The sequence below is a fragment of the Nyctereutes procyonoides genome, unplaced genomic scaffold (genome assembly GCF_905146905.1).
Source record: "Nyctereutes procyonoides isolate TBG_1078 unplaced genomic scaffold, NYPRO_anot_genome, whole genome shotgun sequence".
NCBI lineage: Eukaryota > Metazoa > Chordata > Mammalia > Carnivora > Canidae > Nyctereutes > Nyctereutes procyonoides.
Genome location: NW_026575049.1, coordinates 24,714,658 through 24,944,293, shown reverse-complemented (window position 1 = coordinate 24,944,293; position 229,636 = coordinate 24,714,658). Strand labels below are relative to the sequence as shown.

Sequence of the window (229,636 nt, the reverse complement as noted above, 5' to 3'; positions counted from 1 at the left end):
TCTGTCTCTGTCTCTGTCTCTCTCTCTCTCTCTCTCTCTCTCTCTGTCTCTGTCTCTCATGAATAAATAAATAAAATCTTAAAAAAGAAAAAAAGGACCAGAGACAGAGCTCAGGGAGCAGGAGGAAGTGAACAAATTGGTGGGACGTGCTGCAGGCAGGGTCCACGCAGGAGGGACCCGGGTGGCCACTCCAGGACGCCAGTCAGGCCAGATACCGTGTGTCTGCCTCCCCACTACTTAGGGATTCTTGCCTAAGCATCTCTCCAGTCCCGGGAGAGACGTTCGCAGGGGATAATGAGGAAATAGCAGAAGGGATGGGAAGGGAACCCGGCTCTGGGGCCACCCTGCTGCAGGAGGAAGAGAGCCTGAGAACCAAGAAAGAGGAGCTAAGTGGCCGAAAGGTAACTTGAGAGAGCGCTCCACAGACCATGGGCATTTCCAGGCCAAAGCCAGAATGACCCTGAACTGTGGGTTTGCACATCGTTCTGCAGCTGATGCACACAAGGAAATCAGATGGCAAATGGGCAAGGATGCGGTGGCCCAAGTGGAAAACCAGGAACGAGGAAGGGGCTGGAATCACAGTCACGTGCAAGGTGAGCACACAGGGAACACCTCTTCCGCAGAGGATGCCACAGATTGTCCAGGACATGCTCCAGGAGCGGGTGTCATATGGTAGGTTTATTTTTAAATTTGTGTCCTCTCTCATCCCCAAAATGATGAGATAATTTTATCAAGAGTCACAGAAGATTAAAATTAAGTGAAGGTCCCAGCTGTTGGTTATGGCAATGTACCTTATATATGAGACTAACCCTACTCTCAACAAGAGAAAATTCTTTTTTTTTTTTTTTAGATTTTATTTATTTGACAGAAAGAGAGAGAGTACAGGCAGGTGGAAAGACAGGCAGAGGGAGAAGGAGAAGCAGGCTCCCTGGTGAGCAGGGAGCTTGATGCAGGGCTCGATTCCAGAACCTGGGATCATGATCTGAGTCAAAGGTAGATGCTTTAACCAACTGAACCACTCAAGTTGCCCTAAAATTCTAACATATATACGCAGGTGTGTGTGTGTGTATATACACATTTATATATGTACATCTATAATATATATCCATTTTTATGTATATATATAAAATATTTTTAACAAGATGAAAATACTAAAGAGCAACAAAAAGCAGGCAAAATGGAGAAAACTCTACTTTTCTTTTTTAAGATTTTGTTTTTAAGTAATCTCTATACTAACATGGGGCTCAAACTCCACAACTCAGAGACCAAGATTACATGTTCTACTGACTTGAACCAGGCAGGCGCTCCCAGAAAACTTTTATTTTTTAATTTTTATTTATCTATTTATTTATTTATATTTTTAAGATTTTATTTATCTATTCATGAGAGAAACAGAGAGAGAGGCAGAGATACAGGCAGAGGGAGAAGCAGGTTCCATGCAGGGAGCCCGATGCAGGACTCAATCCCGGGACTCCAGGATCACAACCTGAGCTGAAGGCAGGTGCCAAACCGCTGAGTCACCCAGGGATCCCCCAAACTTTATCCTTTTAAAAAAGAGACCACACCTGGGTGAGATCCAACTTTGCAAGGCTTTTTCCCCAAAAGTGCTACGGTCCATTGAGCAGGCCAGGGCCAGAGTTCCTGCTGAAAGTGGCCATCTAATGGCCTGAGCAGTCAGAGGTCAAGGTTCAGGGCTACCAGAGAGGCTAGAAATTCAGCAGGTTGGGGAATTCTAGAAAGGAGAGAGCCATAAAAGGAGCCCCAGATTCTGTGAATGGCTCCCTTCTAGCCACTGGCTGACTCCTGAGCTGCACTTAGTGGCGAGACCCTTAGGTGCCCAGAGGAGGCTGGAAGGCCAAGCAGAGGTTTCAGCAGCCACTCACTACAGAAGAACAGCAATTGAGAGTCTGAGTCCTGCCAGGTTAGAGGGGCTTAGGAAACACCTTGGCTTTCTACCAACACCCCAGAAGAGCTACACTTGAAGGGTACCTCTCAAGACTAAGAAATCGATTCTACCATTAAAGGTAAAACCAAGACAGGCTGCCCCAGTGAATCCTAAAACCAAGCCAGAAGATCAGAGTGGTCTGCCAGGAATTTAACCACCCAATAAAACATAACTCAACCTGTTCAGAGTCACTATGACCTATCATCCATAATGTCCACTATACAATGAAATACTGCTAGACATACAAAAAACGGAAAAATGTGATCCACTCCACAAAGAATTACTAGGCAACAAAAATAGGCACACAGACCACTCTAATATTGGAACTGGCAGTCAAATTATTTTTTTATTCAAATATAATTAACATACATTGTTATATATTAGTTTCAGGTGGCAGTCAAACTTTAAAAAAAACTGGGCACCTGGTGGCTCAGTTAAGTATCTGTCTTTGGCTCAGATCATGATCCTAGGATTGAGCCCCATATCAATCCCCCTGGAGATTGGAGAAGGCATGAACCTCTCCCTCTGCCTGTGTCTCTGCCTCTCTCTGTGTGTCTCTAATGAATAAATAAATAAAATCTTAAAAAAAAAAAGCAAACCTGATTTTTCTTTTAAGTAGGCTCCATGCCGAGCATGTAGTCTAACATGGGGTCTGAACTCATGACCCTGAGATCAAGACCTGAGCTGAGATCAAGAGTCAGAGCTTAACCAACTGTGCCACCCAGGTGCCTCAAAACTATGAAATATTTTACAGTACCATTTACAATATCTCAAAAAGAATGAGGAAGAGAAATGTCTAGGTATAAATCTAATAAAATGAGTGCTGCAAAGTACAAAACACCAATAAAAAAAATCAAAGAAAACCTAAATATATGGAGAAAAATGCCATGTTTACAGATTAATAGACTCAATGTAGATATGTCAATTCTCTCCAAATTGAACTTTAGATTTAACAAACTCCAATGATTATTCCAGTACTGTTTTCCACAGATATAAAGAAACTGATTCTAAAGTATATGTGGAAAGACGAAGGAACCAGAGTAGTCAACAATTTTGAAAGATAAGAACAAAACATCAGAACTCATGCCACCTGATGCTAAGACTTACTATATAGCTACAGTAATCAAGACAATGTGGTTCTGGAGAAAGAACAGACATGTAGGTCAAAGTAACAGACTAAAGAGTACAGAAATAGATCCGCATAAATATGGTCAATGGTTTTTTCACAGAAGTTAACTCAGTGGAGAAAGTAAAGTCTTTTCAACAAATTGTGCTGAAACACCCACACTCAAACAACTTCAGCCTATACCCTACATCAACTATAAGAATTAACTCAAAATGGGTCATAGACTTAAAAGTAAAATGTAAAATTACAAAACTCATAGAAGAAAACACAGGAGAAAATCTTCATGACTTTGGGTTAGGCCCTATACATGGGACTAAAAAAATGATAAATCGGATTTAACTAAGGTTTAAAACTTTTACTTTGCAACAAGAATGAAAAGATAAGCCATTAGACTGGGAGAAAATATCTGGAAATCACATACACACCAAAAACTGGTATCCAAGAAAAAAAGGCAACAAAAACAAAAGTAAGTGGGAAGACATTAAACTAAAAAGGTTTTGCACAGCAAATGAAACCATTAACAAAATGAAAAAGCAAGCTATGGGGCACCTGACTGGCTCAGTCAGTAGAACATGTGAGGCTTGGGATACCTGGGTGGCTCAGTGGTTAGCGCCACCTTCAGCCCAGGGCGTGATCCTGGAGACCCGGGATGGAGTCCCGTATCGGGCTCCCTGGATAGAGCCTGCTTCTCCCTCTGCTGTGTCTCTGCCTCTCTGTCTCTCTGTCTCTCTCTCTCTCTGTGTGTCTCTCATGAATAAAAATAAAATAAAAATAATAAAAATCTTAAAAAATAAAGCACATGTGAGGCTTGATCTCAGGGTCATGAGTTTGAGCACCATGTTCAGCGTAGAATTTAGTTTAAAAAAAACTACTGGGGATCCCTGGGTGGCGCAGCGGTTTGGCGCCTGCCTTTGGCCCAGGGCGCGATCCTGGAGACCCGGGATCGAATCCCACGTCGGGCTCCCGGTGCATGGAGCCTGCTTCTCCCTCTGCCTGTGTCTCTGCCTCTCTCTCTCTGTGTGTGACTATCATAAATAAATAAAAAAATAAAAAATTTAAAAAAATAAAAATAAAAAAAATAAAAAAACTACTGGATGGGAGAAAATATTTATAAATCTTATGTCTGATAAGGGGTTAATATTCAAAATAGTTAAACAATTCATACAACTCAGTACTAAAAAAATCTAAATAGATACTTTCCAATAAAAACATACAATGATAATTCAAAACTACAATGAGATATCACTTCACACCTGGTAGAATGGCTACAATAAAAAAACAAGAGGTGTATCTGGCTGGCTCAGTCAATAGAGCATGTGACTCTGGATCTTGGGGTTATGAGTTCAAGCCCCACAATGGGTGTGGAGATTACTTAAAAAAATAAGTAGGTAGGGATGCCTGGGTGGCTCAGTGGTTGAGCATCTGCCTTCAGCCCAGGGTGTGATCCTGGAGACCGGGGATCAAGTCCCACATCAGGCTCCCTGCATGAAGCCCGCTTCTCCCTCTGCCTGTGTCTCTCATGAATAAATAAAATCTTTAAAAATATATATTTTTTAAAAAGTAAGTAAGTAAGTAAATAAATAAATAAATAAATAAATAAATAAATAAATAAATAACTTTTTAAAAGCTAAGAAATAATAAGTATTGGTAAGGATGTGGAGGAAAAAAAGGCAACCTTTTGCTGTTAGAGGGAATGTAAACTGGGGCAGCCACTCTGGGAAACATTATGGAGGTTCCTCAAATAACTAAAAATAGAACTACCATATAATCCAGCAATTCCATTTTTGAGTATTTATTTGAAGGAAATAAAAACACTAACTTGAAAAGATATTTGCACCCATATTCACTGCAGCCTTATTAACAACAGCCAAGACATGGCAACAACCTTAATGTTCATTCATCAATGGATGAACAGATAAAGAAAATGCACTGTATTTATATATACAGAGGAATTTTACTCAGCCATAAAAAAAGAAGGACTTGATCCTAGGACCTGGTGATCCTAGGATCACCACCTGAGCCAAAAGCGGATGCTCAACCACTGAGCCATCCAGGTGCCCCACTCTGCCCATTTTTTAATTGGGTTATTTGGAGTTTTGTTTCATTTGAGTTGTAGGAGTTCTTTATATATTTTAGTTCTTAACCTCTTATCAGACATATGATTTGAAAATATTTTAAAAAAATAAAATATTGTCTCCCATTCTGTAGGCTGCCTTTTTTTTTTTTTCCACAAACTCTACCTCCAACATTGGTCTCAAACTCATGGCCCCAAGATCAAGAGTAGAATGCTCTACTGACTGAGCCAGCCAGGTGCTCATGTAGGCTGTTTTTTCACTGTTGATTGTGTCCTTTGATAAACAGAAATTCTTTTTTTTTTTAATTTATTTATTTATGATAGTCACAGAGAGAGAGAGAGAGAGAGAGGCAGAGACACAGGCAGAGGGAGAAGCAGGCTCCATGCACCGGGAGCCCGATATGGGACTCGATCCCGGGTCTCCAGGATCGCGCCCTGGGCCAAAGGCAGGCGCTAAACCGCTGAGCCACCCAGGGATCCCAACAGAAATTCTTAATTCTGATGTAGTCCAATTGATCTATTTTAACTTTTATTTCCTGTGCTTTTAGCATCATAGCAAGAAATCACTGCCAAATCCAATGTCATGAAGCATTTCCCTATGGTTTCTTCTAAGAATTTTATAGTTTTTTTTTTTTAAGATTTATTTATTTTATTTATTTGAGAGAGAGAGACTGCATATAAGGGAGGGGGCAAAGGGAGAAGGAGAAACAGTTCTTTTTTTATTTTTTATTTTTTATTTTATTTATGATAGGCACACAGTGAGAGAGAGAGGCAGAGACATAGGCAGAGGGAGAAGCAGGCTCCATGCAGGGAGCCCAACGTGGGACTCAATCCCGGGTCTCCAGGATCGCGCCCTGGGCCAAAGGCAGGCGCTAAACCGCTGCGCCACCCAGGGATCCCAAGAAGGAGAAACAGTTCTAAGCAGATTTGGGCTTGATCTCATGACCCTGAGACCATGACCCAAGCCAAAACCAAGAGTTGGATGCTCAACTGACTGAGTCTCTCAGGTGCCCCTAGGAGTTTTGTAGTTTTAGCTCTTAGGTCTTTATAGCTCTATCTCTTGGGTCTCTTAAGTCTTTGATCCATTTTGTGTTAAATTTTGTATATAAGGTAATTCTGCATGTGAATAATCCAGTTTTCTCAGTCCTACTTGTTGAAAAGACTCCTTCCCCCATTAAATGGTCTTAGTACCCTTGTTGAAACTCATTTAGGTGCCTGGGTGGCTCAGTCAGTTAATCATCTGCCTTTGGCTCAGGTCATGATCCCAGGATTGAGCCCTGAATCAGGCTTCCTGCTCAATGAAGAGTCTGCTCCCTCTGCCCCTCCCCCTGCTCATGGTTTCTCTCTCATAAATAAGAAAATAAACAAACAAACAAATAAATAAAATCATTTGACCAAGAGGTATTTTCCTGAGCTCTCTATTCTATTGGGAGATTGTGTTTAATGAGGACAGGGTTTCAGATAGGGAAGATGAAAATGTTTTGGAGATGGATGGTGGCAATGGCTGCACAAAAATGTGAACATACTTAGTGCCACTGAAATATACACTTTAGGATGGTAAATCTTTTAAAAATTTTAAAAATAAATTAATGGTAAATCTTATGTGTATTTTACCACAATTGAAATTTTTAATGAAATAGACATTTTCTTGGGATCCCTGGGTGGCTCAGCGTTTTAGCGCCGCCTTCAGCCCAGGGCGTGATCCTGGGGTCCCAGGATCGAGTCCTACATCGGGCTCCCTGCATGGAGCCTGCTTCTTCCTTTGTCTGTGTCTCTGCCTCTCTCTCTCTCTACGTCTCTTTCATGAATAAATAAATAAAATCTTTAAAAAAAAAAGAAATAGACATTTTCAGATAAGCAAAGGCTAGGATAATTTGTAGCCAGCAGACACTTACTCCAAGAAATGCTAAAGGAAATTCTTCAGGCTGGAGGAGAGATGAAAATGCAAACCTATAGGAAGAAAAGAAACACACTAAAAATGGCAAATATGTGGGTAAATATAAAATATAATTGTTCTTTTCTTAAATTATTTTAAGAAGTCAGCTGGCTGTTTGAAGTAAAAACAACAGGGGTGCCTGGCTGGCTCAGTTGGTAGAGCATGCAACTAACTCTTGATCTTCAAGGTTGTGAGTTCAAGCCCCAAGTTGGGTGCAGAGATTACTTAAAAATAAAAATCTTTTTTTTTAAAGGTAACAATAGTAATGTATTGTGAAGTTTATAATATTTATAAAAGTAAAATAAATGACAATAATACAAAGGATAGTAGAGGTGTAAATACAATGAAATTGTTGTAGAGGTTTTTATCAAATATAGTGAGCTGTGAAAGATTAAGAATACCCACTGTAATCACTAAAGTAACCACTTGAAAAATGATCCAAAAATTGGTTAAAAAGTCAATAGAAGAGAAGGAATGAAATACTTAAAAATATTCAATTAACCCAAAACAATAAAGGAACAAAGAACAGAGGGGACAAAGAGAAAATAAATATCAAGATGGCAGACTTAAAACCAATCTATCATTAATTATATATAAATAGAGGGATCCCTGGGTGGCGCAGCGGTTTAGCACCTGCCTTTGGCCCAGGGCGCGATCCTGGAGACCCGGGATCGAATCCCACATCGGGCTCCCGGTGCATGGAGCCTGCTTCTCCCTCTGCCTATGTCTCTGCCTCTCTCTCTCTCTCTCTCTCTCTCTCTCTCTCTCTCTCTCTCTGACTATCATAAATAAATAAAAATTAAAAAAAATAAATATAAATAGAATAAGCATCCAATAAAATTGATAACTACAGAACCTATAGAATAATAAGATAAAATTATGAACAACTTTATGTCAATATATTTAATAGTTTCAATGAAATGGACAAATTCCTTAAAAATATAATTTACTAAAACATACAAAAATATAACATACATGAATAGTCCACTATCTATTAAAGAAATTGAAACATAATTAACAGTATTTCCACTAGAAAACTCCAAGCCCCCAGATGACTTCATTGGTGAATTAACCCAAATACTTAAGGAAGATATAACACCAATTTTATATAAATTCCTTCAAAAAGAAGAAAAGGGAATACTTCCTAACCTGTTTTAGGAAACAGTATAACTCTGATACCAAAGTCCATTACTACATAAAAAAGAAGATTGCAGATAATATCACTCATGAATATAGACAAAAAATTCATGAATTGAAAAATGTTACTGAGTTGTAAAACAAAATATAAGCAAATTAAACCAGCAATATATAAAAATGATAATCATATCCATATGGAGTTTATACCAGTAACACAAGATTGGTTCAACATTTGAAAAATCATGGGGTGCCTGGCTGACTCAGTTGGTAGACTGTACAACTCTTGCTCTTGGGGTTTTGAGTTTGAGCCCCATGTTGGGTATAGAGATTACTTAAAAATAAAATATTTTAAAAAGAAAAGAGAAGAAAAGAAAAATTAATGTAATCTACTACAGTGATATAATAAAAGAGAAAAATCAGATACCATTTCAATAAATACAGAAAAAATATTTGACAAAATTTAATACCTATTCAAGATAAAAATCCTTGCAAAGTAGAGATGGTAGGTAATTACTTCAAATTAATAAAGAGCATCTATGAAGAATCTGTAGTAACAACATCATACTTGGGACGCCTGGGTGGCTCAGTGGTTGAGGGTCTGCCTTTGGCTTGGGGCATGATTCCAGTCCTAGGATCGAATCCCACATCGGGCTTCCTGCATGGAACCTGCTTCTCCCTCCGCCTGTGTCTCTTCCTCTGTGTGTGTCTCTCATGAATAATTAAATAAAATCTTTAGGGGCAGCCCGGGGTGGCTCAGCGGTTTAGCGCCACCTTTGGCCCATGGCCTGATCCTGTAGACCCGGGATCGAGTCCCACATCAGGCTCCCTGCGTGGAGCCTGCTTCTTTCTCTGCCTCTCTCTCTGGAGGTCTCTCATGAATAAATAAATAAAATCTTTAAAAAAAATAAAAATAAAAAAATAAAATATTTTTAAAAAATAATACTTATTGGCAAAATAGTGATTACTTTCCCCCTAAGATTAGAAGCAATGCAAAGATGTCCACTCTAAATACTAGTCAACATTGTAGTGATGGTCCCAGCCAGTGTACTGTAAGAAAAAGAAATAAAAGGCATAAAGATTGGATATAAATAAGGAAAGCTGTTCTTATTTACAGACTACATGATTGTATAAATAGAAAGTCCTAAAGAATAGGGACACCTGGATGGCTCAGTCAGTTAATATCCAACTCTTAATTTTGGCTCAGGTCATGATCTCAGGGTCATGAGATCAAGCCCCACATCAGGCTCTGCATTGAAGGTGGAGCCTGCTTTAGATTCTCTCTCTCCCTCTGCACCTCCTCCCTCCCTCACTTGTGCACACAGCACACACACTCTCTCTTTTAAAAAAAGGGGGGGGGGATCCCTGGGTGGCGCAGCGGTTTGGCGCCTGCCTTTGGCCCAGGGCGCGATCCTGGAGACCCGGGATCGAATCCCATATCGGGCTCCCGGTGCATGGAGCCTGCTTCTCCCTCTGCCTATGTCTCTGCCTCTCTGCCTCTCTCTCTCTCTCTCTCTATCATAAATAAATTAATTAAAAAAAAAAGTGGGGGGGGGTCCCTGGGTGGCTCAGCAGTTTGGCACCTGCCTTCGACCCAGGGCATGATCCTAGAGTCGCAGGATCGAGTCCCACATTGGGCTCCCTGCATGGGGCCTGCTTCTCCCTCTGCCTGTGTCTCTGCCTCTCTCTCTCTCTCTCTCTCTCTCTGTGTCTCTCATGAATAGATTTAAAAAAAAATCTTTAAAAAACAAGAAAGAAAGTCCAAGGTCTTAAGATTGAGTCCTGCATCAGACTTCAAGCTACTAGGATAAATTAGTTTAGCCAAGTGGCAGGATACAAGGTAAATATTCAAGACAGTGTAGTATTGATGTAAAGGCAAATCAATGGAAAAGAAAGAGGTCAAAAATAAATTCTCACATGTACAGTTGATTTTCAATAAGCATAAAAATAATTCAATGAAGAAAGAACATTTGTTTCAATATATAGTGCTAGAACGACTGGATATTTACATTATAAAGAATTAACCTTGGGCAGCCCTGGTGGCGCATTGGTTTAGCGCTGCCTGCAGCCTGGGGTGTGATCCTGGAGATCCGGGATCCAGTCGGGCTTCCTGCATGGAGCCTCCTTCTGTCTCTGCCTCTCTCTCGCTCTCTCTGACTGAATAACTAAATAAATCTTAAAAAAAAAAATTAACCTTGAACCCTATCTTATACCAAATATAAAAATTATTTTGAGATAGATCATATATCTAAATGTAATATCACGGGGATCCCTGGGTGACTCAGCGGTTTGGCGCCTGCCTTTGGCCCAAAGGAGGGCCTGGAGTCCCGGGATCAAGTCCCACATTGGGCTCCCGCATGGAGCCTGCTTCTCCCTCCTCCTGTTGTCTCTGCCTCTCTTTCAATTTCTCTCTCTCTCTCTCTCTCTCTCCCTCTATCATAAATAAATAAATAAATAAATAAATAAATAAATAAATAAATAAATAAAAAATAAATAAATAAATAAATAAATAAATAAATAAATAAATAAATAAATAAAATATCTCAAACCATACAGTTTTGAGCCATCTATTACTAGCATCATGGCTGCCCTCAGACCTCTGGTGAAGCTCAAGATCGTTAAAAAGAGGACCAAGAAGTTCATCTGGCACCAGTCAGACGGATACGTCAAAATTAAGTACAATTGGCAGAAACCCAGAGGCATTGACAATAGGCTGTGCAGAAGATTCAAGGGCCAGATCTTGATGCCCAACAATGGTTACAGAAGCAACAAGAAGACAAAGCACATGCTGCCCAGTGGCTTCAGGAATTTCCTAGTCCACCACATCAAGGAGCTTGAAGGACTGCTGATGTGCAACAAATCTTACTGTGCAGAGATTGCTCACAATGTATCCTCCAAGAACCACAAAGCCACTGTGGAAAGAGCAGCCCATTGGGCCATCAGAGTCACCAATCCCAATGCCAGGCTGCGCAGCGAAGAATTGAATAGACAGCTAATGTGCGGGTCATATTTGCGTTAATAAAACCATAAGACTGGGGATCCCTGGGTGGCGCAGTGGTTTGGCGCCTGCCTTTGGCCCAGGGCGCAATCCTGGAGACCCGGGATCGAATCCCACGTCGGGCTCCCGGTGCATGGAGCCTGCTTCTCCCTCTGCCTATGTCTCTGCCTCTCTCTCTCTCTCTCTCTCTCTCTGTGACTATCATGAATAAATAAAAAAAAATTTATAAAAATAATAAAAAAATAAAAAAATAAAATAAAAAATAAAACCATAAGACTATAAAAAATAAAAATAAAAAATAAATAAAACCGTACAATTTTTAGAAGCCAACACAAGAGAATATCTTTGCATCCTTAGGATAGGCAACAATTACATAGAACACAAAAAACAATAATAAAAGAAAAAGCTGATAAATTGAACTTCATCAAAATCAAAATTCTCTAATCAAAAAAAATGAAAAGGCAAATCTTACAGAGGAAGAAAATATTCACTATATATATATATATATATATATATGTATATATATATATATGAATGACAAGGACTTATAATCAGATTTATTTTTTAAAAACTCCTAAAACTCTGGGGCGCTTGGGTAGCTCAGTCAGTTAAGCATCGGACTCTTGGTTTCAGGTCAGGTCATCACCTCATGGGTCACGGGATTGGGCCTTGCGTCAGGCTCTCTGCTCAGTTGAAGATTCTCTCCCTCTGCCCCTCCCCCAACTCATGCTCTCTCTCTTTCTCAATCTCTCTCTAGTAAATCAATCCTAAAAAAAGCAACCCCCCCAAAAAAAAACAACCCTCCTAAAACTAAAAAAAAGATCAACCCAATTTATTTTTTAATCCAATTTATAAAAATGGGCCAAAGACTTGGACATTTCATAAATGAAGGTATAAAACTGACTAATAAGCACATGAAAAGATAGTAAACATTGCTAGTAATTACTGTGAAAATTAATAAAGGGAAATCTCACTAAAGTGGACCTGGAGGCTAGAAGAGGAGGCTGGAAGAAGAGCCTGACACTCAAAACCAATTACAGGAACAGCTGTCAGTTACAGACCCCAGCAGAAGAATGTCAAGAGGAAAGAATCATAGGTTGCAGGCCCTAACTGGGAAAGATGTACATTGCCTCCCCTATAAGAAATCAACTATCCAATAAATAAATAAATAAATAAATAAATGAAATCAACTACCCTTTTAACTTAGCCAATGAGAAACTTGTCACCCTGAACCCTTGCTTTTCTCAAAACAGCCCCTTCTTGCCGGGTGGCTCAGCTGGTTAAGCATCTCCCTTGAGCTTAGCTCATGATCCCAGGATTTTAGGATTGAGTCCTGCATCAGACTCTCAGCTCAGTGGGGAGGTACTCTGCTTCTCCTGCTCTCTGCCCCTCACCCTGCCTTGTGTTTGTTCTGACAAAAGTAAATAAATAAAATCTCTAAAACAAACAAACACCAGCCCCTTCAAACTTCCTCCTTCTCTATAACATAACATTCCTCTCCTTGGTTTATTGGACTTGCCATGGTTTTGCTGTAGCCTGTGTGTCCTGGATTGCAATTCTCTATTATTCCTGAATACACCCATTTTTGCTGGTAAAATAACTATTTTTAAAGTTAGCATTATGAAAATGTGAATCAAAACCACTGTGATGTCCCACATACCTGTTAGAATGGCTGACATGAGGGGGATCCCTGGGTGGCTCAGCGGTTTAACACCTACCTTTGGCCCAGGGCGGGATCCTGGAGGCCCAGGATCGAGTCCCACATCAGGCTCCCTGCATGAAGCCTGCTTCTCCCTCTGCCTCTCTCTCTGTGTCTCTCATGAATAAATAAATAAAATCTTCAAAAAAAAAAAAAAAAAAAAGAATGGCCGACATGAAAAAGACTGACAAGACCAAGTTTTGTTAAGGACATGGAGCAACAGGAGTGGGTGGGAATGTAAAATTGTGTAAACACTTTGGCAGTTTCTTACAAAGCTAAAATATACTTAATACACCACTCGCAGTCCTACTTGTAGAAATTTCCCAAGAGAAAAACAAAAAACCTATGTCAGCACAAAGATCTTCATGTGAATGTTGATAACTTTATACAGAACAGTCAACCATGGCCCAACCATAGCCCAATAAATGGTAAATGTATAAGCAATCTGATCTATGCACGTGGTACATTATTCCTCAAGTGCTCCAAAGAAAAACTACTGAGGGGTAGAGGTAGGGCCTGTGAAAAACAAATAGAGGTGCCTGGGTAGCTCAGTGGGTTAAGTGTCCAACTCCTGATTTTGGCTCAGGTCATGATCTCAGGGTTGTGGGATGGAGCCCATGTCTGGCTCCATGCTCAGCACAGAGTCTGCTAGTTCCTCTCCCTCTGCCCATCCCCCTGCTCCCCTGTTCTCTCTCTCTCTCTCAAATAAATAAATAAAAATCTTAACAAACAAACTACTGATAAACATAACATGGATGAATCTCATAATCATTATGCTAACTGAAAAAGCCAGATGCAAAAGACTAAATGCTCGATGAAATTCTAGAAAAGACCATAAAGAAAATGAAGCAATGGAAACTCTCATACCATGCTAGAACAGAGTAAAACCATTTGGAAAAAAAGGTTTGGCCTTTTTTTTTTTTTTTAAGATTTTATTTCTTCATTTGAGAGAGAGTAAATGAGAGAGAGAGCATGAGCCCATGAGGGAAGGGCAGATGGAAAGAGAGAAGCAGACTCCCCACTGAGCAGGGAGCTCAATGTGGGGCTCAATCCCAGGACCCTAAGCCCAAGGTAGATGCTTAACTGACTGAGTCACTCAGGCGGCCCCAGCCTTTTTAAAGTAATTTCTACACCCTACGTGGGCCTCGATCAAATTCATGATCCCAATATCAAGAATCACATGTTCTACCAACTAAGCCAGCCAGGTGCCCTTGGCCATTTCTTAAAAAGTCCATCAATTACTTTTCTTCTGACCCAGCAATTCAACTTCTGGTATTTATTCAAGAAAATGAAAATAATTTTTTTAAAAAAGAAAGAGGGCAGCCTGGGTGGTTCAGCAGTTTAGTGCTGCCTTCAGCCCAGGGCCTGATCCTGAAGACTCAGGATCAAGTCCCATGTCGGGCTCCCTGCATGGAGCCCCTCTCTCTCTCTTTCTCTCTCTCTCTCTCTCTCTCTCTGTATGTCTCTCATGAATAGGTCAATAAAATCTTAAAAAAAAAAAAAAGAAAAAGAGGGCAACCTCGGGGGCTCAGCAGTTTAGCACCACCTTTGGCCCAGGGTGTGATCCTGGAGACCGGGAATGAGTCCCACGTCTGGCTTCCTGCATGGAGCCTGCTTCTCCCTCTGCCTGTGTCTCTGCCTCTCTCTGTGTGTGTAGAGAATAAATGAATAAAATCTGAAAGAAAGAAAGAAAGAAAGAAAGAAAGAAAGAAAGAAAGAAAGAAAGAAAGAAAGAAAGAAAGAAAGAAAGAAAAGAAAAGAAAAGAAAAGAAAAGAAAAGAAAAGAAAAGAAAAGAAAATGAAGAAACAATGTTCACAAACAGCATTATTCATAGTAGCCAAACCTGGAAACAATTCAATTGTCCATTAACAGCCGAATGGATTAACAAATTGATACAATGAAATACTACACAATAAAAATGAATTAACTGTTGATACATGCATGAAATGGCTAAATCTGAAAAACATTCATCTGTATGAAAGAAAACACAAAAGAGTACATCGTGATTCTGTGTACATAAAATTCTAGAACAGGGATGCCTGGGTGGCTCAGTGGTTGGGCGCCTGCCTTCGGCTCAGGTTGTGATTCCGGCATCTGGGATCGAGTCCCGCATCAGGATTCCTGTGAGGAGCCTGCTTCTCCCTCTGCCTATGTCACTGCCTCTCTCTCTCAGTCTGTGTCTCTCATGAATAAATAAATAAATCTTAAAAAAAAATTCTAGAACAGGTAAAGAAAGGTATACAGAAGGCAGGTGTAAGAACAGGTATAGAGAAATCATTATGAAGGTTGCCTGTGGAGTGTGAAGTAGAAGTATTATATATAAATTATAACCTCAAAAAAATTTTTTTAAAGATTTTATTTATTTATCCATAGACACAGAGAGAGAGAGAGAGGCAGAAACACAGGCAGAGGGAGAAGCAGGCTCAGGCTCCATGCAGGGAGCCCGATGTGGGACTCGATCCCGGGTCTCCAGGATCACACCCCAGGCTGCAGGCGGCGCCAAACCGCTGTGCCACCGGGGCTGCCCAACCTCAAAATTTTTTAAAAGTCAGTTGAAACAGGGATGCCTGGCTTGCTTAGTTGATAGAGTGTGTGGCTCTTGCTCTCACGGTCATGAGTTCAAGCCCCAGGCTGGGCCTACAGCTTACTAAAAATAAATGAATAAGGGACACCCGGGTGGTTCAGTGGTTGAGCATCTACCTTTGGCTCAGTTCGTGATCCCAAGGTCCTGGGACCAAGTCCTGTATCGGGCTCCCCACAGGGAGTCTGCTTCTCCCTCTGCCTGTCTCTGCCTGTCTGTGTCTCTCATGAATAAATAAAATCTTTTTTAAAAACAAATGAATGAATGAATGAATGAATGAATGAATAAGGGGTGTCTGTCCAGCTTAGTTGGTAGGTGTGTAACTTGATCTTGGGGTCATGAGTTCAAGCCCCACACTGAAAAATAATAAATAAATAATAAAAATGAAATGAATGAATGAATAAGTAAAATAAAGTTGAAACAGGGATTTAGCTAGTATACAAAATGTATGCCATCAGTCCTACACACTTGCAAGAGGAAGGGTTATAGATTTGACTTCTACCTTGTTAGCAACAGAAGCAAAGAACGGAAAACAACTGCTTACATGATTGCAGCCAAAAGATGAGAAAAAAAATCAGTTCAATGTTTTCATAATTTTTGGAACTGGGATATGAGAGAAAATTCACTGACTGAGCCTCATAGTGGACAAGATTCTCAACAATACTCTTGGTTTTCATGCAGTTTTTCATTTGGCTGTGGTTTAAAAGATCTTGTGGGCAGCCTGGGTGGCTCAGGGGTTTGGCGCCTGCCTTCAGCTCAGGCCATGATCTTGGAGACCCTGGATCGAGTCCCACGTCGGGCTCCCTGCATGGAGCCTGCTTCTCCCTCTGTGTCTCTGCCTCTCTCTCTGTGTGTCTCTCATGAATAAATAAAATCTTTAAAAATAAATAGATAGATAGATAGATAGATAGATAGATAGATAGATAGATAAATAAATAAATAAATAAATAAATAAATAAATGATCTTGTGATGAATTCAAGCAATTCCATGACAGGTCATGACTCTGATAGTCTAGATCATTCTAAGGGCAATTATTTGATATCTAGGAATAAATGGCATCAGGGCAGATGTCACTCTACAGAGGGTTCTTCCAGCCCCTAAAGTTGAGCAACCCAAGATGCCATCATGATACTCCACCTTATTTTCCTCCTAGCCCTCATCCCTGGTTGATATTGTTTACATGGTTACTAATTATACTGACTAGAATGGTTAGTCCATGTATATAATGACCTTAGCTTGCCTTGTCATTGTGTGCCTAACACATATTGGGTGCTCAGGAAAGACTCTGAAGGAAAGAATGGCCTTTGACGTGATCCTTTACTTCTCCCAACAGATTGATGGCAACCGCATCTGTCCGACTCAAGCTAAACAACACAGTCATCAAGCACGTAAGACGGCAAATATTGCAGGGCCCGCTGTCACTGCCCTGTACCAGTCCCTCAGGAGTTCATGCTGGCTTCCCAGCCTTTCCAGAATCAGATTCTCCTACCAACTCACCTGATTACTCTGGCCTCACTCGATCCTGCCCAACTTTGCCAGAGCCTCTTACCAGGTCTTCCTACCCCGACACTTGCCCCCTCACCACTCCCAGATCATTCCCAATACAGCAGAGCAGAAGACAGATCTTATTGTTCCTCTGCTAAACACCCATGTGGCTCCATCTCACTCGGGGTGAAAGCCCAAATCCTCACCAGGACCTCAACCGCTGAGCCACCCAGGGGCACCCCCAGACCTGTTTCAACATGAGACAGCCCTTAGCTTTCTCTTCTCCATGAATAAAGACACCTCATCTTCTCTGGGTGTCACAGTCCTAATTCCTTTAGTCTTTCTTCTTGGGTCCCAGGTTCCAAAAACACTGTCATCTCTGTTCTTCCCCACTGAGTTTTGAAGCCTCCCAACCGGCTCCTCAAATCTGACAGTAGAATTCTCATAACCAGAAGAGAAAATCCTCAGGGGCTCCATTCTAATCCTTGTTCAAATTCTACACCATCGGGATCCCTGGGTGGCTCAGCAGTTTGGCGCCTGCCTTTGGCCCAGGGCATGATCCTGGAGTCCCAGGATCGAGTCCCACGTCGGGCTCCCGGCATGGAGCCTGCTTCTCCCTCTGCCTGCGTCTCTGCCTCTCTATGTCTATCATGAATAAATAAATAAATCTTTAAAAAAAAAATTCTACGCCATCTTTTTGTTTCACTGTATACTTTCAACAGGTACTGGAACTAAGTTGTCCATCTCACAAAACAACATTAATAATCTATCACTGTAAAGCACTTTATAGTTTACAGAGATTTTGGGGTTTTTTTTGAGAGATATATATATATATTCCTTCTGTCACTTGAGGCAAACAAGATATTACACATCTGCTAGAGAATGTGCCATTAACAGTGGACACTTTTGGGGGCACCTGGGTGGCTCAGTTGGTTGAGTATTGATCTGACTCTGCCTTTGAATTATAGCTAGAGTTGGAACAACAGAGTACAGCGGGGGAGGGGGGCAGTCAAAACCCATTTGCATTACTGATTTATCGTAACTCAGGCCAAAGAACCAGACTTTTAGCTTTGCACCCCAGGAACAATATTTTATATTTCTCTTGTACTGTCCCGTGTCTTTTTATTTTTTAAGATCTTATTTATCCATTTGAGAGAGAGAGTGCACAGACAAGGGATAAGGGGTAAAAGGAGTGAGAGGAACTGACTCCCCACCAAGCAAAGAACCTGACGCACAACTCCATCCCACAGATCATGACCCAAGCCAAAGGCAGATGCTTAACCAAATGAGCCACCCAGGCACCACCACCCCCGCTCCCACCCCATGCCTTTCAATAGGTACATGGTAAATACTCATTAAAATATTTTTGATTACTAGAGCAGCCCTGGTGGCTCAGCGGTTTAGCGCTGCCTTCAGCCCAGGGCCTGATCCTGGAGACCCAGAATCAAGTCCCACGTCAGGCTCCCTGCATGGAGCCTGCTTCTCCCTCTGCCTGTGTCTCTGCCCCTTTCTCTCTCTCTCTCTCTGTGTGTCTCTCATGAATAAATAAATAAAATCTTAAAATATATTTTTTTTGATTTTTTAAGAGTTGTATAATTTCCACAACTTTCTTTACTTCACTAAATGGGTAGCACTACTAATAGTGATACATAAACTTGTTTATTCACTTCTAGATAGATTTTTTCCACATCAAATGTGACAGTGTCATAATAAGGTTTGAGGATAGTACATCTCACACAATAGCATGAGCTCCCAATCGTCACATCTACAAGCCACAAAAGGATCTGTAAATTCTTTTATTAGACTTTTAATTTTTAGAGTGCTTTTAGGTTCAATGCTAAATTGAGTGGAAAGTACAGAGATTTCCTACACAACCTTTGCCCGCCCTCCTATACATTTGCCCCAGCCCATACATGCACTGCCTCCCCCACTGTCAACAAGCCCCACTGGAGCAGTACGTTTGTTACAACTGGTGAACCTATATTGACACCATTATTATCATCCAAAGTCCATAGTTTACATTAGGGTTCACTCTTGGTTTTGTACATTCTATGGGGTTAAACAAATGTGTGACATGTATCCACCATTACAGCATCACACAGAATATTTTCTGCCCTAAAAATCCTGTGCCCTTTTCATCTCTCCCTCCTTGAACGTCTGGCAACCACTCGTCTTTTTATTGACTCCGTGGTTTTGCCTTTTCCAGATGTCACATAAGTAGAATCATATAGCATGTAGTCTTTCCAACTGACTTATTTCACTTAGTTATATGCATTTAAAGTTCCTCCGTGTCTTTTCATGGCTTGGGAGCTCATTTCTTTTTGGCGGTGAAAAATATCCCATCGTCTGGATGTATCACAGGTTATTTATCCATTCACCTCCTGAAGGACTTTGGTTGCTTCCAAGTTTTGGCAACTGCTATAACCCTCCATATGCAGGTTTTCGTCTGGCCATAAGTTTTCAACCCCTTTGGGTAAACGTGAAGATGTTTACTGGATGGTATGGTTAGATTATGGTTAGTTTTGTGAGAAACCATCAATCTGTCTTCCAAAGTAGCTGTACCATTTTTGCATCACCACCAGGAGTGAATGAAAGTTCCTATTGCTCTATATCCTTGCCACCATTTGCTGTTGTCAGTATTCTAGATTTGGGGGATTCTAATAGGTGTATAGTGGAATCTCACTGTTCTTTTAACTTGCATTTCATTGGTGTTACATGATATAGGGCATCTTTTCATGTTCACCTGCCTTCTGTTCTGTGTCTGTTAAAATCTTTGGCTTATTTGTTAATCAGGTTGTTTTCTTATCATTGCATTTTAAGAGTTCTTTGTATAGGGATGCCTGGGTGGCTCAGTGGTTGAGCATCTGCCTCCAGCTCAGGGTGTGATCCCGGGGTCTCAGGATCGAATCCTGCATCGGGCTCCCCACAGGGAGTCTGCTTATGTCTCTGCCTCTCTGTCTGTCTCATGAATAAATAAATATTTTTTTAAAAAAAGAAAAAAATAAAAAAGTAAAAAGAGAGAAGGAGAGAGTTCTTTATATATTGCGGATAACAGTCCTTTATCAGGTATGTCTTCTGCAAATATTTTCACCCAGTCTGGCTTTTCATTCTCTTGACAATGTCCTTTGCAGAGCAAAATTAAAGCAAACTTTAATGAAGTCTAGTTTATTGGTTCTTTCATGGATCATGACTCTGTTGTACCTAAAACATCATCACCATCTCCATGATCATCCAGATTTTCCCCTGTTATCTCCTAGGGGATTCACAGTTTTGCATTTTACATTTAGGTCTGGATTTATTTTTTTGCATATGGATACCCAGTTGTTCCAGCACCATTTATTGAAAAGACTCTTTGCTCCATTGTATTACCTTTTCTCCTTGGTCAAGGGGTTGGCTGTTTTTATGTCAGTCTATTTCTGGGCGCTCTATTCTGCTCCATTGACGTATTTATCTATTCTTCACAAATACCACACTGGCTTGATTATTGTAGCTTTATAGGAGTCCTGAAGTTGGGTAGTGTCAATCCCCTTGAGATAGGGAAAATGAAAAACTTCAGAGAAATCTGCTTTTTGCTCTTTTTCCTGCTTCTTCCTAGGACCTGCACCCCTACTTTTACAGGAGCCTCATAATCTAAACAGTGTATATCCTCCTTGTAAAGGACAAGAAGTTGATGATTTCTCTAGAATAGACAATATCAGGGGCGCCTGGGTGGCTCAGTCAGTTAAGTGTCTGTCTTCGGCTCAGGTCATGATCTCAAGGTCCTGGGATCGCAGCCCACTTCAGGCTCCCTGCTCAGTAGGTAGTCTGCTTCTCCCTCTGCTCCATTCCCCTCCTTGTGCTCCCCCCCCCAAATAAATAAAAAATAAAAATCTTTTTAAAAAAATAGACAACATCTAAGGAAAGACCAAGTGAGAATGACACATCATATGTGTATTCCAGACCACAGGTGCTAAACATCGACACCAAGACACCCTGGTTCCAACTAGTTCCTGGTTGCATAAGAGGGCACATACACCAGACTACAATCCTCAGTAAAAACCCTAGACCCTGAGCAAAGATGAGACTCTCTCTCCTTTCCTTTGAGTTTTCCAGACACTCTGTCTATACCTGAACGCCCTCTACATCTTCAATAAATTTGCCTCTCACCTCCTGCTGGCTTGCATTTGATTTCTTCTCCATGCACCCAGGGACCCTCTTGGCCGGTCCTGTGAGATTCCCTCTGGATCCTCATACCTAGCCTGCCTACATCACTCTCACTTCATTCTTCTTCAATATGGAGTTGGCTATTCTTTTTGCTTCTACATACAAACTCTGTCAACATCTACAAAAGAATTGTGGGATTTGACTGGGACTGAACTGAATCTATAAACCAAGTTGAAAAGAATGGACATCTTGACAATCTTGAGTTTCCCTATCCAAAAACATGAAACATCTCTCCATTTACTTCATTCTTCTTTAATATCTTTCATCAGGGGGTGCCTGGGTGGCTCAGCTGGTTAAGTGTCTGCCTTTGGCTGGGGTCATGATCCCGGGGTCCTAGGATCTAGCTCCAGGTCGGGCTCTCTGCTCAGTGGGGAGTCTATTTCTCCCTCTGCTTGTGCTCTCTCTCAATCTCTCTCAAATAAATAAAATCTTTTTTTTTAAAGATTTTATTTATTTATTCATAGGGATGCAGAGAGAGAGAGAGAGAGGCAGAGACACAGGCAGAGGGAAAAGCAGGCTCCATGCAGAGAGCCTGACGTGGGACTCGATCCAGGGTCTCCTAGGATCACGCCCTGGGCTGCAGGCGGCGCTAAACCGCTGTGCCACCAGGGCTGCCCATAAATAAAATCTTTGAATAAAAAAAAAATCTTTATCAGCATTTCATGGTTTTCCTCTAATAGATCTTACATGATATACATTTTTAAAATGCAACTGAGGGGAGCCCTGGTGGCTCAGGAGTTTAGCGCCGCCTTCAGCCCAGGGTATGATCCTGGAGACCCGGGATCCAGTCTCACATCGGGCTCTCTGCATGGAGCCTGCTTCTCCCTCTGCCTATGTCTCTGCCTCTCTCTCTCTGTGTCTCTCATAAATAAATAAATAAATAAATAAATAAATAAATAAATAAATAAATAAATAAATAAAATCTTTAAAAAAAAAAAAAGCAACTGATGTGGGGCACCTGGGTGGTGACTCTTGATTTTTGCTCAGGTCATGATCTCAGGGTCCTGGGATTGAGCCCCACATTCCTCCTCAGCATGGAGTCTGCTTGTCCTTCTCTCTCCCCCTCTGCTGCCCCTCCCTACCTCTCTAAAATAAATAATCTTTAAAAAAATAAAAAAAATGCAAGGACACCTGGGTGGCTCAGTGGTTGAGTGTCTACCTTTGGCTCAGGTCATGATACCAGGAGTCCTGGGATGGAGTCCGAATCAGGCTCCCTGCAGTAAGCCTGCTTCTCCCTCTGCCTATGTCTCTGCCTCTCTCTGTGTGTCTTTCATGAATAAATAAAATCTTTTTAAAATAATAAAATAAATAAAAAAGAAAATGCAACCGATGTAACCACATGAGTTTGTCCATGTAATTGCTATCAGTCTTTGAGATCAGGGCCATAACTGTTTTTAAACACCAGATGGCCATGACAACATTTTCAGGTGTGGATATGAGAAATGTTCATGAAGAGGAAGAGAATCTGATGGGTTCTATTAGAATCTGGATTTCAGTCCCAGCTCATTCACTAACTTGTTGTATGACCTGTAGCAAAAGACTTCCCTTTCTAGGCCTTCATGAGGGGTTAGGTTAGACCAGTAGACCCCAAAACTGACCCAGGGTTCAACTCCCAAATATTTTTTCAATAGGTCTGGGGTGGGAACTGGAAAAATCTGTATTATTGGGATGTCTCGGTGACTTAGCAGTTGAGCGTCTGCCTTCAGCTCAGGGCCTGATCCCAGAGTCCCGGGATCAAGTCCCACGATGGGCTTCCTGCATGGAGCCTGCTTCTCCCTCTCCCTGTGTCTCTGCCTCTCTCTCTGTGTGTCTCTCATGAATAAATAAACAAAATCTAAAAGAAAAGAAAAGAGATCTGTATAATTAAAATCTTCTCTGGTGTTTCTGGTTTTTGGGATCCACAGACCTGTTTAGAGTAAAGGAGGTTCCCAATTTTTCACAATTCATGGTGCATCTAGTGTTTCTATAATTGTTTCATGACTCCCTAGGTCTACAGAAACACCCAACAGTTCTGTTCATTAAGTAGGTTAAGTCCAAACAAATTCAGTAAATATTTATGTCCTAAGAACTTAATGCCTGTCTGGCAACACACACTTTCTCAAAGCTTGGAATCAGGAATCATTTTCTGTTCCACATCAACTATACACAATACTTTTCCTCACAACAATATCCATGACCTCAGCTTTGCAAAGATAGGATGTTATTCAAAGACATGTAATATGAGCTCACAGTGAAACTGCCTCAAGCCAACAGTTTTGTGCAGTACCAGACAGATGTCACTTGTGTGATGAGCTGAATTGCATCCCAACTCCTTTAAATCTGTATGTTAAAACTCTAACCCTAGTACCTCAGACTGTGACTGTATTTGGAGACAGGGCCATTAAAGATATAATTAAGGTCAAATGAGGTCATGTAGGTGGGCCCTAACCCAGTATGACTGGGATCCTTATAAAAAGAGATTAGGACACAAACATGTGCACACACAGATGAAAGACCATATTGGGACACAGCAAGAAGGTGGCATCTGCAAGCCCATGAGAGAGGGCTTAGAACAAAGAAAACCTGCCAATGCTTTAATCTTAGACTTCTGGCCTCCAGAACTGTGAGAAAATTAATTTCTGCTGTTTAGGCCACACAGTCTGTGGTATTTTGTTATAATAGCCTAGCAAACTAACACACTTGGTCAGCTAGCAAATTTTCATTCAACATAATAAATATAAACATTTCTGCCCTAATGATACACCTGATTCTTTGCTTCAGCAGATATCAATTAACACTCAGGAGAGGTGCCTGAGGCCACAGATTTAGGCAACCAGCTGGAGGTGGCATGGCATCTAGGTGAAAGCCAATCAAACACTGGAGAAGGATAGTAGTAATGGAAATGCAGAAAAGTAGGCATATGGGGATATGTTTAGTGGTGAGAAGTAGTTCTGCTTCAAGATTTGCAGATGTGATGGGGGCACCTGGATGGTCCAGTTGGTTAAACATCTGCCTTCAGCTCAGGTCATGATCCCAGAGTCCCAGGATCAAGCCCTCCATTGGGCTCCCTGCTCAGCGGTGAGTCTGCTTCTTCCTCTGCCCCTCACCCGACTCATGCTCTTTCTTTCTTTTTTTTTTTTAAGATTTTATTTATTTATTCATGGGAGACAGAAAGAGAGAGAGGCAGAGACACAGGCAGAGGGAGAAGCAGGCTCCATGCAGGGAGCCTGACGTGGGACTCGATCCCAGGTCTCCAAGATCACGCCCTGGACTGAAGGAGGTACTAAACCACTGAGCCACCAGGGCTGCCCTCTCTCTCAATAAAATCTTAAAAAAAATAATAATGATTTGCAAATGGAACATGAGTGGCAGAGAGCAGAATCAAGGATAATTCCTAACTTTTTGTTAATAATATAGTTATATTTCTATTGTGACTACAATCTTTCATCCCATGATTTTTATTAAGAACCTACAAAATGCCATGCTATGTCCAAGGTGGTGGGATGCAGAGGTGGGAAAGATAAGGTGCCTGCTTCCACTTAATTAAGAGTGTGGGGATCCCTGGGTGGCGCAGTGGTTTGGCGCCTGCCTTTGGCCCAGGGCGCAATCCTGGAGACCCGGGATCGAATCCCACATCGGGCTTCCGGTGCATGGAGCCTGCTTCTCCCTCTGCCTGTGTCTCTGCCTCTCTCTGTGACTATCATAAATAAATTAAAAAAAAAAAATTAAAAAAAAAAAAAAGAGTGTGGATGTTGTTTTTCACAGAACTAGAACAAATAATACTAAAATTTGTATGGAACTACAAAAGACCCTGAATAGACCAGCAATCTGTAGAAAGAGTGCAAACTAGAGGTATGACAATCCCAGGTTTCAAGATATACTACAAATCTGTAGTAATTAAAACAGTATGGAACTGGCACAAAAATAGACACACAGATCAATGGAAAAGAATAGAGAGCACATGGGCATTGGGCTGGCTCAGTCAGTGGAGCGTGGGACTCTTGATCTCAAGGTTGTGAGTTCAAGTCCCACGTGTGTACAGATTACTTAAAATCTTTTCTTTTTTTTAAAGAAAGAGTCACGTGTCCTACCAACTGAGCCAGCCAGGTGCCCTTGATTCATATATACATACATATAAACTTTTTAAGATTTTATTTATTTATTTGAGATAGCAAACACGAGCAGAGGGAGGGGCACAGAGAGAGGGAGAGAGAATCTCAATCAGACCCTGCACTGAGCAGGGAGCCAGACACAGGGCTCTATCCCACAAGCCTGAGTTGAAATCAAGAGTCAAATACTTAACCGACTGAGCCACCCAGGCGCCCACCTTGATTTAATTTTAAAAAGATCAATCAGCAGACACCTGGGTGGCTCAGCGATTGAGCATCTGTCTTCGGCTCAGGGCTTGATTTGGCGTCCTGGGATCAAGTCCCACATCAGGCTCCCTGCATGGAGCCTGCTTCTCCCTCTGCCTGTGTCTCTGCCTCTCTCTCTGTGTCTCTCATGAATAAATAAATAAACTCTTAGAAAAATAATTAATCAATCAATCAATCAGGCTATTATGTAAAGAATAGGTTTTAGGTTGGCAAGTGAGGACGCTGGGAAGATAGGTGTCTATGGTAGGACCGCAGGCAGAAATTGATGCTGAATCATCTGGGGTGGTAGGTGAAGGAGGTGAGAGGACAAGTTTGGGATGTGTCTTAGCTACAGATCAACTAGACTGGTACTTTATATGGCAAGTTCTGCTGTACAAAGATCTGGATAGTCACAGGTGTTTAGGTTTGCAGCCTTAAGGCATTAGATTCAGACAGATGTGGATTTGAACTCTGGCTCTATCACTTAGTCACTGTGTGACCTTGAATAAATCATCTTCACAGCTTCCTACCCTGTAAAATAGGGATAATACTGTTTATCTCAAAGGGTAAATAAGTTAATGTGTGCAGAGCCCCTCGCACAGAATCTGGCCCCAGAGGATGAGCTCAGTGGGTAATAGCTGTTAGCATTTTTATCAGTTACTGGACACTTCCACATTCATTCCAATTAACTAACTGCAATAGTTCTTTTCCTGGCCTCCCTGCTTCCAGTCCCACCTGCTCCAATCCCTCGTCAACTCCGCTGCAGGATTTCACCCAAAGCAAAGACCCATCATATCACTTCCCTTTCAAACACTGTAGTGGCTCCTACTGCCCACAGATTAAAACTCAAAGGTCTTAGAATAATATCCAAGGTCCTTCAAACTCAGAACCTTGCCTGCCCACCTACCCAGCCCCTTCCCACAGCCTAGCTTATAGCCTTATCAGAATTTCCACTGATGTTTTTTCATAAATAACACCTAATTGGTCCCAACTGCCAGATCGATGGTTAGTCCCATTAATCACTATGTGTGCATCTATCACAGGAAACCAATGGCATTTTCAGACCTGTCATTGGTAGAAGAAAATGCTCTTAAAATTCAATTTGCCATCTAAGTCCCATATTTTGCTTTCTACCACTCTTTGGGAGATGTCAGGATTTTATTATAGGAATTGCTACTGTTGGTATCCCCACAACACCCATCATATTTAGAAAGGGTTGGGGGAGGTGTGTAACATCCCCATGGATTTACAAATGCTTATCTCCTGTCCTTTAAGAGGGCACGGGCTATTTTCTTGGAAGGCTTGCTAATTGATTTCAAGGTGATCAGCTGAAATGAACAAAAGGGATGGTCAGTTGTCATGAGGATTCAATAAAATACTCAAAAGCACCTGGTGTAAGATGTTTGTTAAATAATTGTCGACTCTGCGACAGGACTGGTTTACTTCCTAAGCTTAAGTCTCAGTTCTAAAAAAGTTAAGAATGCCTCCTCCCTTTTAAGTTTGTTGTGAGGATAAAGGAGGTTACAGGATAAATGAAAACATCTAGGCCAGAAAACACCTGGCACACATCACAGACATTAGGGAACATATGGCCCATGGAGACTAAAAAAACAGCATCTCTCAGGATACTCATCAGTGCTTGTGGTGACAAACTGCCATCTGTGTAGACCTCTCTCCATGTATTAAATATGCTCTCCGAAAATGGGCATTTGATAAGCACCTGCCAATTACCTCTGTACATCCAGAAATGGTTGGCCAAATTAACTGCCATTATTTCATAAATAAACATTTAGATTCCCTTAACTGATACTTCGAAATCCCTACTTACATTTCTCACGTTCGTTCCAATAATTTGCTAGGAGGTGGACCTGCCAATAGGAAGGACAAAATTATTATTATTTATCGCCAATGCCCTCAAAATAATTGTTATTCAGAAAACCCAAAACAGTTGGAGTTTTCAGAATCCAAACAACTCCCCAAGCAATTCCCTCTCCGTTTTGACTCCTCCTGAAGGACTCCCCAAAACCCAGCCCATGCCAGAAAGAAACATTAAAAATAATAGTAATAGCTCCACCATGGTGACTTGGGTTGCTGGGATAGAGTTGTTGGTAGTTGGGGAGGGCAAGCAGATGCAGCACAAGTATTATTCCAGACTAGTGGATGAGGTCACAGGATGTTTAAGTTTCTGAGCTTTATGCTCATCCAAGGAGTTATCCTGAAAAAAAAAACAACAAAAAAAAAAAAACCAAAAAACTCTGATTTATTCAATAGTAACGCTCTGTCCCTGCTCCTCCCTCATCTAAAGAAACTCTCTAGGACCCAATTTCTTCATCCGTCCAGGGAGGCTAATAAAAAAGCTTGCTTGGTGAGTTAATTGGGAGGCATTATCTATGACAACGTAACTGAAAGTGCTTTACGCGTGGCAAAGCACTACTTACATATTAGTTATTAGTTTTCCTAAGTCCAGCCATTTTTACCGAGGAGGAAAAGTGTGGCCTATAAAAAAAATAAATAAAAAAATCAAAGGTCTTCCTAAGGGCGATTAGGGCAGAGTCGCTAGTCACTGCCACTCATCAAACCCTTCCCGGTTTTCAAAGCCTGGTTCGAATACTCATTTTCCTCAGCCCGGCCGAGAGCCAAAGGTCCGGGTTCGTATCCCGGCTCTGCGTCTTCCACATCCCAGGACACAGGCTGGCGCCCTGCGCGCTTCGGCAGCCACCGGGGAGGAAGGGCTGGTGGCCGCGCCCGGCCAGCCCGGTGCTTAATAATGGCAGGTGCCCTCCGCCTGCCCGGTGTCACTCTTTCTCCCGTTTCCCCCTCGCTCGGGGGTTGCAATCAAGCCCGGACGCTCGGGGGTCCGCCAGGGCCAGCGCGGCCCCGCACCTCCGAGGTCCTGAGACAAAGGGGGGAGGGGCCTCGCCCCCCTTCCCCCGCCCAGCGCCCCCGGCCCCCAGCTCCCGATCGCCCGCGGCCGCCCCGACCCCCCTCCCGCAGCCCGCGCCCCGCTCCTCCCGGCTCCCGCCCGGCTCGCTCGGGCAAGGGCCCGGGTCCCGGGGGCGGCGGGGCGTCCGCGCCGGAGGGGGGCGGGGCTGCCGGCGGTTGGCGCTCGGGACCCGGGCGCGCTCCCGGCCACGTGGCCGCGGGCCGCGCCCCTCTCCGCGGGGAGTCGGCGGGGCGGGCGCCACCAGCACCTCCTCGCTCCTCCTGCAGCTGCACGGCCCGTCGAGCGCCGGCCGGCGGGAGCTACCCTCAGTGGGCCCATTCTGCAGACGAGGCGAACTGAGGCCTGCCCACAGTATCACCGGTCGCAGGCCGGCGTCAAAGCGGTTGGCGCCGTGCGGGCCTGAGGTCGGGCCCCGCAGAACGCGTTGGGCTTCTTTCCTTTAGATCACATTGGCACGGAAGCCCTATGAGGGCAGGAACTGTGACGTACTCCCTGTCCCCTCCCCCAAAGGTCTTGTAAAATAATTGCAGGAAAGGCCAGGCAGAAGGGGGGGGGGGGCGGGTGGAAAAGAGCACCCAGCCTGCAAACCAGTGATGCAGGGGAGTTAATCTCACCATTGTATGGGTTTGGGTAAGAGAGGAGACCAGCTAGGAGGCTTCAGTGGAATCCAGGGGAGGGATGATGGTGGCCTGGATTTAAGTGGTGGCAGTGGGCCAGAAAGAAGGGAAAATATTTGACATAGGTTTTGGAGAATTAATGGGATTTGCTGACAGATTGAAAGGACAGATGGAGAGGGAGGAATGAAGAAGTTCTAGTGGTTTAGTAGTGCTGTGTACTGAAATGGGGGAAACTAGAAGAGAAATAGGTATGGGGTAAGGGAATAAAGTGTTCTGTTTTGTGGTTTATGATGCAATGTCCAGTTGTCATCTATAAACATGGGTATATGGGTCTGGAGCTCAGATTTGACAAACACATGGGCTGGGGATGTGAATTTGGGGCATATAAATGGTATTTACCGCACTAAAAATAAAAGACCTCACTTATGATGGGAAGTAAAGAGGAAAAAAAGCAGGCCCAGGGCAGAACCCTAGAGAATGCAGATACTCCGGGTTCTGGTAGAGGAGGAAAGCCCTGCAAGGGGGAGACAATGGCCAGAGAGGCAGGAGGAAGACCAAAGGGATCTCAAGAAAGGATAGCATTTCAGGAAGGATGGAATGATGGGTTGTATCAGATGCTGCTGAGAGAAGAGAGGTGTGTGGCTGTACATCCAAGGAGTTGTATGTGAACTTGACAAGGCAGTTTTGGTGGAGCGTGGGGACAGATGGAGAAGCAGAAGTGGAAGTAGTATGTGCAGACAAGTCTTTCAAAAGATTGGGGGTGGAATACCACAATGAGGGGGACAGGAGGTGGGTTCAAGGGATTTATCTGTATAGTTTGGGTGACACAAAAGCACATTCCTGTTGCTACTGGGAATGACCCCATAGAGAAGGAGAGATGAATGACCCCAGAGAGAGAGAGAGACAGAGAGAGTGAGAGTGACTCTCAGAAGGGAGGCCCTGAAAAGAGAGGGGTATATGAAGTCCATGTACAAAGGCACAACTCATACCAGCCAAAAAGGATACCTGTGCTACAGCATGAGACGCAGGCCCAGGAGCTCTGTGCCAGAAGGAATGGCCACATGGTTCCGGTGGCACTGGCCATGGTTCCGGTTGCTTAGCAACCTGTGTTTAGTAAGATGTTTCAACTGAATTCCTAATTAAGGTCATTTCAACTTATGCTAACGGTTCCTGCCCCAGGGGTCCTCACTCTGCTTCTTTCCCTCTCCCAAAGTCTGGTACTTCTGAAATGCTCTTTTGCTGAAATGCTCTGAAACTGGAAAGCTCAAATTTCTACTTTCTTGAACTGTCGATAATATGTATGCATGAGGATGTGAAACTTGGGGACTCTCACTCAGTCTTAAAGGGAGGATGCCAAAGAATGCAGGGTATAGATCTCCGGTTCAGAGCCCTCCAATGACCTCCAATCGCCTTCTTGGCCTCTTCCCCACAGGCATCTCAGGCTAAGCAGAATCCTTAATACCTTCTATTCAGCCACCCAACCTCATCCATCCTACAGTTTTTAACTATTAGAGAACATGCTCCCAGCACCTACCCATTTAACATGTCTTCCCAAAGTCATTCTGGATTCCTCACTCTACACACTCTGTACAATTAATTACAGCCTTCAACACACTTCTCAAAAATTCTACTTTTCTGCATGCCCTCTGAGTCTGCCCTGGTGCAAGCCACAATTATCCTTCATCGGGATCATTACAAGAGATCTCTAACTGCTGCTTCTCTCAACCCACCTCCAACCATTCTTCACCCTGCAGCCAGAGTGTGGTCTTTTAAAGCATAATCAAATCAATTCACTTACCCTGCTTAAAACCTTCAAAGTTTTCCCATTCTTCCATTCTCCTATTAACTAGAGCTGTTTGCCATCCTCCCTAACTCTGTGTCGCTGGAATTCCTTTCCCCCAGCAACCTTCCTACCCTAACTGGCTACTTCTCATCCCCTTCTAGGTGCTCTCTTCCCTACTCCATCACAGCACCCTGCCAAGTGCCTTCTCAGCTGAACCAGATGTCTCCCTGTCAGAGGCATTGAACTCCATGTGGATGGACAAGAGATGTTCACCTGTGTCTCCCCAGAGCCCAGTACTGTCTGGCAGGCAGTAAATACATACTTGAGGATTAGCATGACTTGATATAAGCAGATTCCCTGCAAGTGAGGTTTATGGTTGTACTTTTTTTTTTAAGTAGTCTCTATGCCCAACATGCAGCTTGAACTCATGACCCGAAGGTCAAGTTGCATGCTCTCCTGACTGTACCACCCAGGTGTCCCATGGTTGTATTTTTATAAGTATTAATAAAAGATCAAGCAACTCATAAAGGGGATTCTTCTTGGCTGTTTTAATCTTCTAGTTGCTGTCCTTCTAGTGTCCAATAGGATGATGACTACCATTGACTGTGCCCAATATGTGGCAGGCACTGCACATTTCTTACTTCTAATTCCTTTTTTTTTTTTAAGATTTTGTTTATTCATTTGAGAGAGAGAGAGAACACAAGTGTGGGGGGGCAGAGGGAGAAGGAGAAGCAGACCCCCCACTGAGCAGGGACCTCAACACGGGGGCTCGATTCCAGGACCTTGAGATCATGACCTGCGCTGAAGGCAGACGCCCAACCAACTGAGCCACCCAGGTGCCCCTCTTACTTCTAATTCTTATAACAACCCAATGAAGCAACCCTGTTATTTCTACTGTACAAAGTAAAACCTACACTCTTTATCATGCTTGATGTTGAGTCTTGTTTATTCCATATTCCACTTGAAATCATGAAAATTTTCAAGTAGAATGAAAGTAACAATCCAATTTACTTGATGAAGAAGGTAAAGCCCAGAGAAGGAAAGCCCAAGTCTCCTCATGAAGGAACTGGGCCTAGAACCCTGCTAGTGGTAAAAACAAAACAGTTCACACACACACAAAGCAAAAAAAAACCAAAACAAACAAACAAACCCACAAACAGTTCACAAGAGTCAGAGGAGCAAGCTACCTAATCCAGCACTCTGACTTTAAGAAGGTTGGAATCCTTAGACTTATTATCTATCTCTTTAGCACCTAGTAGATGCTAGGCTCTGTTCTTGGCTCGGGAAACAGAGTAGAGAACAAGACAAAGTCCCTGCCCTTATGGGGCTTACATTCCAGTGGTGCGAGATAGACAATAAAGAAATAGACAAGTGAAGAAGATAATTTCAGACAGGAACAAGTATTATTAAGAACTGTAAATTGGGTGAAGGGATACTGAGTGAGGGGAAAGAACTCTAAATAAAGTTCTGAGGAGGTGACTTTGAACTGAAATTTGAGAAATGAAGAACCATCTCTGAGAAAAGCCACAGAAAGAATGCCCCACAAAGAGCATCAAGTGCAAAGGTGTTAAGGCGAACTCAAGCTTGGCAGTCAAGAAGTGAGTGGATGGATGCAGTGAGAGGTGGAGAGGCTAGCACAGAAGCAGGGTTTGTTCTTTTTTTTCTAAGATTTTATTTATTCATGAGATACACATGAGAGGCAGAGACACAGGCAGAGGGAGAAGCAGGCTCATTGCGGGGAGCCTGATACAGGACTGCATCCCAAGACCCATGGTATCATGACCTGAGCCAAAGGCAGACGCTCAACCACTGAGTCACCCAGGTGCCCAGTACAGCAGCTGGTTGAAGATAAAACTGGGGCCAGGTCATTCAGGGGCTTATGGAATGTTTGAATTTTTTTGAAAGCGCAGGGGGAAGCTAATGAACGTTTTAAGCAAGGGGATGAACATGATCTGGCTTATGATTTAAATTTTTTTTAATTTTTAGTTATTTTATGATAGTTACAGAGAGAGAGAGAGAGAGAGAGAGAGAGAAGCAGAGACATAGGCAGAGGGAGAAGCAGGCTCCATGCACCGGGAGGCCGACGTGGGATTCGATCCGGGGTCTCCAGAATCGCGCCCTGGGCCAAAAGCAGGCACCAAACCGCTGCGCCACCCAGGGATCCCTGGCTTATGATTTAAAAGATCACCTGTATGGATTAAAGAAAGTGAGAAGTCAAACAGGGACCTGTTTGAGGCCTACTGTGCTGGACTGGTGGCTTCCATGAGGGTGATAGTGGAGGAGGAATTCAGGATACATTTTGGCTGTAGAATCAACAATACTGGTTGATAGCATGAATATGGGGTTGGTGGCAGAAGGGGTTAAAGAAAAGAAAAATCAAAGACTTTCACATCTATATGGTGGACCTCAAATTTAGAAATATTTTTAACATATATTCAGCCTCCATTTATTACATTTAGATTATTTTTTTCCTTTTGTCTTTTTTTTTTCATTTTATTTTTTTAAAATCTCTACACTCAGTGGAGCTCCAACAAATGACCCTAAGATCAAGAGCCTCAAGATCCTCTGACTGCGCCAGTCAGGCGCCCCTACATTTAGATTCTTCTTTTTCTTCTTCTTCTTCTTCTTCTTCTTCTTCTTCTTCTTCTTCTTCTTCTTCTTTCTTCTTCTTTCTTTTTTTTTTTTTTACATTTAGATTCCTAATTCATTAGAGCACCGCATAGCACAGGGCTAAACCTTAAATTCCAATTCTTAGGTTCCAATTCCAACCTTAAATCCCAATTCCAAAGAGCCACGGATTCATCTTTAATAGGGTGATGGGCTGTCTCCAGATTTGAGCTGTTGTGTAAAAAGCTCCACCAGAGCACCTAGAACTGAGTGTTCAAGGAGGTTGTGAGACATCCAAAATGAGGGAGGCAGAGTGCCTCATACTCGAGGTTTTATTCAGCGGATGATGATGGAGGGACAATGTTACAGGATTTTGGGCATGTGAGGCATTTATAGCACTGGGCTTAAGAGCAATCAGCTTTCTGCCCGAATTGGAAATGCGTTTCTTTGCAAGTTGTCCTGGCCCAAGGGCACCTTAAAATTCTTCTAATCTGTCATTCCTGATGGCCTAGAACAGCACCTATCGTACGTGTTCAAGAATTGTTTGCTAAAGAACGGAGTAGGGCTGAGAGGTGGAGGTTAGCGCAGAGAAACGAGGTCTGCCGCTGTGCCGCAGGGATTTTCACATCGCTATAGCAACGCACCCTTCCACGCGCACCCACAGGGGAACTACAAGTCCCACAAGTACCCGCGGCTTCCCCGCCCCCCCGGGGCTGGAGCGCGGGCGAGCGCGGAACCAGCTTTTCCTCTTTCCTGCAACGTGATTGGCCCGCGGCTCTGGGAGGCGGCCAATGACTGCGCTCAGGAAGAGCCGCGAGGCCAATATGGCTTCCTGCACCTGGTGACGGTTGAAGAAACGGGTGTTAGGTCTCATGGAGAAGACGCGGGGCGTCGAGGTGAGAGGATTTATCGTGACGGGGAAAGGGAAGCCCTTGAGCCTCGCACGGGGGGCAGCTCTCGAGGCCTTGGGGCGACGCCTGGAGGGTGGAGAGTGGAAGGATGGATAAACTGAGGTAGTTAGGCTGAGCAGGGCCAGAGGCGATTGGCGTTGCCTTTTGCGCCCACACCGCTGGGGCCGACGTCCCGCGGGTAGGTCGGGGCGGAACAGCCTCCCTGGCCTGTGGGAACGGGAACTGGGTTCAGGATCTGGGAGCTCCTGGATCTTCTTTGTCCTCCCTCTCTTTGGTCGTTTCTTTGGGGATCAGGAGGCCTGTGACATCCTGGTGGGACGTGAGGGAGATTCAAGTTTCCTACCACTGCGTGTCTGGAGCGTTCACGGGCATTATCGCCCGGGATTCTCACAACAATCCTGTGTCACTGTTTCGTTGTTATGGTTGGAGTAGCCGACGCTTACAGCCAGATGGTGCCCCCCGAGGAGGGCCACCCAACCGCAGCGGGAAGGAGATGGGCACCCAGTCGTTCAGGCTCCCCAGCCTTTCCCACTCTCCTGCAACCTGTAACCCACTCACCCCTGGGTCACTTGGCTTCTGGTCACCTTGTATTTAAATTCGGTCTCTTCTTTAGCACATTTGGGGACGTAGTTGTAAACCTGAAAATGGAATAGCCCCCAAACTGTAAAGGGTAAAGGAGAATAAGCGCTCACGCGTTTACAGCCCTCCCTAATGGCTAGAAACGACTAGGCTTTACACATCTCAGTCTTCATTCGAGTTATCTGAAGAAGGCCTGCTGTTACCTCTCTTGTACTGATGAAGAAACTGAAGAAACAGGCTCGTATGTTGCACAAAATCACAATTGAGTGGTAGAGCCAGGATTCAGGCAAATCTGGTTGAAACCCCATGCTTTTACCCAGAAATAATTGCCAATATGTCTTGAATACTTGCAAGGCACTGTTTTGAGTGCAATACTTATATTCACTCTTATTTCTCCCGCAAAGCTTCGGAAAGAGGTGGTTTCCTCATTTACAGAGGTGGGAACTGATGCACCAAGAGACTGACTTGCTGCAGATCATACAGCTGGTCAGCGGTAGAGATGGTATTTGAGCCCTGGCCTAGGACCTTTTCTACTACATTCCTTCCAGGTGGATTGATAGACAGTATCTCATTTACATTTCACATCCTGTGAGCTACTTATTTCACAGATGAAAAAGTTGAGGCCCAGAGGAGTTAAATGACTTGCCCAAAGTTAGGATTGGAGCAGAGTCCAGAGCTATGGTACATACATACACTGTGCGATAACTAGTGTGTCCTCTGTCTCCTAGATCCTCCTCAGGGTAGGATCTGCGTCCCAAATTGACTTTTCTGTGGCTGAAATGGTTTTCGAATTGACATTGTGTTGATGTATATATGCTGAAGGGGGGAAGTTGATTTTCTAACATCTTCCCTCAGAAAGTCTTCATGAGATAACAGAGTATTTTCACATCATCGTATTCTATTCTAAAACGTCATCATTTATAAATACACAGGAGGAGCTTGGTGAATTCCTGATATTATCTGTTTTGTTAAACCATCCTGATGAGTTTCAGTTAAGAACTATATAAACAGGAGTAATGATCCTGGTGTTTGCAAAAGGGATATTTGATTCTGCCTGCCACTTGGTCCAAAGGTGTTGACCAAGACCTGGAAAAGATGCTGGTAGCTGACCTGCATCCTTCTTCCCCATACTCTAAGCTAGACCTGATTCCTCCAGCCTGGTTTGTGTCATCCTTCCACTAGGAGACTCCATCTTCAGAACCTATGGAAGAGGAAGAGGAAGAGGAGGACGACTTGGAGCTCTTTGGTGGCTATGACAGTTTCCGGAGCTATAACAGCAGTGCGGGCAGTGAGAGCAGCTCCTATCTAGAGGAGTCAAGTGAAGCAGAAAATGAAGATCGGGAAGCAGGGGAGCTGCCCACCTCCCCCCTGCATTTGCTCAGTCCTGGGACTCCCCGCTCCTTGGATGGCAGTGGTTCTGAGCCAGGTGCTTACAGTGTCCTCTGAAGACGGGGAGGCTATAGAGGAAGAGGGGAATATAGGCCATGTGGGCAGAGCCGTCCAGGTGTAAAAAAAGCTGTTTGATCTTAAGTCTAAGGGCCTATGAACTAGATAGAAGTAGTCCCAAGGGACTACTACTAATTTCCTTTGCTGCAATCTGATTTCAAATGACTATTTCCTTTGTTCTTTCATACGACTAATACTTATTTGGCACACGTTAGATGCCAGTCATTAATATGGTACTGCTTTTACATTTGTGTGGATAGGTGCTTGATTTTTTTTTTTTAATTTTTATTTATTTATGATAGTCACAGAGAGAGAGAGAGGCAGAGACACAGGCAGAGGAAGAAGCAGGCTCCATGCACCGGGAGCCCGATGTGGGATTCGATCCGGGGTCTCCAGGATCGCGCCCTGGGCCAAAGGCAGGCGCCAAACCGCTGCGCCACCCAGGGATCCCGGTGCTTGATTTTTAAGCCTGGATGGCTTTTGTTTTGTTTTTTATTTATTCATGAGAGACAGAGAGGCAGAGAGAGAAGCAGGCTCCATGCAGGGAGCCCAACAGGGGACTCGATCCTGGGTCTCCAGAATCACACCCCGGCCTGCAGGCGGCGCTAAACCGCTGTGCCACCAGGGCTGCCCTTAAGCCTGTGCTCTGATTTACTATCTGGGAAAGGACAAGAAATAGTTTGTGGGTTGGACGTGAGGGGGAAATTAAAGAAGGGTGGAAATTAAAGAATCAAGTTATTTCCTGGGGAAAGAATTACTGATGAGACTCCTCATGGAGCATCTGGAAGCCAGTTAACTTCTGAACTGTGCTGTTTGGACAGCTTCTGGATGGATTCCTGCATCAGGGACCCCAGTGTGTGGACTGCCTATGAAGAGAGATGGGCTAGATGTCCGTAAGGAACAGACCCTGTTCCTTAGTGCCTGCACTCTTTAGAAGAGTGATCTAATACTCTGCCACTTTTCCTTTCCATCTACCTGTCTTCTCTTCCTCCTTCCCCCACACCACCCTTTTAATCTTTCTTCTATCTTCTTCCAAACATTCTCGTAGAATCTTAGAACTTTGGAACTAGAACCATTAGAGACCGTTGAGTCCAGGGGTTCTCTCTCGTGGCTGTCCATTAGGATTACCAGTAAATTAGACTCTCAGGCTTGGGTATTTTTTAAGCTCCTTAGGTGATTCTAATACAATGTTAGAATTGAAACATTGATCTAGTTCAGTTTTTTTATAGATGAGAAGAAAAGAGATCCACAGAAGTCAGGTGATGTGGGCACTGTTTTTCTTCTTGTTTTCCTCTTTACAGACTTTCCAACATCTACCTGTTGCTCTATGGATTTTCCTTACCTCTACTGTTAACATATAGCCAAGGGATGCCAGGCAGCTTATCTTAGGCAAAAGAGATTCAGTTGTGCACAAACCTCCTGCTCCTGTTTCAGCTCTGTCAGTCAGGCTAAGGGCCGAGACTCACCTGGTTAATGCATTGTTCAAGTTTTCAAGGGAAAATGTTCAAATCATTTTGCTTGATTTGGGGTGATTGTATCAGGTGGGTCATGTGCTGAGTTCTCTTCCCAGCTGTCTGTGAGATGTGTGGTATCGTGGGTACAAGGGAAGCCTTCTTCTCCAAGACTAAGAGATTCTGCAGCGTTTCCTGTTCCAGGAGCTACTCCTCCAACTCCAAGAAAGCCAGTATCTTGGCCAGATTACAGGTGAGAGGCAGTCACTTGGAAGACCCTTCCTGGGGTCCTGGGAGCCCAGACAGGAACAACTAACTGGCTGATGGCAAAGGGCCAAGAAGGCTTGGGAGGAGTTTGCTTGTGACCATCTGAGGTTGTAAGTTTCCTGCTATTTATTGTGTTCTGAAATTCAGAGGGCAGAGGAATCCATTTATGAAGCTTGTTAAATTGCAGATTTCTAGAGCTGCCCTCATTCCCCACCTATACCACTTCCCCATAGTCTGATGTGATTAGTAAGTTTTAAACGAGAGCCTTGAAGGGAATCTGGTGCCCTTAGTCTTTCCCCCATACTTTTATACATACGTGCTCTGAAAGGAAGCTAGGAGACAGGCATATGTTTTAGCAGCCACAGTGGGTTTAGGAAGTTGATGCCTCATCTCTGACTCCATGTCATAGGCAGTCACCTAGAAAGTCTTACTAATCTTTTTCTTTCTTTCTTTTTTCTTTTTTCTTTTTCTTTTTTTTTTTTTTTGAGAGAGCAAGAGAGTACAAGTGGTAAGGGGAGAAAGGAAGAGGGAGAAAGAGAATCTTAACCAGGCTCCACACCCAGCACAGAGCCCAACACGGGCCTCAATCTCATGACCCTGAGATCATGACCTAAGCCAAAATGAAGAGTTGGACACTCAACCGACTGAGCCAACCAGGTGCCCCTATAAATGGAAGGATTCTTAAGAGATGTGTTGTCTAACCCACACATTAGTTGAGAAGTGTGCTGAGGTCCAGAGAAGAATGACTTACCTGAGGTAGTTCTGTTGGAAGAGCAGCTGAACTGGGACTGGAATGTAATCTCAGGTGCCTGACTTTGTGTTGTTTCCTGGTAACTATGGCCACCGTTCATAGCACTGGTTCTCAAACTTGCCTGATTTTTTGTTTAAGATATTATTTATTTATTCATGAGAAACACAGAGAGAGAGACAGAGACACAGGCAGAGGGAGAAGCAGGCTCCATGCAGGAAGCCCGATGTGGGACTTGATTCCAGGACTCCAGGATCATGCTCTGAGCCAAAGGCCGATGCTTAACTGCTGAGCCACCTAGGCGTCCCTTGCCTACTGATTTAACTGGGATGGAGTATGGCCTGGACACGGTGGCTCTATTTTATTTTATGTATGTAATCTTTATACACAACATGGGGCTCAAATTCATAACCCTGAGATCAAGAGTCACTCTCAGGGTGCTAGGGTGGCTGGCTCAGTTGGTTAAGTAGTTAAGACTCCATGCTCAGGGAGGAGTCTGCTTTTCCCCTTCCCTCCACTCTCTCCTTTCTCTCTTAAATAAATAGTCTTTTTTCTTTTTCATTTATTTATTTTAAAGATTTATTTATTATTCATGATAGACAGAGAGAGAGAGAGAGAGAGAGAGAGAGAGAGGCAGAAACACAGGCAGAGGGAGAAGCAGACTCCATGCAGGGAGCCCAACGTGGGACTCGATCCCGGGTCTCCAGGATCACGCCCTGGGCTGAAGGCGGCGCTAAACTGCTGAGCCACCCAGGCTGCCCTTAAATAGTCTAAAAAAAATGTCACACTCCATCGACTGAGCCAGCCAAGTGCCCCTTGGCTTTAGGGACTTTAAAGAGCCCCTAGGTGATTGTAATGTGCAGCAGAGCTTGAGATCCAGCTGCTCTGACATTTATTGAAAATCACAGTGTGCCAGGTCTTTTGCTTAGTACTTCATACAATGTATCTCTCACTTTTGTGAGATAATTGTTATTTCCCTGGTTGTACAGATTTTAGGGCATAGAAAAATCTCTCTCCTTAAGAGCTAATAATAGTATTGTTAATAGCAACAGTTTGGGAGTACTTGCTAAACGTTTGAACTCAGTCCAACCAATGATCTCTTACCTGACTGAGCTAGCCAGGGGCACCTATTTTAAATTCCTATTTTAAAGGCTAAAAATTTTGAGTAACTTACTCAAAGGTCTACAAATGAGATTGAAGAGCCAGGATTTGACCTCAGGTCTGTGTGGAATTTAAACTCACGTTTTTACTTCACTGATTTTTTATTTATTTATTTTTTATTTTTTAAAGATTTTGTTTATTCATGAGAGACACAGAGAGAGGGGCAGAGGGAGAAGCAGGCTCCCTGTAGGGAGCCTGATGCAGGACTTGATTCAAGGACTCTAGGACCACGACCTGAGCTGAAGGCAGACCCTCAACCACAGAGCCACCCAGGTGTCCCGTTTTTTTTGTTTGTTTTGTTTTTTAAGATTTTATTTATTTATGAGACACACACACACACACACAAAGACAGAGACACAGGCAGAGAGAGAAGCAGGCTCCATGCAGGGAGCCTGATGTGGGATTTGATCCCAGGACTCCAGGATCACTCCCTGGGCCAAATGGAGGCACTCATCGGCTGAGCCACCCAGGTGTCCCCCACTTCACTGATTTTTTAAAATAAATTCTCGGAGGGGCACCTGGGTGGCTCAGTCAGTTAAGCATCTGACTCTTGATATCGGCTCAGGTCATGATCCCAGGCATATGAGGTGGAATCTGTGTCAGGCTCCATGCCTATGCTGAGCATGGAGCCTGCTTGAGATTCTCTCTCTTTCTCTGTTCCTTCCCCCACCTGCTCACTCCCTCTCTCTCCCTCTGTCTCTCTCCCCCTCTCCCTCCCTCTCTCTCTAAAAATAAAAATTAAAAAAATAATTATCTGGGCCCTTCTGAATAGTGATTAAATTACAAATTATAGACCAGATTAGTGGCCTTTAACCCTTAGGGATGCCCGCTTGGAGCAACTGATGAAAGCCATGGACCTGCTCCAGAACATTACTTTTTTTTTTAAAGATTATATTTATTCATTAGAGATACACAGAGAGAGGGAGAGGCAGGCTCCTTGCAGGAAACCCAATGCAGGATTCGCCCCAGGGATGGGATCACACCCTGAGTTGAAGGCAGACACTCAACCACTTAGCCACCCAGGCGTCCCACAGAACATTCCTATATGTGTACAAAATATTGACTCCTGACTCCGTTCACAGACCTCTCTGAAACCCACTCTCTCCAATAAATCTCCAGAGGAAGGAGATAGCCAAGAGTTGAAGCCACTAGGAAAAAGTTCCTGGAGGAAGCAAAGGCTGAAAGGATAGAAAAGATAGAACAGGTGTCCCTCGCTGCCCCCCCCCCCCAGCTCCTCTGACCCCATTTCTCCGCTGTTGAACAATAGCTAAATACTGAGAGCCAGGCATAATACAGTAACTCTCATCCTTGCACCCCCCTCTGAGTTAAGATTGTTATTGTTATCCACTTGATTTACAAATGAAGAAACTGAAGAGGTTAAGTAACTGGATAAATCCCAGGATTTAAAGCTAGGCAGTCCAACTCCAAAGCCCTGTTCTCAGCCATTAGGCTTACACACAGGTTCTCCTCTCTCCAGGGAAAACCACCAACCAAGAAAGCCAAAGTCCTGCACAAGGCAGCCTGGTCTGCCAAAATTGGAGCCTTCCTCCACTCCCAAGGGACAGGACAGCTAGCAGATGGGACACCAACAGGGCAAGATGGTAAGACAGCAGAACCCTGGTGCCCAGGAAGCTGCTGGGGGTCGGTGGGAGTGGAGTGCCCTGACTGGGGTGGCCCTGCCTAGGAACCAGGAATGAGAAAGATGAGGCAGCTAGAGAGTGCCCTGGCCCAGGCTCACTGTGGATTACATCTTCCCCATTTGGTAGGTATTGTGGAAATTGCCCTAGGATATCCCTGTAGTCAAAGTTCCAGGACCCTTATTTTTGATAATTCAGAGGCCAAGAATTAGCTTCTTTTGTATTGCTTTTGGCCCTATGGCTTCTGTTCCCCTTGGGCAGTGGAGACCTCTATCTAGTTTGGAGAGAGGTGGTGGAATAAGGAAATGAACCTTTCTCTCTGAGTGTGTATAGAAGATTCTTTTTTTTTTTTTTTTTTTTTAAGATTTATTTATCCATGAGAGACAGAGAGAGAGAGAGGCAGAGACATAGAGGGAGAAACAGGCTCCCTGCAGGAGCCCCATGCAGGACTTGATCCCTGGACCAGGATCACGTCCTGAGCTGAAGGCAGATGCTCAACCTCTGAGCCACCAGGTGTCCCTGTATAGTAGGTTCTAAGCATATAAGCATTAAGCAGCTCTGCTCTAGGTGGTCTGAGTTTCTGACTGCAGTTGAGCTCCACAGGCACGAGGGTTGGAGGGGCCTAGGTGTGTGCCCTTCCCACCCATTCAGATTAGCTGTGGCCCATGAGAGGTTGGGGGGGGGTCTAAGGAATTTAATCCCAAAGGTCTTTGGATTTCCTTCTCTTTTCCGGGGAAGAAAGATCAGACATTTCCCTTGAATGTTTCCTCTACTCCTGAGAGTCTGTCATCCTTTGGATAAGGTCCAGCCCTGTTCTGATGGCCACTGGTGGGACAGGTATCGGGCTTGGGTGGGGAAGGACCGGCTTCTACAGGCTACTGGTGGCTAGGTTCCTGGCAGGGCTGCTGATTTTCAACACTTCCTCTTTCTGCTCTTGCAGCGCTGGTCTTGGGTTTCGACTGGGGGAAGTTCCTGAAGGATCACAGTTACAAAGCTGCTCCTGTCAGCTGTTTTAAGCATGTAAGTGCCCTAGAGATAAGGGGAGGGAGAACTGGGAACCTAGCACTTGCCACACCTCTCATCCACCAGCCTTCCAGGCATTCCAAGCTGGGCATTGGCACCAGGGAGAGAATAGTAATGGGGTCTGGGTGGGCCCAGTCCAGCTTTGCCACTCGTTCCAGTTTACATTTCTTCAGAGTCCTCCCACAAAGCCTCATCGAGGCCTTCTAGCACCCTTGCTTCCCCCCTCTGAGGACCTCACTCTACTTTTTTTTATTTTTTTTTTTTAAGATTTTATTTATTTATTCATGAGAGACACACACACAGAGAGGCAGAGACACAGGCAGAGGGAGAAGCAGGCTCTATGCAGGAAACCCGACGTGGGACTCGATCCCAGGTCTCCAGGATCAGGTCCTGGGCCGAAGGCAGGCGCCAAACCACTGAGCCACCCAGGGATCCCCCCTCACTCTACTTATCCACATAATGGAACTTTGTGCTAGAACTCCTTTTCTTAAAAAAGAAAAAGAACTTTTCTTCTTTCCTCCCCATTATTCCGTGTTTTCCCATTGAAAGCTTGTTCTGAACTGCCCTGGGCTTCCTGGATCTCTTGGGCCCCAGGAGACAGATGTGGATGCCTCCTACAGCCCACCTCAGCACAGAGAAGTGCCAGAAGAGTGAGGCCCTGGAACCCTGAGCCTGGGGCCGAAGGAAGTGCAGAGATGCTGCCTGTTTGTCTGTGGGCCAAAGAACCACCTAGAGCGGCACTCTTGTTTGGTCTCTCAAGCCAGGAAGTAGAGGAGGAGGTCTCTTTACTCTGGTAGTCCTAGTAGGAGTCACATCCTAGTAGCCAGTGAACTCCGGGAGGTGCCGTGGACAGTGGGAAGCTGGGAAGTCTCACTCTTCTCTGCAGTGCTGTCTAAGGCACTCACCTTTCCTAGTGGGAAGCTCTTTGGCCCTGAGTTATCACTGCAGGGGAGTTACGTCATACCTGATTCCATAAGCTCTGCCAAGCCAGCCCATGTGTGCTTGAGTAGCATAGCCATTTCTAGGTTCCTCTGGCCAGAGAGGTGAAATGGGATACCCTGATTAGCTGAAGCCACGATGAGAATGAAAAAAGGTGAATTTCTCCAAAGGAGAAGCAAGGTGCTGTTGGTGCAAAGTGAGGATTAGACATTGGGAAGGCAAGCAAGAAGGGTCTGCTGCTGATGGAGAGCATCTGAAAGAGACTGGTTAGAGAGGTGGAGAAAGAATGTACCAGAAGTAGGGGTGGGTAGACGGCTCCGAGAGCCAGCATGGTGAGAGCCGAGAGACTACTGCCCAAGCCTGAGTGATGATTTAAAGAGGTGATATTTGTGGCGAGCGCTAGGAGGTATTAGGTGTTGTCACGAGCGCACAAACTGGCACGGGTGTGATGTGCCCAAGATGATAGAGTGAGGAGCTGGTCCTGTAAAGACCACTACTCAGGGCTGACCAACTCCAGATGTCTGACCCTTGCACCTGCCCTCCCATCCCGTCCCCTGCACCCCACCCCTCCCCATCCCCGGTGTCCTGCCTTAGCTCTTTGGGGACAGAGGATTTGTCTTGCTCATCTCTTCATCCCTAGTCCCATTCTTGGCTTGCCACACGCAGAGTGTTGTGCACTGAGGTACAGAGAAGGGTGCGATGGCTTACGAGCCCAGCCACTCTGCCCTGTGTGCTCAGGCAGTTCACCATCCCCCTGAATGCTCTCGTGCCCTCACAGGTCCCTCTCTATGACCAGTGGGAAGATGTGATGAAAGGGATGAAGGTAGAGGTACTCAACAGCGACGCCGTGCTCCCCAGCCGGGTGTACTGGATTGCCTCTGTCATCCAGGCCGCGGGTGGGTACTCCTCTGGGCAAGCAGGGCCTGGGTTTGAGAGGGACATGTCTGCACGGGTGGGTAGTATCACAGGCAGAAACTGGCTTCATAAAACAAACAAAAAAGCCCACCACTGGAGTTTCTGCCAGTCCCTTCTTGGGATCCTCCTGCCTTCCCTGGCTTTGAAGAAGCCACAAGGCATGACAAGTTTGGAAACTCCCCCTCTTAAGGTTTTTCCAGGAATGATCAGACTATGGAGAATTAATTCTTACTGCTATGCTATACTGTTTTCTGAGTACGTGGCATGGGTTTGTTTTGGCTGTGACTGTTGGGGACAACAGGGACCCCCTTGCCTGGAAGGATTTCTTAGGAGTCAACTTTAAGGTTGAGCATCCCGCCCTCCCTTACCAGTACCCTTTCCTTCTTTCAGGGTATCGGGTGCTGCTCCGGTATGAAGGCTTTGAAAATGACGCCAGCCATGACTTCTGGTGCAACCTGGGAACGGTGGATGTCCACCCCATTGGCTGGTGTGCCATCAACAGCAAGATCCTTGTGCCCCCTCGGAGTGAGTTGATGAGAGAGAGCAGTACTTGTCGTGGTCCCTGCAGAGCCCTTGGTAGAAGGGGCACCCTTTGTCTTAGGTTAGACCAGAACAGAACCCACTTGCCAGCCTGCTTCCTGTCCTCCCCAGTCTGGGAAGCCCTGTGGCGGATCCAGGTTGTACAGCAGGTTTTGTAATAGGTGATGGCTGGCCTGAGGAGGCAGAAAGAAGTTGCTCTGGCGCCCCCTGTTGGTGGGAGTATTGTTAGTCCGCGTAACCAGGATTCTGCTGTGTCTCCACAGCCATCCATGCCAAGTTCACCGACTGGAAGGGGTACCTCATGAAACGGTTGGTGGGCTCCAGGACGCTTCCTGTGGATTTCCATATCAAGGTCTGGCAGTGACCCCTTTGGGTCTCCTAACTGACCTCCTTCCTGCCCTTCTCCCATTTTCTCTGTCCGTGCAACTCACTGGAGTATTTTCTCAAAGACTTCCTTGCTTGACAGTCTTTAGCAGCTTCACATTTCTCCAGGAATGATGATGGTTGCTTTTGCCTTCCCAACCTAGAGTCAGCCTCCACCCCAACCCAGACTCTGATCCAGCCATGTTGGTCACGTTGCCTTGCCCTCTGTTTGCTACTCGCGATCCTTACCATTGCTCATAGCATTTTTCAGGAACATTCCTTCCATAAATTTTATTAAGTACTTGGCTACAAGGAACTGTGGGAGTACAGGCCCCGTATTCAGGACTCTCCAGTCTGGCAAAGGAAATGAAGTCAAGCCTGGGAGTTATTATAAAATAGCCTTGGTTCTGAACCAGAGGTGTGCCTCTGAATCATCTCTGTGGCTTCTAAGTTTTTTTTTTTTTTTTGTAAGATTTTATTTATTCATGATAGAGAGTGAGAGAGAGAGGCAAAGACACAGGCAGAGGGAGAAGCAGGCTCCATGTCCCCTCCCCTCTCATGCAGGGAGCCCGACGTGGTACTCGATCCCGGGGCTCCAGGATCACGCCCTGGGCCAAAGGCAGGCACTAAACCACTGAGCCACCCAGGGATCCCCTGTGGCTTCTAATTTTAACTTAAAAAAAAATCACTCACATGGTAAAAATTCAAAGGGAATACAAGGATGCGCAGTGAAGACTTCATTTCTCCCACCTCTATATGCCAGACCCTCCTTTGTGGGGCTTGCTCACATAGGGGCCTGGGCTGCATCTGAGGCCTCCAGCCCCCAATGTTCCCACGTTGCCTCGATAAGTGTCACAGCAGCCAGCAGGGGAGTGCAGAGCAGGTGCTGCCATGGCACAGGCGGGACCGGTTCTGTGGCCCGAAGAGGAGCAGCTGTCAAGGAAGGTTTCAAGGAGAAAATGGCATTTGAATTCTACCTTGATTGGGTAGGGTGTGGGTGGTCTGGAAGCCAAAGTGAAAAGTGAAGACGGAATAGATGCTGGGCCACATCTCGTCCAAGGCATCAGATGCCTCGTAAAGAGGTTGCCACTGTGAGTTTTAGCTGACAGAGAGTGGGCCTTTGACGAGGAATAGTTCCAGTACGTCAAGGGAGCCTTCCCTGGCTTTTCCCTAAAGTAGAAATGGTTTTTGCTTTATTTCAATTTGCTGGGTACTGTCCATTTGCTCTTTATTTCTCTATATTTTGCTAATTTATCTTTTCATACTTTGTTCAACAAAATTATAAGCTCTTTCACCTGTATTTTTTTTTTGAGATTTTATTTATTCATGAAAGACAGGCAGAGACACAGGCAGAAGGAGAAGCAAGATCCATGCAGGAAGCCCTATGTGGGACTCAGTCCCGGGACCGCAGGATCACATCCTGAGCCAAAGGCAGACGCTCAACCACTGAGCCACCCGGGTGTCCCCTCCCCTCTCATGATGCCTTGCACCGTGGACAGATTCAGCAGTTGAAAACGAGCATTTGCTCCTTCTCAGCTGGCACTTGTCTGAAGATGAGGCAGATTGTGGGTGGTACAGGCCACTAGCATTATCAAGATGGCCTCTCCTCTGTTTAAACTCCAATGAGAAAAAAAAAAAAAAACAAACTCCAATGAGCTTGATACTGGGGCACCTGGGTGGCTCAGTTGGTTAAGCATCCAACTCTTGATCTCAGGATTGTGAGTTCAGGCCCCATGTTGGGCTCCATGCTGGTCATGGGGCCTACTTAAAAAAAAAAAAATTTTTTTTTTTTTTTTTTTTTTTTTTTTTTTTTTTTATTCTGGGTAGCAGAACATGGTTCCATGTGAACCAGTCAGCAAGCACACGATGACTCACTGTCACATACCCAGTCCTGCAGTGGATACAAAAGCCAGCTGCCTCTGAGGGTTGGGTAGGAAGGATAAAAGAGGGTGAGTTTGTGAAGGCAGCTCTGATCCAAATCCAGTCCAGTTCCTTTGGTGCCTACAGTGTGATAAGTTCTGAGTAAAATGTTGTGAATGAATGGCCCAGCAGCCAAAGTCAGGTGTGTACTGTGTATCTATCAGGTGAGAAAAAACATTGCTCACTAACTCTGTGCCTAGTTCCATGCTTAGAACTGAGACTGTAGAAATGGATCCCCCCAGACCTGGCTCCTGCCCCTACAGAGCTCAGGGTGTGACTGAATAAACAGAGCACTAAAGTGGTGTTGGGCTCTGGGCTGCCCTGGGTGGGTGCAAAAGAAAGGAGTGTGTCAGGAAAGGCTAGGAGGGAGAGGTGGCCCTGAGGGACCCCAACCCAGACCTCACCCTGTGTCTCTCTCCTAAATGGGCCAGTCGATTGGTTTGGATTTGTATTCCAGGCCTTGAGCTGATGTCTGACAGGTCTGTGGTGTAGGACTCTGTCAGCTTTTCCTGGTGGCTGCTTTGTGACCTCGGAGATACTCCCCCTCCTGGTGGGCTTCGAAAGAGCGCCGCTCAGTCCCCGCTTCCCTAGGCTGGGGCTGGTTTTCCCTGGGCTGGAAAAGCCCTACAAAGTTCACTGTTCCCATTTCCCTATCCCAGGCAGGACAGGACTGAAGTCTTAGGGACCAGAAAGAGTCTCCTACCCCCTCATCTGTGGCCTGTCATCAGGGCTCTCTAAAACAGCTTGTGGGCATCTTGGTCACTGTCCTTTGCTGGGTCAAAGTGGGATAGCCTTTCAGAGCTACAGCCCAGTGGGGTCACAGCTGTAATTAGACATATGGAGGCAGATGGGGCCTCAGCTCTCTGGACATGAGCATAGTATGTGCCATCAGCGGGGAGGTGAAGGGGAGTGGGAAAGTGCACGAGGCTGAACACTGGGACCAGTTTCAAGGTCCAGCTCTGGCACCAATGAATCGGGGTGAGTGTGGGCAAGTCACTTGAGCCCTCTGGGGCACCTGTTCCTTAGTCTGAAATGGGTTTTATAATTTCCATTGTACTGACTGGCATTTGGGGGGCACACCTTCTAAGCTGTGTGCTGTCCCTCATCCTGAGGAATTGGGGGCCAAGGTCAGACCTGGTGGGACCTTCCTTGAGTCTATGTCTCATCGGCCTGCTTCCTGACTTAGTGCTGGGTGTGGTTCTGGGCATACCTTCCCTATTCTGTGGTTACAGTTAGGAGATGAAACAGGGAAGTGGGTGGAGGATCCCCAGGACCACAGTGGGCCTGTGCTCTGATCTTGCAGATGGTGGAGAGCATGAAGTACCCCTTTCGGCAAGGCATGCGGCTGGAGGTGGTGGACAAGTCCCAGGTGTCACGGACCCGCATGGCAGTGGTAGACACAGTAATCGGGGGTCGCCTTCGGCTCCTCTATGAGGACGGCGACAGTGATGACGACTTCTGGTGCCACATGTGGAGCCCCTTGATCCACCCAGTGGGCTGGTCACGGCGAGTTGGCCATGGCATCAAGCTGTCAGGTCCGTGGGCAGGGGCAGGAGCATCTGTGTACCCCACACCACCACCACGTGGTGGTGATAACCATCTCCACCATGCGCACGGTGGTACCGAGGCCCAAAGAGGTTGGGTGATTTGACCAGGTCACTGAGCTTATAAGGGTTTTAAACCTATTCGAAGCTGGAGGCTACACGATATGGGAAGTGTCTGGATCTTACGGATTCAGTAGTCCCTACAGAGAGCTCCTGACATATCCTGATCCTGGTCTAGGTGGGTAGTACAGGGTGCCGAGATACAGATTAGAGCACATGCAGGGCAGCCTCCACATTCTGGGGAAGGGAGGGAGGTGGCCCTGTGAGCAGACTGCAACTCCTTTCTCTCTCTTGCTCCCTCTGGCATCTCCCCAAAGAGAGGCGCAGTGACATGGCCCACCATCCCACCTTCCGGAAAATCTACTGTGATGCTGTTCCTTACCTGTTCAAGAAGGTGAGGCACAGCCTTGGGACCTTCTCATCTTAGCCATAGGCCCTTCTCGTCTTGGCCATAGGCCCATCCCAGGCCCCACAACCCCGGGGTGTTCCTTTCCCTTCCCGTTTCCTTCCCAGGCCTATGGCGGATGAGGCCTGCTCCCCCCACCCTCCATCTGGGCCACCCCAAGTTTCCCCAGCTGCCCCATTCCTTTAAGGTTCGAGCTGTCTACACGGAAGGTGGTTGGTTTGAAGAGGGGATGAAACTGGAAGCCATTGACCCTCTGAATCTGGGCAACATCTGCGTGGCAACCATCTGCAAGGTGAGCTTGGGGTAGTCCTGCAGCTTCGATGGTGGATGCTGAAGCCACTGAGGAGGTGCAGAACTCTGCAGTGCACATCCAGCCCACCTCCACTGTGGCTGCTCCGGGAGTACCGGACTTTTGAGTAGGGGTCTTATCTGCTCCTTGCTCAGAATCTGCCTTGGTGTCAGGTCCGCGGCACGTTGGGGAGGTGCTTGCCGAACACCTGGCCTGAGCCCGATCCTGTATCAAGTGTAGGCCCCGCCCTGTCAGCCTCCCTGGAGGCCTTTCCAGTGGCACACGTCCTCTCCTTTGAGTGCTGGCCTACCCAGGACCAATAGCCGTGCTGACTTTGCTGCAGCCAAAGGAGCGGTGACTACCCCGTGGCCCCCCTGGGGACATGCTGATGTGTGTATCCAGCGGGTCTTCTCCAGGCTGGGCCCATGAGCTCGCCTCTGAAAACACTGGGGAGCAAAAAAGGTGTAGTCCCTGTGGGAACAGCATTTGCTATCTAGTGAGGAAGGAAAAGGAACCTTAAGAGGATGGGTCCGGGGGTGCTGAGTGCTCAGCAGAAGCTCAGGGAAGGCTGAGATCTAGCTCGGGTTGGATCCATCCACCTTGTATCCCCACCATAGCCACCTTACCCTGGAATGGGGGTGCAGTTCATGATACCATGGTGTCTGCTCCCCCCCCCCCCAGGTTCTCCTAGATGGCTACCTGATGATCTGTGTGGATGGGGGGCCCTCCACAGATGGCTCAGACTGGTTCTGTTACCATGCCTCCTCCCATGCCATCTTCCCAGCCACCTTCTGCCAAAAGAATGACATTGAGCTCACACCCCCAAAAGGTAAGACTGTCCTCATGGTCAGAGAGGTCAGAGTGTGACCATAGGCCCAGGTTCCTGGCCAAGCCAGACCCTGGGGCTTGGGAGTCTCAGAGTGGTCTGGAGAGGGGTCAGAGCCCCCCAAGGCCAACACCACCAGCCCTGCCACTGGGCCCACTTGGCTCCACGGCTAGCATGTGTCTCGGTGAGCGGAGCTCCCATTTGTTCCTTTGGGCAGTGAACAACCTATACGACAGGACCATGGTCCTAGAGCAGGTACCAGCCTGGAGAGGAGGGAAGAAGGCTGCCAGGGGAGTCTCCAGACTGGGTCCTGACCCAGCAACAGGGGTCCATTTGGCACGTGCTCCTTTCCCCGCACATCTATGTTTTCTGCTCCCCAGGCTACGAGTCGCACACTTTCAGCTGGGACACCTACTTGGAGAAGACCAAATCGAAAGCAGCTCCATCGAGACTCTTTAACATGGTGAGGAGAGCGAGGAAGCACGGGGCCTGGGGCGGCCCTGCCCCCTGTCAGCGGCGTTCATTCCAACCCCCTTCTCCTTCCTTGAGTCTATACTGTGGATGCCAACCGCTTCAGGGGAGAAGTCCCAACCTCTGCCACGGGCATTCCGCCAAACGCTCAAGCCCGGTCCCTTTCCCAGAGAGGCTGGTGCTGGGGAACAGAGGGCAGTGGTCACTGTTAGGGGGCCCTTCCCCACAGGCACTCCCGGCCTACTCCCTCTCCCCGGTTTGGCCCCTGGGGCCAGGATCTGGCTGCCATGGTCACCATTTCTTCCCCCTCCCAGGACTGCCCCAACCACGGCTTCAAGGTGGGCATGAAGCTGGAGGCCGTGGACCTGATGGAGCCCCGGCTCATCTGCGTGGCCACGGTGAAGCGGGTGGTACACAGACTCCTCAGCATCCACTTTGATGGCTGGGACAGCGAGTATGACCAGTGGGTGGACTGTGAGTCTCCGGACATCTACCCCGTCGGCTGGTGTGAGCTCACCGGCTACCAGCTCCAGCCACCTGTGGCCGCAGGTCTGGGCTCTCACGGCCCCAGGGGACCCTCAACTTTCCTTTTCTTTTTCCTTCCTGTCAACTGCTCCCCCTGCCCCGTGCCTACCTCATTCTTTGGCATGAGAGCGATTGGTCTCCTGGACCACTGCTCACTAAAGAGTGGCCCTTGTGTCCCCTGTCCCGCTCCTGACTTGTCTGTCTCCCTCTCCCTCTGGCCTGCAGAGCGCCTTCCTTGATCTTGCCCACTCTGTCATATGCTCGTGCCCTTGTGCACCCAGGTAAACCCCCCAGGTCCCTCAGAGCAGCCCTAGTGACGAGGGTGGGATGAAGGGACAGTTGCTTCCAGTCCCTCCCCCATTCTCACTCAACTTTGGCTTTCCTTCTTGGGGTGTCCCGTGTGTAAGGGAGGCTGAGGGATGGGTAGGTGTCTTGGGATGTGCCTGTACTGTGTCCTCTCAGAACTCTCTTAACCTCTTCCCTCTGTCTTTCAACAACAGAGCCGACCACACCTCTGAAGGCTAAAGAGGCCACAAAGAAGAAAAAGAAACAGTTCGGGAAGAAAAGTAAGTGATGCTCTGAAGAAGCGGCCAGGGCTGGGGTGGGCCTTGGGATCAGCTGGGCCTATATCTCTGGGAGCAGAGGGGGAGTCGCCATTTGGGTAGCACCCTCCATGGTCTGGTCCCTCCATCTCCTCTCCTTTGCCCTTCTGCCTCATCAGGCCCATCAGCCTGTGTCTTAAGGGACTCAGGCACAGATAGGGAGTCTTGAATCTCCGGCAGGGGTCAGGATCCCGAGAAAAAAGCAAGAAACAGTATTTGTAAAGGAGAGAAGGGGGAGGGATCCCCAGCCCTTCTGCCCTGTGGTCAGAAGTCAACGTGACCCCATCGGCAGTGCACAACTGCCTTTTGAAAGTAAGATGGCGGGGGCAGCATCCTTCTCCCCAAGCCTGTCATCCTTCCCTGGGGACCCTCAGGAGTGGAAGCTTCAGGATCATTTCCTTAGGTGGGGCTCCGCTCTTAACAGATCCTGGGCCCTGTGCGGGCTCAGCTTGAGGGGGACAGCAGGTGGAGTGGGGCGGGAGGAGGTAAAGCTAGCCCTCGGAGCTGCCGGCCTGTGGCAGCAACATGCTCTCCATGATGTGGCGCCACCCAGAGAAGAGGTGGTCCGAAACAGGATGGGGAGGAAGCCGGTGCGGTCCCTGGGCAGGATCAGGGTCCGGTGAGGGTATGGAGCTGATCATGTGGGAAGACCTCGTGCCGTCTACACTAGCAGGGCTGGGAAAGTCACTTCACAGGTGAAGAAAGGACTGGAAGAGGGACGGAAGCTCAGCAAGCCTAACTGGGGGGCTTAACCTGCTACTGGAGAGAACCTCCCTGAGCGTCGGCACCCCAGCCCTGAGTGGCGGCATCAGAGCTCACGCTCTGCTCCCCCAGAGTGGCACCTGCCTTCTGCTCACCACTGGAGGACACCCAGCCATCGAGCCCCACATGGATACAGCCCTGTGCTGGGTTTCATTCTGTGTTTATTCAAAGGGAAAAGAATACCACCGACCAAGACCCGGCCCCTCAGACAGGGGTCCAAGAAGCCCCTGCTGGAGGATGACCTGCAGGCTGCAGAGAAGAGCTCATCGGATCCTGTTCCTGAAGAGAGTAAGAGCCTCCCGGGCGGGGTCAAGACAGGGCCGGCCTGCTCCAGTGCTCAGAGGCGGCCCACCTCCTTTCCCACCTGGGCACAGAAGAGGAGAGTCAAGTGTGAAGGGACTTTGCCGGGCACCAAGCAGTCCTCCTTGGACCACTGGGCCTGGAGAGCTTCCCAAACACCCGCCCCCAACTCTGAACGGAGCCGCGCATCTCCAGCCGGGCCCTCTCCATCTCTACTGCCTGCCCCGCGGGGGGAAGGTGCCACTCCCACCTCCCCACCACGTCCTGAGGGCCCCCATTTGTAGGGAGCCAGAGCCCCCTGCCCCTCCCAGGGTTTCACGCACACTCACTCTGTTCTCCCGCCCTCCCCACCTCCCTCCCTCTTTAGTCATTGCTGTGCGGGTGAAGGAAGAGCATCTAGACATGGCCACGCCCGACAAAGCCCCGAGTCCAGAGCTTCCCGTTCCCATCGAGAACATCAAACAGGAGACAGACGACTGAGCCTTCCCCACCAGCCCGGGGCTCCTCTGTTGCCACCACCCCTTCACCCTGCTTTAGTGTGGAGATGAGCCTTTTTTGCCCAAGTCCTGCCAGGTGCCGTGAGGGCCAGGCATCAAAGGACCTCTGCCCTCTGGCCAGGCCTCTGTGATTTGTCTGTGAGCGACTCCTCCTCCAGCTACACTTCCCAAAGCTCTTCTTACAGTACCCCCTCCACACCGTACCCCTCAACTGCCATGGGGTAGAGGGCTGCCCCCAGTCACACTGGAAGACAAGTTAGTGAAGCGTGTGTGTCCGCGAGCAAGTCCTACAATAAAGGCCTGGAGCAGCTCTCGAGGGGGAGGCAGTTGCAGGTTGGGTGGGGAGCGATGTGGTGGGGGCCTAAGAGCAGCCTTTCACCGCTGGGGTTGGCGCTCTCCTAGCACCCTAGGGAGGTCAGGGAGCCCCGCACAGGCACCCAGCTCTGGCAGGCAGCTAAAATGGCAGTGAGGAGGCAGGTTCTGGTGATGCAGGAGGTGGCCTTACTTAACCTGTTTTCTCTGTTGGCCTGAGTCCGGCCCCCATTTCCTAAAGGGAACAGTGGAATAGAGGTGGGGTCTGCCCCTGGCTGGGGGCTTGCAGGAACCTAGGGGGAAAGGGCACGCAGTCCCCCGTGTCACTTGGGGAGGCCTGGTGGTAGAGGGAGGCAGCAGGACAGGAGGGCGAGCCGGCCGTGCTGTGAGGGGACCCCAGCTGGAAGGGAGACCACAGCCAGCCTGTGCTTAACCTGCTCTGAGCCCAGCGTGGCAGGGGCCTGGCCTCTCACCCCCTTCTCCCTGTTAAGCAGGGTCTGAGGCAGTCCTGCCCCAGGGTCATGGGGCAGCAGAGTGGCCAACCCTGCCGGCTGAGGTGGCCCTAAGGGAGCCCCTGGAGGAAGGGAGAAGAGGGTGACAGGACACACCTCCTGGCTCCCTGGCCCTAACTGGCCACCCTCCTTTCTGAAATTACGTCCTAGAAGCTCACCTAGCATCTTCCCAAATTTCAGTTGCTTTTATTTTTCCAAGTTAGTTTCCTTGGAAACTACCCTCTCTCCGTCCTTCCAGTAACTTCCTGGAATGGAAGATGGAGGCAGGCTGACCTTTCTTTCCTGTCTGGGTGGAGACGTGCTGCCAGTTGGATCCCCATATTGTCCTTTAGGGGGTGCAGCTGTGCTGCTCTGGGTGTCTGGCCATGTTCTCTGGGCCTATCTGCCACTGCTTGTGCGTTTGCCCAGGACCCGGCTGTTTGGTGTTACCCAGAGACGGGGTGACCAGCCCACCGGAAGCTGGTCTCCCTCCAGTCACTCCTCCCAGAGAGAACTGGATCCTGGCTCCTTTGCTGAAGGCACTAGTGAGCCCCACACGGTATAGAAACCAGGCTCAGAGTGGTGTGTTAGTGCAGCCTGAATTCCCCAAAAAGTGATGAGGTTTGGGTCACAGTGAAGATCTAGGACAGGGGCCGCGCTCATCCTGCTGCTGCTCACACGTATACCCCAGGCCTGGGCGGTGGAGGCCAGTAGCCTCAGCCCCCAGTGTGCCACCGGCAGAAGCCACTGCATTGTGCCCAAACCCCTAGTGGTTCGGGGATCCAGTTCTGACCATGGAGCTTCTGGAAAAACTTGGGACTTTGTGGCATTGCAACCTTCTGTTCCTTCTCCCTGAATGAACAAATGATGCCGCCACAGGCCATGGTAAGGATGGCAGGGTCAGAGGACAGGCCAGCTGCCATCCCAGCCCTCCACGGGCTGCCCAGGACTTCCTGGAGTTCGTCAGGTTTTTGTTTCTTAGAGCTGAGTGTCTTCTGACCTGTCGCCCATAGGGTCAGTTATGAAGGCTGGGTTCACACGCAAGAACAATGAATAAATGTCCTCCGCTGAGCGCCCTGTCTCCATAGCAACCACATGCTGGGTTACCCTCATTTATGTTTCTGCTGTTGCCCCTGCAAGACCCGGAGGCTGAGCCTGTGCCTGGTCTGCCGCCGCAGCCTGGTGCTCAGCCCGGGTAAATGTGTGACCTGAAAATACAGAACTTGGGTGGCCAGGGCTAGAAGATCTACTTGATTCATCACAGATGGAACCGTGGGCCTCTGGGAGGTTTTCGGTCAGGGCACAGGATCCACTTTGGACTCACTTGCCCTCAGAGGGAACCCGAATGACCTCTTCCACTCCCCGTGCCCGCTGCTCAGTGACCTGCAGTGGCTCCCTGGTGCTGACTGAACCAAGCGCAAATGCACACCCCTCTCCTTACTGCCACCCAGGCTAGACGCTCCACTCCACTCCAGGGGTGGGGGAAGCAAGGGAACTGCCGTTTGTGAGGGCCTCGTGTGCCAGGCACTTGGGTAAACACAATCACACAGTTCATCACAGGAACCCTGAGGTCCGTGTTGACTTCATTTTATGGGGGAGAAAAAGGCTTATCAGAATTCAGTAATTTATTTGCTTAAATTCACAACTGTTAAATGACAGCAGTGGGATTAAACCCAGGGTGGTCTGCCCTGTTACCACCAGTAAGTACTCTTCCTCATTCATTCATTCGTTCATTCATTCTCCTTCCTGAAAGCATCTCCCACATGCCAGACACCACCCTGGAGGTCAGGGCCTCAAAAGAGTGATGCATGCGCGGTCCAGCCATGGCTTGAGCAAAGTGAGCATGCCCAGAATGGGGCCCGGGGCCCTGTGTGATCCTGGAGGTCACGGTCCTCTTTTTTTCTTTTCTTTTTTTTTTTTTTTTGTAGGCTCCATGCCCAACAGGGAGTTGAGATCGAGAGCCGCATGCTCTACCAACCCCAGGGCCCCTGTCTTTCAATTCCTTTGTATCCCTGGCAGGAAACTGCCACTTTCAACAAACATGAAAAACCCTTAATTCTAGGGCTAGCCACCATGCCACGGAGGGTTGGTTGGGGGTGGGGGAGGTCTTTTAACGGAAGCCCTGGCCTGCACCTGGACCCATCAGAGCGGCTGCCACTGGGCCAACAGCATCCACACGAGCTCCCTGGGGCTGCTACTGTGGGGAGACCACGGACGCTCTTCAGCCACACAAGCACCCACTGAGGTTAATGCCATTGTCGATGATGCTAACTCCAGATGTGACTTCTAAGGCACCAACTGCTCACCTTCAGCTTGGGGTCTTTTGGGGGGTTCCTCCCAGCCTGACAGGGAACACGTATGAATTGGATTCCCCCTCTCCCCTCAGAATGAGACCTTACTTAGAAATAGGGTCTTCACAGAGGTAATGACATCAGAACATGGTCATTAGGGTGGGCCCTAATCCAACAGGACTCCTGTCCTAGAGATTTGGACTGCCATCCAGCAGGAAGATGGGAAGGAAGTCAGCCAGGGGGTGCAGTTGTGCTGCCACAAGCCAGGAAACCTCTGGGGCCACTGGAAGCTGGCAGAGCCTCAGAAGGATCTCCCCTACAGCCTTCAGGGGGAGCATAGCCCTGGGGACGCCATGATCTCAAACTCCTGAGGACAGGAGACAAAGATGTCTGTTGTCCAAAGCCACCCAGCATGTGCTTCTTTACAGCGGCCCCTGGGAACTAACACGCCATCTGATGGTCCCCAGGCACCCCAATCTTCAGAATGCAGGTCCAGAGACAGGCTGAGCCCTCTCCTGGTCTCACCAGAACCCACTTTTCTGTGTTTTCCCACTCAGGACCGGCCTCTCCCTAGAGACCCTCCCTGTGCCCTCCCAACCCAGCAAGGGCGCCCAGATCCCGCTCACCCTTCACTGCGTGCTGCACAATGTTGCTACAGCCGAGGGCTCAAGTGTGTGAACATAAACCTCAGGCAGGTGACGCAACCACACGGGGCAGGGTTGATGGGCAGCAGGAGGCGGCGGCCACAGCGCCTGCACCTCTGCTCTTTGTCCCGGGGTGAGCCAGGCCCTTGAGGTCGGGAAGTGATGGAACCAACGATCGAGCAAATATGGTAACAGCGGTGCTGTTTTTAGGGACACGTTGGGTCCAGGTATTCTGTGGCTTAGCGGAAAGGCCACCGTCCCACAGGATGAGACGGTGTGGTCGTTTCCTTACAATCCGCTGGGCCCAGCCAGAGGTGGGGAAGTGAGGAGGGCGGACAGGCAGTAGGAATGGAAGCAACAGTCATTGCCCAGATTTAGAACCACATGAGTTAGGACCAAGAGAAGTCAGCCCTGCTGCCCCTGGTGCTCTGGAACCTGACCCACCACCGAGGCCTCCCCCACCTGCCCTGACGCCAACCTTGTCTGCTGTCCACCATCTGATCTTCATGGGGTCCTCCTGGCACTGGGTCCGGAAGCGGGCATCTGCTTGGCCTTCCTGGCAGCCCAGCCTGGGCACATTTCAAAGACCGCAGTCACAGCCTTCACCCTCTGGCCGTGGGCACTGGGAGGGGTGGCACAGGTGGCCCCCACACGCAGGTTCAGCCCAATGAGCCACCTGAGGAGAGGAGAGGATTCAGAGAACCCACTGTCCTGAGCCTTCCTGCCTGGAGTGAGCAAGGAGGTCTTCGGGAACTGGGGGGGCAGTGGAGCCTGGTGGGTGAGGGCAGACCCTGGGGGGAGCCCTGGCTCAGCCCCTCACCAATTAGGGGACCCTGAGTGAGTCACTTCAATCCTCTGATCCCTTCTCTGTAAAAAGGGTATAGTAATAGTAATAAATAGTTACAGAGGGCTTAGGGTGCTCCAGACCCTATTCAAATTTGGGTTGGCTAGCTGCCAGTGTGCCCCTCACAGAGAACCCCCATGAGGTGCTATACAGCCCCTCCCCTCCCCTTTACAGGTGAGGGAATGACACAGAGCAGTCAGGAGGCCCAAAGCTGGTCAATCACAGAGCAGGATCTGAGCCCAGCTCTGCTGGACTCCAGGGTTCTTGTTGAAATTAATTAAGCAATTAAATTACTTCTGATGAAATTAACAAAGTGCACACAAATATTAGGTTGCACCTCACTAGCCTGGGAGGACCGCATTCCCACTGCACAGGTGAGGGAATCCAGCCCCAAAGAAGTCCACCCCAAGTCCCATGCACTTTTGGCTCCCTGGGGAGTGGTCACTGGCTCTGGCAGGACCCTCCCCTCTGGAGGTGTTCAGCTGGCGCATGGGGGGCGGGGGCAGAGGCTCGATTGACAGCAGCTGCTGGACCCAGCTGGGGTGGGGGCGGTCCCATGAAAGTACCCACCTGTGCAGCGGGAGCAGCTGGCAATCACAGTGGAACGGATTGCCGCTGAGGTCGATGAGCTCCAGCTGGCTGAGATGGGGCAGGGCAGGCATGGCCCGCAGCTGGTTCTTCTGCAGGTGCAGGCTCTGGAGCCACGGCCCCAGGCCCGAAAACGCCCTGGAAGAAATCTGCAAGGAGACGCCAGGCCCGTCTCACTGGCTAGGCCTGGGAGGTACCCCGTGCTCCCCCGCAGGAGAGAGCCCAAGGTGGCCCAGGCAGGAAGGGCAGGGCTGGGACAGAAGCCCTGGTTGGTCTAACCCTGAAGTGCCTGCCCCTTGCATGTCACCTGGACGCGGGCCCTTGGTTCTGCTGTGCCTGAGCATGCCCCCCGCCCCTGCTCCAGAGTGACAAATCCCCTTGGTGGCTCCTGCTCTGCCCCCAAAGTGCACAAGCAGCCCATGGACACACTTCCTCCTCACCGCCCCCCCCCCACCCCGTGCTCCAGCAGGCCTCTCCGTGTGCCCCTGGCACCCGCCTGGTCGGTCAGCACACCTGAGCTCCCTGCTGGTAGGCATCATCTCTGGCTCATCCCAGGGTCACCACGCCCGGCCCCAGGCCTGATTGTGGGGGCAACGGTGCTCGTGGGGTGCGTGCTGCGTGGGGCCTCATGCTGCCTCCCCCATCCCTAACACTCCTGTGCCCACCTGCTCCAGGCCGCTGCTGTTGAGGAAGAGGTGCTGCAGTGACCCGCCCACAGGCCGGAAGGCCCCATCTGGCAGGGCTCTGAGCGGGTTCCCTGAGAGTTGCAGTTCCAGGAGGGTGGGCAGCCCCTCCAGGGCCATGGTGGGCACCCCCTGCAGCTGGTTCCTGTCCAGGTACAGCTTCTCCAGGTCCGGAGCAGGGCCTATGGCACCAGGGGAAACGTGAGAGATGCGGTTGGCGCTCAGGTAGAGCCAGCGTAAGGCCTGCGAGCCGGCCAGGTCCCCGGGTTCGAGGCGCTCCACGGCGTTGTGCTGCAGGTGCAGGGAGAAGAGGCCGGGCAGGGCGCGCAGGGCGGCCCCGGGCACCCGCTGGAAGCGGTTGCGCTCCAGGTACAGGTAGGCGAGGCGGGGCGCCCCCTCCAGGGCGGCGGCGCTGAGGCCTGTGAGCCGGTTGTCGGAGAGGTAGAGGTAGACGAGGCTGGCCAGCCCCGCCAGGGCGCCCGCCTCCAGCTCGGCGATGCCGCAGTGCTGCAGGTGCAGCGACACCAGGCCGCCCAGGCCTGGGAAGGCCGCCGGGGGCACCGAGGGGAAGCGGTTCCACCTCAGGTCCAGCAGCTGCGTGTGGCTGGGGAAGCCGCGGGGCACGGCCCGCAGGCCCCGGCTCTCGCAGCCGCTGTGCCGGGACTCGGAGGCGCACACGCAGCCCGGCGGGCAGGGCGCCGCCGCCCCGTCCTCCCCGCGCCCCGGGCCGCCTGGAGGGGTGCGGGCCCACGCAGCGGCCAGTTCCTCCTCCTCCTCGGCGCCGCCCGGGCAGCGCAGGTCCGAGGGCCGCAGGGCGTCCAGGGCCTCCCCGCCGAGGCGCCGCGGCCCCCTGCACGCGCCGTCCGAGCGCACCCGCGCCCGCGCCAGCCACTCGAGCAGCGGCCGGGCGCGGCAGCCGCACCACAGCGGGTTCCCGTGCAGCCGCAGCCGGCGCAGCTGCCCCAGGCCCTGCAGCGGCGGCACGGTGTCCAGCTGGTTCCCGCGGAGGTCCAGAGTGTGCAGGCGCGGGCAGCGGGCGAAGGCCCTTGCATCCAGGGCCTGCAGGGCGCCGTGCTCCAGCGTCAGCTCTCGGAGACCGGGCAGGGCCAGCCCGTCCTCCTCGCCCACGTAGGTGAACGGATTGTGGCCCAGCTCGAGCCGGGCCAGCGCCCGGGCCTGGGACAAGGCCGGTCCCGGCAGCGCCTGCAGCTCGTTGTGCTGGAGGCTGAGCCGGCGCAGGGCGGGCAGGCCAGCCAGGGCCTCGGGGTCCAGCACGCTGAGCGCGTTGTGGGACAGGCGCAGCCAGCGCACGCACGGCAGCCCCTGGAAGGTCATGGCCGGCAGGTAGACCAGCGCGTTGTGGGCCAGGTTCAGGGTGGTCAGCGCACCCAGGGCCCCGAACGTCCCCGGCCGCAGCTCCTCCAGCACGTTCCTCTCCAGCTCCAGCCGCTGCAGGGAGCCCAGCCCGTCCAGGGCCTCCTGGGGCAGCGAGCTCAGGCGGTTGGAGGCCAGGTTGAGGATCTGCAGGCGGCCCAGGCCCCGGAAGGCGCCCTCGGCCACCAGCTCCACCTGGCAGTGCCGCAGGTCCAGGTGTGTCAGGTAGGGCAGGTCCCGGAAGGCAGCTGGGGGGATGACCTTCAGCAGGTTGCCTTGGAGGTCCAGCCGCTGAGTCAGCTGAGCAGGGAGGGGGTGCCGAGCAGCAGTGAGGACTACACCTTTGCACGCGCCATTCCCCACCCCAACTTCTCCCCCTCACCTTTTCCTCATTCTCTTCATCCTGCTCCCCGACACCTCCTCCAGTAAGCCTTCCTCCCTCACCGCTTGGGCACCTTTCACTTTGAACTGTCGCTGCCTGTTTGCTTTCTCTCTTTCCCCCCTAGCTCTCGACCCCACGAGCAGAGACCGTATCTTATTCCAGTCTGTATCCCCTGATCTCTCTAGTTCTCTCTCACACGGTTTGTCATTAATTCAGTATTTATCTCATAGGTCACTGACTTGTTCCAATCGCATAGAATATTAAACAGGACTGTTATGCCATTTGACAGATGTGAAGACTGAGGCTCGGAGAGGAAAAGTGACTTGCCACAGTCCCCCAGCCAGGCAGTGGCTGTCCTCCCTGCCCCCCTTACCCTGCTGACCTCGGGGACGGCGTCTGGCACCTCCGTGAGGTTCTGGTGCCGACAGGCAACATGCCGCCTGGGATTGTCACAAACGCATGTTGGTGGGCAGCGTTGGGCAGCTGCAGGCCAGGCTGGGCCCAGGGGCAGCAGCAGAGGAAGCAGCAGCACCAAGGAGATGCTCTGGGGCCTGGGAGAGGGAGAAGCGGTCAAGCCCGGCTCCTGTTTCCTGGGCCCCTGAGATGTTTCCTCCTTTGGCCCCAGAGACACTGTCATTGCCCTGAGCCTCAGGACGCCCCGTGCAGTGAAGGCTCTATTGTGAGCCTTGTTTAACACTGGGGGAAACTGAGGCTCAGGCGACCTGGCGAGCCCCTTCAACAGCCTGCCCGGGGGCTCCGGAGGCCTTGCTGAGTGCAGGGATGACCCGAGGGCGCAGAGCGCATGCCCAGGCTGCGGTTTGGCTCCTGGGCCCCGGGGGAGGCGACACAGCAGCCAATCCTCAGACCACGTGGTGCCGTTTCCACGGTGGCAGGGAGCACAGTGGCACCCGCTGTGAGAAGACAGCCTGCAGCCAGTGGGGACCCAGGCCGGGCCGAGTGTGGAAGGCCAGGTTTGGGGGGGCCAGGAATTGTGGGGCCCGAGAGGCTCGGAGCCCCGCTGGCAAGTGAGCCGGGGGCCTAGGCCTCTGTTCCCCTTCTGGCCATCCTACACCATCCTGCGGGGCCGGACGGGCCGGAGAGCGAGGGGGGCGCAGCCCGACCCCGGCCACCGTCTACCCCCTGCCTCCCAGCACCCCTTCCCCGGTGGACCCCTTCACCTCGCAGCCGCCGCCTGTTGCTCTCAGGGGCTACTGCCCCCCCCCCCGCGCTCCCGGCTCCCCCACCCTCGGCTCCCCACCACCAGCTGAGCCCACTTTCCAGAAATAGACGGGCTACCGACACCTCCAGCGTGTCCCCGCTGCCTCGGGTGGAAAGTCGGGGCCCCTGACCCCACCTGGGGTGTGCTCACTCTCCCAGGGTCACCCTGGCTCCCCACCAACCACACGGACGACAGAGCTTCCTCCCGCTGGCGGCACCGGCAGCTCCTGCCGCAGCTCGGGCCGCTGCTCGGGCTCCTTCCCTGTCCCCCTCCCTCAGTCTCCTCACTGGTCGCCGTCCCCGGTCCCCTCAAGGCCCCCTCGAAGGCGGGGCTGCCGGCACTGCCAGAGCCCGTGGTGGGGCCGTGGGGACGGGTCCCTCGGGGACAGGGACGGTGTCGCGCTCAGAGGCCTGCTGGGCTCTCGGACCAGCCCCAAAGGGCGCGCCCCCAGCGGCTGCTGGAGCAGCGGGCTGCCTGCCCCACCTTCCTCGGAACCCACCTGGGGGACCCCCTCGGAGAGTCCGCCCCTACAGACCCCCTCAGAGGCCCGGAGAGCGGCGGGGGGCTCGCCCCGGCCCCCACACTCACCCCTCCATGCCGCCGCCTCGCTCAGCCCGCCGCGGGAGCCCCCCCTCTGGGCCTGCAAGCCCGCAGCGACGGGCTGAATGGCGGCATTGTGGGCAGCCGGGGCTGGGGGGGCTGGGGGGGGCTGCGGCAGCGGCAGGCTCAGGGCCCGGATCGGGTGCCAGGCCTCGAGCCCAGCCTGCACAGCAGCGCCTGGCCACCTGGTGGGGAGGGGGGCTGGGGGCCCGGCCCCTGCCCCCATGAGCCTGGAAACGCAGTAACTAGCTCAGCGCGGGGGGGGGGGGGTGTGTGTGTGGCTGTGGGGGCCCAGGTAGGTCCCGGGCACATAGCTCACGCTCACGAACACTTGACTGTGCCCTCCTTACACACGTACATCGTTGAACACTGTACATACGATATTCCATATTTGGCCTTTTTTTTTCACTCAGCAACACATTATCCAGTGATCCTGGTTGATCCGCCTTAGTCATGTTCGTTTTAACTGCTGTGTAATATTCCATTGTACACAGGTGGTGACTCTACTTACCCACTAATCCTGGAGATTTTGGTTGCCCCCAACTTTTTTTTTGTTTTGGGGCCTCCATTTTGTTACAAATTGCAAAACAACATCCAAATCCTTATCTTCTTCGACACATGTACATTTGGAAGAAATGCAACAGGGGCACCTGGGTGGCTCAGTCAGTTGGGTGACTCTCACCTCAGGTATTGATCTCAGGGTAGTGAGTTCAAGCCCCACATGGGGCTCCACGCTGGGCATGGAGCCTACTCTTTTTTTTTTTTTTTTTTAGCATTTTATTTATTTACTCATGAGAGACACATAGAGAGAGGCAGAGACACAGGCAGAGGGAGAAGCAGGCTCCCCACCTGGAGCCCAATGCAGGACTCGATCCCGGAACCCGGGATCACCACCTGAGCTGAAGGCAGATGTTCAACCACTGAGCTACCCAGGTGCCCTGGCATGAAGCCGACTTAAAAAAAGTTTTTAAAAATGCAACAGATGGGGGATCCCTGGGTGGCGCAGCGGTTTGGCACCTGCCTTTGGCCCAGGGCGCGATCCTGGAGACCCAGGATCGAATTCCACATCGGGCTCCCGGTGCATGGAGCCTGCTTCTCCCTCTGCCTATGTCTCTGCCTCTCTCTCTCTGTGTGTGTGACTATCATAAATAAATAAAAAAAAAAATAAAATAAAAATAAAAAAAATAAAAAGGATATATCCCAAATCCACCCCCCTTAAAAAAAAAAAAGGGATCCCTGGGTGGCTCAGCGGTTGAGCGCCTGCCTTGGGCCCAGGGCATGATCCTGGAGATCCAGGATCGAGTCCCACATCGGGCTCCCTGCATGGAGCCTGCTTCTCCCTCTGCCTGTGTCTCTGCCTCTCTGTGTGTCTCTCATGAATAAATAAAGTCTTAAAAAAAAAAAAACCTTAAAAAAAATAAAAAATAAAATTTTAAACGCAACGGTTCATGGTAACCATAGCAAACTTTTCTACATCCTGATAGTTCAGATACATGTTTCCGGTGGATTTGTATCTGTCGTTACTCAGTTTGCTTGGATATGTTCTTTTTTCAAAGCAGAAATAGTGCTGTACCAGACTTGTGCATGTCCTTTACTTCACTCAGCCAATTTCATGTCACTGGCATCGCAGTGTGTGTACTCTTTGTTTTTTTTCCATTCAACATTGTTTGCGAGCTTCCCCTGTGATGCGTATTTTAAAAATTTGTTTTATTTTTATATAGCATTTCAGCACTCCATCCCATAGATATTCCACAACAGTGGCATGGGGAGAGGCAGGAGCGCCATCTGCCCCCAGTGCAGGCAATAAGGGGGTGTGCGGTCGTCGGGGAATTCTTTTTTTCTAAAGATTTTATTTATTTATTGAGACAAAGAGGCAGAGACACAGGCAGAGGGAGAAGCAGGCATCATACAGAGAGCGTGATGTGGGACTCGATCCCGGGTCTCCAGGATCATGCCCTGGGCTCCAGGCGGCGCTAAACCGCTGCGCCACTGGGGCTGCCCCTCGTCGGGGAATTTTAAACGCAGTGGGACCTAGTTGTTTTTTTTTTTTTTTAAGATTTTATTTATTTATGAGAGAGAGAGGCAGAGACACAGGCAGAGGGAGAAGCAGGCTCCATGCAGGGAGCCCAATGCAGGACTCGATCCCGGGTCTCCAGGATCACACCCTAGGCCAAAGGCAGACGCTCAACCGCTGAGCCACCCAGGGATCCCTGGTTTGCTTTTTATTAACATGTGCTAGTGATTCTAAACACTGATACTCAAATATTCCTCCCTGCTTGGGTGAATCATTCTCACCTCTGCCTTCTTGGTACCACATGGGTGCAGTTAATCCCTTCCACTCCTGACGGACATTTGGGTTGTTTCCAGGGTGGGGCTATTCTGAAGAGGGCTGCTTACGTCTTTTGCACAGCTGTCTCTGTTGGGATAGACCTATGGATGGAACTGCTGACCACAGAATATGTTTATTTTCAGCTTCAATGGATACTGCCAGTTTCGCAGCCTTTATACCAATTAACACTGTCCCCAGCAGTGTAGGAGCCCCTACCTCTGTTCTCACCAATGCCTGGTATTTTCCATCTTGCACTTTTGCCATCCTATTGAGGTATAATAGCATCACCCGATAATTTTAATATGCGTTTCTCTAAAGACTAACCAAAGTAAGCCCCTTTTCATGTGGTTTTGTGTGAAGTCCCCATTTGAACCTTTTTGTTCATTTTTCTAATGAGTTGTCTTATTTATTAACTTGCAGAGATTCTACATATTCTGAATTATTAAAAAATATATATTGAAGGGGCACCTGGCTGGTTGAGTCAGTGAAACATGTGACTCTTGATCTCAAGGTCATGAGTTCAGGTCCCGCACTGTGTGTAGAGATTACTTAAAAAATTAAAAAATAAAAAGCTATCGGGATGCCTGAGTGGCTCAGCAGTTTAGCATCTGCCTTCGGCTCAGGGAGTGATCCTGGAGTCCCAGGATCGAGTCCCATGTCGGGCTCCCTGCATGGAGCCTTCTTCTCCCTCTGCCTGTGTCTCTGCCTCTCTCTGTGTCTCTCATGAATAAGTAAATAAAATCTTAAAAAAAATAAAGAAGATCTGTCAATAAGGGAGTAAAAAGGCATCAAGTCACAGAAAGAAAATAATTGCAATATGTACCTTACGTGTTTTTTAAAGATTTTATTTATTTGAAAGAGAAAACAAGTGGAGGGAGTGGCAGAGGGAGTTGAGCAGAGACCCTCCTCAACATGGGGCTCAATCCCAGGACAAGACCATGACCTGAGCTGCAGGCCAACACTTAACTGACTGAGCCAGCCAGGTGTCCCTATAGTGCTTTTTTTTTTTCTTTTTATAAGACTTACTTATTTTAGAAAGTGAGTTCCAGTGAGAGAATGAGCAGGAAAGGCTGAGGGAGAGGGAGAGAGACCGTGGAGCCCAATGCAGGGCTTGATCTCAGGACCCTGAGATCATGATCTGAGCAGACACCAAGACTCAGACACTTAACCAACTGTGCCACCTGGATGCCCCCCGTGATGCCTTTTGGTAAACAAAAACCTGTTATGGCTACACAGTAGCCATTGTGTGGATACCCTACAATGGTAAATAAACCAAGGTTAAATGCAGATTCATGTATCACTTTTTCTTTCCTCCAAGGTCTTTAAGATATCCACCTACACTAATTCCTAAAAGATCAGTTCTGTTTTTAACATTTAGAATTTTAAAAATTGTGGTAAAATGTACATGACCTAAAATTTACAATTTTAACCATGTAAGTGTACAATTTAGTGGCATGAAGTGCATTCACAGTGCTGTACAAACCATTACCACAGCCCAGCCTATTTCCAGAATCTTTTCATCATCCCAAATGGAAAAATTCTACACCCAACAGACAATAACTCTCCTGTCTTCTCCCAGTCCCTAGTAACCTCTTTTCTAGATACCTCTGATCAGTGCAATCACATATTACTTATCCTTTCACGTCTGGCTTCTTTCACTGAGCACGTTGCTTCAAGATTGACCCATGTTGTAGCATGTGTCCAAAGGTCATTCTTTCTATGGCTGAACAGTACTCCATCGTGCCTGTGTGTGTGTGTTTAAAGATTTATTTCATTGATAGAGAGAGCATGAGCAGTGGGGAGGGGCAGAGAAAGAGGGAGAAACTCAAGCAGACTCCTCGCTGAGTGTGGAGCCCAACATGAGACTCGATCTCATGACCCAAGGTCAGACCTGAGCTGAAACCAAGAGCTGGACGCTCAACTGACTGTGCCACCCAGTATGTGTATACTGATCACATTTTATCTGGTTCAGACCTGTCAGTGGGCACTAGGTGGCTTCCACCTCTTGGCTATTGTAATGCTGCTGTGCGCATGGGCGTACAGGTATCTGCTGGGGTCCCCGCTTTCCCTCTTGGGTACACATACACTGGAAGTGGGAATGCAGGCAGTTGGAAGCCCCCTTTCTTCTACCTCTTGTCTCATTCTCTTCCCTCTCTCCCTGCCAGAGGCACTTTCCTGACGTAGTATAACTTCACTATAATACATGGCTTAAAAATTATAACTATAAACAGTACATACTGTTTTTGCAAACTTGTTTTTTTCGCTCAACATTTCCAAAGTTTATTCACATGAATGCAGACAGCCCATGCATCTGGTGGATTCACTTAACTACGGCATTTAAAAAAAGGTTCTTTTTAAGGGCGCCTGGGTGGTTCAGTCTGTTAAGCATCTGCCTTCAGTTCAGGGCATGATTGCCAGGTCCTGGGATCAAGCCCCGTGTCACACACCTGCTCAGTGGGGGGGAGTCTGCTTCTCCCTCCCCCTGCTCATGCTTGTGATCTCTCTCTCCCCTACCTCTGTTCTCAAATAAGCAAAATTTTATTTTTTAAAAATCAGAAATTTTTTTTTAATTTTTATTTGTTTATTTATTTATTTATTTATTTATTTATTTATTTATTTATTTATTTATTTACGATAGTCATACAGAGAGAGAGAGAGAGGCAGAGACACAGGCAGAGGGAGAAGCAGGCTCCATGCACCGGGAGCCCGACGTGGGATTCGATCCCGGGTCTCCAGGATCGCGCCCCGGGTCAAAGGCAGGCGCCAAACCGCTGCGCCACCCAGGGATCCCAGAAAAAAATTTCTAAAAAATTTTAAGTAATCTCTGTACTCAACGTGGGAGTTGAACTCACAACCTTGAGGTCTAGAGTCACATGCTCTTCCGACTGAACCAGCCAGGCTCCCCATTGCTGCAGCATATTATCTCACTGCGTGCACATGCTGTGAGATAATATGCTATAATTAATCAAATTTTTCCTTAATGGACATTTAGGTTATTAATTTTCTGGAATCTTTCATGGAACCGTCCTTGTAACTTGTCACCTTGTGCGTGTGTACAACAGTTCCTTTAAGGTAGCTCCTTAGAAATGGAATTTGGGGGGCAGCCCACATGGCTCAGTGGTTTAGTGCTGCCTTCAGCCCAGGGCGTGATCCTGGAGATCCAGGATCGAGTCCCACGTCGGGCTTCCTGCACGGAGCCTGCTTCTCCCTCTGCCTGTGTCTCTCATGAATAAAGAAATGGAATTTGGGGTCATGGGCTATACGTATCTTCATCTTTTTTAGTATCTGCCAAATTGTTCTCTAAAGTGGTTTTTAGTTTGGCCTCCCTCGAGCAACATGCAGAATATAAGAGATTCTTCTCTCCCTGGTGTCACCTCTGGTCTCTGTGGTTTTATTTTCCATTTCCTTAATTACAGATACAGCTGAACAGTTTTTTTTGCCTCTCCGGTTGCATCCTACGTGAACTGCCTGTTCATCTCCTTTGCCCAATTTTCAATTGGATGTATCAGTCTCAATGCTAATCCTCCTGCAACATACGTTGCAGTGCCTTTTGTGTTCCACCATCTTGCCAATTCTTAGGGTGTTTTTGGTCAATGTTTTTCACTTATTTTGACAGAGGCAAATTTTCTTATGGCTTGTGCTTCTGGAACATCAAAAAATGTTCTTGTATTTTACTTATTTAAGAACAAAAAATATGGCTCTTGGATGGGTGGATCTGGATCACTCTGAATGTTCAGTAGATCACTGTGGTGTCCCTCCGCCCCATCCTGTCCCGTCTTCCCCAGACTAACTCCTGTCTCAAATGCTGGGTTTCCTGCATACATGCATTTGCCTAAACACAGTTGGTTTTGAACCCATGATACAGTTCTGAGACTTTCTTCACTCAACATCCTTACTGATTTATCCACAGTACGCATGTGGTCAGAGCTGATATGTTTTCATGGCTGTGCGATGTTACGCTGTATAGCTTTGCACTTGAACCACTTTCCTGATGTTGACCTGAGTCGTTTCTAGGTTCTCGTTATTAGGAAGTGCTGCTTGGCTACGCCTCTGGCTGTGCTTCCAAGGGTTTTCTAGTCTGAGCTTCAGAATGGAATTATTGCTAGTTTAGCCTTGAGCCCCTTTATGAGAACAGCCTGGGGCTGAGCAGGCCTCTTGTACTCAGGGGTGACATGTCATCTAGGTCGAGGCACCTCTGATCTTGCAGACTCCAAGTCATGGCGCTCAGGGACCTGAAGCCTGTGTGAGCTCAGGGGCGGCTGCAGTTCTCACGAGTGTCCGAGTCGGGAAATGCCAAAGGCTACGAGGCTCTTCAGCAAGCAGCCGAGTCAGAGGCCGAGCCGCAGGCCCTTCCCTGCACCTGGTCAGGAGGCCTGAACTCTGAGCTGATCTGAAGGACTGAGGTGGAGCCGGCCTGCTGCAAGGTTAAACGAGGTCTGTGGTGCACCTTCTCAGTCTGAACTGAAGCTCAGAGCCTGACATGTGGTTTGATCTCAGGACCCTGAGATCATGACCTGAGCCGAAATCAAGAGTCAGACAATCCACTAAGTCACCCAGGTGCCCCTTACATCCCCGACTCTTGAAGACTTCCCTGACCTCACTGCCCACTCTCCCCACCCTGGGCTACTGGACCAGACTGGGAGCCCCCCAGAAGCTGTGCCTGTGGCCTGGAGCTCAAATCAGGGCCTCCCAAAGGGGCAGGGGTTGGAGCTGGTCAGACCTCCACCTGCCTTTTGCCATATTACCTGACGTGGGAGTAGGAGGGCAAGGCGTGGGCATCTCCTCCACCACCTGGCCAAGACAGACACTGCCTGTTGTCTGAGTGGTCCACTGCCAAGAAGGAAGTGCTGCCCCCTAAGAAACCTTGGAGAGAGACGCCTTGGTGACTCAGTGGTTGAGCATCTGCCTTTGGCTCAGGGCGTGGTCCAGGGACCCTCATCGGGCTCCCACATCGGGCTCCCTGCATGAATCCTGCTTCTCCCTCTGCCTGTGTCTCTGCCTCTCTCTGTGTCTTTCATAAATAAATAAATAAAATCTTTAAAAAAAAAAAAAAAGGCAACCTTGGAGGGACCTACCTCTTCAATTATATGGGATACACAGGCTGTGTCTAAGGTAGGCAGTAACGAGGTTCTGCTTAGCTGGCCTCACACCACATGTGGCAAAGGGAAGGAAGGACCCTGAGGGAAGTGCTCTCCACTCCAGGCCCTATGGCTAGATATCTGCGGCAGCTTCCCAGCCAAGCTCAACCCTGTGAAGTGACCTTGCTAGCCAGACCCAGAGGGCTCCTGATGGTGCAGCCAGTGGAGCCTGTGGCAAAATCTGGACAGTGTCCAGCCTAGCTATGTCCATCAATGGAGCAAGGCACAGGCTGGTGGAACCGCAGCCCCAAGGCCAGGTCAAGGATAAGATGAGGCTGGACAGATGAAACAGGCCCAACTTGGGACCTTCATTGCCCAGAGAAGGAGATTACCCACATCCTCCTTGACCCCCAGAAGCTGCCCACTCTTGGGCACGAACTGCCCAGCTGTTAAAGGGGAGCTGGCAAAAAATATATAAAAAAATAAAAAAATAAAGGGGAGCTGGCATGTCTGGACGCATCTGGGCCCGGGCAGGAGAGGCTGCCCCATGTTGGCCCAGAAGAGGCTGCTCTTCTGCAGACCCAGGTGGGATGCCAGGTACTAAGCCTCAAGAACTGCCCAGTTAAGGTAAAAGATTTCTCAAGGCCCCACGCTTGCCACACATGACTTTATTTGAGAAGCCCCGGGCACAGCCCAGACACGCCAAGAACACAGAGGGGAAAGCAGAGCATCAGGGGGCAGCTCCAGCGCACTCCCCGCCCCGTCCAAGTCCTTTAAGAGCGCCGAGAACTGCAGCTCAGGCTCCATGGGCCCTGCCCCTGCTCCCTGCGCTGGAGAACAGGTTTGGGCCTGCCAAAGAGCCCCCTCCAGCTTGGCCCCTAGGCTAGTCACAGACACCTTGGCAGTGAGGGGGCGGGCCCCACTGGGTCTGGAGCCAGCGCCAGCTACCCAGCAACTCCCGCTCCTAAACCCCTGGTATCTGCTACTGGCTTTTCTTCCTGTCCACACGGCATGGGAACCAGCGTCTTCCCTTCTGCCGACTGCCCCGTGGCACCACACCCATGGCAGTCTCTGCCCCTCAGTCCGCAGAGGTCAGCACAGCAGGGATGGACGGTGGGGGTGGCAGTGGCTGTAGGACCAGGGCTTAGTGACAGGAAGCAAAGTCAGCCACCAAGTGAGGAGCCCCAGGCAGGGCGGAAAACACAGCCCGGCCATAACACAGAGGGAGGGGACAGCATACAGACAGCAACTCCCCGGACTTCAGTGCAGCCCAGAAGGGTAAAGAAGGCAAGGTGGGAGGGGACAGCCACCAGGACCTCAAGCTTGAGGCATGGATCAGCAGAGTGCCCTCAGATGGCAATGAGTTTAATGGCAGAGCAGCCTGCAGCCCTTTCAGGGGGGCCAGCTCCCCTCTGGTGGGACCAGGGCCAGTCTAGTGGGGAGACATTAAAAACCCAAACCCTAATGGGAAGTGCACACCTGCACACGCACCACACCGACACGCATACGCAGGGACCGACATGACACAAGCGACAAAGACCCTCCCTGCCTCTGGCCAGAGTCCTTCATCCGAATCCCTTCCCATGTCACTGGTCCAGGCCAAGGGGTGGGGAGAGGCCGGCTTCACCTCTAGACCTTGTACAGCGTCTGCAGTAGACTGTGGCGGGCAAAGGAGCAGGACTCCAGGGCACCATTGGGCCTGTGAGGACAGAAGAGTCAGTGTTGGGGGGAGGGAAAAAACACAGCCCTTGGGGGCCTGGGGGCTTCAGGCTGCAGCAGGGCCAGTTTCCCAACTACGGAGAGGGCAGGTGGGCCATTTCTGAGGCTACAAATGTGCTGGACCCCTGTTTTTCTGACTTTCACAAGGACTCTGCAAGGGAGACATTATGAGCCCGGTCTTCTGTACACTGAGGGGTGGAGAATGTGAAGCTCGGAGAGGTAGCAATGCATCCAAGGCCACACGGCTCAGCGATAGTAGGAACACAGGCCCCTGCTCTCCCTGGGCAGAGCCAAGGGTCCTTCCGGTGGGCACCAGCCCATGGCAATCTCACAGCTGCTAGAGTCCCACCTGGGCCCTCACAAATGACAGGCTGGCCTCACAAATAATGGGCTTGTCCCCATCAAGATCATGAATCTCAGGGGGATCCCTGGGTGGCTCAGCAGTTTACGCCTGCCTTTGGCCCAGGGTGCGATCCTGGAGTCCTGGGATCGAGTCCCACGTCGGGCTCCCAGCATGGAGCCTGCTTCTCCCTCCTCCTGTGTCTCTGCACCACAGAGGAAGAAAGGAGGCCAGGCAAGTGTGGGGCGGAGCCAAGATCTGCAGCCCACAGCCATCTTACCCGGTCTAGGATGGCCTTGGGATCCTAGACCATTTGGCCAGGTGATGAGGGAGGGGGACGTGCCTGTCACTCCATGGTCACTCAGTCACCTCAAAGGAGACCTAAGGGACAGCCTTTACCAACTCCCTCTTTTAATGTAGTACAGAGGAGGCCCACGCTGGGGGCAAGCAAGCAGCTACAAGGCAGCTTGCCACTGGCCAACAAGGGCGAGGGGTTCTTCTTGTGGGTCCATGCCCAGCCTCAGGGCAACGTGGACAAGACAGAAAGGCAAAGGGAACAATTCTGACTAGAGGCTGAAGGAGACAATTGGAGCAGGGCTCAGCAGGGGCTGGGAGGCAGGGACTGGGGCCACCTCTGGCGACGCTCCAGTGAGCTAAGTACTCGGATCAAGGCAGCATCCCCTGCTGTGGGAACAGGCACAGGGACAATGTACGCTGCTGGGGAGGCAGGGCCGTGAGGTCTACGGCCAGGGTGAGGGCCTACCCTGGACTTGGGCAGAGGAGCCAAGAACTCCGCTCTGTGCCCGGCATGGGGCTCGAACTCACAACCCCAAGATGGAGAGTCTCACGCTCCACCAACTGAGCCGGTCAGGTGCCCCTCAGCTCTACTTTTCACAAGGGCCAGCCAGTCTACTGCAGCGGGAAGGGTGGCCGTGGGCGGCAGGTGTGGCGGCAGGCAAGTGGGCAGACACACAAGAGCATGTGGCCCAAGGAGCACATGGGACAGCAAGACGCTGTGGTGGTGCAGAGGCCATGGCACAGACAGCTCCAGAAGCTGGCCGGTGATCCTCACCACGCCCTGAGCCAGACTAGCCCACCACCTTCATTCACGTCCCCCAAGGCAAGGGCTATGTTCTCTCTCCCCTGCCCTATGCCCACGTCCCCCCAAGGTACTGGGTTCACAAGAAGTGAGATAGAGTCGCCAGAGACAACCTCATTCAACGAGGTGGAGGGGAAGCAAAGAGGGAGACGAAGGCCTAGGGCCACAGAGGACCTCAGTGAGGACAGGGGACAAGCCTTCTGACCCACTCCTCATAGGCTGTGGGGTCTGAAGGTTTCTGGCTACCCAACTGTGGCCACTGCCTCACCACAGCCCAGGACCCTCCTCTAGGACAAGGCCAAAGTTTCCAGGTCCCTGGGTATCTGGCACCTGCCGGGGAGGGGACTGTGGCTGCAGAAGGCGAGTGTGACGGGCCCCTTTGGCCTCAGGCCTGTGGCTGCGGGAACGGACACAGAACTGTTCCCAGAGACGTCACAGAGTAGAGGACCTCGATCAGCAGTGCGAGTGCGGGCAAACCCCTTCACTATCCCATGCTGCTTCCTCATCAGGAGAAGGGGGGCCATTCCATGTCCTCTGTCTCTCTCAGGAAAAGACACTATTCCTGAGCCCATGTCCTCAGCTTGGCACAGGGGAGGGAGAAACTCAAACACGGCTGCTGAGAGCCAGGAGGCATGAGGGTCTCTCTCAAGCCTGAACAAGTGGGCCAGGAAAGCCCCCATGACTACGGGCCTGCGTACACGGGAGCCAGCTGCCACGTGAGGCAACGAGGACACACTCACTTGGTCACGAATGCCAGCAGCAGGGGTGCAAGGGCCTTGGGGAAGTAGTCCTGCTGTACCATGTGGTTCAATGCCATCAGTGGGCCGTACAAGTTGGCAATGGCCTTGATCTTGTCTTCACTCTGCAAGGAGAACACACAACACGAGGCAGGATGAGCTATAAGGCCACCTCGGGGGGACCCCTAGGTCTCTGGCACCCAGCCTTTGCTTAGAGAGCCCCGTGGCCAAGGTCAAGTTGAATCCCATCGTGAAGGTGAGACTCTTAAGCAGACCCAGGTCCCAGTAGGACTCCGCAGGGTGGACAGGATGGGTGGGCGGCCATGGCCAGAACCACCCCTGGTGGCTCCTCGCTCCCCACCCTGCAGCCTCACCTTGAGCAGACCCATGTGGACGAGGAGCTGGGTGAGGAAGGCGTTGGAGTTGAAGGAAGATGAGCTGAAGGCCTTCTTCATCAAGGCATCTACAAGGCAGAAGCGGCAATGGGGAGGGAGCCTGTTATAGCAAATGGCTGCTTACCAGCCAAGGGCATGCAGCCCTCACACACAGCATGGGTCATGCCTTGTGCACGAACCAGGTGAACACAGGGTAGTAGACCGTGGTCCCAAGTCCCAGGCTGAGGGGACAGCCAGCACCAGGGGCAAGGCCCCATCTACCAGCTGTGACACCCTGCCCTTCTCATGCTGACCTTACACACTGAAAAGGGGCTTGGGGACCTTATACAACCAGGGGGGTGGGAGGGGTGGAGATTCAGTGAGGCAGATCACCACCCAGGGGAGGCTGTAGCCATTCTGTGGGGGCCAGAGGGATAAGCAAAGAAGGGAAGGGAGGAGTGGTGGAGGCTTTCCAGGTACCGTGTGGGTACATGCTTCCATGCCAGGCTGTTCTGGGAAACGTGATTCAGGTAACTTGTTCTCATCACTGCCCATGGGCCTGGGACCCCAGGGGCAGGCTTAGTGGCCTCAACAGGGCCTCCTGCCTCAATGCCGCCCATGGGGAGTCAATCCAGGAGACAGCAGCACATGTACCTCCACTCCTCTCTACCCTTTGCAACATGCTGCCTGGCCAAGCCTGGCCCACACAGCGGGGCTCAGACATGCGTGCTCAAGGTGGAGGGGACAGGTGCTACAGTGGAAGTAACAGAGGGAACAGGGTAGCAATGGAGGGTCACGACAGGACCAGAACGTCAGGAAGCTCTGGGAAAAATCTGGGAAAAGCAGGTATCCTCCAGGCTTCCAGGTGGAAGGGACGGTGTGCAGAGGCTCACAGGTGAGGACATTAACTCAGCTCTCATGACCTCTCCTTTGAGAGGATGGTTCCCATAAGGGCCTTGCGGATGCAACTATCTGGTCTTCCTGTGGCAGATGCCACCTGGTTGAGCTCTAACTAGACCTAACTGCATGACTTTGGAAAGGCCTAGTTTTCCCCATCTGCAAAAAATAAGAGAAGGGAGCAGCCATCCTACTCCCTGGCAAGAACCCCACAGAGGAACGGGTAGGAGGAGGTGCGGAGCAGTCACACATTGCTGCTGGAACAAGGGGCTCCAGCAACTCTAAACGTCATGAACCCTGAAGCAGCAAGGAGGCAGAGCCACCCACGCCCCACCCATCCTGCATTACCTACTGCATCCTGCACTGCCGTCCTCACTGGGGCTTCGTCCTTAAACACAGACGACACCTTCAGAAAGGCAGAGACCACCTTTTCTGGGTCAGATGTATCAGTCTGAGGACACAAGAGACATCGACTGGTCACCAGGGGCCGGAGCCCCAGTGAGAGGCGCCTGCCCTGTGCGGCTGGCTGGAAGAGGCCCGTGTCTCGCCGAGGCCTCGGGTGGGCAAGGCTGGATCCCGCCCCACCCCATGGTGTCCACCTGGAGCTAGGCCTGGGCCTGGCCCAAGGCGGTATGTGATAGAGTGAGTCAGCACTGAAATTGGTTATTCCATGACCCAGCGATTCCCTTCTTGTAAATCTAACCTGAACACATAATGCAGAGGATAGACCACATTCACGTGCAAGGAAGCTTAACTTCACCAAGGCGGAGACAAGGGGAAACAATGCGAGTGTCCAGACACAGTGCACTGCCTACGTGTGACCTCCACTCACGGGGACAGAGGGCACGGCAGGAACTTTACTGACAGAGGAGATGATGAATAGTATTACATGACAAAGTGGGCCTTTCATTTCATCACATTTATCAGGAGAAGAAAAAAAAAAGACTACAGACAAAACATAAGGAAAGCAGCCAAAATGCCAAGCCAGCTTGAGAGTGGGCCCGTTTTATTTCTATTTATCACTTACGCTCGTCGAAACTGTTCTCTCATCTGTAACACAGGGTAAAAAGGTCCACATGGTGGGTTGCTAAGAGGGTTCAGTAATACCCGAACCATGTCCAAGTACTCAAGACAATGTCTGGCAGACAGAAGGCGCCTGTCAGCCACCTCAGAAGGACTAGTGAGTGAGTGAACAAACAACTGCCAAACAAGTGAGGCTGGAGAACAGAAGAGTAACATGAGGCGTCTGCAAGAGCCTTGGGCAGGACAGGTGTTCAAGAACAGCTGGTCCTACAGAACATGGGAGGGAAGTCTGGGTGTGTGCACACGAGAGTCCTAGGAAAATCCCTAACTCCCCAGGTGTCAGTAGGTGCAGCAAGCCTGCCCCACCAGCAGCCCAAGTGCATTCCCAGTGGCATGGTCATCTGTAATCTCCAGAGGGTGACAGACACACGGCTCACACTCATTTGTGTGTCCGTGGATTTAGAAAACAAATGTCTAGGTATTTATCCAAAGGATACAAAAACAGTGATTCAAAGGGGCACCTGTGCCCAATGTTGATAACAGCAATGCCTACAATAGCCAAAGTATGGGAAGAGCCCAGGATGACCACTGACAGGTGATGGATAAATACGATGTGGGATGGGATGCCTGGGTGGCTCAGTGGTTGAGTGTCTGCCTTTGGCTCAGGGAATGATGCCGGGGTCCTGGGATAGAGTCCCACATTGGGCTTCCTGCATGGAGTCTGCCTATGTCTCTGCCTTTCTGTGTCTTTCATGAATAAAGTCTTAAAAAAAAAAAAAAGTATCCTCAAAGAGACATTAAAAAAAAAAAAAAGACAATGTGGGATACATATACAATGAAATATTGCTCAGCCATCAAAAAGAATGAGGTAGGGGAGCCCCGGTGGCTTAGTGGTTTAGCGCCACCTTCAGCCCAGGGTATGATCCTGGAGACCCAGGATCCAGTCTCACATCAGGCTCTCTGCATGGAGCCTGCTTCTCCCTCTGCCTGTGTCTCTGCCTCTCTCTCTCTGTGCCTCTCATGAATAAACAAATTCTTTAAAAAAAAAAAATGAGGTCTTGTCATTTGCAAAGACGTGGATAGAACTGGAAACTATTACGCTAAGCAAAATAAGTAAGAGAAAGACAAATATCGTGATCTCACTACATGTGGAATTTAAGAAACAAAACAGATGAACATAAAGAAAAGAAAAATAGCGCAGCCCAGGTGACTCAGCGGTTTAGTGCCGCCTTCTGCCCAGGACCTGATCCTGGAGTCCCAGGATCGAGTCCCGCATCGGGCTCCCTGCATGGAGCCTGCTTCTCTCTCTCTGCCTGTGTCTCTGCGCCTCTCTCTCTCTCTCTCTCTCTCTCTCTGCATCTCTCATTAATAAATAAATAAGATCTTAAAAAAAAATTAATAAAATAAAATACAACTAAAGAATCATTCATTTCTACCCACGAAATGGGTCCTGGCAGCCCTGGACTCCCACTGACTGTTCCTCCCCACCCCCAGTCCCGTGCTCTGCTGGTCCCCGTCTCCGGCAGCTCCAGAAGCCATGGCACGCACGGGCTTGAGCTGGTGGTGCTCGGACCTACCTGCTGGGCTATGAGCACTGAACTCTTGGGGCCGAGACGCAGCAGCTTCTCTGGAGAGGGGAAAGCCAGGAAAGTGGAGACGTCTGCAGGAGGCGGGGAGGACAGCACGGGAGCTGGCTCCTGAAGGACGGGCGGCACAGGGGGGGCTCTGTAGAGGTCCAACCCCAGACTCCTCACCCAGAGCATGCACCCCACTCCAGGAGGGCAAGGCTCAGAGTCTAGTAGTATTCCTCCCAATCATGTGCAGCCCCCCCAAGGGCATGGGGGCCCCCCAGGCACTGGCCCTGGCTGGCTCCCAGGGCAGGAGCCTCTGGGGTGGGGGGCGAGCCACCTCCTTGGCCAGGTGGCTCCTCGCCATGATACACGACGTCCAGGTAGGAGGCCTGTGTGGGGTAAAGTGGACCCCGCCAGGAACTACTAGAGTGAGGCTGGGATAAGCACCAGGGGTGCCCAGAGCCACTAAGACTGAGAAGTGAAATGCCATTTGCTGAAATGCTGTCCTAAACTAGAAAAAAAAGTGAAAATCAACATGAGCATGGGGCTCCTTGGCCAACCCGTAGTTCTCTGGAAGCTTTACTTGGGAGTCTGTGAGGCAGTCCTGACTATACCAGCCTCTCGGTGAAGCAAGGGGACACCAAGTGTCCCGGCTGGGCCACAGTCTCCAGAATGGGGAGCTGTCCCTATGGGTCACCAAGGTGGGTAGAAAATGAATTTCTGTTTATGCCTATTTTTTACCCTATTCTTTCAGGGATATTTATACATGTTTCATAATCAATGGTGCAGCCACATAACACATGGTCTAATCACGTCATAGAGCACAAATGAATAAACACATCGGTGCTGAGGTGAGTATAAATATAGATGAAAACAGCCACACTGGGATGATTCTTCTTTTACTTACAGGAGTGTGCATTCAAAAATAGTTTGCACTCAGGGTACTTAAGTGGATTCCACACCTACCACCCCCGTGAAGATGTCTCAGGATTTCACATGCGAGGGCCAGGGCACTGATCCTGGCCAACGACAAGGAACTCACTCCACTGTTTGGGTCCAGAATCTTCCTTGATGGTGTGGATGACTCCTCTCCTTGCCCTTGCTGTGGCTCTTCCTCTTCCTCCTCTTCCTCCTCCTCTTCTTCATCTTCTTCCTCCTCCTCCTCTTCTCCTTCCTCTTCCTCCTCCTCCTCTTCCTCCTCCTCCTCGTCATCCTCGCCCTCATCATCACTGCAGAGGGGAGTTGGCTAAAGCAGACCCTCCCTGCCCAGTGGCCCATGTTGGCTCCGAGGCCTGGTTCCACAAACCCACAGACCCCAGTGAGGTGGGAGGGAGCCTGCAGAGGGCAGGGGGAGCAGCTGCTCCCAGGGTGGGGGCACGTGGGTCATCTCTCATCACCCAGGGAAGCCCATGTGGTGAATACCAAAGAATCAGACCTCATCCCTGTCCCAAATGGGCCCCGGTCCCACTGGGGAGACAGAGAAAAGGAAGAAAATGTCTGTCACAGCTGAGGCCCAGGGCTAGGCAGCAACACTGCCTAGCAGCGATGCCAGGGGGATGGGAGTTTCTGGGACCATGGGCCTCTTGAGGCCATCTCTGAGCCCTCAATTCTTAGCAGCAGCACAGGCCTAGCACTGAGGGACTGACAGGTGACTGAAGGTGTCCTGGGAGCCGAAGGACAGTGGGAGCCAGATGCTGATGGCCCAAACGACCCATCCAGATGGAGAAGGCAGCCCCACCACCGCAGCCCCTGCTCGCACTCGGTGTGGGCTCCACAAACCCAGAATCCCCACTCATCAACCTCTTCCTTTCCAGACTCAGTCTCCAAGTCTGATTTTTAAGAACAATCATGAGCCCACCCCCCACTGCTGCCCTGGCCTCACTGCTCCCCTACCTCCTCTGTCAGCTCGGATCAGCAGCCTCCCCAACTCCCTTACTCCAAAGGGTGACCGTTCTCAGACCCTTATCTGCTGAACATACAGTAACCTAATTATCCCTGCCCACCCGTCCTGCCAGAACGAAGTCCCAAGAGTCAGAAACCTTCACCGTCTTCTCCTGGCATCCCTAATGCCTCGCACAGCACTTGACACATACAGGGGCTCAAAGAATAAAAGCAGAAGGCAGGCGCTGCTGGCTCACAGCTCCCTACCTGAGGGAAGCCAGCACCCTGGTCATGTTGAAGCCATCCAGCACCTCCTGGAGCTGCTCACAGCCTTCTTCTCCCAGCATGTTGCCTGCTCACGGGTGGGAGAGGGGAGGGGAAGGAGGTCAAGAGCCACAGCAGGGCCCGGCTTGCAGGCCTGGGCCAAGGCCACCATCCCGATTACCATTGAGGTCCAGCTTCTCCAGTTCGGCCTTGTCCGCCACGGCCTCGGCGACAGCCAGAGCAGCATCTCTCTTGATTTCGCAGAATGACAAGTTCAGCTCCTAAAAATAAGAGGAAGGAGTAGAGGCAAACAGAACCACAGGCCAGGAGACCGGGTCCTACCCCGAAACCTCGGTCTTCCCCGACGGAGGGTAAGGCAAGCTCATCCTCCAGCTGGGCAGCCTAACACCCACAATAAAAATAATGCCATTTACCCAGCTATGCTGGGTCTCTTATGCTCTACCATGGTGACCTCTAGCTCTCCCCTCTCCCATTGCAAAAATAGAAAAAACCAGCTCACATCACACAGGTGAAAAGAATCGCACAAAATCCGAGGGAACCCAGGCCCACCTAGCCTTAAAGACCAGCACACCCCCGGCACCCACGGTAGCACACTGAGAGTGGGGGAAGCCTAGAGCTGTGTGGGAAGACAGGCGGCACCTTCAGCTTGGGCAGACCCCCACGCACAGCCTCGGCAATGGCGACGGCACCCTTGGAGCGCACCAGGCAGTCCCCAAAGTTGATCACTTCCGCCTGTCGCAAGGTCTTCAGTGTCTGTGGGGGGAGGCAAAGGTGTGAAGGTGCAGGCCCCCAAGAGCCCATGGCACACCCCGTGTCAGTCGTCATTCCATCCGCCTCCCTGTCGCCTGGCCTTCTCTGAACCTCACCAGCTCTTGTCTCCTCCCGGCCTCTGGTGAACCTCCCTCCACCCTACTGCTACACCGCAGCCAGAATCTCCCTGAAGCACAGATCTGACCAAGTCAAACCCCAACTTAAAGCCCTACACAGCTGCCTATTACTCATGGCAGAGCCTCAGTTAGCAAGGCCACAAGGTCTTGCCTCCCTCTCCACTCCTCCAGCCCTCACACACATCCTGAACCCTGGTTATTTCCAAAGGACCAAAGGAACGAGGCTCCCTCCCACCTCTGCGCCCCCCCACCCCCCATGCTGCTGATCCCTCTGCCTGAAACACCCCTCTCTGTCCAAAGTCCATCTGTCCTAATCAACTCGGCCAAAATGTGACCTTTTCCAGAAAGCCCACCCTAGGTCTGATTTGAGCTTCCTGTATTCCCCTACACTTGCACACATTTCCGCTAATACCCCATAGCAGCAGGACTAGCCTTTTGAAGGTCTTAGGGCCCTGTGAGGTCTCGCCAGCCAGCCAGCCAGCCAGCCCACAGGATTCAGGCCCTGCACTGTCAATGGCCACTCCCCTCTCTCCTTGACCTAGGGGCTCCTTGCAGGCAGAGTCTGATTCAAATCTGTGTGGCCTGCACTTGGTACAGGGGTGAGCACCGGACAGGGCTCAATAAATAGCTGATGAGAGAATCAATGAGAAAAACAGTCGGGCTGGAGCAGCCTTCCATGCAGCCTCTGAGAACAAATTCGGCACCAATAGCTGGGTTTACAGAGGCAGCTCAGGAGGGAAAATACTATGGACACTCAGAGCTGCCCAAAAAGGGCACAGGCAAGCTTGTGACATATGCCCTGTTCTGGAATGTTCAAAAGAGCCAGGGCACAAACCTGGTGGACGGGCGGAGGAGCTCACCTGATGATGGGTGTGTTAAAAAGGTAGTGGTCAGACCCTGCTTACCGCGGTCCCCTCTGACCCTGCCACTCTCGCCTCACCTTGGCCATAGCCACAGCGCCCTTCTCAGTGAAGGTGTTGTCGTTCAGGTTGATGACACGCAGCAGGGGGTTGATTGCGAAAGCCTGGGCGAGGGCAGTGACGCCAGGATGATTAATCCCGTTCTGTGGCATGTGGACCTCCTCCAGAGTCCCGATGATCTATGAGGGAGCAGGAGGGACAGAGCAGAGTGGTGGGCTCCTGAGCTCCCCCTGGGCCAGGCCCAGTGCCAACGACAACCAGCAGGCAGGAAGGTGGCGCTACACACTAGACATGGGGAGGGGCTGCCATCAGCTCAGGCACAGGCTCATCCCTGGCTATTGGCACAGATCGCAAAGCAGAACTTTGGGTATGGCTGTATCTGATCATCTCCACAACCTCATGAGGGACACCTACCTGGGATGGGGAACCCCACCAGACAGAGAAGACTAGGGATCAGAAAGGCTAAGTAACTTATGCAGGCTCACACAGCTCAGAACACAGGTTCCTGCATCTGGTGTCCACACTGCAAGGACCCTGGGTGTTGGCCTGGTCTGCCACAGTCCTTCCTCGCATACTGCAGCTCCACTGCATTGGTCTTTCTCTGGGCTCTCCTGCCCTATTTACACAGTATGACCAGTGCTCCACATTTCCTCCTTTTCTGGGGGGTGGGATCTTCTCCAACCACCTACCCCTTTTTCATCCCAACTTTCTGACACCTCTTTTTTTTCTGGTTAAAGCACTCAGGGTCTTTATTTGTTGGTATTTCCTTGATAGATCGACTCCTATGTAGTCTTCCTATATACCTCTCATTTTAGACACCTCCCCCAGGAAGGCTTCCAGGATCCCCACCCCCCTGCCCACGTACAGTCCAGCACTCTTCCTCTGTGCCCCCAGAGCATGTCCTTCCTCTCTCATGGTATTTGTTCATCATCCTGGACTACCAACATCGCCCTCCTGTCTACACTCCACCAGCCTCTGAGCTCTCAAGAAGAGACTCATGTCCCAGTTTCCACTGCTACCAAGGACCGAGGTCAGGCCTATGAGGACTCTCCACCTAGATACCTTCTGTAGTTCCAAAATGCCCAGAACAGCACAGGGGGTTCACAGGTAAATATGGGCAGGCCAAGTGAGGAACATTACCAATCAGGGCTTCTCAATATCTTCTGTGCCACAGACCCTCTGGGTAGTCGGGTACAGCCCCTGGCTCCCTCCTTAGCATATTTTAAAATTTTAAGATAGGGATCCCTGGGTGGCGCAGCGGTTTAGCGCCTGCCTTTGGCCCAGGGCGCGATCCTGGAGACCCGGAATCGAATCCCACGTCGGGCTCCCGGTGCATGGAGCCTGCTTCTCCCTCTGCCTGTGTCTCTGCCTCTCTCTCTCTCTCTCTCTCTCTCTCTCTCTCTGTGACTATCATAAATAAATAAAAAATTAAAAAAAAAATAAAGTAATAAAAAAAAATAAATAAAAAATAAAATAAAATTTTAAGATAAACCATATGGGCCTACTATGAAGGCAATCAATTCAATTGAAAGAGAATCCTCAAAATATTTAGAAAAGACCCCAAATGTGTGCTGCAGTAATAAATTCACTCCTTATTATAAAGGCACTGAGCAGGGACGCCTGAGTGGCTCAGAGGTTGAGCTTTTGCCTTCGGCTCAGGACATGATCCCGGGGTCCCAAGATCGAGTCCTGCGTCAGGCTCCCCACAGGGAGCCTGCTTCTCCCTCTGCCTGTGTCTCTGCCTCTCTCTGTGTGCCCCTCATGAATGAATGAATAAAATCTTAAAAAAAAGGGGGGGGGGCACCGAATAACAAGTCCTCCTGGAGGCAAGTCCACTGATGCATGAGGAACAAAGGTCAGAAAGCTGAAGGAGAGTGTGACGTTCAGAGAAGGCACAACGTAACATCACGACGTTTACAAGGATGGCAGCTAGGCTCCTCTAGCTCTGGAGGCACCTCTCCCCTGCTGCGTTCACTCTCTGCCTGAGGGAGACGAGCTCCAGCAGCTAGATGGCGGGGCATGCCACTCTGGCCTCAGTGTGGTTAATGCTGCTAGAATACGGTTTGCCAAAGAAAACAAATTAAGAGAAAAAAAAGACTCCAAAGTTCCCAGCCCTGTGGGACAGGTGTGGGCCTCTCATGGAGCTCGCAGTCAGGGTCTCAGCAGGGTCCCAGAGGGCAGGGCACCTGGGCCACAGCTCCCCTACCTCCCTGTCTCAAAGGTAAGTCTGATGACTCCATCTCTGTGCCCCGCCCACTAGAGGCCAGAGATATGCACCCTCTGTGAGCCCAGGCACTGTGCCAGCCTATCATCCCACTCACTGCCCTGGCTCCCCCGTCCCCGTTTCCGAATCTGGCAGTCCTCAATCACTGACCAGAGCAACCTCAAAATCTTCTCAAACAGTATTCCAGGGAGCTGCCACCAGTTCACCTGCAGCAGTGGATCATGCAACTTTTCAGACACATGACAGGAATCCTGCCCCACTGCAGAACGAGCCACAGGTGCAGAGAGGGGATGTAACTCGCCCTAGGTCTCGCAGCTCCACTCCAGAGCCGGAGGCACACCAGGCTGTCAACCTGCAAAAGCTTAGCCCGCCTCAAGGCACGGCGGGGCAGGGCGTACCACTCACCCCGAAAGCTTCTGCCAAAGCGGTGGCTCCGTCGTTCTCCAGACGGTTTCTGCCGGCCACGAAGACCTTCAGGCCCAGTGGCTTGCCTTGGGCACTGGATTTCCGGTGACACTCAGTCAGAGCCGCTGCCAAGATCTGTGGGGCAAGAGGGAAGAGGCCCAGCCTCTTGGACATCCTATGCCACCTACTGGTGGTGGACGTGGGGACAGAGAACTGCTCACAAGCAACATGCTCACACTGCCCATGTGCCCAGCACCTCGCAGCTTACTAGGGGCTTTCACGTACATCACCTCTTTTGTGTGTCCCACTACCCTGTGGGGTTTAGCCTCATGTTAGCGATGGGGAGAGACACCTGGAGGGAGGGGAGACACCAAATGGGAGGTCCATGGAAGGGCAGGTACTAGGGAAGGGGCTTCACAGTCGGCTCACTGCACTGCCAGAAGCCGTCTGTCAGGTGGGGACCATAGTGATTCCTCCTCTCCAGCTGAAGAACCTCAGGCTCAGAGAGGGACAAGGACATTCCTACAGCTGCTAAACATATGGAAAAATCTAGACCAGAACCCAGATCTTCTGGCATTTCTTCCACATTGCCCAATGCCTGAGGGGGAGCTGGCCAAGACCATGGTCACACTCCTTTGACATACACCATATTGTTGGTGTAGTGCAAGGACAGAAGCGAGGACGCAGCTTCTGCCTGGGTGGTGATATCAACACAGCAAGAGTTAAAAAAAATGCTGGCTGGTTGCCGGGAATCAGAGAGACCATGGCTGCAACTGGCAGCCAGTCAGCCTGACTACACAGCTCTCTGTCCCTGGGGGCTAGAAGGGCCACCACAGCCTGACTCCCGGTGGGTGGTTTGCATGCTCAGTGCACAGATCATGGATGTCTGCCATAAACCAGCCTCCTAAAAAACCAGCACATTCCATTCTCCTCAGGTACCTCTGGGCCCACCACAGTGAGCTCCTACAAGAGTCCAGCCTGGGGACTCAGGGCCTGGAGAGCTCCAAGCACAGGGCTACATCACACTTCCAGCGAATCCTTTGGGCCCCTCCAATTCCCTTGTGTGTGGCACATGGGCCACACTGAATGCACTCTGGCCGGAGGAACAGATTCTGAAGGAACTGGAGCCTGTGGCACTCGCAGCTCCCAGGAGGTGCAGGTCAGCAAGGCCGGCACCCACAAGATGCAACAAAACTGAATCAGAGGTGAGGGAGGTAAAAACGAGCACACATGACATTCCAGAGTGGAGCTGGGCTGCCGGGGGGACCCCCTGGCTGCAGGGTCCAGCCTTTGTGCCTGAGCTATGGCCCACGCCAGAGTAAAGGCAAGGCCTGCTGCCCAGCCACTGGCAGCTCTAGGAGCCACAGTAGCCCAGGCCTGCCGCGCAGCAGGGGGGAGCCGATGGAAAGCCGGGGTCTTTCAAAGGCGCATCTCCAACTCCCTCAGCTCTAGGTTGGGCTGGACCCATTTTCTGTGCAGATGCCAACATTTTAATATCTTCACACACGCACGGCTTACTGCTTAACGAGACTGGGGAGGTGGGGGATGGGGCTGGCAAGGGGGCCAGCAGCACATCCTGGCTCTCCCCTCCCATGGGGTCAGAGGCAACAGGCACCCTCTTCAGGGGAGGCTGCTCGAGGAGCCCGGGGCACTGTGAGCACAGCACAGGCTCTTCCTGCTGCTCTGATGGGTGTGGAAGCAGGTTCAAATCCCAATCAGAGGGCAGCCCCGGTGGTGCAGCGGTTTAGCGCCGCCTGCGGCCCGGGGTGTGATCCTGGAGACCCGGGATCGAGTCCCACATCGGGCTTCCTGCATGGAGCCTGCTTCTCCCTCTGCCTGTGTCTCTGCCTCTCGCTCTCTCTGAATGAATAAATAAATCTTTAAAAAAAAAAAAATCCCAATCAGATCATCCTATTGATGCCATCTGGGGACTTGACCCAAGGTCTCTATCCAGTTAAGGGGAAAACTGGGAATAGCATCAGCCCCTTTTTTAGGTGTGGGTGGGAGAATCAGGGTAGCATTTAACACATCTTCAAAGAGAAGACGTCCTGAGTCGTTGTCAGTCCCTGTGTCCCAGCCCTTTTCTCCTTTTGGTCAGAATGTGAGTGGGAGGATGGGAATTGGCCTTTCTAGTCTTCGGGGCTTAAAGGAGCCAGAATGGACCAAAAAGATAATCAACAAGGCTGGGCTCCCTCCACACACGTTCTAGGAAGAGAAGAGACACGTTTCTGCACTGACTAGCCTGACTGGCTGGCTGGACAGGAAAGGCACCTCAGGCAAGGCCTGGTCCAGGAAAAAGGTGAGCTGTGCCCAGGCCTCAGTGGTTTCTCTTCTGGACTCCCTCCCCCACATGCACACAGCAGGCCTCACGTGGCCCTGCCAGCTGTTCTGAGGGCAGAGCAAGTCTGGGATGCCCAAGCCCTGTGCTCTGCAGAGCCAGCAGGTCAGCGCATGTACAAGAAGCTGCCTCTGTGTTGCCAAGACAACACGAGAACTGGGGATGGTTGCTTGGCAACCCCACCCTCCGGGCCTCCACCTCCTCTCCACTGGCCACAGGCTGCTGCCTTTGAGGCCTTTCTCCTCTGAAGAGAAAAACAACAGACCAGCCATCCCAGATGGTGGTCAAGGGCACATACTCCCAGCTCCTCAGGAAGGAGACCGGGCAGGGTGGGGGGGGGGGAGGGGTAAAGGGGGACGTGGGGGACGGGCAATGGAGGACACGGGCGTGGGGGGAGGGCCTGCCACACCCACCTTGCCACCGCCGATGCCCATGCCACAGTTGTTGAGCTTGAGCTCATGAAGGGTGAAGCAGGCAGAGCTCTTGAGCAGGGCCTCAAAGCCTCGCACACCATCAGGCCCAAACGCATTGTCGCTCAGGTCCAGCTCCACCAGCTGCGCCCCGGCTGTGATGAGTCCCTCCCCTAGTGAGATCTGGGCAGAGACAAGGTTCAGCTCAGTTTTGCAGACGTCTCCCGGGGAAAGCTTCTACACCAGGCCCCTTCTGCCCTCAGGGGGCACCCAGGCAGAGACACAAACCATTTCATACCCGGAAACCCTAACGAGGGCTCCCAATTCAGGTGGGGCATGGGGCTCAGTATATGTAGGAGTGATCAGGGAAGGCTTCTTGTCGAAGGGGGCATTTCAATTCAGGCTAGAAAATTAGTTAACCAAACATGAGATTCTGACCAACAGTACAAACACAAAGAGACGTAAGTGTGAAGCAGCGTACTGTGTGTCTACAGACAAGCAGTGGACTCCAGAAGAGGCTGAGGCTGGAAGGAAGAGAGGAGTCAAATCAGGCTAGAGCCCTGAATGCCAAGCCAAGGACCGTGACCAGAGCCTAAGAGCTCTGAGGGCTTTGATGTGGGTGAGGGATATAAAAGACATATCCTCTGAACCTGAGGAGGGCAGACTGGAGGCAGAGGACCTGCCCAGGAGTGTGAGACAGTGACCTAGGCAGCAGAGGAGGAAGCTGGCTGGCTGGTGTGGTGGGAGACAGAAGACAGGGAACAGAGCCTTGGGTTGGTTTAGATCCCAGAGGGAGGGAGACCTGCAGAAACTGGGTATTCAATGATGTGCAGGAAGGAGGAAGGCACCAGTGATGCCTCTGGGGTTTCTGAGGGTGACTGGGGAGGCAGGCACTTGTGTTTGAGCCACAGCCCAGGACCAACGTGGTAAGATGCATAGCTCTCCTGGGAACCCGCTGGGCTGGGGGTACCTACAGTTCCCCAGGAGAGATGGGAAAGGAGGCTCTGCCAGAGACTAGGGGCAGAAAGGGGCTAGGCATGCATCCTGTGTGTGGTTCCCAGTGGATGGAGTGGGGGAGGGATACACTGTCCCTGCCCAGGCCACTGATGGGCTAACAGAGGCAGTTTCCACTGTCCTCCCCACCACTGACTCAGCAATGGAGGGCCATTCTCTGCCTGCCCCTGCTGACCTCCAGCCCTCCTGCAGCCAGAGCTGCTGAAACCCTGTGTCTGCTCAACCTTCCCTGCATCTCATGCCTTTCCTCAACCCCATATTCTCTTGCCCCCCTTCCTAGGACTCACTCTTGTCATTGGTGATATGGAGACAAGAAAACCTCCCTCAAAGGTTGAGAAACTTAAATGCTAAAACTCAGGTAAAACAATGCATGCAGGGCCCAGTTTGTATCTCACAAGCACATTTTCTTCACCCCCTCTTCTAACTTTAAGTCCTTTTCTTACTAACCCCCAAATGAATTTACTTAACCTATACTCTAAATCCTCCCTTTGCCTGGTTCTTATTCACCCTTTGAGACTGGTAACTAATAGAAGCAGCTCCCTGAAGGCTTCCTCAGCTCCCCCAGTGGAGGAGACCTCCCTCTGGGGTACCCATTTGGGCACCTGTCACTCCCTGAATGACCCTTAGTTGTTTACTGAATTGAGATGCATTATTATATTAGTTCATTAACATTATTAATTTATTAATATATTTATTCATTTAAATGTAAACTCTACATTTTACAAAATTTACAAAACGTAAACTCTACATTACTCTACATCCAACGTGGGACTTAAACTCGACCCTCAGATCAAGAGTTGTTTACTCTACCGACTGAGCTAGCCAGGCACCCCAGGACTGAGGTGCTTTAGAAATGAGGGTAGCCCCTTGGGCACCTCAGGAACCACAGTGCTGGCTACTTGCATGGAGTTCTAAGAAGGCAGCCCAAGCACAGCCAGGGTGAGCCCCAATAACAGTGATGGTCATGTCAATCATTGACCAAGAGGCTCACCCTCATGTACTAGGCCTCCTGTTCCTAAAAGGCTGCCAATACTATTACTAACCCTGCCTCTTTCCCTTGAGCCCCAGGCAAACCATGTTCTGCTCAGTGATGCCCCCTCCCACCCCACCCATTCACCCAACCCCAGGCTAAAAACCGGATGCAAGTAAGGCTGACCCTCAGGAATGGGGAAATGGAAAACAGAGTGGATGGAAGCCACCCACCATGAGAAGCAAAGCAAAGAGTGGTATGGAGAAAGAAAGGGCCCAGAGGGAGAGGTGGGGCAGTAGGGCACAGAAGGGTGTGAGGGAGCAGAACAGGGATATGCAAAGATTAAGGAGACTAAGCACAGAGGGAGTGAGATCCACAGTGTGGATCCACAGAGAAGCCACAAATCTCAGGAATGAACCCAAGCCCCCACTGTCTGGCTCCATTATTGCCTGTACACCCACTTGCCTGTCAGGACATGGGAAGACACTGCACTTGCCTGGCTTCCACTGAGCACCTCAGTCATGCATATCGTGAACAAAACATGAAAGAAGTCCTGGGAATGGCCAAAGAGGTCCCTGTGCCCAGAGGAGGGGAACAGCCGCCTTGTGCACTTACCAAGGCTGGTGGGATCTCGGACCGCAGCCTCCCCGTGAACATGTCACTCCAGTGGCATCGCTTTGGAAGGAAGAGGAAGAGAAGAGTTAGTGGAACCCCGCAGAAATGGCCTGCAGGAAACACCTCATCCTTGTGGCCATGGACTACTGAGCATTACAATACTTCTCAATTTAGGTTTCCTCAGCAAAAAAAAAGCTGGTCCAGCTCTGGCTAAAGCTGGGGGGAACCGGGGGTACCTGGAGGCCCCAAAGGCCATACAGGCCTCAGAAGAAGTATGGGGAAAAGTCTGATCTGCCTAACTCTCTAGTTTTCCAGGAGAGAAACCAGGCTGAGAAGAGACTAGCCACAGGCCCCAAGGTAAGGCAGTGGTAGAGCCAGGAGTCTGACTTCTTTGGCTCTTCTCCTGCCAAATAGGTCAGACTCCTGGCCCAGTGTTTGTTTCCAATACCAATCTCCCATATATTGTGGGCCAAAGTGACACATGACAGGATTTGGGTGGCAAAAGCAGATAGTAAGCAATATGGGTTCCAGCAGCAAGGAAATTATTTTTCAAGGTTCTTTTTTTTTTTTTTTCCCCAAGTAATCCCTAGGCCCAGCATGGGGCTCGAACTCACAACCCTGAGATCAAGAGTCTCAGGCTCTATCGTCTGAGCCAGCCAGGCACTCCTTGAGACTCTTCAATCCTTCTGATCACTTCTAGAAGGGGGCCTTGCTCTGCGGCTGGTGGATCTTGCCCATCTCTCCACTTCTTCCTCATCTGCCTCTTGAACAAAGGGCAAGCAGGCCTCACGCTCAGAGCCTTTAGATGACAATGTATCAAACTAGAATTTAATTATGCTATTTTGGTAAGGAACATCACTTTCTATTTACAGAAGGAATCACAGTTACTTATAAATTACATCAAAGTGGCTTGGTAAAGCCACAGATGTGGCGGCCCTATCCCTAGGCCGTGTCACCACATGTCATCCTCCAACTCAGCTCCACTCCTGCAGCCTCCAGGTGCAAGCCAGCTGTGTCCACCCAAAGTATCAATTCTGGCAGCTCCCACCTTTCCTGGGCCAAACCTGGGAATGATGGAACCCAGCGAAAGCAACTTTCCCCTGAAAATCTGGTCCTTGAAATGTGTGAACTAAATCCAACCCTAAGTCCTAGGCAAACTGGTTTCTGTAGACTTCTCAAGGCTTCCAGTAAAGCAAATCACCAACACGCATGGAGCCGTAGGGGACAGTCTATATGGATCTGCTCAGTAACACCTGAATGCAGGTGCTCAGGGCCAGGACCCAAAGCCAGTGTGAGCCCTGGAACACCTAACAACTGGCATCTCACCCCAAAATTTCCTCAACCCAACTGGGATGGGCCAAGAGTCAGCATGGAGATTAAGGGCACAAGGACTAGGTTCCAATTCTGACTTAACCAGTATGCAGGCCTGCCACTCACCACTCCCCATCTCTGACCCCTAGTACCCTGTCTCTGAAATACAGCTTTGGGGCTCAGCAATCTCTAAGTGAGCAGTAGTTACTGCAGAGCAGTTATGAGCCTGGACTGTTTTCTGGGCTGCAATCCTCACCCTCTCCTAACATGTGTGGCCTTGGACCACACTTCCCTCATCTGTCAAGACCTAACTTGGGCAGCCTGGGTGGCTCAGCAGTTTAACGCCTGCCTTCAGCCCAGGGTGTGATCTTGGACTGATCCCAGGGTCGATCAAATCCCACATCAGGCTCCCTGCATGACGCCTGCTTCTCCCTCTATCTGTGTCTCTGCCTCTCCCTCTGTGTCTCTTATGAATAAATAAATAAAATCTTCAGGAAAAAAAAAAAAAAAAGACCTAACTCATGCCTGTGTTGCAATAGGAAAGGTAACATCTTATTTCACATCAGCACCTTGGCCAGAGCACTACTGGCTCTCACATGCCCCAGCCCTGACCCCGGGATCCCTCCTGCACAGAAGCAGAGCTAAGACACTGTGGGGTGGGGTGACTAGGCACTAGGTCTGCACAGGATGACATGATGCACATGGCACTCTTGCTGTCAAGCTCTCCCATGTCATAGGCTCACATCTAGTCACCAAGGCAACCTCACAGGGAAGAAAAAGGTTTTGTAAAGGAGCCCAGATCCAGAGCAGGGTTTGGTGCAAGACTACATAATACAACTAAAGTGGTACTGGGGCTTGACCCAGGCCCTCAGATGACAAAGCTCCACTCCTGCAGCCTCCAGGCCCAGACGACAGCTTTTCCATTCTTGTCCTGCATGGGTCACTGGGGAGGGCTGAGTACTTTTGTAGGAAAATGTCCCAGCTTCTGCTCAGGGACACGACAGGCCCTGGACAGAAGAGAAGAAACAAACTGCCTTGGCCATTAATCTGACTGTGATAATCCCAAGGAGATAAACAGCAAAGGCGATGGCACGAGCTAGCTCCAGGTCCTCACTGGGCAAATCCACTCTGTATGCCCTGGCCCTGCATTCCTTCTGTTCAGCAAGCACAGCAGGGAAAGAGAACTGGACAAACTTCAGAGCGCGCCACGTGGCCAACTGATCAGCATTAGGATCCTGGGCTGTTTACTCAAAACTCCCAGCCTCCGTTCCCTTAACTTACAAAATGGATACAGTCTTTACCACGTGGGGTGCCAAAAGGACTAATGCCACATGCAGAAGAGCCCAGCACATGCCTGGCCCTGCATGCACTGAGCACCATTTGCAGTCGGGAAAGCTGGTCTCTCCCTCATGACTCTGCGGAGGCCTTAATGTGATACACAACAGGATTCCCGGCAACACGGAGGGTGTCCAGGGATGTCCTCCTGGCATTTTAAGTACCTGAGAGCCCATCTCTTCTCACAGAGCACCTCAAAGGACTGGTATTTAGTAGGACCCCCTTTGGGACATAATGTAATAGTAGGATCTCTGTCGGCCAAAGAGGAGCACCACCTTTAAGAAAGAACTCACCAGGGGGATCCCTGGGTGGCGCAGCGGTTTGGCGCCTGCCTTTGGCCCAGGGCGCGATCCTGGAGACCCGGGATCGAATCCCACATCGGGCTCCTGGTGCATGGAGCCTGCTTCTCCCTCTGCCTGTGTCTCTGCCTCTCTCTCTCTCTCTCTCTCTCTCTCTCTCTCTCTCTGTGACTATCATAAATAAATTAATTTAAAAAAATTAAAAAAAAAAAAAAAAAAAAAGAACTCACCATTCAGCTGTAAAGAGTGCAGCACCTTCCCAAACCCACCACAGCAACTGTGCTGAGGCTTGGCCACTGCTGCCCCACATGTGACTCTTCTACGGGCAATCTCTGCTCTGGAGCTCCTGGCTGGGGAGGCTTGGTGCTCGCCAGAAAGGTCCCACAGTCCAAGGCTCTGGTGGCCCAATTCTGTGCCCTTCCCTCCTCACAGATGCCATATCTGCATTGCTAAAGGCTCTCCCTGTCCAGTTCTGCTTCTTCCCCCTTTATCATGCATGTTACCTGATGAACCCCTGATCCTTGTGTCTGTTACTAGGACACAACACACTGGGACAGAGGCCTCGGCCAGTGCTATGTGCTCTGGGGAGGCCAGAGCAAGAGGAGCTGTAGTGGTGACTGTCAACAAGGCAAGACCTAGGAGGGTATGGACACAGGCAGGGACTGTGGTGGCCTTAGTGGAAGCTTGTCCCCAACCAGTCTGGGCCTGCTCACCATGCAAATCTCACCTTCAACTCTGACTTCTTCTCCAAGGCCTTGGCGATGACTCTGGCTGCCTCCACGCCCACTGTGTTGCCCTCCAGGCGCAGAGCCTCTAAGCCATCAAAGTCTTCAATCTCTTTAATCACGTCTTTGGCTGCCAGGAACAAGAACAGAACCTTAGATTCTGAGAGTCATGAACAGCAGAGGAAGAAGAGAGTCTGGCCACAATCTCGTCACTCACCATTCCAACAGCAATAGTATGCCTACTGTGGCTGGGCCCTGGCTTACCAAGGAGAATCAGGCTGGCTCACACTCTACCAGGGGACTCTGCTACAAAGACAATTCTATCTGTACTGGGTGTTAAAAACAGGCTTATATAGAAGGCTTGGGAGCCAGAGGAGGAAAGAAACTGAGCAGGGAAATGGCATCCAAGTCAGAGGACCACCAGGTACAACAGCATAAAAGGCTCCCAGTGTTACATGATTCATGAGTGGAGTGTTCATTACTGTATTGTTTTTAGTTACGATGAAAAATTCCAAACAAACTAAACGTCCATCAACAGAGAATAGGTTAACTCACCAGAATATGTTAAACAGCTACACTGATGTCATTAAGAACGGTAAAACACCTGACTTGGAAAACATTCATGTCATAGTGATAAGTGAAAACTGAGGTTTTCCACTGGTGTTTGGTCTGATCGCACTTTTAAAATGTGATACCTATTTAAAAATAGATAAATAAAATTAAAAAAATAAAACACTGTTTATTCTTCCACACACACACACACACACACACACACGCAGCTAAACCGCTGCGCCACCCAGGGATCCCTGCTCAATATATTCTTAACGTGGGGATCCCTGGGTGGCTCAGCAGTTTGGTGCCTGCCTTCAGCCCAGCGTGTGATACTGGAGTCCTGGGATCGAGTCCCACATCAGGCTCCCTGCATGGGGCCTGCTTCTCCCTCTACCTGTGTCTCTGTGTCTTCCATGAATAAATAAATAAATAAAATCTTTAAAAAAAATAAAAATAAAAAATAAAGTATCTATAATTATGATCCTAATTATTTAAAAAAAAAAAAGAATGAAAGGGATGCCTGGGTGGCTCAGTGGTTGGGTGTCTGCCTCTGGCTCAGGGAGTGATCCTGACCCTGGGATCAGGTGCATTGGGCTCCCCACGGGGACCCTGCTTCTCCCTCTGTCTGTGTTTCTGCCTCTCTCTCTCTCTGTCTCTCTCATGAATGAATAAAGTCTTTAAAAAAAAAAAAAAACAGAATAAAAGGAAGGAAGGAACTCAGCTACGGTTAGAAAAAAATGTAGAAAAAAAATGCACCAAGATTAATAGTAGTTGTATCCTGGGGTGTGAGATCACAAAGATACGGGTTTTTCTGCCTTCTTCCAATGTTTCTGAATTCTATAGTGAGCAGGTGTTGATTTTAGAATCAACAAAAACATACAAGATGCATGAGACAAAACTCATCTAGTCTGGCTGGCATAAGACAGTGGGGTGAGGTGGTGGGGAAGAGATGGAGATGTGTAAAGGAGAGAAAAGTTGGACTTGACCTCTTAGGTGACAAAGGCCACAGAATGGGTTTCACAAAGGTGATATGCTGCCTGTAAGGAGCTCCCTGAGAAGCTGTCCCAGTGAGGGCCTCTGCATATGCCTCCCTCTCTAGTCGCCTAGCAGCACTTTCTCAGGAACCCCTGATGAACTCCCAGGCAGGTTAGATCCTGCTTGGCAGGTTTCACAGCCCTAATCTCCTCCCAAATGCTGCCTGCTACAATTTTACACTCTTCTCTCTTCTAAATGATTACTTGATCATTATGTGGAGACTTTGTTCATGCTCCTTCTTCATTGGGTCATGAGCTCTGGGCCTTTGCCTCAGCTTACTACCATGCCCCCCAGAGGGGAGTGCTTAACATTCTCCTCCACACCTAGTAAAGTAGTTACTCATCTCTATTCCACAATTGAGTAGTTGAGATACTGAGAGGTTATGTAAAAGCCTACTGAGCTCACACAGCCAGAAACTGATGGCCAGCATTCATTCTCCTTTTTTCATTTCACAACAGAAAGGTTGGCCAGGTATGAGCCTCCCATTTTCTAGAAGGGGAAGCTGAGGTTTCAAAGAATGAAGGAACTCTGCCCAGGAATTCAGGACAAGGATGGAGCTAGGCTTCAGACTGGTCTTTTTTTTTTTCAGACTGGTCTTCTAAAACTCTACCCCTGTGCTCCTCCCCAAATCCTTGCTTCCGTGCATAGCCATGGACTTTATACAGCACTCCCCCAACCCCTGCAAGGAGCCAAGTCCCTCCCCTCCTCCCCTGGGTCCCAGGTGCCTAGATGTCCTCTGTAGCTGGCACAAAGTACACGGTGCAAGGGCTGAAATAATCTCTCAGCCCTTTGGAAGACCTGCTCCAAAACAGAGCCCCTCTAACATCCAGGGATTGGCCAGGTTAGCAAGGAGGCAGGACACCTGCTCACGGGAATGTTTATGCAGTCCTTAAGAGCCAGGCAACAGAGATGCCAGGGCCCCCAAGGGAAGACTTATGCCGTATCAGTGAAAGAAGTACAGAGATACACAGGTTCTGTGCACAAGTTCAATCCTGGGGAGAGTCACAGGCACATGGCGAGTTTGGAAGAATAAGCACCAAAACGGACAAGCAGAGACAGGAAAGGATGGGGACCACTGCTGAGTGGATTCTCTCACTTGGTTTTCAATCCAAATGGGGTTCCATGTAACTCAAATGTGGTTTAGGGATGTGTCCCAATACTCCTGAATAACCAGCTGTCAAGAGGCTGGGCGGCAGGGCTCGCCTTTCAGCCTCCACTGCCTCCACAAAGTAACAAGTTCCATGTTTACTATGCAGCCATGGAAAGCAGAAAGGCCTTTCCTTAGTCCTTAAATGACTTACTGGGGAGAAAAGAGCCTTGTTCCAAGCATCATGGCTTCCTCACACAGGCCTTCCTCTCCTGACTATGCCAGCTCACTGCCAGCCAAGGTGGAGGCCCTTTCTGGGCCCAGGATCCGGCTGCCAGGCTCCTCCACACCACATTCAAGGCTGTCTGCACTGGGCTCCCTATGGCACCCTGATTCCTTCTTGCCCAAGCCCACCCTATGTGTCTCAGCTCCTGTGCCTGACTCACGTGATACTCCCTGCGTCTACTGCCCTCTCCCCTACAATGACAGTTCAACTACCTTATCCATGGGGACTTCCGGGGCCCTCCTAAACCAGAAATGATCCCTTTCCCTTGCCCTATTTCTCACAGCTTTCTGTTCACGTTGCTCATAGTATGCTTCACCTTCTACCCCCTGGCAGTTGAGTACCACCTTCCTACTCCATCTTAGGAGGTCCTCAGAGGCCGGGGCTGTAAGCTGGGCATCCCTGGTGACCAAGAAAATGGGAGGCAACATGTCCAGCCTGAGCTGGTTAACTAGTGATCTGCACAGATTTTAAAGCTAGACAAGCTTGAGCTCTAATCCTAGCTCCATTACCTGTATCTGTGCCCTTAGGCAAGTCCTATTATTTCCCAGGGCTTCACTTTTCCAATCTACAAAATGGGGATGAGACCTACCTCAAGGACTCTTGTGAGGATAAACTTCCTTAAGTCAGGCACTTAAAGAATGCCTGACTCAGCATTCAGGGAATGGCATTTAATAGCAAATTCAGGGGATCCCTGGGTGGCTCAGTGGCTTAGCACCTGCCTTCGGCCCAGGGCATGATCCTGGAATCCCAGGATCGAGTCCCATCCCGCATTGAGCTCCTTGCAGGGAGCCTGCTTCTCCCTCTACCTGTGTCTCTGCCTCTCTCTCTCCCTCTCTGTCTCTCATGAATAAATAAAATCTTAAAAAAAGGGGGATCCCTGGGTGGCTCAGCAGTTTAACGCCTGCCTTTGGCCCGGGGCGCAATCCTGGGGTCCTGGGATCGAGTCCCATGTCGGCTCCCGGCATAGAGCCTGCTTCTCCCTCCTCCTGTGCCTCTGCCTCTCTGCCTCTCTCTCTCTCTCTCATGAATAAATAAATATTTTTTTAAAAATCTTAAAAAAAAAAAAGCAAATTCATCTTTACTGAACTGAGCTGTCTACTGACAAACACAAGAATAGGGACTTAGCTGACCTCTGTTAAAATCCCAGCTCTGGGGATGCCTGGGTGGCTCAGCGGATGAGCTTCTGCCTTCGGCTCAGGGTGTGATCCTGGAGACCCGGGATCGAGTCCCGCATCGGGCTCCCTGCATGGAGCCTGCTTCCCCCTCTGCCTGTGTCTCTGCCTCTCTCTCTCTCTGTATCTCTCATGAATAAATAAATAGATTTAAAAAAAAAAATAAAATAAAATAAAATCCCAGCTCTGCTACTTACCAGCTAGATGACCTTGGGCAAGTTAGGTTTTCCAAATCTCTTCTCCTTATTTATAAAATGGTAACATTTCTACATCCCCCCCCTCAGGGATGACGTGTGATCGGAAGTGATAACAGCACAGGGAGGGACTCTGTAAATGTTAAGGCCCTTCAGAGACATCAGGAATGTGCACTGCCATGCTCCTGACAACCTGAGAACTCCAGTTTCTGAGGCAGGGCAGGGGAGCAAGCTTGCCTGCAATCCATGACAACCAGGCAAGTCCAGACCAGTTTCCCTGGTTGGGCCAGAACCTCAAGAGTCCTTACAAGTGCTGGCGTAGGTGCCTTCACTTCCAAATGTCAGGGGATTCAGGGTTGACCAGTGTTAGCCATGCTTTGGCCAGGGATGAACAAACAAGGCCTGCATTCTGCTTCCTAATTCCCTCCAGTCCTGGTTCCTATACACAGACAAGAACATCCCTCCCTCTTCCAGGGGCATTCCGTTGCACGGACCAGACCTCCCAAGAGGGCCTTACCTCTGGGAAAGCCAACCAGTATTCCCAAAACCAGTCTGGGATCATAGTGGTAAAGGTGGGAAGTAAGAAGTCAGGGACTAGACCCCGACACTGCTGTTGTGATCCTTTGTTGTTTACTATCTCCTCCCACTAAGACATAAAGTGGCCCTTCCCACCAGCCAACCTAAGCTGTCACCAGCAAGGATGGCCTCCAAAAACATGATGACTAGCAGGGAAGCCTATATACGACCTTGTGGGCACATCTTTGAGCCTCACTCTAAAAGGGACCCAAAACTATCTCACAGAGCTACTAGGTAACAAACGTGATAATGTAGCTAAACAAGCTGGAACAGGAGTCATTGGCACACTCCCTTTCCTCCCTTGGGCCAGCCCAAGCAGGAACTCACCATCTTCCGCAGTGTTGAGTTTGAGGCTCTTGCCCTTGAAACTCAGCTGACCCCCAGCCACCTGGGTTTTGGCAAGTGTCTCTGCTAGCTTGGCAATGTCTTCAGAGGCCATGCTGGCCACGTTGCTGGGCTCCCCCGGAAATCTGCAAACTGAGCAGGATGAAGTTTCATTAAGAGACAGGAGTCTCCTGGGGCCCCCTGGTTGGGGAGGGCAGGGTAGGGCATCAGCCCTTTCAGGGGCTTAACACCCCCTCCTCCATGGAGACTCAACTAAACTACTGGGAGAAATGAAAACACTATTAGGTAAGGAACAATTCTAGAAAGGTGGAGAAAGTGACAAGAGTAGTAAAATCATGTTTTAGCCCCTGAAGGATTACTAGCTTATTTTAACTCCTCGCCTGCCCCAATGGCCCTAGCTGGGACACCAAGCACAGCCATCTGAGCTGCCCATCTTCTGGGCTCCCAGTGAATGGTAGTTGGGCCCAGACCAATAGCTGCAATGCAAAGAGCTTACTCCAGGCACACACCTGCCTGATCATCCTGGCTGCTCTCTGTTTGAGGGTCCCATTCCTCAAACAGGACTAGGATAGCTAAGGGATCCAGGTTATCCATCCCGCGAAATGCCCCACCACCCACGCTGGCATGTCTCTGGGGATGGGGCACAGGTGTCAGCCCACTGCCTGTCTGGTTTCAACCTTAGCCAGAAGACTAGGCAACCCATGGTGGCCAAACCTCAGGGGTTCCTAGGAAACCAGAGGTCTCTACATCACAACAGCCACCATCACAATAGACCAAGGGCAGAGCTGCTGAAGAAAGGAGCTTCTGGCCTGGAAGAACTCGACAGATTGGCAGAAAAGACCACTCCATTTCCCTAAAGAGGAAATGGCAGGTCATCAGGGGAGACCAAGGATGATGGATATGGAAGACAGAACGAGGAAGGGCCCACAAAAACTCCTTCTTACCCAGAACATGTCCTTCCCCAATCTATTCATCCTCAAGATACAACTGTAATGGCTCCCCAATCCTCCAACTCCCCCCAGGCTTCCTCTGGGCTCCTATAGCCAGCCTCCCACCTCCTTCTCCTTATCTTAACCCTGATCACCCTGGCTTGCCAATCTTTACAAATATGTATGAATTATTCTCCTAGATAAGAAGGCGCTACTCATTCATTCAATAAACATTTATTGGGTATTACTATGTTCTGGACGTTGCTCTAGATACCAGAACCAAGCAGTGAATGAAGCAAAAATACTGCCCTCTCTCTTTTTTTATAAGATTTTATTTTTATTTATTTATTTTTTAAGATTTTATTTTTTTAAGTAATCTCTATGCCCAACATGGGTCACAAACCCACAACTCTGAGATCGAGTCACATGTTCTACCAAATGAGCCAGCTGGGCACCTCTTAAAACATGTGTTCTAAATACGATATGTGGAATCTTATTTGTGTAAGTGATAAAAACAAACAGAGAAGGGGGTAAGGAGTTTTAAGGGGGTTGCGATTTATTTATTTATTTATTTATAAAGATTTTATTTATTCATGAGAGACATAGAAAGAGAGATAGAGACATAGGCAGAGGGAGAAGCAGGCTCCCTGTGGGAAGCCTGATGTGGGAATTGATCCCAGGACGTTGGGACCCTGGCATCACGCCCTGAGCCAAAGGCAGACGCTCAACCACTGAGCCACTCAGGTGCCCCGAGGGGGTTGCAATTTAAAACAGATTGGTCCAAAAAAAATAAATAAATAAATAAAAATAAAAATAAAACAGATTGGTTAGAGAGGCACCTGATGGCTCAGTAGGTCAAGTGTTCAACTATTGATCTCAGCTCAGGACTTGATCTCAGGGTCATAAGTTCAAGCCCCACGCTGGGCTCCAGGATGGGCATAGTACCTAGGTTAAAAACAAACAAACAGGGAAGCCAGGGTGGCTCAGGGGGTTTAGCACCGCCTTCAGCCCAGGGCGTGATCCTGGAGTCCCAGGATCAAGTCCCACGTCAGGCTCCCTGCATGGAGCCGGTTTCTCCCTCTGCCTTGTCTCTGCCTCTCTCTCTCTCTCTCTCTCTCTCTCTCTCTCTCATAAATAAATGAAATATTTAAAAAACAAACAAACAAAAAGACCCACAATAACAACAAACCAGAACGGTTAGGAAGATATTAGGAAAGAAAGACTTGGAGGTCATCAGATTAGGCCAGGCAGATATCTGGGGGAAGAGCATTCCTGCAAACAGAATAGCTAAAGCAAAGGCTTTCATGGGGGGAAGGAGAGATCCGAGGAACTGCAAGGAGACCTGTGGGGCTGGAGTGCAGAAGAGGGAAGGAGAAAGAAAGCAAGAAATGAGAAAAGAGAATCAGCAAGAGGCCCAAGTCGCAAAGGCCATTTAAAGAATGCAGCTTTTACTGAGTGAAAAGGAGAGCCACTGGTGGGTTTCTAGCAGAGAAGACCAGACTCTGACAGATGTTTTGACAGCAACTTAGGGCCTGGCATCTAGAAGGTACCCCAAGAATGAAGAGATGAAGCTGGGGGGACGGGGGGGGGGGACCCTAGCCTGAAACCCAGCCACCACTTGCAATTCTGGGAATGGGACAATTTTCGGCAAAAAAAAAAAAAAAAATGGTGGTGGGGCTCCCAGACACGTTCCTACTGGAACACACCGCTCCTCTGCTGGAAAGGGGCCTATTCCTCAGTCCACTACACGCACGCACCATCCACTTTAAAGACTAGGAGGCCAAAGCACAGAGAGTGCTTGAGCTGTCCAAGGTCTGCACAGGGTCAGCCGCAGAGCAAAGACAAGCAGGCGATACGCCAACAGCGCTTTCCTTTCCCGGCACCAAAGCCGCAGATTTTCTCGGGTGCGCATCTCTGGCTCGTGCGAAGCGTCCGCTGCGACTCATGCCGATTCCGCGGCCACGGCGGCAGCCCGGGCCCTCGGCGGGCGTGGGGCCACTGGGAAGCGGCGGCAGGGGAGCGACGAGCGACGCGCGACGCGGGCCGCTAATGACAGGCGGGAGGCGCGGGAGCCCCATCCGGGAGCCCGGGAGGCCGCGCACCGCCCCCAGTTGTCACCGACGCCTAGGAGGGACGCCAGTGCCGGCAGCTGCGCCAAACGCCCTCGCCAAGCCTCAGTTTCCCCATCTGGGAAAGGGGCCTGCGCCCCCCAGCACCACCTCTCTCAGCCCCTCCGCGCTCAGCCGCCAGAGCGCAGGGAGAGAAGGCCCAGAAGACCCCCCCGCCGAAGGCGCTCAGGGGCGCCACACCTTCCCCGCCCAGCTGCAGGGCCGCGCCGCCCCCCGCCCCCCTCCCAGGCAGGTGACGGGGAAAGGAAGTGGACCCCGACCCTCACCGTAAACAGGCGGCGCCGCCGCGTGAGGAGACCTAAGCGCGCGCGTCCGCCCGGCAGGGGCGGGGACTGATTTAGGGTCCGGGTCAGGTCAGGTCGGGGTCGCCGCCTCCGAGCCCAGAGGTCCCGGTACGCGGCGTGCTCTTCCGTCAGCTCTGCCGGCTTCTCGCCACTCCCGTCTCCGACACCACCTGCTCCCCGCACGGTGGCGGATGATGGCGGAGGAGGAGGATTTTGAAAGCCGGCAGTTTCTTTCCTTCGATTTGATTTGTTCGAGGCCCAGGCCGAGTTCCCCTTCCCTCGCACGCGCGGCCTATCGGGTATGGTAGTCCAGTTCTTCTGTGCGGGCCGCGGCGGCCGCGGCAGGGGCGCGCCCGCGAACTACCAGTCCCGTGATGCACCGCATCCCAGCGCGCCTCCGCCGGCTCCCTCTGCGCCCTCCCTTTTCAGCTTCTGGCTCTTTCTCCAGGAGGCCACAGGGCGGCGTGTAGCCCGGAGAGCCCAGAGACTACAATTCCCGTGATGCCCTGCGGTCCAGCCGACTCAGCCCTTCCGGAAAGGTTCACATTCAATAACTTTATTGACAAACTCCCGAAGGCGAGCGACTGGATTTGTTCAGCGACAAATAGGTATCTATTTCCTCAAAGGAGAGCCTCGTCTTTTTTCCTCCCATGAAATTGAGAGGTCATTGGAAGTCTTTCACATAAGGAGCCGCAAGTTATTTGATAATTAAAAAGGGGAACTAGTTACGCTATGATAGAGAAGCTGAGACACCATCTTAACCGAATCGTCCACGTTAACATCAGTGGCACGACAAACCGACGTCCATTGCACACCTGCTGATGTGATGCACTGAGAAGGACACAGCGTCACCATGCAGCCAGTGCATAAAATTAATCTAATCCTGAAGAAGCATCAGCCAAACCCAAACTGAGTTACAGTTTCTTTGCTACAGAATAACTGATCCGTACCCTTGCAAAAATGACTGTCATGAAAGACAAAGAAAATCTGAGGAACTGTTGCAGACTAAAGGAAACTGAAAAGACGTGACAACTAAATGCGATCAATGCTTGTACGTTGGATCCTGGGCTGGGGAGTATATTACTATAAAGGGCAATATTGAGACAATTAGCAAAACTTGCTGCGTCTTAGCTGATAGTATTGTATCAATGTTAAATTTGTTGATTTGTATTATTGTGCTGGGTTATGTAAGAGACTGCCCTTACTCTTGAGAACGTATGCTGAAGTAATAGCGGTGTGATATCAGCAACAGACTGGCCACTGGCTCAAAAAATGTATATATACATGGAGAGAGAGTGCAAATGTGTCCAGATGTTCAAAATAAGTGAATCTGGGTGAGGGGTAGATGGGAGTTCTTTGAACACTTCTGCCATTTTCTTGTAGGTTTGAATTTTTTAGGTATCAGAACACAAATAACTTTTCTTTTTTTTCTTTTCGCAAAGAACATTTATCCATTATATAAATAACATGTGTTTGCTATAAATACTTCAACCAACATAGAACAGGATAAAGAGAAAAGTAAACATTACCCCAGAAACTCTAGCACTCAGAGATAATCACCATCAACATATGCAGCCTTCTCCAAAGTCACCTCTCACAACTTGGCCCACGCATATGCTTTTGCTTTACCTGCAATTGAAAGTTAAATAGATTATGTGCCAGATCTTTTCACACACAGTTAATTCAATCTTTACAACCACAAAGGAAGCAGACACCATTGCCACCCCTTTCAGCACAGAGATGAGAAAACAAGCTCCATACCCTGGTTCACGCCACTACTGAGATGTGGGCCCACTTTTCACCCTCCCTGTCGTCCTCTGCCTACAAGGCCCATGTCAAATGCCACCTCCTCCGGGAGGCTTTTCTACATCACTCTGTCCAGAATGAGTCATCTTGCTCTGGGCCCCAAAGCACACTGCAAGCCCTCACAGCAGTCGATATGCAGCTCTGAGGGCTTTTTCACAACATTAATAGTATCATTGGCAGTGTCTTTATCCACCTGGGAGAGCCTTGGGGCAGCTATCATACCCATCTTGGCAGCATCTTTTCCCAGATTCACCTGTCATAGCTGCTTTACGTTTCCTCATTTGAACTGGATTCCGGGGGATCCCTGGGTGGCGCAGCGGTTTGGCGCCTGCCTTTGGCCCAGGGCGCGATCCTGGAGACCCGGGATCGAGTCCCACGTCGGGCTCCCGGTGCATGGAGCCCGCTTCTCCCTCTGCCTGTGTCTCTGCCTCTCTCTCTCTCTCTCTCTCTGTGACTATCACAAATAAATAAAAAAAAAAAAAAATTGAACTGGATTCCGATCAGGGTCACTGGATGTTTGCTTAAAATGAGTCATCATCTGAGAAGGCTAAGATGCTCCCAATTAGGCCTGATGCTATTTCTGTGCTGATTACCACTCGGACTGATCAAATCAGTCTGGATTTTCCTTGGGGTGATCCCCAGCCTCCTTTGTCCAGTTTTACTTCCTAAGGCCTCCCTTGGCCCTCTGACAAAGACCTCCCAAAGGGAAGAGGAGGGCAGATGGTACAACATATATTTTTTAAAGGTTTTATTTATTTATTCATGAGAGACATAGAGAGGCAGAGACACAGGGAGAGGGAGAAGCAAGCTTCCCGCGGGGAGACTGATGCGGGACTCGATCTGAAGACCCAGGATCGGGCAGCCCTGGTGGTGCAGTGGTTTGGTCCTGCCTGAAGCCTGGGGTGTGATCCTGAAGACCCGGGATCAAGTCCCACGTTGAGCTCCCTGCGTGGAGCCTGCTTCTCCCTCTGCCTGTGTCTCTGCCTCTCTCTGTGTGTGTGTGTCTCTCATGAATAAATAAATAAAATCTTAAAAAAAAAAAAAAAAAGACCCAGGATCATGACCTGAGCCAAAGGCAGACGCTCAACCGCTGAGCCACCCAGGTGCCCCTAATCAGTAAAACATCTTAAGTGATCTCCCCATCCTCGCCAAGCCAATAATCTAAGGTTTTCAGGACTAGAAGGGAATTCTTAGCAGAAACAACAATGGCCTTCAGAGTCGGCCTGGCTGGCTCAGTCCATAGAACATGCAAGCCTTGATCTCAGGGTCATGTGCTCAAGCTCCATGCTGGGTATGGAGTCTACTTAGAATTAAAAAAAAAAAAAGGAAAGAAATTTAAAGTAAGACTCTTGACCCCGATCTAATTTAAGAAGAAAGAAAAAGAAACAGTGGCCTTCAAGGGCCAGAGAGGTATTAGGAGGTAATGGGAGCCTGGTGGAGCTTGTGGAGAACCAGAGTAGATGTCCTGCTCTAATGTGTTCACATCCAAAGCTCAAAATCACCAGACCAGCCAGACATCACTGCTTAGCAATCCAGATTCTGTTTGTTACTCCTGAATCTAGATTCTACCTCAAACCACTTTAAAATGGGAAGACTGAGGGATCCCTGGGTGGCTCAGCGGTTTAGCGCCTGCCTTTGGCCCAGGGCGCAATCCTGGAGTCCCGGGATCAAGTCCCACGTCAGGCTCCTGGCATGGAGCCCGCTTCTCCCTCCTCCTGTGTCTCTGCCCCCCCCCCCTCTCTCTCTCTCTCTCTCTCTCATAAACAAATAAATAAATCTTAAAAAATAAATAAAATGGGAAGACTGAGGTTTAAAAAGATGAAGAAGGTTCCCCAAGGGTACACAGTGAGTCAGAGTTGTCCCGAGACATCAGTGTTTCCAAGCAACACATGTGTATCATCTCTCCACTTTCTGCAGCTCTCTCTCCCTTCAACGTTATCACCTGAGGGCTAGTTTGTTTGCCAAGAGCAGTAAATGGAATCATAGCCTTTGACAGATAGAGCCATTTCACACCACCCCTTTCTTCTTTTCAACAGGCAAAGAATTGAGGACCAAAGAGGGTAAAAAAATCTGCCCAAATTACACAGTAATTTAGACAAGAGATTGTAGATTTTTTTTAAGTAAGCTCTGTGCCCAACATGGGGCTTGAACTCACAACCCTGTCATCAAGAGTTGCATGCTCTATCAACTGAATCAGCTAGGTACCCCCAAGATAAGAGACAGCAGAAGCCAGATCCCTGGGGTCCTTTTCAATAGACATGCAAAACAAGTCATTTTGTGAGTATGAGGTGGGTATAAGGGGAAAAGGGAATGCTTTAGACCTTTCTGTCTTTGTTATGCAGCTTTTCTTTCCTCTTTTTTAAAAGAATGTTTTGAAGAAAAAAAGCAGGCTTCCTCTGATTCGTTTGGTTTACTTTGACTGAGTGTTTTAAATTCCGTTGTGGTGCCTGAAAGCAAACTTAATTGCTAATTGTAAGTGGAATAAATAACAATATTTATACTGGTTTCCTGAAGAGCTACCAAGGCTGCAGACTTGCCATTTAGTGAGATCAAAAACAAATGCCTGAATTATGCCAGACATGTGAGGAATGTGGAGAGAAATTCTCAAGATCCAGCTGGGTACGGGTGCTCGCCTAGGGCCCCTAGAGAAAGGTGGTGGGCTTGGCCCACCAGTATTGCAAGGGAGCTGTCCCCTCATCCCCAAGGGTCACCACCCCTGGTGGGAAGGGGTTGCTACATTATCTGTTAAAGACCACTCAAACCACATTCCCCCCTAGGTTCAAGCCCAGGGCTCCCCATCAGAATACATGACCTTTTCAAACTTTGATAAATAACAGTAAAAATAATTCATTCCCCCCACAAATAGTAATCGAGTATCCACCATGTACAAGGCACTGTTCTGGCTCTGGGAATCCAAAGGTGAGTGAGACAGAAAAGGATGTTGTCTGGAGGAGCTTAAATTAGGATCTAACGTTTCTGGAGAGTTTCCTGACACCAAATGCTTTTGGTAGATTATTTTTTCTTTTAAAAATTATCTTGGGGGATCCCTGGGTGGCTCAGCGGTTTGGCGCCTGCCTTTGGCCCAGGCCGGGATTCTGGAGTCCCGGGATCGAGTCCCGCGCCGGGCTCCGGCATGGAGCCTGCTTCTCCCTCTGCTTGTGTCTTTGACCCTCTCTCTCTCTCTCTCTCTCATGAATAAATAAATAAATCTTAAAAAAAAAAATTCTTTTGTTCCAGAGTGCCTGGGTGGCTGGTTCAGTTGGTTAAGTGTCTGCCTTTGGCTCAGGTCATGATCTCAGGGTCCTGGGATGGAGCCCCACATTGGGCTCCCTGCTCTGCAGGGAGTCTGGTTCTCCTTCTCCCTCTGCCCCTTCTCCTGTTCAAGCTCTCTCCCTCTAATACATAAAGTCTTTTTTTTTGTTGTTGTTGTTCCTTGGGATGCCTGGGTGGTGTAGTACGTTAAGTGACTGACTGTTGGTTTCAGCTCAGGTTGTGATCTCAGGGTCCTGGGATCGAGCCCCCACCTCAGGCTCCATACCCAGCATGGAGTCAGCTTCAGATTCTCTCTCCCCTCTTCCTGTGCCCGTGCCTGTGCTCTCTCCTCTCTCAAATAAACAAATACATCTTTAAAAACAATAAAATAGGGGATCCCTGGGTGGCGCAGCGGTTTGGCGCCTGCCTTTGCCCCAGGGCGCGATCCTGGAGACCCGGGATCAAATCCCACGTCAGGCTCCCGGTGCATGGAGCCTGCTTCTCCCTCTGCCTGTGTCTCTGCCTCTCTCTCTCTCTCTGACTATCGTAAATAAATAAAAAATTAAAAAAAATTTTAAAAACAATAAAATAAAAAATCTTTTGGTTCAAAATGGAAATAATTTTCTAAATAAATACGGACACAAAAAATTTAAAAATAGTATAATTGCAAAAGACCATTAAGAATAAAGTTAAGGGGGAAAAAAAAAGAATAAAGTTGGGTGCCAGACTGGCTCAGTCGGTGGAGTATGTGACTCTATTTTTTTTTCTTTAAAGCTTTTTTTAAAACTTTTATTTATTTATGATAGTCACACACAGAGAGAGAGGCAGAGACACAGGCAGAGGGAGAAGCAGGCTCCCTGCACGGGGAGCCTGATGTGAGACTCGATCCCAGGTCTCCAGGATTGCGCCCCGGGCCAAAGGCAGGTGCTAAACCGCTGCGCCACCCAGGGATCCCGGGAGTATGTGACTCTTGATCTCAGAGTTGTGAGTTCGAGCCCCACATTGGGCCTAGAGTTTACTTTAAAAAAAAAAAAAAAGAATAAATTAAAAATTCCGTTTTTTTTTAATTTTTTATTTATTTATGATAGTCACACACAGAGAGAGAGAGAGGCAGAGACATAGGCAGAGGGAGAAGCAGGCTCCATGCACCGGGAGCCCGATGTGGGATTCGATCCTGGGTCTCCAGGATCGCGCCCTGGGCCAAAGGCAGGCGCCAAACCGCTGCGCCACCCAGGGATCCCTTTAATTTTTTATTTATTTTTTATTTATTTATGATAGTCACACACAGAGAGAGAGGAGAGAGAGAGAGAGAGAGAGCCTGTTTTGTTTTGAAAAAAATTTTTATGCAGATTGATGGGTGGATGGATGGATGAATGAGTGGATGATCAAGCAACATAGCAAAGTGTTAACGTTTGTAGCATAATCTAGTGGATGTGAGTATTCACTGCTTTCAGCTTTCTGTATCTTGGCCATTTTCATAATAACACGTTGGGGACAACGTGACCATGTTTTATTGCCTGGTTTCCTCCCTTCCTCCCTGCATATGCTAGGCTGGGGGCTAGCCTATCTCAGCCTCTAGGTTCATGAGTCCTCTCCACTTTTCTCTTTTTAAGTCACTCTCACCTTTGAGAATCTGAATTCTCTGGACTAGTTCCCAGAAGAATGTATTATTTATTTTTAGTTAATCACACAGTTATCAATGTTTTGCACGCAAGGACTCATTTAATCCTCATGACCTGTGGGGACCCAGTGGGGAAAGTGCTCTTTATATCACTGACCTAAGCTTTAAGTTATGCATCACATCTTCAGGGCCTTTCTCTAAACCCCAAATTAAGATCCCTTGCTGGAGGGCTGGGACCTGGGACTATGCGGGAGCTGTGGGGCCCCAGGGTTTCTCTCCATGGGGCCTTGCAATGAACATTTGTTGAGTGACTGAATGAACATTGCACATGCTTGCAGGAAAGGCTGCCATACATGCATAGACTCTCCACCAGGAGATAGTGAGGCATCTCTGAGGGCCAGACCACAACAGGTGTGAGCTCAGTAGAGGAGGTGCTCCTTGGAGAAGGGATAACTGAACACCATAACTGTTAGTTCCTCAGAGGTAAGAACATGAGTGTCTGATTTCCATTCTCCAGCAACCCTCTTACGTGACTGGTCCTCAGGGGTGATCAGGGATGCATTCAAACTTAAGATGTCCCCATTAAAAAAAAAAAAAAAAAGATGTCCACATCATGGGGCAGTGGTGGCAGCTTTATAGGTAGACAAGCCTGGGTCTGAATTCTGTCTCTGCCTCTTTCTTAGCTGTGTAACTTTGACCAAATCACTTAACTGCTTTGTGTCTGTTTTTTCATCCAAAACCGGTCAAAATAATCCCTACCTTATAGGATTTTTAGAGGGAAGGGGATAAGAGAATCAACATATACAAAGTACTTGGTCCATAGTAATTAAGAGTTGGTGGTTGGGGACTCCTGGGTGACTCAGTAGTTGAGCAACTGCCTTTGGCTCAGGTTGTGACCCTGGGGTCGTGGGATTGAGTCCCACATCGGGCTCCCCGCAGGGAGCCTGCTTCTCCCTCTGCCTGTGTGTCTGCCTCTCTCTGTGTGTCTCTCTTGAATAAATAAATAAAATATTTTTTAAAAAGAGAAAGTGGCTGTTATTTCTAATTAGGCTTTAATATGCGGACATAGAACATTTGCTGCCCAATGACATTTGCCTTCCCAGAAAACAATCAACTAGCACCAGCCTCAAGGATTTTCTCTCAAAAGCACTACCACATAGGTCTGTTATCTTGTAAAGTCCCATTTACCATCTCAGGCAGCATTGACACTTTACCTGGTTGATGTCAAATCAAAGTGGAGAGCTGATGTCCAGCTGAATCCCCTTTAAATGATGGACAGTCTTCTAAGGATATGTGCTATTTTTAAAAAAAAATTTTTTTTTATTATTTATGATAGTCACACAGAGAGAGAGAGAGAGAGAGGCAGAGACATAGGCAGAGGGAGAAGCAGCCTCCGTGTACTGGGAGCCCAACGTGGGATTTGATCCCGGGTCTCCAGGATCATGCCCTGGGCCAAAGGCAGGTGCTAAACCACTGCGCCACCCAGGGATCCCAGACATGTGCTATTTTACTGGCGGCTTGGGATGGTGGAATCACATCATTTACTAGCTAGTTCATTTGAGCAAGTTGTGGGGATCCAACTGGCCTCAGCATCCTCCTCTGTAACATGGGAGTGATAGTAACAGTGGTGCCTAAATCTGATCTATTGTCAAGAGTGTCTGACTGTAAATTGTACAGGGAGTATATATATTAGGTATTCTTATCCTTATTTTACAAATGTGGAAATTGATACTGTGATTGTCCATGATCACCCAGCTAGCAAGAGGCGGGAGCTGGGACTCCGACCCACCCTGGTCTTCCTAATGCCACCATACCACCCCACCTCCCTAAATTGCCAGGATCTGCCTGTAGCTGCCTTTAACCCATGATCTTGGGTCTATCCCAGGTGACCAAGGGATTGAATTCCCACAAAATATCAGAACCCCCAAGAAGTGCTTGTCAGAAATGCTGAATTAGAGTCTCTTGACAGCAGGGAATTAGAAATCTTTATTTTATTTTATTTTATTTTATTTTATTTTATTTTATTTTTCATTTCATTTCATTTTATTTATTTTTTTTAAGATTTTATATATTTATTCATAGAGACAGAGTGGCAGAGACACAGGCAGAGGGAGAAGCAGGCTCCATGCAGGGAGCCCGACCTGGGACTCGATGCTGGGTCTCCAGGATCATACCCCAGGCTGAAGGTGGCACCAAACTGCTGGGCCATCAGGGCTGCCCGGTGTGTTTAAATGTTAAAAATTTGTCCCATCGATGTATCCCCAGCTCCTAAGATGTGTCTGACACGAGCATTTGGGGAAGAGATAACATTTATAAAGTCTGCCGGCTCACAGCTGATCCTCCATAAATTAAATACACACATATGTATGTGTATATACATAGATACACATGCACACACGTAAGTATGTGTGTATATATATATATATGCGCATGTGTATGTATGTACAAAACTAAGAGAGGGAAAGATGGAAATTTGAGAGAATTCTCACAGGATGTGGGAGTCCCCTGGACTCAACGGAGCAGGTAGTGGTAGCATGCACAACACTGTATTTGGAGTAAGAAGCTCTGGATTCAAATTCCCACTGGTCCTGAGCAGCTCTGAGGCAGCGTCAGGGGTGCCATACAGCCAGTCTCTCTGGTTGATGCCCCTTTCCCTACTGGGTCTCCTCAGTTAGCCCCAGAATCCTTTCTGGAAAGATCTCAAACATAAAACAGCAGCCGATGGAAGGTCTGATTTTCCTCTGGGCCACCGGCCCTCCTCCGTGAAGAGGGTTTGGGGAAACCTTCAGGGAAAGCACCTGGCGACGCGGGGTTTTTTTTTCCCGCCGATGGGGTAGGGCCGAGGCGCGGAGTCTGACCAGCATCCGCCCTGAAATACAGACTTGACCGGGGGTGGGTGGGGGGGAGCCCTAAGAGGGGAGGCCACGTTCAAAGAAAATAAAGGTGGCTTCCAGGCATGAGCTCGGCACGGGGCAGGGGACTTCCCCGCCCCCAGGTGCGCCGCCCACCCCGGGCGCGAGGCGAGGGCAGCCGCGCTCTAGGACCGGGGAGGAAGAGCTGCGGGAGACGGTGCCTCCAGCGGGTGCTGCCGCGAGCGGCCGGCCGACGGCTGGAAATGAAAGTACAGCGCTCCGGAGCCACATGGACGGAGCTGCCGGGGCGGCGGCGCCGGGAGCAGGATGCGGCCGCCCGTAATTAAATAGCATTTACTCTTATTATTACTAATAATAATAACGTAATCATACCTCTAGTCATAGCATACCATTTATCGGGCTCGGCGCAGGCCCGCGGGGAGCGCAGCCCGGCCGAGGTGAGTGCTGCGCGCGGCCCGAGCCCCGCGGGGCAGAGGCCGGGGCCCGAGCGCGTCCCGGCGGCCGGCGCGGGAGGGCTCGGGGGCGCCCGGGGGCCGCGCCGGGCAGGGGGAGGCGCGGGGGGCCCGGCCGGGCCGGAGCTGCGCGGGGCCCCCCGTAAAGTGCATTTTGCAGAAATAAAGAGCGGCCAAAGCCTCATTTCCTCCTTTTTGGGGCTCCCCCCTCCGCGTCCCCGTGCCCTGCCCCGAAGTTTCAAAGTTGCGCGGCCGGGGGCACCTGCCGCGGGCTGCTTCGGCCGCCCCTGCGGCACCCGGCGGGGGGGGGGTGCCTTGCAATTTTCCTCCGTTGGGGGGGGGGCTCCCGCCTCGGCGTCCGGAGCTGTGGGGCGCGCGGATGCTTTGCCGGCCCCCGCGAAGGGGGTCCGGGGGGCCGGCGGGGGCGTCCCTGGCCGCGCGCCCCTGCCTTTTGTGTGCGTCCTGGCCCCGCAGCGCGGCGAGTTGGAGCGACCGCAGCACGGGCCGAGGACCGCGGCCGCCGACCGGTCGCCTCCGCCGGCTGCGGCGGCCACGCGAGCCCGGGGATCCGGGGCCTGCGGCCGGGCCCGGGGGGAGGGGTCGGCAGGAAAGGGGGGCGCGGTCTGGGCAGGGGGGCATTTCCGCTCGCGAGATCCACCCCCGGGCTCGGAGGCCTGAGCGGGGCGGGTCTCTGGGCCCGGAGCGCGCGGGTACCGCGGGGGGTGGGGTGGGGGGCGCCCCCCCGGAGATGGGCGCCCTAGGGTCACCGACCCCGGCCTCGGACCCTCCTCCCGCCCTTGGCGGGCCTCAGGGATCCCCCCTGTCTCCTGGGCCTGCTCCCTCCTATCCCTTTTAAAATCGGATGTTTATAATAACATGCCTAGTTTGGGGGGGGGGTGTCTTTCAACAGAGACAAAGCAGTTTTCCCAGGAGGAAAAAAAAGAAACAAAAACAAAACGGAGAAACGTTCAGTCTGCCCCTGATGGCTGTGGTGCCAGCATGGCATCAATGGGGAAGAGTAGGGTCTGGGGCTGGAGAGGGGGGCTGGGCCTGCACTGGGGGACTGGGGGGACCCACAGCATCTTTGTTGGGGATTTCACTTCTCTGGGGCTGCTCGCAGAGACTTTGGCGCCTGGGTTCCAGACTTTGAACCCCAACTTCTTACCATTTTCCTGGGCATCTGCAATTCATCCAGTCCCATGAAAATAGCAGAATGCAGATCCTTAGATTTTCACACAAATGGGATAATTATAGTACATTTAGCAACTGTCAGACCCAAGATTCCAGCGGAATCTTTACTTCTACTACCAAGACTACTACTGCCCCTCTCCCCACATACAGTCCTACCCACCAAAGTCTCCATTCCTCATTTTGACTTACTATAGAAATTGGACTGTGAGGTAGGAATGATACCTGGCCAAAACACTAAGGAGCAATTTTGAGGCATGTAATGCCTTGAGCTGAGAAGGAGAAATCTGTGTTGAGGAAGGATGAGGTCTGAGGATGGGAGAGAGATTTTGTGGTCGCTGAGCTGGCACAAGGGTTCTGTTCCACGGATGCTGTGAATCCTAGGCTCTGGGCTTTTTGTTTGGGATAGACAATTAAGAATGCAGGTGTGGGTGGATTATTTGGGGCTAAGGAGCTCTGTGAGATGAGCCAGTCTCTAGGAATAAGAAAGTTAAGACGTCGATAGGTTTGGATTCTGAGAATCTGAAAATAATAATCCCTTAAATAGAACTTTTTAGTTTATAACAAAAGGGCTTTCGCATATGCTGGCTCATCTGTCCTCCATAGCAACCATGTCAGGTAGACATTATTCAATCCTCATTTTCCAGATGAGAGACCTGAGGCTTCTAGAATCGAATGTCTCCCTGGAAAGTCACATAGCAGAGCTAGGATTCCCACTTAGTTTTTCCGACTCCAAATCTTCAGTCATCCCCAGAGTCCGCAGCCACCTTAGCAAGTTAGTTTTCAAATGCCCCCTGTGGGGCATGGTGAGATGCTGTGGGGCGGGCTTGGGGTTGAGTTTGTTACTTAGAGTCTGGCTGGAAAGAGAAAGTCACTTTTGGTAGAACCCATGAGAGGACCAAGAAATGCTCGATACTGGAGTCGATGCAGTGGGATTGAACGGAAGAGAGAGCTCTGAGGGTAACCGGGAAGAGTAGGGACGGCTTCCTCCAGGAAGTGGATCTTGAATTTGGAAGAATGGGGAGGTTTGGCTGGGAGAGGGAAGAGGAAGGGAATTCTTAGGCTCACCACGTTGCTTCAGTGCTGGGAGATTGACATACATTCTCATTGACTTTAACAGTGATTCTGTGAGGGGTGGGCATTTTTCTCTCCATTTCACAGATGGAGAAACTGAGGGACGCAGTATGAATGCAGTTGGTCCTATGTCATCCATCTGGATTGGAACCCAGGCCTTTGTGACTGTTGAGTGTCAGAATTGGGTGGCTTCCATTTCAAATGAGTAGACAAAGAGCAGAGACCCAGACAGTCTGATTTGGCACATGCAGTGGAGGTGGGGGCTTAAGCCCAAAGACCAGCAGGCTCCCCAAGGCAGGGGTGTTTTACGGAACTACCTTAGATCTCAGGGCCTCACAGGGCTGGCCCAGTGAAAGTACTAAAGGGATTTCTGGAAGCATTCCTGGAGAAGGCAGGATGGTGGTGAAGAAGGACTGGGCTCTGTTCACTTTCTTAGCGCCTGCGGGGGCCTGGCTAGACACTTTGAAGGAGCTTGTAGTTTGGAAAGGAGAAAGACATGGGTGATTAACCTGAGCTTCCCAAGGGCAGGAACGGGTTCTGATTGACCCCCTGTGCTCCAGGCCCCCGTGGAGGTGCCAGGAAGACCCATTCAGCCGACGTGTTGTCATATTGAATTATACCCCAGTGTAGAGGAGGAAGGTTTCTTTTGCCCTGGAGTGGAAGGTCTTCCTAGAAGAAGCACCATTTGAACATTTGAGAGGTGGGTTCAGAAAAGTCAGAGAAGGCATCCTGAGGAGAGGCGCTGAGGCCGGCAAAGGCAGGGCAGTGCAAAGAGGGAACCCACAGATCATTGGTTCGGCCACAATGTGGGTGGCAGGTGTCAGTTTGCATTCAAGTCAGGCTCTGCCACTGGGGTCCCTTGGGCTCCCTGGGCCTACATTGACCTTTCTGAAAACGAGCCCTGAGGTTTGATGGTATGATGATAATCTGTGGGAGAAACCCAGTGCCCGGGGATCGGGGCAGGAGAGTCCGATGCGAGGAACTATATGTGGAGAGGTTTTAAGATGTTTCTGGTTTTTAAAAAGACTTTATCCATTCTTTCATGAGAGACACAGAGAGAGAGGCAGAACATAGGCAGAGGGAGAAGCAGGGTCCCCGTGAGGAGCTGGGACCCCAGGACCACCATCCAAGCCGAAGGCAGATGCTCAACCTCTGAGCCACCCAGGTGCCCTGGTTTTAAAATGTTTAATCATGTAACCATTACCCAATCCAGCATTTTCTATGGTTGGGCCCTGTTGCGAGTGATTTTTCCTCAATAAGCTTACTTAATCTTTACAACAGATGCACAGGTAATAAGCACTGTGACTGTCCCCATTTTACAGATGAAGAAACTGTCGAGGGAGGTTAAGTGGCATTGTGTAAGTGGCAGAGCTGGAGAGCAGACCCAGGCTGCCTTGTGTTAGGGTTTGCTCGCCGTGGGACTAGGGACTGGGAGGGACGGACCGGGCAGCGGTAACTTCACAAGGCAGAGGTGGAGGTGTCCTCTGAGGAAGTCTGGCTGCAAGCCGAAGCTGGAGCCTCAGCCCGGGCTGATGAAGTGACTGCTACGTGTCGGCTCCCAGGAGCCTCCACAGAAGCCAGCTCCTTTCATCACATTTAATGGCCCATAGAAAATGGGCTCGTTTTCCTTTCTCTGTCATCGCCAGCTACAGGGCTCCTTCCTGCCTTATTTATTTCCCTAGGAAGTCTGTTTCTCTGCTAGCGCCTTGATGGCTTCTGCAGGTGTGTGAGCACTGTCTCCCCATCGGGCTGTCAGGGCCATGGCTGCATCCAGAGCCCAGCTGCAGCCGACTTCAGTTCAGGCACGAGAGTCCCCAGCCCCGAATCAGAGGTTGACACATGGGCTTGATGGCAGCAGGGCAATTAGGGCCCCCAGCCACCACATACGTAGGGCTGCCATGTGCCAGCCCTGGGCTTGGTGCTTTCTGGGCCCTCTTTCATTAGATTGGCTTAACAACTCTTAGAGGCAGCACCAAGTATTAGCAGCCCCATCTCACAGGTGAGGAGACAGGCTCCAAGGTCACAGGGCCCTGGTAAAGCCAGGCCTTTTGTATTCCCAAGCCCAAGGTCTTTGCTGCTCAGCAGGAGAGATGCCTTCAAGTTATATTGTTTAGTTAGTTAGTAATCTCTACGCCTGCCCATCATGGGGCTCAGACTCATGGCTCTGAGATCAAGGGTCACATCCTCTTACTGATCAAGCCAGCCAGGTGCCCCATGAAGTCTCTGTGAAGCTCTTACCTATCTGGAAATCTCAATTATCTATCATTTGTATTGTGCTTTTGGCCATATTCTCATGAGTCCTCTTGACACTCCTTTAAGGTGAGAAGTGTCTGCTTTGCAGAAGGAAAAAATGGGGAGGCCACCCACCCTCCAGCTCTTCCTACCCTGTCCACACTGTGACTTGGAAAGGGAACAGAGTGTCGTATTCCCTGGGACGGAGGGCTGTGCCTTCCGAAGTGCAGGGGTCAGCCAGCGAGCATTCACTGAGCACTTCCTGTGAGGGCTGCAGGGGAGGTTGAGGCTGTGACCCTTCTGGGGTTTACGGAGGTTCATCTGTGCTCTTGGTCTCAGGAGCATTTCGTGTAGTGCCCTGTCCCCCTCCGGGCAAAGGAATTTAGGGTAGGGCGTCCAAAGCCCTGAGTTTCATTCCCAGCTCTAGCATACACTAGCTGTGTGCGTGTTCTAGGGCACAATCATACTGTCACTCTTGGCCTCAGTCTCTTTTTCTGTGAAATAGCCTCATTGATTTGAGTCCCATTTTCCCCTGGTTTGCTGTGAGACTCAAATGAAGAGGATTTCAAAACTATACAGACTACTGGTGTGACAGCATGGTTGTGGTGGCTATAGCCTCCAGAATGTTTCTAAATCTCCACTGCCTTCCTTGATCCAGGCTTGGACCACTGCAGTAGCTTGCTAGCTCATCTTCCAGCTTCTCCTCTTGTCATCTACCCTCAATGCAGCAGCCTGACAGATCTCAAGATTTAAATGGGACCTTGTCACTCTTCTGCTGAAAAGCTTCTGTGGCTTCCTGACACACATAGAACACAGTGCTGGCTCCCCCAGTATGACCTGCATGTAGCTTTCTAAACAGCCTTACCCGGCCCCTCAAAACGTGCTTCCTACTTGTCTTGCCCTCACTCTAGCACTGCAGTCATACTAGCCTTCTGTCTTTGCCTTGAACATTCTGAGCTTGCTCCCACCTCAGGGCCATTACTTTTCCTGTACCCTCTGCTGGTGCACGCTTACCTACCTTCTGTGTTCCCGTGGCTGGCTCCTTCTTGTTTCTCTTAAATGCTGCCTCGCCAAAGGGCCATCACTCCCACCACATTTCCCATTTCAGTTTGTTCGTAACTCTCCTCTGTAGTTTTACTTGTCTTGTGCATTTAACATTGGCCTGTTTATTTGTCTTCCCACGCCTGGACCACATGTTTCACGAGGTCAGGGACTTTATTAACCTCTTCCCCCCAGCATCTCACAGAGCTCCTGGTGCATAGTGGTGTTCTGTGGTTGTTTGTTGAATAGATGAATAATAGTAGCAGGGTGGTCCAGAACAGCCCTTGCCAAAAAAGAGTGGCCTAGATAGATAGAAACTGCAAGAAAATTGGTGTTGACTGATCAAAAAGCACTTACAGGGTAATTTTGTAAGTTGCCAGGAGCTCTCTAACAGTGTGGGTTCAGGAGAAATACAAATGTCTGATCTCCTCTTGGATATGGGGGTGAGGACACACTGTAAATCTGCAAAATAGTCTTGCAAGGGGCGTATCATTAGCTCCATCTTTGACAAAACCAAGGCTCAGAGAGATGCCCTCAAAGCTAGTGGGAGGCTGTGCTGGGATTAGAACCGGGTCTGGTGGACTCTTCAGCTCGGGGCTGTTTGCACTGTCCCTACCTGCCTGTCTTCAGGCAGTGAAGCAGGCTGGGCAGTCCGTGATATGCTTTTGGTGCCCAGGCGGTATGACCACAAGGATTTCTGAGCGCCCGTGCACAGGGGGCAGTAACTTCTCAATTGCTCAAAAGAACAAGCACTCCACCAGTAGACTCTGGATGATTTCTTATATCATTATTATTATATAATTATACCTGCCCATAATTCCCAAGGCTTTTGCAATAAGCTCCGTTACTTTTCTGTTAAAGAAAAGTTTACTGTTTATTTTTATTTTTATTTTTTTAAGTTTACTGTTTAAATGTCTTACTTTATAGCTGGTGAGTTATGATGGCAAATTTGGAGCCCCAGCCCTTGGAGATAGAGTTGTGGGTTTGAACCCTTCCTGTGCAGTTTGACCCCAAGGAGTCATGAGTGGAAGACAAGAAAGTAAAAGCCCTTTGTAACCAGAGCGGTAGGCAGGAAGGTTATGCTCTGCTGCTGACTCTTAGTTTGGCTTATAGAGGGACCGTGGGGAGGCCTAAGGGAAGTTTCCTGAACTTTGGTTTCTGTTCAAGGTAGTTAAAAGAAAACAAACTGCAAGTTGCTAAGGCTTGTGGGCGGTCCGTTTCTCATGTTCATTCCTTGACAGGTGGTTTCTGGTGCAGCCTGAGGTTGCTGGTGCCGCTAGCTTGCTTCCTCAGCAGCTGGGTAGCTGTGGGCAGGTCACAGATTCTCCAACACTCACTTCTTTTTAAGACTTTGGTTTTTTTTTTTTGTTTTTTTTTTTTTTTTTTGAGGTGCCTGGGTGGCTCAGTTGGTTACGTGTCTGCCTTCAGTTCAGGTCGTGATCTTAGGGTCCTAGAATAGAGTCCCTGCATTAGGCTCTCTGCTCAGTGGGGAATCTACTTCTCTTTCTCCCTCTGTTCCCCCCTGACCTGTGCTCCCTCTCTCTTTCTCAAATAAATAAATAAAATCTTTAATTTAATTAATTTATTTGACAGAGAGAGCACAAGTAGGGGGAGTGGGAGAGGGAGAAACAGACATCCCACTGAGCAGGGAGCCTGACGCTGACCTCAATCCCAGGACCCTGGAATCGTGACCTGACCTGAGCCAAAGGCAGACATTTCACCAACTGAGCCACCCAGGCACCCCTAAATAAAATCTTAAGAAAAGAAAAAGCAGACTTTATTTTTTCAATCCTAGCTTTTCCATAGAAAGTAGGAATAATAGCACCTACCTTTGAGATTATTGTAGGGATAAACATGATTCCTTAGGACAGGGCTCCTAAATCGTCTCTGCACTGCAGACCTGTTGGGTGGCCTGGGGCAGCCCATGAACACCTTCTCAGAATACTGTTTTATTTATTTATTTATTTATTTATTTATTTATTTATTTATTTATTTATTTATAGGATTTTATTTATTTATTTGAGAGAGAGCACTCTTGCACAAGCTGGGGGAGGGGCAGAGGGAGAAACATACTCCCGCTGAATGCAGAGCCCCATATAGGGCTCTATCCCAGAACCCTAAGACCATGACCTGAGCTGAAATCAAGAGTTGGATGCTTAACCGACTGAGAGTGCCCCAGAATACTGTTTTAAAATGTATAAAAGTAAGATACATGGGATTGCAAAGGAAAACGCTTCTCTCAAACTGTAGCTGGGCTCTTTTATCAGTGCACTGTAAAACAAGATCTGGCAGTGAGTCTAATATAAGCACCATAATATTGAAGTTGTGATGAGCGTGAACAATATTTTGTTGTGCCTGCAGTAGCTGAAATGTGACAGGGAAAGAGCTGTAATTTCTAGCATGACACTACTACGGTGTATTGCCTGCGTTCATAATTGAAGAGAATGCTAAATACCAGGTAGGGGTTAGTGAAAAAAACTTGTACATGTTTTCCCATCCAAGTTCATGGACCCCTGAATTCTCTCCATGGGCCCCAGGCTCAAAACCCCTGCCATAAAAGGTGCATGACACCCAACACGTAATCTCCAGAAATGAACCAAGACCCCTTGACCTCCTTGGTGCAGAGGATCCTTAGGTGGACAGACAGGGTGCAGAAAACCTGTGGGTAAGGGATGAATGCTGACCTAGAATTCTGACTAGTGAGGTTGAGGACGGTGAAACTGAACCTTTGCTGGTCTCTGAGTAAGCTGTTGGAGGGCCTGGTGAGTCAGGAGGAGTGCCAGGCATCTTTGGAGATGACGTAACCACAGGTAGTGCAGTGTGGGGCAAGTCTGCAGTCTGTACTGACTGCTCCTCTTCCATGAAACCTGGGGTAGGTAAAGGCCAGGCATGTGGAGTGTGGGATGAGGCTCGGGGTAGCCTGTGGGGATGGGGGAGGAGCATCTTCGAGTTGGGAGATGAGAGTGTGTGGTGGGCTCCAGAACCCAACTGGCAGGGTTCAAGTCCCCACTCTGTCACAACTTGTGTGACCCTTGGAGATAAGTTCACCTCCTTATACCTTGGTCTCCTCATCTGTAGAATGGGGATGATAATAGTACTTTCTTATGGGGTGTGGTGAAAATTAAGTATTATATTTGTTTCTTTTTAAAAATATTTATTTATTTATTTGAGAGGAGAGAGTGTGGGGAAGGGCAGAAGGAGAGAGAAACTTTTTTTTTTTTAAGATTTTATCTATTTTTTCATGAGAGACACACACACACACACACACAGAGAGAGAGAGAGAGAGAGAGAGAGAAACAGAGACAGAGACACAGGTAGAGGGAGAAGCAGGCTCCATGTAGGGAGCCTGACGTGGGAATCGATCCCGGGTCTCCAGGATCTGCCCTGGGCTGAAGGCAGTGCTAAACCGCTGAGCCACCGGGGCTGCCCAAGAGAGAAATTTTAGCAGACTGCTCGCTGACCTCTGAGCCCAGTGCAGGGCTCAATATCATAACCCTGAGATCGATCTGAGCTGAAACCAAGAGTCGGATGCTTAACTGACCACAGCACCCAAGGGCCTAGAGAATTAAGTATTATATTTAAAACTCTTTGAGCAATATCTAGTAGGAGAAAAAAAGCTTAATAAAGGACTGAAATTGGGGCACCTGGGTGGTTCAGACAGTTCAGCATCTGCCTTTGGCTCAGGTCATGATCTTGGGGTCCTGTGATTGAGGCCCCGCATGGGGCCCCCCTGCGCAGCGGGGAGCCTGCTTCTCCCTCTCCCTCTGCTTGTACTCTCATTCTGTCTCTCAAATAAATAAATAAGATCTTAAAAAAAATAAAAAAGGATTGAAATCAGCATCTTCCCTGTTATTCTAGGGTTGGTGAGATTCCACTTACTCAGTATAGATTCTGGAGCACTGCTTCTGTGTGCTGCCCAAAGATGAATCAGATGTGGCTTCTGCCTTCAGGGAGCTCATAGTTTAGGGAGAGATGGGGACATAAGCATCCACTGCCAGTGAACTAGGGTAAGTGAGTTGGTTGTGAGCTTGGGGTACTGCCTTAGGGTGGGGGTTGGGGAAACAGTCTGCCTGGTAGAGGAGCCACCTAGGCTAAGCCTGAAGGAAGCACCAGGCCCTAGCCAGGGTGGGAAGGAAGGAGGGGGTGTGAAGGTGGTTGCAGACCAAGTGGGCAGCTTGGGTCTGACATTGTTGGGGAGAGTAACCTTCCAGGCCGGCCGTGGCGCTGGAGGGGAGGCCAGCTACTCCCTGCGGTGCTCTGTGCTCAGGATGAGCAGCTTGGCCTTTGTCCTTCTGGTAGTGGGCGTCATGAAGGTTGTATTTGTTTTTCAACTTTCTATTCACAGGAAGTAGCAAAAATAGTACAAAGAGTTCCCTTCACCCAGCTTCCCCTGATGATGGTATATGGTAGTTGTACATTATTGAAACCAGAAAATTGGCACTGGTACATTATGAAACTTCAGAGCTTATTAGGTTTTCACCTTAAAAAAAAAAAACACCCCCAAACAACTGCATTCATCTGTATGTGCGCAGGTGCACACCAGGAAGGGTTTTGAGCAGGGGAGTGACATTGACATATGTGTTGGACAAATATCCTTGACCGTCAAACAGCGGCAAATTGGAGGGGGCTTGTTGGAGGCTGTTGGCAGGAGATGCTGCAGGCCTGAGAGCTGTGGTCATGAGGTGGTGGGAGGAGCTGCAGAGTGGAGAACTGTTTTAGAGGTAAAGGTGGAAGGAACGGGGGACTGAGAAAAGGATAGCAGTTGGAGCCGTGACTGGAGTTTGTGAGAAAAGGAGGAGGAGTAGAAGCAAGGGAGATGGAGTCTGGAATGTGGTAAGTTGGAGGAGCAACACAACTGGGATGGGCACCAGGGAGGACTTTCTGGACACGGAGGCATCTGAGCTGGGTCTTAACAGATGAATAGGAGTTGGCATGTATGGGGAGAGGGCATCCCAGGTAGAGGGCTCAGGATTTGGAAAAGCATGGAGGTTCTAAGCAGCCTGAGTGTTGGACATCCAGATAGTGCTGTCCAGAGGGCAAAAGACATGAATCTGAAATATTGGGGAGGGGGCGAACTTGGCAGGAGGAATAGATTTGTGAGTCATCGACATGACTCATAAGATCATGAAATGCAAGAGCTCATCTGGGGAGAACATGCAGAGTGAGGAGAACAGGAGCACCGTCCGTTAAATGGAAGCTCGGACGCATTGGTCTTGAGACCTGGGCAGAGGAAGAGGAGCCCCTAACGGAACAGGACCCATCAGAGAGACTTGAGAAGGACCTGGCAGTTGCAGCCAAGAGTCCCCAAAAAGGCGAGTAAAAACTGCCCCTCTACTGGACTCAACAACCAGGAGATCCCTGGGATGGGGATGACCTTTGGTGGAGTGGGAGGGGGGTTGCTGAGTTTTGGGGAGTGGAGTAGGAGGTGAGGATGTAGAGACAGTATAGACTACTGTTTCACAACATGTGACCAAGAAAAGGAGAGGTTGTGCATTATCCAGAAGGGGATTCAGGATCAGGGGAAGAAATTATTTGTGGATGGGGGAGACAAGCACGATGACAGGTTGAGGGGTCCTGGGGCTGGATCTGACTGCTTAATGGGAAACAGATGGTGATCTGTATGGGCCCTGGGGCCAGGCTGCTGGGATTTGAATCCCAGCTCTACCACGTACCAGCGGTGTGACCTTGGGCAAGTCACTTAGCTTCTCTGTGCCTCTCTTTTCTCCTCTACAAAGTGAGAATGATAGGCTATCTCACAGGGTGTGCTAGAAAGCATTAAGTATAAAGAGATCATGACATGCCAAGAAAAAAAAAAAAATAGAGATTATGCTAGCCCCTGGCAAGTAGCTAATGTTATTACTTGATTATTTCAGTGTCCATTTTTCTCACTTATTTATTCAACACTCATTCATTTTTAAGATTTTATTTATTCATGAGAGACAGAGAGAGACAGAGGCACAGACAGGATAAGCAGGCTCCATGCAAGGAGCCTGATATGGAATTCGATCCCGGGACTCTGGGATCATGCCCTGAGCTGAAGGCAGATGCTCAACTACTGAGCCACCCAGGCATCCCTATTCATTCTTTTTTTTTTTTTTTTAAGAAATATTTATGTATATGAGAGAGGTAGAGATAGCAAGAGAGAACATGAGAGGGGATGAGAGGGAGAAGCAGGCTCCCTCCTAAGTAGGGATCTCGATGTGGGACTCGATCCCAGCACCCTGGGATCATGACCTGAGCCGAAGGCAGACGCTTAACTGACTGAGCCACCAGGTACCCCAACACTCATTGATACTTATCTATGTAATAGGTTGAATGAGTTGATATTCATTGGTCCATTTCTATTTATTTATTTATTTATTTATTTATTTATTTATTTATTTATTTATTTATTTATTTATTGAGACACACACAGAGAGAGAAAGAGAGGCAGAGAGGGAGAAGCAGGCTCCATGCAGGGAGCCCGACATGGGACTCGATCCCAGGTCTCCAGGATCACACCCCAGGCTGCAGGTGGCACTAAACTGCTGTGCCACTGGGGCTGCCGGTCCATTTCTTTTACTACCATTTATGGAGCACTTGCTCTACACCAAGCACAGGGCCAGGCATTGATATTTTGAAGAGGCTGGTACACCAGTCCCTGCCTGGTCTGATGAAGATCTGAATCTCTGAAATTCTGTCATCATCAAACTCTTCTCCAAATTGGGGGGGAGGGGTGTGTGAAGAAAAATTGTGTTTCCGTCATGGTTTTCAGGTCAATGATTTGGTCTTTCTCTTGGGGAGAACAGCTCATGGACATTCGGGCAGACCTGGAACACTGGGTTTGAAACCAGGCTACTGGTTCCCACTTGGCCTCTGCCCTACGGGGTTGACCTCAGGTCAGTCATCTCATTTTGTATTTCAGATTACAAGGTTGATACTTGCTCTCTGCAAAAAATCCAAATCACACTAAGGCACATAAAGTGGAAAGTGTTCTCCATCCTGTTGCCCCTTGACAGATCCCAGTCCCCAGAGAGAACCAGTTAAATTTGGAGAATATCTTTCAAACTTCTTGATATAAACACACATTGCACACAGATGTCATCGCACAACACAAGAGTGTTCAGGAATCGGCTTTTTTTCTTTCCCGACTGTGTATGGTGGCACCTCCATCACAAAGCCCCATAATAGATGCCAATAGCTGCCTTGTGTTCCACGGTGGGGTGTACTGTAACTTAATGGAGTAATTCTCTACTGATGAACGTTAAAGTTCCCTCGAATTTTTCACTTAAAAAAATTTTTTTTTTAATTTACTTATTCATGAGAGACACACAGAGAAAGACAAAGTCCTAGGCAGAGGGAGAAGCAGGCTTCATGCGGGACTCAATCCTGGATCCTGGGATCACGCCCTGAGCAGAAGGCAGACGCTCCACCGCTGAGCCACCCAGGCATCCCGTGAGTTTTTCACTCTTAAAAAAAAAACAAAAAAAAAACCAACCAGGGCAGCCCCGGTGGCCCAAGGGTTTAGCGCCGCCTTCAGCTCAGGGCCTGATCCTGGAGACCCGGGTTCGAGTCCCACATTGGGCGCCCTGCGTGGAGCCTGCTTCTCCCTCTGCCTGCGTCTCTCATGAATAAATAAATAAAATCTTAAAAACAAAACATCCTGTGCAACTGAGCGCTCGCACAAGGATTTTGGTAGATTAAATTCTTGGAACTGAAGTTTCTGGGTTCAAAGCAAAGGGCGCTTTATCACGTAGAAAGCCTTTTGGCTGCAAGTAACAATTCCTACCTCAAAACAGGAGTTTATTAGACTCTCATGTGATAAATGAAGCGGAGCAGCGGCAGGATTAGCTGTTACTGGGTCACACACGCCATCCAATAACTTTGATCTCTTTCCACTCTGCCTGTCCCCAGCGCACGTGTCTCCCCCCTACGCGCCGTCACGCGGCGCAGAGACCCGCCCAGGGCTTCGGCCCCTTTTAAGGGTGAAGAAAACCATTCCCAGAAGCCCCTTGGCTGACTTCCTCTCCTTTCTCATTGGTCAGGATGATGCCACGTGCCCTTGCCTCAGCCAATCACCTGCAAGTAAAATGACCACTGTGATGGGCTGAGGCTCATGCAAGTTCACCTGAGTGACTTCGAAGGGAACAGGCTCGGGGCTGTGCTGGGGAGGATGGAGGCCGGCTGGCTACCTTGCTCCCTGAGGGAGATGTTGCTGCGCGGCTTCACAGAGACGCTGCCAGTTCACTCCCCGGGAACTTGCAGCGTTGGAGAGTGCTCGTTCCTCCACCTGCATCAGCTGGGCTCTCTTCTCACAGTAGTGCCAGGGGGTGAAACGCGTGACGTCTTGTTTATTGTGCGGTTCTTGTGTCAGTGTGTTCGACTGTGTTTTTTTTTTTTTTTTTTAAGATTTTATTCATGAAAGACACAGAGAGAGAGAGAGAGAGAGAGAGAAGCAGAGGGAGAAGCAGGCTCCTTGCGGGGACCCCGATGTGGCATTTGATCCCGGGACTCCAGGATTGCACCCTGGGCCGAAGGCAGGCGCTAAACCGCCGAGCCACCCAGGGATCCCCTGACTGTCTTTTCTTCATGATTCATAGTTCCTCTGGATTTCCTGTTTATGTTCTTTGCCCTTCTTCTTAAGTAATAATACTGATCGTAAAATAGGTTGACATTAAATGTTTACTCGGGGCCTGGCATTTCACTGAATCTTCACAACAACCCTGTAAAGAAGTTATTAGTATCTCTGGGGCATCTGGGTGGCGCAGTCCACTAGCGTGGGATTCTCGATTTCAGCTGGGGTGATGACCTCAGGGTGGCGGGATTGAGTCCCGGGTTGGGAGCCCCACTCAGTGGGGAGTGTGCTTCTCCCTGTTCCTCTGCTTCGTACCTGCCCCCCCCCCATGCTCGTGCTCACTCCCACACTGTATCAAATAAATAAATAAAATATTTAAAAAGAAGAAGAAGGAGGTATTAGTATCCCTGTTTGAGAGATGAGGGAAGTGAAACACCGAGAAGTCAAGCAACTTGTATACAGTTAATAAGGAACAAGGCTTGGATTTGAACTCATGTGTGAACCTGGGTATGTGGTCACATTCTGTGCTGACATGGTAAGGGAATTGTTTCCTGCTGGTTCCTTAATTAATGGCGATTTCTGGGAAGAGCCATTTGAGGTAAGTCCAGCTTGAGATTCCCAAATTGTAACAACATGGACGTAGAGGAGGGGAGAGGGGACTGCCCTGCCTGGCACTGAGATCCTGGGTGAAACTTGGGCCTGTTTTCTCCTTGGACTTCTTTTGTTTGACCTACGTGCTTTTTGCTCTTCCACCAAGTACCCTGATCAAGCATGCCCCACCCCTACCCTCACCCTCAAGGAACTCCTCTCCCTCTTCAGCTGAGAACGAATGCTCTTTTAACCACTATCTCAGTCTATTGGGGGTGCTATAACAATATAGCATAGACTGAGTGGCTTAAACAACAGAAGTTTGTTTTCTCATAGTTCAGGAAGCTCGAAGGCCCAGATAAGGTGCTGGCAGATTCAGATTCAGTTTCTGATGGGAACCTTCTTCCTGGCTTGCAGATGGCTGCCTTCTCCTTGTGGCCTCATCTGACCTTTCCTCCCTGTGTGGGCAGGGAGAGAGAGGAAGAGCTCTCTGGTGTCTCGGCTAATAAAAGCACTAACCCTATGATACCAGGGCCCCACCCTAAGACCTCATTTAACCTTAATTACTTCTCAGAGGTCCTATTTCATATTGGGGCTTAGGGCTTCAACATATGACTTTGGCGGGACACACATTCAGTGTATAAATTCTCCCCCTTGTCCCCCCAAATTCATGAACAGCCCCCAAATCTTAGATCCTTCTGCATCAACTCTAAAGTCCCAAGACTCATCTAAGTATCTAAATCAGGGCTGGGTGAGACTGGAGGCAGATTCATCCAGAGTAAACTCCTCACCAGCTGCGAACCTGTGAAACCAGACAGGTTATGTGCTCCCCAAAAGCAATGGTGGGACAGGCATAGGATAGACATTCCCATTCCAAAAGGGATCAGTCGGAAAGAAGAAAGAAGCAACGGGCCCAAGCAAGTCTAAGACCCAATGGGGAAAATTCCATTTGATTTAAAGGCTTGAGAATCATCTTCTTCTTCTTCTTCTTTTTTTTTTTTTTTTTTTTTTTGAGAATCATCTTCTCAAGATGATTTTGGCTTCCTGGTCCATGGGGGTGCAGCATACCCCCCACAGCTCTGAAAAGGAATCAGTGGCCCCACCAAAGCAGCTCTGACGATCTGTGATTCAGGATCAGACTTCCCTTGAAGGATAAAACATGTTCGCCTCCAAGTAACTCTATGGTCTGGTGCTGTAGAATTCGAGAAGTCCAGCAGCTTTCCTGCAGTTTGTCATCCAGTTTTCTCTGTCCCCTTTGGTTCTAACTGGCAGTGTTTCTGCTGGTATAATCCCATCTCTATTTCTGATTTCTGCTGATAGCTGATTCGATATGTGGTTCATACCCATACTCATCTCCTTATCAAATGGTTGTTCAGCCACATCCTGTGTTCTCTTCAGGACACGCTTTCTCATTTTTTTGCAATACAGAATGGCTGAGAGTTTCCCAGTTCTTCAAGTTCTGGTACCTTTTGTTTAACAGTTCCTTCTTCAATTCATCTCTTTTCTCTCAAATTTTATTATAAGTGGTAAGGAGGACTCATGCCACACCTTCCATACTTTGCTTAGAAATCTCCTCTGCTTAGGGGCCCTGGTAGGGGTTCAGTGGGTTTTTGGCTCAGATCATGATCTCAGGGTCATGGGATCGAGTCCTGCATCAAGCCATGTAGCAGGCTCCGTGCTCAACATGGATGCTCTCTCTCCCTCTCTCCCTCCCTCCCTCCCTCTCCTTTGCTCCTCCCCCAACTTGGGGTTGCTCTCTCTCTCTCTTAAGTAAATAAATAAAACCTTTAAAAAATCTCCTCTGCTAAATAACCATCTTCATCTCTCTCTTTTTTTAAAGATTTATTTATTTATTTGTTTGTTTGTTTATTTATTTATTATAGACATAGAGAGAGAGAGGCAGAGACACAGGAGGAGGGAGAAGCAGGCTCCATTCCGGGAGCCCGATGCGGGACTCGATCCCAGGACTCCAGGATCATGCCCTGGGCCAAAGGCAGGCACTAAACCACTGAGCCACACAGGGATCCCTCTCATTTTCATCTCTTGCAAATTCTACTTCTCACAAGAAAATGGAACACAATTAATTAATTAAAATTTAAAAGTTTATCTATAATCTCTACATCCAGCATGTGGCTTGAACTCACAACTCTTAAGATCAAGAGTTGGGTGCTCGGGGCACCTGGATGGCACAGTTGGACATCTGACTCTTGGTTTCAGCCCAAGTCATGATCTCAGGGTTGAGGGCTCTAGCCCTGCATCAGGCTCTTGCTCAGCACAGAGTCTGCTTGAGACTCTCTCTGAAATAAATAAATAAATCTTTAAAAAAAAAAGAGTCACAAGCTCTATTGACTGAACTAGCCAGGTGCCCCACTAGAACATAATTTAGCCAAGTTTTTTTTTTTAACATTTTATTTATTTATTCATGAGAGAGACACAGAGAGAGAGAGAGAGAGGCAGAGACACAGGCAGAGGGAGAAGCAGGCTCCATGCAGGGAGCCTGATGTGGGATTCAATCCTGGGTCTCCAGGATTATGCCCTGGGCTGAAGGTGGCGCCAAACCGCTGAGCCACCTGGGCTGCCCAATTTAGCCAGGTTCTATGCCACATTATGACAAGGATGACCTTTCCTCCAGTTTCCAATAAACTGTTTGTCATTTCCATCTGAGGCCCCACAGGAACTGCCTTTAACATCCTTGTCTCTGCCAGCCATCCCTTCATGGCAATCAAGGGTTTTTCTAGCTGCACCTCAGAGCTCCCTCATCTCCAGCCATCACACAGTTCCAAAGCCACCTCCATAGGTTCAGGTATTTGCTATAGTAGCACCCCACCTCTTGGTACGAAAATCTCTACTAGTCTACTCAGGCTGCGCAAACAAAATGCAGGATCAGAGAGCCCTACCCTTATGACCTCATTTAACTGTAATTACTTCTTAGAGCCCCATCTCCAAGTAAGTCCTACTGGGGGTAGGGCTTCAACATATACTCTAATGGGAGAAACACACATTCAGTTCCTAACAACTGCTTATAAAAATATTCTTCCCAGAGGAAGGACATTGGGAAGGAGCAAGGGGTGTCAGCATTAGGTGCTTGCTGGGGCTGGCAGCTCTTGGTCACTTGGCAAAATGTTAATGAGGTTGTCCGATGCCCATCTCCCCAGGCCCTTTGAACCCAGGCTCCAGGATCACCGTGTGGCCTTGAACAACTTCCCTAACCTCGTGGAGCACTATTTTCCTGCCTGATGGTGTTGTAGTGAAACTTAATCACATTTATTTAATGATGACTCATTTTCATGCAGGACAAAGCTAGACACAGAGCTGCTTTTTTGTTCAAAACCTCCTGGGATTTCTCATCTTATTAGGGTGAAGCCACAGTCCTTGTCCCACCGATGAAACCTCATATATGCTCTTCCCTGCTAATCTCTCTGAGCTTCCTGTTCTCCATTCTCCCCACTGCCCACTCTGTTCCATCCACACTGGCCTCCTTGCTCTTCCTCAGATATACCAAATCAGTGTCCACCTCAGGACCTTTGCACTCACCGTTCCTTCTGCCCAAACACTTTTCCCCACATAGCTTGCTCCTTTCCATCATTTTGATCTCTGTTCAAATGTCAAAAAGGCCTTCCCTGGGTCCCCTATATAATTATAGCACCCTGTCGCTCTATCACTTTATTTTTTCCTTCTCTATGGGAATCCTTTCTGTGTGCCATTATGCATTTATTTGTTGTATCTCTCCTCCACCAGAACAGACACTCTGAAAGAGGAGAGATTTTGTCACCTTTGTTAATTGCTAAATCCCCAGGGTCTACCTAGAATGTTTAAAGAATTCCTTAAGGGCTTGATGCACAGGTGGCTGGCTGGCTGGCCCCACTGAAGCTCCTTTTTCTTCATGTTGTAACTGTGTCCTTGCAGCCTGCTTTCCCTGCTAGAATGTGAGCCCTTCGACGGCAGGGGTTTTGTCTGTGTCGTGGCTGAGGCCCCTGCACCCAGAGCAGGACTTGGTACAGTGGAAGAGCCACTCACATTTAGTGACAGAGTTGAAGGCGTGATTGTGCACATCCCCCAGCTCACACAGAGTCACCATCTGGCAGCCTCTCTGGTTTTCTTTTCCAGGTATTGTGCTTTGTACTTTGTCTGTCCTTCCATCCAGGCATCTGGCACTTGGCAGGTGCTCTGTAGCTCATTTTCTGGGATGGGCATGGCCAGGCAAAGCCAGATATAGTACCAGACTACACAGCTGTTCGGGTTGTCTATGCCCCTCCTGTCGTTAGCAGGGACCCCTGGAGCTGCCAGCAGAAGGCCCTTCAATCGGGGGAGGTAAGCCCAGTATCTGATGACAGAAGGCACCTAGGAAATGTGGGTTTCCTTCCCCTGCTACCACCTGACCTGGCTTTCTCCTAGTTGTGGGCCAGGCCTACTGGCTTTCCAGGGCTATCTGCCCTTGGAAAGAGGAGACTATTCACCAATATGTTGCAGGAGTCAGAAAATTTTCCCAAAGGAGGGGGACATGGTGGTTTTCTTTGCACCCTGGGCCCCATTAAGACTTGCGCCTCCAGGGCAGCTGGGGTGGCTCAGCGGTTTAGCACCGCCTTCAGCCCAGGGCGTGATCCTGGAGACCCAGGATCGAGTCCCACCTCAGGCTCCCTGTATGGAGCCTGCTTGTGTCTCTGCCTCTCTCTGTGTCTCTCATGAATAAATAAATGAAATCTTTAAAAAAAAAAAAAAAAAGACTTGGGCCTCCAGCTTGGTGTTACTTTGTATTACTGTGAATTTTAACAGTGGTTATATTCTCAATGGATACAGGGTGTCTGAAGGCCTGAGGCATGTGCATCTCTGCTGGGCATCCCTTGTTCATCATGGCTCCTCTCACATATGGTGGCACTCTTTTTTTTTTTTTTTTAAGATTTTATTTATTTATTCATGAGAGACAGAGACACAGGCAGAGGGAGAAGCAGGCTCCATGCAGGGAGCCTGATATGGGACTTGATCCCGGGACTCCAGTATCACGCCCTGGGCCGAAGGCAGGCACTAAACCACTGAGCCACCCAGGGATCCCTGGTGGCACTTTTTCTTTAAACACCCCTAGGGAGGGCCTAGCCCCTTGGGGCAGCCCTACCAGCCTCTACCAGCCTGGCAGCATTGCTTATGAGATGAAATCTGTTTGCCAGGGGGCCCTGGCCTAGGGCCTTCACACTCAAGAGAATGACTCTAGAGTGGTCGACCATAGACCCTAGAACAGGAAATTAGAAGAAGCATGATGTTTTCACACAGAAATCTTCCCTCAAATGGCCCTGCAAACACATCTGCCTTTTCTGAGCCGTGAGTATTCATGAACACCAAGCACAAACTTTGTGTCTTGTGCCTTCGAGGAAGAGCAGCAGCATTTTTACTGATGTACAGTCAGTAGTTCCAGGCTTGGCCCCCATGTGCTGGCTGAGCCTCACTCTCCTCGTCTTTCAAATGTGGGTCCCATAGCACCGCAGCCCCAGGGTCATCGATCAGGATCAGATAAAATGTGGGAGATGACAGAGATTTCATAAATACAGTTTGAATGCAGACTTCTAGAAGGCCCTCCCTCCCTGACCCCAATGAGCCAGCTCCTATTCACCCTTCAAAGCCCAATTCAAATGTGGACCTCTTTGTTTCCCAAATGTTTCCACTTTGGTTGTGCCTCATCCCAGCCTTTGTTTGCCACGGATGTCTGGTTTGGGGTGAAGGTGCTGGGATATTCTTTCCATGTCTCGAAGTAGGTTAGAAGAGCTGAGTGGGGGGTGGGCACCCTGGCCTTCTCCCCTATATATGATAGGCATATAGGAAATATTGAATTGAATGCCCAACATAGAAGTTCTGATCCAAAAGCCACTCTTTGTTAAGTGTCTGCGATATCCCAGGCCCTAAAATGAGTGCCTTCTCTGTATTCATCCTGTCAGTAGGTGCTGTCTGTAATCGCCACTGTACAAAGCAGGAGACTGCAAATCAGGGAGGCAGAGGAGCCTGCTCTGGGATTTGAACCCATCACCATAGTGCATGCACACAGCAAGCTGCTGCTTTGGGATTTCGGTGGTCAGAGAGGAGGATTCACACCAGGCTGCGTGAGGAGCCTTCATACTGCCTGGGGCAGGGAGTGTTTTTTCCTTGGCTTTGGATTCAGTCTTAAGAATTAATCTCTTGGGATGGATATGGGCAATGCTTGTTTCTATTAAGTCTGCTCAGACCCAGGGCTGAGAGGAGACTGGAAAACACTGCTTTCTGATTGCTGTGCTTTTCTGAGAGCTACAGGCTGCGCAGGGCTTCAGGAGGGTCATAAGCCAGCTGCTCCCGGACGGCATGAGCTCATGTGGGGAGACGTGATCAGCCGAAATTCAAGAGAGTCATTAAGAGGCTCTAGGTGGGGGAGGGCAGGGTCTGATTTGTGGGTTCGAGAACCCTCCCCCAGTGATGGTCTCAGGGAGGTGGGGGGCAGTGAGGAGGCTTGTCCACTTGTCTGGGGACAGGAAACACCCCAGGTGATGAGGAGGGATGGGGGCTGGATTTTGACCCAGGTCAAAGGGACAGGACTTGGTGGTCATGGCCCTGCGCTGCTGGTTGTCTAGGCCTGTGGGGGGCCCTTTCACAGGTCATCTGACCATTCGGACCATACTACATGGTGATAAGTGCACCCCTGTCTCTCCCACCAGGGAAGCTTCTCTTGTAGGGTAGGACTGGGCCGATGGCTCCCTAGGCTCCCACGAAATAGAATGAATGAGCATATGATGGTCCTATCGAAGGGAGAGGGGGAGACTGTGGAGGAGTCAAGCTTCAAAGGAGGGATGGAATTTCCTTTGTAGGATGGCTGCCTAGGTGGAAGGAGCTGTGGAGTGAAAGCCAGGAGGCAGGAACACCACTACAGCCTGTTCTGGCTGGAGGCCCAGAGTAGCTTGTGCGTGTGAGGGTGATGAGCCCTGGTTTCCCAAACAGGGAAGCCAAGGGCAGAGAGACCAACTGAAAGGTGTGCTTGGCAAGGTCCAGGCAGCCCAGGCCATCACCGCCTGCCTCCTGCAGGAGAACAGGGTCATATTGTGTCCATCCCAGGAAACACTTGCAGTTTTTTGACAGAAGGAGGAGCAGCGTTGGATGACATGTGTTCCCATGGTGGCCAGACTGTTGCCCTATTCCATGTGCACTCCACGTGCTGTCTCCTAAATTCTCACGACAGCCAGCAGGGTGGGGGCTGCCATCAACCCCATTTTCCCCATCAGGAGACTGAGGCCCAAAGTCCCCCAGCAAGTGTAAATGCTGGTGTTCACACCCAGGTCCGTGTGAGTCCAGAGCCCTGACCCAAGGCCCTGGCAGGACAAGCAGATGTGTAATGGGCATATGGCGATGGCCCTGGCCCTGCCCAGTATGAGGATCTGGTGTGAAGAACACTGTTCTGGGAGTCTGAAGACTCCGTGTGGCTTTGCCTCTCCCTGGGAAGGACACACGGGAAGAAGGAGATTCGAGGAACTGAGCTCCCTGATCCCACACTCTTTTTTTTTTTTTAAGATTTTATTTATTTATTCATGAGAGACCCAGAGAAAGAGAGAGAGGCAGAGACACAGGCAGAGGGAGAAGCAGGCTCCATGCAGGGAGCCCGACGTGGAACTTGATCCCGGGACTCCAGAATCATGCCCTGGGCTAAAGGCAGGCACTCCACCACTGAGCCACCCAGGGATCCCCCTGATCCTACACTCTTATCTCTAGAGCCTCACAGCCACCCTTCCAGGCAAGACTTGTCAGCTGTAACAAGCTACACAGAGGGGGGAAAGTGAGGCATAGAGAAGGGAGATGGCTGGCCCTGGCCATATGGTGTCTCATAGCTCTTAGTGTGGCCAAGGATGTGGTGTTTGGTCTGACAGGACTGTTTGCCTATGCTCTGGGCGAGTGACCTCGGGATAGAAGCTTCATACTTTGTGCCTCACTGTTCTCATCTGTAAAATGGGCTAGTGACCCCTACCCCTTTTACAAGACAGGATTGTGAGAATGTGGTTGATGCAGATGGAAGGGAGTTTTGCAAGGTGTTAATCTGACATGCTTACTCCCTCCCCAAAGTAGCCGGGTGTTTCTCACACCTTTTTATATCTTGGTACCACGGCTTGTGTCTGTGTACCAGCCCTCTGCTGATGGAGCTCCACCTTCCTCGCATAGCCTGCAGTCCTCTCTCCATAATCTCTCAGTGGGAGAGAGAGTGAGGGCCACGCTGTGGGGTAGGGCGTGGAAGGGGCCTATGAGGGGCCTGGACAGAAAGTGCTGGCCTGAGGCCAGGCGGCCCCAGCCCCCTTCCCGCTAGGTGGTGGGAGCCCCAGGTTCATGTTCTGACCCAGGGGAAGGCCCATACTTCTCCTGGGCTGCCACTGGGTGGGATGAGCTGCCCCCCAGCAGGCCTTCCAGTCCATACATGGTTCCATGGAAGCCAGGAAGGCTGTCTGGATGGGTCTAGAAGCTCCTGGGCCCTGGAGAGCTTGCCCTAAAGGTACCTGAGCCCCTAGCTGCTCTGTCTGAGCCTCCCATCTCCTTTTTTTTTTTTTTTTAAGATTTTATTTATTCAGTCATAGAAACAGAGAGAGAGAGACAGAGACACAGGCAGAGGGAGAAGCAGGCTCCACACAGGGAGCCCGATGTGGGACTCGATCCCGGGTCTCCAGGATCACACTCCAGGCTGCAGGCTGCTGCAGTTGCTGCTACTGCCAGCATTGCTGGGGCCCCAACTCAATACCCACCAGATCGGGGGACCCCACCCACTCCTGTAGAGCGAGCAACACCACCTCCAGGCATTATGGCTCCTCCACCTGGTATGAGACCACCTATGGGCCCACCAATTGGGCTTCCGCCTGCTCGAGGGACACCTATAGGCATGCCCCCTCCAGGAATGAGACCCCCTCTACCAGGAATTAGAGGTCCACCTCCCCCAGGAATGCGTCCACCAAGACCCTAGGATACTGTTGATTCTTCTTAAGTCCATTTTTTTCCTGCTATGTATCTTGTGAAACTGTGTGATTGTTTGTGAGCTTTTGTTCCCTCCTTGATGCATTAATATTAGCTAATAAATGCACAAAGCAATTAAACTGCAAAAAAAAAAAAAAAAGCTGTGCCACCGGGGCTGCCCGGCCTCCCATCTCCTTAAACAGTGTTCACTCCCTGCCTCTCTCAAGCAGGTCTCCTGCATGTGTTCAGTACCATCACTTGCTGTGCAACATCAGGCCAGTCCTCAGCCTTGCTGGGCTTGTCTTCCTGGTCCAGAACCTGAGGAATTCCCTCCATCTTGGCAAAATGGGGCACACACCATGCTGCTTGGCTTGGTCTGGGCCAGGCCGGCTCCGTGTGTGTGGACTGTGCAGAGGGGCTGCTGGTGGTAAAAGAGGGTGGCCTGGGTTCAAATCCTGCCTCAGCTGCCTGCCTGCCGGCTCATGACTGGGGCTCCCTGAGCTCCTTTCCTCCTTGGTGAAATGGAGACAGAATGACACCTGCCTCGTTGCATTGTTGCAAGATTCAAAGAGATTCTTATACAAAGTGCCCGCCCCAGCGTGTGGCGCTACGTTGTAGCCATAATTAGCTGCATCATTTTGCATTTTCTGTATCTCTTCTCCTTGGACTGAGTTGGCTGGGAAAACAAGCTTTTCTCTTGGAACTTGGGGTGTCTGGTGCGGTACTGCCGTCCGAGCCATGTGTGAGAACAGGCATGTGGCCTCCAGGCAGCCCCCTGCCCACCAAACCCACCACACAAAACCAGGGTCCAGCAGCACTGCGAGGAGGGCAGGAGCTGCGTGGCTGGGTTCAGATGGCCTTTGTCGGCCATGAGACCGGTCACTGTCCTCAGTGTCATCTGTGAAACGGGCTGCGTGTGGGAATGAGAGAGACTACGCCGTGGGGTGGGCACTGTGACCAGCCAGTGGCCCCTGCTGACTAAATGATAAACTGCTCTCTCCCCCCAGAGACTGATGGAGAGACAGAGACGGAAGGCGGACATCGAGAAGGGGCTGCAGTTCATTCAGTGAGTGTGGGGCAGGCTGGGCAGGCTGGGGCCTCTGACGACACTGCCCAAGGCCTGCACAGGCCTCCCCAGCTCCCCCTTTTCTTCCTGCTAAGCCTCTGCTGCCCAGGCTGCCTTGTGTGCTGGGGAGCGAGGAGGTGGGACATGCTAGGAAGGGGCTGGAGGGACCGGGGGGTAGATCGGTGACCCCCCTCCAACCAGGCACACACATTCCCTGACACTGGCCACCCTTCTGTCCTGCTCACTGTACCATTTTACCCTCACCCTACACATACGGAGGCACACATCCTATTAATTCTCCTGCTTACCTGTGTACATCCCAGGCTCTGTGCTGGGCTCTTCACATCCATTAATCCTCACAACAGCCCAAGGTGGTCTTAGTTCCATTTTGCTGAGGCTCAGAGAGGTTAAAAAACTTGTTTATGGTCACACAGCTTTATTTTTTATTTTTTAAAGATTTATTTATTTATTCATGAGAGAGAGACAGAGAGAGAGAGAGAGAGGCAGAGACACAGGCAGAGGGAGAAGCAGGCTCCATGCCAGGAGCCCGACGCAGGACTCGATCCCAGGACTCCAGTATCACACCCTCGGCCAAAGGCAGGCACCAAACCGCTGAGCCACCCAGGGATCTCCTCTGGTCACACGGCTTTAAAGTAATAGGATTTTTTTTTTTAGATATTTATTTATTTGAAGAATTTTTTTTTAATTTTTATGTATTTATGATAGTCACAGAGAGAGAGAGAGAGAGAGAGGCAGAGACACAGGCAGAGGGAGAAGCAGGCTCCATGCACCGGGAGCCTGACGTGGGATTCGATCCCGGGTCTCCAGGATCGCGCCCTGGGCCAAAGGCAGGTGCTAAACCGCTGCGCCACCCAGGGATCCCTATTTGAAGGATTTTTATTTTATTTATTCATGAGACACACAGAGATTTTATTTATTCATGAGAGACACACAGAGAGAGGCAGAGACACAGGCAGAGGGAGAAGCAGGCTCCCGGTGGGGATCCTGATGTAGGTCTCGATCCCAGGACCACAACCTGAGCCAAAGGCAGATGATCAACCACTGAGCCACCCAGCTGCCCCTAAAATACTAGGATTCTAACCCAGGTCTGGCTGGCCCATAACCCACATTTCTTTCCATTATTTGAGCTCCCCCCTCCAGTCTCCACATGCCATGTTTGGAGGGTTTTATCCCATTTTTCCCCTTCACACACAAAGTATTTTTACTAACTTTTTTCTTTTATTTCTCTTAAATAGATCCCAGAGGCACATTTATCATGACACTAATGAGTTAGCTGCAGGGTCCCTCACTCAAATGGGTCCTTTCCGAAGCCATGGAAGGTTCCTCGAGCAATTCTTTGTTTCTAATTTTGTGGATTTTTTTTTCTTAGATGGGAATCCCCACACAACTAGGATTTACATCTGTCTACCCTCAGATAAGCTCCCCAATTTTGTTTTCTCACACACCTGTAAAACACAACCTGCCTCTTCTCCACAGCCTGGGCCCTTTGTCACACACACGGTATCTACGATATTCTGATGGAGCTTGTGTCGACAGCCACACACTATCCTTCCCTCCACTTGCATCATGGTCACTCTGTCTTGCTTAGGCCACTGGGAGAGCTGTGGCCCACTATTCTCTCCTCTCTGGGCGGGTCTCCTTCCATTTGAGGGTACTGCTCAAATTTTATGCAGGGGCCAATCTGATGAACAGAGTGAACCTTGCAAATATGGTCTTTCTTTCTTCCTTTTTTCTTTTTTTTAAGACTTTATTTGCTTATTCATGAGAGATACAGAGAGGCAGAGACATAGGCAGAGGGAGAAGCAGGCTCCCTAGAGGGAGCCAGATGTGGGACTCGATCCCAGGACCCCAGGATCATGACCTGAGCTAAAGGCAGATGTTCAAGCACTGAACCATTCAGGTGCCCCAAATACTGTCTTTCAACAGAATTGTGTCTTCAAGTCACTGATTTCTGTGGAGCTGGACCTATGAGTCCTGCATCCTGGTTCCCTCACTTCCTGGGTGCTCTCCACACCTGCGAGATGAGATAGGCCCCTTCCCTCATGGAGTCATTGTGCTTGGGGTAAATGGTAGCTCAGTGTTCTCCTTCCCGTCTCCAGAGGGGAGTTCCCAGAAGGTTTAGCAATAGGACAGCCTCCTGGGAACCCATATGTTTGTCTCCTAAGGGATGGCTTTATAAGATAACACAGTAGGACGTGCTTCTTTTATGATTAACTGTCCTTTCACATATATAGACTTTGTGTGCTAAGCATTTATTAGGCACCTTTGGGCACCAAGCACTGTAACAGGGCCATAAAGCGGTTTGCACAGGTGGGGTGGTGCTGGCTTGTGTGGAGCCTTAAACATCAGGATGAAGTGACCTTGAGGTAAATAGGGAGCTGATGCTGGAGGTGGAAGGCCAGGTAGGAAGGTAGCAATGGGGCCTGACTAGGTGGTAGAGGGAGCAGTGATGGGCCCTGGTCCCGGCAGTGGAGAGTCAAGTGAGAGATCAAGATGGGAGCCCCACTGTCACAATCAGGGACACCTCCTCCCACACACACACAGGGGACCTCGGCATCTCCTCTCACCACTTCTCACTCACTAGTTCAGGCTGGTCTTTCTTGCCCAGGTGTTGACAGCAGCTCCGGGCAACAGAAGGAGTCCCAGCCCTGCACTCTGGCCCTGGCTCTAACACTGACCTGCTGTGTGACCTTGAGCAAGTCACTGCCCCGTCGGAGTGTGTGTTTTCCCTTCTGTGCCACGAAGGACTGGGAGACTACCCTTCTGGCTTAGCCATTTAGCGTGACAGATGTGCCTCCATTCTCCTGGGCTGTCATTTTCTTCTGCACTGAGCTGGATTTCGTTGGCCCCAAGTGGAGGAGAGGATGCCCACAGCCCCATCTGCTTTGTTGGGGCTGGCATGAAGGGTCAGGCTCTGAGAGTTACCTGGCATTGGCTGGGGGCATGCATGTTCTGTAGGAAGGGATGGGGGACCTGAGATTGACTCTTGTGCTACCTGGAGCCTGCATTTGCAGGTTTTGGTCCATCGAGGTGTGGTCATTCTCAGAGAACTGATTTCTTAGGATGAGGACAGCTGGCTGGAGCTGGAGCTGGCCTGTTCTGTCTCAGCATCTGAACCTGGAAAAGCCTGGCCATGGCTCTGGGGCAAACACAAGGCCTTCCTCCAACCCCCTTCCATCAGAAATGGAAGACGAACATGGTGTTGGTTTAGGGAGAAAAAACTGCCGTCCCCTTTCTAATCTGTGAGGTGACATCTGAGATCCGAGCTAGAGGAGTCCGCTCCTGGCATGATCTGTGGCCTTTGGCTCAGGCTACTGGAGCTTCCATGAGTCTGAGATGCCAGGGCTCACCCAGACTTTGTATCTCTCTCCTTTTCCTGCTAGGTCGACACTACCCCTAAAGCAAGAAGAATATGAGGTGAGTGTCAGCTGCTGGGCTGGGGGAAGGTGAAGGGCAGGGATGTCCAGGAGAGGGGGTGAGGTGTCTAAGCCTTGGGCTACATGGAGACCCCTGAGCCCCCTCTGCCCCCTGCCCCCTGGCAGGCCTTTCTGCTCAAGCTGGTACAGAACCTGTTTGCTGAGGGCAATGACCTGTTTCGGGAGAAGGACTATAAGCAGGCCCTGGTGCAGTACATGGAGGGGCTGAACGTGGCCGACTACGCTGCCTCCGACCAGGTGGCTCTACCCCAGGAGCTGCTGTGCAAGCTGCATGTCAACCGGGCTGCCTGCTACTTCACCATGGTGAGCCTGTCGCCTGCCCTTCCCCTCCAACTCTCCTCACTCTGACCAGCACATCCCCAGATGCCCTGCTGAGCAGGCTCAGCCAGGCGGGCACTCCTTGAGCCTCTGCAGGGCCACTCCTCCTCCTCTTCCTCCTCCTCCTCCTCCTCCTCCTCCTCCTCCTCCTCCTCCTCCTCCACCACCACCACCACCACCTCCTCCTCCTCCTGTGCGAGTCTCACCATCCACTCCCACGGCTCTCAACCCCAGCTTCACCACAGACTTCCCTGGAGAGCCTTTAAAGTACTGATCTGTGACAAACCGAAAATGGTTTGTCATGAGTCTCAGCCTCACCCCAGGTGAATTAAGTTAGACTGTCAGGGTAGCCTGGGCAGTGGCAGGAATCTGGACAGTCAGGGCTGAGAACCACTCCCCTCATCACTGCTGCCTCTTTCTGCAAATCCCTGGCCTTCCCTCTCCTCTCTCCTGGGCTCCGTCCCTTCCTGTCTCCCCCAGCCTCCCCCCCCCCCTTTTTTTAAGATTTTATTTATTTACTCATGAGAGATACAGAGAGAGAGGCAAAGACACAGGCAGAGGGAGAAGCAGGCTCCATGCAGGGAGCCTAAGGTAGGATTCAATCCCAGGTCTCCAGGATCACACCCAAAGACAGGTGCCAAACCGCTGAGCCACCCAGGTGTCCCTCCCCCTGCCCCCTTAAAGCTTGGGCCTCCACCTCGTCCCTGTCCTGCTTGCTTACTGACTTTGTCACTGACCACATCCTCCGGGAAACTCTGCTGTGAGCTCTGCAGAGGACCTAGTAACCCCTCTGCAATCCAGAGTGGACTGTTCTGGAAAAGCATGTGTCTACCAGATGCCTGTTCATACCATCTTCCGTCCCCTGAGCTGCCTTCATGATTCCCCTTGTTCTCAGAGGTGCCTTTATTACTCTTGGTCCACAGTGCTCTGAGCCCAAGGCAGATGTACAGGTAGATGAGTCTGAAACACCACACTCATCACTGTTAGAATTTGAAGGCCCCTCTACTCCAGGAGCCTGCCAGGGTGTGTTGGTTGCCCTCGACCAAGGAGTGAATGCCAGAGCTGTTTCTGGGGCTCTGGGGCCCCCCACCCCAACCCTGGTCCTCCAGCATCCTCCGTCTCTACAGGGAAGGGGGCAGGAGACCCCGGCTGGAGGGAGGGAATAGGTGCCCACCGCTGAGCCACCCACCCCTCTCTGCAGGGCCTGTATGAGAAGGCGCTGGAGGACAGCGAGAAAGCGCTAGGCCTGGACGGCGAGAACATTCGGGCGCTGTTCCGCAAGGCGCGTGCCCTCAGTGAGCTGGGGCGGCACAAGGAGGCCTACGAGTGCAGCAGCCGGTGCTCCCTCGCCCGGCCCCATGTGAGTGCCCCGCGGCAAGGGTCTGGGCTCTTGGCTCTTCCTTTTTTTTCTAGATTTTTTTTTTTCATGAGAGACACACAGAGAGAGGTAGAGACACAGGCAGAGGGAGAAGCAGGCTCCATGCAGGGAGCCCAATGTGGGACTCGATCCCGGGACCCCAGGATCACACCCTGAGCCGAAGGTGGACTCTCAACCACGGAGCCACCCGGGTGCCCCTCGGCTCTTCGGAGCCTGCTTCCTCCTCTGTGGCTCTTACTCTCACGTACGATAGGGACCCTGAGCTCTGGTTGTGTTTCAGGCACTGCTAAAAATACACCGTGTGTTAACTCACCTAATCCTTGCATCACCCCTTTGAGGTAGATACTCTTATTATCCCCATTTTAAAGATGAGGAGAAAAAAAAAATAAAGATGAGGAGACAGGCACCAACAAGAGATAGGAACTTACCCGAGATCACAGCTGGAGCTTACCCTTGAACCCAGGCAGTCCGATTCTAGGGTTGGCACTCTTAGCCTCTGTACTGTACGGGTACTGGGTGGCAGTGAGGACCAGTAGGGGTGCCACATGTGCTGGGATACTGATGTCCAGGCATTTACTAGGTGGGGGAGAGATGGAGAATTGACCTGTAGTGAGCCTTGCTTGCCCTGACGCACACACAGTGGGACACCTGCCCCCCTCCCCGTTTATTCATCCATTTAACAAGTATTTACTAAGCACCCACAAATTGCCCAGATCTGTGCCCTTCAGGGACCCACAGTCTGCTAGGAGATGTGAAAACAGTCCCCCCAGTCTAGGCCTGGCTCTACTGTGACTCCCAATATGACTTTGGACAAAACACTTCCCCTGTCTGCATATCGACTCCATGTCTATAAATTGCTCCTCCTACTTTATCTCTGAAATAATGAGTATGAAAGGGCTCAGAAAAGGCTCAATTCTGCCCCAAAGTGATCAGGATCTTGGAGGGCTCCCTCATGGGAGGAAAGTGGACTTGAGTGGGGCCAGAAGAAGCAGGAAGGATCTGGGTGGTCAGAAGAGAGGAGAGGCCGGGTGCACAGTGGTCAAGGACATGGGTGTCAGAGAGCTGGGTTTGGATTCCAATCTTGGGTCAGCCATTTACTAGCTGTGTGACCTTGAACACACACAGGTTAGTCTCTGTGAGCCTTCATTTGCACCCTTGTCAAATGGGGGTGATAATATGCCATGCATCACTGGGCTATGAGGATGGAATCCAAAAAATCATACCTCAAGGCAGTTGGCACAATAGCCAGGCATAGTAAGTTCAGAAAACATTCACTGTTACTATACTTTTTGTTTATTATTTGTGCTTCTCCAATTCAATTTAGTTCATAATTGAGATATACAGACAGTATATCTTTCTGTCTTTCTTTTTAAGATTTTATTTATTTATTCATGAGAGACACAGAGAGAGAGAGAGAGGCAGAGACACAGGCAGAGGGAAAAGCAGGCTCCCTGCAGGGAGCCTGATACGGGACTCAATCCCGGATCTCCAGGATCACGGGCTGGGCTGAAGGCAGGCACCAAACTGCTGAGCCACCCAGGGATCCCCAGTATATCTCTTTCTTATGACAGTAGTCCCTGAGATATACAGAATTTTCTAGTGTCTAGTATTTTCTAGATATACAGGTCCACATCCAAGTCTCATGTTTACCATTCGTGGGCAGGCAGGGTGGCATTTACCCCACTGTATGGGTGAGGACGCTGAGGCCCAGCGAGGCTGCTGACTTGACTAAGGAAAGTGCCCAGATGAGAACTTCTGACTACGAGGTGGGGGATTCCCCAGCTTTCCGGTCTTTGTTGGCAGATACTGGTTGAGCCCTGCTCTGTGCTGGGTACTGGGGACCAGTGATGACTAAGACTCTGGCCCTGGGCTCTAGGAGCTCATCAGGTAGGGAGGTAGACAAATACGTAGGATGTTATAACATCCCTGTGGCCCCTTTGCTACCTGGACCATGGTCCTACTTCTTTGTTTGCTGGTTGGTGTTCACAGCTAGATAGGAGCCTCCATGAGGCCCAGACCCTGTCTTCCTGTGACGGTGGTGTCCCTGGCTCCTAGCCCTTGCCTGGCACATAATGCACATACAGTAATACACCTTTGGAGGGAGGAAGGAATGCTGGGTGCTCTTACTGAGCACTAACTGTGGGCCAGCCATGTTGCAAACCTCCCACATTCTCGCTCCTATGAGCCTGGGCACCACCCACATGTCCTCCTTTGCAAAGAGTTCCAAGACATTGTGTGGTGAAAGAAGCAAGTTGTAGAACAATAGTTATAATATGATCTCACTTATGTAAAAAAAAAAAAAAAAGGAGAAAATCGTCACAAAGCAAAACCAAGCATCCTTTAGAGGTCCATAGGCACCTATGTAAATTCCTAGAAAAGGTCCATAGGGAAATAGTTCAGACCACAAGGCATGTTCCCTCTGGCGAGGAGCCTAGGGCGAGGATGGTGGTAATGCAGGGGAGCAGTTGCTCTCTCTGCAACATTTCAGCCCTCTACAGTGACACTACTACTTGCTGAATTTTAGAAATAAAAAAGATAATCTAAGAATCCAAAATAAAAATTATTCCTTTCCCCTTCCCACAGTAAAAGGAAAGAGGGAAGCATGAGTTCTGGTTCAGCCTGATCACAAATGAACTGTATGACCTGGTCAGCCAGTGACCCCTCCTGGGGCCTCACTCCCTTGTCGATAATGTGGGGGTAACTGCGGATATCCACCCCCCCCCCCCACTCCTTTGAAGTGCTGCTCAAGGTCTCCGGAGCATAGCTCTGTGAGCTAGGGCAGACTGACCCACTCTACCCTGCGTCTTGCTGTTGCAGGATGAAAGCATAACTCAGCTTGGTCAGGAGCTGGCTCAGAAGCTTGGGCTTCGAGTTCGGAAAGCATATAAGAGGCCCCAGGTAGGTGGGCTCTGGGCACTGAGGGTGGGTGGGGGTGCAGATGGGGAGGTCTGAGGGGGGACCAGGCACCTTCGGACAGAAGCGGGTGAGGGTGGCCGGGGCCAGGTCAGGACAGAGGGAAATGATCTTCCCCCCCTGTTACCTGAAAGTCCTGGACTGACTTTGAGAACCTTTTGGGAAAGCAAAGAATGGCCAAAGCTTCCATTTTACCTTAGATGTCAGCTGCTAAAAACCTGCTCCCCACGCCCTGGCCAACTTAAATGCCCCCAGAAGTGGCCTGAGTTGACACTGGTGTCCTTTGGCCTTATGTTCTCAAATAACCTCTGTATGGGGCATATTTGAGACCTTGGTATCTGGGTGGCTCTTTCAGATCCACATTTATTCATTTGGCACCTACCATATGCCAGGAAGCCGCACGTAGGAGAGGGTATGGCTCTAGAGTCGGCTGTGACCTTGAGCAGCTTAGCTCTCTCTCCCCTGTGGTTTCTACATCTGGAACATTGGGATAAGTATGTCCACTTCAGGGGGGTTCCTGGGAGGATCGCAATGAAAGAATGTTTGATGTGGCACCTGGCACACAGTAGGAACATGTGTGTGGAAGTCCTCTGCCTGGGTCCCCGAAAATGCCCGAATCTGACCCAGAGATAGGGCAGGTAACTTCCAGCAGGCCTAGGGGCAGAGGACCTTAGGGTACTACAGACCCCAGCTGCCTGTGTTGGGGTCCCCTCTGCTGCCCTGGCTAATGGGACCCTAAGTGTGTTTCCAGAATGTTCATCTCTTCCCACTTCTCTGATCTCTGCAGGAATTGGAAACGTTTTCTCTGCTCAGTAATGGCACTGTGGCTGGCATGGCAGACCAGGTAGGTGGGGGCCCGGACCCCAAGCCTCCCGCCCTGCCTCCAGTACCAGCCTATCATGAGAGCTTTGGATTCCCTCTGTGGGGTATACAGACCCGAGCGGTAGGTCCGGGGCCATCAGACCAAAGGGTTGGGCTCCATCTGTCCCAGTCCCCACTGCTGGGAGCCAGGCACCTGCCCTAGGAAGAGGGCATGACTGACAACCTGGGTCCGGGCCAGACTCAGGGACAGCTCTGGGACGCACAGCTCCTCCACCTCGTAGGAGAAGCCTCCTGTGACCACAGGGCAAAGTGTGGGGACAGGCTGTGGCTGTTGTTGGCAGGAAGCCTGGGTGGCCTGGTCCCAATTACCTTTCTGCTCCCCCCCCAACCCTTCCTGCTGCTGTTGCTTTGCTCCCCAATGGTCTTTCGCATCTAGGCTTCCAGGTCTCTGAGCCTCAGATTTTGAATCTGTGAAATGAGGGTGTTCTGTCCCTAGGCCAGAACAAGGGAGCATGCCCTGAGAAGTGTGGCACCCGAGGCAGCTATGAGAGGTGGCTGCTGATATCACAGCATCATCCTAGGTTTTAGATGTCCTCACTCCCAGGGCCAAGACCCTTGTACAACCCTGGCTCATCCCGGGGGTGCTGACAGGGGCCCAGTACACACGTTGGACTCTCCTACTGGTCACCACACATGCTCAGCTGGACTTTGAGGCTTTGGGGAAGACAAAGGACAGGCTGGTGGAGGCTGGAGTCCTGCCTCCTTGTTGTACATAAGGGGAGACAGAGGCACAGAGTGAGGAGCGGACTGTGCCAGCATCACACAGAGACGGCAGCAGGCCTGATTGCCTTCTGAGTGTTATAAGGCTTTCATCCGTTCACTCAGCAAACTCCCAGGGAACCCCTGGGCTGGGCACTGGGGCATAGCTGAGCTAGGCAGGCGCATCCTTGCCCTTGGGTCTTCCGGGTGCCAAGGGAAGCAGATGTGGATCTGCCTGTAGAACATTCCTCATGGATTAAATTTCTTTTTTTTAAATTTTTATTTATTTTATGATAGTCACACACAGAGATAGAGAGAGGCAAGGCAGAGACACAGGCAGAGGGAGAAGCAGGCTCCATGCACCGGGAGCCCGACATGGGACTCGATCCCGGGTCTCCAGGATCGCGCCCTGGGCCAAAGGCAGGCGCTAAACCACTGCGCCACCCAGGGATCCCTCCTCATGGATTATAACCAGAAATTTTGGGGGCCTGGCACATACTGGATGCTCATTAAAAAAACAAACAAACAAACAAACAAACAAAAACCATACACACACACACATATATGTGTATATAACGTTTTTCTTTTCTTTAAGATTTTATTTATTTATTCATCAGAGAGACAGAGAGAGAGAGAGAGAGAGAGAGAGACAGAGACACAGGCAGAGGGAGAAGCAGGCTCCATGCAGGAAGCCTGACTTGGGACTTGGGATCACGCCCTGGGCTGAAGGCAGTGTTAAACCGCTGCGCCACCCGGGCTGCCCAGTTTTTTTTTTTTTTTTAAGATTTTATTTATTTATTCATGAGAGAAACAGAGAGAAAGAGGCAGAGACACAAGCAGAGGGAGAAGCAGGCTCCATACAGGAAGCCTGTATAACATTTTTCTATAACAAAATGCCATGGACTGAGTATATAAATGACTTATAAATGCCTATAAATGACAGAAATTCATTTCTCACAGTTCTGGAGATAGGAAGTCCAAGGTCAGGGTGTCGGCAAATTTGGTATCTGGTGAGGACCTGCTTCCTGGTTCACAGATGGCATCTTCTAGTTATGACCTCACAAGGCAAAAGGGTCAAGGGAGCTCTCTGGTGTCTGTGAATCCCATTCATGAGGGTTTCATTCTCACAACCTCATTACCTCCCTAAGGCCACACCTCCTAATACTGTCACCTTAGGGGGTAGGATTTCAACATATGAATTTGACATACATTGAACATTTGACAGATATTTAGACCATAGCAGTGGACGAAAGACTGGAGAATTGTAAATAATTTCACAAGGCCTTAAGGGAGGGACTCCTTACTCCTATTACAAAGGAGAAACCAAGGCCCAAGCAGTTAGATGACTTGTCTGAATTCACTGAGCCTGGGGCTAGGTACGTGGTAAACAAAACATTCATGGGATCCCTGGGTGGCACAGCGGTTTGGCGCCTGCCTTTGGCCTAGGGCGAGATCCTGGAGACCCGGGATCGAATCCCACATCCCACATCCCACGTCGGGCTCCCGATGTATGGAGCCTGCTTCTCCCTCTGCCTGTGTCTCTGCCTCTCTCTCTCTCTCTCTCTCTCTCTCTGTGACTATCATAAATAAATAAAAATTTTTAAAAAAAATTAAAAAAAAATTCATAGTTCCTGCCCTCCAAGAGCTCACAGTCCAGGGTGAATGGATATTAGCCTGATAATTTCTGGTTATAAACCATCATGAGAGCTGTAAAGGCAAAGTGTGGGGAGCCGCAGGCCGTTGGAACAGGGAGGTTTGATTTAGATTGGGCATCAGTGACCTTTCAAATGAGACCTGAAGGTTGAGGAGTAAGGAGGGGCATGGTGTGCTGGTAAAACTGCATTTCAGACAGGGGATGGTATGTGCAAAGGCCCTGAGGCTAGGAGGAACTCAGAGTATGGGTGGGACCAAGTGGAGGGGAGGCAGGGCTGCAGTGGGGCTGGAATAATAGATAGAAGCATCTTGCACCTGGTGAGGAGCTGAGTCTTCATCAAAGGAGTGTTGAGAAGGCATTGAAAGGGAAGAGTATTGATTCTGTTCATTAATTCAGAAGGGGCTTATTGAGGGCTTCTATGTGCTCAGGATGGAGTTGATTGAGGTAATGGATATACAGCGGAGGGGAAAATAGCCAAGGAGCCCCACCCTTATAGAGCTTACATTATAACTGGAGGAGACAAAGAAAAAGTCATCAGTGATGTGGAGATGAGGGCTGGGGAATGCTGGGGCAATTGGTTGCAGTTTTAAACAGTGAACAGGGAAGGCCTCAATGAGAAAGAGACACTGGAGCAAAGACCTGAAGATGAGGGATGTGTCTTGAGGAGGTCTGGGGGGAGCTGGCAGAGAGAATGGCCATTGCAAAGGCCCTGAGGCAGGAGAGTGTCCAGTGTGTGGAGAGAACAGCCAGGACGCCAGGGTAGCTAGAGGGGACAGCTAGAGGCCAGGGTGTAGGACTCCTCTTTCCTCTTGCTGGAGGTGATAGAGAGGCAGGGGGTTATTCAGGCACATCTTATTCAGAGTTCTTGGATATCATTCCTGGAGCTGAAGAAACTGGGACTCCCATCCATTTTCTGCTGATAGTGGCTTGATTGCACCTTATAGAGCTAGGGTGGGGTGACCCTGGCTGGATACTTGATGGGGTGTCCCTGCTCCTTCCTTCCCCTCCCACAGTGACTGCCCTGATTAAAGCCACATCCCACTCTTCCAGGTCAGGTTGGCCTCCCCTTCCTGTCCCCCAAGGTAAACTCTGATAGCCAGGCCTCTGATCTCTCCTCAGCATGGAGACCCTCAGTGATTGTTAATTTAAGTGACTGTTTGAAAGTAATCAACTCCAGTTACTCTTGCCTGGCATTAGGCTCCCCAGCAGTCTAGTTCCCATGTCCCTGTCCATCTTCACGCACCAGACAACGTGCATGTATGCATATCTCCTGGGCTCCGCAACAAGCTCATGTGAGAGCAGGACTGTGGGTTCCTCTGTTCCATACATCCACATGGCACCACTTTGGAGTCAGATGGGTCAGGTCTCCGCTCACTGATGGCATGTCTCCCAGCTTTGGGTTCCCCTCTGAAAGACATAGATGATGGTGCTCAGTTCCCGGGGTGCTTGTGTGAATGACATGAAGGCAGGCATGGGAAGCCAGCAGCCTGGCACCCGGGGCAGGTTAGGGGCCCCTCCCCATCCCGTTCCAGCCCAATGCACACATCTTTCCTCGGTGTCAGGGCTGGGGGAGTCTCCAGGCTCCTCTCAGGCTGGTGAGTGAGGGCACAGCGAATCTGCTGCTCGTCACAGCAGGCAGGGCCATGGCAAATGTGGCTGGGTGCCCAGCTCCACAAAGACCAAACCTCAGTGTCCATGGAGTCTGCAGCCTGGGGGCCACAGATGGTGGCACCCATGGCAGTGTGCACCCAAGCTGCTGCCAAACTGTTCACCCATCCCTACAGCCACGCTGGGGCCCCCACCGCATCCATAAGGGCCAGGGCTTGTCATGGGGATGGGGATCTGGGAGGAGCCCAAGCAGAGGGGACTCTACAGTGGAGACCAGGTCAGATCCTGCTTCACTGGCCAGCATGGTGCTGCACATGTGCACACACGCATCCACACACTTCCGTATCCACATACCACGCACACACACATCCATAGCCCACACTTACACATCCACAGTGGTCTAAGGATACACGGAATGGAGTATGGGGAGTGTGTCAGCCAGATCCCCTGCCCTGGAGCTTTTACACAGACATTGTGTGTGAGCCTGGCCGTAGGCATCCCTACAGGGCTCTCCAGCAGGGGAGTCCTGGTCCTTCAGCCAGTCAAGCACCCCACACGTGTGCCTCGTAGTGGAGACTCATGAGCAGCACCCACAGGGAGCTTCCTGGGACCTGGGGATGAGTCGGGCATGCAGGGTGCCTGTGCTGGGGCTGCGTCTCGCCAGTGGGAGGGGCACAACACAAGGAAAGCTGTGACTTCTAGGAACACATAGAACCTGAGGCGGCCTTGGGTGGAGAGGACTTCCCAGAGCCTGGGTGGCAGGATTCAGGCAGGTGGAGAGGAGGGAGCAGAGCTCAGAGCCAGAGGACCTGCTTGAGCATGGGCCTCGGGGCAGGAGAGGGAGACTCGTACCCTCCGGGACCACAACACTAATTCTCCCCATGGGGGTTTGGAAGAAGCTGGGCTTTGTAGCCAGGCATGCGTTTAGGTTCAGGTCTTGAGTCACCCTTATCTGAAGCACCACTCCACCTCTCAGGGAGCTGCTAGTGCCTGCCACTTTGTGGTGGCTGTAGGGTGACAGTGAGTCACATATGAAAGCCACTGGCACAAGGCCTCAGAGAGGAGGTGCTCCGGAAACCTCGTTGCTGTGTGAGTGTCATGAAGCAGGAAACGGCAGGGAGAGAGGAGCCAAGCAAGATGGGCTGGAGCTGGGTGATGGGCAGGGTGCCTGGGGGCCGTGGACAGCACTGGGCAGGGAGATGCACAGCCATCCCTAGGGATGCTCATCTGGCACCTCTTTTCCCACCTTTCATGTTTCATATGCTTACCTGTGAGAGCAGCAGCCCTGACCCAGCATGGCAGCCCTGGTTTGTGCAGACACCCCCTAGGACACTGACCTGCCCATCTTTGCCATGCAGGGGCCAGGCACCAGGGCATGAGAGGGTGTTCTGTGCAGGGGAGGGGAGGCAGCACAGAGGCCTGGGGCTGGGGTCGGGGCAGACTCCCAAGGCCCCAATCAGACAGCCACTCTCTGGCCCAGGAGTAGCAGCTTCCCTGGACCAACATCCCTGTGGGTGAAGGGACAGCACCTGGTAGGGCATCTGGATCAAGGGCTGAACTCGATTGGCCATGAAGTGCTGGCCCGGCTGGCATGAGGCAGGGCACTGGGTACGTCTGGTTGCTGTTAGTGCCACCATGGATCCACGGGATAGGATGGCTAAGGAGTGAGGCCCTGGTCCTCCTGCAGCTGTCGGCAGGTGTGCAAGGGAAATGGGGTCACTCAGGGCCCTGCCAGGGAAGGAGGACTTCAGCTGGACCATGTAGGACTCCGAGAAGGGGAGGATGTGCCAGGATTGAGGAATTACTCAGGCCGCAGCCAGCGGAGCACATGGGACATGGGGGAGGCCAGAATGTGGAGGCTAGTGGACAAACACCCAGTCCATCCAGGCCAACTCCTGACAGGCACAGAAAGCCCTTCCTAAGGTCTACGCAAACATCAAAATGATTTAAAACTGTCCTAGAAGGCCACGGAGCAAGCCCAGGCCCAGCTGCCCCTCCAACAGCAGGTCCACGGGTGGTGGTGGGACTCCGCCTGGGCTCATTCAGCCTGGGGCTGTGACAGGGGAGGGGACACTGGTGGTTTCGAGGCATGGCACTTTTGTCTTTGAGCTGCAAACTATCCATGCAGGGCACAGAGTAGGAGGGCCAGGTAAAACCCCCGCCACCCTCCCCAGGGTGTGGACCCTATCCTGTGATGGGTAAGGAAACTGAGGCTCAGAGGTTAGATCTCTTACCCCCGGGGCTGCCCCTCTAGAAAGGGGCAGATGTGAGGCTTGTCTGGCTCCTCTCCCCTGCCCCCTGGCCCCTGCCTGTCCAGTCCTGTGCTTAATTCCAGCAATGGTCCCTGGGGTGGGGGTGGGGCGGGCACCACGGCCTTCCTAGCCCACATCTGCCCAACCCCCTGTGTCCTTCCTCTCCACAGGGAACTTCCAATGGATTGGGGTCCATAGATGACATCGAAACAGGTAGTGTCCCTGATTTGAGGGCCCGGGGTAGAGATGGGTCCCCGGGGAAGGGGAGGCGGGGTGGTCACCCCTCACAGCCGGAACCTGAGGGTTCCCTGCCCTAGCGACTCCCTGCAGCATGAAAGAAGATAGTGGGTTTGGGAGAACATGCTCCCTCTCAGGCAGGAGAGGGTGAGGGCCTGCCACATAGCAGGGTAGCGCTGCTCTCGTCTCCTCCACTCCAGGCCAGTGCCTCCCCCTACTGGGAGTCCCCTTCTCTCCCTCACTGGCTTCCAGGGAGGGTCACGCTTACCAAGCATCCCTTAGGGAGACCGTTGCTTCCCCCAGGTAGGATGTTCAGGCACTGAGCCAGGCCCCTTCAAGAAATACTGTGGGACTGAAGGACCCGCTCCTGCTCGGCAGCGGCCGGCCTTCATTCTGACTGAGCCTCCAGCCCTGGAGTCAGGCCAGCAGGGCAGGCAGGGTTCCTGACAGGAGCTGGGGAATGGAGGGAAGGTGTTGCGTGAGGACCTGAGGGCCCTGGAACACCTCCTGTCCGTCCCCCCCACCCCCGCCTCTGGGGGCTGCTGATCCCACCTTCCCATCCACAGATTGCTACGTGGACCTGCGAGGCTCCCCTGCCCCGCTCCCCTCTGCCCCCACAATGCCCCTGTTCCCTCACGTTCTGGACCTGCTGGCCCCCCTGGACAGCAGCAGGGCCCTGCCTGGCACTGAGAGCCTGGACGACTTCTCTGATGGGGATGTCTTCGGGCCGGAGCTGGACACCCTGCTGGACTCACTGGTGAGCTGGGTTGCTGCCCTTCTTCTGCTCCCCCGAGCCCCAGCCCCACCCAGAACCCCCACACATTCATCCTCCCGTCCCACCAGGGGTGGAGGGAAGGTCCCATCCCCATGTCACAGTTGGAGAAACTGAGGCCTGAGGAGGGAAAGGGACCTGCTTGGGGTACAGACGTGAAGCTTGAGAACCCACAACCAGAGGGACCATGAAGATCCCTGGCTCCTCTCCTGGGATGGGTTGGGGCCTGAGGTACAGAGGTGTCACCTTGCCTGGGACCTGCAGTACCTGATTCTGCCCAGGCCTGGGTGGTCAGGTTCTCCTCCAACCTCTCCTTCTGTTCCCCACCTCACAGTCCCTGGTCCAGGGTGGCCTGCCTGGCAGCGGTGTGCCCAGCGAGTTGCCCCAGCTGATACCCGTGTTCCCCGGTGGGACCCCACTGCTGCCACCTGTAGTGGGCGGCACCATCCCCGTCTCCAGCCCACTGCCCCCTGCCTCTTTTGGTCTCGTCATGGACCCCTCCAAGAAGCTGGCCGCCTCCGTGCTGGATGCCCTCGACCCCCCAGGCTCCACACTGGACTCCCTCGACCTGCTGCCATACTCGGATACCCGGTTGGATGCCCTTGACAGCTTTGGGTCGACCCGCAACTCCCTGGACAAACCCAACTCCTTTGTGGGTGAGGCCTGGGTGGGCACCTTCACCCCCACCCCCTTGACAGTTTTCAGAATGCCACCACATCTCCAGTCTTTGGGGAGTGGAGTTGGGATTACAGTTCAATTCAGCCAAAGCCCAGGCCCTCTCTCCCCATAGTGGTCCAGGGCCACTGCCTCTGAGTTACCGTGTCTCCCTCAGTGCTCGGCCCAGGGTGGGGCTGAGGCCAGAGGGGCTGGGTATCTTGTTCAAGATCAAACAGCAGAGCTGGGACTCACAGTATGGTGCTCTCCGCCCAGCCTTCTGGGGCCCTGGGGTCACCAGGCTGGTAGGATCCCATGGGAATGATAATAAGGCTGGGGGAAGGACTATAAGGCCACAGGCTCACTCTGCCTCACTCTGATCGGGGTGCCAGGGACCCAGAGAGGAAGCAGACCTGTCTGGGCCTTCGCAGGACCAGCTTTCAGACAGTCGGACCTAGGCCAGGGTGCTCATGACTCGGGGATTCACGAGGCTACAGGAGTACAGATATGCTTGACTCAGCCCTGGGGCTGTGGGAGACTTCCTGGAAGGCTGAGCAAAGTCTTTTTTTTTTTTTTTTAAAGATTTTATTTATTTATTTCTGAAAATACACAGAGAGGAGAGAGAGAAGCAGAGACACAGGCAGAGGGAGAAGCAGGCGCCATGCAAGGAGCCTGACGGGGACTCGATCCCAGGTCTCCAGGATCAGGCCCTGGGCCAAAGGCAGCGCTAAACCGCTTGAGCCACCCGGGCTGCCCTGAGCAAAGTCTTAAAGGAGACAACCCTCTGCTGACAGAGGGAGCAGTATGACACAGGCTTGTGTGAAGGCTGGCCGCTGAGCAGAGTAGTCAGCCAGAGGGGAGGGTGGCTTGGGTGCCTTGAAGCCCTAAAGCTGGTGTCAGGACCTTTGAGCTATGCTGAGAGCTTGGGCTTTCTTCCAGGGGCAGTGGCGGCCGTGGCAGGTATAAGGACAGGGTGCACATGCTCGGGCTGGGACATCGCTCTGTCCCTGGGCTGTGGCCTTGAGGGTAGAGTCAGGGGGTCAGCACACATAGTAGAGGATCTGTGGCCTGCGTGGTTTCTAAAGTTAGAAATGCATACGAAAAAGTCCCCAGAGGACTTCTCACCCCTTTAGAGCAGGGCAGGTGACCCCTGTGTCTTCTTGCAGAGGAAACCAACTCACAGGACCATCGTCCCCCAAGTGGTACTCAGAAACCAGCCCCCTCGGTGAGTACTTGGTGCAGATCCATGACCAGGTACCTTGTGCCCTCCCAGGGGTGAAAGGGAAGTGGTGTGGGTTCTAGAACAGAGGTGAGCCTTCTGTATGGGATGATGTGCTGCATCCCCCAGACACACCCTCAGAATGGGTGGGCCAGAGGTTGCCTCTCCCTGGCTCTTCCAAACTGAGCCACATGCTGGGAGGGTGAGCTGAGGGCACAGCCCAATCCTTGTCTGACAGAAGAGGACATTGAGGCTCAGAGGGGTTAAGGAACTTTTCCAGGGCTAAGAACATCCCATTCTCTAGACTCAGCCAGTTCTGAGTTTAGGAGAGCGCTTGAGCAGGTGACAGGCAGCCTGTGCTCTGCACTCTATGCCTAGCCTAGACACTAGCTGTGTGGCCCCGGGAAGTAACCTAACCTCTCTGAGCTTTGCCTTCTTCCTCATCTGCTAATGCCTTGGGGGCTTAGGAGATAGAGGCTGGGAGTGGGGAGGGCATGCGCACAGGACCCAGTTGAGGCCATTCCTGTTTCTATGCTTTTATGTTGGGCTTTTGCTCAAAGGAAAGGTTGTAGGACAAGATCACTGTCACCCATGCACCCCCACTAGGCTGATCCAATCCCGATATTATAGATTCTGGATCGTAGTATATGGAATTCCCTGGCTGGGAGGGTAGGAGAAAGGGGAGGGTGCTGGGCTATAGTTCTGCTCTTGGGTAGGATTGGCGGGGGAGGTCATAGAACCCCCCAACCTCTGGAGGGAGTCCAATGCCCAAGATGGCCAACCTCCTCCCATCACAGCCAGAGCCCTCCATGCCCAACACCGCCTTGCTCATCAAGAACCCCTTGGCTGCCACCCATGAGTTCAAGCAAGCCTGCCAGCTCTGCTACCCCAAAACAGGTAATGTCACACCTTCATTCCTCCACCCCTCTGCCCAGAGATACTGGGAATCTCAAGAGTGTAGCATCCCAGAATGACAGACCCTTAGTGTACCAGTCAGAGATAAGTGCAGGAAAGCAGGAGCCCCTCTAGGTATTTTGAACAGGTAGGAGTGAAAGTACAGAACAGGGGAGTTTGGGGCTGCTAGAAAGGCTGGTGGAGCGGAAGCTGGGAGCCTCCACTGGCCTCTAGGCTGCTCCTCCACAAACCAAGGACCAGAGGCGGGTTGTGCTGCTCTCACACAGAGGTCAGGGGCTGCTGGACCTTCTGGCCCATGTCATAGCCACCCACAGTCCAGAGGCTGGTGCCTGGCCATAGAGTGGAGTCCAGCTGGCTGCTGCAGAAACACGTTAGCCAGAGGAAATGCAGCCCACACCTCGTGCCACCTCTACCTATCAGTGTATCTCTCCCCTGAGTGCGTCTTCCTGGATGAATGCAAACCTTACCTGGAACCTGGATGGCAAAGGAGTCTGGGCAGTGTATTTCCTAGAGTGCCAGCCCCCAAATCCAAGGAAAGCTACAGAAGCAGTTCAGAATAGATGGCCCCTCCCGGGCAGCACTTTTCAGTACACCTGGAATCTCAGAATTCTAATCTAAGACTCATTTGCCAGAATCCCTGAGGTTTTAGTGCAATATTGTTTTAGGATGCCAGGGTTAAAAATTTTAGCAGTCTAGAATTCTCCATCTCAAGTGTACTAGAGTTGACAGGACCTTAGAGGGTGTCTAGTTGTTGTCATCCACCCACTGCAGGACCTTCTCCTTCATCCCCCTGCCACATACGTGTCACCCCTGAAAGCCATCCCACCAAAGCTCCCATGGACTTGCAGGGGCGGGGAGCAGGGCACCATCTTGTTGGATGGGTTTGCCCGTGATGAAGTTCTTCCTCACATGGACCTCAGACTGCCTCCCCAGTCTGCATACCCGCTGCCTCTGTGCTGGGAAAGCTGACTAATGCCACATGAATTGCTACACACCTGGTGCTGGCACAGCCAGATCACAGGTGGGGGTCCCCACAAGGACTATTTCCCCATCATCAGAGGAGAGGAGGTTCTGGGTCAGAAGACTTGGCAGAAGCAGGGAAGGGAGGATAAATCCAAACAGTGCCTTTCCAGGCAGGACAAGAAAGGGGCAGGTCTGTTCTCTGCTGGGCGCTGTCTTCATGACTCCTTCTAGGGAAACACTGAAACATCTGGCTTGCTGGAGAGTCAGAGTGGTGATGGAAGGGGAGGGCAGGGCAGGTGCCTAGAAGGGAATCCTTGGAGAGGGTCTCTCTTCAATCTGGGCCCCCTGTCCCTAGGGAGCATATGGCTAGGAAGGGGGTGGCAAGAATGGGCGGGAGGCCCAGCTGATGGAGGTGGGGTATTTTTTCTTTTTTTAAAGATTTTATTTATTTATTCATGAGAGACACAGAGAGAGAGAGAGAGAGAGAGGCAAAGACACAGGCAGAGGGAGAAGCAGGCTCCATGCAGGGAGCCTGACGTGGGACTCAGATCCCGTGTCTCCAGGATCAGGCCCTGGTCTGAAGGTAGTGCTAAACCGCTGAGCCACCCGGGCGCCCCTTGGAGGTGGGTTTTGAGGCAAGGCTCTGAGTCCCGCTACTCAGGCCCATCAGCCGTCATCCTTCAGTTCCACACCTGAAATCGATCTCTATCCATGTGTCCCCACAGGGCCCAGGGCAGGAGACTATACCTACCGCGAGGGCCTTGAACACAAATGCAAGCGGGACATCCTGCTGGGCCGGCTCCGGAGCTCTGAAGACCAGACCTGGAAGCGTATCCGGCCCCGGCCCACCAAGACCAGCTTTGTGGGCTCTTACTACCTGTGCAAAGGTGGGTGGGCTACGGCAGTTAGACAAAGGTGGCATTCATCGAGGCTGAATCCCACATCAGAATGAGCATCAGGCTCCTACCTTGACAGCTCCATAGACTGGGGGCAGGGGTGGGGTGGCGTGGGGATAATTCGGGATGTTCCATCCCAGCTGAAGCCCCTACTGAGTGTGAGGGTCAGCCAGGTCCCGGAAAGTAGGGAGCCCGATGTAGGGCTCAATCCCAGGACTCTGGGATCATACCCTGAGCTAAAGGCAGATGCTCCACCACTGAGCCACCCAGGCACCCTGATCAATATTAGCTTTTAAAAACTATCATGTTGTCATCATCCCCACTTCCAGTTCATGTCAACGTGGCCAGTATTTAGTGGACGTTTGTCACGTACCTTATTTGCTGTCTTTGATTTCCCAATCTACATGGTGCTGCGTGAACAGTCACGACATTGTTGAGTGCTTTAGAGTGTCACTCTTCTTTTTTTTTTTTTTTTTTTTTAAGATTTTTCATTTACTTATTTATGAGAGACACAGGCAGAGGGAGAAGCAGGCTCCGTGCAGGAAGCCTGATGTGGAACTCGATCCCTGGCCCCGGGATCACATCCTGAGCCATAGGCAGCCTGAGCCACAGGCAGATGCTCAACCACTGAGCCACTCAGGCATCCCAAGTGTCACCTTTCTGTCCCTACCATCACACATCCTCATAACTCTGGGCTAGGAAACTGAGGCCTTTATCTCCCCAGGGGACAGTAGCCCTGGGTTCCCTGGGTCAGCTCTCTGTCCTTCCCACAGGATCTTAAGGATATGTCACTTCTGGGCTACAAGGCCTCGGTCAGCTCTCACCTGCCCAGTGTGGAGGAAGTCCAAGTTCTCTGAGGCTTACAAGTCCCCCATCTATCCTAACCGCTCCCCAAACACACAGAACCCTGACTCTTTTTTTTTTAAAGATTTTATTTATTTATTCATGAGAGATGAGAGAGAGAGAGAGACAGAGAGAGACAGAGAGAGACAGAGAGAGAAGCAGGCTCCATGCAGGTAGCCCAACGTGGGACTTGATCCTGGGTCTCCAGGGTCACGCCCCCTCGGCTGAAGGTGGCGCTAAACCTCTGAGCCACCTGGGCTGCCCAGAACCCAGACTCTTTTGCACATTCCCTTGAACTTGATTAAGCAGCGCCTGGGATCTTGGGAAGCCATTCCCTACAGGGCTCCCCACTCCCTGGGTGCAGAGCTGATTCCAGCACAGAGCAGTTGGTGGTGATCATCTGTGTATCAGCTCCCTCATCCTGGCAGAAGGATGGAGTAGGGCATCTTAGAGAGAGTGTGAGCAAGGGGAGGGAAAGAAAAAGTTTCGACCACCAGGGCTCCAGGTTGTGAGCCTGCTGCCCTCACAACTCCCTGGTCCCCAGGGTTGTTTTGTTTTGTTTTGTTTTGTTTTGTTTTGTTTTGTTTTGAGGGGGTGTTGTTTTGTTTTTTAAAGTAGGCTCCACACCCAACATAGGGCCCTGAGATCAAGAGTTGCATGTTCTACCCCCTGAGCCGGCCAGGCGCCCCTGGTCCCCAGGGGTTTTATTTATTATTCCACTTACTTCCCACAACAACCCAGTGTTCTCTGTTTATGGGACAGACAGCTAAGGAATAACAGGGAATCCCAGCCCAAGTCTGCCGGATTCGAAGGCCCAGGCCCTTAACTAAGGGCATTTTCCTGGTGAATAATCAGAATGAAACCCCTTGTGTTTATTTAGAGCTTGTATTCATCTACCAACCCCCTCATCCCACCTCTTATCCTACCCCAAGCACATAAGGCAGCTTTGTGGTGGGGGTAGAGGGGTGTGACCACCTGCCCTGTAGCTGGAACACACAGGTCCCCCCACCCCCACAAGGTGCAGGGCAGAGAAGCGACCTGGCCTGGGAAGGGCCTTCCCCATCTCTGCCCCCCGCCCTCCCAGGTCCCAGATGAGCACCCCTGCCCCCCTGAGCGCCCCAGCCCACCGCGGAGGAGCTGAGCGTGAGCACCTCCTGCGACCGCGGTGTCCCGGGGGCTCCATGGGCTGCCGTCCCGCCTGGCAGAACGTGTGTGTCCTGTTGCCTCTTTGCAGACATGATTAACAAGCAGGACTGTAAGTACGGGGATAACTGCACCTTCGCCTACCATCAGGAGGAGATCGACGTGTGGACAGAGGAGCGGAAAGGCACCCTCAACCGCGACCTGCTCTTTGACCCACTGGGGGGCGTCAAGCGCGGCAGCCTCACCATCGCCAAGCTCCTTAAGGAGCACCAGGGCATCTTCACCTTCCTCTGTGAGGTACCTGCCCGCCTGCCTCCTCTGCGGGCCCCGGCACAGCTGGGGCTGGGGTGGGCCTCCCGGGCTCGAGAGCCTCTGAAGAATGTCAGTAGTGGAACCTGGGGGTTTGGGGGACCTGACTTTAGAACCCGTAGGTCCTTGCACTGTCAGAAAGGCCTGTGGGACCCTAGCTTGCTAAGGAAAGAGAGATGATCATATCCACTCTTTCCTGATGGCCATCAAAGGCCAGGCTGGGTGCCAGGCACTGTAGGTGCTCATCCTCCCCACACCTCCTCGTCTAGCTGTGTTGGCTCCAATGCCCATTATACCTTCCTGCCCACCGCCCTGCCTGTATCCAGGCCATCCCTTCTCCCTGGAGCGCCCTCCCTGTGTTCCTGCATCTTGGACCCTCTAAGACTCAGCTCTGATCCCAGCAGCTCCACCAAGTTGTCGTTAATTCTGTCCCCAGAGCTGCCACAGAAGACCCCGCTGACCCCTTGCTTCCCTGCCCGATCGGAGCATGATAAGGCCAGTGATAGTGTCAGGTCCATCTCCATGGAGTGAGAGCTCTGGATCCAGGTTGCTGGCAGGGTTGGTGCAGCTCAGCCCAACCTTGACCCATTGCATAGCCAGTCCTTCCCCCTCCAACCCTTGGAGCAGGTGGACTGGCCGCTCCCTTCAGTGCAGTTGGCCTGGCATCACAGCTCCCGGCCAGCAGCTGCATGTACTTTACAAAGCACTTGCAGTTCTGTTATGTCCTTCCTGAGCTTCACAGTGAGCCTGTGGGACAGCAGGCATGGTCACCCCAGTTTCCAGTTGGCAAAACTCAGGCTCAGAGACTTGGAGTTACCCCCTACCCCAGGCATTTGGAGTGGTGGGACCAGAGAGAGCCACAGCCCAGGTTATCTGGGAGCTAGAGCCAAAGAGGTGGGGGCTACAGGACCTGGGGTGCCCTTTCTCATTCCCCTGACTCAGCACGGCTGGCAGGGACCCAGTCTGTGCCAGGTAGCCATTCCGGGTCCCAGCCCACTCCCTCCCTTGGCAGATCTGCTTCGACAGTAAACCCCGGATCATCAGCAAAGGCACCAAGGACTCTCCGTCTGTCTGCTCCAACCTGGCTGCCAAGCACAGCTTCTATAACAACAAGTGAGTGGGACCCACAGCCTGGGCCTGGGAGCAGGGGTACACAGAGAGCTGGGGTGGTTCAGATGCCTGGGGAGCAAATGAAGCCAGAGGGTGTACCTGGGGTGTCAAGCTGAGGGGCAGAATTTAGGGCTCAGATCCAGCATCCACCTGGAACAGATGAAACCAACAGATGAGATCTGTATTCCAGGCATTCTCTCGGTATTTTAATGATCTCCTTGCTCCTGGAAGGGAGGAGTTACAGTCTCTTTTGTACTGACGAGGCTTGGAAGTAGCTCACTCAACGTGGGAGGCCACATCTCTGACTCCCATCTGGTGCCCTCCACTGTCAGTACGTTGGCATCAGACAAGTGGGAGGATCTGGGTCAGGCCTGGCACCACCTTCACTCCCTGTGACTCCCCTTGGCTCTGCCCCAGCATGGATGATAGAGCCCCGGCGTCCTGTGTCCAAATCCCAGCCTGATCAATGCTATAGCCTTTGGTTTCCCTGTCTGTAAAGTTGATGGTGATCCCAATCTCCTAGGGTTGCCGTGAGCATAATTAAAATTCCTGGTCCCTGGGCAGCCCAGGTGGCTCAACGGTTTAGCGCCACCTTAAGCCCAGGGCCTGATCCTGGAGACCCAGGATTGAGTCCCATGTCAGGCTCCCAGCATGGAGCCTGCTTCTTCCTCTGCTTGTGTCTCTCTGCCTCTCTCTCTCTCTCTCTCTCTGTCTCTCATGGATGAATAAATAAAATCTTTAAAAATAATAATAACAGGGGCAGCCCCAGTGGCTCAGCGGTTTAGCACCACCTTCAGCCCAGGGCCTGATCCTGGAGACCCAAGATCTAGTCCCACATCCGGCTCCCTGCATGGAGCCTGCTTCTCTCTCTGCCTGTGTCTCTGCCTCTCTCTCTCTGTCTGTAATAAATACATAAAATCTTAAAAATAATAATAATAAAATAAAATAAAATTTCTGGCCCATAAATCTAATAAATTTGATTTGCATTTTTTAAAAAGATTTTATATATTTATTCATGAGAGATGCACAGAGAGAGAGAGGCAGAGACATAGGCAGAGGGAGAAGAGGACTCCCCCCAAGGAGCCTGATATGGGACTTGATCCCAGGACTCTGGGATCACGACCTGAGCTGAAGGCAAACACTCAATCGCTGAGCCACCCAGGCATCCCATGATTTGCATTTTTATCTTAACTACCAGGCCATTCCTTCTGTAGCTCAGGAGAGCACCCTTTCACCCCAGCGGCTCAAAATATATTGTAATCTTTGTGCTCTCACTGCCATATTTTCCTTACTATCCCCCAAATTTACCTGGATTTAAGAATTATAGTTTGGGGCCTTTTTTTTAAAGATTTATTTATTTATTTGAGAGAGAAAGTGGGGGGGGGGGCATGAGAGAGCGGCAGAAGGAGAGGGAGATAATCTCAAGCAGACTCCATGCTGAGCATGGGGCACCACATGGGGCTCAATCCCACGACCCCAAGATCACAACCTGCAGCATTGTTTGATTATGAAATAAAAACTAAAGACCAGCAACAAAAAATAATAAAATAAAATGCAATTCCTGTCCCAGAAGAGGTGCTTGATTATGGTTTCTCTGGATGCAGGAGCAGCTCTGGTGCGTCAAGCTGGGAGGGAACCTGCGCCCCTTCCCTGTGCCCCTTCCCTGCACCCCCCCACCCCGGTGCTCCCTTCTCCCAGCCTCATAGCAGGTGACATCTGTGTCCTTCTCCTGGCAGCTCCCCCTTTGAGCTGACCCAGGATTGAGGCCAGAGGAGGACATACAGCTGGGACTGCCTGGGTATAGGACTCCCACCTCTTGCCTCCTGTGCTCTCATGATCTAGAAGCGTCACTTCCATAAGGGCAGGAACACCCAGAGAGGAGCCCCTCCCCTCAGGCTCGCCCAGGCTCAGGGAGAGTAGTCCTGCCGGGAATGGTGGGGGAGGGCAGGGGGGGTGCTGCAGACTGCATCGTGCCCCCCGCCCTCTGCCTACCAGGTGCCTGGTGCACATCGTCCGCTCCACCTCCCTCAAGTATTCCAAGATCCGCCAGTTCCAGGAGCATTTCCAGTTCGACGTGTGCCGCCACGAGGTGCGCTATGGCTGCCTGCGGGAAGACAGCTGCCACTTTGCCCACAGCTTCATCGAGCTCAAAGTGTGGCTGCTGCAGCAGTACTCAGGTGAGGGAGCTGGGCAGGGGCAGGCGGAGGGGAGGCGTGGGACCTGCTGAGGGTGGATGGGCCAGCCCGCAGCAGGTGGCAGAGGGGGCCTGAAGGAGTTCAGAGGGGCGTTGGCTTGATGGGAGACGTGCCTCTGCAGGAGCCGGTGCCCCTTACATCACAGAGGACACAAAGGCTCTGCTCTCTAGAAGCTTCCAGGCCCTGCTCTTGGGGAGCTTCCAGGTTTGAAAGATCCTGGGTTTATCCCTATCCGGGCACTGCCAGCAGAACACAGGTGGAAGAGGAAGAAGGGGCAGAGCCAGGCTGCCTGGTTGGTCATCAGCAGGTCACTTCCCCTTGCTGAGCCTCCCCTTGCCCATCTGTGAACTGGTGACCATAATCTCCATCTCAGCTGAGGAGATTAAAAGCTATTCGCTTACTCATTCATCTGATAGTGTGATGAGTGTACCTGCTGTGTGTCGGGCCTGAGCAAGGACCCCTTGAGGTCCTGGTTCTCCGAGAACATCTGATATCTGTAAGCAAAGGCAAGACAGCGTAATAAGTACATAGAAAATCCTGCGTTCCATCTGGTCTAGGACGCACGTTCCCCCCACTGTGTATTGTAATGTAATTTAGCAGCATTGTTTTGGGTGTAACATAAAATAACGGTGCATCTAACAATTGACGTCTTCTTCTTATGGTTGATGAAATAGGGTTGTGTGATTTCAGACGTGCTCAGTGCTGAGAGGAAAGTAACGCAGAGGGAGAGGGGCTCAGGCTGGGGCATCTGGGATAAGATGGTTGGGGAAGGTCTCTGTGAGGAGGTGGTATTTGAGCAAGAAAGGGTAGGGAGAGGGCCGCCCTGGTGGCGCAGCGGTTTAGCGCCGCCTGCAGCCCAGGGTGTGATCCTGGAGACGCTGGATCGAGTCCCACGTCAGGCTCTCTGCCTGGAGCCTGCTTCTCCCTCTGCCTGTATCTCCGCCCTTCTCTCTCTCTGTATCTCTATGAATAAATAAATAAAATCTTAAAAAAAAAAAAAAAGAAAGAAAGGGTAGGGAGAGAGTGCCAGGAGAGGGAAGAGCAAGGCTGGAGGCCCTGAGGCGGGAGCCAGCTTGGTACAGAAATGCTGTTTGTGAGAGTGGAGCACCTTAGTGCATGGGGGGAGGGGGGCCTGAGGTTGGTAGGGACCTGAGTGTGTGGAAGTCTCTAGGTTGTACATAGAGTCAGGATTGTTCTCAATATGATGTGCAGGGTGTGGAGGGTTTAAGTGGGTAGAGGTATATGTGATATGATCAATATTTTTTATTTATTTAATTTTAATTTATTTATTTGAGAGAGAGAACACAGTAGGGGAAAGGGCAGAGGCAGAGGGAGAAGCAGGTTCCCCATTGCGCAGGCATCCCAATACAGGGCTCAATCCCAGGACCCCAGGATCATGACCTGAGGCAAACGCAGATGCCTAATCAACTGAGCCACCCAGGTGCCCTGATCAATATTTTTTTAAAAGTCGCCCTGGCCACTGGGTGGAGGATAGAGGGGTAAGGGCGGACAGTGGGGAAACCAGGGAAGGTGTGGCTCAGGCCGGCTAACAGTGGCAGGGGTGGAAGGAGTGATCAGATTCTGGGGATATCTTGATGGTGGAGCCAACAGGAGTTGTTGATGGACCAGGTATGAAGTATGAGACAAAGGATGGCATAAGGTCAACTGCAAGGGTTTTGAGCAGAGTAACTGGAAGGATGGGGTTGCTATGTTCTCAGCAGGGGAGGCTGTAGGAGGAGCAGGTTTGGGGAGTCCTGTCAGGGTTCACTGTGGGATGTGAGAGGTTTGAGCTTCCTCTTGGACTTCAAGTAGAGATAGTGAGCAGGCAGGTGGATGTGGAAGTCTGGAAGTTCACAGGAGACGTCTGAGCTGGAGAGATCTATTTAGGAATCACTAGGAAGAAGATGGGTGTCAAGCACAGTACCTGGCCTAGAGGAACTCCCCAGTGACACATGGTCACCATGGAGCAGCATCCATAGAACAGGATCAAAAGGAAATCAGTCTAGAAAGGGACTGGAGGAGATGGAAGGAAGGCACACTTCATAAAAAGTTCTCCAAACTTTACCTCAGAGGGTGGGTTTAGTAGTCAGCAGTCAAATTGGGAAGGTCTGGGTCACAGCGTTTGGGTGGCTGCCCCTTTGCTCACTCACAGTGAAGAGCAGCAGCCCCTCAGTGAGCTAGTGAGCCGGCCTGGGCCAAACATGAAGCCCTAACAACCAGTGGACTAGAGGCCACCAAGCAGAAGTCAGGCCTGAGACCCCCACTGAGGGGGGTGGGTGTCAAAGAAGGGTGCTGAGCAGCAGACCCAAGAGACTGGCATGAAGGCAGTCACCATGCCATGCTGCAGAGCCAACATCTTTCTCCTGCATTTTCCCACTCTTAGCTGCATTTGATTCTCCTGCTCCCTGTGAGGGCTTGGAGCAGGTTCTTCTTTTATTTGTTTTATTAAGATTTTATTTATTTATTTGAGAGAGAAAGAGACAGAGAGAGCAACAGAGAGCATAAGTAGGGAGCAGAGGGAGCAGCAGGCTCCCCACTGAGCAGAGAGCCTGATGTGGGGTTCAATCCCAGGACCCCAGGATCATGACCTGAGCTGAAGGCAGCAGCTTAACCAACTAAGCCATCCAGGTGCCCCGAGGTCCTTCCTTCTGTTTTTGTTTTTGTTTTTAAAGATTTTGTCAATTCATGAGACACACACAGAAAGAGAGGCATAGACACAGGCAGAGGGAGAAGCAGGCTCCATGCAAGGAGCCCAACATGGGACTCGATCCCGGGTCTCCAGGATCACGCCCTGGGCTGAAGGCAGGCGCTAAATCACTGAGCCACCCGAGATGCCCGAGGTCCTTCATTCTTAATGCAGATTAAGAGGCCCAGAGAGGATGAGTGCTTTCTCTGCTGCCCATGTGTTTGTGTGGCAGGGCCTAGCTGGGGGCTGGGGCTCCTTCGCATGGGCCTGGGTGGCCCTTGCAGATCCCCTGCCTTTCTCTTTGCTACTCTCCTTCACATACGCCGTGTCTGGTCCCACCCTCCACAGGCATGACCCACGAAGACATCGTCCAGGAATCCAAGAAGTACTGGCAGCAGATGGAGGCCCATGCAGGGAAGGCCAGCAGCAGCTTGGTGAGGCCCTGGATTGGCATTGGGGGTAGGACCCAGGACCCTGAGGGCCATTCCCCATCCCTTTAATTGAACGTAATTTCAGACTTAGCAGAAAATTACCAGAATACTACAAAGAATTTGTGTATTCTCATTTCTGGATTCCCCAGATAGTAACCATTTTACCACATTCCACACTCACTTTGTCCTGTGTGTGTGTGTGTGTGTGTGTGTGTCCACACATAGACATATATATACAATTATATACATACTTTCTCCAGAACCATTTGAGAATAAGTGGTAGACATGATGCCTCATCACCCCTAAATCCTTTGGTGTCTATTTCCTAAAAATAAGGACACTGTCTTACATAATAACCACAGGACAGTTGTCAGCATCACAGAACTAACATTGCTATAATTTTTCAGATGATGTCCTATTATTCAGATTTTGTGAATCGTCCCCAAATCCCAAGTGACACTGTATTTATTTGTTGTGTCTCTATAGTCTCTCTCTCTCTCTCTCTCTCTCTTTAGGGATTTTATTTATTTATTTGAGAGAGAGGGAAAGCATGAGTGGAGGGAAGGGCAGAGGGAGAGGGAGAAGCAGGCTCCCTGCTAAGCAGGAGCCCGACACAGGGCTCAACCCCAGGACCCCAGGATCATGACTTGAGCCGAAGGGAGACACTTCACCAACTGAGCCACCCAGGGGCCCCTGTCTAGTCTCTTTGGATCTAGAGCAGTCCCCTGGTCTTTTTTGTCTTACATGATACTGATGGTTTTGAAGAGCCGCTATCTTGTATAAGGCTCATCCATTTGGGATTGTCTGGTTCCTCAAACCCCAGAGGTGATGTTATTATGCTCGCCTCAGTTCACTCATCAGGAGCACATCATCTCTGTGTGTCACTTTACTGGTAATCACTTGATTAAAGGTGCCTCCAAGGTAAAGGTTTCTCTACCTTGAAGTTATGTTTTTCCCCCTTTGTAATAAAAAGTATCTTCTGGGGAGGGTCCTTGAGACTGTGTAAATATTCCTTCCCATGGATCGTACCATTCCCATCCATCCCAATCCTCATCCTGTTCCTGAAGAAGTGAGCTGTGGCACTGTGGCATTTGCAGATGGGGAAACTGAGTCTCAGAGCATGCTAGAGACTAACCCAGGGGCACACTTAGTGGAATAAATGCCTGGTTCTCTGACATCTTATCCAGAGCTTGCTCTGCTCCCCACCCCCAACCAGCACCATTCCCACCACCAGAGGATTCCCCACCCATAAAATGGGGATCATAATCTTGCCTGCCATCTCCAGGGTGGCTGTGAGGGTCATAGAACCTGACCAAGCTGCAGCTTGCAGAGTCCCTGCTCCACACTGGGCCCCATGCCATCCTCAATCCTCATATCCTCCCCAAGAGGTAGGGACTGTTTTAACCGTGGATGACAGCGGGAAAAGAAAGGGTGGTCTCAGGCCCAAAAGATAGTGTGAGGTGAGCCCCCCTATGCCATCCACACATAAGGGATGACCCCCCCCCCCTCGCCAGGCCAAACCCACCCACCAGTCACTTTGGGAGAAGGCTAGGCCCCTGGCCCCTCCTGAGTGGGTGTGGCAGTGAGCCAGGGGGCAGGGCAGGCTGCCCCACAGGGCTGCCTGGTTCCTTTGGGACTTGCCCTTCTCTCTGGTCCATCATTCTGGTCCTTTTTCTTTCTCTCCCCGCTTCCTGGGTTGTCCTCCTTCTCTGTCCCTCCCTGTACTGTCCTCTTTTCCCTACCCCCTCTCTGCCATGTGGTTTGTTTTTTGTTCCTGGCCAGGATCCTGGCTGGAAAGCAGTGAGGGGCTTGGGTTGGACCTGCAGTGTTATCTTCTAAGAGAACTCTGAGTCTTCACCACCTCCTACCCCTTCTTCCTCCTCAGGGCTGCTGCCAGGGTCCCCAGGAACAGGGGCAGGCCTAGCTGCCCAAGGGTGCCATGAGAGGCTTCAACCCCCTTTTGCTGCCAGGGGCCCCACCCAGCCCACCCAAGTTGCCACTCTTGGGCCTGGGTGGGGAACAGGGCTTCTGTGCCAGGCCTGGCCACAACCAGGGCATGAGGCGTCTTGCTTGCTTGCCACCAGAGGGCGGAGTCAGCAGCACTTGAGGCCAAGGATGAGATGCCAGGGGAGAAGCTGCTCGGGCCCAGTGCCCACGGCACCGCAGCTATGCCATCCCACAACAAAGCTCCTGCCTTTCACCAGGATCCTGTCCTCAGACCACTTACCCGTGGGTGGATTAGTAACCTCTGTGAGCCTCTGCTTCTGTTCAGTCCTACCCGACCCCAGGGCTACAGCGAGGAGTTGGTGAGGCTGTACAGTTGTAGAAAGGGAAGCTCAGTGACCTGGCATGGCTGTTCGTTAGAGTAGCCCCCCCCCCCGCCCCCGCAATTCCCTCACCTGTGAAATGGTCCCCTCAGGCTTCTGTGAGAATCCAGTGGGACACCTAGAGATCAGTAGTGATGTGGAGAACCTCCTGCCTGCTCCAGCACAGGCCATGCCCTAGTTACAAAGCTCTGCTTTTACCTTGTTACCGAGGTGACATGGGGGTTATCCTGGGGCTGAGCCAGGCTGCAAGTCGTCCAGTACCCGGCCAAGGGTCAGTCAACACACGTGGACAGAACCCCTTCCTGCTCAAGGACAGGCCCTGAGCGAGGTAGTGCCAGGCACACAGGGTACTCCCACAGTAGAGAACATGTACCCTCTTCTAGCCTGGGGGAGAGAGAGCAGCCTGGAGGGGGGACCCCACATCTGAGGCTCCAGAGAGGACAGAGAGGCTCTAGGTAATGGGACAGTCAGTAATTTAGTCAACGTAGTTGGAGGAGGAGGTTGAAAGTGGCAGAAGACAAGGCTGCGTGGGCATCTCCCCCACTTTCACCGCCCCCTCCCATCCCAAGGGTGCCAAAGAACAGGCCCCCCTGCCTTCAAAGGAAAGGCTAGAGCAGAGCATGAGGATGAAGTCCAGGGCCACCCAGGCAGGCTCCTGTGCAAGTAGCTTCCCACCTGGGCCCTGCTGCCTGCCAGGCCAGCCCTCCTAGCTGGAGGAGTTGATCAACATGAGTCAGGTACTGTGGGAGCTCCTAGGATGGGTGGCTGCCACTTAGAAGAACTCCAGGGAATGCTTCCTAAAGGAGGTGGTACTCGAGCTGAGTTTTGAAAGTTTCCAGAACCAGCTTGACCAAGTCCAGAGGAAGGGCATTCCAGGCAGAGGGAACAGCATGTGCAAAAGCAGGCCATGCTCAGGGAAATGCCAGCAGCTCCAAAGAGCAGACCCATGGGGACCAGCCAGAGAAGGCAGAGAATATTCGATCGGGAATCAGAAGCCCCGTCCCAGGCCTGGTTCCCACACTGAGAGGCCAGGGGACCTAGAGTGGGGAGGTTACTTCCCTCTGGGAAGTGGTGATGGGCCGGCTCATTCTAAGGCCCTGAGTGGCCCTAACACTCCTGGAGGCCACCTGTGTAACAGACTCCAGGCCTCCGCCCTGATGCCTTTGGATTCACCGATGCCCTTCCCCCAACAGGGCGCCCCTCGGACACATGGGCCCAGCACCTTCGACCTGCAGATGAAGTTTGTGTGTGGCCAGTGCTGGAGGAATGGGCAGGTGGTAGAGCCTGACAAAGATCTCAAGTACTGTAGCGCCAAGGCCCGGCACTGGTGAGCCAGGCGCCCAGCAGGGGCTTTGGCAGGGTGGGGCCCACCCGAGCACCATGGGTAAGGAGGCTGGGGCTCTGCACTGGGCTCTCCCCAAAAAGCACCCGTCTGTCCTACAGTTGGACCAAGGAGCGGCGGGTCCTTCTGGTGATGTCAAAGGCCAAGAGGAAATGGGTGTCGGTGAGGCCACTGCCATCCATTCGCAACTTCCCACAGCAATACGATGTGAGCGCCAGGAATGGGGTGCAGGGTGGTGGTAGGAACTCAGGTGTGGGGGCAGAGGGGCCTTGGGAGGGCTTGCCTGCTGGTTGGAGCTGTCGCATAATCCAACGGACTCAGCAGGCTCACCCCACACCCACCCTGCAGCTCTGCATCCATGCGCAGAATGGCCGCAAGTGCCAGTACGTGGGGAACTGCTCCTTTGCACACAGCCCAGAGGAGAGGGACATGTGGACATTCATGAAGGAGAATAAGAGTGAGTGGGAAGACCAGGCAGGATGGGGGCCTGGCCCAGGGTCCCCTCATTGCCAGATACCCCAACTCATCAGCAGGCTCAAGAATACCTGCTCTCTCCCTTTGCCACCCAGGCCCTCCTCCTGCCACCCCTGGCCCTACCCTCTCTGCATTTTCCATTGTTGACCAGGCAGCCCGACAGCAAAGCCTGCGGTGCCCCCAGCTCCCACATCCGGGGGTGGGGGGGGCGGCGGATCATGGGGCAGAACGGATGGAGAATCCTGTCCCACCAAGCACCCTGTCCTCTCCTTCCCACCAGTCCTGGACATGCAGCAGACCTATGACATGTGGTTGAAGAAACACAACCCAGGGAAGCCAGGGGAAGGGACCCCGATCAGTTCTCGGGAAGGGGAGAAGCAGATCCAGATGCCCACGGACTACGCCGACATCATGGTAACGGCCTCACCCATGTTCGGGCCAGCCCCCAAGCCTGATCTGGTTGGGCGTTGGGGTGGGCTCAGCCACCCTGGGGGGATCGGTCTGGGCAAAAGTGTGAGGAATGGGCACCCACGGCGGCTGTGCCCCCCACCAGATGGGCTACCACTGCTGGCTCTGCGGCAAAAACAGCAACAGTAAGAAGCAGTGGCAGCAGCACATCCAGTCCGAGAAGCACAAAGAGAAGGTCTTCACTTCCGACAGCGACGCCAGTGGCTGGGCCTACCGCTTCCCCATGGGCGAGTTCCGGCTCTGCGACAGGTGCTCCCAGGGAGGGCAGGGCCGTGGGTGGGCATGGCGGGCCTGGTGGGCTGCAGGGTGGGCCTGAGAGAGCCCGTGGCCAGCCCCCATGCCCCTTGTCCTAGAGATGGCGTGCAGAGGGTGGTGTCCCAGAGCAGCTGCTCGTGGATGTGAGGAGCGTGGGGCTGGGGTGGGGTGGGATGCTGCCTGGGGCTCAGAACCGCCAGGCCCCCACCTGCAGCCCTGGGTCAGGTCCTAGAGGAGGCTGGGCCCGAGGCTGTCCAGGGAGAGGCTTGTCTTGGGGAAAGCCAAGTAGCCAGCCCGGGGTCTGCAGCCCGTGGTGGAAAGGGCGCGGGGCGTGGGCAGTGAGCCTTCTGCTGCCCACAGGCTCCAGAAGGGCAAGGCCTGCCCAGATGGGGACAAGTGCCGCTGCGCTCACGGGCAGGAGGAGCTCACCGAGTGGCTGGACCGGCGCGAGGTGCTGAAGCAGAAGCTGGCCAAGGCCCGCAAGGATATGCTTCTGTGCCCCCGGGATGACGACTTTGGCAAATACAACTTCCTGCTGCAAGAGGACGGGAACACTGCCGGTGCCGCTCCAGAAGCCCCTGTTGCCGCTGCTGTCACTGGGGAGTAGGGCCTGCTCTGGGCCTCGGGTGAAGTCCTAGGGTCAGGGGCGGGGGTGGGGACAGAGGGCCTGATAGGAGGGCCAGGGCAGGGGTGGGGGGCCGCCCTCCTCAGGCAGCCCCTAGCCCCTTCCGGGGCCCCCTCCATCCTCTCTGCCCCCACCACCTGTTGCAGACCCAGGGCCACATGCTGCAGCCCTAAGCGGTCCCAGGGTCCTCATCCTGCCAGAACCCCAGGCAGATGCCCCCACCCCCTGGGCTCCCCTGGTTGGGGAGGGAGGGGCCTGGCCCACCCCTCCAGCCTCAGCCTACAGCTTTAACTTCTGTCTGCTCCTAAAGGGGGCCCAAAGCTCAGGGCTGGGGAGCCTGGGGTCCCCACTTGAATCTGCAGCAGGAGGGTCCTCCCTGCCCTACCCTCACCCCATCCCCACCTCCCCTGGGGGCAGATCAGGACACCACAGAGGGCTGGAGGCCCCAATTAGCTTTAAATGCCACCCCAGGATGGAGCCAGGAACACAATATTGGTCGCTTGCCCTCCAGGGCCTCAGTTTCCCCTCTGGTTGGAAGAGTGGGTGGGGCTGGGCTAGATGATCTCTGGAGCCTTTCCAGCCAGGCCACCGGCCCGACCCTCCTCTTCGTGGGCCACTGAATGTAGACTAGGTCCTCAGAGTCCCTGGAGATGATTCGGCCCAGACCCCCTCATTGCAGAGAGGGAGACAAAGGCTGGGCAGGGATGGGTGACCTGCCCAGGGTCTCCAGGCCACGGAACGAGGTAGAGCCAGGAGAGGGCCAGTTGTCTGCTGGAGCCTCCAGGCTCTTGGCAGGGACAGGACCGTCTCTGAATCAGTGTGCCATGGGTGTCCCAGGCAGTGCCACCTCTGGGCTGAGGAAGGGAGGTCATGTCCGCACTCTGCAGAGGGACCGTCCCCTCCTGAGTATGGTTGTGGGGAGTGTGGCAGCATGACGCCCACTTGGGCCGTGGTAATGGGCAGGGTGCCCGTGGGCTCAGCTTCCACGTGATGTACTGGGAGGAAGGGGAGGGGTGGGGTCAGGAATGTGGAGAGAAGGGAGGTGACACTGGGCAGCAGGGGCCAGTTGGGGATCATACCCAGCCCCTTTTTCCTGGGGACCCAGCATGGCCCTCTCCCCCTTCTCCTCAGACCTAGACATACAGTTGCGTCCTAGCCCTCCCTGATTCCTGGCCTTGCCGGCTGCCTGGGACCCCAGCTGACCCCCAGCCCCTGCCCCCAGCCACCAAGCCCTGTCCCATCCCTGTCCCCACCCTCTCGTCTGCCCGTCTGCGTGTACCCCCTCCTCTCCATCCCACCCCCCGACCCATGGGCAGACCCAGCCTCCCCCAGTTCCTGAGACATTCCAGAATGTCCCACACTGTGGGCCCTCCCCCCGGGAGGAACCGGGGGCCACAGCTGGAGTCAGGGGTGGGGGTGAGACGGAGAGAATGGAATCCCCCTCATTTCTCCTCAAGCAAGGATCGATAGCGAGCAATGATGTGATTATGGGCACCCCGGGCGCAGAGAACGTTGTTCCTCTTGCTGTCACTGCCCAGCCCTCCCCAGTAACCGTGGCATGCACCCTTCCCTCTCCCTGTACCCCCCCTCGCCCCTGCCCCCAGCAGGCCAGCACCACAGAATCCCTCCCGGCGCTGGTGGCATGACTGGAGGGGAGGAGAGACCACACGCAAGGTGGGGGCCATGGCTGTGAATGTCGATGACACTTGTTTTCCCTGATCCGTGATGTTGCAGTCTGTCGTCACCAGCCTCGTTTTTAGTGTGTATATATGTCGCCCCCGTGATGCATATATACACAGGTATTAAATATATCGCTCTATATAATATTATATATGTGTGTGGTATCCAAGGAATCACTTCTAATGAGGGCTAAAGATAAAGAATTTGGCCAGAAAATGCAGCCATCCTGGTGTAATTAAGAGGGATTTTTCAGATTTGGGGGCCTTGGAGCCATGGGTTGGAGGTGGTTTGGCAGCAGGGGCAAGAGTGGCCCTGCCCAGGCCCAGTTTCCAGACCACTCCAGCCTTGCTGGGAGAGAGCAGTGGTGCTCCAGCCAAGAAAATGATTGGTGTGTGTCTCCCGCCCCAGAGAATAGGATCAGAGTCTATCTAGATTTTTCTTTTTCAACCTGTTCTCCATCCAGGAGCCCTTGGGATCTGGGGCTCCCCAGCCTGGCTAGAGCTGGATTCTCCCCCCAGGGTTGGGAAGAGAGCAAAGAGGCAGGGGGCGGAGGAGCAGGAGTACACTTTGAATGTTGAGGGTGATCATTTCAGTGGTGACCCCAACTGGGAGGCTTGGAGAGTTGACTCAGGGGCCTGTGCCCACTGCCAGCAGGCAGAGACAAGACTTCGGACAGGTGCCCCCGATGTGAGTGTCCCTTTTGGGGAAGGGGAAGGAGGGATGCTGCATTTCTCAGCTGGGCAGTAATCAATTTAATGGTCCTTTTAAAATGTCTGTGTATTAAAAATTTAAGAATACCACACTTTAATATTAAATATTCATAAGGTCTAGTATCTTGATAATAATGTAGATGTTTTAATAACAATTTTTGTCCTTCTTAAAATAAAATGAAAGAAACTTGATTCTTTTAGCCTTTGTTCTAGAAAATAAACGTGTGCACTTTGACCTCTTTCCCCAAGGTGTCACTCCTGTTCCGAGCTGCCTGGCACTTGCGTCTGGAGGCCTGGGCGGCTCTGTGCATGTGGGGCAGAGCTGCCTGGTGTGGGGCATGCCTCAAGGCGGACATTCCGCGGGCTGAGGGGCAAAAGGTCTGTGTCCCTGTGTAAACAGGGCAACCTAGCTGACCCCAGCTCAGGCATGCAGCACCTGGGCTGGCAGGGACAAGCTGTGCTGTGTACAAGTGGCCCCAGCAGCCACCCTTCACCCTCCTGCAGCCTGCCTCCGCGTGGGGCTGTCCAGAGGTACCCACGCCTCCCTGCCTTTATCAAGGGCACCATCCTGAGTTCCAGATGGCTGGCTCTGTGCCCTTTCTGGGTGTGGCTTTTCCAGGAAAGTGAGGGTCTGTGTCATGCTTTGAAATTGGATTCTTTTTTTTTTTTTTTAAGATTTTATTTATTTATTCATGAGAGACACACAGAGAGAGGCAGAGACACAGGCAGAGGGAGAAGCAGGCTCCCTGAAGGGAGCCTGATGCGGGACTCGATCCCAGGTCTCCAGGATCATGCCCTGAGCTGAAGGCAGGCACTAAACTGCTGAGCCAGCCAGGTGTCCCGTGGATTCTGACTGCAACCCAGACTCCTCTGGGCCCATATTTCTCATCTTGAAAAGGAGAGGGCAAATTGGATTGCCAATTCTCAGTCGGGGAAGCCCGTATCTGCTGGGCTGATAAACTTTTCCAGATCTCTTGGGTTGTGCATGTTGCAGGTGATGGAGGGGAATCCTGATGGGAGGGGCTGCATGTGCTCAAGAGCATGCTCTCACCAGACCACTTGCAACTGCAGGAACAGGGGTCCAAGGCCGATGAATTCTCCAAGGGTGAATCATTTGGGCCAGATATGCATAGGGGCTCAGGTCCTTGATAAATGACCAGATGAGCAAGGTTAACCACCAACTTGACTGAGCACCTTCTGTGCACCAGGCCCGGGATGTGGCATGTCTGTTCTCTACAACAACCCTGCACGTTTGATGTCCACATCTTACAGATGTTCAGCAAGGGTTCCAAGGATCCTCAGGAAGGAAACAGGAAAATGAGAACCACTGGGAACTGAGTGATGATCGGCAGAGGTCCCTTCAGCACTGATGTTCTGTGGGGTTCTCAGCACCACTGGCAGTACCGTGAAAAGCCAAACCAGCATGGCAAGCAAGGTACAACTCCGAAAAGAAAAAAGCAGACCCGTCCTCAGGCTGGAGAGATCATGAACCTGCACCTGGACCCCCCCCCCCCCTGAACTCAGAAAAATCAAAGAAAGTAAGATATGCTGAACCTTGATGCAGCTGGGGGATGAAATTCTTCAATTCTCGACATTCCCCCGAGTTCTCTTCTGGTCCTCCTTTAGCTGAGATGATCAGTTGGTAAACAGTCACTGAGCATCCATTCCATCTCAGGTCCTGGGAACACAGTTACTGAAGAAATGTGGCTTCCCTTGAGCCCACAGTCTGCCAGGGGATACAGACCTATGTGGGAGAATGTAGGAAGGCAGGACAGGCACAGCTCCAGGTGCCAGATCAGGGAGGGCTTCCTGGAGGAGGCAGAGCTGGAACAGAAGCTGACGAAGATGGTTGTATCACTATCCTCTATGCACACTTACTGTCCTGCACCTTTCTTTTTCTCTCAGTTGTATTTTGTGTGTGCATCTCCAAGCCCCGATGTAAGCTAGGTATTTATGATCAGTGGCTGACAGTTTATCCATCAAGGAGCCAGAGCTGGCTTGAGCAGCCTCTAGTTACTGAACACAGGTCCATTTCTGGTCTTCATGCCTGTGGGAAAGGGCCACAGTAGGCACCACCACCACCATGGAGCCCCAGCAGGCTCCTCCTCCCTACCTCTGGGGAAGCTGCTGCTAAGGAAAGGCCAACTGGGCAGGGAGGGTGGCTGCCAGAGACCTGCAGGGGGACTCTGCACCTCTCCAAAGAAAGCCCTTGAGGTGGTGGCCAGAAACTGTGCCCACTATTACCCCCTTGCCAGGGGGGCCATCCCCAGCAGGCATCAGACCTCTGAGTCAGGAAACCCAAGGAGCACAGACAATCCCAACATTCCCACCTTGAGGTCCCTTCCAAATGTCTCCAGGTTCCTCTGCGGCCTCCTCTCTCCCTGTCTCTCTCTTCTCCAGCCACTCAACCCAGCAACCCACTGAAGTAACCCCTGTGTGACCATAGGTGATGCTGCCAACTGGACGCGCTGGGGGCAGAGTAGGGGTGCCACGTGGACTGACTTGCAGTGGCATGAAAATCCCCTAAAGGGGGGGAACCTGCCTGGCCGGGTTTGTTACTTAACTTTGAATCCCTCACAAGGTCTAGGCTGGTGCCAGGTATGCAGTAAGCACACATGGTCTTAGATGCTTAGTACCTTTGTACAAGGAAAGGGTTCTACAGAGAGTTCATGGGAACAGATTTCCGAGGATGAAGTGTCATTCAGCAGGTGGGTATTGTTGAGACACGTAGGACATTTCCTGTTGCCCCTGGAATCCTGCTCCTTGCACCTACCCACTCCACCTTTGTGGTAAGCCAGTCTAGCACAAGAGTGGGTTTTCGAGCCAAGGAGCAGTTCAGTCAGCCCCAGCCTGCAAATCCCAGGTCAGCTTGAGGCAGCCAGCCCACCAGGCCCACCTCACTCTCACCATCCAGCATCTCAGAAGCAAAGGACAGTGGAAGGATAAATAAGAAACTAAACTCATTTACAAGGAAGAGGAATGAGGAGGAAGGACAGGAATAGAAATCCAAAGTGTTGAACTTGGAGCCTGAGACTAATTTTTAATTAATTGGGGAAAAGAGCAGAGTTTGGGGAGAGCTATTAGGGAGGATGGGTGGGCAATTAAAGGACAGGCTGAGGGCTGTTGGGGAGGCGAGAGGCCAGAGGGGTTCCTGGAGGGGTTCCTGCTTCTGTACAAAATAGAGTTTGGGAAAGTGGTAAAGAACTGCCTAGAAATCATCTACGGTGCAGGGGAACCAAATGCTTATTGCATCCAATTGGGAGTGTCAGAGACATGGAATGGGCGTCGAAAGGAACTTCAGAGGTACAACACTGAAGAGTCTGGGAACTGAGATCCAGAGGAGCCGTGCAAGCTTGTCCAAGATCCCACATCAGTGTGTGGCAGAATCAAAAGCCCGACCCCCCTACACCCCCACCTCACCTGCCGAGTCTGATGTTGGTCTTTGGTGGAGGCGGACATACGGAACCTTGGCTTTGACCACAAGCTCAAGTGGCCTGGGGACCACAGAGGCCAAAGTCCTGCTGAGAGGGCCAGGGAGCAAACAGCCAGTTGCCACCAAGGTCTCCAGGATGGGCTGGGAGGCAGGACATCACCCAAGACAAGTCTGAGCCGCTCCCTTTCAGTGGTGCTGCTCTGTGGGCCCACCCAGGGCTTGTCTGCTGGGCACCTGCCTCTTCCCCTCCCTGGAAGACCACAGGAATCCCAGGCTGCAGGTTTTCACATGTCTTTTAGGAGAGCAGGCGTCAGGCTCTGCAGATGGCGCAAAGCCCCAGTTAGCCACGCCACACGCAAACCTGTGTGCCTTGCAGGACGCACGGGTGTCAGACTGTGCCAACAACCTCTCGAGGCTCCCAAGCTTGCAGGTGAAGGCGTGATCCCCCTTCCTGTGCCTGTCCGTGCCAACTCAGAGTGCGACCTTCGTGCTGTGCTGCCCGGAGCGCCAGGGTCTCCGGTCCCAGGCCACACTGATTTCCATGGCCGGCCCTGCCCTCTGTGGCACTTGGCCACCAGGGCCCCTCGGCCGAGCGCGCCTGGGTGTGCGGCGCATGCTGGCTGTGGGCGGGGAGCCATCTCCCTGTCTCACCTGGCAGGCCTGGTTATGGCTCCCAGCCTGGGGGAGAACTTCCCTTTGCAAAGTTAGATAACAGGCCGGGCTCTGTCAGAGGATTGGCGCGGTGGCTCCACGTGCTGCGGCTGGCGCAGGGCCAGGCCCGCCCTGCCAGGCAGCGGGAAGGGAAGGCCTGGCTGCAGCCGGAGCTGGCGGGCGGCCGAGCCGGGGGTGGACGGGTGGGCCGGGGCCTCTACTGCCCATTGGCTGCCTCGGGCTCCCGCCCCGCCCGCCTCCAGAGCCTGCGGCTCCCGGGCCAGCTCCTGCCTCTCTAGCTGCTTCTGAACTCCCCGAGAAAGCACCTCCCGCCAGGCCATGTCCATGTCGAGCTGTGACCGGATTGGAGTGGCCCCTGCCATGGACATGCCTGAGGTCCTCAAGTCCCTGCTGGAGCACTCTCTGCCTTGGCCAGAGAAGAGGACAGGTAGGAACGGAGGTGGCCTGGGTTGGCTGGCCGCCCTTGTGCCCGAGGGGTGGGGTCAGTCGCAGGCACGGTGGCGGGACGGGCAGCTCCCCACTGGAGGTCTGCCCTGGGCCCCCTTCTTGGGCAGGAGGAGGGGCTGGGTGCAGAGAGGGAGAGAGTGGGGAGCCCCCACTGCAGCTCAGGGGCTGCCTCCTGGGCCTGTGGGCTCCGGGAGCCCTGGCCAGTGTGCGGCCACTGACAGGTGCTGTGCTCACGTGGGGCATGGGCAGGACCCGCGCGCTGTGCTGGGAGAAGCACTGAACGCCGCCGACTGTGTGTTAAGTTCCCTCCCTCTGTGTGTGGGGGGTGGCGGCAGCTGGTGGAGGCTGTAGATCTGGGCAGTGTCCGGTGTCTGGAGAAAAGGCTTTCCTCCATTCGCCTGCTTCGGCTCCCGCTCGCTGGAGGGCTGAACCCCTGCATGGCATGGAAGCTGTTATGTAACAGGACCACAGGCTCGCAGCCCTGGTTCCTAGGATACACGGGCAAACACGGGGCCCAGGAGCCAGCAGAGGAGGGCGTGGACAGAGGGGCAGCACCAGCAGCCAGCACCAGGTGCCTCCCGAGCCTGCCTGCAGAAAAAAGCCCATGGCTAGATTTGGGGGCCAGCCTGCTCAGAGTACTCCCTCCTGATAAACATTTCTCCAAATCTCTTCTGTGCTCAGATGTCAGGGGCTCACACCCAGGTCCTCGCTGCTCAGAATCCACATGCACCTTTAAAGGAGCCCCCCGGTCCCCTGCTGCTGGAGCAGACTTAGGACCCCCAGCTGCCCCCTTGGGGGACCCCTCTCTGCTCATCCGGCTGTGCTGACACCTGATCTGTCTTGTCACCAGAGCCCTGGGTGTCCCCGCAGGACTTCCTTCCAAAGGACTCTTAGCCACTCCCAAACTCTGAAGCCTGGGGACAGACACCACAGGCCCTGCCCTCACCCTCTGGGGAGTGAGGAGACCCTTCCCCAAGGGAGGAAGGTGGCTTCCCAAGCTCAGGGCAGGGTCCCCATGGGCTCTCCCACAGAGCTCTGGGCGCAGGCCCCTCAGACCACGCACCCTGTGGCTTGAATCCCAGGGCAGTCGGGGCCACCCTCAGAGGCGGGCGTCCTAGAAGGAGTTCCTATGCCCATGTAGCCTCAGGCCCCGGCTGCTAACCCAGAGAAGCCCGTCTCTTCAGGAAACTCTCAACTAAGCCTGGCAGAGAAGCCACAGCTGACTTTCTTGCCATCTCTGAAGGGCTATGTGGGTGGGTGAAGCTAGAAGTCTTTCCAAAAGCTAGAGGTAGAGGCGCCCGGGGAAGATAGGGTGTCTCAGGATGGCCCAGTGTGTGCACAGGGAGCATCTGGGTGGCCAGCAGCTCTGCAGGGACAGCCCTCAGCTGGACAGAAAAGGGTTATCGGGGCGACTCAGGGCACTGCTCCCTGGACTAGGATCACAGAGCCTTTGAAATGTGGCAGCAACTGCTGGCCACTGGCTCCCAGCTGGCCCCTGGTCCCCACAACTGCTGGGCAGTCCCCCTTGCTTCCTATGGGTGGGCAAAATTGGGGTTCAGCACTGAGGGGACTTGCCCAGGTTCTCAGGCAGAGCTTTTCCAAGAGTTGGCGAGTTCAGACTGAAGATCAGTTTGTCTGGTATGGCTAGGTCGGTCCAAGGGTCATGAACCAGAGTCTCATGCCACCTCTTATCGATTTCCCATGTGGATCTCACTGGGGGTCAGAAGCATGAGGCCCCACGGGGCTGATGGATGCCAATGAGCAGATGAGGGGATGAAGGTTGAAGAGCTAACAGTGTTAGTGCACCCCACAAAGACCTCATTCATTATGGCTCCCAAACCACCGTCACCATTCTCCAAAGCTCCCAGATTCCGCATCTTTTTTTTTTTTTAAAGACTTTATTTTTAAGTAATCTCAACACTCAGCGTGGGGCTCAAACTCACAACCCTGAGGTCAAAAGTCTCATGCTCCACTTGCTGAGCCAGCCAGGCGACCCTCTCCATAGTTTTAATGAAAATAAACATATCTACCTGAAAACCAATATATCTTGGTAAAAAGACCACACATCCCGTACAGAACTAGAATTTCCAGCAGTCATGTAGCAAGTACTTTACAAGTTCTCTCTCCCTGTTTCCCCCGACCCTGGCATCTGACTTCAATGGGAGGAAGACAAGAGAAACATCCAGCTGCCCCAGAAAGCAGGCCTACCCCCAGGATTGCTCACCCTTTGTTTTGGTGTGAAAGGGGTAGTTTCTCCATGGGGGCCTGAGGCCTAATTACAAGCTCTCCACTTTCTCCAGCCCAGTGACTGCTTCCACACACCTTTGGGTCACGTGCAGAGCATATCTTGGGTTCAGCGTGAGGGAATTATAGACGCAACCCGTGCCAAGTGTGAGAAATCCCAGGTGCGCTCTCACGAGACCCTGCTCCCCTGCAGTCTCTCACTCCATGTTCTAGTTCGGAGATGCTTCCTCAGATACAACCTTGGGGCTTCTCTCCCTCTTGCTGCTCCTAGGCCTCTCCCACCAGCCTGTGCAGACCTCCACTTCTTTCCTGTCCCTAGTCAAGCACTTTGTCTAGCAGAGCTGACCAGCCTTGAGCACCCCCCTGGCTTCAGGTCACCATGGCCACCTGGTGGCCCCTCACTGTGGCCACCAGTTTGACTGACTTTCCTGAGGGCAGACAAATTCATATCCAGCAAAAGAGTGGGTCTGTACCCTGAGTCCTGACTCAGTTTCCCTCTGTCTCTGGTCCCTGATCCCTAGAGGGATCAGTATGTTTCTTGTTTCCATTCCTGCTCTTTCTCTGGAGGATCCTCTTCCAAGAGGGGATTCTGTTCCAAGTCGCACATTCTCTCTCTCACTTCCTTCTCCAGCCTCTGGAAAGACCCTGCTTCTCTCAACCACACTGTTAGATCTTTACACCCTATCCTTCCCTCAACCCATGGGGCCTCTGCCGTGCTCAGAGGCTAGTCCCTCCTTTTCCTGCCAGCTTTGGTCTCTCAGGCATCCATCCAGGGAGCTGTGTGGCACGAACACTCCCCACCCCCCCACCCACCCCCACCCCAGAGGTTTATCAAGACCCTTACTTTGAGCTGGGCAGTCAGGGTACCTGCCTCAGGGAGCTTCTGACTAGAATCCCTGTGGGTCACCCAACAGGGAATCCTTGACAGGCCCCCCAACGTCGATCTGTACAAGGTACAAAGAATACCTGCTTCACAGGTATTCATGCCAGGATTAGATGACTTCTCCTATGGAGAAGCCTTTGCACACTGTGAAGTGCTACACTGTTTTCTTTTCTTTCTTTTTTTTTTAAGATTTTATTTATTTATTCATGATAGACACACACAGAGAGAGAGGCAGAGACACAGGCAGAGGGAGAAGCAGGCTCCATGCAGGAGCCTGATGTGGGACTCGATCCCGAGTCTCCAGCATCACGCCCTGGGCCAGAGGCAGGCACCAAACCACTGAGCCACTCAGGGATCCCCTGAGCCACTCAGGGATCCCCGCTACACTGTTTTCCCGTGAGAGACAGCAGCTGGGCCTGGCATGATGCTCCATCCACCAACATCACATTTGTAATCTCACCCTCCATTCCCCTCTTTTGACTCTCCTTCCCGAGGATATTCTCCTTGAAAGAACTGGATCTTGCAAGTTTGTGGGAGCACACACAGGGTTGTCTCCTTGGAAATGGGTGCTGAGGCTCCTGGGGCATGGTGCCATTGTCTGCACCCACCAGTACCAGCTGTGCTGGCCAGAGCAAGGGCCGAGTAACAGGTGGGATCCCAGTGGGACGTGCTAGGGCAGAGGCAGGGGTGCACGGAGGGAGCCTGGGTGTCCTCCTCTGGGAGAACTGTGTTGAGTGGGCCAAGAAGTAGACTCACTGCACCCTGGGCTGTTCTGAGCTTGGCCTCAGGAAAAGTCCATGTGGTTGCCTCCACACCCAGCCTGGCGGAACCAGAGAGAAACTGAGAAATTGTGGAGTTTGCTTTTAGGGAAAAGGAGGAGGCGGTGGTGGTGTGGGGGTCTTCTATATACTGGGCACGTTAGCTCCTTGAATCCTACCACCTCTAAATGGTGAGGAAATGCACTTAGAGGAATCAGGTACCCTCAGGCCAGTGTGTGGACCAGCCTCTCTTCTTTGCTCCCACATTAGGGACTCAAGCTTTCTTTTCTATTTGTTCCCCACCATCACCAATCACGGAGAAATGTGATAAATTCATTCTTACCGAGTGCCAGAAACTGGCAGTTGTGTCTAAGAGTGTCCCTTGCAGATGGTTTTGTACCTTTAGGAGCCTGACCCAAGGTGACGCTGCCCAAGGAATGAATCCTGATCCTAAGAACCAGTTTCCTGAATGTGAGCTTTTACGTCACCACTTGTGGAATGGCTTTTTTGCAAGGGAGGTAGGATCATCCATTCTACGATGAGATGGATGCTTGGTAAAGGGAAGGCCACAGACTTATCAAGGATCCCAACCCAGCTCTGCCTGCTCCGGGCTCATCCTTTCCCACAGGATTCCCACAGGATCTCCTCAGTCATCTGATCGCTTATTGAGCGTTTGCTATGCTTGTGGCATGGGTTTGGGGGTGGGTGAATGACGCAAACACTCCCCCCCACACACACCTGTGTTTGCATTCCAGTGGGGAGAGACAGACAATCAGCAAAGAGGAGGGTCAGGGCCAGCCTCTCAGAGGGGGTGACATGGGAGCAGAGGTCCAGAGAGGGAGGAAGAGTGAGCAACACCTAGAACTTTCAGGCTGAGGGAACAGCACCTGCAAAGGCCCTTTTCTGGGTCAGAAAAGACACCTGTTTGAGGAATAAAGGGCCACTGTGGCTGCAGAAAGTGAGCAAGGGGGACAGGAGGTAGAGGGGGGAGGTGGAGAGACCTGCAGAGGGGAGAACTTACAGGGCCCTGGAGATCATAAAGAAGCCTGGAGCTGTCATAACCCTGCCTGAGAGTCCCCGCCCACCCCCACTGTTCTTGGGGAAGTAGCAGGTGGGGAGGAATGAGGTATTCCCAGGACAACCCAAAATGCAATTAGGCTGAGTTAACTTCCACCAAGCGCTTGCTGTGTGCCAAGTGCTGTTCTCAGGGGCGTGCCTGAAGTGTTTGCTTTTGACATTCAGGCACAGAGAGGTTAAGTAACTTGCCCAAGGTCACACAGTTAGCAAGCAAAGTAGGAATTAAACCCAGATGGTCTGACTCCAGAGCCCACACCCTACGGCTGCACCATCAGCACAGCTTTCACTGGAGAAACCATGGTTGTCGGTGGCTGTTGAGACGTGGCAGAGGCTGGAGGTGATGGTTTCTCTGGAAATGGCACTCTCGGGCAGCGCTCCATCTGTAACCCGAACCCTGGGGGTGGACAAGAGGCAAGCCAAACAGGAAACTCTATTGAAGAGATGGGCAAGAGTTAGTGAAGAGCCTCCACCCACCACTTCTCCCCTAGAGCACACTGAGACCAAGGTACAAACCACAGCCCAGAACTATGCAGCCACAGGTATGTGGGTTGTTGGCCAGCCTTGTGCTGGGGGACTTGCCATCGAAGATGGCTCATGTTTGCTATTCCACGTTCGACTGTGAATCAACACAATGACTGTTATTTAATGTCAATAATGTTCCAAATGTATAGGACTTGGCTCTGAAAGATTTTGTCAACCTTCCTAGCAGCACTGCCAACAAAGCGAGCCAACAAATATTTACTGAGTTACTACCCTGAACCAAGTTTTGTGCTCTCCTGCATTGGGGACTGGCAAAGCACACAGACGACTGGGCTTTGTTGGAGCTCCGTGGAAGCCTTCTCATTGTCCTGCTCTTACACACACCATGCTCAGTAAGTCGGAAGACTGGAAGTGGTACTGTTCTACTAGATGCTCAACATTGGCCAAATGGATCGCTGTGGCCAAAGGCTCCCTTGCTGGAGTTTTAGCTCCTCTGAAACTCGTTTAAATAATAATACTCTGAATTGGCATAATGGCTTAACAAAAGGCACTTGTTCTGCATATGCTCAAGTAAGTTGGGTTGGGTTTTTTTTAGTACTTTTTTTTTCTCCTAAGTAGGCTCCACTCCCAGTGTCGAGCGTAATGAGGGACTTGAATTCATCACCCTGAGATGAAGATCTGAGCTGAAATCAAGAGTCTGACCCTTAACCGACCGAGCCACTCAGGCACCCCTTAATTACCTTTTTTTTCCCCCTTAATTACCTTTTTAACTTGGGTTGGTTAGCAGGTTCCCGAAACACTAAAGAGAATTTAAAGCCAGTCTAGCTCTGGAAAACAGACATTTCACATCCATATCTCTGCTGTAGCTTTGACTCTGGAACCCAGCCTCCCAAAATAATTCTACTCCTGACCTGACACAACCTGAATGAAGGGGAAGGGTGGAGGCCCACCCACTCCATGCCACATACTGTTCAGGCAGGTGCTTGAGATCGCTTCTCATGCTTCTCATCCTCACAACTGCTCTGCGAGGTATGCATATCTACCCTGGTTTCTGAGAGACAAATAGGAGGCTGAGAAGAAGTCACAGGCCCAAGGCCATGTGGCCAGTCAGCAGCTGAGAGGAGATCCAACCCATGCCTGCCCCCAAGCCCACAAATTCACCCCTGGACCACACTTCTCTCAAAAATCACTGCATTGAAACCCTGTCACTAAAGGACACTGAGATCCCACTTCATACCTTTAAAGTCTTTTTTTTTTTTTAAGATTGTGTTTATTTATGCATGAGAGACACAAGGAGAGGAAGAGACATAGGCCAAGGGAGAAGCAGGCTCCCTGTGGGGAGCCTGATACAGGATTTAATCCCAGAATCCCGGGATCATGATTTGAGCCAAAAGCAGATACTCAACCACTGAGCCACCCAGGCGTCCCAATACCTTAAAGTCTTAACTGTGTAATGACATGTCCTTTTTATGGAGCTTTTTTCCTCATAGGGCTCACACAACCTATGGAAATCAGCTAATTCTCACAACATCTATTCCTCCACCACGAGAAGGGGTGAGGCCACGCTGTTATTCCCACTTTACCGATTGACAGGAGACAGGCTAGCCAGAGGTGCTATGGCTCCTCTCTGGTCAGCTAGAGAAGGAAGCCCAGAATGGAATGGCTCTCGCCCCACCTCCAGGGTGGTGCTATTGAACGCTGCCAGTCCACAACGTAGCTAACCTCCTAGCTTGCAAGCAAGCACGAGAGAGAACATGTTTATAATGTTCCCACAGTGTTTGTGACACACCATTTACCCTGTGGTTATCCAGGAGAAAAGAAAAAAAAAAAAAAACCAATACACACACATGGGGAGTGTCAGGACATGAAAAGAGAATGAAATCAAAACTGAGTTTTAAAGTTCCAACCTGCTTGTCTTGCTCACCAGTGTTGCTTGCCTGTTAGATTAGTTGCTCCAGGCTGAGTGGTAAGTAGAGCTGGCATTATGCCTTTTGGATAACTGTAGTTTACAAAGATATCTGAATCTTTACTCCTTACTACATCCACCCTTGTCATAAACAAATGTTACAACTTTCCATTGTTAAATGATCACAAATCCTCCTCTAATACCTTGAAAATTGTTTTATTTTTTTACCCCTTCAATAATGTCATGGTAAAAAAAAATAATAATAGTGATGTCACGGTAGCCATGAAAATAAGACACTTAACTAACGCAGCAAGTCTCTCCACCGCCAAACCAGCCTTTTTTTTTTTAATTTTTATTTATTTATGATAGTCACACAGAGAGACAGAGAGAGAGGCAGAGACACAGGCAGAGGGAGAAGCAGGCTCCATGCACCGGGAACCCGACGTGGGATTCGATCCCGGGTCTCCAGGATCGCGCCCTGGGCCAAAGGCAGGCGCTAAACCAACCGCTGCACCACCCAGGGATCCCTTTTTTTTTTTTTTTAAGATTTTATTTATTTATTCATGAGAGACACACAGAGAGAGAGAGGCAGAGACAAAGGCAGAGAGAGAAGCAGGATCCATGCAGGGAGCCCAATGTGGGACTGGATCCTGGGACTCCAGGATCATGCCCTGGGCCGAAGGCAGGGGCTCAAGCACTGAGCCCCCAGACATCCCCAAAACTCCCTGCTGAGCAGGGAGTGTGATGTGGGGGACTTCATTTTAGGACTCAATCCCAAGACCCTGAGATCATGACCTGAGCCCAAGGCAGATGCTTAACCTACTGAGCCACCTGGGCACCCCTAAGATTTTATTTTTATGTAATCTCTACATCCAGTGTGGTGCTGGAACTCACAACCTTGAGATCAAGAGTCCCATGCTCTACCAAGTGAGCCATCCAGGAGTCCCCCTAAGATATCTTTGTTTAACCACATACATAACTCCCACCAACAAGGCCACAACGCAACAAATCTGTGCACAGCTTAGTGTTTCTACTAAACAGAGAATCAGCATACACCGAGCAGTGGGTTTGTAGCCATGTTTAGTAAAATTATGAAGACTACCATTTGTTGCACGTTTACAATTGTGCAGTGCATTGGCTTCTGGAAGCCCCACAATGTAGACCCTGCCCTACCTCCATTTGATATACCAGTAAAGGAGGCCTGGAGATGTGAAGCCATTGGGTGGAGGTACGAGCCAGAAGGTGACCAAAGTGTCACGTGTGTGGCAATTGAGAACTCGAATTTGGAGCCAGATGCCATGACCCTGGCCCAACCATTCCCCCAGAATCCCTTCAAAATTCTTGCTTCCCAGGTTTGTTCAGGGGCCCCACTTCTTTTTCCTCAACTTCCAGCAAAATCCTGATTGCATCAGCTGGCCAGCTTTCAGCCAGGCGGGTGTTGGCATACAGAACCTATTCTGTGCACCAAGGCCTGTACTCTGCCGCTCCCCAGCCTGGCTACTGGAAGCCCCAGGCTCATTGGTGAGAAACCGGATCAACAGGCCAAGCCCCCCACCCCTTCCCCCGCCCTCAGGGGAGTTTAGAGGCCGGGAGAGTCCAGCACAGCTTGGGTGCAAAGCAGAGTGTAATTTGTGCTCTAATGAGGGACAAAGTTCTGGGCGCTCTACCGTCTCCACGTGTGTGTACCCACTCACATTTTACACTTCGACTGCCTCCTGAGGAATTCTCAGGGACTATTCGTGTTTTAAGAGGAGGTTCTCCCGCAAAGGGTGTAATCGGTACCCTGCGAAAAGAAATTGTGTTTTGTTTCGCTTTTCTCTAGGAAAAGGAAGGGAAAGTCCTACTGAGGTACAGGATTTGCAGAGCTGTTTAGGATTTTACAGAGGAGCCCAACCCCTTAATTTTATGGATGAGGAAGCAGGCGCTAGTGAAGCCACTGGACTTTCCCAAGGTCACAAGCTAGTGAAGGGGAGGACGGAAGCGTGGCCCTGGCCCCGGCGCACGGCAGCCCCTCTCTCGCCACCCGCGGGCCTCAAGAGCGCGCCCTCCACGCTAGTGTTTATCTGGCCGCCACACCCGCACAGCACCCGGATCCGTGGGGAACCTGACACCCCCCCGCCCCCCCTGCCCCGCAGCCGCGGCCAGGCCAGCCAGCCCTACGGGCAGGGCAGGTCACCGTCTGCGGCCCTGGCCTCAGCCAACCTCTGGGTCGTGGGGGAGGAGGGGCGCGCGTCAGGTTGTCGCGTTCCCGTCCCACGACCCTGGGCAGAGTCCCCGGAACAGAAAGGCGCGCCCCTCCCCTCCTCTCCCCTCCTCTCCCCTCCTCTCCGCAGCCCCGCACGTGCTACGCCTCGTGCACCGCCCCGGACCCCGCCCCCGCCCTCCATTGGCTGCACCGCGCCTTCCGCCTCTTCCCCCTCCCCCCGCTACTAGACTCGGCTGCGGCTCCACGTGACCCACGGGGGGACGGACTCGCGGCCCGAGCCGGCCACTTGATAGGCTCCCCCGGCCGGCCCGGCCTCGCCCAGCCCAGCTCCCTTCAGTGGCGCGTCAGGAGGTGGCGAGATTGCGATGAGAGGGAAGGGGGAACGGCTGCGGTGGTCTGGGAGGAGGGCGGGGGTTGTGAAGAGGGTCGAGACGAAGGTGCAACCACGGGTTGAGGATAAGGGGCTGCGGCCGAAGAGGCCCCATGACACCGATTCCAGCAGGCGCCAATCAGGTGACACAGAGGCGGATGGGGCGGGGCCTCCGGCGTCGCTCCTCACCTGGCCCCACACGTGCCGCGCTAACCCCGGCGGCCGAACCAATCACGGCCCGGAAGGCTGCGCCTGCCCTCCTCGCAGGATGGGCCAATCCGAAGCCGCGATCGGGGGACGCTGGCCTGGTCTCATGAATAATTAATATGCCAGCGCCTGTCCGCAGGCGGGGTAGGGATGGAGGGAGGTGGGGGTGCTGCTGGGCGCTTGCGCAGTAGCTGCCCGTGTCGGCAGCTGCTGCGGGTCGCACGGCTCCGGCCCATCTCGGGGGGCGGGCGGGGGAGGCGAGGCGCGCGAGCAGAGCGCGGGGCACGATGTCGGACGCGGGCGGCGGAAAGAAGCCGCCTGTGGAGCCGCAGGCGGGGCCGGGCCCCGGGCCGGGGCGCGCAGCTGGGGAGAGGGGCCTGCCGGGCTCCTTCCCGCTGGTCCTGAAGAAGCTGATGGAGAACCCCCCGCGGGAGGCGCGCCTCGGTGAGGGGAGGGGGTCCGCGCGCGCCCGGGGGCGGGGTTTCTGCAGGGGCGGGGCCTTGCGAGGGCGGGGCCGGGGAGGTCGGAGGTCAGGGTGTAGCCGTCCTGCGGAGGGCCGCGGAGGGCGGGGCAAGGGGGTTGGGGAGAGAAGGTCGGGGTGGCTAGCGAGAGGCTAGGTCAGATGGAGGTTGGCGGGGAAGGGGCAGGAGGGAGAGGTGGGGTGGGGGTCGCCTCAGGGCGCGCGCGACGTATCGGGGTTACTGAGGAGGCTGATGGGGGTCGTAGCAGCCTCTTAGCGCACGCTCCAGGGCGCCTTCCCTGGGGATGCCTGCAGCAGGATCACTGGGGATGCTAGTTTAAAATGCTGGTTCCTGGGCCCCACCCTTCGCCCACCCAGTCTGCGGCTGCTGGGACAGGAACCTGCATTTGAAGGAGCACCCAAACCTCTGTGATTCCAAAGTCCACCAAAGTTTGAGAAGCGCTGACATACGGTGGTGCATTGTCTTTGTATATGGACTTCCCTGCTCCTGGGAGGAGGACCCTTCTTCATCCCTGCGTGTGCGTGTGCGTATCCCCAGCTACTAGGTACACCCGGGAGATTTTCCGCTGCTGAGGTGGGGGAGGGGTGTCAGGAGAAGGGATGCCAGGTGCTCTCCCAGGGGGAGGTTGGGGCAAGGCAGGTAGGGGGATGAGGGTCAGAACGAGGCCACTGTGGCCCTTCACCTGGTTTGTTGGGGCTGACCCTAGACTTTGGGGCCACTGTGGCAGGGCTGGGCTGCTGCTTGCTTCCTAGGCCACAAAGCTCCCTGGAGCCTGTGTGGAAAGCAGGTTTGGCCCTGTTTTTTGGCCTTTGAGAACCGGAGGTTCAGGGCACAGGAGGAGTGCTACCTACTGTGAAGTTTTAGCTCCATTGAAGTATGTTTTCAGTCTGAGATCTTTGAATTTCTGAGAACCATCAGTGTGGCTCAAGGATTTGGAAAGGAATAAGCCTTCTGTAAATTACCTGTCTTGAGGAATTAATTTTTAAAAAAATGCTGTTTCTCCTTTTTTTCTGAGTGTGTGCTGAGGTTCCCATCTCTATGGCTGTCACTATTGGGTTATAAATAGCTTCAGCACATCAGGTAAGGCCAGGCTCTCCCCTTCTGCTTTGGAACCTCATGTGCACAGACCCTTTTCTTTGTTTGGAAGGCAGTGCTTTGTTCCAGATGATGGGGATGAGAGGAGCTACTGGGACAGGTGTGCACATCTCTCAGGTTCTTATTCAAGATTACTAAGTAGCCACCATCTATAATAATAATTCTACCTTGTATTCGCACAGTGCTTACAAAGCACTTTGACATAATCCTATGTAGTCTTCCATAGCAGTTCTATAAGATATTATTCCCATTCCCCAGATGAGGAAAGCTGAGGCTCAGAAGGTGAGGGTGCTTCCTCAAGGTCACATAGCTAGGCCTTACAGCTCTCAGCCTGGTCTGGTGCTTTTTACGCTATCACTGGCAACCACTGATGTCCATCCCTGTGACCTAAGTAATGGGCCTAGTCCTTTATCATCTCGTATAATTAAAACTCTGACTATAATTTATAAAAAAATTATAAAAACACTGATTAAAATATCCTTGGGGTGCCTGGCTGGCTCAGTAGAATGTGCAACTCTTGATCTTGGGATATTGAGTCCAAGCCCCACGTTGGGCATAGAGGTTACTTAAAAATAAATTTAGGGGTGCCAGGGTGGTGCAGTTGACTCTTGGTTTCAGCTGAGGTCACGATCTCAGGGTTCTGAGATTGAGCCCTGCATCGGGCTCAGCACATGGAGTGGAGTCTGCTTGAGATTCTCTCTCCCTCTCCCTCTGTCTGCCCTTCCCACTCATGCTTTCTTTCTCTATGAAATAATTAAATCTTTAATAAGAATAAAAATTTTTTAAGAAGTATGTTTTTAATTGCTTATGCCAAGTAAAGCCTGGAACTTATTGGTATGTGTCCTTCAGTATGGCTGTTTTTCTGTCTCTTCCCTTTTCCTGCCTCCTTTGATTCCCATGATCCGATCCAACATAGGGCACAGTCATTTCTGAACAGAATGTAGAGTCAGATCTCAGAGGAGTAGAACAAGGAGGCCACCTGGCCCTCCCAGCCCACCCAAGCTTGGTACAGAAGGCAGTTGCAACAACTCAGGTTAGAAGGCATGAGCAAATTCTGTTTGTCAAAACCTCCACCTTTTTAACACACTGGGTGTGTTCATTTTTATTGGACCAACAGGCTGCTTTTCTGACTGACTGTGGTCTAGGAGTACACGCATGACTGGTTTATTTCTGACATAATCATATTTGATTTGTCTTTTTCACTTCAGAATCCAGAGTTCAAAGTTGTCTCCCTCAATTTGAAGGCCCATTATGAACTTGTCATGATTTTATCTCCCACTTCCCTGATTAGCCTCCCTTTGATTCCCTTCTAACCTTGTCATATTTCTTTCATCTTTTTTCCCCTTAATTTGCCCGTTCTTGGGTATCTATGTGCATAGCTTTTGGGCTGAGACAATTAGGTGGGATCCAGTCTCCACTAATTGATTAGTTTTGCTTTGAATGGGAATAAGCTTTGGGGAGGGGGCGGGCAGGAGGAAACAAGCTTTTCTACTTCAGCTCCAGCCCTGTCCTTCTTTCCAGAAAACCTGCCTTCAGTCTTCCCTGCTTATTCAGAGATAGAAGGTTCTTGAAATGCTTGCTCTGAAATAGGTTCTGAAAAGACAGCTCCAATCCCTCTCTATCCAATAAACCTAAAGGGAGTCAGTTTGCAAACCCAGCATTTTTCATTCAGTATGCACATTTTCCTTCAGCTTGCTCCCATAGTGGTCTTTCAGATGTAGAAATGAATTCGATGTAGTCCCTGCCCTCAGTGAGCTCACAGTAATAGCGAATGCCTGCTGTGTGCCAGGAACCCTACAGGACATGTTCAAATGCTATCTCTAGGGGTGCCTGGCTGGCTGAGTCAATGGAGCATACAACTCTTGATTTCGGGGTTATAAGTTCGAGCCCCACGTTGGATGTAGAGATTACATGAAGATAAAAATGTTTTTTAAAGGGGGATCCCTGGGTGGCTCAGCGGTTTAGCGCCTGCCTTTTGCCCAGGGCGCGATCCTGGAGTCCCAAGATTGAGTCCCACGTCAGGCTCCCGGCATGGAGCCTGCTTCTCCCTCCTCCTGTGTCTCTGCCTCTTTCTCTCTCTCTCTATGTCTATCATGAATAAATAAATAAATCTTAAAAAAAAGTTTTTTAAAAAAATGTTATCTCTAGTCTTCACCAAAGAGGTTGCTTTGTTCTCATGTACAGTGAAGGACACTGAGGCTGGGAGAGATTAAAATCACACATAGCAAGTTGGTGCCACAGCTGAGATTCAAGCCCTAGGCTGTGTTGCTGTGGAGAAGCTTCGCTGGAGGGAACAGGACAGAAGAACACAAAAGTTCTTGGCCCGAGGAATCCTAAAATATCCTTTCCTAAAATATTACTAAGATAGCAGAAACTCCATTTCCTCCCTGCAGCCTCTCTCCTGCAGATGCCAATCCCACAGCCTATTCTGAATTAATCCTGGGACCACATCAGGCCCTAGAACTTGTGGAGAACATTCTGAGAAGCCCAGGCATGGGTGAGGCCACGCTGCCACCGCTGAAGGAGACCAGTGGGCCTGGGACAAACAACAGGTTTTAACTGGACAGCAGAGCAGACTCTTGAAATTGCTGGGACAGGTCAGGGCTCAGATGGAAAAGAGTCAGGCCCGAGAGGCCCACTGCTTACCTCCTGAGGTTGAATTACACTCTGGTGTGGTGTCTCATCACAGATTTTGTGTCTGCAGATAAAGAAAAAGGGAAGGAGAAGTTGGAGGAAGACGAGGCTGCGGCAGCCAGCACCATGGCGGTCTCAGCGTCCCTCATGCCGCCCATCTGGGACAAGACCATCCCTTATGATGGCGAGTCTTTCCACCTGGAGTACATGGACCTGGATGAGTTCCTGCTGGAGAATGGCATCCCCGCCAGCCCCACCCACCTGGCCCAGAACCTGCTGCTGCCTGTGGCCGAGCTGGAAGGGAAGGAGTCAGCCAGCTCTTCCACGGCATCTCCTCCATCCTCCTCCACTGCTGTCTTTCAGGCCTCTGAAACCGCGTCCAGCACAGGTAGGTGCCTGGCCACCTGGCCCATCCAGAGGGCCCTCACACACCCAGTGAGCCCTTTCTCTCAGATGTCCTGGTGGGCCTGCAGCATGGAGAAATCCTTGGCTCCTCACCCTTGAGCACAGTCCCCTGAGGCTGGAGACAAAAATAGCAGCCACATCAGCACAGTCTGGGCATTTCTGTAGGTTGGTGTGCTGCAGATGGCTGGGACAGTGGAGTGAGCCCTTCCAGTCTGAGGCTTTACAGGATAGAAATCCCAGGCTGCTTTTCCTCAGCACACTGCCCTTTGCGTCTGCATGCACTTTGCCACAGCTTTTTGGGAAGCTCAGGCAATAGTAACAATAACAATAATAATACCAGGTAACATCTGTTTAGAACCTACTGCATGCCAGGCATTAATACATAATCCTGACAAGAACCTTGTAACATTGATACTCTCATACCTGTTTTATACCTGAGGAAATTAGAAGTAACTTGTCCAAGGTCACACAACTGCTAAGTGGTGGAGGCAGCACTCGAAGTGAGGATGCCTGACTCCAAAGCCAGATACTGCTTAGGCACTGGCCTGAGCAAGGCATTCTTGCTGCCAGGACCATCATCATCTTCAGGACACTTCCTTTATTCTCTTGTTCTTTTTCTGTTCTACCTCTTGAGGTAGGTGGGTGGGTGGGTCGGTTGGTTGGTTGGTTGGTTTTCATGCTGCTTGGACATGAACCCTTCAGAGGAGGCATGGCTGCTGTCTCAGAGAGCCCTACAAAGTTTTTTGCAGGCTCAGTTACAGGCATACAAGCTGATGGCTCCCATGAAGGATCCCAGGAGTTGGTTTGGAACCCAGGGGACCCACACCCAAGGAATTCTCATGCTCTATTTTTATTTATTTTATTTTCTTACTTTTTATTACAGAAACATTTTCAAATACAAAAATGAGAGACTAGTATATGAACTTTCATGTAGCCATCATTAACCTTCCATAATTCTTAATTCATAATCAGTCTTGTTTTCCATAACTTCTTCCATTCTCTCACCTGGTTATTTAAAATCAAATTCTAGATATTATATCATTTCATCTGTACGTATTTTTTTTAAGATTTTATTTATTTATTCATGAGAGATACACAGAGAAAGAGAGAGAAAGAGACAGAGAAAGAGACAGAGGCAGAGACACAGGCAGAGGGAGAAGCAGGCTCCATGCAGGGAGCCCGATGTGGGACTCCATCCCAGGTCTCCAGGATCACACCCTGGGCTGAAGGCAGCGCTAAACCACTGAGCCACCAGGGCTGCCCCCTCATCTGTACGTATTTTAATATGTCTGTAAAATTTAAAGGTTCTTCTAAAAAACATAACAAAAATACCGATTTTACATAAAAAGTTGACAGTATATCCATCAGCATTCCAAGTCCCAAAAACTTGTTTCAGAAATGTTACTGTTTAGAGGGACACCTGGGGAGCTCAATCGGATAAGTGTCTGACTCTTGATTTTGGCTCAGGTCATAATCTCAGGGTCATGAGATCAAGCCCCCATGTTGGGCTCCTTGCTCATTAAGGAGTCTGCTTGAGATTCTCTCTCAGAAAGAAAGAAGGAAGGAAGGAAGGAAGGAAGGAAGGAAGGAAGGAAGGAAGGAAGGAAGGAAGGAAGGAAAGAGAAAGAAAGAAAGAAAGAAAGAAAGAAAGAAAGAAAGAAAGAAAGAAAGAAAGAAAAGAAAGAAAGGAGAGAGAGAGAGAGAGAGAGGGAGGGAGGGAGGGAAGAAAGAAAGAAAGAAAGAAAGAAAGAAAGAAAGAAAGAAAGAAAGAAAATTCTCTCTCTGCTCCTCTCCTGTGCACACATGCACACACATGCACATGTACTCATTCTCTCTCAAATAAATCTTTAAAAAAAACGTTACTCTTTTACTGTTTGTTTGAATCAGGATCCAAACAAGATCCACAGATTTCATTTAGTTTTGTATCTTAAATCTTTTGTTATTTATAGTGTCCCTTCTTTTTTTTTTTTCCAATTCATTTGTTGAAGAAACTGGATCATTGGTCTGTAGAGTTTTGCAAATGCTAGATTTTTCTGACTGTAGCCCTATAGTACCATTTAACATGTTCCTCTGCCCCTTGTTTTTCTCTTGTAAACTGATGAGATATAGAGACTTCCGCTGATTCCAGGTGAATTCTTGTTTGAAGGCAGTTCGTTTTTTTGTTTTTTTTTTTAATATTTTTTTATTTATTCATGAGAGAGAGGCAGAGACACAGGCAGAGGGAGAAGCAGGCTCCATGCAGGGAGCGCAACATGGGAGTTGATCCTGGGTTTCCAGGATCAGGCCCTGGGCTGAAAGCGGCGTTAAACCACTGAGCCACCCGGGCTGCCCGAAGGCAGTTCATTTTTGTGCCCATTAGATTGTCCTAGAAGGCTGGGCCCATGTATGGGTAGGGGGCAGAGCTGGAAATGAGTCTTCATTTTATACCTTAGGCAGTCTCAGTGGCATTTTCTTTTGATTTGTTGTTATTGTTTTAAGATTTATTTTAGAGAGAGAGTGAGGAGGGGAGGGGCAGAGGGAAAGGGAAAGAGGGACTATCATGCAGACTCTGAGCTGAGCACAGAACCTGACATGGGGCTCCATCCCAGGACCCTGAGATCATGACGTGAGCCGAAACCAAGAGTCAGAAGTTCAGCCAACTGAGTCAGTCACCCATCTGCCCCAATTTTGTTTCTAAGTAAGCCTTCTTAATAAACCATGGCATACAGAAGTGCCCATATCACAACTCGATGAATCTTCACAAAGTGAACCCACCCATGTAACTACCACATAAATCAGGATATAGAACACGGTTGGTATTCCAGAAATGCTTTGTGACGCCAATTCAGTCATTACTACCCAGAGGCCATCACTATCGTTATTTCCATCACCAAAGATGCTTGGCATTATATATTAATTGTATATGTGTGTGTATTATGTATGATGTTTGTTTTTGCCTATTGTAATTATGTTTAAGGTCTGACATTTATCAGTACCTATAGCTAGCTTTATAATATACATATAAATTATAGGGGCATATGAATCACTTTACATTGACAAAATATATTTAGAAAACATACTTATGGGGCAGCCCAGGTAGCTCAGTGGTTTAGCGCTGCCTTCAGCGCAGGGCCTGATCCTGGAGACCTGGGATCAAGTCCCATATCAGGCTCCTTGCGTGGAGCCTGCTTCTCCCTCTGCCTGTGTTTCTGCCTCTCTCTCTTTATCTGTGTCTCTCATGAATGAATGAATGAATGAATGAATGAACGAACAAATAAATAGGAAATATCATGTGGGATCCCTGGGTGGTGCAGCAGTTTGGTGCCTGCCTTTGGCCCAGGGCACGATCCTGGAGACCCGGGATCGAATCCCACGTCGGGCTCCCGGTGCATGGAGCCTGCTTCTCCCTCTGCCCTTGTCTCTGCCGCTCTCTCTCTCTCTGTGACTATCATAAAATAAATTTAAAAAAAAAATTAAAAAAAAGGAAATATCATGTTTAGTAGGAAAAAAACAACACTTATAAAAAAACAAAAAACAAAAACAGGGCAGCCCTGGTGGTCCAGCGGTGTAGCGCCACCTTCGGCCCAGGGCGTGATCCTGGAGACCCGGGATCAAGTCCCACGTTGGGCTCCCTGCATGGAGCCTGCTTCTCCCTCTGCCTGTGTCTCTGCCTCTCTCTCTCTCTCTCTCTGTGTCTCTCGTGAATAAATAAATCTTAAAAACAAAAAACAAACATACTTATGGAATACTCCTCTGGCAGAAATAAAACCACAATACAGGTAAAGTAAGTTTTATATTGAAGAATTATACACATGGTAGAAATGAAAGTAAAATTCCGTCTCTTAATTTTTTAGTTCCTCCTGTTAAAAGTCATAAGTAGTATGTATGGTCTGTCCAGCTTCTTTTCCTCAAATTTGTGAGGAAATTTATAACGTGCCTGTAGCAGTTTGTTCATTTTCGTTGCTTGAGTGATTCCATTATATGATCGATCATACCACTTTTGTCCATTCTATGGTTGATGGGCATTTGGGGCATTTCTAGTTTTGGGTTATGCACAGCACTGCTATGATCGTTTATGTGCATGTCTTTTGGTAAATACGTCTGTGTGTTTCCATGGGGCTGGGTCATCAGACGTGTATGCCTTCAGCCTTTGTAGTTTCCATCACATAGTGTACAAAGTGGTTGCAGCCATGTCTGCTCCTCCCTGCAAAGTGTGGGAGTCCTAGTTGTCAGGCTTTGGCATCCTGGCTGTTTGTCTTGCGGGTGTAGGGTTTGGCAACTGCGGTACTCCCACAGTTACCACATTGGTCCCTGGTCATTCACTCTCCTGATGTCCATCCCTTTTTGTAATTAACCCCCTCTCATAGGATCCACTGAGTTTATGCACACGATCCGGAGAAAACCTATCATGTCACACTTTCACTCAGAACCCTCCAGTGGCTTCTCCCATCTCAGGGCAAAAGTCCAAATCACTGGGACTATTGACATTTGGACCAGATAATTTTTTTGTTGGGGTAGAGGGAGGGACTGTCCTGTGCGTTAGAGGATGTTTAACAGTATTCTTGGCTTCTACCTACTAGATGTCAGAGGAAAATGCCCCCTTTCCTTGTGTGGCCATGTGTCTCCTGTGGGACAGAATCATCCCCTGTTGAAAACCACTGCTTTAAAAAAAAAAAAAAAAGAAAACCACTGCTTTCTGGGGATTAAAAGCCCTGTATTTTATGTTCTGGAGCTGTCCTATTACTCTTTCCTCCCATCCTTTCACTTCAGCTACATCGGCTGCATTTCTGTTTCTTGAACACACCACTGCTTGCCTGTGTACATCCTGGTGCACTTGCTGTTCACTCTTTTTGAAATGTTCTCCTCCCAAATAGCCACATGGCATCCAACACTTTTATAGATATTTTTAATTTATCTTGTGTAATGTCAGCCTTCCCCCGCTAGAATAACATTCCGTGAAGGCTAGGATTTTTACTTGTTTTGTGCACTGCTTTGTCTTTGCAAAGACAGTAGTACCTGGCATGTGGTAGATATTTAGCAAATATCTGTTGACTTAAGAGTTTGTGTACTCCTATCAGTAGCATTGAATGAGTAGGCCAAAGGTATGATGGTGGTGTTGTTTTTTTATAACTTATCTCTAATAATGCACAACCTTTGCATTCTGAAAGTGCCTCTAATCCAATGTCCACTATAAAGTGGCAGCTGGAAGGGGTAGAAAAGAACAAGGATTCAGAGTCAAGCAGACCCAGACTCAAATTGTACTTCAGTCACTTACCATCTGTGTGACCCTGGGAAAACCAGGCTATTTCTCTGAGCCTCAGTTTCTTCATCTATAAAATAAGGTTAACACCTGTCTGCCTTTCAGAGTTGTCCTAAGACTGAATGAACGCTGTGACCAATAATGTCTTGAGGGACTCAAAAATGGAAGCCATTTCATTCAGTCTGGGTCCCTAGCCCATAATAGTTCATAGAGGAATTCAGCTGTTTCTCATTATTTGAGAACTTGAAACCACAGGAAGTTAGGGGGTATAATGATTTAATGTTTTGCTTAACATTTCTGGGGGGAGGGAGACAATCGGAAAATCCTGTCTTTTTCAAGGGCCTCTGTTTCCTTTTGAGCATTTTGTTCCTAATGGACAGAATTCTTTCCGTATTTGTGTTGTTGAAGTGAATCACTTATGCCAGCTTGGGGGCTAAGGCTGTTGCAGTTTTTCTTCCCTCCAAGTGGCGATGGCTGGTGCAACCTTGAGGTTGAAGCAGGTGTCCAGGTGTGTGAGACGTGTCTTTGCTGTCCAGTGAGCTGCTTTGGGACCATCTGCCTCTGTGTCTTTCAGAATCCTCCCTGGAAAAGGAGAGGGAGACACCTAGTCCCATTGACCCCAACTGTGTGGAGGTAGATGTGAACTTCAATCCTGACCCTGCTGACCTGGTCCTCTCCAGTGTCCCTGGTGGGGAGCTCTTCAACCCTCGGAAGCACAAGTTTGCAGAGGAGGACCTGAAGCCCCAGCCCATGATCAAAAAGGCCAAGAAGGTCTTTGTCCCCGATGAGCAGAAGGTAACCTGCTATGTGTTATAAATAAAGGTACAGCATCGGTTCAAGAGCCAAGGGGTTGTGCTTCCTCCCATTTAATTTCATGTGGAGGACCCTGTCTCCTTGGGGACATCATTTAAAAAGGCATGAGTTCAGTGTGCGGAGCCATATCCTGCAGCAGTTGGTAGAAAGAGAGTCAGGTAACATTTGGCCCCAGTGCGACTCCCTGTAGCTTCTTTCTTTTCTTCCCGGCCACCACTGGGTTGATGTTCCCACTTCCTGGCTTTGGCCCAGCCTTCAGGCCAGAGCTCACTAGGCCACGGGAACTGGCGTTGAACAAGCCCTTGCTTTGAAGGACAAAAGATAGTTGTATGTTGCCATCCCCAGGGAGGAGAAGGCAGCTTTCAAGCTGATGCTCTTGGAGGAACTCAGAGAGTGGGAGGGAGAAGAGGATTTTACAAAAATCTTTCCATCCTTTCTTATAAAAAATTCAAAAGGAACATATTTCATCCAAGCTTTGGAATCTGGCAGGCCTGGGTTCAAACTCCACTTTGCCACCAAGAGCTTACGAGGCCTCAGATTTCTCATCTGTAACATGGAAATAACCACACCTGTCTCTCCAGAGGCTTCTGAGCCTTCAGTAGCAATGACAGTGAAAATGGTAGACGTTTGTGTGGTCTGTACCATGTGCCAGGTGCTGCCTATAGGCCCCTCATACATGGTAACTTGTTTAACCCTCAGACAGCTCCGTGACAGAGTCACTGTTATTATCCCGCATTGTAAAGATGAGAGGCTAAGAGACTCACACAGTTCCAGCCAAGATTTAAACTCAGGGAACTGGATGCAGGATGCGGGCCCTTAGCCACAACCAAAATGTCGAAGTGAGGCAAGGCGATAGTGCTTTATGTTGAAGTAGCCCAGAACCAGTGACCATGAGTCCCCTTCCCTCTACCGCATATACTGCCCAAGGGCTTTGCTTCTTCCACATGCCCGGGTAAAGATTAGGGCCCTTCAGTGTCCTTGGCACATGTGGCTCCTTCCCTGGGGTCCAAGCTTTTGGCTGGCTGCACCAGATGGAGTTTTAAGAGGAATCTGGGGTGCGGAATGCTGGCAGGAAGGGAAGGGTTGGATTCCCTCATGGGGAACAAGGAGAAACCCACAAAGGACACTTCTCCACAGGATGAAAAGTACTGGACGAGACGCAAGAAGAACAATGTAGCGGCCAAACGGTCCCGGGATGCCCGGCGCCTGAAGGAGAACCAGATCACCATCAGGGCAGCCTTCCTGGAGAAGGAGAACACAGCGCTGCGGACGGAGGTGGCTGAGCTGCGCAAGGAGGTGGGCAAGTGTAAGACCATCGTGTCCAAGTATGAGACCAAGTACGGGCCCTTGTAACCCGTGTCCCCTGCTCGGGCAGCGCTGCCTGCACCTCAGACCTCTGCCTGGGGGCTCCCTGAAACCCCACACACACGTGGAGACTTATGACTCGTCATGGTCGAACGGTGGCACACCTGCTCCAGGAGCGTTCACGTTCAAGCTTCATTATCACATGGCCAGCACACGTGGCGACTTCTCTGGGGGGCCAGCCTCCTCACCCGTGGGGATGCGAGAGAATCTACGTAGACGGGTGAATCAGCCTTAGTTTCTATTCTTGGATGTCCCAGTTGAATCGGAAGGGGACCTCTGGGGTACAGATCTCCTTTCACCAGGGGCTCGGGCTTCCCTGACTCTCCCTCAGTCTCTGGCCTGGGCCATTGAGCCTGTCTCCACAGAATGAGTCGTGATCCTTGTCGCCCAACGTCTTCTCAGGTAGCGGGGCGCATTTCCAGGTGGGGTGCGTCAGTCACCCACCTCACCCTCCCCAGAAAGTCTTTGAGAGAAACATCCGTTCCCATCTCCCTCAGAGGTAGAAAGACAAAGCAGCTCCTCCGCAGTGTCCCCCCAGGGCCGAGCCACGGGAGCAGGGTCTCCACTCGGCCTGGGATGGGGTGTGGGTCTGGGGCCCACAGCAGAAGCGCACCCGGCTGTTCTTAGCTCCCACACCCCTTTTCTCCTGTGGTTCTGAGGCCTGGAAGCCAGGGATGAGGCCCTGGCGGTGGGCTCTCTCCATTTTTCATCTGCTTTGGAGGAGGGACTCCCAGGCGGCTGGTCTCCGAGTCTTGACCACAGTGCAGAGGGAGGCCTTTTCATCTCTTCTCCAGGCCACTCATGGAGGCCACCTGAGACTTTTTGTCCCACCACACTGGGCCTTGGAGCCTGCTGTTTCTTTTCACCCAGTGACCATGCTCAGATCTTGGATTTAAAAGGAACCCCCCCCCCCCCCCGCCTAGGAAGCTTAACTTCCTGGAGCCAGGATGCACCTTCCGCATGGTGTTTAGAAAACCAGCCTCCACGACCCCATACATTGTGGGCGGAGAGCTGGGGCATGTTTCCCAAGAAGTTCCCCTTTTTTCTTGCTCTGCTCTCCAATGTGGGCCAGGCCAGAGCCCACTTTCCCTAAAAGCAGAAGAGGGCTTCCCAGTTCTTATTTCAGGATCCCTCCCCTGTGTGAGCTGCCAGGAGTGTCAGTCTGCGGGACTTGGTAAGGGGTCGCAGGGCTCACAGCTCAGCTCTTGGGCCATCCACTCGGGCAAGGGGCCCCTTGGTCTGTGTCCCAGGAGGCACCGGCCACCCACACAAGCTGGCTGTGGTATGATGTGGAGGGAAGAGGTCTTCGCAGCTGTGGCTCCTCTATCTCACAGCTGTTCCTTTCTCGTGTCAGCGGACTCAGTGATCCTTTTGCTGTACCTGGAAGATTCGTTGAGGAAAGCCGTGGGACCCTCTGCTCACTGTGGTCAGCCGGGGCACCTGGAGATGGGTGTATTTATTTGCTCAGGGCAGGTAGCCTGTGGTAAAGAGGGGTCAGAGGTGACAGGCGCACTTTGTCGGGCTTACCACTGGCTTTATTTAAAGTGGTGGCTCTGAGTCCTGTGCCCTGACCCTGAAAGACTTTTCATAACAGATGTTAAGACCGGGGGACACCATGCACCGGCCATGGGCCACTCCCCAGGGGAATGCCACGGCCCTCCAGGGACCTGCACACCTGCCCTTCCAGGGTACTTGACAAGGGTCCCTGAGGCCAAGGGAGGCCACCCCCTCCCTCCTGATTTTGACTTCGTGGTTCTATAAAACCCATATTCACTCTTACTCTATTGTAACCACAACAGGGCCGTTGCATCTGGCATGTCTGTGTCCTGACCCGGGCAGCTTGCCTGCCCGGACACACTCTCTCTGGTCTGGCTACCCACCAAGAGGGCAGTTTTCATTTTGTAATTGGTAGAAGAGCCTCCAGCTTAAAAGCTCTTCCTTTTCTTTGGTCAGAAAGTATATGGTTTGTGTTGTGTTTTGTTTTGTTTTGTTTTAAGGATGGACATCTGCTCTCTGGTTAGTGTTCACATCCCCCCTTGAGCGGTGGAATGATGGCCTGATGTCTTTCCTCTGTCTCACCTTCTGCCTGCCCAGTGCCCTCCTTTTCCTCCCTGCCAGGCAGTGGCTGTCTGGTTCCTTCCCAAAGTGCTTACTTGGAAAGAGAGTAGCTGCCGGCCTCTTTCAGAAGAGTTCCTTTGAGTCAGGAGCCTGGCGGGGATAGGAAGGAGGGGTCCACAGAAGTGGACGTTTGGGGGAAGAGGACCGCTCAGAGAAAGTCTCTCCTTCCCAGGCCTAAGAATCGGGTGCTTGGAGCAGGAGAGGGCTGCTCCCTGCTCAGTATCCGTCAGGAATTGGGAGTCTCCTTGACTCCCTCCTTGGGGCTGACAGCCAAAGAGTGAGGCTCCTGTGCTCAGACCTTTGACATCGTCTACGGAGCGCTGGAGGCTAGGGAAGCCAGCAGAGGTGGCTTTCTGTGGGTTTGTGATTGCTTAGGAGGCGCATGCCTTCCTGAGCTCCCTGTCTTCAGCTCCACGGTAGCCTCGTTGCAACCTCAGAATAGACAAATCATGAATGAGCTAGAATGTTGGAAGAATATACATATAATAAATGTATATCTAGATATAGAAATATATATATTTAGAGAGAGCTTTCATGATGGCTAGCACCTCGTGGAGGACCTGGGTAACTCATACCCGTGGCCAAAGGAAGGGTGCTGTCTGTCCGGGCCCTGAGGTTGGGGAGGGCATTGGGCACTGACCCTTGACTGGGTAAGCATCGCCCTGCTGCGGGGGGCTGCAGTGGCCCTGGGCGGGCAGTTAATATGGTCCTCCAGCCGGAGGCGGGGTGGCAGGCCTGGGAACCAGCAGAGGAGGGCCCGTTTGTGCCGGGCAGCGCTCCGTCCATGACCCTGGGAGCTCTGCTCCCGGTAACACAAAGGGCAAAGAGCCCCTGGTTTTCGTGGCAAAGCCCCACCCCAGAGCTCCTTTAACATCTGTTCATTAAGTGCAATAAATTTTTCTAGAAAATGGCAAAGATGACTTCCAGGTGGATATTGCTCTCTTACGGTGTTGGGGATGCCAGAACACCACTTGGTTTTATTTTTCTAAGTGCATGTGATAGAGTGTGTGGGGCTCTGCGTCCTCCCCTGGGAGCTGGCATTCCAGCGGGCCCCTCTCCCCTTTACCCTTGTTGGGGGAAAGAGGCAAGGAGAAGCCCCTCCTTCCCCGCCGGAGAGGGCAGAGGCAGACTGTAGCCCATTGGCCTTATGTGCGTGTGTGCGTGCGAATGTGTCGCTGCTGGTGGGCTGGAGTGATGTGACTGGGAGGGAAGTCGGGGATGTGTCCTTTTCAAGACAAGATTAAATATTTTGAGATGAGAATCGTGGGACTGTCTTTTCTGTCCTCCTCCCCTGTCCGTGTGTGTTGTGGCCTAGGAGCCCGAGGGACATCACAGGCACCCCTGCGCCACCGGCTGGGTACCCTGGGCCAAGTCACCTAACCTCTCTGTGCCCTCGTTTCCTCTTCCTTCCCCGAGAGTGACCTGCCTGCTCACCGCACCGTGTGTTGAGGAAGGACAGATACCAGAGCAGAAGCTGTAGGGACAAGGAAAAATGCGGTACAGATGCTAGAAAGATGGGGAATGGCTCGGGAGAAGAGTTCCCAAGCAGGGAGCCCCTGACGGCAATTATATAAAAAGGAAAAAGTGTCAGGACTAGGTGTGGGGTCCCAGGGTGGAATTCCGGGGATGTTCCTTTCCTCCATGGGCCGAGTTTCCTGTCTGTGGCCACGGTGGACCTCACAATTAAAGGATACATTACATACGAGGGGGCAGCCACTGGCAGTTCACTCAGCGTGAGCATCCCCAGGCCCCCTTGCTCAAGGCTGGCCCGGGTCCCTGGGGGCTTTCATCGGGTGTGGGGGCAGAAGGTACACCCCCTGGGCAGAGCCGGCAACGAATTCACCTGGTCCTGCAGCAGCGCCCTGCCTTCACTCTTTGCCCCCTGCTCCCTCTGGGTGCAGAGTGACAGTGCCTGCTGCCCCCTGCGGCCCCGAGCTGCCTGTTTGCAGGTCCTGCCTCCCCATGTGGCAGCCCGTAGTGCTCAGGGCCATGAAGTGCCTGGGGTCACTGTGGCTTCAGGGACCAGGAACCATCCCTAATTTTGTTTCAAAGGGGAAAAGCACTCATGTAGAGTCTGGAGACAGGCTGGCCAGGTGGGCTTTTTAAAATGGCCATTTTAGGGATTCCTGGGTGGCTCAGCGGTTAAGTGCTTACCTTTGGCTCAGGGTGTGATCTGGAGTCCTGGGATCGAGTCCCACACCGGGCTCCCTGCAAGGAGCCTGCTCCTCCCTCTGCCTGTGTCTCTGCCTTTCTCTTTCTGAATAAATAAATAAAATCTTTAAAAGAAAAAATGGCCATTTTACGGGGCACCTGCCTGGCTCAGTCAGTGGAGCATATGATTCTTAATCTCGGGGTTGTGACTTCGAGCCCTACTTTGAGTGTGGAGCCTACCTAAAGATTTTTGTAAAAAAATGTTTAAGACTATTTTACAAATAAATAGGCTCAGAAAGCAAAGTGATATGCCCCCCAAAACAGCAGCAGAGCTGAACTTCCAACCCAGAGTGGGTTTCAAGTTCTCAAGTTCAAATTCCCTGGACAGTAAAGGCAGGCGGACTGTTCTTGGCCCTGGGGTCAAGTTGGTCTTACCCAATTGCACCCTTGGGTCTTCCCGTCTCCCCACAGCGTGCACAGGCCTTCTGGCCCAGCCTGCCGCTCATTCCAGCTCCCAGTATCTTGAATTCCTGCTGTATCCTCGGCCTGGGCTGGGTACTTGGAGATGTTATCTTATTTGCACTTCTCAGAGGTCGGGGGTGATGTTAACCCCCATTGTGCAGTCGGGGAAATCAAAGTTTAGAGAAACTTCACTCAGCAAATATTTATTAAATGTCTATTCTGTGCCAGCCGTGCCTCCTGCCCTCACAATCTGCTAGCAAAGACAAACATTCCACAGACAAAAATAGAGAATGATGGCTTGTACTCAGTCATGTGACTGAAAAGACGGGGGAACTGGGAGGGAGACTAGTGGAGGGGTCAGGGAAGACCTGTCTGCAGGTGACATTTAAGGAGACACCAGAAGGTGAATGGCTGTGACTTGCCCTTAAGGCTCACACGTGAGTTGGGCTCAGAGCTGAGTCCTCCGGGTGGCTTGTGAGCTCCGTCCACATGCCTCAGTTCCCTAGGGCAGACATGGCCCGTCCATCTGGCCAGAGGTGAGGCACGAGGGGAGCGGTGATGAGAGGACCCAGTGTGAGTGGAACCTTGTCACCAAGGTTGAGACTAGGACACCAAGAAGCCCTGGAAAGCAGGTCTAACTTGAACAGACCTTTGGCCTGGTGATCAAAACATTAGGCAAAGGCTTTGTAATGGCCCTGTGCCACCCCCTAAGCCAGCTCGGGGGCTGCAGGGGGCTGCTGCATGTTTACCGACCCTAGCCCTGGGCACAGTTGATTGTCCAAGGAGGTAATATAACTAAACTGGACCCAGAAGGTTCCTTCCCTTAAATTTGTCAACCTGAGGTCTGTTTCTCCCCTGGAGGTGACCTACTCGAACCCACTGCATTTTCTTTTTCTTTTTTTTTTTTTTTTAAGATTTTATTTACTTATTCATGAGAGATACAGAGAGAAGCAGAGACACAGGCAGAAGGAAAAGCAGGTTCCCTGCAGGAAGCCTGATGCAGGACTCGATCCCAGGACCCCAGGATCACACCCTGAGCTGAAGGCAATGCTCAACCACTGAGCCACCCAGGCATCTCCAGCCCACTGCATTTTCTACCCTGCATACAAATGCTCCCATGCAAAACAGAGTTTTGTGCAGCCATGGGAGCATAGGGCATTTGGGCTCAAAATATGTCAAAGCTACAAGATCTTTGTCAAGGCTGTGGCAGGTAAGAACATAGGGTTTGGAGTTAGCCCTGGGTTCAGACCTTGCCTCCCATCACCAATTTAGGGTGTGATCTTGGGCAAGTCACTGACCCTGTCTAGGCTTCTGGGGTTTTTTATGGGACACCAGCTTCACAGGCCTCTGGGAGAGGGTAGATCCCTTGGCTATGCACTGAGGTCATGGCGTAGAAGGTTCTACACGGAGATGAGCCCCTCCAGGCCTAGCAGCTGGGTGGTGTGGGACACAGTCAGGGTCAGACCAGCTGCGAGGCCTGGGGCAACTTACTCCACCTCCTTGAGTGATTTCTGTCTCTGCACAAGATGAATGTGCTACACTGATCATGTGTGAGTGGCCAACACAATGCACCTCTCTCTCCTACCTCTCTGGAGGACGGACTTCCAGAGCTGGACACGTGCCTCCCTCCTTGACTATACCCAACTACCAGGCAGCCGTCACACACCTCCCCAAGGCTGTGCCAGGCCAGCCCAGCTGGCAGTTCCTGACGTCAGCTGCTAATCCGGGAAAGCTGCCCGCCAGAGATAGGGGTGAGTGGCAAAGGAAGTCGGAAACAGGTTTGAAGGTGGGTGCCCCCGCCCCCAACCCCCAGCCAGCCCTTCCCGTGCTCATGTCAGCTGCTTCAGCAAACCCTCCCAACCCCACGCTTGGCCTCCTCCAGCTCCTAGGGTGCAGGTGTCTCCAAGCTAGGGTGGGGGGCATCCACTCCTGCTTGGATTCCAGGCTGACTCCATGTAGCTGGTCCCATGTGGGCTGCAGAGAAAGCAGAGGAAGGAGGAATCTTAGCCAGTCCTCTGAGCCCAAACTGGGGCATCATTACTCACTGCTGTCCTGGCATCTCAGCCTCATGGCACCTAGGATGTGTGTCCCATTTTACAGAGGAGGACACCAAGGCCCAATGAAGTCTTGGGTGACTTGCTCGGCCCAGATCTCACAGCTATGAAGTAGCAGAGCTGGTTGGCTCCTAAGCCCAAGCTCTTCCGTCATATCAGTCATCTCCTAGCCCAGGTGCTGGCGCTGCCAAGGCCCATCCACACCCCCCACCTTTTCCACTTCCCTGGGCCAGCAGGGGTCAGCCAGCCAGGGCAGCCAGACCAAGGCCTGGTGGGACATCTTCCCACAGACTATCCAAGCCACCCTGGCCGGCAGCAAGGCCAGGCCCAGCAGCTGGCGTGAAGGAGGAAAAAACTGGTAACTGTCCCACAGCCTGGGCTGGGACCCTCACAGTGACCTCCCACTGGGCAAATGTGTCCACTGAGGGTCAGACAGGGGATGTGACTTCCAAGAGGCCATACTGCTTCTCCTCTCCCCCCTCCTCAACCTCTTCCTTGGTCCTCACCCAACCCTGGACCAGTGTCTGTCTCTCTCCCTCCCTCACAGCATGTCCTTTCTTCCTGGCTGCCAGGGTCAGAGGCCTTAGACAACATGGACCTCAGAAGTTATCACCTCCAGGCCCTCCTGGAATGGATGGGAGAGAGGCCCAGAGAGGAAAAGGAGCCATCCTAAGGTCACACAACAAAATGAGATTTGGACCAAGGCATCTTGCATATCCATGTTTCCTATCTCCCAGAAATCACTTTGAGGCTGGGTGGCCCCTCCTCGCTCAGGGAGGGCACTGGCTGTTCCTACTACCTGGACCATGAGCTGTTCACAAAAAGCTGGGCTCACATGGAACCAGCCTCATCCCAAGCCCATCTCCAACTTGCTGTGTGCCCTTCTGCAAGCCTCATCCCTCTCTGAGCCCCTTCTTCTTTTCCTTCCCCTTCTTCAAGATTTTATTTATTTATTTATTTGAGAGAGAGAAAGCACAGAGGGAGAGGAAGAAGCAAACTCCTCGCTGAGGAGGGAGCCCGATGCAGGCTCGATCTCAGGACCCTGAGATCATGACCCAAGCTGACGGCAGACACTTAACCAACTGAGCCATCCTACTCAGGCACCCCTGAGTGCATAGAATCAGTGCACAGAATCAGAATCCTTATCCTGCCCACTTATCAGGGTTGCCTGGTAGATGCCTCACCCCCCTTTCCTCCACCCCACACACAAACCACATTCCTCAAAGGCTTGCCAATGCCTGCAATTCTACCATTAGAAAAGCAGACTGGAGGGCAGAGAGTGAGGTAGGTAGAGGCAGGCGATGGGGCTGGAAGTCAGCAGGGCCAGGCCACTCAGGGCTGAAGAGCGAGGCGGTCCTCCCGAGGTCTGAGTCTGGATCTCCTTTGACGCACGTCTGTGGCAGAGCTGGGCCACACCCCCAACCCCATTGCTCTGTTGGAGAAGCTGCTGGACTGAGTTCTAATCACCTTGACATCCCACCCTGGAGCCTTGCCAAGGCCTCAAGTGCGAGCCTGAGGGGTGTGACCAGAGCAAGTGGAGGCGCCGGAAGCTGGGATGGAGTCCTGGGCCAGGAGCCAGTGCCCAGCCCACCAAGGACTCACTGGGGCCCTCCTTGCTCTGGATGTCAGTTTTTCCCCCCCAGGCCCAAGGGCATCAGAAGTGTGGATCTCAGTACTCACGTTCACACCCTGTAACAGCACCAGGCCAAGCCCAGCCTTCACTTCCCTCTCTTCTCAGCCTCACCAACTCCCAATCATCCCTCCAGGCCCCAGTCAGTGGTCACCTCCACCAAGAAGGCTTCAACAACACTCTTAGGGCAGCCTAAGTGGCTCAGTGGTTTAATGCTGCCTTCAGCCCAGGGTGAGATCCTGGAGACCTGGGATCGAGTCCCACGTCGGGCTCCCTGCATGGAGCCTGCTTCTCCCTCTGCCTGTGTCTCTGCCACTCTTGGTGTCTCTCATGAATAAATAAATAAATAAATAAAAATCTTTAAAAAAAAAAAAAGCACTTTTGTGTTGTGGACAAGCTGCCCCCTTGCATGATTCCACACCTTCTTCTGCAGGCCTCCAGCCCGGCCCAGTGCTGCCCTCACATTGAGGTGAGGATCCAGTGACTTAAAACACATGAAATCCTGAGAACAGCACCTGGCACGGAGCAAGCAGCCTCGTGTACCATCTGTCCCCCAGCAACCCGACTGCGTCTCTCTAGCCCCATCCTCTCCCCAAGCTCCCGACACTTACCTGGCACCTCTGCCGGGAGGTCCCACAGGTATTTCACCTTAACCTGCCCAGAGGCTCCTGGTCTCCCCCAAACCTGCTCCTCCCCAGTCTTCACAGTACAGGACCCCCCATTCCTCAGGTGCTCAAACCAAAGCCTGATTCTAATCTGTCCACAGACCCTATAAGTTCTAGAATCCCATGGCCACCTCTGGTGTCTGAGTTGCTTCTGTGTCCTACCTGGGTAGTGACAGCATCGCCCCACCATTTGCTGTGTTTTCACTCCCCAGTCTATCCTTCTCACGGCAGCCTTGCTACCGTCTGCCACATACCGTGGCTCCCATCACTCTCAGAAACAAACCCAAACTCAGCACAGCCTTCAACCTGCCCCTTCCCCTCCCCCTCTACGCCCAGCACCAGGCTCCAGCCACTTGGCCCTTGGGCTCCTCCTGCCCAATGCCTCTCCATCTCAGAGCCAGTACACTTGCTATCCTGTCTGCTGGAGTGCTGTCCCCCAGATCTTCTCGGCCTGGTCTCATTCTCCGTGCCTGGCCTGCCTAATCCTTGGCACATGCCAGCTGCTCACTAAATGTCCCCCTAATGTACAGGGTCAGCGACAGAACAGGGCCGGGTGTCGGCAGGAGTGCTGTGTCACCACCAGGTGGCGCTGCAGACACATCCTTAGGCCTTGACCTCTCCTCCAGCCTCCAGAGTTGTTCAGTCAGCAAAGCCCCCCCCCCCACCTCCGTCTGGTGCCAGGCGGTGCTGTGGGCCCCCCGCGGACTCGGTCCCCCCCCACCGAGTCCCCCCCCACACCCCCGCCCCGCGCCTTTCCTCCAGTGGCTACCGGTGGACGTGGTCCAGGGGTATCCACAGAGGCCAAGGAGGGAGGGAGAGAAGCAGGGGAAGGCCTGCCTGCCTTCCATGGCCTGCAGTTTAGGCTCTTCCTGGGGAGCTGACATGTAGGCCTGCGGGGGTGGGGTGTGGGGACCAGGGCTCAGCCAGAGTGAGGTATCTGGGATGAGGAGTTCTGTTTGGATCTTGCCTCCTCTAGTCCTCCAGCTGCTTCTGACAAGACTGGTCCTGTCTCTGAGCCTTGGCTTCCTCATCTGTCATCAGAGGATAAGACGTGAGCAAGGGCTGAAACCTTGCTTCAAGGAGCCAAGGTGGGCCACTCTAGCAGAATGAGGCTGAGAGGCTTTGAGGGGGGCCTCCCCAGTAATGGGTGTGTGCATCTGGGAAAAGGCAGGTGAACAGGAAACTAGCCTCCTGCTGTATCAACCAGGCAAAGTCTCTAGGGCTTTTCTTGCCTTGAGCCCTGTGACCTGAAGTGTGTGTGTGTGTGTGTGTGTGTTTGTGTGTGTGTCCGAGTGAGAGAGAGTGTGTATCAGAGTCCCTGTATGTCTGTGTTTCAGTGAGTGTGTCCATGTGTGTCCACACCAGGGCACCAGGACAACTCATTTCTGTTCCAGCCCCCAGGCACCTGGTAGCTGGATCTTGTCTCTCTGTCTTTCCCCAAGAGCAGCACCTGTACTGCCTGATTTGCATTCTTTTTTTTTTTTCTAAGAGTTCATCCATTTGAGAGAGAGCGAGCATGAGCAGGGGGAGGGGCAGAGGGAGAGGGAGAAGCAGACTCCCCACTGAGCAGGGAGCCCAATGTGAGGCTCCATCCCAGGACCCTGAGATCATGACCTGAGCTGAAGGCAGATACTTAACCGACTGAGCCACCCAGGCGCCCCTCTTTTGAGTTCTTCATTCAGACCCCCCAGACCCTCCTTCCCTCAGATCACAGTGTCATGCTCACTCCCATCAACCCAGTCACGGAGGCTGTGGACTTCCTGTGGGTAAGGGGCTGAGGGCTCTGGTCCCTAGCCCCCTCTCCCCACTCCCCACTTCTTCATGCAAAGAGTCAGCCTGGCTCTTTCCCTTCTCAAGAGATAGAATTATTAATCACTCACTGTGTGCCAGATGCTTTACATACCTGTTCATTACATCTTCACTTTATGGTATCTTTATGCCCATTTCACAGAGGAGAAAATTGAGGCTCAGAGAAATGAGGTGACTTGGCTCAGACCCCACAGTAAGTGGGAATGAAACCCAGCTCTGACAGACTTCCTGCAGACACACTTGGGTGTGGGTATGGGAAGGGGGGTGCACAAGCTCTCTTGCTTGACTCCTTACCCTCCTGGTGATAAGCCATCTGCCTTGCCACCTGGCTCTTGCTCTTTTTGCTCAAGTGACCTCCTAGGAAGATGAGGGTGGTGGTGGTAGTAATGGCAGAAGACAAAGGGGCTGCTGAGGTTTTGCGGATTCCTGAGCTGGTTCTGGCCTCTCCCCATGTTCCCACCCCAGTTCAGCCAGAGGTTTTCTCTACTATTCTTTCTCCCAGACCAGCTGAGCTAGCTCCCCCCCAACTCCTCATAGCTCTCCCCAGATACTGTCCGAAGAAGCCAGCCTTCCAGGTCCAGCTTCAAGGTGAGAATTCAGTGATTGTTTGCTTAGGAATAGTAATAGTAATAATATAATAATAATAATAATAATAATAATAATAATAATAATAATATCTGCCATCGGTTGAGCACTAAGTGTCCAGCCTATACTAAGCACTTTTCAGGTGGTCTCTCAAAGCAGTATTTCCCACAACGAGAATTGCATCCTATTATTATCCCCATTTTTCAGGGGAGGAAACTAAGGCACAGAGAGGTGAAGTCACTTTCCCAAGATCATACAGCTAAGACATGCCATAGGCAGGTTTTATTTTTTTTAATTTTTCTTAATTTATTTATGATAGTCACAGAGAGAGAGAGAGAGAGGCAGAGACACAGGCAGAGGGAGAAGCAGGCTCCATCCACCGGGAGCCCGACATGGGATTCGATCCTGGGTCTCCAGGATCGCGCCCTGGGCCAAAGGCAGGTGCTTGGTTTTAAACCAAGTCTATCTGGGTCTAGAGTCTGTGTTGCACTATAGTGAAGAGTCAAGACATGGATATTCTTTATTTTTAAGATTTTATTTATTCATGAGACAGAGAGAGAGAGGCAGAGACAGAGGCAGAGGGAGAAGCAGGCTCCCTGCAGGGATCCTGATGCAGGACTCGATTCCAGGACCCCAGGATCAGGACCTGAGCCAAAGGCAGACGCTCAACCACTGAGCCACCCGGGTGCCCCAGGACATAGATATTCTAAGGTCCCATCCCCCCTACTTGCTATGAGCTGCAGAGGTATCTGAGACCACCGACCCCAGGCTGGGCTGGGCTAGGCAAGGTAGGTCCACCTCATCTCATGAGGACTGGAGGACAGAAGAACCTTGGATTCCAGTTACTGTGCAAATCACTCTTCTCCTTTGAGCCTCATTTGCTGAAGGAAGCCTCTGGCCTTGCCCCGCCTCCCAGGGCAGCTGTGAGGATAGAGGAGTCAAGGCTGCCATTGTCAAATGGATTTTTCCAGTAGAACCTCATTTTCAACCACAATCTCACCCAGAAGGCCAACATATGGAACTGATAAAAGGGGTGTTTCATCAGGATAAATTTCTAAGCTAAAGGTGCTGACAGGTCTTTAGTCTAGTCACTTGAGAGGGTAAGTGTGTGACACTTGTGATGGACACACACCCTGCTTGGGGTGTTGGTAAGGGCTATGGTGTCAAGGGCTACCCCAGCACCCAGTCTATTCCTGCAGCTTGTTTGAGCTATACAGCACCAAGAAAGCCTTGAGGCCTGCCAGCAAAAAAAAGAAAAAAAAGAAAAAGAAAAAGAAAAAGAAAAAGAAAGAATTTAAGCTCTGGTGATAGCTGTACAGCCCAGCCAGGGGTTCTAGGTGTCTACAGAGCCCATCTGATAATCCCTGGCCCTGGCTGTGGGGCCCTGGGCAAATCCCTTGCCCTCTTTGGGCTTTAGGAGGCACAGGAGGCTGGGGTCCACCTCCGGGGGCCCATCTGTTTCCCTCAGTAGGTCTGGATTTGGTGATCAGAGACACTGGGCCAATGACCTGGCTCCCCACTGCCCCTCAGCAGCCTGGTGGGTGCAGAAACAGACCGTGTGCAGAGAAAACCTTCAAAGACTGGCCTGGGAGCTCAGCTGGCAGGTGGGAGACAGCAGGGATGAGGTGAGGTGGGATGGGGAGGGGCCAGGGAGCTGACCATGCCCTGAGAGTTTAAAAATAAATCCCGTCAGAGTGCTGTTAGCTCCAGCCAGCCCCAGCTTCCAGGGCCCTGTGACATCACCAGGGCACAGGATGTCCTTGGCAGGGCCTGGGGGTGGCAAGGGGGGGGCAGAGGGGGTCCTGATTTGCCCTTTCTGCTGTGTTTGGGGAGAGCACGCCTGGCTTGTCCTGGACAAGAGGGGCTGCTGGGGATCTGCACTTGAGAACATTCCATTTTGCATCTGAGAAAACAGAGGCCCCAACTTTGAGAGATTTGGCAGGTCTGGAACTTGAAGCCAGCAGTGCTTGCTCTCAAGTAGTGGTTCCTGAAGCCTGGTGTGCATGGGACAGGGGACCATTTGGGGAGAGGTCTCTCTTGGATGGAGGTCAGGGGGAGGCACCAAATGAGCAAATGCCTAGCGCTGTGCTGGACATTGTTCAGAACAAACCAGCTCCTCCTGACCATCCCCTGCCTCTGCATCTCACTCTGACCCTTAGGAGGAACAGATTAGAGCTGTCCCCATTTTTTTTAATCTTTTTTTTTAATTTATTTATTTATGATAGTCACAGAGAGAGAGAGAGAGAGGCAGAGACACAGGCAGAGGGAGAAGCAGGCTCCATGCACCGGGAGCCCAATATGGGATTCGATCCCGGGTCTCCAGGATCGCACCCTGGGCCAAAGGCAGGCGCCAAACCGCTGCGCCACCCAGGGATCCCTGAGCTGTCCCCATTTTATAGATGAGGAAACTGAGATCCAGGGAGACAGAATCACCTACTCCAGTCCTCATAGACAACCTATCATGCCCATCTGGATGGGGTCCAGTATCCCCAGGCAGTCCCCATCTTGAGCTAATAGAGAGGTGGAGGGAGGGTGGCTGTAGGGGCTGGGGGAAAGTGAGGTCGTGAGGAGGAGGAGACAGGGAAGGGCTGGAAAGGAGACCCTGCCGCCTCTGCTGCTGGGGCACCCCATTCTTTGGGCCTCCCCCTCCCCCCTCTCCCTCCTCACCCCTCCTCTTTGGGCTTCCCACCCCCTTGCACTGGGGACAAAGTCAGGCCTTGCCTGGTCAAGGCTTTCCCTGCACATCCAGCCTCATCTCTCATCACGTACTTGACAGGCTCTAAGCCTCAGCCTCAAACTGCTTCTAGATCCCTACAGCGATTGCTATTTCAGGCGTCTGAGCAGTTGAACAAACTGTTCCTGCTGCCTGGAATGCCCCCTCCTGTGTCTTCCTAGGGAACTCCTGTTCATCCTTCACAGTTCAGCTCTGAGCTGTCAATGCTCATCAGACCACAACCTGATCAGGATTGATTGCTGTGTGTGCTGCCCACCTTTCTTCCTGACCCACTATGCTTGTAGGGCAGGAACTGTATTGTATTCCCTTTTCTGTGCCAGTGTCTAGCTAGTGCTTGGATGAAGGAATCCAGTTGGGTCCTGAGCCTGCTTGTTTCTCACCAGGTACCTTGTCCAGGTCACATCCCGTCTCTGAGCTTTGTAAGATGGACAAGGCCCACTTCGCAAGGTTGCTGGAGAATGGTGGGATCTACTGGGCCCCTTAGTAGGCACTGAAGGGCTTTACCTGTGTGAAGGGTGTTGCTCCACCTCCACAATTCAGGCAGTCCCTGGCCACAAACCCCAATCTAACCTCCTCCCGCCCCACGGCAGGCCCCTCACTCCTCTGCCCTGTCTTTTAACCCTGTCCATCAAATCAAAGTAGGGACAGTCCCAACCTGCCACCCTCCTGCCACTTGCTTGCTCCCTCCCCCCAAAGCAACCCCAAGACAGCTCCCAAACCTCAGAAAGCCCAAGTTCCCCTAGGGAGCTTGTTTCAAATGCTGAGTCCCAGGCCTCACCCCCAGAAGGCCCACGCGGAGGGGCCTGGCGTGGAAACCCAGAATCAGCACTGTTAAGCAGCCGCCCGGTGGTCCCGATCCACCTTTGGGGGCCTCCTGAGCGCAGCACGGAAGCCCAAGATGATCCCTGACCCGGGGCAAAGCGGCAGAGCCAGGGCCACGGAGCAGGGAATGGGGGCGACCTCGGGTGGTGGCTGCCTGCGGCCTTTCCTCCACTTCCCGGGGGAGAGGCGAGCAGGCCCTAAGCCAGGGGCTTCGGCGAGGGGCTCCCTCAGCCCCCTGGCCCCCCGGGGCCCCCGGCGGCCGGCACCTGCCACACACCGTGTGCTGCGGGCCCCCAGGCCGGCCCCGCCGCCGCCTCCCGTCAGAGCCGTCTGCTGGGGAGCCAGACGCGGATATAAATAACAGCGAGGCCAGGCCGGATGAAGTAAGTGCGAGCGGAGGGAGGCGGGAGCCGCCGGGGAGCGGGGGAGGCCGACGCGCGCGGCGGGGAAGGGGCGGCGCGGGCCCGGGTGACCTTGGCGCAGGAGGGGGCGGGGCCCCGGCCCGGAGGGTGCCGTCGCGCAGCCCGCGGGGGCGCAGGGGGTGCGCGGGCCCGGAGCCCGGCTCGGAGCCCGCCCCGTCCGCTCGCGTCCGCGCCCGCGCCCCCCGCCCCGGCCCCGCGGCTTGGCGGGCGCGGGGGTGGGGGGTGGGGGGTGGGCCGCGCGGCTGCGGGAGGGCGGCGCCGCCGGGCCTTGCTAGGAGGGCCGCCCCATTGGCTGCCCGCGCCGCCCCGCCCCCGTTACGTAACCCCCGCCCCCCGCCCCCCGCTCCCCCGCCCCCGCCGCCGCTGGGGCTCCGGGGCCGGAAAGGAGAGGCCCCGGTCCCTCCCTGGGCGCGGTCCTGCGTGGCTCAGCACACTGCGCTGCTGCTGAACGCCCAGGGGAAACTGAGGCGGCTCCCTGACGGGGCCCCGCGACCGGGGAGCCCAGACTGTGATGGGAGCCCCAGAACGGCCGCGGGGCCGCGGGTCACGGCCTGCTCCTCCGCGCGAAGGGCCCCTCGCTGACCAGGACCGGAGGGGCCCCGGGGTCCCCCGCGCCCGGACCCTTCCAGAGCTCCCGCCCCTCTCCCTGCCCGTGCCTGGGCCACAGTCTGTCTTGAATTCTAAAGTCAGGCAGTGACCCCCGCTGGTGACTGGTTCCTCCCCCTGCCCCTTGGTGACCTTGGCCAGACTTTGCCTCTCAGAGCCTCAGTATCCCCACCTGTAAACTCGGACTGCTGGTGGGCCCTTCTCGTGTTGCAGGGAAGAAGCGGGGCGTGTCAGCACCTGCTGAGGACTTAGGTAACTGTGACCTGTTCTAATTCTCCCCTAATGCCCTCCCAGGATCTGGCACCGTGCAGGACCCGAGCCTAGCCTTGGGTCCCTGTGGACCTTGGCCTCTGCGCAGGGAGCACATGGCCCAGGCCTGCCTTGTGGCCTGGCCGGCAGCTGTGGACAGGGCTGGTCCTGGAGGGCCTGGTACCTTCTAAGAGCAGATTTGGGGGTACCCCGGGTGGCTCAGTGGTTTAGCGCCGCCTTCAGCCCAGGGCCTGATTCTGGAGACCCGGGATCCAGTTCCACATTGGGCTCCCTGCATGGAGCCTGCTTCTCCCACTGCCTGTGTCTCTGTCTCTGTCTCTGTCTCTCTCTAATAAATAAATAAATAAAACCTTTAAAAGAAAAAAAAAAGCAGATTTGGGGATAAGAGAAGTATCTGCCCAAGCCTTCTGTGTGCTGCTCAGACTCGATGGGAGCCTCAGTCCCTTCATCTACAAAACTGGGAAGATCAACACCCCCCCCTTCCCCTCCTCCCCAGCCTCCTCCAGGATAAGAGGAAAGGCTCTTATCCCTGCTCCCAGTTATTGGACCTAGACTGAGTCCAGGACTTTCTGTTCATTTCACCCTCCAACAGGTGAGAATTGGTGTCCTGTTACGACTGAGGAAACCAAGAGGTGGAGTAACTCCTCCAGCTAGGGCGACCAACCATCCTGGTTTGCCTTGGACTGAGGGGTTTCCTGGGACACAGTACCCTCATTGGGAAAACTGGGAGTCACGCTACCTCCAGGACACACACCTCACAAGGTACAGTATCTGAGTCCAAAGTCTGGCAGCCCCTCTCCAGGCTGTATTTCCCTCTATTAATATTTGCTAAATGAATGAATACATCGCTCCCTACAACTGTCCCTCACCTTGGCTTATATGTCTGGATACAGTTTGGACTCTGCCAGAAATGTCCTGTGGCAAGTGAGCATGGTCTCTGGGTTCAGCTGCTGGGTATCTAGGACTCCTCCCTCAGGCCCTCCCTGGCTCAACTCCACCTGAGGGAATCCCCTGGGGTCTGCCCATCGGGCTCTTGCGCTTTTTCCTATAGGGGTGGGGAGCCACCTGCCCCTAATATCAGCTGTGCCACTTTGCTGAAGCTCAGTGTTCTCGCTTAGAAAATGAGGAAGATAAAACCTGCCTTCAGGTTGCTGCCGGGATTCAGGGAAATGTAGGCAAAGTTCCTGGCACACAGGAGGCCCTCAATACATAGACGTTACTGTTGCCTTATTAATGTGGCCATTAGAGCCCACTACTCCGTCAGGCGCCTCCTCCGTGAGGGTTAACTATCTTAAATGCCCCTGGTGCCTTCAAGCCCAGAGAAGTAGGTGCCATATTTCAGGTGAAGATCAGAGTTTCAGAGAGGTTGTGAGGTGTCTAAGGTCATGGTGGTATGGCGCAGGGCCAGCACTTGCAGGACACTTACTCTTGTAGAGCTTTGCTCAAGGGAGGGCAGCTGGGAGCCATATGGGGAAACTAAGGCAGACGTTAGGGAAGGGATCGCTGAGGCCCTCACAGGGCGCCAGGTTCCCTTGTCTCCCTCCCAGACAAGCTGCTTCTCTCTTTGCCCAAGGTGGCAGGTCAGGTTGTGCGAACAAGCCCTTTGCTCAGGCCAGGCTGCTCCCCGCCCCCAGTCGGCCTGCTGCCCGTACCCTCTGCCAGCTACTGTTCCCTGTCGGCCAGCCAAGCTGTGAAGCAGTCCAGGACATTGTGTCCAGAGAACGGGCCAAGCAGGCCCCCCTACCGGTGGCCGATGACCTCCAGCCCTGCCCCTCTGGGCGTCAGGCCAGCCTGGCCTGTCCCATCCCCTCTGTCACAAGCAGGAGGCCGGAGCTGTCCTCCCAGAGGCCAGGAGCAGGCCTCACCCCCTCCTGCCTCCCTGCGAGCCCTGCTCATGAGAGTGCCCCTCCTGCAACCCCTGCCCTCTCCCCAGAAGGCAACCCTGATTCCGGACAGGGTGGGCTCCCTAGGGTGCCTGTGAGGAGAAGCCAGCTGGGCTCCTGAGAAACCTGTTTTCCTGCCCCGGGCGTATCTACCCTGCCTGTCCCCAAATGCAGCTGAGCCAAGGCGAGAGGCCCCCTTGGGCAGAGAGCTGGCCGTGGGGGGGCTCCGTGCCCTCGTGAGCCGGGCTCAACCCTGTTCCACACCATATGGCCCAGGGAGCTGTAGAGAGGGCCCCAGATTCTGGCATGGCCACACCACCTAGCTGAGGCTACACATGAGACATGGGGACCCCCCTGGCCCGCTTCCCTCACTCCCCCCACCTCATGTTCCTGCCTGGTCGCCGTATTGTTTCCCTGAAGTTATTTCTGTGCATGGCTTTCATTTATGTATCAGGTTTATTACCGCCCTTGCCTCCGAGGACTGGGGTCCTGGGAGGGCAGGGACCGTGTTGCCCTTGTTCCATTTCCAGTACCGAGAACACAGGGCTTTGCACATAGTAGGGCAAAAAAAATACTGAATTTTCCCATCACTCCCAAGTTTCCTTGTTCCCATTTTTAATCCCTTTCTCCTGTCTCTTTCCCTCCTCCTCTCCTGTCCCAGGCAGCTACTAATCTGCTTTTTGTCACTGCGTGATTAGTTAGCATTTTCTAGAATCATCTGTAAATGGATTCAAAGCATATATATTTTTTTTGTCAGACTTTCACTCATTTTAATATTTTGAGGTTCATTCGTGTTTGTTGCATGTGTCAGAAGCTCATTTCTTTTTATTGTTGTGGAGTATTCCATAGTATGATATATTGGAACTTGTTCAACTGTTCACCCCTTAAAGGACTTTTGTGTTGTTTCCCATCTGGGGCTAACACATAAAGCTGCTGTGAGCATTGTGTACAAGTCTTGGTATGGACATTCATTTTCTTTTTCTTTTTTTTTTTTATTTTTTTTTTATCTTATTTTTATTTTTTTATGATAGTCACAGAGAGAGAGAGAGGCAGAGACACAGGCAGAGGGAGAAGCAGGCTCCATGCACCGGGAGCCCGACGTGGGATTCGATCCCGGGTCTCCAGGATCGCGCCCTGGGCCAAAGGCAGGCGCCAAACCGCTGCGCCACCCAGGGATCCCCTCATTTTCTTTTTCTTTCTTTCTTTCTTTCTTTCTTTCTTTCTTTCTTTCTTTCTTTCTTTCTTTCTTTCTTCCTTCCTTCCTTCCTTCCTTCCTTCCTTCCTTCCTTCCTTCCTTCCTCTTAAAGATTTTGTTTATTTCAGAGAGAGAAAGCACAAGTGGAGGGGAGGAGCAGAGGGAGAAGGAGAAGTAGACTCCCTGCTGAGCAGGGAGCCCAACACAGGGCTTGATCTCAGGATCCCAGGATCATGACCTGAGCTAAAGGCAGACCCTTAACCAACTGAGCCATCCAGGTGCCCTGATTTCCTTTTCTTATGAGCAAATAATTAGGAACAGAATGGCTGGATCCCATTGTAGGTTATGTGTTTAACTTCTAAAGACTCTTCCAAATTATTCTACAAAATGGTTGTAACATTTTGCATTCCCACCAGCAGTGTATGAAAGTTATTAATTCCTCCTCATCTTTGTTAACACTTGGTATTGTCAATCTTTTAAATTTTAGCTGCTTTAATAGGTGTGTTTATTGTGGTGTTAGTTTGCATTTTTCTTTCTTTTTTCTTTTTTTAAAAGACTTTATTTATTCATAAGAGACACAGAGACCGAGAAGCAGAGACACAGGCAGAGGGAGAAGAAGACTCCTTGCAGGGAGCCCGATGAGGGACTTGATCTCAGAACTCTGGGATCACGCCCTGAGCCAAAGGCAGACGCTCAACCACTGAGCCACCCAGGTGTCCCAATTTGCATTTTTCTAATGACTGATGATGAACAGTTTTTCATGCGCTCATTTACCATTTCCATATCTGTTTTTTAAGATTTAATTTAATTAATTAATTAATTTATTTATTTAATTAATTTTTTAAAAGATTTTATTTATTTATTCATGAGAATGCACAGAGGGGAGAGAGAGAGAGGCAGAGACACAGGCAGAGGGAGAAGCAGGCTTCATGCAGGGAGCCCGACATGGGACTCTATCCAGGGTCTCCAGGATCACACCCTGGGCTGCAGGCGGCGCTAAACCGCTGAGCCACCAGGGCTGCCTTATTTATTTATTTATTTGTTTGTTTGTTTGTTTATTTATTTATAGAAAGAAGGAGAGTGGGGGAAGGACAGAGAGAATCTTAAGCAGATGCCAAGCCAAGCATGGAGCCTGACATGGGGCTTGATCCCATAACCCTCAGATCACAGCCCTACCTGAAATCGAGTCGGTCACCCCAATTGACTGAACCACCCAGGCACTCCCATTCATGTATCTTCTTTGTGAAGTGTCTGTTCAGATCTTTTGCCCAGTTTTGTATTGTGTTGTTTGTTCTCTTATAATTGAGGGGTGCTTTGTTTTGTTTTCTTGATGTAATTGACCTATAACATTAGTTTCAAGTGCATGACATAATGATTTGATATTTGTGTATATTGCAAAATGATATAATTGAGTTTTGAAAGTTCTTTATAGGTTCTGTATAAAACGCTTTTATCGGGGAACCCCGGGTGGCGCAGCGGTTTAGCGCCTGCCTTTGGCCCAGGGCGCGATTCTGGAGACCCGGGATCGAGTCCCACATCGGGCTCCAGGTGCATGGAGCCTGCTTCTCCCTCTGCATGTGTCTCTGCCTCTCTCTCTCTGTGACTATCATAAATAAATAAAAATTAAAAAAAAAACGCTTTTATCAGAGGCATATAATTTGCAAATATTTTCTCCCAGTTTCTCCCAGTGGCTTGTCTTTTTATTCTCTTCTTACCAGTGTCTAAGGGTACTTTTAAAAAAAATATTTTATTATTTTCTTTTATTTTAAGGATTTATTTATTTATTCATGAGAGACACAGAGAGAGAGGCAGAGACACAGGCAGAGGGAGAAACAGGCTCCATGCAGGGAGCCCGACATGGGACTCAATCCCAGGTCTCCAGGATCACGCCCTGAGCTGAAGGCGGTGCTAAACTGCTGAGCCACCCAGGCTGCCTTTTTTTTTTTTTTTTTTTAATAAAGTTCACATTATCAGTTTTTTCTTTTATGTATTATTTTTTGGGAGTCAGATCTAAGAACTCTTTGCCTAACTCAAGATCACAATGATTTTCTCTTCTGTTTTCTTTTAGAAGTTGTTAGTTTTAGTTTTATATTTCTGCCTTTGGGATATCTCTGTGGCTCCTTGAAGGGCACCGTCTGCACTGGCTGTGCCCATGGCTGCACCCCTCACCCCTCCACTCCTGAGTCTCATTCCTCTGCTGGCCTCCCTGCTGACTGCCTGGAGCCCCCCAAGGCTCAGTCCGGGTGTCATCTTACCAGCCCATGCTGGAATGCTCGGCCTGTGTTCTGTGCCTGAACTGGCTCACGAGCTCAGTCAGCCCTCTGCAGAGCCCTCCTGGGCTGGGTGGGAGCCTCCTCTGGGCACTCATGTCTCCCTGCACTTTTTTCTGTCATGGACCCGATCAAGGTGTTGAAGTCATAGTGACCTGGGTCTAGTTTCCATCATCAGAGGTATCCTTCGCTTCCTCTGGCCCACCCTCTGGGCCGCTGTGTCCAGCTCAGGGCCGGGCTCAAAGGAGGGGTTCTGGGAAGATTCGTTGATTGTGTGAGGGAACTGTCTCTGCCAGCCAGACATGGGGCAGCCTGGGGGTGAGAGACTTAAGCCTCACAACTAAGATAAAATCCCATGATGTGGCCCCGAGGCTGTCTTTGAGCCCATCTGGGGCTTTTTGCTCTTGTTTCCTGGTGGCCTTCTCTTTTTCTAAGCAGACCATGTTTGTTCCCGTCTTGCCCTTGCAGCAAGCTGCTCGCTCTGCTAACTTCTCCTGTAATTCAGGTCATCGATGGAGAGCCGCCTCCTTGGGAAGGCCCCTTCTTCCCCTGACCAATCTAAAGGAGCCACTTGGTCACTAGCTACCATCTCTGGTTGTGACTGTCTTCACGGCCCATCTTCATGGCCCATCCTCACTGTCTGACATTTTCTCATTTATTCGTGGTTAATAGCACATAGTCTTTAGGGGAGCAGGGATTTTTTTCCTGTTGTTCACCCTTATTTCCCACATGCCTGGAACAGTGTCCAGCATTTATGGGGGACTCCGTGCTGTATGATGTCCGTTAAGTGTTGAGTAGAGTGGGCAGGGGATGGGGGTGACTGGGTGACGGGCACTGAGGTGGGCACTTGACAGGATGAGCACTGGATGTTATTCTATATGTTGGCAAGTTGAACACCAATAAAAAATAAATTTATAAAAATAAAAAAAAATTTTAAAAAAGTGTTGAGTAGAGCCAGACAAGGCACAGCTAGCCAGAGGACCCAGCTGTCCCAGTGGGTGGGCCAGGCCTCTTCTTCTCCACAGTCCTCCTCACTCAGCCCTGCCGCAGCCCAGCAGTCTTCTGATCAGGGCCTCATGTCTTGGGCAGGGGGTGAGGAGGTCTCTGCCAGGACTCATGTGGTCCTGCCCAGGACTTGGCCCATCACTCTTCCCTCCCCTCCCTGGGAAAGGTGCTACAGCTCAGGACCCTCATCAGGTCTTGGGAGTCACCGAGACAGGAAGAGGTATTGGCCCAGGGATTGGTCTAGCTGGCCAGGGGCCCAGCCCTGCTATGCCTTGTGGTACAAGTGGGACAGGTGTCAAGAGAGAAGAGAAGTTTTCAAGGTTACACAGAAAGTTAGCAGCTGTGAGGACCAAGAGCCCACTTCTCTTGCTGGCAGTGAAATCCCCCAAACTAAAAACCAGGGATCAGTAGGTTCCTATTGCCCAGGGGCTTGGAGACTTCTTGGCTGGTTCCAGCCTGTCCTTAGGCCCTGCCCAGGCATGACTTGGCCCAACTGGCCAGGCCCAAGGGAAGGAGGGAGGAGGGTGAGAGTGTGCTCCTCCGCCCTGACTCACTCAGCGGGAGGCGGCAGCGGGGAGGATCAGACAGAGGCATCCCTTGGCCTATGGGTGGGCCTTGACTCAGGCAGACAGTGACCAAGGGAGCAGGGCCCTCCTGCTGCCATGACTCACACCCACCCGCCCATCTGTTCTCCAGAGAGAAACTCCCAGGAGGTTTCAGGATGCAGGTCAAGACTGAAGGCTGGGCCTCTGGAGAGGACAAGTGGCAGTTAGCATACTTTATAGTATGGGGTGGAGGGCATTGTTGGGGACGAGCGGCCTCCCACCCTGGCAGAGGGCAGGGCAGGGGCCGGCCTCGTCTCTGCTCCAAGGATGGAGTTTCCTTTTGTGCCCCAGCCTGGTCCTGCTGCTGGAGGGCTTGGGTTTCAGCCTGTTTGCTGATGATGCAAGGGAGCCTCTGGGACGGGCTGGCCTGTGGTGGTTGAGATCGGACGGTAATGGCCCTGGCAAAGAAAGTGAGACACTTGTTTACTCTGGGCTGGCTGCAGTGCGAGGCATTTTTCACTTGTTATTTCATTTCATTTTCACAACGAGCATAATTATTATCCGCATTTTATTTATTTTAAAAGATTTTGTTTATTTATTTGAAAGAGCGAGAGATAGCAAGCACAGGTGGGGGCACAGGGGGAGGGAGCAGCAGACCCTGCCCTGTGCAGGGAGCCTGACGCGGGGCTCCATCTCCCGACCCTGAGATCATGACCTGAGCCGAAACCAAGAGTAGGATGCATAACTGACTGAGCCGCCCAGGCAGCCCTATTATCCCCATTTTAGAAGTGAGGGAAATGAGGTGAAGTGGTTTGCCTGCGGTCCCCCAGGGGAGCAGCAGGGGTGGGCCTGGAACCCAGGGATTCTGAGGGGCTAGAGCAGTCTCTTCTCTCATGATTCCCCAGGGAGAGGCCTGGCCTTGAATCTCTCCTTCCTGGCGAACGTGTGGTTTCTGTGCCTCCTGCTCCCTGGGCTCTCAGGCCCCCTGTGCACACCTGTCCGGTGACGGCTCCCTCACCTGCACTCCCACGGCAGACTGAGGGTGTTCAGGGGTTTGTCAAGTGAATAAATGAGACTTTTCCCCCTGGGGAGCTTTCTGAGTCTACCAGAATGCTCTTTCTTCCTCTGGGATAAGGCCGGGGACCCAGGCAGTTCTTTACCCCCGAACTCCCACTACACCACTTCAGAGCCAGTGAGCGTTTAGTGAATAAAGGAAAACATTAACGTATGAACAAATCATTTCTGTGCCTGTGCTGTGGAGACTTTGGGGTTTGTTCCAAGCCTTTCAGCCAGAAGGGCTGACTGGGAAGGTGGTCTCGGCGCTGAGCTGGGGCTCCCCCAGGCCCTGCCAGCTCTCGGGCACATGTGCAGGGAGTGTCAGTGGGTGACTCCGGGCATCTGTTGTGGCAGGACCTGTGCTAGGTATTTGTTAGCACAAGTAGGAGTTGGGTGTGCTAGGGGCCCTGGGTCCCACAGGTAGGTGGGCAGCCTGCACACAGGGTCACAGGGACAGGCTGGGCTCCTCCCTGGCAGGACAGAGGAAAGTGAGAGCCCTGGCAGTGGCCTTATGTTGGTCAGGCAGAGGCCTGAGCCTTGGTGGGGAAGTGGCCCACGGAGGGGCCAGCCGTCGGGAGCTCCTGGTACCCTGTGCAGAGGGTGGAGGTCTGGCCTGAGAGCTTCTAGGCCTAGTTCATGCTCGGATGGGGAGGGATCAGCGTTGGCCTGTTTGGGAAGTGAGGGGCCTGAGTAGACTCCATCCCACTGAGGCCCCAGAAGAGCCTCCTGCCCCCCACCCCCACCCCGTCCCAGCCTGGAGGTGGCAAGGTCAGCCCTCCCACTCCCCTTGGAGGGCATCACTCTTCTACAGGTTACCACCACTCTAGACATGGAAACGTCACACACAAAACCTCAGCTTCCTGTTACCAGTTCTGTGGACCCAGCAGGGAATCCACCTGGGAGCCCCGTTCGCAGCTGTACGGTGGAGACAACACCTGTACCACCACGTTGCTGTGAGGGCAATTAGCTTCACTGACTTCCTGGCTGTGGGGGCCTGCGGGGCTGAGGGTCCCCGTCGGGCTGAAGGTATGCCAGGAGCTGACCTTGCAGTGGGCAGCACCGCCTGCTCAGCTCTTCCCACCCCCAGGCTCAGGCAGCTCTGGAATGGCCTGGCCTGGGGCCTGGAGAAGGGCGAGTCCAAGCGCCAGGTCTTTGACGGAACCTGCCTTGGATGGGCTCCTCTCATCCTTGCCCACTTGAGCGAAGCCGTGTGAGGTAGGCAAATCTCCGTCATCGAGACCAAGCAGGAGGTCCCTCCCTCGGCCTTCCAGGAGTAGGTCATTCCAGAAGAAGCCACTAAGTTATCCTGTTCTCAAGGCTCTGCTTCCAGTACTGGCTCCATGACCCATCAGCAGAGGGAGCTTGGGCAGTTCCCAGCCTTGGGGAGCCTGCTTCCGGTGTGGAAAAGAACCCCTGGAAGTGGGAACTCTGTCTTGTGTTGATGTGGTAGATGGTGAACCTCAGGCACCCCGAGGAGTCAGGTGAGGAGGACCAACAGGGGCTGGGTTCCTCCCTTTCTCTCCATCGTAAAAGGGGCCCCCCAAATGAAACAAGCCAGGAGCAAGCAGCAGGCTATTATATATCATGCTTTTAATACAAACTTAAAAAAATCTGGAACAATATAAACTGTACAGATTTGATCAATCTTTTTGTTTTGTTTTTAAACTAAATCTCTAAACACACCAATGTCCCATTCCAAAATATTGCACAACATTCTGAATACAAAACGCTCGATTGTATTCCTCCTTCACTAAAGAAAACAAGTTCATTACCCTGCTCCCCCAAGCTCCTCTCCACATTGCCTCAATGCCCTCCTTCCCATCCCGAGGGGTCAACTAGAGAATCTATAGCTCACTGCATTGAGAAAAATACATCATTCTGGACTAAAAGTTTACATTCTTTACAAGATGATCCACCTTTTTTGATTTGTTCCTGGGAAAGAGGGGCAGACAGAGAGGATGGGGAAAGGGGAGAAATAGGTTTAATTCTCCTTTTTTTATTTTAAAGTTTGTTTTTCCTGAAAAAATATCTGTTTCTCTCCTCTTTTTAAGAAAAAATCTTGAAAAGAAAAAAATTACGTTTTTTACGTTAGAAATATACATATATTATATATACCTCTTACATTTTACAAATGTAGCAAATTATTCAATACAAACGGACACCAAAAAATGTAAAAAATAAAAAAAAAAGTTTTCCTACGAAACCAGGTAAATTAGTGCAGGTTTTTGTTTTTGTTTCCTTAAAAAAAATAAAATTGAAGCAAAAATGCCTAGATTTGAGACGAGACAGAATGAACTGGGCCCAAGAGCCCAGCCCTGGAGTCATGCTCCTGAACATACATTTTTTCTTCGTATTTCAAAAGACACTAAGGGGTTGGTCTCCCCTCTCCCTAGATGTGGTGAGAACAAGCCGATGGGTGTGTGTGTGTGTGTGTGTGTGTGTGTGTGTACCTGTGTATTCTCCCTAGATGTGGTGAGAACAAGCCGACGGGGGTGTGTGTGTGTGTGTGTGTGTGTGTGTGTGTGTGTGTGTACCTGTGTATGTGAGTGCAGGGGAAAGGGGCCGGGAGAGGACATAAATAAGGCAGCATCCAACCTTTCCCAGAGAGCAGCCATCTGCCTGGGCCTGTCACTGTGCGGGAGTGGAGGGCTCGGAGAGGGTAGGGCCCAGACTGGGCTGGCCCCTGAGAAATCTAGGGGACAGATGATCCTGGGCTGAGGAGCCAGGGCATTGCCCCGTTGGGGGAGGTAGAGCTGGTGCCCATTGCAGGGAGGAGGCTGGCAGTGTCTGTCTGGGCCGGACCCACTGCCACGGTGGTTGCCCCACTTGGGGTCACAGGAGGGTGGGGTGGGGGTGCCAAGGGCTTTGGTACTTTCCGGTATTGGGGGCCCTGATGCCATGTGGCCCACCAGCCAAAGCATCATGGCATGGAAGCTGGCTCACTAGGGTCAGGTGGGAGAGACAACTTCTCTTCCGGCAGAGACAGGGGCCGGGGCTCTCCTGTAGTCCACACGCGCCACCTGCCATGGCCACCTGCCTGTCCAGCCCTGCCACCTGCCTGAGACCACCCCTCACAGCATCAAGGCCCAGTGAGATTGGGTCGCACAGTGAGAGGGGACAGCAAGGGGTACCCAAGAAGTTCTCAAGCAGTCAGGGGCAGAAACAGACTAAAAGAACATCTACAACCAAAGACTGATAAGTCTCAATTCAAGGCTCAGGACTGGGCACTCTAGGCACTGACTCCAAACTCCCACCTCCCAGGGTGCTCAGGTGAGCGGCTCCTCACCCTGGGTTAAGGTCACAATGAAACAGGAGGATCTGAGTCCAGGGACTTCTCTTAGGCATCAGGGGGCCGGTAGGCTGGTATTCCCTTAGCCCCTCACAGCTACCCCCCCCCCTTTTTGGTCAAAAACAAAAGTGCAGATCCCTCCACAGTCTGGAAACCAGTTCCTTCTGCAGTATTTTCCCCTGGGAGTGTCTTAGGCTCAGCCGCAGTCTCACCCCAACACATGACCCACCCTACAAAAGGACTGACGACCCTCCCGGGCCCATTCCCCAACCTCCTACATAAAATAAGCACTTGCTGCAACCTGGAATCATGTTGGGGGGTGGGGAGGGTTTACATGGCTTGGAATCCTTTAAAACAGGACAGCAAACCACGCACACGCACGCGCACACACACGCACCCACACCTGCCCCACCTCCTTACCCACAACCTCAGGCCCAGGGAAGAAGGGGCTGCAGGAGAGGCCACATGTCAATGGCTGGGTCTCTGGGGCCATGATGAGAGTCTGGGCCAGGTGGGGGTGGTGGCGTGGGGCTACAGGACAGAGATGAAAGCAATTCCACTAGACCGAGTGCTAACCTCCCTGGAGTCACAGACATCAGCTCTAGCAGGAGGGTGTCAAGTAGCCAGTCAGCAGCTCCCCACGTGGCTCAGGGCTGAGAGGGAGTGGGGGGCTGGGGTCAAACCTATTCGGGTGGCAGGGCCCAAGGTGGCCTGCTGAGGTTGGATGGCTTTGAGTGAAAGCTTAGCTGAATGTCAGGGGCAGTGACATGGGGGGCAGCTTCTCCCTGCTCTGGGC

At 51.3% G+C, this 229,636-nt stretch overlaps 7 protein-coding genes, 1 long non-coding RNA gene and 1 pseudogene across 13 annotated transcripts in view; 5 read left to right on the top strand and 4 right to left on the bottom strand.

The window, feature by feature from the left end:
• The first annotated feature begins 10,796 nt into the window (after positions 1–10,796).
• On the top strand, positions 10,797–11,234 carry LOC129512148 (60S ribosomal protein L32-like). The gene has a single exon (XM_055329423.1). The coding sequence runs from the start codon at positions 10,797–10,799 to the stop codon at positions 11,232–11,234; it is 438 nt and encodes a 145-aa protein (XP_055185398.1).
• Positions 11,235–18,667: 7,433 nt separating this feature from the next.
• LOC129512243 (small nucleolar RNA U13) lies at positions 18,668–18,764 on the bottom strand (annotated as a pseudogene).
• A 15,505-nt stretch (positions 18,765–34,269) lies between these two features.
• On the top strand, positions 34,270–55,547 carry L3MBTL2 (L3MBTL histone methyl-lysine binding protein 2). Of its 2 annotated transcripts, XM_055328720.1 has the most exons (17): positions 34,270–34,364; positions 36,141–36,384; positions 37,975–38,108; positions 41,509–41,632; positions 42,609–42,688; positions 44,409–44,526; positions 44,936–45,070; positions 45,349–45,437; positions 48,672–48,903; positions 49,290–49,366; positions 49,566–49,670; positions 50,349–50,496; positions 50,874–50,956; positions 51,279–51,513; positions 51,990–52,055; positions 53,025–53,141; positions 53,521–55,547. In XM_055328720.1, the coding sequence occupies exons 1-17, from the start codon at positions 34,341–34,343 to the stop codon at positions 53,631–53,633; spliced, it is 2,124 nt and encodes a 707-aa protein (XP_055184695.1). In that variant the 5' UTR covers positions 34,270–34,340; the 3' UTR covers positions 53,634–55,547. The 2 variants fall into 2 exon arrangements, with proteins under 2 accessions (XP_055184695.1, XP_055184694.1); XM_055328719.1 differs by lacking the exon at positions 53,521–55,547 and having other exon boundaries at positions 53,025–53,514.
• On the bottom strand, positions 53,086–63,134 carry CHADL (chondroadherin like). The gene is made up of 6 exons (XM_055328721.1): positions 63,067–63,134; positions 61,642–61,810; positions 59,486–61,177; positions 58,803–58,969; positions 57,867–58,064; positions 53,086–53,217 (listed from the first exon to the last, which is right to left on the bottom strand). Exons 1-5 carry the CDS (start codon positions 63,072–63,074, stop codon positions 57,893–57,895), a joined length of 2,208 nt encoding a protein of 735 aa, XP_055184696.1. The 5' UTR covers positions 63,075–63,134; the 3' UTR covers positions 53,086–53,217; positions 57,867–57,892.
• Positions 63,135–71,137: 8,003 nt separating this feature from the next.
• RANGAP1 (Ran GTPase activating protein 1) lies at positions 71,138–102,673 on the bottom strand. 2 transcript variants are annotated; one of them, XM_055328444.1, is made up of 16 exons: positions 102,436–102,673; positions 99,094–99,243; positions 93,867–93,994; positions 90,195–90,254; positions 87,599–87,778; positions 84,848–84,982; positions 82,239–82,397; positions 81,051–81,164; positions 80,572–80,671; positions 80,394–80,478; positions 79,288–79,474; positions 78,252–78,371; positions 76,000–76,102; positions 74,755–74,843; positions 74,384–74,505; positions 71,138–72,184 (listed from the first exon to the last, which is right to left on the bottom strand). In XM_055328444.1, exons 2-16 carry the CDS (start codon positions 99,203–99,205, stop codon positions 72,115–72,117), a joined length of 1,764 nt encoding a protein of 587 aa, XP_055184419.1. In that variant the 5' UTR covers positions 99,206–99,243; positions 102,436–102,673; the 3' UTR covers positions 71,138–72,114. The 2 variants fall into 2 exon arrangements, with proteins under 2 accessions (XP_055184419.1, XP_055184420.1); XM_055328445.1 differs by lacking the exon at positions 102,436–102,673 and adding an exon at positions 94,420–94,559 and having other exon boundaries at positions 99,094–99,223.
• Positions 102,674–112,153: 9,480 nt separating this feature from the next.
• Positions 112,154–174,745, top strand: ZC3H7B (zinc finger CCCH-type containing 7B). Its single transcript, XM_055328172.1, has 23 exons — positions 112,154–112,442; positions 137,079–137,137; positions 140,542–140,575; positions 140,701–140,898; positions 142,115–142,273; positions 145,109–145,189; positions 145,992–146,048; positions 152,470–152,512; positions 153,103–153,293; positions 153,643–153,964; positions 155,129–155,187; positions 155,979–156,078; positions 157,785–157,946; positions 160,033–160,238; positions 161,263–161,363; positions 163,356–163,537; positions 166,590–166,675; positions 170,193–170,326; positions 170,443–170,548; positions 170,690–170,798; positions 171,096–171,229; positions 171,369–171,532; positions 171,899–174,745. The coding sequence occupies exons 2-23, from the start codon at positions 137,085–137,087 to the stop codon at positions 172,143–172,145; spliced, it is 2,928 nt and encodes a 975-aa protein (XP_055184147.1). The 5' UTR covers positions 112,154–112,442; positions 137,079–137,084; the 3' UTR covers positions 172,146–174,745.
• Positions 174,746–178,925: 4,180 nt separating this feature from the next.
• Positions 178,926–204,648, top strand: TEF (TEF transcription factor, PAR bZIP family member). 3 transcript variants are annotated; one of them, XM_055328771.1, is made up of 4 exons: positions 178,926–179,085; positions 193,518–193,835; positions 199,666–199,886; positions 201,042–204,648. In XM_055328771.1, the coding sequence occupies exons 1-4, from the start codon at positions 178,977–178,979 to the stop codon at positions 201,255–201,257; spliced, it is 864 nt and encodes a 287-aa protein (XP_055184746.1). In that variant the 5' UTR covers positions 178,926–178,976; the 3' UTR covers positions 201,258–204,648. The 3 variants fall into 3 exon arrangements, with proteins under 3 accessions (XP_055184746.1, XP_055184745.1, XP_055184744.1); XM_055328770.1 differs by lacking the exon at positions 178,926–179,085 and adding an exon at positions 188,885–189,172; XM_055328769.1 differs by lacking the exon at positions 178,926–179,085 and adding an exon at positions 189,449–189,680.
• A 12,472-nt stretch (positions 204,649–217,120) lies between these two features.
• Positions 217,121–222,439, top strand: LOC129511772 (uncharacterized). The gene is made up of 3 exons (XR_008664901.1): positions 217,121–217,579; positions 218,190–218,359; positions 221,745–222,439. It is a non-coding gene; the product is annotated as an uncharacterized LOC129511772 (long non-coding RNA).
• Positions 222,440–227,124: 4,685 nt separating this feature from the next.
• Positions 227,125–229,636, bottom strand: part of TOB2 (transducer of ERBB2, 2) — an 11,164-nt gene continuing 8,652 nt past the window's right edge. For both annotated transcript variants that reach the window (XM_055328768.1, XM_055328767.1), the window contains exon 2: positions 227,125–229,636. This exon is cut by the window's right edge and continues 1,577 nt beyond it. The gene's annotated coding sequence lies outside the window, so the exon portion shown is untranslated.

Bases quoted from the DNA above. Each gene is read 5' to 3' on its own strand.
- LOC129512148 (XM_055329423.1), top strand. From the start codon at position 10,797: ATGGCTGCCCTCAGACCTCTGGTGAAGCTCAAGATCGTTAAAAAGAGG.
- L3MBTL2 (XM_055328719.1), top strand. From the start codon at position 34,341: ATGGAGAAGACGCGGGGCGTCGAG. The intron at 44,527-44,935 runs GTGGGTACTCCT...TCCTTCTTTCAG, and splicing joins CTCTGTCATCCAGGCCGCGG to GGTATCGGGTGCTGCTCCGG. The intron at 45,071-45,348 runs GTGAGTTGATGA...GTGTCTCCACAG, and splicing joins GATCCTTGTGCCCCCTCGGA to CCATCCATGCCAAGTTCACC.
- CHADL (XM_055328721.1), bottom strand. The intron at 58,970-59,485 runs GTGGGCACAGGA...GTCTCCTTGCAG, and splicing joins ACAGCAGCGGCCTGGAGCAG to ATTTCTTCCAGGGCGTTTTC. The intron at 58,065-58,802 runs GTGGGTACTTTC...TCCTCTCCTCAG, and splicing joins CAGCTGCTCCCGCTGCACAG to GTGGCTCATTGGGCTGAACC.
- RANGAP1 (XM_055328444.1), bottom strand. From the start codon at position 99,205: ATGGCCTCTGAAGACATTGCCAAGCTAGCAGAGACACTTGCCAAAACC. The intron at 84,983-87,598 runs GTGGGTGTGGCA...CTTGCCCCACAG, and splicing joins TGGGCATCGGCGGTGGCAAG to ATCTTGGCAGCGGCTCTGAC. The intron at 82,398-84,847 runs GTGAGTGGTACG...GCTCCCTCATAG, and splicing joins CTTTGGCAGAAGCTTTCGGG to ATCATCGGGACTCTGGAGGA.
- ZC3H7B (XM_055328172.1), top strand. From the start codon at position 137,085: ATGGAGAGACAGAGACGGAAGGCGGACATCGAGAAGGGGCTGCAGTTC. The intron at 140,576-140,700 runs GTGAGTGTCAGC...GCCCCCTGGCAG, and splicing joins TAAAGCAAGAAGAATATGAG to GCCTTTCTGCTCAAGCTGGT. The intron at 171,230-171,368 runs GTAACGGCCTCA...GCCCCCCACCAG, and splicing joins CGGACTACGCCGACATCATG to ATGGGCTACCACTGCTGGCT.
- TEF (XM_055328769.1), top strand. From the start codon at position 189,524: ATGTCGGACGCGGGCGGCGGAAAGAAGCCGCCTGTGGAGCCGCAGGCG. The intron at 193,836-199,665 runs GTAGGTGCCTGG...TGTGTCTTTCAG, and splicing joins TGAAACCGCGTCCAGCACAG to AATCCTCCCTGGAAAAGGAG. The intron at 199,887-201,041 runs GTAACCTGCTAT...ACTTCTCCACAG, and splicing joins TTGTCCCCGATGAGCAGAAG to GATGAAAAGTACTGGACGAG.